This window comes from Cricetulus griseus, chromosome 8, assembly GCF_003668045.3.
Source record: "Cricetulus griseus strain 17A/GY chromosome 8, alternate assembly CriGri-PICRH-1.0, whole genome shotgun sequence".
Lineage (NCBI taxonomy): Eukaryota > Metazoa > Chordata > Mammalia > Rodentia > Cricetidae > Cricetulus > Cricetulus griseus.
The window spans coordinates 52,924,515-53,180,435 of NC_048601.1; the positions used below are offsets into that span (position 1 = coordinate 52,924,515).

At 49.7% G+C, this 255,921-nt stretch overlaps 3 protein-coding genes across 8 annotated transcripts in view; 1 reads left to right on the forward strand and 2 right to left on the reverse strand.

The window, feature by feature from the left end:
* Positions 1-133,527: 133,527 nt before the first annotated feature.
* On the forward strand, positions 133,528-240,312 carry Iqsec1 (IQ motif and Sec7 domain ArfGEF 1). Of its 4 annotated transcripts, none has more exons than XM_027428865.2 (14): positions 133,528-133,859; positions 205,274-205,565; positions 209,665-210,911; positions 219,482-219,643; positions 221,879-222,001; positions 223,108-223,274; positions 227,321-227,460; positions 227,816-227,845; positions 229,056-229,181; positions 230,268-230,367; positions 231,745-231,906; positions 232,499-232,675; positions 236,592-236,641; positions 237,706-240,312. In XM_027428865.2, the coding sequence occupies exons 1-14, from the start codon at positions 133,792-133,794 to the stop codon at positions 238,204-238,206; spliced, it is 3,345 nt and encodes a 1,114-aa protein (XP_027284666.1). In that variant the 5' UTR covers positions 133,528-133,791; the 3' UTR covers positions 238,207-240,312. The 4 variants fall into 4 exon arrangements, with proteins under 4 accessions (XP_027284666.1, XP_027284672.1, XP_027284673.1 ...); XM_027428866.2 differs by lacking the exon at positions 133,528-133,859 and adding an exon at positions 183,758-184,069; XM_027428871.2 differs by lacking the exon at positions 236,592-236,641 and having other exon boundaries at positions 133,540-133,859; positions 237,706-237,855.
* On the reverse strand, positions 178,366-178,958 carry LOC118238431 (myosin regulatory light chain 2, skeletal muscle isoform-like). The gene is made up of 2 exons (XM_035448709.1): positions 178,911-178,958; positions 178,366-178,718 (listed from the first exon to the last, which is right to left on the reverse strand). The coding sequence occupies exons 1-2, from the start codon at positions 178,956-178,958 to the stop codon at positions 178,398-178,400; spliced, it is 369 nt and encodes a 122-aa protein (XP_035304600.1). The 3' UTR covers positions 178,366-178,397.
* A 14,064-nt stretch (positions 240,313-254,376) lies between the features above and the next one.
* Positions 254,377-255,921, reverse strand: part of Slc41a3 (solute carrier family 41 member 3) — a 42,008-nt gene continuing 40,463 nt past the window's right edge. For all 3 annotated transcript variants that reach the window (XM_035448753.1, XM_027428861.2, XM_035448754.1), the window contains one exon: positions 254,377-255,163. In XM_035448753.1, coding sequence (XP_035304644.1) covers positions 254,951-255,163 — 213 coding nt within the window. In that variant the 3' untranslated portion in view covers positions 254,377-254,950. The remainder of the gene's footprint in view (positions 255,164-255,921) is intronic.

Here is a 255,921-nt window from a genome sequence, read left to right on the forward strand (position 1 = left end):
TCCTGTAACTGACCCCAATAAACTCAATGGTTTACTAAGCTGAATTTTGTTAAAGTTGCATTGATCTATCATCAGTTCCCAATATGTGAGAGATAGACATTGTGCTCCTTGACCCTGATTTGTCATCACTTCCTAATGTGTGATGCACAGACTCTGTGTCATGTGTCCTCAGAAAAGATCTCACAGAGCTTCTCCTCTCTTTTGTTTCCTGGCCAGAAAAAGTTTTTTTCTTCCATTCTGTGCTTCTACCATGATGTGTTTACAGGCTCAGATACAATGGTTCTGCCCATCCTCGCAGTGGAGCCTCCAAAACAATGAGTCAAACAAGCCCTTACTTTTTATAAGCTGATTGTTTGGGGTATTGTGTAATCAGGATGGAGAGATGACTGACAGGTGGACAAATGGATAGAAGGGCAGATAGATGTGTACATGAGTGAGTAGATGTGTGGTTATATAGATAGTGGTGGAAAGAGGGAAAGATAGGTGAATGAATGAATGAATGAATCATGGATACATTCCATTTGATAAACATATTCTTCTACCTACATGTTTAGATGTGAGAGGGAAGGTGGGTCCCTGGCAATTTGGTGGAGGAGCTTTGTTGCGAAGTGCTTATCCTTCACACACAATTGGGGATTTGGGCTCTCCTTGCCTGTTCAGTGTCTCCTCTAGGATTTATGGCTTGGGATTTTCAGTTTCAGATAGACTTCATCTCAGCTGAACTTTACATCCTCAAATGACTCCTGCCTGACAAAGGGTCAGAGCTGGTATGCTGGACATTAGGCAATGGTAGTCGCCTGTGTCAGGCCAGTCTCACTCTGTTAGGGCCTTCCACAGTGACTCATGCTCCATCAGGGAAAGAATGGCCTGCCCAGATTTCCATGCAGACTTCTGCATAGTACTTGGACTGTTAGTTTGGGCTGAGGAGAGGGAGTCCTTTAGGAGTGGGAGGGCAGTCAGCCCTAGCTGGAGACTCTGCTTTTAAAGTAACTGCAAAGTAGGCAAGTTGCGGAAATGCCGAAGAGCCCACTTTCCCAGCCTCTTCCCGCCTGCATGACTCCTTTCCAGGTGTTGGGTATTTTAAGCTGCTGTAAATACCATTTTTGTCAGACTTTCGTCTCTGGTAATGATCGTCTGTGTACAGATCTTCTACTGCGCCTTCCTTGATCACAATTCATGTCTATGAAAAGATCTCTTCCACACTCAAGCTTTGGGTATTTACAGAACTTGCATTCTGAGATAGGCCTGGTGCCAGGCCCAGTGAAGAAGGAGTTGGCTGACCCTGCCCTCAGGATGTCAGCATGCTGTGGAAGATGATGCATATGTTACGAGACAGGACAGGATTTCAGGAGGTGCTAAGTGCAATTAGGGGAGATTTGTGTGAGTGAGAGCTTTGAGTGTGAAGCACCCTTTGGCATGAAGTGTCTGGGAGTGGAGCTGTTGACATGGAAGGACAGGTTTGGCTCAAATCTGGACGGATAAGAGGGAGAAGGGAGGGGGAGATGCACAAAAGCCTGGCAGAGTGGCCAGCAGGTACAAAGGCAAAGGCCCTGGGAAGGAATGTGCCCAGGGTATTCAAAGCCCTGTTCTGAGATCTACCAGAAGCATTGTGACAGCAGGAAGGGGGGTCTGAGGTGGAGCAGGTAGACAGAAATTTCAAGGAGATGGCCGATGAGGCAGCAGGGCAAAGGAAGGTGGGTCCATCCAGTGAGGGAGAGTGGCCTGATGTGTTTGTTCATGGAGCTGAGACTGGATTTCCAGGATAAGATCTCATTTGTGAGTAAGGCTTCATCCAGGTCTCTAATGTGTTGCATAGGACTGGCCCCTGTCTGTCTTGGCCTACATCTGCCATTCTAAAATAGTTCTTACATCTCTTCAAAGCACATACCGCATTCCAGAGGCCAGGCTCCATCCCCAAAATGTGAAGATATCTAACCTAGGTATTGTGATCCTGGGCTGTGGAATCAACTTTGATAGCTGGAGCACTTAAACATTTGGTGTCTGGAAGACTTGGCTTAGATGTGGACTAGGTCATTAACTGGAGGAGACCCATCTTTGGAGCTGTGCAAGCTTGTTTCCCCACTATGTCCCCTGTGAGGGACTCTATTGAGTCTGTGGCAGCTGACACCTCTGAAAGCTCCTGGTGGGGGGCTAGTGCAGTACTACTTTCATTTCCATCAAGGAGCAAGGAAGGGTGGAGAATAGAGGATGAGCTTTCTCCCCGGTGAATGATTCATGAGCATAGGCAGCTGCTTCAAGACACACTTAAGGACAAAATTGGAATAGTCTTGTGAAAAAAAAAAATCCCCAAACAAGTCCCAGTTCTCAGAAATGCATTGGCTGTGTGAACTTAGCCCCCAGAAGCAGTTCTGCCTGGGATGCCACTCTCCATACTTGGGAAGGACCCTTGGTCACTGCCTTCTGCTCAGGGCTGGGCTGCTGGTTAAAGCAGCTGTGGGAACCTTAGAGGAACTGTGACCATCCTCTGTGCCTGTGGGGTAGCCAGGGACAAAGCATAGCCCTCTGTTAGGGGTGAGATGAGACATGCTAGCCACTGTGAAGCATGAGGGGGAGCTGAGCAATGATGGAAGAGCCCATTGCCCACTGACTCCTCTGCAGTGCATCAACAAGAGGCTGCTACCACCTTGGGGCAGGAGCCCTGCTGTAGATCTGTCCTGAAAAGGAGTGGAGGAAAATGTGCCTGGAGAAGTGAACAGAGAGTTGGCGTTGAAGGGGAATCCCATCAGAAGTTGCAGATGCCTCTCCTTGGAGACTGGAGTGTGTGTAGGCCAGCATGCTACCCAGCAGTTAGGATGCTATAGACATGGAGCATTTGCTCTAAGACACCTCTGCTTTCCTGAGCCCTGAGGTAACCTCTTCCTCTTGGGGCACATTTCCCCACATTAGATTCCTACTGATGGTAGCATTCCAGCCTTTGTCCTAGATGTATCAACCATTGTTGGAAATAAAATAAAAAGCTTGGGATCAGTGAAAATGAAGCAGTTTTTAATAAACACTCTGCAGAAAGGGATGCAACGCAAAGAGAAACAAAAATAGCTGGTGTCCCCTGATTGCGAGCAATTCCTGTCCTCTTTTCCCATAGGCCCAGACCTGCTCCCTTCCCAAAATCTCTATCTTATTGGTTTAGGACACAGCCTTATACAATGTGCATCCCGGGACTTGAAACTGTTCTCTTTTCTGATCAGACTGCCTGTAACTCCCCAACTCTCAGAATTCTGAGACAAGCAAGCACCAGCTGCCTGCTAAGGGAGAGAGATGGGCCTAGTGCCTCCTGCTGTCTGTAACTGATGAAGAATGCTAAATATACTGCATACTGAAAATGGACTGTAACAACTTATTCCTTATACCATGAGGTGGCTGTCTCACTCAGGTAAATTCTTTGTTTGTGGACATCATCAAGCTGTTCTTTCAGCCATTATCATACTTTGTGCTTTCATAATAAAGTATTCAGTGAGGCACCTCCATATGTCAGTTGCAGTTTCAAACCCAGAGACCTGCAGGAAATGAGCACAGACAAGGCTCTATTCCTCCTGAAAACACCCAGGAAAGAAAGGCACAACTGAACTCTGGAGAGCGTTTGACATCCAGGTGTCAGGAGCTGTTACAGGAAGCTATCTGAGGAGGCATCTTTGAATGGAGGCTTGAAAGAGCAGCAGGCACCAGTTGCCCTCCAGAAGAGTGAAGAATGTTCTAAGAAGGTAAACTCTGGCATTGTCCAGGGCCATCCTGCAGGGTGGAGAGGTGGGACCTAGCCAGGTATGGCCTCAGAGAACCTGGGCCAGATGGAGAAAGCTAGAATGGCAGTGCGGCTTCAGCCTGGCCTTCCCGGCTGTGGTGGAGATGGGGTGAGGTCAGGAAAATGGAGGGGGAGAGCAGAAAAGTCTGTTTTGAGGCTTGAGACTGAGGGGTGGAGTTCCTAGGGGGAACTGTGGAGTGTGGAGCTCCTGGTGGGAACTGTGTAGTCCATGTTGGAATTGGCTGAAGGCTACCTGAATGGTCCTGTGGTGAGCAATCCCAGAGAGCAGGGCCGCCCAACAGTGACTGGTGACCTTCTGTTCATTGGTGACACTAATACTGTGGACTGAACACTGTGTCTAGCCCTAAGTTCAGTGTAGAAACCTAATCTCAAAGCAAGGTTTTGGGAGGCCAGGATGCAGGGAGGAGGGCAGGGACTGGGACAGAGCTCTGATGTGTGGACTGGTGGCTTTGTAAAAGGAACCACCAGAGAGAACACTGGTGCCTTTGGTCATGCAAGGCTGAGGTAGAAGGCAGCACCTCTATCTGTGAACCAGGAAGCAGGATTCTGATACACACTGGATCTGCTGACACCTTGGTTTAGCCTTGCAGCTTTCAGAACTGGGTCCAGAGAGTTGCCCTTGTTTATAAGCCACCCAGCTTACAGCATTGTGCTAGGGAGCCCAAATGGACAGAAATATGCAGTGAGCCAGTAAGCTTGAAGAAGGTCTGGGAAGGGAAGGGTTAGCCCCTCCTTTTGAGGAGCTTGAGGAATGTTGGAGATTTTTGTGGGCATGCTTTAATCCAGGCTGGCCTCAGAGCCTTCCTGGCTAACACCCACATTCCGCAGCTGGAGGACATGTTTAAGGAAAAAGACTTGCCCAAGGTCACACTGGGTGGGGGTTGGACTAGAGCCCAAACTCTGGGCTGCTGCCCAGGAGCCTTTGGTCCATAATGATTCTAATAATAGCTGATTGGACACATGCTACATTCAGGCAGTTTGTACTCATTTACTGAAGTGAGGGTACATTTTACAAATGAGGAAATGGAGGTACGGAGAGGTTAAGCAACTTATGTAAAGTCACCCAGCTGCTAAAGTAGCCAGGCCTGAATTTAAAACCATTGTTCATGTGTGCAGTTCTTGAGGGCTACGGGTAGCTAAGTGCAAGTGCATATTCAAACAGAGACTACATGGGGTTCATTTGGTAAGGGAAGGGGTGGGAAGTTTGAGGGTGAGAAGACTGGTTGGAGCAGAGATCTGAAGAAAGAAATCCTGTGGATGTTGTCAGGAAGGGACCAGAAGGACGAATGGAAAGAGCAAAGTGCCTTGAGACAAGAGTGGCCCAGAGTTTAAGGGGGGGGTAGGCCGCATAGGGTGAGGTCAGATGGGGGTCATAGATCAACCAGCGTCCTGTTTAGGTTACAAATACACGAGGGGCGGTTACAAATACACGAGGGGCAGCCATGAGGTTGCTAAGCAAAGAAGAGCCAGGAGCAATCATCTCCTGTAGGTGCAGAGCAGATAAGGGAGACAGTACAGTCATTAGAGAGGGAGCATGGGGCAGTAGAGTGTGGGAGGGCTGAGTGTGTGACTGTACAGGGAAGGCAGTGTTAGCTCATGGTGATAGTACTAGCCTCTGTCTTACCCATAGGACAAGGCCCCCCTGTGAGTCCTCCAGGAGACCACACTGTCTAGCCACAATGTGTTAAATGGTCACACATGCTGGTCTCTTGCCAGGCTCTCAGAATGGTGTATACCAAAGTTTGATTAAAGTGTAGGTACTAACTAGCCCAGAAATACCCTGGGCCCACTGGAATTAGGTAGGCTTCCAGCCTGGAGGTAGGAGAAGCCTGGTGTCTCTTACACATAGCACACTTACACTAAGGGCCCCAGGGTCATAGGCACTTAGCATGTACTTGGACATATGGTATGTACCATGTCCTCTGCCCCTCACAGATATCCAACAGGTGAGGTGGGAAGGATTTGGGGAGTCATGTAGGTGGCCACCCAACTAGGAGTCTGCACCAATAGACAAGTCCTTGTCCTTGTTTGTCTAGGCAGGCCATGCTAGTGAGCAGAGGTAACTTCCTCTGAGGACCCACAGGATACATGGTCTGAGACCCTGCACTAGGGCTGCCATACTTCAATAGCTTGGCACCACCCAGAGAGAGCCTCGTGCACTGGCATGGCAGCTGCCCAAAGTTCTTCATTCAGGAAGACTGTGGAGCTGGAGCGTCTGAATTTCTAGTGAGTTTCCAGGTGATGCTGCTATTGCAGTTTCCCAGGCAACACTTAGAAGCATTGGCCTAAGCCAACCTCAAGGGTGATAATTGGAGAAACTGAGGCCCCAAGTAATAGGACATACCTCAAAGTCTAGACCTATTAGCTTTCAGATTGCCAGCTATTACCAAGACAATCTTTGAGTGGTCAGGGAGCCTCATAAGGGGATTTGACCTAAGGATCCTTCCATGAACAAGGCTTCTGGGATTTTCCAAGGTCCTCTATTGTCAGAGACAAGACAAACTCCACCCTTGCAGGAGCCATATTTCCCAGGAGCCTGCGGCCCCTCTGTCAAGCAGAGTAAGGCTATTTTAAACTAGGTCTCAGTGTCTCATGTCTGTCTCATGTCAGGCTCTGGGGTGCCTCCCTCTGGGACATTAACCACTGCTGGTGCCCTGTGGTGGTGAGGAGCTGAGCTCAAGTAGGTCTGCTTCTGTCTAGGTAAGGTCTCATCCAGCCAGTGGAGGGGACATAGGCTGGTACACTACATACCCTCAACGCTGTGGCCATCCCAAGGGAGCATTGAGTTGGATTTCAAGGTGACTGACTGATCCAGGACTGAAAGGAAAGGGCTTTGGCAATTTTCCAAGTTTTGTCAACACCAGTGGTTTCTTGAAGAACAAAAGCAAAAAGAGCCAGAGAAAGGCTCTAGTGCAGGCAGTTTGCAGGCACTGGGCCTTTCAGAGCCATCCTGTGAGGTTACCTACTTACTGTAAGAACTCAGCAGCAGAGAGCCTTCCTAGGCTTTGCCTGTAGCCTAGAGGAAAGGCTTTGGCCTCTGGCTGAGGGTGAGCACTGACAGATTAGTGCATACAAGGGACACAGTGTCACAGCACAGTGTCCTCTATAGTATCACCCGCTCTCAGAAGACTGTCTGGGTTTGGGGTTCTGTGCCATCACTTCCTAGCCAAGCTACCTCGAGCACCACTTCCCTCACCTACACATAGTTGACAGTGGCAGTCCCACCTCTCAGAGTGACCCTGTGTAGGGAGAATGAATTTGGGGCAAGTGGCTCAGACACTATGGAGACATCAACCGCTTTAAATCAGGGTTTCATCACCACAGCTTGCTTCTGCTCTCTGGCTATACTTCCATTCAGTCTAGGTAGCTGATGTACCCCTCAGGTGCCCTGTTTTTGTCATGTCACCCTCTGCTCAGGAACCTGCTTCGGTTTCCTGTTGCTTGCACACACCAAGTGCCCCCACATCTTCCCCATCTGAGCCAGGTTGACACATACAGCTTGGCCACTCTCACCCCTTTCCTTCATTTGCTAACTTGTAAAGACAGACTCCGCTGTGTGCCATCCTTGCACTAGTACCTCCTGGCCACCACGGTACCCGGTCCCCAGCTCTCGATTTACTCTTTACCACAACTGGCTGGATGATGAGAGCCCACTGTCTTCAGAGGGTTCACCAAGGGAAGGGAGGGAGGGAGGGAGGGAGGAAGGGAAGGAGGAAGGAAGGAAGGAAGGAAGGAAGGAAGGAAGGAAGGAAGGAAGGAAGGAAGGAAGTGGCCATGTTTCTTCTCCCCACAATGCCACTTGTAAGGAAGATTATGAACTGTTGAGATGGCCTTTATAGGAAGAGTCCTACCTACTCCATGCTGAGGTGTGTGGACTGCCTCAGGCTAGTTGTAGTTGGCGCTCAGCCTATGCTTCTGGAAAACTGAAGATGTATGGTATGTTCCTGTGCTCCTGGTGGTAGTGACTTCTTGTGATTTTCCAGGAGCCTCTTAGACTGTACCTTAACACCGAGGTTCAGGGCACTTGTGCTGCCTGGGCCCCTCCAGGATCTTCACATGTGGAACTTTCAAGGCAGGTGTTATGGTTTGGATCTTGCCTGTACTCCCTCACCTCCACAAAGCCCATATATTATAAGCTTGGTCCCTAACCTGTGACACTAAAGGGAGGTGGTTGAATCTTTGAGAGATGGACCCTAGTGGAAGGAAGTGGGGTCACTAGGCTGTGCCCTTAGTTTCTGGGCTCTATAGGATGCTTCTTTTCTATTTGCTTCCACTACTGTGTGCTGAGCTGCCACAGTCCAAAGCAGCAGGGCTTAGCAACCAGGGCTGAACCTTTTGAAACTGAACTACAGTGTCATGAAGCTCTCTGACAAAGTCAGTCCAGGAAGGGGGGAGGCAGGAGAAGTACAGGTGGCCATCGTCCCTTCTTGAATTCACATGAGCTTCTTATAGGGACTCAAATTGGCCACCTCAGCCTTGCACAGACAGCAGGCCTGCCCTCAGCATTATGGCACATGTGACCTAGAAGGGCCTATTGTTCCTCAGCTCCACTGACTCAGTAAACTCTCTCTAAGCCTCTGAGAACCCTGGGGAGTCAGTACTCTGCTGGACTCTAGAGGCCAGCAGCCCAGCAGATGTCCAGTGTTGTATGATAAACACCAGGAGGGAAGGCTCTACCCAGCCAAGATGATGGTATGGGAGAAGGGACAGAGGGAAAGGTTTGCTGTAGAGGGTTGGGTGCCTCAACAGGTATGGACCCCAGGAACTCACTGGGACAGATGGAAAGCATGATAGGACAAAGGCCGAATCCATGAATATATGTTCATGGGAAGAACTGGGAGCCTGGATGACCACAGCATTTGTGGCCTGGTGAAAAACCAGGCCTTGTAACCTCAAACCCACAGATGTGACAAAGGTAGAAACCAGCCTGGTGAATACACTCCCTTCTGCTTCCCAGTGTGCAGAGCCCTTAGCTGTGCCGTGTTAGGGATGGCTTTGGCAAGGCCTGCTAAATTTTATATACGTTGATCTCTCTGCTGGGACTTGAAGCAAGTCGTACCACTGAGCGCATCTCTGTCTCTCGTCAGACATGGATCTTTGAATGCAAAAAAAGTGAGATGACTGCACATTTCCCTCCTTGCAATATGGGAGACTTGGGTTTAAAAGTCCCGACTGACAGTTGTTTCCTCACCAGTACCAGGAAGAAGGGACTCCAGGATCATGGAAATTAGAATTCTCTTGGGAAGGACTATTCTATATCCCACCCGCCACCCCCACCCCAGTCACCCTGGCTCTAGAGCAGTGGCTCTCAACCTTCCTAATGCTGCCACCCTTTATAATACAGTTCTTCATGTTGTGGTGACCCCCAACCATAAAACTATTTCATTGCTACTTCATAACTGTATTTTTGTTACTGTTGTGAATTATAATATAAATGTCTGATAGGCAGGATATCTGACTTGTGACCCCTGTGAAAGAGTCATTTGGACCCCAAAGGAGTCACAACTTGTGGGTTGAGAGCCTCTGCTCTAGAACCAAGCCATGCACGTGCCTGGTGTTTGGATGCAGGGCACCATGCAGTGTGTCCCTCAGGGATGGCTATGCATGTCAGACAGTGACTGAGGATTATGTTCCTAGTGACTGCCTACATGCTTTCCCTATGTCAGTTTCAGAATAAAAAGACATTTGTGGCAATCGGGGCCAAAGACAGAGCAGGAGTCCTGGGAATGATCTGAAGTCGCCTCTTTAGATGCCTCTGGAACTTCCTTATGTGAACTATGAACTTGTGAGGGCAGCTGATTATCAGAAAGGGAGGATGGACTGAGAATTCTGTCTTTAGCCAGAGGCCTCACATACAGTGCATTGTTTTGTATACTAATCCCTGAAAGTTTCCCTTGGTCACGGACTATAAGCAGCAGGGGTATCAGTGAAGTTTTGAATTCGAGAAACTTCTTTTACCTAAGGCATTTTTTTTCAGGCACCAATATGAGCCCTGCTCAGAATTAATGACCTCACCTGTCAGAAAGGGAACACTGGTCAGGCCTCAGACGGTAGCAGGGGCAGGTTGTATCCAGCATGCAGCCTAGACAGTGAGGAGAGGCTGGCCCTGCCTGAAATTCCATATGGATGCTCCACATAGGTGAGGTTGCAGTCAGTGAGGAGCCACAGCCAGTGAGAAGAAACTGGCTCAGTGACAAAAGCCTTTTCTTTATTCTGCAGTGTTGGAGATGGAATCCAGGGCTCTGCATGTTCTAAGCATGTTACCTTCCACTGAACAGGTCCCAAGCCTCAAGCTCTGCAATAACCACATGTGTCTTGAGATAGATGGTTGAGCCACAAACCAGAATTTCACTGATGGGGAGATATCTCCAGGTCCTTCATGTCACAAGAAAGAGCCAGGATACAGAAGCCACATACTCCTCCTGCCTCTTCAGAGGGAATGGTGCTCCCATGACAGCACAACCTGACATGGGTTCCCATTCCTCCTTGGTGCTTGTCATCTCACAGGAAGCACCTGCCATAAGGCTGGGTTTGGGGTCAGGGGGTGCAGGGAACTTTCCTTCCCCATAGGGCCTTCCTCCTGGGGAAGACAGCTTTCTATCACTATGAGGAAATAGCTGACATAATCAATGTCCATCTGTGGCCTGAGCCTGTGGTATCCCTTCAGAAGGGAACCTGTTCTTGCAGCTGTGATGTCAGGGAGGAGCTCTGGCATTGGAAAGACTAGATAAATGTGGTGCACCCCAAATGCTGACATCTTTTTTGCTTGATTATTTCTGCTTTCACTAACAGTTGCTGTGATTTGTTGAGTAGTGCAGCCTGCAATTGCTGTCACAGACTTTCACATGAGACTTAGGAAACACAAAGTGCCTATTCTTTTACATGTCTGCTGTGTGGCCTGGGGCAGGTCATTGAACCTAACAGGGAGGAAAACAATGAGAGCCTCCTAATGTGTGTTGGTAGATGTTGGCATAAGGATAGACTGTAGATTTGAAACTATAGCTGTACTAGGAGAGCATGAATGAAGTGGGGATACAGCAGGAATGGTGTATCGTGAGCACGCACACAGACACACAAATTCATATACATACTTCCATGCACATATTTGTGCAGAAATATAAACATGAACCCACTCACTCAGCCATATGAAGATAGTTGCCTAGGGCAGCAAGGCGGGGACAAGCTTGCACTGCCTACTGGGTTTATAGGGGCGGGCAGAAACACAGTGCAAGGGGCTGCGACAGTGTGTAGCCCAGGTGCTGACCACTGATGAAACCAGAAGGCAATGTGAGGATGGACTGCCAGAGGACTCTCCCGAAAACTTGTTAGAAATGCACACCTGGGTCCACCCAGGTTTTCCAGAACTGAGTCTGATCTCTGGATGACGACTAGGCAGTGCTGACCTAGATGCCGTCTACTCCTAGCTAGGGCTGTTAGGCTGCTGTCATGTCTTTAGTTCAGACTCTTGGGGATGTAGCATGGCAATGCCTGTGAACATCCTGCTGCTGTATTTGAGCTTACTTCTGAGCCCACTAGCTGAGGCCATGGTTAGAGACAGGGACTAGACTGCCAGATACCAAGATATTCTCTACATTGTATTTATGGTCAGAAAATGGGGTGCATCTATAATTGGGCAAGCCATATACAATATCTTTTCCTCTCTCTAAGTCCCAATGTCAAACTGAGGCACAGTCCACCCAAGTTCCCTCTGAGAGTTGGCTCTGAGTTTATTTGGCTTCCTTACAAAAGCATAGATAAGGGGTTACTTAGAGGATTGTGGGTTCTCCCACTCAAGAAATGCCATACTGGCAAGTCTTTACCCAGTGGGGATGACGACTTTCCCATGGAGCCCTCTTCCCTTAGTCTTCCCCATCTTTTATATTCTAGCCCCTCCCTGAGTCCCCAAGGCCACATACAGTTTGGGCAGAATTGCATACAACAGCAGGGTCAGGGGGAGTAGTTTGCTACTCAGGTAAGGGTTCAATGACCCTCCCCACACCACCTTATCTGAGGGAATGTCGGTAGTCCGCAAGCCCAGCCATGATGATCTTCAGCAAGTGAGCCCTGATAATCTGATGATGGTGGCAGTTTGCCTCAGGTGATAGTCCTGTACAATAGCAAGAGGGGGTGGCACAAATGTGGTCGCTGCCATGTGACATTGCTGCTGCCTGTGTTCTGAAGCACTCTACAGTGAGCCCACAGGGAACTTCATGATAAGTAAGACAGACTGCTTGCCCTCGCTGAGAAGAAGACGCTAAGCAAACAGAACAAGGACAGCTTGCTTCAAATCATGATGTGTCCCTGTAAAGATAGGTGGGGGAAATGAGGTGGCAGTCAAGGCTGGATGGACCAGGCTAATGAGGAGGGCACAGGGAAGGCCTGCCTTCTAGTAGGTGGCTGCTGAAGTGTCCTGTGAATGATCGGAGGGAAGCATTTCCCAGGCAAGGGGACAGCAGTTTCTAAGGTGCTCAAGTTGGGTGCCTGGCAGTGGGGGACATGGAGTGGAGTGTATGTGTCTGAAGCAGGCAGCTAAATGCATATAGGACCCCTAAGAAGCTGGGGAAGAGAAAGGGCAGATCTGGGTCTCCTGGCTCTGGGCACTGGGGTAGAATTTGGATTGAGTCCTCAGGGTAGAGTGCTCCAGAGTGATTGCAGAGGGGCCTGAGGACCTCCAGGTCAAGGTGACAGGAATGCTGCTTTAATTCACTTCGAGTGAGACTGGCATCGAATGTTGTCAACTGTGTCACTTTCACAGCAAAAGTTGCATATGAAAGCCAGTGTGCCATGAATTTGAAGAGTGTAACAGTAATGACCTCATGTGGCAGATTACACTTGATTTTTACTTGTTTTTCTTAGGCTTTTCTGCTTGTCACCACTATTCAAGACTGGTGGTGGCTTCAGACTTGAATTTATACTAATCCTGACATTTCACTGCCGATGACAGAATCCCTTCTTGCCTAGGGGGATTTATTTGTGGGTGTTTGGACAGAGATGCCAGTACTCGGGACCAAGTTTGGATCTTCCATAGCAGAGAGCAGCCCAGCTTGAACAATTTACCCACCCGGCTGTTGCTATGGTATCCCACAGTCAATGACGCACAATCGTGGACCCTGGTGTCAGCTGCTGTGTGAGAAACAGACATTTCTATTCTCAGCAACCCGGAGTCTCTTTCTGCACAGCCCTGTGTGGCTCATGCTGACCTTCTTGTTTGGGTAGGCATTTATTCAGAGCAGCAGAGCCCCCTGCAGACCCAAGCTGTCTTGGAGATGAAGATTTCAGTTTGTAGAGGTCCATGAGTCCAGAAAGGCCCGGAAAGACTTGGCATGCCAGTGTACACCAGCCTCAGCAGTACTCTCCCAGCACCTGCCTTTCTTTGCTTGCTGAAGCCCTTTGCTACCCGTGTAGTAGGTGAAGCATGGAGACAAGTTGATACCAGCCAGGGTGACCCACCTTCTCTTCTACCTTGTCTTTGTCCTTTTAAATCACTGCTCATCTCTTGGTCTCCCAAACAACACAAACTATTGCATCTGGGACCTCAGCACATGCACAGTGAAGGGGGTCTTCTTGGCATTGAAGACATGTCAGCAAGTGTAAGGGTAGCCCTATGACCTCATACCTGTTCCCCTCAGTTTAGAAATCCATCCTATTCTGAGTGCTCATCTCCCCTGGAAGGAACCACAGGGTTCAGGGATGCTTTTGATCATCTGATGCCTCTTCCATGCTCACTGACGACAGAACCATAGTCAAGTGCATGCATACCACATACCACACAGGCACAATCAGAACCCCCTCTACACATTTATACCCAGGCAGCCATCAAACACACAGAGACATGCACATGGATTGACATACATGTATACCAACATGTGGGCATTTATGCAAATTGAAGACATACACCCATACCCACACAGGCACACATGTCTACCCCTAAGCTCACATAGTAATCTCCCTGTGGATACATGTATGTGCACAAGTGCACAGAAATCACAGAGATCTTATCTTCTCAGGGTTTCTACAGCTTTCTGCTTCTTATTTCCAAATTGGCTGATTCTGCTCTTGATCCAGCAATGCAACTTGATGGAGTTCCGTGACATCTTGTGAATGTGAGATGAGGTATGAGCTGTTTTACCACAACTTCCCACCACAGACAAGTCTTGACTTGCTCCATGCCAGGCCCATGTGTGGCTTTAGCTCTTCAAATGCTGCAGCTGTTCCAGAAGCTTCCAATATCCCTATAAGCCCCATGGTCAGCCTCAGAGCATGCACAAAGCAGTCTCATGGCTGGGTCACTATATAGCCTCCATTGTACCTGCAGACAGGTGGCAAAAATGTAGCCTTGTTGGCAGCTACTAAGTGCTGAGCACCTGGGTTTTCTCTTTATTATATTCTTGGTGGCTAATTGTTGTTTTCCTCTATAATCCATAACGAAATTAAGGCTCACACAGATTGAATGACCTTGCAATTCACATAGAAGCTAGTCAGGAGCAGTGCTGGGCTCTATGCTAGAAACTGGCAAGCTCAGGGCTCTGCTTTGTTACCTGGCATCTCTGGCCTTGCAGCATCCCTGGTTGCTAGGGCTGCTGCCTTGAGCTGGCCTTAATAACTCTGCCACATAGCAAGAAGTCTCTGCCTGTGTGACCTCTGGGGCTGCACAGTGGACATGATGGGCATTTAATGAGTGGACAGACAACAGTGAAAGAGCCTCATGTGAAGTCAGATAGAAGCCACCTTCAATGTGCTATGAGAGAGCTATTGGAAGGAACCATGTGTAAGTCATCTATGGCTGCATAATACAGGACCCCAAAATGACTAAGATAGCAAATGCCTGCCCATCTTTATGTTTGTTGAACTGCATCCACAGTTGGAGATACCCTAAGAGCAGTGCCAAAGAGTTCACACAAAAGACTTCCCTATGGAGATCAGACTGGTTGCGATTTCAAAGAGTGTCCAGATGCCCTGGCAGCCATGCAGAGCAATCACAGGGGCACTCACAAACACTAAGGGGGGTCAGGTTATGGAGGTGTTCTAGTTTGCTTTCTGCACTATGATAAAACACTCCGATCAAAAGCACCTTGAGGGAGGAGAGAGTTTATTTTAGCTTACAACTCCCTGGTCACAATCCATCATCAAGGGAAGTCAGAGCAAGAACTGAAGCAGAACCCACAGAAGAATACTGCTTACTGACTCACTCACTGGTTCACGCTCGGCTAGTTTCCTTTTTTGTTGTTGTTGTTTTTTGTTTTTTTCGAGGCAGGGCTTCTCTGTGGCTTTGGAGGCTGTCCTGGAAATAGCTCTTATAGACCAGGTTGGTCTCGAACTCATCCACCTGCCTCTGCCTCCCAAGTGCTGGGATTAAAGGCATGGGCCACCACCACCTGGCTCGGCTAGTTTCTTAAATGGTCCATACCCGCCTGCCTAGGGATTGTCCTTCTTGCAGTGAGTGGGAACCTCCTACATCATTCATCAATTGAGACAGTTCCTCTCAGACTTGGCATAGGCTGGTCTGACCTGGGAAATTTATCAATTGAGATTTCTTCTTTCCAGTTTACTCTAGGTTGTGTCAAGTTGACAACAAAAACTAAGAACCAGACATGTTGATGGCCAAGGTTAGCCACTACAGGAGGACATATGGAATTGCTCCGATCAGAGTTAGTTTCTGTGTGTGGCAACATCTAGGGCCTTTCAGTGTTTCATCAGCAACCTAAACTACCCAGTCCCGCCCCACAGGGGCCTCCCCAGAGGCTCATAGGACAGGCATGGCTAACCTAGAAAAGAGGTTAGGATTGAGATGTATGCCTGCACACATATGTGTATATAACACCCATTTGTTCTCATTCTTGCTTCCCTCTCCCTCTGTTGTCCTCTGAATACTTTCTCTTTTTTCCTCACTGTGACCTAATGGCAAAGTAAAATACAAGAACTCTTGGTCTGTGCTCCTGGGAATTATGTTTCCTATAGCTGTGGCTGGCTTGTGTAGGGAGACACCATAACCACGCCTCCTAAGGGCTGGTTACAGGTGTGCTTAACCACGCCTGTCAAGGCGTGGTCAGGGGATGTTCAGGATGAGGCATGGGGGGTTCTTAAGGTGTGGGGGACACATGGGAGGTCCCTTCTCTCTGGCCTCCCTAGCTTGCTGCTTCTGGGCACGCTCTGGCTTGCGCTTGGCTGGTATTATCTGAATAAAGATATCTTAACCTACAGGTTCACGTCTCACTTGGCACCCAACTGAAATCCACAGCACATTCCGGCTCTTTGCAAGCCTGCTTGGGCCTCTGCTTTCTGCCAGGAAAGGCCGCCTGGCCCAAACTGTGGAGGCGCCCAGGGTCTCTGTGACACGGCACAACGCCGTATCTCCACCCACCGCTTCGAGAAAACGCACGGCTGTGCACACAGACCTGCCGCTACAGGCTGAGAATGGCTTCGTGGAGTCTTCAGTTCCCTGGTGCTCATCAGGACCTTGTCCCTAGCCCTCTGGGACCAGGAGACAATTTGGGCCTTTTGGCTATTCCTATATCCCACGACCAACCCCTGCCTGTTGGAGTTACAGGAGGTTATGAGCCACTTGATATGGATGCTGGGAACTGGACTTGGGTCCTCTGGAAGAGTAGCAAGTGCTCTTACTTATGTAATCTTCTCTTCAGCTTTCATGCTGTGTTTACAATTATACACTAATCAGGGTGATAAACCTTATGCCCTTCTGCTCCAACTTTCCTAGGACATGTCCAGTGTATCCATGCTGTATGTGTTACCCCTTTTTAATCATTCGTCAGCTGTCCCAATTATCAGTTCTATGGCAATATCACAGCACTTATATTCAAATGACCCTCATTTAATTAACAGAGATCCACAAACACAAGAGTAGTGACAATGGCAACTGAGATGCACCAAGAAGCATCTGTTAAGTCCTTGCTCTGAGTGTAAAAGTGAAAAGTTCTTGACCTACTAAGGAAAATCGTAGCTGAGGTACGGTAAGAATGAATCATTTGTCTTCAGTTATGGAAAGGGAAAAAGAATTTGGTGTGTTTGCTGTCATACTTCAAACTTCAGAATTTATGGCCATGATGCCTGAGTGCTCCATAAAAACAAAACAGGCACTAAATTACAGCAAGTGTTAGACTTTTCATCCCCATGACAGATGTCTAAACCCAATAGTTTAAAAGAAGGAAAATTTATTCTGGCTCCTGGTTTCAGAGTGTTCCATCCATGGTGAGCTGGCTGCCTTGTTCTGGACTGTGGTGAGGCAGAACATTATGGCTGAAGGGTGTGGAGGAGCAAAGCTGCTCATATCTTGATGGCCAGGAAACCAAGAGGAATCACAGGCGAGGGCCAGGGTCCACACACACCCTTCAAAAGTATATCCCTAACAACCCACTTCCTCCAATCAGACCCCACCTTCTGAAGCCACAGCACCTCCCATCAAACCATGGATCAAGTCAGAGCTTTTAGAATCTAATAACCTCCAGAGACACCCTCACAGACACCCTGGGGTGTGCTGTAGTAATCTGAAACACCTTGTTCCAATCAATATATAGTCAAGCTTAACCACCACATAGGGTTTGGTACCAGCTGTAGTTTCAGCCTTCTTCTGGGGCCTCAGTACATATCCACCCATATAAAGGGGACATTGTAACTTCTCTCCCTCTATGGTTACTGGAGAGTTCGTGGAGGAGAATGAGATTGGTCAGAAAGGCATGTTTCTGGGGAAGCTGTGTAGGTCTTGTGTGTGCTGAAGAGTTAGCCACAGGCCTTGGGCAGGATAAGCAGTCTGACTTCAATTAAGTACCTTTTAATTTCTCTTTCCTTTCTGGTGATAAAATCCAGATTGGAGCACCCAGTTATTAAATTCCTGAATATGTGCTGTGATGTTTTCTCCATAACCTGGGAAGCCTACCTAGGGCTTCAGTCATTAGCTGTATGGGACTTAACCCCAAATCACCTTCTTTGAGTGGAGAAAGAAGGTAGCTCTGTTGGCACCTTGTGCAATAGAATCTAATGTCCAGCTTCTTGACATTTAGTTTTATCTTTCCTGAGATGTGGCTGCCATTGATTTCTGGGTTCTTGAAAGTGGAGATGGCAATGGGAATCACTCTGGGGACTCCTTCGGGGGACAGAGGGAGCCCTTCTGCCTCTTCCTTATTCATTTACCTAGCTTCTGATATGTTCTCTGTGCAGCATGTTTGAGCAACAAGCACTTCCTTGGGTTTGCCACCAACACCTAGAATGACATGGGTCCAAGTAATAAAGAGAATGAAGCCCTGAGAGTTCTGGGAAGGGTGGCTTACAAGGTGGACTCAGGTGAAATGAACAGCCAAGCTGTGCAGGGGCTGGGCCTGGTAGCAGTCTGCTCTACTAGGAACGGGACTCAGAAAGAGCTGAGGAGCCTGTGTGTCCCTGAAAGTAGTATCCCTCAGGTCCCCTGAGTAGAGGATGTGCTATCTAAGTGTGTGTTCTTTTCATTGCAGGTCTGAAGAAGAAAGCTCCCGCAGCGTCAGGTATGTGTTTCATCTACCTTGTCTATGTGTCTGTCTCAGGAGTGGCCCTCAGAAACCATGTGCTTTGATTTCTTCCCTGTGGGTTTTTCTGCCCCCTCCAACTCCTGCTCTGGCTCCAGCCTGCTGTCTTGGGGGCCCTGGAATGTTGCATACAAACCTGTGTGTATAGTGTAGGCCTTTCCTGGTTTAGAGTAAGTTCTGAGCTACCTGTTTTGGTTGTTTCTCCTTGATAAGGCTGCTAATGTCCTACTGCTCTTAAGCTGTGACTAGTTTGTGTTGTCACTGCTGGGATGGGCACAATGTGATAACTCTTTCAGATGTTTGGTGTGGGACAGAATCTCACCTCTTGACTGCCATATGGGTGCATCTCCATGGGATAGGAACGCAGGGAGTTTTATGTTCTCTCCTTCCCCACCTAATGAGCTTGTGGATGGACATGGTGTGTTGTCTGCAGTGGGGACAATGACCAGGCCAAAGGGAGGGGCAAAGCTGAGCAGGAGCTCTGCATGTCAGGAATCAGGGAAACAAGAGGGTCATAGGTGAAAGGTTCAGGCTTTGACGCTGATCGGCTCTACCTCTTTAAGAGACAGACCTTGCCACCCTGACAACAGTCAGGGCACGCACTAGAAAACGTGCTATGTCATCAACACGTCACCCACCACGCATGAGGACTCTGGGCATGCGTGGAACCTCAGTGTGCATGCGCAGTCTTCCCTTTAAAAGCTCCAACTTTCCTGCTTCACTCTCTCTCTCTGCCTCCTCTCTTTACGCTCTCTCTCTGCTCACTCCTTCTCTGCTCTTCTCTTCTCCCACCTATGTGCTCTCTTTGCCTTTCTATGGCAACCAGCCATGGCGGTCAGCCATTACCCCTGTTCCTCTTCTCTCTTAGTCTCCCTACTCTGCAGGGTCTTATAATAAACTAGTTAACATGTCTCATCTTGCAGCTTTCTCTTTTTTTTTCTTTTTAATTTATTTATTAGTTCTAGTTAGGGAACAAGCTTGTTTCAAGTCCCTTCTCCCTCTCCCTCCCCTTACCCCCAATCCTCCTCCCCCCCCCACCCCATCCACCCACCACTCCCCAGGCAGGGTAGGGCCCTCAAAGGGGGCTCTGCAAAGTCCACCAAATCTTCCTGTGCAGCTTTCTCTTTTTAAATAAAAACATAACATTGGCCCCCGACTTGGTTTAGGCTCTCTCTGTAAACTCTCTCACTGCTTGCTGGCGAGATAGGCTTTCTCTCTAACTTCTCCTGCCATGGGCACGGGAAATTTGACGTGGTGCTCATAGCACGTTTTCTAGTGCATGCCCTGACTGTTGTCAGGGGGCAGGTCTGTCTCTTAAAGAGGTAGAGCCGATCAGCGTCAAAGTCTGAACCTTTCAATAGGGACCATCATGATAGGGAGGGAGAGGCAAAGAGGCAGCTTAAGCACCTGTGGGAACTGAACCCTTTGGACCCCTGATGGACTTCTAGTCTTTGGGTAATGACTGAGAGGAATGGTGTGTAGTTCTAGGTCCAGCTTGGTGGATCTGGGGTGTCAGTGTTGAAGAGTTCTCCCTGAAGATGGGACATGGAGGGCAGAGTGACTGCCTTTCCTGGGCAGATGGGAAACAGCTAGGAAGAGTGTCTGCATGGAACAAAAGGCCTGGTTCTAGAGCTCCTGAGTCATCCATCAGGAAGCACAGGTACACCGAGAAGGGCCAAAGGGAGAGTCCTACAAGAGCTGTGTCCTGTAGTGAGGGAATTAGCTTGGGACAGACAACACGATATCCAGCCTGGCAGCAGAGGGAGCTGATGTCAAAGAAGGGTGATATCCTAGGTGACAGTGGCTGGCCAGGAGATGGAAGGAGGGATCAGATGGGTGACTAGAACAACTTGATGGGACAGTCAGTGAAGCAGCTGAAGTGGTCCTATTGTGAGAAGAACAAGGAAGCGCTGGTACTTCGGGGAGAAAAGTTCAGGAGTGAGTGGTTAAGGAGATGGCAGGTGAGGGGACCTGTGCATCTGTATCTCCTTTTCCACAAGAAAGTATGGGTGTGAGACGAAAAGCAGAGGTGGAAAGAGATGAAGACACTAGTAAGAGACCTCTTTGACAGCTAGGAGCATGTATATAGTGATCCTTCTGCATGAACCATATTCTATACTATTTATTAAAACTAAACAACAGTCTGAGGAAGAAGGAACCCAGTAAAAGTGAAGTTTTTGACTTTAGAGTTAGGTCTGATTGATGTCTGGGGTGTGGGCTTCTTCTATGGGCTGTAAGCAGGCTGCATACTACCTGCCTGGGGTGCCTGAAGCTTAAGGCAGATGCAACGGATGGCAAGAACTAACTGTCTTTGCTCAGAGTGAAGGTCACACACCCTGAGCCAGGACACCTCATCCTGTCTGAGGCCCCACCCAGTGGAGGTGCTGTTCCCGAATTCCTGTGATGCAAGCTGCAGCCTTTTGCAGATTCTCTGAGCCTCTTTAACAGGGAGCTGTTTTGGGCATGAGCGTGTTTGGGAATTCATGTGCACCACTTTTCCCCAGGCAAAAACGTTGCAAGATCAGATGTATTCATTTTCCACAAATGAAATGACTCATTTTTTCTGAGCAATTTTGCAAACGCAGGACTTTGGTCATTGTTCCTGGGACCATGTGTCTACTTACGATTCCATTTAGAGAGAGCTCTGGAGGCCCTGAATTTGAATCCTCTAATGATATTTTATTGGAGGGAGGGTGACTTGGGAGAAAAGAGGGTTGTAGAATTTGATTCTAGAGGAATGGAGAGACGCATGCAGGCTGGGAAAGAAGGCCGAGGCTGTTTAAAATGCAAACACATTCCACTGGTCAACCTTGCACCTTTTCTTTTACTGGCTGCTTGTCAAACCCTTGAGATGAACTTTGCTGTCTGTGCTCAGAGACAACAAAATAACATTCAATGAGGGATGTGCCTCATCTGCACAGCCCACCTACCTTATTGCACAGCCCACCCCACCCTTCAGACATCTGTGATTGCTCTGTTCTCTCAGCTCAAGGAAGTTTAGGGCAATGAATGCCACACAACTCATCTCAAATACTGCAGCCTTCTAGTGCAGAACCTGCATGGTCTCATGGCAAAGCCTTTGCACAGCACTGGGGCCCATTGTGCTTGCTGAGAATTCAGACTCCCAAGGCCAGGGGTGCCTAACGGGACCCAGAAACTTGTATTAACCCTGCATAATTCTAAGAGGCAGTCTCTTGAGGGGATGACTGTATTATTCCATCGCAGTTACTGTCCAAGGCTGAACACATGCCCCCTTCATAAGTATGAGTCCATGGATGTGTGGAAAATTTGCTTCTGACAGTTAGGAAAATATTGAATAAGGTGGTTCCACTCAGCTTGTTCCTCTTCTTTGGGTCTCTGAACTGTGACATGTTTCCCAAAGACAGCATCAAGCTACTTGGGTTGGGAACAGAGACTGGGGTATTGCTCTGCTGGGGAATGAGTGGACTATTCCTGGAAAGGCTGGGCTTTACACTAGTGAAAGCAATTAGACAAAATGGATCTGGTTTTGGTGAACATGTCACTTGCTCTATCCATAGACAAGATGGCCTTTTAAATTATCTATGCTGCTTTCTTATTTTCCTCATGAAGACATATGAGAACTGCTAAGAAGTTCAGGAGTGTTTGCCATGACAGGTAAACAGAACATGCATTTCACTTTGGAGACCAGAGAGTACCCAAATGAAGGCTGAGCCAGTGGCTTTTGGAGTGTATATTGGTCAGCTTCCATTGCTGTGACAAAATACTCCAGAAAAATAACTTAGAAGTAGGAAAGGTTTGGTTAGGTTTGTGGTTTCAAAGGCTGTAATTTGTGGTATATGACCTCATCCCTTTGGGCCTCTGATGAAACAGAACTTTATGGCAGTGCATGTAGTAGAGGTGATGGTGGGGGAAACACACCCCTTGAGGGCATGCCGGAGTGACATACTTACTTAAACTGGGCCCCATCTCTTAAAGTTTCTACCATCTCTCAGTAGCACATTAACTTATTAACCCATAATTGGATTAATCCATTGATGAGGTCACATAATCCTTATGATCTAATCACCTGTCTTAGTTAGGGTTTCTATTGCTGTGATGAAACACCATGACCAAAAGCAAGTTGGAGAGGAAATGGTTCATTTGGCTAATATTTCTATATCACTACTCATCATCAAAGGAAGTCAGGACAGGAACTCAAACAGGACAGGAACCTGGAGGCAGGAGCTGATGCAAAGGATGGAGGGTTCTGTTTACTGGTTTGTCCCACATGGCTTTCTCAGCCTGCTTTCTTATAGAATCCAGGACCACCTGCTCACAATGGGCTGGACCTTCCCTCTTCAATCACTAATTAAGAAAATGCCCTACAGGCTTGCCTACAGCCAACTCTTATGGAGGCATTTTCTTAATTGAGATTCCATCCTCTCAAATGAACTTGTTTCAAGTTGACATAAAACTATCCATTACACCTTCTAAAGGCCCTATCTCTGAACCCTGATTGCTATGTTGGGACCAAACCTGGAGCACATAAGCTTTCAGGATGCATTTCAGACAGAAACTATAACATGATGTGCACATGTGTAATCAGTACAGGCAGTGGGGGTCAGACAATTCTAAATTCGTATCTCTTCTTCTCTTAACTTTGTCAGCTTGTGTCTGACACTGAACAAATCTCAGGGTTCACACTCATTAAGAGATCTTTATTGAACACTACTGTGTGTATGCCTTATTCTCACCAATTCCATGGAAACCTGGATATAGTGTATGGGTGATCCGTGAGGGCATGGGAACAAGGGTTTCTTCCTCAAAGTCAGTGGACCAATTAAGGCAAAAACAGTAAGTGGGGATGTAGAAAGCTGACAGTATGTATCACATTCAATGAATGTGTTACTTTCTTCTTTTCTTCTCTTTTCCCTACTAGGCTTTGCTGGCACAACTCTTTTAATGTCCAAGCAGTTTCTGAGGAAGCCCATGCTGTCTTGAACAGAAAGTGCTAGAATCACGGCTTGGAGAGTTCCCATTTGCCTATCCACCATGCATCCTACTCCCACTCTGGAATTTTGATTGAAGTTTCTGGGGATATTCTTGATTTCAGAGCTTTTTGCTTTCTGTCTTCTAGATTCTCAGTATCATATCCTGAGCAATTTTCTCAAGGTAGCCTTCCGGTTCACTAATGCTTCTTTCAGTTGTATCTAGAGTGCTGTATGGCCAGAGCATTGTGGTTCTCCAACTGTGTTGTGTGACTTTTCCTAGGGAGACATGAAAACAAACAAACAAACAAACAAACAAACAAAGACCTATTTACTCCAGAGAGGGCACCAATGACAGCCCAATCAAAGTTCCATCTAAATCTTTTCTAGTGAACCATTGAGTTTACTAGTTTTACCTAGAGGGTGATGCTTAGGCAGCTTAGCCACCCCAGTGTGGATAACAGCTCATGAAAGCTATATCCCTGGAGCTCCCTGTACAACTTGCTGGCAGCTGTACTGAATAGTCTCCAATCGTTTATTTGCTTCTTGTATATTTTTTAGGAGAACATCATGATTGGGACTCGTGTGTCTTGTAACTTTCTGAGTTTCTCAAGTTTAAGGTTTCTGCACTTTCTGAGCTCTGAATTTTGTTGGCTTCCTTAAGTCTTCTGGGCCTCTCTCCTCACTCCAGGAGGGAATGTTTCAACTAGTAAGAAACAGCTGCAGGACACCAACACTGATGTACAACACAGTGTACATCACAACATGTATGTGTTCTGCATGATTCTGGAGGCACCATTGGCCCATTCCTTACACAGGTCGAAACACGTTACAGGAATTAGATTCAAATTAGGCAAAAAGCCACCTATGTGTTTAGAATAGGCTGGTGCCTGCTTAGGAGATGGTCCAGAGAGACAGGGGAAGTAGAAAGACTACTGATGGACACAGTGGGGATTTGACTGGGTTACTAAGTCTGCCTAATAAGCCTGTCTCTGAATTCTTATAGTTCTATTTTGAGTACATACTTAGAAGGTGATGGATGACTCTGTCTGTGAGCCAGTATCAGGGTTTGAACACGTGAGGACTCTGGAACCATATTGTGAGAGCATATGGGCTGCATTGCCCATTAGGAAGGACTCCATTTCTCTGAGACTCAGTTTCCCCCATTTCACACAGAAAAAAGAATATCCCATTCTCAGAGTATCTTTGATTTTTCTGTTGGCTCTTCTCCACCTCTCTGGTCATCATACTTTAGCCTTCTGGCCTTCCTGCTCTGAACTCATGGATGTCCAGGACCTCTGTCCTTGTCATTCCCTTTACCTAGGACATGTTTCCTGAGATCCTTCTCAGGCTGGATGTTCTTTGGTACACAATTCTTCTAAAGAGACAGTAAATACAGCTTTCTGTTCATCCTGCCTGTCTTTTGTTGTTTCTTTAGATTTATTTTTAAATTGTGTCCGTTTCTGTGTGTCTGTGAGTGGACATGCACACATGTGCTTGTGCCTACAGAGACCAGAGACATTGGATCTCCCTAGAGCTGGAGTTATAGGTGGTTGTGAGCCACCAATGTAGGTTCTGAGAACCAAGCCTGGGACCTCTGCAAGAGCAGTATGTACTCTTAACCACTGATCCATCTCTCCAGCACATGCCTATCTTTTGAATGGAGTGTCAAATGTGTTTCCACTTAAATCAATTTCTGATAAATAAGGACTTCTGCCACTCATTCCTTGTTTTCTGTGTCTTTTCTCCTTTTTCCAGCTTGTTTCCTTTGCTCAGATTATTTTTGTAGTGAAACATTCAATTCCTACCCTTTATATCTTAGTTGTGTTATATAGCTTTTTTATTGTGGTTCCCACAAGGATGCACTTAACATTCAGTGAACACCACTCTGTAGTATAGTTGCAATAACAGGGAGCACTGCTCTTGTACACCTCCATCCTGGACATCCAACAGCAGCTTAACACATGCTTCATTTTTCTATGCTATCTCTTGAATCATGTCAGAAATAAAAACACTCACCAATGTGAGTGGCCTTTAAGTCTTTTTGGCTCTTAATTGCTGTCAAATGTCCTTCACTTCAACCCAAGGGCTCTCTTTATGCAAGAGACAACTGCAAGAGACCAGTAATGCCAACTCTTGCTTATTTGGTGTTGTGGTTGGAATGATTCCTCAAAATCTCCACTGAGACCTCACCTCCAGTGGCAGAGTCCTGAGGTGGAACCCTAGGAGATGATGACACCACTAGGCTTTGGAGAAAGGACTTGAGTTTAGTTCTTCTGCCACATGAGGATACAAAGCCCCATTAGAGAGATAAAGTGAATTTTCTCCATACACCGAGTTCCCTAGTACCTTAGTATTGGACTTACTAGTCTCTAAATTAGTGAGAGATAAATCTCTGTAGCTTACAAATTACCAGTCTAGGGTATTTTTTTGTAACAGTTCAGAAGAACTAGGGTACCTGGAAATGCCCCCATCTCTCAGTCCCGTTGGAAGGATCATTTCTGTGGCAGTAAGATTATTCACTGTTGGGTTTGTCTTTCATCGCTGTGAAAGTATCAACCCACTGCCTTCTGAGTAACAAGATTTCTGGTAGGAAATCTGATGAGGACTTTCTGGAGGAAGTCAGAGAAAGCTCTTTCTTCCAGCACCTTAGATGCTAGTAACATGCGCTGTGATGTCTTAGGAGACAGGGCATTTGTGAAAGTAGCACAAAGTCAGGTGCTACCATCCTTTTGACATCAGTTGTACGTGATGAAAAGCAACTGGATGCTATGCAGGTAAGATGATGACATCTGAAAGCTAAATTCATAGCTTTTCAGACTCAAAGTGAAAAGGACATTGGAGCAACCTACTGACTCGAATTTCCAAACAAGTAAATATCAGTCTCCATGATCCACTGATGTGAAAGCTTCCATGGTCCATCATCATCATCATCGTCATCATCATCATCATCGTCAAAAGGTCCTTGAGGCCAAAAAGGGAGATGGCCACTGTAGTGTATACCACACTATGATTGGTCTGTTTCTTGCTTTACCTCCAGAAGGAGCCAACCAGGGGATTATAAACCATATATGTAAGAGCCAGGCCAGGCTGAATTTCAGTCCATACAATGGGACTTATGGCTACATTTCTTGTTGGCTGGATTGGGACTTAGGGTTTTATTTTTTGGCTTTTTTTCTTAATTTTTTTCTTCAAGCTTTTGCCTATTGCTTTCCCCCTTTTCATTTTTATTTAGTTAGCCTCGGTGGCATGGCTAGTGATAATGTAGTCAGTGTTGATGAAGCACACAGGCCAGGGCGGCCACATTGGTTTGCAGGCTGTTCAGCTGCAGGAGGAGGCTGCTGGAGGGTCTGCAGGCAGATTGTAGATAGTTACACTGTGGTTCTGAAGTCCAACAACATTACCTTGGATATTGGAGGCGATGCCAAGGCCTGGACACCAAGTATATAGCCAGGTATCAGCTGCTATGGTCCTGAGGAACACATCTATGAGTCCTCCATTTTACTTCATAGTTACAGAGTCTAGCCAATTTAAAGGGACCAGCAACAAGTCCTCAGTGCAGAGTGTAACACTACATGTCATCTTTCTGCACCATCAGTTCTTAATCTTGGGCTCCAGGCAGAGGCCCACATGGTCACAGTACATCATGGTCATTAGAGCTCAGGTATTTACCCAGTCACCCTAGCAAGATGCTCTCTAGCCACCCAAAACCCACAATGATGGTTGTAATGACTGACATGGTTATGCCCTTGGTGGATCCAGGAACCTCTACAAAACAGGAAATAGAATGAAGCAATAGCCACATACATACTTCATGTTCCACCGTGACACAGAGAGTAACTAGACTAGCCCACTGAGTGAGGTGAAGGACTGCCACTCACATTCTAAGAATATGCCACTGCCTTCTAGCCTGAAAGTAACACCCCAGACTAGGGAACAAAGTGGCTTCAGTAAGAGGCAAGACAACAGAGATGGCCACAGAACCAAGATGGCAGATGGTCAGCTGCACTTCTGCATTGTAAAGGTCACTTTTTAAACTTTCTTTTTATTTACTCTTTGTGCCTTTCACTTCATGCATCTCGATCCCATTCATTTTTCCATCCCTTTGTACCCACCCTCTGCCCTTGCAACGTCCCCCCCAATAAAATTTAAGAGAGAAAAAAAGGAAAATCTCACCATGGAAGCTATAGTGTGATACAGTGAGTCACACAGAAAACTCTTTTGTCCATATATATTTACTTGCATGTATTCATTGCAAAGAGTCATTGGTCTGTTTTGAAGTCTCTGGTTTCTGCTATGCAATCCATGCTGGGCCCTCACTGGGAATCCTCCTGGATATCCTGTTGTTGCCCTGTGTCATGGAGATCCTTCAGCTTTGGGTCTGCAGGACCAGCCCCTTCACATGCTCCACAGATCACAGATGGGGTGGATGTTGAGGTAAGCCAGCTCATAACCCTGGTTCTGGGCCTGGGTAGTTGAGTGTTGGTCAACCCACCCGCTTTCCCCCATCCTCATCACCAGGGTAAGCTCTCCAGCATTGGCACACCCCACTAGTTCACTCCTTGCAACAATGAGCAAGGGGCAGGATCAGTTCTCTTGCTTTCATGCCTAGCTCTACTGTGTTGCCCAGGCAAGGTGCAGGGGCCACTCTCCCAAGTGCTACAGCTGGTAAGAGGCAAGGACAGCTCTCTTGCTGCATGACCTCAGAGCCAGGCCCCCTACCTATCACAGGTTATTTGCAGCTGGTTCACCCATACCCATGTCAATAGGGTCAACTCTGCTGTGAGGTGCAGGGTCCACTTTCCTGAGTGCTGCAGCAGGTAAGGAAGAGGGTTACCTCTCTTGCCCACCACAGGTGGCAGAACCAAGTGGGGGAGGGTATCTTTCCCTGCCCTCACCACTACATGGCAAATGAGGATGGTGTGGCCAGCTATCCTACTCTCACACCCCCAGAGCCAACTTACCTGTGCCTCCACCAACAAGGTCAGCTCTGCTGTGCTGCCCAGACATGTGCAGGGCCCACTTTCCTGAGTGTTACAGCTGGTAAATGGGAGGGTCAGCTCCTTCACCAGCTGGTGTGGGGGAAGTATCTTTCCCTTGCTTCCACCACCACACCACAGATGAGGAAGGCAGTATCAGCTATGCCCCTCTCATGCCCCCAGGGCTGGTTCACCCCTTACCCAGGGGAGGCACTGGGCCTGTTCTGAGTACTGCAGCTAGTGAGGTGTTGTTATGGCCTTTTTTTTTTTTTTTTTTTTTTTTTTGAGGCACGGTTTCTCTGTGTAGTTCTGGCTCCTGGAACTCAATCTGTATACCAGGCTGGCCTTAAACTCAGAGTTGCTTGTCTCTGGCTCCTGGTGCTGTCTTTAAAGTTTTGGGGTTTTTTTTGTTTGGTTTGTATGTTTATTTGTTTTGATAGGATTTCTCTGTGTATCTCTGGCTGTCATGGAACTTGTTTTGTAGACCAGGCTGGCTTCAAACTCACAGAGATCTGTCTGCCTCTGTCTCTGGAGTGCTGGGATTACCTACTGTTTCCCAGCTTAAGGTGACTTTTGATTGGCAGTCATTTGAATGATTTATGGGGTACACATGTTGTATACATACACCTACATACTGTTGGATGGCTATCATGCAACATGTCTATCACATCCAGAAAGAAATCCTGCCTTATGTCACTTATGCTAAATGCTGGACTAGAAGTAAACAGCAGAAGGTGGTGGCCAGAGGCTGGGAAGGGAGGAGACACACAAGGGAGGGGTTAATGAAAAGGCATAGAGTTTCAGATAGGAGGAATCAGCTTGAAAAGTCATGGCACTGCAGGGTGATCAGTTAAGAGTAATGTCCTGCATGTTTCAAAGTCACTTGAGGAAATTCACTCTACATGCGCCCCCACACACACATTTTAAGTTGCAAAGAGAGTTCCCAAGGTCCTGACATCATAGTGTTGGGAATCAGCAGGCACAGACTCAAACAGCTGCAGGACAACCAGCAGGAAGTCTAGGCCTCTGTGTAGCTGGCATGCTTGGACTAGAGGTTTCCATTTAGTTGAGGAAAGAGGTGTGCAGATGATGGGATTCCAGTCATGAGGGCATCAGCATGGTGCCCAGCCTTTCAAAGCATCCCTTGCCAAGAGCACATAGTGAAAGGCCACTGAGATGAGGTCTGCTGGAGATGAGAAGCATAGAACTGGAACACTTCCTCTTCTCTGATCTCCTTCATTGTGGGGATAGTGATAGTGGTTCTTGATGAATTCCGTTTCTTTTAATAATGAAGCTGGTGCTGCTGAAAGGTGATTAAGTTGTTCTCGCCTTCAGGCCACACTTCACTCTAGCAGCTGGCCCTGCTGTGGTCAGCGGCTAGCATTGCAGTACTGTGGAACTCCCAGAAGGCTGAAGGAAAGGTGACTCTGGAGACTTCCAAAGGAAGGCAGGCCTTGCAGGAGCGGCTGGCCCAGAGCTGACTTGGGTGAGGGAAATAAAAGGATCAGGAACAGTTAGGTTTGTGACCTGAAGAATGGGGAAGGCAACATGCTTTTCACTAAGAAGGTAGGAAAGGGCAGCCATGCCTGAGAACCAGGAAGTCTGTTCAGACTCATAGAAGGCCTCCTTGCAAGTCAGACATGGTGGCTCCTACTTCTAATACCAGAACTCAGGAGGCAGAGGCAACAGTTCAGGCTGGTCTGGAAAAAGGCCAACTGCTTTTCCCTGACTTCCAAACTCCTGCTGTGGTGTTTCTTGGAGGGCTCCTGCTTTGCTTCGCTGATTCCTATGCATAGGGCATTGAAAACAATGTGATTTAGGGTCATTTAAGTAATACTGCAGTGAATACTTGGCTATACTTAGGACACAGTGGCTATCACCATCTCTGAGAGGCTGGCCTCCTGGAAGGGCTGCATCTAGTGCCGTTTCTGAATATCTATGGGCCTCAGCAAAGTTGCTCTAGGTGTATGCATCTACAAGGCATACAGATGAGCCTGGGCCCATAGCATCCTCTCTCCCTACATGTGGACACTGCTCTGTCTCCCACCAGACAGTCCCAGGGCTAGTGTGGATTCCCATCAGCCCTGTGCCAGCATTATTTAGTGAGTGCTTCCTGCTGACCTATGATTTTCAGCTGATCAGGGATGATGGATCATATACACAATCCACCAGGATGACAGACTCTCACACAATGGGAGCTCTGGCAGGGGGCAGTTAGGAGTGGGAAAGGACACATGGTGATTCTCATTAGCGATCCCCATTTCTCCCTTAGACCACTGCACTTGCCAGCTTTCTGTGGCTGTGACAAATGCCTGGGGTGAACAACCTAAAAGAAAGGATTTCATATGGCTCAGGGTTTCAGAGGTCTCAGTCCAAGATCACCTGGCCCTGTTGCTTTGAGCCTGTGGCAGCACAGTATGTCATGGTGTGTGGTGTGTGTGTGTGTGTGTGTGTGTGTGTGTGTGTGTGTGTGTGTGTGTGTGTGATGGAGCAGACTGCTCATCTCCTGGGAAGCAGAGAGGCAAATGAGTGAGGTTCCAATGCTTACTCCAAGGGCCACTATTATTTGTCTTCTGCTAGGCCCTGCCTTATTGAGTGCCCACCAATCCCGGTAGCACCTCAAGCTCACAACCCAGCTTTTAAACACTCGGGTCTTTGAAGAACACTTCAGATCCAACCACTGAAAGTCACCCAGCCACCCACAGCCGGCTTGTAGCTGGGAAGATGGGCATCAAAGACAGCCTGCCTCCCTCCCCTGAGCCAAGTTGTGGTTGGAAAACTTAACCTCCATTGACAATTTGTATTACTTCTGGTCTTCCTTTGGAGAAAGGCAGTTCCTTCTCTTCCCTGTGCCTGTTTTGCCGTTGGAGAGAGGCGTGAGAATCAGATGTGGCCATCTGGTAGGAGTGTGGGCACCTTTTGATTGACAGGGCCATCAAGCAGAGGAATTTTCTGGCACAGCCTGGCAGGAACTGTCTGCTCCAGATAGACACTGGGGAAGTGCACACTTCCATTCACTGCTGTCTTCATTCTCATCCTGGCTATTCTGAAGGCTTGTTGGGGACTTTTCTTTGTTCTTCCTTTGGGACAGGCTACTCCATAAACTGTACTTCCTGCCATGCTCCATTCTTTTTTCCCCAGGGATGATGACAGTGGAACCCGGATCCTTTCCCAGCCTTATCCTGGCTCTCTGCAGAAGGCTCACTGGTGAAAGCTAGTGCCTCCAGCACAGCACATCCAACATCTTCTGGGGCAGTGGTTACTTCCTCCTCCCACGCTGCACCCCAGGCTGCCCCAGAGATGGAGCTCCTTTTGAAAGAAGCCACACTGCTTCTTTTCCTGCTAACACCTGCAGTTCCTAATTAAATAACTGGGGGGGGAGGGGCAAGGCTACACAGTATTGTCGCATAACTGGATTATCGCTTGAGAGAAGCCTCTGGAACTGCCATGCTCCCTGCTAAGCTGACAAGTTGAAACACTTAATTAGAAAACTGACTGTGCTCCATTCAGGGACAGATTCAGAGGTAGAGCTCAGGCAGGCCAGTCTGAGCTGCCCTCTATGGACCTGGTGTTGCTGACCTCCAAGTGGTTCCATCTTCCCTTGAAAGTTCTTGCTGTCCCTTCAACCCAGCATGTAGGTGTTTGGGAATAGGAGTGGCAGAATGTAGTGGGGTAATCTCTAGTTGGCATAGGACTGTTCTATGCTATGGAAAACGAGTGACAGCATACTGTCCATTGGCTTCTTGTCTGTTCCCTCTCCAGTGTCTGCAAAAGGATTGACAGTATGGTGTATGGTTGAAGGAGTGTAGGCATGGCACAGGGAAGGGGCCTGGAGAGCAGTTTTCTACTCGTGATTCCAAGAAGGGGCAGTGCATCCTCGTAGGACCTCACAGAGCACCAGAGTCTCTAGCAGTGTGCAAGGGAATGGGATACCTAGAGCAAGAGCTGTCACTGTGCCCTGGAGGAAGGAATGGTGAGGGGGATCAGGATGGGGACAAGGCTAATTTGAGTGACTTCTTTGAGCTCTGTATTATGAGCTGTTTCTGGAGGATGGGCAGGAGAAAGTGGCCCCAGTGTGGCAAAGGTGGAGACTGGATAGATTAGTTTATGTTTAGAAAGTACACCTCCAAGAGGATTCCTCTTATGAGGGATAGGTAGGTGATAAGAGAGTCAGGAGGCCAAGGCCAGGGAATTCCCATCACCAGCTTCCCCACAAGAAGCAGTGTTTAGCATAGACATAGGATGGAAACCAGAAACACATGTGAGGCTATGCTTCCAATGTCCCCTCTTCAGAATAGCCTGCCTTATCAACAGAGATAGCCTGCCACACTCTTCTCTCATCATCCCCACTTCCCACACCACATTCAGTCCCATGCCCTTGTGCTTAGCACCTACCCATAACTCTCATATCACAAGAGCCGGTCCTCTCCGGTTTCCTGACACTATGTAGTCTGGGCCACCAGACCTCCCTCATATCTCTACCAACATCAACACCCTTGCTCTGGCCCCTTCAGCCCTATCCCCATCCTGTTCTTGGAGTTGTTTACTCTGTGGTATTGGCCCCTGATCACTTGACCTAAGTTTTAGTTCTTTTTCTATTGCTGTAATAAAGCATCATGACCAAGGCTTTATAGACTTATAGACTTTATCTGGGACTTACAGTTTTAGAGGGTTAGAGTCCATGACTATCATGGCTAAGAGCATGGCAGCAGGCAGGCAGGTTTGGCAATGGAACAGTAGCTGAAAGATTACATCTGGAGACACAACAACAAGGCAGAGAGAGGGACAGAGTCACTGGGAATGGCCTAAGTCTTTTGAAACTTCGTATTCCCCCCCTATGACACACCTCCTCCAATAAGGCCACATTTTCTAATCTTTCTCAAAAAGTTCCACCAACTGGGGGCCAAGCATTAAAACATATGAGCCTATCTTGCCATTTTCATTCAATCCCTGCCCCCCACAGCCACCACAGCCTGTCATGGTCATTGTGCAGTCTCTAGGAACTTGCTAGCAAATTCTTCTGTCTTTCATTGATGTTCCCACAGCCCAGTCAGTAGCCACATCCAATGTAAACTCAGTAAATACTTAATGGAGAGTTGCTGTCACCTGGTGTATGTGTGGTCTACAGTTCTGACTCACTCTAATCACACCCACCATGGTTCCAGAAACCTGCAAAGTGGGGAGTGAAGCAAAAACAGTGCCCTACTCTCAGAACTTGACAGCACAGTGGGGGAGATCTAGGAACGTGAGTTAGGTGATACAATGAGGAAGAAGATGAAGTCAGAAGGGCCTTGTGGAGACTCCCTAAGATGTTCAGAGAATAAACAGTACCCAGTGTTCTGGGCTGAGAGAATCACAAGTGCAAAGGCCATGGCAGGCTGTACATTGGAAAGTTTGAGGTTGGCACCTGGACTCTCAGTTTTAGTTCAGCTGTCTATTTTGGTTTTCTTTGCAATCCTTTACATTTTATCTCACCAACAAATGAACTCAAATCCAGGCCATCACTCTGTTAAACTCAGCAAATTCTACACAACAAGATACAAAGTAGAAACAGGGAAGCCCACATTTAAGGAGAGGTCTGGTGACCAGTTAGATTTAGGTATAGTGGTTTGGATAAGTAATGGTTCTCCTGAGCTCATATATTTGATTGTTTGGTCACCAGAGAGGGGAACTTTTTGAAGGAATTACAGGGATTGGGAGTTGTGGTATTATTGAAGGAAGTGTGTCACTAAGGATAGGCTTTGAGGATACAAAAGTCCCATGCTAAACCCAGCTCTCTCTCTCTCTCTCTCTCTCTCTCTCTCTCTCTCTCTCTCTCTCTCTCTCTCTCTCTCTCTCGTGTGTGTGTGTGTGTGTGTGTGTGTGTGTCTGTCTGTCTGTCTGTCTGTCTGTCTGTCTGTCTGTCTGTCTCTTTCTCTGTCTCTGTCTTTCTCTTTGGATCAAGATATAGTCCTTAATTACTTTTCCAGTACCTGCCTATGTGCCACCGTGCTCCTTTTAATCCATGATGATGATGGATTAAAACTCTGAAACTGTAAGCAAGCCACCAATTAAATGCTTTCTTTTATAAGAGTTGTCTTGGTCATGGTGTTTCTTCACAGCAGTAGAACACTGACTAACACAGAAGTGGATACCAGGGACTGGGGTATTGCTGTGACAGTCCTGACCATGCTGCTTGTTGGTGGAATGTGAACTTTAGTACTTTAGATTAGGAAAGCAGTTGAATGCTTTAAATGCAGCTTAATGGGCCATATTAGGAGGAACATGGAAGACAGTGGAGTTGAGAGCATAAGTTAAGATGGCTCAGTTCAAGGGGTTTTATAGGGGAGGAATGTTAGCAGTTGGCATAGAGACCATTCTTGTGATATTTTGGTAAAGAATGTGGCTGTTTTTTGCCCTAAAACTTTTTTGCCTAAAAAACTGCCTGAGGCTAAATTGAAGAATTTTAGATTAATGACATTGGCAGAGGAGATTTCTAGGAAGCCTAGTATTGACTGTGGCCTGTGGTTATTAGTAATGTGGTTATTAGGAATCATTCTTACGCATCTATAATGGAAGGAAGCAAGGTGAACAAAGAGAAATACAAAATGTTCAGTATGAGGAGAAAAAGAACACCAGGAAAGGTGATGTTGGAGCCAAGACCTGTGCTCAAGGAGATTAAAAAAAAAACTTTGAAGAAAACCCTGATGTTAAATGTAATAAAGGGAGTGGTGACCTCAGGGCAAGACCCCATTCAGCTAAGCTTCCAACTTGTGAAAAGAAATTAAAGAAAAACTTAAGTGGTTAAAGAAACCATAAAATCCAGAAAGCTGATGCAAATGTAATTGAAGAAGGGGGCCAAGTGCCAGCCCCATCAAGCAACAGAACTTGGCAGCTTTGGCCCAGAGATTCTGGCTTTAGAGTCAAGGATATAGAAAAGGAGTTGTACGATCTCCTTCTGAGGCTAAGGAAAGGTGTGAGGCCAGGTATGTGTCAGGGGTGTCCCTGCATGGAGGCCCAGAGAGGCTGTTGTATATGAAGGTGAAGCTGTATTTGTTGGAGACTCCAAGCTCTTGGAGATGCCAGAGCCATGGGATTCCTGCCAAGAAAACCTGCTAACAGGGAGTGGAACCAGCTTAAGACAAAGAAGAAGTGTGTTGCAGTCAACAAAGATGAAAGGATTTGGAGATCTGAAGAGCACTTTGACATCAGAAACGGAGATACAGAAGTTGGAGTTTGTCCTGCTGAGTTTTTGTTTTGCTATGATCCAATGCTTCCTCACTATGTCCCCTTTCCTCCCTTTTGAAATGGTAGCGTGTATTCTGTGCCATTGGAATTGTGTGATCTGCTTTTTTATTTTAATTTTACAGGAGGTAACAGTTAAGAGATTGCCTTGAGTTTCAGAAGAGACTTTGAACTTTGGACCTTTAAACAGTCTTGAGACTGTGATAGACTATGGGGACTTTTGAAGTTGAACTGAATAGGTTTTTTTTTGTTTTTGTTTTTGTTTTTCATCATGATTTAGCTACAAGCCTATTGGGGCCAAGAAATAGAATGTGGTGGTTTGGATAAGAGTAGCCCCCATAGGCTCATGTATTGGTCACGAGGAAGTGAAACTGTTTGAAAAGATCACAAGAGTTAGGAGGTGTGGCCTTTTTGGAGGAAATGTGTCATTGGGGGTGAACTTAGAGGTTTCAAAAGCCTATAGTAGGCTAGGCCCATCTCTCTCTCTCTCTCTCTCTCTCTCTCTCTCTCTCTCTCTCTCTCTCGATCCTTCTGTGTATCAATATGTAACTCTCAAGCCACAATGTCCCCCTCCACGATGACTAAAGCTCTGAAACTGTAAGCATGCCCCCAATTAAATGTTTTCCTTTATTAGGAAAGGAAATTGCTTTGGTTATGGTGTTTCTCACAGCAAGACAACAGTGACTAAGACACTAGGTGACTGTGCTGTAACCACAACTGGTGACCCTTTGCATGACTAAGACCCTCGGTGAGTCCTCTACCACGTTCCTTCCACTCCCCCCAAACCCTCTTACTTTGGCATCTAACTCTTGCCCTGATCTTCTGCTGTACCTTCATTTCCCAGGTCTCTGACACTTCCCCCAGTGTCTATGACCTTTTCAAAGTTAGTGTGCAGAACAGAGCCCCCTCCTTGACCCACACCCAACTCCCTGATTCCCAAAGCATGCCTTCCCCATGCTGCTGCTTCAGTAATGCTCCCCTTATTCTACTAATAAGGATCATCTGTTATCTTTTCCCACTCTCTGCTCTCGACTGCATATCCACTTCAGAACAATGACTCAAAGCCTCCCCATGGCCTCTTTGTCCAGCCTTCCAAACCATGAGATGCTAAAGCATGCACAGAGTAGACTCTCAGGCAAAGAAGCCATCTTTCCAAAGTGTCTTCTCTTCCCTCCCACATGTACATGCCCTGACCAGTGATTACACTGCACATCCAGCCCCTGCAGGGGGATCTTTTGCTCCTCAAGAGCCATGGCATGAGTATGTCACAGCCCCCAGAAAGCCATATCTGAGCTTTCCTAACTGTTCCTCTTTAATATAACTGTTTCCAGGCCCTTCAGCAAAGGCCAGAGCATCTGTCTTTACTTTGTGTTTAACTCCAACCCCACCTTCACGCTCAGGCCAGGGTGTACTAATTTGCTCTGTCCTTTTTTAGTTGGGAAGGGTGGGTGACAGCCAGGGAGTGGCTTCTACCTGATTTCAGGAAAATAATGACCCCCATCTTCATGAATCTCCTGGAAAAAGGCAACCAAGCGCAGGATGACATGGATACACTGCCAGGAAATGCCTATGCTCCCTACTGCTCTCATCCTTCTAGAGCTCAGTCCTTTGGCAGCAACAGAGACTATGTGGCCCTCCAAAGCCTAAACATTCACCCTGAGAAAAGCTTGGGCCCCTGACCTAGACATCAGGGGACCTAGCAATAGCAGTAGTTTGAAATGGGGCATCTATCTCCAGTGAACCTGGATAGAGTGAAGCCTGACTCTAATCAATACCTTCCACCTCAGATTTAATTTATTTATTATGCATACAACATTCTGCTTCCATGTATATCTGCACACCAGAAGAGGGCACCAGATCTCATAAGGGATGGTTGTGAGCCACCATGTGGTGGCTGGGAATTGAACTCAGGACCTCTGGAAGAGCAGTCAGTGCTCTTAACCTCTGAGCCATCTCTCCAGCCCCTACCTTCCACCTCAGAAGAAGATCCTAACACTTGGGTTCACTGGTGAAAGGACAGAGGTACCTCATGTGCTGGTTTCATGTCACATGATGGAGGTAGCTTGGTATTAAAACTGTCTGAACCCCTGCTTTTTGGAGGCTGAGTTCTGGCCTCTATACTTCCACCTTCAGGAATCCTTCATGCAGCTGAGACTCCAAACCCAGTGATATGAGTGGCAGAGAGACTAGCACATGGCCTCACCCTGTACTCACCCACTCAAGCCTTTAGTTACAAGTGTCCTTGGTGCTGACATTTCAGATTGTTGGGATTGTATGGGTGAGCCACCCCTGCCTACTCTGTGTGAGGGGCAGTGTTCTAGGGGCAGTGTTCAGTGTTTAGGCTGAGTGTTCTAAATCTTTGGCTTCCACTTTGGTAGCCCTGATCACTTGATACAGAAACCCTGACAGCAGGTCGCAATAGTGAAGCTGACTTCTGAAGGGACAGTCCAATGCATTGATGTAAAGGCCAAGAATGTGGTCTCTGAGAGAAACAGGACTCAGAGTAGATACCTGGGCAGAGCAGGAGTTTAACAAGCAAGCTTCCCTGGAATGATCATAGGACTAAGGCTCACGAGATATCTCAGGAGGCAGGGGTCTTTGTTGTCTCCTCCAATAACCTGAGTTCAATCCCCAGAACCCACATGGTAGGAGAGAATCAATTCCCACAAGTTCCTTCTGAATTCCATGTGGGTACAGTGGCACATACTCAACACCCCCCACCCTCATAAACACACACTCACTCAGGGCTCTTTCAGTGACCAATGGCATGGAACCCAATCCAAAATGACTTAGACAAGTGAACATTTGACCCAGCTATTTCACTCCTGGCTATTTACCTAGCGACATTTACACTCCCATGTTTATCCCTGCTTTTTTTCACTATAGAAAGGTGTAGAACCCAGCCAGCGTGGCCAGAACAAAAGGGGGCCCAGGTCCCCACATGCAGCCCCTTAAGAAGCTCCCTTACGTCACCCCGGCTTTCCTTCACCACGCCCTTATGGGGGCTTTCCTTCACCACACCCTTATGGGCGAGTCCTGGGTCCACCTGGTACCTGTCCCAAGACTATTGGGCGGGGCTAGGGTGTCTCCCTACAGAAAGGAAATGGAACCAACCTAGTTGTCCATCAACAAATGAATGGATAATGAAAATCTGTTACATATATAAAATAGAGTGATACAGCTATATTATATAGTATATTCAGCTATAAAGACAAATGAAGTCACAAAATTTGTAGGAAAAAATGGATGCACTTAGAATGTATAATGTTAGTCAAGGTCACACAATCTCAAGAAAAAGCTGCAAGTTCTCCCTCATATATGTATCTTAACCTATAACATATATGTATATTTATTTATTTACACATATGTGTAATGTGGGTACAGTTAGCATGTAGAAAGGAGAAGAGGGAATATTAACTATTAGGTGATGAGGAAGAACTGAATTGTAAATGGACACGGGTCATGAAAGGACATAAAGATAATTGTTTTTCTAGCTTTAATTCTGTCATGGAATTTTTGGTGGCTTGGTAATGAATAAATGCATAAAATATATATTTGATAGTAAAAGTGTAAAATCCAACATAAAACCGCACAGCTTCAGAATGGCTGTTCTAACTCTACAGTTCACTGAGATGTAGCAACTTGAGATCTGGTTAATTTCACTGTGATTTTTTTTCAATCTGCAAGGTTTATTTTTAATCATTTTTTTATTTGAATTAGAAACAAGATTGATTTACATGGCAATCCCAGTTCCCTTCTCCCTTCCTTCCTCCCCTACCACCCCCAACTAAACCCTACCAATCACATATCCTTCCTTCTTTTCTTCATCTGACTCGACCTTTCTGCTCCCTCATGTCCTCTGCATCCCTTCTCATTCTTCCCTTCTCATTCTCTTCTCATAGCTCCCTCCCCCCTCTTCCCATGCTCTCAATTTGCTCAGGGGATCTTGACCCTTTCCCCTTCTCCAGGAGACAATGTTTGTCTCTTTTAGGGTCCTCCTTGATTCCTAGTTTCTCTGGCAGTGTGGATTGTAGGCTGGTAATCCTTTACTCCATGTCTAAAAACCACATATGAGTGGGTACATATCAGGTTTGTCTTTTTGTGATTGGGTTACCTCGCTCAGAATGGTTTCTTAGAGTTCCATCCATTTTCCTGCAAATTTCAAGATTCCATTGTTTGTTTGTTTGTTTCTGCTGAGTAGTACTCCATTGTGTAAATGTACCACATTCTCTCTATCCATCCTTCGGTTGAGGGGCCTCTAGGCTGCTTCCAGTTTCTGGCTATTACAAATAGTGCTGCTATGAACATAGTTGAACAGATATCCTTGTTGTATGAATGTGCTTCTTTTGGGTATATGCCTAGGAGTGGAATTGCTGGATCTTGTGGTAGACTCATTCCCATTTTCTTGAGGAGTCGCCATACTGATTTCCAAAGTGGCTGTACAAGTTGGCACTCCCACCAGTAGTGGAGAAGTGTTCTTTCTCCGCATCCTCTCCAGCATAAACTGTCATTGGTGTTTTTCAATCTGCAAGTTTTTTTAAGTAATAAAGTTGTAATAAATCTTTACAAACAATAACACTTTAACCTGGACATGGTGGCCCAACCTGGCAATCCCAACCTCTAGCGGTTGAAACAAATGGTTCAGAAATTCAAGTCATTCTCAGCTATGTAGCGAGTTTGGGGGCAGTCTAGGCTGTGAGCAACCCTGTCTTAAATGAATTAATGAGTGAATGAATGAGAAAAGAAAGGAAGTAAGGGTGATGGGATAGGTCAGTTAGTAAAGTGCTTGTATTACAAGCTGAAGAACGTTAGTTTGAGTCTCAGAACCCATATTTTAAACACACACACACACACACACACACACACACACACACACACACACACACACACACACACACACCAAAACAAAACAGGTTGTGGTGTATATTATAATCCCAGCACTGGGGAGGCAGAGACAGGAGGATCTTTGTAGTTGCTGGCCAGCCAGCCTTTCCTAGTCTGTGAGCCCGAGGCCAATGAGAGACCCTCTCAAAAGACAGTATTGATAGGTCCTGAGGAGCAACAGCCAAGGCTATACTCTAGTCTCTGTGAGCACTTGACACATGCATGTATATATACACCTGTGCATACACATGCAAGAAGGAAATGTAAACACTCCTTAGCTGATGTTTCTGTAAACTTTTTGGCACCTAGGCTGCAATGTGTATACCCTGTATGCAGTGGCTGGGGGACAGAAAGGACGAGACAAAAACAGAGCCCTGACAATAAAGGCAAACAGACAACGGAGTCCAACTTTTGTGCCACTCAGCTTTTGAGCGCCAATATCCCAGAGCCATTGGGAGATACCCATCTGCACTGTCAGAGCTGTGAGGGATTCTGGGCCAGTGGGCATTACCTGTCAAAACCCTCCAGGAACTGAGTCATGGCTGAGTCTGGTCCTTCTCAGACTCTTGTGTTTGGCCTTGGATATATCTTTTTATGCTAATGGATGGAGGGAAGAGCTTCCAGAACCCTCTGAACTCTGAAACACCATCACCCCACTTCTCAGCAGCATCTGGTGACCTTCAGCACTAAGGACAGGGTGCTGCTCACTCCCACTCAGTCCCACATGTGGCAGTACTGCCTCCGTGGCTCTGCCCTTCATTGCTACCAAAACCACACATAGCCAGAGTCTCGGGGCTCCAGTCTTATGTTCCTTTGGACTGCCTAATTCTTCCACTGCCATTAAAACAGCCCAATGGACTGCTTATGGATCCCAAACTCTTCCATCTCTGATGGCAAATCTTTGGTCTCTGAGAAGGAAGTGGATGAAGGCACATCAGGCACAGTGAGAAAAATGGGAGAGCCCCACAGAACCCCCATCATCTACCTCCCTCTCTCTGCCCTCCTTATCTCCTTCACCACCCATCTTTCTCTGTCCTAGCTGAGGCAGACAGTGGTTTTATTTGATTGGCCTGCAGCTCATCAATTAGGCGAGGCTGTCTGGCCAGCAAGCTCCAGGGACACACCTGTCTCCACCTTCCCAGTGCTGTGATTCGAACCATCTACTTGCAACGCTCAGCTTTTTCATATGGGTTCTGGGTATAGAACTCAGGTGCTCATGTTTGTATGTTAAGCACTTTACAGACTGAGCTATTTCCCCTCTTTAGTGTGTGATCCCTCTTTTTTTTCAGTATGGATGTTTGTTAGGGGAATACAGGGAACCCAAGAACAGTGTACAGAATGGCTGGGCTCCCAGGATCCTAGAGCCAACAGCAGGCATGGTACCTGGAGCCCAGTCTGCCTAGCTCTCTTGCCTCCCTGGGCCATGTAGTTTCTCATGCCCTCTCTATACACAGCATTGTATCCTTCTGTCCTCATATTCCTTGGCCCTTCTCCATGGCCATTGCCTGACTGTAGTCTAAAGTGCTGTCTTTTTTTTTTTTTTCCAGGAAAACTGAAAGCCTCACTTTGCTTGCCAAATCTACCCTGGCCATTTCCCACTCTTGTTCTTGACACTATGGCCAAAGACATTGGCACTCATTGGAAAATGGATATATTAGTTTGTTTTCTGTTGCTGTGATAAAATACCATGGCCCCAAAGCAACTTGAGGAGGAAGGGGTGTATCTCAGCTTATAGGTAACAATCACAGCCCACCATTTCAGAGCAGGAGCACAAGCTGGAATCTGGGGGCTAGAACTGAAGCAAAGGAACACTGATTACTGGCTTGCTCAGCAAGCTTTCTAATACACCCCAGGACCATCTGCCAAGGGATGGCACCACCCACAATGGGCTGTCTCTCATCAATCATCAATGAAGAAAATGCTGTCACAGACTTGCCTACAGGACAATCTGATAGAAGCAATTTCTCAGCTGAAGCATTCTCTCCCCAGATGATTCCAGCTGTGTCAGATTGACAAAAACTAACCAGTACAATGGGTTTGTTGGTTTCCTGTGCTCTTGGGATGTGGATATGGTAGGATATGGCCGTGGGCCAAGGGCCTTTTGAAAGGTTTGTGCAATTTTTTCTTGGCAAAGGCTTGAGAACCTATGCTGAAATTTGGAGGCATTAGAGACCTGTTCATCAGCCATCATGACATGCAGCCACTTGTTGCTCAGCATAACCTGGCTGGCTGGATGAGACACACAGCCTATGAGTGCCAGTTTGCAAACTATCTCTTGGGTGCCCCCTGGCATCTCAACACTCACAAAGGCATCTTTTCCTCCTGAGAATACTTACTGTGTGACTGTCACATTGGGAAGTTCCCTTTCTGTCCAACTGACACACCCTTCACCAGAGATATCTCAATATCAGTGTGACACCCTCAGAGAGGGATGTTCCAACCTGTACTTGAGGTACCTGAGGTTTACTCTGACTGCCATCACATGGCTTAAAGGAGAAGTCCCATAAAGCCAGTGGCCAGTAGTTGGTTGGTGAGACCTGCTCCATCCTATCTATGTGCCAAGTCCCATGTTGAGGGGCTAGTCTTTGGGAAAGAGTGTCAGGCATAAGACTGTTTTTGTAGACTTGCCTCATGGTCAGGGAAACAGAGAAGCAGACATTGACATTTGATCTCACAGTGGCCATTCTAGCCGGAATATATGCAGGGTGCCAAAGAGAGGGGAGGCAAGAGATGCTTCCTGGACCAGGAGTGTTGGGGTGGCCTTTAAGAAAAACTTGGAGTCATCCAGAAGAGCATTTCATAGGATGAGTGGTAGGGTGAGCAAGGATTTGGGCACATGATACATACCTCCAAGGCTTGCAAAAGATGAGAACTGGGACAAATGGAGCCTCTACCTCCTTGTCCCTAAGAACCAGAGCTCACTCATCTTAGCACCTAAGGGGAAATAAGGCTATTTGCACACTTTGTGAGAAGAAGGACTTGTCTGGTTCACTTCCTGGGAGAAAGGCAGTGGGCAGGTGTGAGTATGATCTTCCTGAATTGGGCAACAATGGTGAGCTCATTAGACAAGGGCATAGTAGAGGTGACTATATGAAGGTTCTTTCTGCCTGCCCCATAACAGGAAGACCAACTTGGGGCAGGTCAGCTGTATGTGTACATGGAGCCATATTCAGGGGTACCCTGGGTTAGTCCTATGAGCCTGGCCTGTCTACTAATTGGGTTTTTTTCAGGGACAGCAAAAGTCACCAACATAAGGAGTCTGTTCTCCCATGACAAGAACGAGTATAGTTAGCAGTAATGGGCAGCAAGGGTTTGGTCAGTTGCAAGAACTTGACTTGTGAAGTGGATTTGGAAGCACTGAGGCTGCACACCACAAGCAACAGGGCTTCTGGTGAGGGCTGACTCTAGTCAGAGCCAGGGTGGGAGGGACTACTTCCTGGAGTCATTAGTGCTTGCTGTCTGGCTGTATATAAGCTTCTAGGCTCCAGTTGATGGGTTATCTGGGTCAGTGCTGTGCTTTGTTTTCTACAGCTATGAGAGAGTGGCTGAGGCTAGATGATACTGAAGGAACTAAATCTTGATTTGCTCCTGGTTCCCAAGGCTGGGAAATCCAAGAACAAAGTGTAAATATTTAGTGTGGACTTTGTGCTGTGACATCACATGGGAAGAGGTCAAGGGGCAGGAGAGGAGTAGAGTAAGGCAAGTTTGTGATAACTAATCCAGCCCTCTGGTAGAGTTGTCGGTCCTCTCCTAAGGGCAGAGCCTTCAGGACCTAGTCACCTCCTGACACTGTGTACCGGGGATTGTTTCCAGTACCTGAACTTGGAGTACCTGCCTGTTCAACCATAGCAATCAGCAAGAGAATTGCACTTAGTTTACAGTATCTTAACACTGTTGGTGCCTATGGTGCTACAACTGAAGTATCAAGAGAAGTGTTGCTTGCCTCAAGAATTCAGTCATGGATTAGTAATATCTGTAGTGGGTGAGGGAAGGGAGACTTGTGTTATTATGCCTGTTGGCCATTTGTCATCCCAGTTATGAAACATGACCTCATTTTTGTATGATTTTGACTTGAATGTGTGTGGAGGGGTGCCCTCAACCCAGTTCTGATCCTTCTACCTTCTGGTCTTCTCACCCCACAATCCTCTTGGTACTTGTTGTCATGTATAATGAAGAGTGTGTTGTGACCCAGCATGTCTCAGCCTTATTCCATGGGGTTCTACCTGAGTGGAGGTCTGTGGACCTGGAAGCTTCGAGGAACCCAACATCGATAAAGACCAAACACAGGCATCTTGTCATCTTTAGAGAGCTCTCAGTTCCATGTTGTGGAACTAGAGCTATTTCTTTATTAGCCATCTTTTCTGGTGTCTCTTAACCATCCTGCTAATACTAGGAGGCAACCATTTCTCTCTTTGTTCTCCTCTCTCTGCTCGACTGCTTCGCTCCTAACCTTCTGTCCTCATACGTTACTCATATACCTCTAGCTCCTCCGCCTAGGTGAGGGCCTATCCAGATGCTTAGGCACATACAGATGCAAATAAGAGGCATATTACCTTAAGGCTATGGTAAACAGTAACAGCCTAGTGTTAATTAACAATACAATGGTGACCTGTAGCTTCCTGGCACCAATGGCAGCCAGAGCCTGGAACCCAAAATATTCCATAACAGGGATATTCGGTCCCCCACAAGAGTGTCAATACAGAGCAAGGGTACATGCCACACTCTCCTTTGCCTGTAAGTAGTCAGTGTGTTCTCTATACCACATTGATATATTATAAAGTATAAGGAAATAGCATCAGAGAGCCCTTACTCAGCTCTCACAGCCATTGTACCCCCAAGTACTCACATCTCTCTGTGTGTTCACATCTTGTCCTAGCCCAAAGGTCTCTGCTATCCAGAATTTTATGTTTGCCTTTCCGCTGATGTGTTGGCTATTTCCGTTGACGTGTTGGCTATAAACGTCTAACTATATATTGTTGGGCTGTCATCAGGTGTTATAAAAAATGGCAGCTGTGAGGCAGCTTCTAAGGTTTGCAGTTTTACTAAGCATCTTACTGTTCTAGGCTTCATCTTTGCCCTTGTGTGATGCTGTGGTTTCCTCTCACTAATGTGAAAATAAACTGCAAGAATTTACATTCTCCTGTTGGTGGAGATTTCAATCATATCTCATTGTTTATTTCCTGTGTGCCTTGGATATTGTGTAAGAGTGGACCTGGAGAGTCAGCACACATGTGAGTGGAAAAGCCTACAGGAGTAATTTTTTAGAGTGATCCTACTGTTTTTGTTAGTTTTTGTCAACTTGACACAATTCTAGACATATCTGGGAATGGGGAACCTCAGTTAAGGGGCATTTTCTTGGTTAATGATTGATGTGGGAGGGCCCAGACCATTCTGAATGGTGCCATCCCTGGGCTGGTGGGCCTGAGTTGCATAAAAAAGCAAACTGAGCAAACCATAGAGAAAAGGTCAGTAAGCAGTATTCCTCCATGGCCTCTACTTCACTCTCTGCCCCCCAGGTTCCTACCTTGAGTTCTTGCCTTGGTTTTCCTCAATGATGATTTATAACTGTAAGCCGAAATAAACCTTTTTCTCACAAGTTGCTTTTGGTCATGTGTTTACTAAACACATGAAAGCAAAGTAGGATACTTACCCTTTGCACTCTGACAAAGGGGCTTCCATATACCCCTTGCCTTGTGTCCTCTCAAGCATAGATTAATGTGGTAAATGACATGGCATTGAGATCTTGATTCCCAGTTTCCTGCTTGTTGGGGATGTTGAGTGTCCCTTCTGGAGCTTGTTTGCAGTGTCCTTTCCCTTCTTGTGAAAATTGCCTATCCTATTTATTGTGTCTGCAGAAGCTCTTTATGTATACTGGATACTAATCCTTCACTGCTTCCCTATTCGAGAATTCTGCTTACTTGTGTTATTTATTTGTTTCCTCTGTGTGTGTATGCATGCATGTGCCTCAGGATGCACACTGAAGTCAGAGGATAACTTGTGGTAGTGGATTCTCCCTTTCCACCCTTATGTGGGTTGGGGGATTGAACATAGGTCTTTAGGTTTAGTAGCAAGTGCCTTTACCATTTGAGCCATCTTGCTGTCCCTGCTTTGGTGAATATCAATTCTTAGTTAACTGCAGTCAGACTTACTGATTGTTTTCTGCTGGATGAGCTTGATATTTCTCATTGAGAAGTCACCCCAGCCTCAACTGTATTTCCCCCAAACTTGCTTCTCTGCATTTTCTGGCTTTCCCTTTCACCTGAGGTCCTTCATGCATCTGGAATTGATTTTGAGTGTGAAATGAGCCCAGCATCTGCCTTAATTGTCCCATGTAGCCACCACAGGTATCCCAGGAGCACTTGCAGCATAGGCCTTGTTTCTTCCCCTCCATGTCAGAACAGCTTAAAAAAATCCCAGCAGGACCTTGGAACTTTCATGACCTATACAGCATTATCTCTGTCCCCTCCCATCTCTCTTTCTTCCCATTATGGTTTCTGGCCTACGTGAATCTCATAGTAGGCCAGTGTGACCTTCCTTAAGCATTTATGTGAGAATGGGGTGGAGGATGGATGGAGGTCTGTGTTGATAGCTGTATTGGTCCAGCTTGATCCATACATTGAGGCTACAGGAAGCCCTGAGGGCAGGTCTGGGCCTCTGCTGTGCCCTTGCACTCAGTGCAGAGGCTATACACAGTTGGGCTAATCCAGTCCCTCAGCTGTTTTCTGTCTCCCTAGCTCCCATGTCTGCTCAGCATGGAAGCCATCTTGGCTTGTTTCTCCTAAGATCCTAAGTATCTGTTTGTAGGATTTCTTCCTCTTGTTTCCTGTCCTCTCCCTACATATGATAGCCTCCTTCCTCTTCTTCCCCAACCTTGATTGCTACCAAGATAGGGGACTCACAGACAGGATCCTGACACCTTGGAATCTAGAGCAAAGGAAGGTCTGTCCATGCCGTCCCCAGTGATGAAGTAGAGCTTAGGCCTCTGGTGACATATTCCCTAGGCCATCAATTCCCTCTGTCTTGCACCCAGCTCTTCCTTGGTGTGAACATATTCTAGACTGGAGACACTGTATATGCAAAGGCCCTGAGGCGGGGTTGGATTTTGTAGGTTGGAAACTGCTGTGACTGAAATGCAGTGAGTAGCTACAACAGAGCTGAGGTGAGGTTTGGGGGTGGGGAGCAAAACATGTATGTGTTGGATGAAATTAGATGTCAGCATGTGTCACAGGAAGCTCCTGGAGGGGTTGTGGAGTCTTCATTCAGGCTCCAGAGTGGACTTCCATGGACCTGGGATTAGGTAAGCCAGACTTACTCCACAAACTTTCCCTGTTAGGCAGGCCCCAGTGCAGTCCAGGCTGGACTGTGGCATCTCCCTTGGGCCAGAAATTTAAAGTGTTTGCAGTTTGTAGCTGTCTGTTGTATTTAGAGACTGAAACATCCCAAAGTCATAAATTACCTTGAACTACTTTGCCAGCCTCACGTGACTCAGGGCAGCAGTTCTTCTAGGGCAGCCACTTACATAACTGGCTGTATGCAGCCCAGGCCTTTCAACAAGGCTGGGCAGAGCTGGGCCTGGCAAGGGCACCTGATGGGCTGATGCGGGGAGATGTTTCAGGTTCCCTCAGTCCCTGTCAGCCTCACTGATGTTACCATGGAAACTTACTTCCTGCAAAGATGTTTTGTGAATTAACTAAGCTGGTATTCCTTCTTGTGTGGTATGAAGAGGCAGAGTGTGTCAGGTCCAGGGCCTGGATGGCATACCCTTCTGAGGCATCACCCAGCATCCATTTATACCTTCTCAAGAATGGGGAGCTTAGTGACTCTTAAGATTCCCATAGTGACAGGAGGTTAGCTTCCTGCTGACTCAGTTCTGAGGACACTGTTGGAATCCAGGCATCTAAGACAGCTTAGACAGAGTGGAAAGCAGTTCTAGGGGTCCTGATCAGCTAGAAGCAGTCTGGTTCCTTCTGCCTGCCTTCCACTGCCACAGTCTCTCACATCAGACAGGTGTGAACAAGGTTAACTGGAGATATCCCAGGCACTTGTGCTGCACATCAAGCCCACAGAGGCCATGACAATGCCGATATCACATGTGAGTACCAAATATGGCAAGAGGGTTGCAGCCCAGTTTTCTGTCTCCCAACAGAACTCCCTGCTTGTCCTGATATAAAAAGGTGACTTGTCATTCTTGGGATAGCAGGGAAGGGAAAGAAGCGATTAAAGCAAAGACAGGCTCTACTTATAACATGGGGTCAAGTTAGAATCTCCAGGGCTCTTTTTGATTTCCTAGAAAAACAAAACCCATGCGGTATTCAAAGCTAGGCTTTAGATATTCAAAGCTAGGCTTTAGATCAAATGGGACACCCAAAAGAGGACAACATTATGAAGCAAGTTCTCAAGACACTAGTGATCAGGTAGTGAAGGTCAGTGGACAGGTAGGAAGCAGACACAGTAACCTCTGTTTTGTGATGCATCCACCTGGAGAGCATCCAGACAACATCTCAGAAGAGCCAGGCTGAGCTCCGAGAGCGTTGCTGAGTAGGGAACTGGGACCCAGAGTCTGCAAAGTTCAAGTCAGGAAGGGTCACTCTGAACCAAGAACCAGAGAGAACTACATTCTCTGGGAAATCAAGGGAAACTGTATAGGTTCACCTGAGGGATAAGCAAATTGTGTGTGTGTGTGTGTGTGTGTGTGTGTGTGTGTGTGTGTGTGTGTGTACACTTCTGGAAATCTCTCCTGGTGGCAGGAAATGCTGTGCCTTGAACAAAGCACAGATTGGTTCCAGCTAGGAATCCTGATGGCAGGACAATACAGATATGTCTGTTTTCATATGCCTCACTATGATGAAGCTTGAAGTGTAGCAGGATACAGGAATACCCAGGCAAGTAAAATGCATGATGTTTATGACCAGGGGGTTTTCAGGCACAAAAAGTGGCAAGACAATACGACCCATATAGAGAGCAGTTAGTTAGGACTGGTCCCAAATGGGCACTACTGCTATAGTTGTTGAAATGTAAGAAATGCTACTTTCTGTACAGAAATCAACACTTAGAGATTAAAAATACAATGATATTATTTTAAAACACACACACACCACCACAACAACAATAATAAAAAGAATTGTTACAGAAAAAGAGAAAATTAAAACCAATGAGACAGAAAGGGGAGAAAAAATAGATTTAAACCTTACTAATTCATTCCAGAAATCCCATTAAATATAAATTATCTAAGTACTCTAATTTAAAGATAATGAACTTTAGATTTTTTTTTTGAGACAGGGTTCTAGCTTATGTAACTTTGCTTAGCCCAGAACTCATATAGATCAGGATGGCCTTGAATTTTCAGCAATGCTCTTGCCTCTACCTTCCCATGCTGGGATTACAGGCTTGAGCCACCAGGCCAGACCAGAGTAGACGGCTTTTTTTGTTTGTTTTTGTTTTGTTTTGTTTTGTTTTGTTTTGTTTAAAAAACAAACTATACACTATCTATAAGAGCCAGTCTCTAAGTATTAAAAGATATAAAACAGGTTAAAATTAAAAGGCTAGAAAATGTGTCATATTAACACTGATCAAGAGGAACTGGAATAAATGGAGAGATGGCTCAGAGGTTAAGAGCACTGGCTGTTCTTTCAAGGGACCCAGCACGCGCGCACACACACACACACACACACACACACACACACACACACACACACACAGCAGCTCACAACTGTCTATAACTATAGTTCCAGAGGATCGAGCACCCTCACACAGACAAAACACCAATATCATGAAATAAAATAAAATTTTAAAAAATATCTCAAAATGTCAGATAAATTAGGCTTCAGAGATGCCCAGATATACAGGATATCATTAGAGATAAATTGATTGAGGAGTAAATTCATGCAAAGAAAGGTGGCAGTTCTGAAATTTTGATGAGCTAAACATACAGGAAGGAAGCTAGTAGAAGAGCAAAGCTACAGCTATAGTTTGAGACTTCAGTTCCTGCTTTTTGGTTTTGCTAGAATGAATAGACTGGACTGAATAAAAAAGAGAAAGCAAGCTGAGTATCAGCATTCATCCCTCTCTGCTTCCTGACTGTGGATGCAATGTGACCAGCTTCCTCATGCTCCTACTGCCATGGCCACCCCAGCCTGATGGACTATTCCCCTCAAACTGTTAGCCAAAATTAATCCTTCCTTGAATTGCTTTGTCAGGTATTTGATCACAGCAAACCAGCAAGGGTTACTAGACATTACACAATGAAATAAAACTCACTACATTTACAAGGACTCATTAAACATACATAGTATATGCCCTGGCCACAATAAGAGAAATTAAAAATCAATAACACAGATTAATATTTGAAAATTTGAGATTTTGACAACATGTTTTAAATTATCCATAGATCAAAGAAGAAAGCAAAAGAAAGAACTTTGAGCTGAATGATAGATAATACAAAGTATACTGAAATTGATAGGACTCTGGGCTCAATGTTAGAGACTTAGAATGTGCAAAGGCCTTGGGTTCCATCACCCACACTACAATACAATAATAAATACATAAATAAATAAATAAATGTGAAATTGGCAGGCTTCCACTTAAGCAGTGCACAATGAGACATTTCGGAGCACCAAATGTCAATAATATAAAAGAAAAATGATGTCAAATCAACAAGCTTAGTTTTCACCAAAAGAAATTGTTCTTTGAAAGAATAAATTAAATTTATAGTAAATAGAAGAAAAAGATTAATATCAAAGTGTAAATCAATGAAATGGAAAAAATACAGATGTTCAATGAAACTAAGCCTATTTCTTTTTTAAAAAATGTTTTTAATTAAAATAGGAATACATCAGTTCCCCTTTCCTTTTCCTCCTTCCAACCCTTCCCATGTACCCACCTCCTTTCTCTCTCTCAGATTCATGATCTCTAGCCTCTTTTTAAAAATAGCACACACATACACACACTTCTACATATATAAATATAAACTGCTCAGTCAGTCTGTATCAGTTTACTTCAGTGGTTCTCAACCTTCCAAATGCTGCTCCTCTTTAATACAGTTCCTCGTGTTGTGGTGATCCCCAACCATAAAATTACTTTGTTGCTATTGTGATTTTGCTGCTGTTAAGAATGGCAAACTAAATATCTGCTATCAGGATATCTGATATGTGGCCCCTATTTGACCCCCAAAGGGGTTGCTACCCACAGGTTGAGAACCACTGTGTTACTTGTATATAGGCATATGATTTCAGGGCTGACCACTTAGTATAACCAGTTTGAGGACTCTTCCAAGAGAAGACATTTTCTCCCATTGCAGCATTCCTTAGTTGCCAGTAGTTATTTGTCTAGGGTTGAAGCCCCATGAAACTTCCCTTCCATGTTAACATGTCTGCTGATGTATTTGCTCACATCTTGTTTAACCAGCAATGTTGTTGGGACTTTATGAGTATAATAGCTTCTCTGATATTTCTAGGAGTTCACATTCTCACAGCAGACATCCTGTTCCTTTGGCTTTCGTGATCTTTCTGTTTTCCTTTCCAAGAGGTTTCCTGAGACTTAGTTGCCGGAGTTGTGTTGTGGATGGATCAGTGTGTATGGTAGCTTACATATTTGTTCTCTGCATTTTGATCAATTGTGATTTTTCTGTAATAATCTCCAACTGTTGCAAAGAGAAGTTTCTTTATTGATGGGTGAGAGCAACACTTAGCTGTGGGTATAAGGATAAATAATTAGAATGCAGTTAGCAAGTAAGTGGGGCTCATAAAGTGCCTGTTGTAGGTTCGCCTCCATGATCCATGACCTCACTAACCCTGGGTAGTTGTTTAGGTTTCCAGCTATGATTTCCCTCTTGTTGAGCAGGCCTTAAGACCAATTTGATAGCTGTTACTGCCAAAATATCTGTCACTACTGCACCCTTCAGGTTATTGTGCCATGGTGATCATCATTGTAGTTCATAGCTATGGCTGGGCAGGACTATTGATTGCTTCTCTCTTTTGAAACCTAGCATGACATCTTCTGATACTATAAAAGCCAGCTAATCCTCAGTGTGAAGGATTTTTAGGTCAGATTCAGCTCATATCCTCCGTGTTCTGTGTCCAAAACATAGTGTCCTCAGCAATAGGCCTTAACCTTCAACCTCTGAGAGACAGTAAGCCTAGATCTTTAATATTTGTCAACATTAAAATACTTTTGTCAGACTGATCTAGAAAAAAGAAAAGACAGATATCACTTCCAAAGATCAGACCAACATAACAAAACAGCAAAGTGTAGTGGACTTTAAAGTCTAATAGTGATAGTGAAGGATTCTAAACATATTTATGAAGTGAACATTTAAAAACTTAGAGGGAGCTGGGCATGGTGGTGCATACCTTTAATCCCAGCACTGAGGAGGCAGAGGACCTTTGTGTTCAAGGCCAGCATGTTCTACATAGTAAGTTCCAGGCCATCCACACAGTGAGATGTTTTCTAAAACAACAACAACAAAACACTTTAATGAACACCTACAGTCAACTTACAGCTGCTGTCACACTTGAAGGGGAAAGACAGAAGTTTCTCCTGAAAACTGGGAACAAAGCAAGCACGTCTTTCTCCACTGTGAGTCAGTAGATCACCGGAAATAAGGAGGAACCAAAAGAGAGAGATTCAAAAGAAAGACGTAATCCATGTCTATGTTTAGACAGCATGATTGTGTGCCCTGAAAATCCCAAGGAATCTTCCAAGAATAACTCTGAGAACAAATAAACGAATTCAGTAACATTACATAATACATGGTTATTGCAAAAAAATCAATTACATTTCTGGGTAACAATGAAAAAATTTTAAGTTTGAGCATTGAGATGGTACAGCAGGTAAAGGTACTTTCCTCATAATCCCAGAGACCTGAGTTCAAATTCTGGAACCCATGAAAAGACGGAAAAAGAGAACTGACTCCACTAAATTGCCTCTACATGGAAACTGTGCCACAAGCACTTCCCCACCCCCAACACACACATCATACACTCTAATACCCATGAAATAATAAATGGCAAGGATTTAAAATTCATTAGAAATTATAAACTGATAAAATCAACAATAGCCCTTTGGAAACCAGAATTAAAAAGCATATGTGAGCTTGGCAGTGGTTTACACTATAATCCCAGCACTCAGGAGCTAAGATAGAAGAATTGCTTGAACTCAAATATTGGAGACCAGTCTGAGCAATATAGTGGGCATTGTCTCAAACAACAACAAAACAAACCATTTATTATCACTTCTGAGAAAACAACATGCTTATACACAGGTCTAGTGGGACATGATCAGGTTATACACAGGTCTAGTGGGACATGATCAGGGTCAGTACACTGAAGGCATGTCTGGGTTTGAATGTGTAGCAATGCAGATGAAAAATGCAAAAGTGTTGGGGCTGGAGAGATGGTTCGGTGATGAAAAGTAATTAATTGCTCTTGAAGAGAACCCAGGATTGGTTCCCAATACATGTGGATCACAACTATCTGTAACCCCAGTTCCAAAGGATCTAACCCCTGCTCTGACCTCCCTGAGCACCAGGCACTCATGTGGTGCACAGAGGGGGAAAAAATTAAAGCAAGCAAAGAAATGCCAGTGATGCAGGCAGGCATACCATGTGCATGGATGGACTGCAACATGCTGTAGGTGTCAGCTCTCCCCAGTAAAGATATAGTTGTTTGTGGTCTAGGTGGAAGCTTCTGGAGTCTAGGTTCCTTCTATAGCAACAAGTGCCAGCATGTGGTAAGCTGAAGTTCCCTACCCCACAAATCTCAGAGTCAGAGACTCTTGTACCACATCCACAGATGGATGACTATTCTGTCACATAGCTTCAGATGCATGATTGGGGTTTGAAGGAGATTGCTTCAAGTCTTTCCTCTGGGGTGACAGGTTCCACTGACTGCCTCTGGGTGGCTGTCCTCACACCTTCAGATTCCACCCAAGTCACAGCCTGCCACCATAACTCTCAGATGTTGCAGAGAATGAACATGGGACTGTGAGTGACAGGAAACACCAAAGTGACCTATCTAGGCTGAAGTCAGGGAATGTTTCTGAGGATTACCTTGAGTGACAGGGAGTCGCTGCCACTGAAAGACGGGGTGGCGTCTTCCAGGAAGCAACAGAGAGCAAGGGCTTCTGTGGAAGTATGTGTGGCATTTTTGAAGAGGTCATGTAGATGGACATTATGAAGAAGATTTGGTGAATAAAGAGGAAAGAACAAGGCTGGAGTGGAACCAGGCTAGAAATGGGCCACGTGCAGCAGGAAACAATGAACTGTGGTAGGCAGCCAGTATTGCTATCTGAATTCTTTGGTAAGAGCCCACTGGTTTCTGTGTGGCTTAGGTAAAGAGGTAAGGTGTCAAGGAGACCCCTTGGAGGCCTCTGTGGAGCCCTGACCAAATATAAGGCAGGCTGGGGCAGGATATGGTATGGGGTGGTGAGGGGAGGCATGTGAACTTGGGAACTATGTTACAGTGTGGTGTAAGAACTATTCTTGAGGATGGTGCTTGGAAGAGCATGGACCCAACCCAAATGGGTCGGGGAGCCAATCCCACTGGAGGCCTGCCTGGAGTTGTCCTACAGTACCTTCACTCCACAGAAGAGCTTCAGTTTTCCCAGGTATCAAAAGAAGAGCTCAGAGTCTATGGCACTTGTTGAAACTCACCAATCATCCGGTCAGAGCAGAGTGTCAGAAACCATCAGCTATGTTCACTCTTCCAGAAGGAGAAGCTGAGGCTCTGGGTAATGGTGGGATAAGACATCTCATGGCAAACATACTATCTGAAGTCATAGGAATCTTATTAGAGTTCATACTGCTGACTTGGTGTGGGCCCCAGGAAGTTCCAGGAGGCTGGACCCCAAAGCAGTTCCTCTGCCCTAACACAGACAGGTGACTTGGCCCCCATGCCCTGAAGTCATGGCTGTGAACACCCATATAGCTCACAACCCCATTTATCAAGGCCCCTCCTGTATGGACAGAGCAGCTGCTCTGAACCTATAGTTCCCACAACCAGGTGGGGCTTGATTGGCAGTGTTCCATGGAGTGCTATGGTTCTCAGAGCTTCATCCCTCAATTTAGAAACAAATGGGCCATGTTCTAAAATAACTTTATTTACAAAAGCAAGCCAAGGGCCATAGTGTTTGATCTCTGATTTGCAAACACCATATCCTGTTCTAACCCAGAATCTAATAGAGGGTGCCTGGAGGCTACAGGGCACTCACCTGGGTTTGAGACCTTGATTAACTCCTCACAGTGTGACCTTTCTCATCTGTCTGGGCCTGAGTCAGGGATCTGTAATGATACTCAGCCCTGTGACTGAGAAAGGCTGATGAGGGCTTGCAGGGTTGTAGGTTTGCATACCTACAAGCAGAGCCAGTCACTTCCACTGGCTGTGGTGGCCAAGGTTCCTAAAATACCAGCAGTTATACAGCCTTGGATTGGGAGCCTGAGGAGTCCCTATGGTGGGCACTGGGTTAGGCCAGCCTTACCCGGTGGACCAGGCCTGGCTATAGTAGCCAAGAGTGTCATTTTCTACTGTGCTGGCCCCCGGTGATACTGTTAATGCCCTTTATTAGAAGATGGTGGGTACTGAAATAGACTTGAAATGCTAGCATTGGGAGAGAACTCCTCCCCTCCACTGGACACTGCTTTCATTACCCCCTGGCATTGACCTTTGAAGGCCTCTCTTGGAATCAGCCCGGGCAGAGCCCTCTCGGCTGGGTTTTTATCTTAATCATTTGCTCAGCGGGTGCATATTTGACATGTAATTGTCTTCCTAGGGGAAATTAATTTTCAAGGCTTTGAATAGTCTTTATTAAAATAGAGAGAACAGTCAATTCCTGCATTGCCCCCAGAGCTTGAGGGCACTCAGCCTTCCTCTTGAGGGATGCTCTTGGGGTTGCACAAGGTTGTCAGTCTGTGCCTGGACCTACAAGGATATGATTTGAATCCTGATACTTAGGAGTAATCTTGTGTGACTTTGCAAGGCCTACTCCTTTCTGGGCCTTGGGGCCCTGGAGGACAAAGTGAAGCCTGTTGCATGGGCCTGTACATACCTTAGTGCTTCCAGTGTTGAGGGCACCAGCTGGTGTCTGCAGGACTCAACCCCATCAGACCATTACTCTGCTTCTTCTGCCCCACATATCCTGTCTGTAGACCCCAGCAGGTTACGGTTCTCCATCCAACCCACACACAGTGAGTTTACTCCACTGAACAGACAGAAGGATCTAATAAAACCTGGACAGTCCATGTCTCTCCTCTGCTCAGTATCCTGCTACCATTTCCTCCTGATTCAAAGTCCCTACATTGACTCCCAAGACCATAGCCCTTAGTCATTTCCTTGGTGTCAACTCTTCCTTGCTTCCTCTATTGCCCCAGGGCCTTTGCACTAGTTGTGTCCTCTGTTTCCACATGGCTCCCTTACCACCTGCAAGTTTTATATAACTTATTGTATATCCATCTTGTCACCTAATCTGTCCTCTTGGTGTCAGAACCAGATTCATCGAGCCTGGCTCACTGTCCCTTCCTTGGTTGTGCTTTGCTGATCCAACACTCAGCAGCACCTTCTTGATGTGGCCTGGAAATGGCAGCCCCTTCCCTTTGCCTTCTTCATCACCTTGTAATCGGCCCTGCCCCAAAGCAGGCCTCCAGCCTGTCATCTTCTTAAGACACAGTCTACTCTGCAGAAGCTATCTGAACCTGCTGGCCAGGCCACCGCACTGCCCTCTCATAGCTGGCCTAGGCCTGATTGAACTCTCGATGCCAGAGGCCTTGGCACATATATCTCAAAGTACTTTGGTTTGTGGGTACATAACCGCCTGAGGTTCCCAAGAAGGACCCTATTGGAATCAAAGCCCATTCACTGTCAATTCTCTTTTTATTCAGCCTTTGTCCAATAAACACTGGTTCTGTGTCCGGCGCTGTGTGGCTATCCTGTTGGAACTCACCTCACACACTCCCACAACCTCTTGTATCTGTGAAACAAGAATGACAATGACACTGGCTTTCCCACATGGGACATGAGAGACCAAGAACCTACAAAGTTTTTAAGGGCAGGGCATGGTTGTCTGTCTCAGGCTTTTATCCACAGTTTCTGTGGTGGCCATTTCCCTGTGGTTGACTGTGACATAGTACCTATAGTACCTGAGTGTTAGGTGTGTGTTCCATCCATATACTTCCCAGAACTGCCGTAGCCAAATGTATGCAGATGGGCCACAGGCAGAGGCACAAGGCCTGGGTCTGCTGTAGGGTCCGGGATAGGTAGAGTGAGGGGACAGCTCTCGTGGAGGTGTGACTATGTTGATGACAGTAACATGGCCATCCTCTGGAAACTCATGGAGTTGTAGGAAACTGGGGGTTAGCAGATAGGAGATGAGATTTAAGTGTAACTGCTTTCTTCTTAAATTCCAGTCTATCCAGTTTTCAGGTCTGTATTTAACTCAAAATGTAATGAGCTACAGTCCCTAGAGAAAAGAAAATCAAGACATAACTGGCCACTGAGTTCCACCAACAAGCCCTGAGAGGGTGACCTATTGTGCCTCCTGCCCCTTGTCATCAGCCTCACTTTAAGGGATACCTGAGCAAGATCTCTGGGGGCTGTGGGGCACTGGTGGAAGCCCTGAAGACCTCATACTCAGCTTTTACTGAGGCCCAGTCTGTGCCTGCCGCTCTAGCTCCTCCCTCTGGGTGCACAGATCCTTACTGCCCTTGCCCTGTTCAGCCCCAGAACAGACCAGTCAGGTTTTTCTTAATGTAACATTACCTCCCTTTGGACTGGGCTGCTCTCTGGAAGGAAAAATGAGTTGGTACTTATCAAGATGTACCGCTTGCCAGCTGTGGGGAACAGTAGCTGAACCCAGAGAGGTTGCTTGCCTGCCCAGCGCCACACTGACAGACAGCAGCAGACCCTCCTACCTCATGCATTTCCTAGTTGTTGCTGGAGATTCTCGTCCCGCCAGGTCCTGCCACCATTTCAGCCCCAGACAAGCACACAAAGATTTACATTAATTATTAAATTGTTGGCCAATGGCTAGGGGTTCTTATTGGCTAGCTTTGTCTTAATTATTAGCCCATTTCTCGTAATTTATGTATTGCCATAAAGCTGTGGCTTACCCATAATCCATCATGTTACTCCTTGGGCAGCATAGCGTCCTCTGGCAGCACCTCTCTGCCTATCTCTCCCAGAATTCTCCTCCTCTCCTAGTCCTATCTATCTTCCTGCCTCTAGTGGCTATTGGCCAAATAGTGTTTTATTCATCAACCAATAAGAGAAACATATACAGAAGGACATCCCCCATCACCTAGTCTTGAGGGAGAGAGGTCAGGGATGAGGATCTCAGGTTTGGGAGGCAGAAAGCCCTTGGCTGAATGTACCCCTCCCCTCTAGATCCTTAGTTTCACATTCTATAAACTGAAATAGTGACAGACACCACTTTATGGTGGTTCTAAGGTTCTAGCGAGGTGGAGAGGGAGAGGGGATGTGTGTGGTTTAAATGAGAATGGCCTTCAAAGATTAATAAATCTGAAGGCTTAGTCCCCAGTTGGTAGAACTGTTTTGGAAGGGATTAGGATTGGCCTTTTGGGAAGAGGCGTGTCACTGGGGTTGGGCTTGAAACCACTGAAGAGGTTTCAAAAACTCATTCCAGCCTCTCCCTACTTCCCACCCCCTGCCCTGTGCTCTCTGCCTCCAACTGGACAGTAAGTTGTAAACTCTCAGCTACTGCTCTAGAACCATGCCTGCCTTACTACCCACCATGATGATAATGGACTCACCCTCTGAAACGGTAAGCGAGTCCCCAAATTAAATGCTTTCTTTGTAAGTCGCCTTGGTCATGGTGTCTCTTCACAGCAATAGAAGAGTAGCTAAGACAGAGTCTGAAGGTCACTGCTGCTGCAGACTCTAGCTGGCTCAAACAGCCAGGTCCCTCAGCAGAGTGAGTAGCTCACAGCAGTTCTGTGTGCTCAGTGCTTCACGGTATCCCTGTGCCAAGGGAATATCTTCTGGGGGGACACACAGCAGAGCCAGAAACTGTTTCAACAGCTTTGGGGGCAAGCAGCAAGTCACTAGGGATGACCCACTGGGGATGTCCTTCTGGCCCTGGAAGATTGGAGAGGCTGAGCTTAGTGAAGGGGATGCAGCATGAATGATATTTCTTCCTAGAAGAAGCTTATCAGAATGTCAACAAAGTAGTAGCCCATACCGTGTCCCAGATACCCTCTGTTTGGGCTCCATCATCAGGTTCATCACACAAACGCTAGCCAGACTGCTTTGCTCCTTCCTCTGCACCCATGTGGAGCCAGGATGTGCTGGACCACACTGACCACATCAGCCTGTTGTCTGCTCTGTGGATATATGAAAGCCTTGACATTTATTTCCTAAAAAGCAGCAACACAGAAAAAACAAAACAGCTTTGTTGGCCTTTGTTGAAGTTTGTCTTAGTGTGTTTGCATTGCCAGAACAAAATACCAGAGGCTCAGTAACTTAGTAACTGGTAAACCCCCTAGAAAGGAGTTTACTAAACTAGATGATGAAGGAATGGCTGGCAGCCTCCAGAGCCTCACTTTTCCTGACAGTGTTGTTCTGAGAGTATTGCTAGAGACTCACTGAGAGCCGGTACCCCAGCCTTTCCTCTGTGGTGAGCATCTGCCTCCTGTAGATGACACTTAGGGTTCAGATAGGCAGCCCTCAGTCCCAGGAGATGGTACTTGGAGACAGGGCTTTGGGGAGGAGACAAGTTTTGAATGAGGTCATGCAAGTGAAATCCCACAATAAGATTAGCGAGATCTACGAGGAGATGTCTCAGGGCTGGCCCTTCCATCAGGTGAAGATGCAGAGAGAAGGTAGCCCTCTTAGAGCCACAAACCTGAATGAAACTGTTCCCTGTAAGGTTGCCCTTCCTTGCAGCCACCTGCAGGCACAGGTCAGTTGTCATCCTCCCCAGCCATTCCTCACAGGTGTCCTAGGGCCCAGATGTGGACGCACAGACCCAGCATCTTCTTCCTGATGTCCAGCACTCTGGATGGCACTACCAATCCACTCCCAACAGTCCCCACGGCCCCTGGCAGGGACCTCATTGGGATCATCATGCTGTTTGCTAACACAGGCACAATGACTCAGAGTTGCCCAGCTCCTTGACTGCTATGGTTTGGATATGATCTATCCCTCCAAATTCACACTGACTCTTGGTCTCCATCATGGGGGTGGAGCTTCATGAGTGCTTGATGCCTCTGGTGGGTATGGGCACTGCTTTCATGGCAGAACTACTGTGACAAGGCTGCCCATCCTGATCACAACCCTTGCATGGTTTCACTCAACCTTCTGCTTCCCCACCAGTTCCAGAAAGCAGTGCCAGGTCCTTATCAGGTGCTATCAACCAATCTTGGAACCGGCCAGCCTCCAGAGCAGAGGCCCCAGTAAGTCTGTCTTTATTTATTTTAATGAATTTCCCAGTTATACCAATCATTCAGTAAGATCAATAGAAAATGGACTCACAGTGACCTTGCAAGTCCCTAACTTTCTTATAAGGACTGCAAAACAAGGCTTGAAAAACCACTGGCAGCTGTAAGCAGGCAGGATGGTCTCTGCACAGTCTGGGGAATGCATAAGTGAGGGCTACCATGCCTGGATGGGGGACAGACAATGGGGCTCTGCCAGCCTTAGGTACCACAGAGCACAGTTTGACAGTGGTTGGGCGGAGGGGAGGGGGCCTTCCTGAAAAGACTGCATTGCCTCTGAGCACAGCAGTGGCTTCCCGCATCTACCCAGCCTCCATTTCAAGCAGCAAACCCCTCTTTCTCTTAGTGATCATCTAGTGTCTCTGTCCTACTCCCTGACTACCTAGCCTGAACCTGCCCCCAACTTTCCCACAATTCCACAACTAAAACGTTGACATCAGGGGCATCAGGGCACCTCCAGGATGCTGCAAGAGCTTTACCACCCCTCCCACAGACCCTGGGGGAAGGAGGGTCTTTACAAGGCTGGGGCCCTTAGGGTATGGAAGAGGACTGGAGTGATATCCTGACCCCTTCCTAGCTTTGGAGGAAGGCACTATAGTGCTAAATGCCTGCTGATTTGGCTTGGGATGGCTGAGGGAGCACAGGCCCAGGAGGGCAGATGGGGCCAGACAGGATGGTAAAAACAATATCCATGGCTTTGGAAGTCAAATGTTCTTTTGGTTCTGATTCCCCAGTTTCTCTAGAAAGCAGCCACAGACAATATACCAGCAAACAGGTATGGATGGCTATGGCCAGTGCAGCCTTGCTTACAGAAAGAGAGCAAAAAACAAAACAAAACAAACCAGGGAAATCCTCACAAGCAGGGTCCATGACTCCTGACAAGGATGATGAGACCATTCACGAAGGAAAAGACAGTCTGCACAACCTGTGCTGGGAAAACTGGACATTCATGTGGACCAAGAGCAGAAAGAGGAATGCTGGTGCTCAGCTTTCTTCCTCTTTTTTTATTCAGTCTAGCAGTTAGGGTGACTCTTCCCATCTTAATTAACATAATCTAGAAACTCCCTCACAGACCTGCCCAGATATTTGTTTCCAAGGTGATTCTAGATCCTGTCAAATTGACAATATTAACTATAATACCATTGAAGTTAAATATAGGTCACATTGCTTTCTTCATTTCTTTCCTTCCTCCCTCCCTCCCTCCCTCCCTCCCCCTCCCTCCCTCCCTCCCTCCCTCCCTCCCTCCCTCCTTCTCTCCCTCACTCCCTCCTTTCCTTCCTCCTGAGATAGGGTCTCACTATATAGCCCAGGCTATTCACATGAGATCTTTCTGTCTTTTTCTTTCTAGTACTAAGATTATAAGTACATACACCGTGCCCAGCTAAAATGGTAACTGTTGTGGTCATGATATTTTACTGCAATTTTAAGAAGCAAAGGAAAATGCCTAAAGCATCTGGCTGTATAAATGAGTGGCTAGGGAGCTGTCTTTTCCATATTACCTTTAAAAGAGCCACAGGAAAGGAAGGAGTTCAAATATGGTTCTTCAGCTACAAACTTGTTTCTGCTAAAAAATTCTGTATTATTGTTGGTTTATGGTGGGTTTTTTAGCTCTGCTTTGTTTGGGTTTTGGTGTGTAAATGTGTGCTCAAGTGTGTGCATTGTCTTTTTGCTTTTTGAGATGGAATTTTGTGTAGCCTAGGTTGGCCTCAAGCTTGACATAATTGAGGCTAGCCTTGAACTCCTAATCTTCCTGTCTCAGCTTCCCAAATGGTGGGATTGCAGGAGTATATCACATTATAGGAGTACACATTGCAGGAGTGGGAACATGTTATAAATAAATAATTTATCCAGGTGGTGGTGGTGGCACATGCCTTTAGTCCCAGCAATCGGGAGGCAGAGGCAGGCGGTTCTCTGTGAGTTTGAGGCCAGCCTGGTCTACAAAGCTACACAGAGAAACCTTGACTTGAAAGTAAATAAATAAACAAATAAATAAATAATTTAGGTTGGCAAGATGGTATAGCAGGTAAAACGCTTGCCACCAAGCCTGAGTTAATTCCCAGATCCTACATGGTAAAAGCAAAGAGTCGAGTCCTGCAAATTGTCCTCTGACCTGCACATATACAAACATGTGTTCACACACACACTTACACACACACACACACACACACACACACACACACACACACACACACACTAAATAAATAGCCAGATGTGGAGGAATATTTCTTTAATCTCAACACTTGGGAGGCAGAGGCAAGCAGATTTCTGTGAGTTTGAGGCTACTATAATCTATCTAGCAAGTTCCAGGCTACACGTGAGACCATGTCTCAGTAACTAACAAACTAACTATCAAACTAACTAACAAATTATAGTTTTACATATACATATATATATGTATGTATGATAATCTAAAGATCATTTGATGATCAAGGATGAACAAAGTAAGTTGGCTGAATGTTTGGTATCATATGACCTAATGTTAGATGACTTCACCCCATCTCCATATGATCCACAATATAATCTAGAGACAGTAATAAACTACAAAGTGGGTATGTAGTTTGCCCCTCATAGTTTGTATGCCTAGTCCCCAGCAGGGCAACACTGATCTGGAAGGCCCTCAAGAGGGGAGGCCTGATAAGAGAGTAGGAGTCATGGGGGTGCCACCCTCACATTGGATGGTGTTTCTCTGGGGCTCCCTGGGGCTATATCAGTTCTCATACCATAGGTTTTTTTCAAGTGAAGCCACTCATGCTTTGCCTCTTTCTGCAAATGGCTGTCTCCCTTTCTGCTTCTTTTCCATGCTATGAAGCAGCCAGATACCCTCACAAAGATGCCAGTGCTATGTTAGCTGGACCTTCTGCTGCTAGGTGCCCCCCTCCCTTGGCCTTCTGGTATATCATAATAGGGGTCAAAGGCTAGGTGATGTGGGAGCCTCTCACTGTGCCGAGAATATGTGCTGCTCTACTTAGACCCAGCTATAGGGAGCTGAACTGACACTGTGGGGGTCAGAAGTAAGAGTGGAGGGTCATTGGTGCCATTGTGTCTTGGTGTACTCACTAGGCAGCCCGTGACTCTTGACTGTCATCCTATTAGTCTGTAGCCAACCACTCTCTGCTTGCAGGATTACAGTGATATTCAAAGTCCCCCAGACTGTCAGAGTGGGCTGTTCCTGAGGTTCACTCTTGGGATGAGTTCACGGAGATCGTGAAAAGTCTTGGGTTTAGGGTTCAAAGAGGAGTAGACTGGCCTCTTGACGAATGAGACTTATCAGAAGAGTTATTAATGCCATAGACTGACAGACAGACAGACAGCATGGGAAGGAGTGTCCAGCTCCATGCGGCAGAGCAGGAGTCCATTCTTTGAAGTTTCTGAGGAAAAGGATCTGTGCCACATGACTGATGAAGTCTGTAGTACTGCACGCAGCCTCTGATTGCTGGATGGTGGGGGTGGGATAGAAAGGGGTCTTGCACGTCAGGGAATGAATATGTGACCTCAAGAACATGGGTAAAGTAGGGAGAAGAGCTACTTTAGTTAATATGCATCCATCATATGGGGCGAGTCACAGATATTCTGGTAACCTGGGGCCTGAACACAAAATCAGCTATGAGAGTGGGGGAGAGACACAGCTCAGGTGAACATGACCTGAGCAGCAGCCTGGTCTGCATTATCTTGAGATAAGGACATTGGTCCTCACTCTGCGTCTGTCTAATTATTGGGTACTTCATAGTGGGATCACATGGCCAAACCAAGCCACTCACCTAATGGCTGAGAAATGAAAAACAGAGAGGAAGGAGCTGATAGGCCATGTATGGAAGGAGGCACACTCTTAGTGACCTTCAGACTCCATTCTAGGCCCTGCCTCTAAGTTTCCACCACTCCCAACCATTATCCAGTGGGGGTCACACTAGAACCACTGTGCCTTTGGAGACTTTCCAGAGCTAAACAGTTGGGTCCACTTCAGCTAAGCCTAAGCCCAAGACTGTTGGTATTGGGTGTGGGTGGGACACCCACATAGCTGTGTGGACAAGGCCTATAATGGGACTGGTGTAATGGCTTTGTCTGGACACCTCTGTTGGAGTTATTTAGCACATGTCTGGAATTTTCAAAATTTAAAAATATTTTAAATTTCTAAATTAAATAAAAATTTATAAAAAAATATTTTAGATTTACAGGAAAATCACAGCCATAGTGAAAACAAGAACACCTCCCACGTGCCCAGACCATTCCAAACATACTTCAGCTCAGTGCTCAGAACTGCCCTGAGGGTGGCTGCAGTCTCCTCACCTGAAGCAAACTTGCCAACAGTGTCCTTGGCAAGTGGCAGAGTTTGGATTTCAGCCTGGGTGGTATGGGCCCCATATGCCCCATGCACCCCACCTTGGTGTCCTGGTTGTTTGTGTTGTGTATTTTACCTTACTAATGCTAAAGAGCCTGGGGCCTGTGCAGAGAGTAGATGCTCAAGGCCCCTATGCCCTTCCCTAGGTGCACAGTCCCTCTTGTCTCCTGTGAGTGCATTTACCATGCTGTCCCCATGTAGGGCAGCACCTCAGGAGATGTCATTCCTGATGCTCCTCAGCCCTTGACTCCCCAAGGAACATGCTTTGCCCATACTCTGGGCATCAACGTCCATGCAAGCATTGGCCCTAAAACAGCTGCCTGCGCCATCAGTTTGGAGTTGCCGTCTGTGGTCAGGACTCTGAAGGATGGACATGTTTGAATTTGAAGGAGTTCTTGTTATCACCTGCATACCTTCCTGTGTCTACTGTATTAACTTTCTGGACACTTCCTGATTGAGGCCATGCCCCATAATCCAGCAGACTTCCATGGCACCACTCCTGCTTTGTTTATGAGATGTGCGTGGTCACATGATACACAGTTCTTAATCCCAGTGTGCACATGCTCAAGCACTGCATGCCTCTTTCCAACTTGCCTTGTCTTTTCCCCTTTTTGTTTGTTCTGCTTTGGTTTTTCTGAGACAGCCTCTCTATGTTGTCTTGGCCTCAGACTCCTAGGATCAAGCAATCTTCCCACCCCAGCCTCTTAAGTAGCTGGAACTTCAGGTGCTTAACCTCCCAATATGGCAGGCACAGCTTGCCTTTATCCACTGCTGTGTTTTGAAGCCCTGTCTATTCTAGTAAGTCCTGACTAGCTAGTGAGTGTGTTCAAAGAGGTCTCCAGCAGACTTTCTACCTGGAGTTGTTGAACTGCTATTCCAGACCCCGATCAGTGAGGCGCTCCACCCCGGGAGCCTCCCCTCATATCACCCAGGCTGCCTCCCTGCATTGTAGGACTTCTCTGGAGGTCATATACAGCAGGAAGGAGGGTGCTAGGAGACCTAGTGTTCAGTGAGGAGCTTGCAGATGGCAGCCTGTGGAAGTGCCAACCTGGCTGATGTCTGGGCAGTGTGGGCGTCCATGTGGACTGAGTCAAGATTTCCACCCATACATTTCCACCCATAATTCCTCTGCCCAGAATATTCTTGAAGTAAATTCTCAGAGACTAAAGTTAAGCAAATGTCTTATATCATTTGCTTTATGACTAAAAAATGTTGGCAATGGCCTTGACATCCCAAAATAGGGGTTTTGCCTTATAATGTACATTATAACACATGTAGAGAGGAACCGTTAAAAATCAGGATTGTGGAGACTTGAGAGGTGGCTCAGCAGGGAGGCATATGCACTGTTCTTGCAGAGGACCTGAGGTCTGTTCCCAGCACCCATGTTGGGCAGCTGACAATGTCCTGTAATGACAGCTCCAAGCAGTAAAATGCCTCTAGCCTCTGTAGGCATCTGCACTCACGTGCACAAACCCATAGCAGACACACATGCATACACAAAATTGGTTGGGCATGTAGCACATGCCTGTAATTCCAGCACTTGGAATCTTGGGCCAGGAAGACTGCTGCAAGGCCAAGGCCAACCTGGTCTATATAATGAGTTCCAGGCCAGCTATGGCTGCATAGTGAGAACTTGTCTTAAACGAGAAAAACAATAGGGCTTTTAAAATGAGGCCAAAGGGTACTTATGAAATAATGGGTAGTGGGAAAAGCATAGCTGCCAGAAGCTCAGGTGTCACACCACCAGACCAGGACAAATGCCATGGCAGGCAGCGGGCTCTAGGTGGGGGCTGTGGGTGGTTTGGGTTTCTTGGAGACTTTTTGCCATTTCTACACCACCACCTACTGCGTGTCATTTCCCGGGTGCTTTCTACCTTATTTTTTGAGACAGGTTCTCTCACTGACTTGATGCTCATCAATTCAGTCGGATGACCCATCCAGGTTCTACAGAGCCTACTGTCTCTGCTTCCCTAGCATTGGTATTGCAGTCCTATGATGACGCGATGCCTGGGTGCTGAGAACTGAACTCAGCTCCTCATGTTAGCAATCCCCATGTCTGTTTTCTGGGTGTAGACATGGATAAAGCATTGCAGTGGCATGAAGCACTGGTTCTCAGTGCGCACAGCTCACTCAGCACAGGGCTGGCCTCATGGGTGTGGTGTGACCTTGTTCAGTGCTGCAGGGAGGGTCCTTATACATCTTTCTGGCCAGATTCTGAGGCCAGCTGATAGGGTTAGGAACCCCATCCCATGTGCATGCCCTCAGACATAAACCAGAGCGCTAGAGCTGGAATCCCAGGATTTGGCTGAGTAGTACTCTAGGTTTAGGTGGCCATCAGCAGGGCCAGGGCTGAGGAAGTGTCGTCCAGCGAGTGGAAAGAGAACAGAGATTGCCAAGACACAAGTGCCCACCAGATCCTCCTCTTAAAATTCAGCGTTAAAACGAGTCCTTTCAAATCCTAAACATGTCCCATAACTTCTGTGTGGCCTTGAGCAAGTGGCTTAACCTCTCTGAGGCTCAGTTTCTTCACGTGGTATGTGGCAAAGTCAGTGAATTGGTCACTGGGAAGATGAGACACAGGAAACATCGAGTGGAGCATGCTGTCCAGTTGGCTGTGGTAGCCATAGGTTGGTGGTCATATGGACGGTCACATGACTATTTCCTTCCCTTCTCTGGATGAACTAAAGAGGATCAGGCACTCCAGGGTGCAAAAGACATGAATTCACTTTTCTCTGGTAAAGACTGACTGGTCCTGGCTGAATGTGGAGTGCTGATGCCCCTGCCTGCCTAACCCAGCAGCCCTGCAGTGTCCAAAGGTCCCCTGCACGCTACTGCTGGAGCCTCAGCCCTGGCTCTTCAGCTGGGTGTCCTGGCATGCCATTTCACCTCTCTGGCTCTCTGTTTTCTTCTGGGTATGGATGATCCAGTCCTTCCTCCAAGGTTGGAGAGGACAGCAGGGCACAGGTGTGGGGGCATCCAGATGGCAGAGCCAGCTGCTCTTTGGTAACCGAAAAGTAATGGTGTGGCTTTAAACAAACTTTCCATTCCCCGGCCAGAGAGCCAGGAGCCTGTGGTTGGCTTCCAAGCCCGAGGAGGAAGGAGGACATGATCTATTGGTGCTGCTGAGTACTGGAGGGGGGTTAATTAAAAAGGTGGCTGGAAGATGAATTTCTGGAGACACAAATTGGAAACCAGTGGAAGCTATTGATCTGCTTAATGGGAAGCCGATGGAGTTGGAACAGGCGGTGGCCAGGCTGAGGGCGGGCACGTGGACAGATCCTTCCCCTCAGCTGCTTTCTGAGGCTGGGAGCATGGGCCCATCCTGTCACCCTGGTAGGGAGCACAGAGACCCATCCCAACCCCTTGTCACCTCCAGTGGCCTGATTTTGACAAGGTGACGAATATCTTCAATACTTAGCCCTTATCATTTTGAAGCTCCTGATTCCTGGGGTAGTAGGAAGGACTAGGGAGGGATGAATGAAGGCATATGTGACAGGCATAAGTTCTCAGTGCTGCGGGCCACAGGGACCAAACAGACTCTAACCGCTGCGCCCCCCCCCCCCGGCTCACATGTATAACGCCAGTAAAGGCAGAGAGTAGGAGTCCTCGTGGCTGCAGGTACCAAGGGCAACTGAATATGAGAGGCATCAGCCGTTCCCCAAGACCCTAATGCCCTGACCAGACAGCAATATGGTGGAATGCTACCTGCCTAGCCTATGTTCTCCAGAGCCCTGGATTGGGCAGGATCCAGACTTCAGAGCAATCCTTCAAGACAGGGAAATATCTGCAGCATGGCTGGAGTTGAGGCGGCCTCCTCCCTTGTTCCCATCTGAACATACGCTCAGAAGACAGAGCTTGCAGGTGAAGCTTGCCCCAGGGAAGGAGGCCACTGCATGTGTCTGTGTATTGGTTCCTGGACTTCACAGGGTTTGTCTCTGAGACAGAATTGACAGGTGGCTGGGCTGTGTCAGTGTCCTTCATATACCCCCTACTCTTATTCCCTTTTCTCCCTCACCCCCCTGGGTCCTCTCTTGGGGCCTGATGTTCCTTGCAGATAGACCTGTCCACCTCCCCTGTCTGGCTGTCACCTAGTGGGGCACCACTGTCAATTCCCTCCCCTTGGCCTCTTGGCCTCCCTATCTCTTCCAGCAGCAGAAGGAGCTTTTAAATACTAAATCACCCTGTCACTGTCTGGCCTGAGACCCCCACATAGCTCGCTGCTGCAAGTGGTGTAATGCCAAACTTTTTCACAGCCTTCCAGCCTTGCAGCCTCACACCAGTGGCCTTCCAGCCTCATGCTCTCCCAGCTCGCAGCCTAGTCTGCCTCCCTCCTCACCTCCTTTTGCTCCATTGAGACCCCTTCTGCTAGCACACCAGCCTGTCTCTATCCTTAACACTTTTGTACCTGCTGTCCCTACTGCCTAGACCACTGTTGCCCAGGTCTTCCCATGTTGGCTTGCCTTGTTCAGGTCTCTGCTAAGTCTTCCTCCTCATAGAGGCCCTCCCTGATCACTCTTCTGAGCCTCCACAGATGACTGGACTTCCTCTCAAGGCATATTTTGTATACATGTGTTCATTAGTTTTCTGTCTGTCCCTCTTCCCACTCAATCCCCAGGGCCACAGTTCAATAAACACTTGTAGAATTAATCAATGAACAACTGCAAATCTGCAGGAATTCTGCTGGGAAGGAACCTGGATTGCCTGCAGCCCTGGACCCTGCAGGAGTCACCAACACTTGGTGGCACTGTGCTGAGTCCCCAGCTCTGACCTGAGAATCTGCATACCCATAGCTTCCTCAGCCCCTGGCTTCATTCGGCTCCAAGCTTCAGAGGCAGAGTATCCAGATATATTTCCAGATATCCTGGAAATACAACACCCATGGATGGATGAATGAGAGGAAAGCCCCGGGGTGCTGGCTCACAGAAGTCACTCTTCTCTCTCCCAACATTGAGCATATAGGCCAGAGGATACAGCATGTGCAAGGGCCTCTGCCTAGGAATAGTGTTGTGTGCAAGAGATAAAGGAACCTGCTAAGCCTATTTTAGGAGGAGGAACAGAGGGAGACACAGAGGGCTGTGCTCTGTTCTCAGCTCTTCTGTCTTAGTGAATGACAGACTGAGAACATGGATACTTTGCCATGCCTGTCACTCCTTGCTGCAAATCCCCCAAGATCTTCCCACTGTTCTCTGTCAGAACTTTCCAAACTTCACTCAGAGTACAGGTCAAGTCCTCCATGTCACCTGCCACCTTCTCACCCTCTGTCTAGCTCTGCTCTTAGCCACCTCTGTCAGTTTACTCTGGCCTTATGCTGTCCCTGGAGCACTGCAGGCATGTGTTGGGGCCTTTTCATACACTCTGCCCTCTGCTGGGAATGCTAGCACACAACATACCGGCCTTCTTCATGTATGTTCTGCTTTTATGGGCCTTTATGGGCCAAGGAGGGTAGGCAGGGGATGGAGGATGGGGCTTGGATGCAGTGATGCCAAGCAGACTTCCTGTCATTTTGAGGCCATGGTCAGAGACCCAGAGCTCTGCTGTGTTAGGGTCACCTGCTGGGAAGAGAGCCCGTCAGTGGCTGTGAACCCTTCTCAGAGTCGTCTTCACTTTTAGGGTGGTGGCAGCTTTTGGCCAAAGCCTAAAACTGTTCATCTTGCTGCTCTGATGTGATGGAACTCTAGGCAATGGTCCGTGACCATGCTTACCCAAGCCACTCACAGCAGCCATGTGGAGACTAAAACTGTGCTCTCCATCTATGCACAGGTCTCTGCAGCCCTTGCCTGTCATTTGTAGGGCACAGCAGGTATGTGACACAGTTGGTGGGACACCTCTTTTAGACTCAAAGCTTAGCTCCCTTGGCTCCCTCTCTGTCTGAACCCTCGACTGGTCTTTGTCTTTGTCCTCGACTGGTCACTGTCTGGTATCTGAAGAGGTTGTGTGGTGACAGCATGGCTGGTTCCTAATCTACACCTATAGTACGATTGAAAGTGGGTAATGGAGAGGATTTTGATGTATGCACAGGAGAATCTTTTCAGGTCATCTTCAGAACCTTCTCCAAAAAAAGAAACCCCTGGGCCCAGGAAGCAACTTTCTTTGTGCGTTTGACTGTTTCAGGAATTTAATGAAAATGGAGCCTACTACTCTGGTCTTCAGAGTAGTGCTATGTGGTATGAGGTTTTAAAAAGACTTATTTTTAGTTTGTGTGTATGGGTGTTTTACCTGCCTGTAGTTCTGTGCATACATCCAGGAGTCCAGCAGAGGGCACTGGATCCCCTGGAACTGGAGTTACCAGATATTGTAAGCTGCCATGTGGGTTCTGGGAATCAAACCTGGGTCCTGTGCAAGGATAGGAAGTACTACTGGTCCATCTCTCCATTATCCACTGAGTTCCATGATGTGATTTTTAGCTCTCCATTTCCACTGGCTCAGGGCCTGCGCACAGATGCCCCTGCCTCAAACACCATTTGGATGTCTCCATGGCTCTCTACCGCCCACATTAGTGTGGCCTCCCCCACTCCTCTATTTAGGTCAATGATACTCTTCCCTTCCCCATCCTCTCTACTCACTGGCATTGCTTGTATTCGTAAACTTTCCCTTATAGAACAGTCTTCACATTTTCCAGTGTCTAACGAATTCCTGTACATCCTTTGAAACCCACTTTTCATGGCATCTCCATAGTGCTGTCAATTTCCTGCCTTCTATACCTCCCCCAAATACTTAATTCTTACTAGATTTTAACTTGTTCACTTCCTTGTTGGTGCTGTTGCTAGTCAGCCTCCCCGAATAATCAGGGCTTTGGTCTTATCGTCCATTCTTCCCTCAGTGACAGAATGATGGCTGTGCACAATGGTACTTCAGTTAACGGTGGAATGAGTGAAGAGATTCTGGTATTTTCTGCAACCCCCTTACTGTTCTGATCCTGTCCAGGATGCAGTGAAGCCTGAGCCACCTTGTGTCAGTGTGGACATGAAGGACATTCTGGGGTTGGCTCGGAGATGCTCATCTTTGGTCTCCAGACCCTGCATGGATCTGGGACTCCACAAACTGAGCCCCTTGAGGATGTATAGAGTGCAGGACACTAGGGCAGATGGACACAAAGAACAGTTTCGCCCAGCTTCCCAGTGACAAACGGCGGGTGATGAATGTTGGGTCTGTGTGTTATTTATCAGTTTAAAGTTGACTGCACAGCCAGAGCAATTCCGGGGCGGGGGATGCTCCCCTCCTTCTCCCTCATCAATCATCAGCTCTGCAGGCAGCTACTGAAGTGGAGAGAAAGTGGGGCTAGAGAAATAAAGGGCCTTCAAGGCCCAGTGATGTTTCCTGAGGCCTGCGACCTAGGAGCGGGATGGGCATGCGGAAGAGCTGGACCAGCACCTAGGAGAAGATTGGACCTCCAGCGGGCCAAATGTCAAATGCAAGGGGATCCTTGTACTGGGTCTGGGTGTGCATAGCAGGTAGCCAGGCCAAGGCCATCTCCAAGCCGTGGACTGAGATATGGATTTGAAGTCAGCTCTGCTCCCAGACACTGTGAGCAGTGAGATTCCTTGCCCCTGGCATTATTGTATTCTCTATGGGCCAGCATCTGGGGTGCCCTTCCAGAGTCTGGGGGATAGAAGGCATTGGCTGGCATGTGAAAGGGAGCTGTGTTAAGGAGATCTGGCTGTTGTGCCTGTCCAGGAGTGTGGCAGGGATTGGACTGAAGCAGCTCCTCCTTGCTGGAGCAGTCTTCTCAGGTATCCATGGCTGCTCCTTTGCACGGGCTGTTTCCCCTAGGAATATGCTTTCTTAGCTCCCACTTCCAGGAAACTTTTATGTATGTTTTAAAACCACCTCTCATAGCACCTCCTCTGCAGTACCTTCCTGGTGGTAAGTCAGCATCCTGCTTCAGGCCAGATTCTTGTTAGACTGAATCCCTGGTGGGAGCATCTATGCCAGTTACCCAGTATGATAGTAATCAATTCTGTTGAGTGACTAAGCGAAGGAGAAGGTAACTTCATGAGTAGATTTTCCACACTTGCCCTTGCTTTGTGGTCATTTAGAGAGCACCTTTCCCACATCCAAGACCAAACTCCTGAGGGGTGGGGTCCTGGGTGCTGTACATCTCTGTGTCTCTCATTGCCCAGGTCAGACCTTGGTACACATTTGGTACTCAATAAATGTTTGCATGGATGAGAAGAAAATAGGGGCTAGAGGCTGAGCCCACTTTCAGGAAGCTGGTACACACTTGCTACTCAATAGGTGTCTGCACTAATGAAAAGGAGACATGATGATGGCAGGCTGAGCCCACACTTGGTAGGTCTGACTAGTCAGGGATGCTCCAGGCATTTCTGCCCATTGCTTTGCCTCATGATAGCTGGCATTACAGATATGGTCCTTAAAACAGAAGGTCCAGGGAAGTGGTACCCAGGGTAGGAGCCATCTAACTGGGAGCTCTGAGAGCTGGCTCTGTCCCCATGAGCCTCCTAGAGATGAAAATGCAGTGCAGAGCATGGTCTTACTCTGGCCTCCCCTTCAGCCTCCCTCCATGCAGCTGGCTCAGCACTTTTCCTTTGGGGTTGCAGATACCCCACCTTCCCAGCTCCTCCAACACAGCTGCAGCCCCTCCCACCCTGCCAATCAGATGCCCATTGTCCCCACATCTGCCTGTGCTGCAAATTGCCAGCATGAGTCTCGCTCAGCATCCTCCATGGGAGGACATCCCAGCTTTTTTCCACAGTACCAGTTCCTAAAAGGCTGGTGATTGCATCCTCAGTGTCCCGCCAGGCCTACCCAAGGGGAAGGCTAAGGAAAAAGCCCCAGGTGTCTGTGGAGAGGGGTGAGGCAGTGATGAGCACCCAGCAGGAAGGGGTTGTGACTGGAGATAGTTCTGGGTGCATCGAGTAGGGAACATTTAGGAATATCCTCTGCTCCATCTTTCTCTTGTGATGCTGCTATAGCCGGAAGGCAGCACATCCCATCTCATCAGAGATGCTTTCCCAGAGGTCCAGGCTCATTCCAAAGGTTCTGGCCCAGCAAATATAGATAGATCAGAGAGGGTGCTTACAAGTCCCACGAAGATCTCATGGTGTTTGGGGACCAAACACTCAGGCCCCAGGGGATTTCAGGAAGAACAAGGACTGGACTGTGCCAGGGTCAGTTCCTCAGAGGCAGTACAGCAGTGGTCAGGCCAGCCCAAGGTAACCTCCAGGCCTGCTTCCCTGTAGGGCATAGTTGTTAAGCACTGTGAGCCAAGAATGAAGTGTAGAGGGAGGGAGGGAGGGTGTTCGGAGGAGGTTGGCCCTAGATTCTGCCCTGGGCTCAAACTAACTACACACCTATATCACCACTAGGTAATGAGTACGGCCAGCCTTCAGAAACATGCTGCACTTAGCCCAGGATTGATGGATGGCACCAAGAAGTCTGCTAGATGATAAACTCCAATATCCTGCTACCCCAGTGTCCCAGTTTAGAACCAGAGACATCCAGTACTCCCTGAAGGTCACACAGCTGAACCCGCAGGGCTCCACAGAAGAAGGACCAGGAGATCGGGTCAGCCCATATCTGATTCCCACAACCCTCTGTCTGGCAGTATGCAGGTGGCCAGACCCATAACCCCTTGACTTTGTTTCTGCATCTGTGCAGTGGGTCAGTAGTGGATCCTTCCTTGCTGGGCTATCCATAGGAAGTGCCTAGCACACACCTGACCACAAGGTAGGTCAGGGGAGAAACTGAGCCAGATGCGATCTTGGGCTAAGATGATCATGTTCAGGTGGGAACAGAATGAAATAGGCCCTGGAACTCCATATCCCATTCCTGCATCTAGCAAGCCCTTTGAGCTCATAGGTAAGCATACTGAGCAGGGGTGGGGCTGTGAGGTAGCTTCTCTAACCTATAGTCCCGAAGGTGTCTTTGGGAGTCTTGGTCTAAGTCCAAAGGGCATTGGAGATATCCAGAGGAGCAAATGGTCCAGTCCATGAGTCTTCAGACTTAGTTGATGGGATCAAAGATGATGTCACAGTTGGCACCATCTGGAGTTCCATCTTTGCTTGCTTCCCTGTCTTCATTCTCAGGAAATCTATAGCTTAATGACAGGGTGGCCCCTGTTTTCCACACCCACACTTCTGAAGTCCAGCATCCAAAGGATCCTGCTTAGGCTGCTTCTCATTTGCCAGGCTTAGGTCATCTCCATCTCTGAGATAGTCACCGAGCCCAGAGGGGTTAAATAGATCTCATGCACATTTGGAAACTTCAGGGGGCAGCTGGGACCAAGAGGGTGACCCAGCTGAGTTCTTGGATTGGATATGGCAAGAGCCATAAACATCAGGAGCCTGAAAGGATGCTTGCAGGAGATCCAACCATAACTGGAGCCTGGATGCAGGCAGACGATGCAGCTATGGCTGCCTACATAGTCCCTAGTGTCCATATCAGAACCACTAGGCATCCGTGTTTCTCTGGGTGCCCTTGGCCGCGTGCTGCATACCTCCTGTTGGGTAAAATTACTTCATCTATGGGTCATCCTGAAGCAACCCTGCCTTCCCAGGTCTCCACTCATCCATGGACCCCAGGATAAGATTTGTCCAGACAGAAGCTTCTTGTCCCAAGGCAGGAAGTCTGGCAGCTATTTTTGTGGTGTTGTCTTGTGCATATGAGGCATAGACTTTCCCACTGGATGCTGATGGCAAGAATGGGAGCCTACATTCTGCCCTGTCCCTAAGCCTTGCCATTCTTAGGAGTGGTGAGGATAGAAGTTCTGACTACCCACCCAGGGGCCATCTAGGCCATTGGTTCTCACCCTATGGATTAAGACCCCCACCGGGGTCACATATCAGATATTTAACTTATAATCCATAACAGTAGCAAAATTATAGTAATGAAGTGGCAAAGAAATGATTTTTTGGTTGGGGGTCACCACCAGTTGGCCTATTTGAGAAGGTGATGTTTGAAACCATGCTGTGGAGAAGGGAAAGGATACCATGGGTATCAGACACTGTAAACGCAAAGACCCAGAGGCTTGATAAAGTCATCTGTTTTGGGGATGGAAGGATGCTAATGTGACTGTAGCAGAATAGCGGGACCTAGCATCAGGAAAAAAAGTCTAGAGAAGCAGGCCAGGAGCTAAAGGCCTGTTGTCTTCCCTGTTATATGCTCCTTGACCATGCCTTGCCTGGATGATAGGTCCCACTGAAGTTCTGGAGCAGGAGGTGGCAGAAGGTGGCTTGGGTGTTGGGGAGGCTGGCTGCAGGCCTGAGGAGGAACTGGAGTCCGGCTGCTGTGGAACCAGTCTTGGGGTTTCACTCTTTCAATGATATTGAGGCAGCCAAACACTGCCCTCTGCTGGGTTACATGTGTATGACACTCAGCGCTTTCTTGGGAACTGACAGACCTCTCCTGCAGCTGCTCAGCCTTCATTGTCTCCTTCTGCCCCTTTCCAAGCAGCTTGTTCTGACCCTGCACAGCACAGAGTGGCTTGACCCTGGAGCAGCACTTGCTCCCATGGTCTCTGCCTTGTCTCGGATCCTCAAGTCTGCCTGGGGGCCAGAAAATACAAAATAACCACCCTGCTTCAGGGTAGCCCGGTCAGGATTCCCTAGACCCTGCCCACCTTGATCTACCTAAGCCTGTTTATCTTCCATGGTAGAGCTGAACTTCAGAGAATGTCCCCACAGAGCATGTGACTCCCGGGATTGCTCTCTGCTTGCCCACACCTCTGTCCTGGACATGTACAGCACCTGGGTTAGAGTAGAGGATGGGTCTGGGCATGGAATGGTGACAATGAACAGAGCAGGACAGGGGAGTCAGAGAGACCACCAGGCCGGGCTGTAGCCCAGCAGGAGTGACTCATCTAATGCAACTGGGCTTTCCCCTGTGCTCTCAGGACACTCCAAGCCCTGACCTGTTTCTGCAGTAGCTGCAAAGGTTTTTGTCAGGGAGCATAGGAGGCCAGGAAGAAAGGAGCAGGGAGGAAGGGTAGGTGGGCCCATGGTAGAAGCATGAGACCAAGAACATTCATCCCTTGGTATCTGAAGTGGACACCTCCATACATCAAAAGTCACGCCACTCAAGCCTTACATGTGAACAGCCCCATGTTCCACAGCACCTGCGGTAGGCCTGGGTGAACTGTAGACATCTTGCAGTATCTAGGGTGAATGGTTGTTCTGCTGTGTGGGTTAGGGTAAGGACGGGAATCTGGCTTGTTCTGCACAGCTGCAGTGTCTTTAGGGAAATGTCAATGTGGCTGAGTCCAAGGATACAGAGCCTGCAAGAGTCACTGCACTTGAGTAAGAGAACAGGGCCTGCCCCAGACCTCGTTCCAGCCTGGGTCACAGGAGGCACATATTTGTTCATCTATCTGGTATCCTGTGAAGATGTGTGCTAGATCTGGAGGAAGCTTTGGAGCCAATCAGTGAATTCAGACATGGCCTTCCAGCCAGCATCAGCCCAAGGCGACACCCTCTGAGAATGGCAGTGGCCTATGGGTGATGCTACAGAGAAGGATGGTGAGGAGCTGCAGGACAGAGGTGGGAGGGGGACCTTGCTGAACCCATGTTGAATGAGCCAGAGACCAAATGGTAAGTGGTAAAGGAAAGCTTTGGGGATGGCAGGAATTAAATGAAGGGGCTTGGAGTTGAGTCAAGGTACCTGAAGATCACTGCAGCCCATGAGAAGAGAAAGCTCAAGTCAAGAAGGAGTTATCTTCCAACATAAACACTGAGTTTCTCTGTGATGAACATATCCCAGGACATGTTCATGTGCAGTCTGGGGCTAGTGGTCAGGGCAATGTGGGTGGTATGCATCCAGGCTCCATTCATATCTGAGCTTGGGGTCCAAGTCTGAGATCTCTACAGGGTTCACTGTTTGACAGAAGAATAGGGTCCCCTGATGTGATAGTATCTAAATATGCCAGAAGAAAGGACACAGGTTAGGAAGCAGGAGTCCAAAGGATGTGGAGGCCTGGCTGAGGATCTGGGGAGTACCTCTGCAGGAGGCTAAAGGCACACTGTACTACAGACCCCATAAGTTCTGCCCTTATAGCAGCCATTCCTGTTGGGGAGTCAGTTGTGAGTCTGAACTTGAAACTCGAGACATATTCATTTATTCATTCTCCCATTCATCAACTCGCAGCATTTTATTGAGTTACTACTATATCCCTGGCACTAGGGTCACAGCCCTGAATTGAAAAGATCAAGGCCCTCTTCTTATGAGGCTGGGACCTGAGCTTGCTGTGCCTTCAAAACCCTGGTCAGCCCTTCCACCCACCTAGGCTACCAGCAAACCCCTCCCTCCCATGGAGGAAGGGTCCAGGAGAGGGGGGATGCTGACTTACTCAGGTAGAAATGCATGTGCTTTCCTGGAAAGAGATGGAACAAGGAATACTTACTTTTCCTGGCATAGAGCTGGAACAAGGAGTATTTACTCCACAAAAACTGCCTGAGCTCCTCCGGCAGCCCAGGCTGCTCTGGGCACCAGACAGACAAAGACCAAGCGACCATGGCCCATCAGGCACTAATGGCCATAAACTTTGAGGGAGGTGTCATCCTCACCAAACACAAGTCTCCTTCCTTAATCTTCCAGGGTTTGGGAAGGCAGTATCACCCATGCCTCAGACAGAGCAGCCAGAAGCTTGCCAGGCTCTGAGAGCCCACAGGGTTCTGGCACCATGCCCACTACCCATCATTCTGTTACACAAATTCTCTGTGCAAAGGACCATGCAGCCTGCACAGCTGCCCCATACAATTGTGCAATTCACAGGTTACACCACTTGCCCTGCTCAGTGGCCCTGTCCTCACCTACTTCATTGCATATGCCCCGGAGATATTGTTGAGTATCTGTAATAGGTCACTGTGCTTTCAATGGCCCACTGTACATATTCACTCATTTGGTTTTCTTTCTTTTTGTTCAAGATTTTTATTTTTATTTGTACCTGTGTGTGTGTGTGTGTGTGTGTGTGTGTGTGTGTGTGTGTGTGTATGTGTGGGTATGTGTATTTGAGTGCAGTGCCCTCAGAGACCAGAAGAGGGTGCTGTATCTCATGGAGCTGGAGCCACAGGTGGTTCTGAGGATGCTCAACATGGATGCTGGGATCTGAACTCCTGTCTTCCATAAGAGCAGCAAGTTCTCTGATTACTTGATTATTGACCCAATTCTCTAGCCCTACTCATTTGCTTTTTTACAACCCTCTGTGAGAAGGATCAGAACTGATCTTCAGAGAGACCTGCTAGTTCACTTCCAACCCCACTGCCCCTGCTGAACCTGTTCAGGTCCCCATCTACTTCCCATGGAAACAAGCTCATAGGCAGGTTTGGTACTTGCTAGATGACTGGGGGATTTTGCAATAATGCATTTTTCTTATGAGTGGCTCTCATCATAGAAAGTTGGTATCTATCATGCTATCTATCTATCTATCTATCTATCTATCTATTTGTGGGGAGTGAGGTGAGTTTGGGATTCAAACCAGTGTCCAGTCCACGCTAGGCAAGTTCCCTGCCACTGAGCTGCACCCTGCATACCCTGTAGAATATTAAAGAGAGGGCATGCAGTTGACCAGTAATCCCATCACTGGGAGATGGCAACTTTCCACTGTGGCATGTCTCATCATATGCCTGTCCAGAAGTTTTTCCAACCTGAATTTTTGTGGCATCGTATGCTCAGACTAAACATGCACTTTGCTAACTTCCTTTTTTACTGGCAGTCATCACTAAGAATGATCCAAAGAGGGTCCCATACCAGTGTCTGATGTTTATGGTAATATCCACAAGCCTACTCTGCTTTTGTTGTTCACAGTGCTGGACAGGTGGCTGTGAGATGAGGAACACACAACACACACACACACACACACACACACACACACACACACACACACACACCGGTTGTGTTTTGTTTTTTAATTACTGAGAATGTTCTAGTGTTTCCTCGGATTCCTGAGGAGAATCAGGGCCTGAGTTACCCTGGTAGAAGGGAACAGGTGGCAAATCCCTGGGAAAGTAGTAGGCAGGGCTAGGAGTATGTGCCTTCTGTCTGGCACCGGCCTTCAGAGGGCAGGAGCACTACAGCTAGGGCCAGGATGCCTGTTTTTTTCTCTCCACTCTAGTGGCTTCCCTTCCTCCCCTCCCCTCCCCTCCCCTCCCCTCCCCTCCCCTCCCTTCCCCTCCCTCCCCTCCCCTCCGCCCTCCCTTCCTCCCCTCCCCTCCCCTCCCTTCCCTCCTCCCTCCCCTCCCCCTCCCCTCCCCCCTCCCTCCTCCTCCCCTCCCCTCCCCTTCCCTCCCCTCCCTCCCTCCCTCCCTCTCCTTCCCCCCTCTCCTTCCCTCCCCTCCTTCCCTCCCTTCCCTCCCTCCCTCTCTTCCCTCCTCCTTCCCTTCCCTCTCCTTCCCTTCCCTCTCCTTCTCTTCCCTCTCCTTCCCTTCCCTCTCCTTCCCTTCCCTCTCCTTCCCTTCCCTCTCCTTCCCTTCCCCTTCCCTTCCCTCCCCTCGCCCTTCCCTCCCCCCTCTTCCTCTCCCTCCCCTTCCCTCTCCTTCCCTTCCCCCCTTCCCTTCCCTCCCTTTCCTTCTCCTCCCTCCCTCCTCCCCTCCCCTCCCTCCCCCCTCCCCTCCCTTCCCCTCCTCTCCCCTCCCCTCCTCTCCCCTTCCCTTCCCTTCCCTTCCAAGATCCATTTCTCCAATTGGACCTAACCCTTTGTCCCCTACCTTCCTAGAGCCAAGATTCCAGCCAAGCCCTCATGACTTTCTGGAATCCTCTGCATCCCTCATCTCGCACTTGCCCATGGCTCCCAAAGAAAGGGCCCTCACCCTGTACCTCCACTGTGTCTCATAAAGGTACATGAGATCACTGTCCACTCAGAAGCCCACAAGAGCCTACACTGCCCCGTCTCCTACCCCTTTCTTCCACTCACTCTCCCTTACCCCAGTATAACTCTTCTTTCCCTCCTCATCCCACACCATACTCAGGGCTCCCACTCACTCCAGAATGAAGGTCCGACAGTTGGAGACTATGTGAGCCATGGTGGCGGCATGGTTTCTACCTACCATACAGTGAATGTCTTCATAATCCCTGACCACTGGCACAGACATCATCACTCCAGTGCCCCCTTTACCCTGACCAGACAATTAAGGGTCTTGAACAGTTAGTTGCCTCAAGTCAGGGCTGGGGAAAGGGTTGAGGAGCCAAAATAGTTCCCTCCTCCCATCATGGGTGTGGCCTTTCTCACTCATGTGTCCCTACTTACTTAGTTTGGTCTCAAAGCAAACCTGGGTCAGCTTTTTCCTATACAGATAAGGAAGGATAGCATTGCAAATTCATGGTGGGGCACTTATGGCCTGGTCTTCCTCTACATAGCCCAGTGCTCCATGGGCTCTCTGATCTGCCTAACCTACCTGTAGGCTTGCCCTGCTCTGGGTAGCCCAAGCTGTACTAAGGAGTCTTAGTTGGGGAGAAAAACATGTTGGTTCATGTTGCCCTGTTTGGATGCTGAAGTCTCCAGAGGGAATAAGTGAGCTTGCCTAGAGCTGGCCTAAGGGGCCCTGCCTGGGAGGGGAGGGGTGAATGGGAACAAGAGGGGTGCTGCTGAGTGCAGAATTCTGAGACCCTGAGCTGGGAATGCAGGGCAATTGGGCATCCACCCTGCCTGGCACTCTCACACCAGCCCTGGGTTCCAAGTTTGGCACCCAGCTCCCTAGGCTGTGCGAGACCATGATGATCTAGTTTATTCTGTGGCAGTGTTTATGTGGATGTCTGTCTGTGGAGAGGATGACTGACGCATGAGGTGCATTGTCTATAGCTGGGGAAAGCATGCAGCAAGCCTTGGGTTTGACCTCATAAACCTCATAAACCAGGTGTAGTGGTGCACGTCTGTAAGCCCAGCCCTGGGGATGTGGAGGCAGGGAGATCAGAAGTTCAAGGTTATCCACATTTCTACTGTGTTAGAGGCCAATCTCAGCTACCTAAGACCCTTGTATAGAAAAAAAGAAATTGAAAAATCCTTCAAAGTGAAAGACCTCAGACAAGTTCAGGAAGCAGAGCTTCTGGGACCTGAACAGTGCTTGAAGTCACTACCTCACGGCTGTGAGTGGAGAGCACAGCCCCGCTCAAGTTTGAGAACTTCCCAACCCAAAGTCTCCGGCTGATGGGAGAGGTGGTGCCAAGTCTTGACCACTGGACTCACTGCCTGACGAGAGGTGGGGTCTGGGGGTGAGTTGGGGCACTTCCATCCTAGAGCCAGTGCGTCTCAGGTTTGGTCCTAGATCACACTGCACTCCAGCTCAGGGTCTCAGACAGAATTCAGCACTCAGCAGTGCTGAATTGTTCCCATTCACCCTACCTCCCAGACAGTTGGCTCCCAGCAAGCTCAACTTATTCCCTCTGGAGACCACAGCATCCAGCACAGTGCAACACTGACCAACATGATTTTCTCCCCAACCACAGATACCCAGTGCAGCTTGGGCTTCTTCATGTGTGCCTATGGCAAGCTTTGGGCACCACAGCCAACCTGGCACACTCTGAGGCAAGCCAGGCTACGGGGAACCCTTGTGGACCCAGATGTTAATTCCTTCTTCTGGGTGCCCTGAGGACCTTCCTTAGCTATACTGGGGAAGGAATCTGACCTTCCCTAAGTCAGGGGATGGGGTACCAGGTGATATGTGGTTTGCTGCATAAGGGAGAGTTTGCTGAAATTCCAAAAGCCCACATACATTTCCACAGATAATTGCTTAGCGGCTGCTCCTTCCTCAGCCACCCTGCCGTGAGGGGAGGGACTGCAGACAATCCCAACCTTCCCCACAGTGCCTCCCACATCCAGAACACTGACCACAGCTATGATGTGAGCGGCATGTGATGTACAGCTGCAGCGTGGAAGAGCCTATGGTTTGCAGAGTCTGTGATTCAGCCTTCCAAACGTGATGCTGAGCAGAGAGCTGGCTGCAGAAAAAGACACACAGTGTGAGGCCACTTATGTACAGCTGCAAATACACACAGTAGTCTCCCTGCTCAGGATGTCTATGAGTGGACAAAACTGAGTAGGAAAGGTTCCCTAAGGACCATTCATGCACTTATGGGAGGCAGGGAGCTGGGCTAGGGAGGGGATGTTCCAAAGCAGGACCCCAAGGCTTCCAGCATGTCTGTCGAGTGAGGTTTCTCATTACACGCAGCTGGTGTGCCAGGGTTCACAGTGCTCATCTTTTTGTCTTTTAGAAAATTTTAAATATTTTTAGCATCATAGCACACTATTATTTTCAGAATCCATGCAGTACTTTGTTTCCTGCATGCACGCATATGTGCATGGACACACAGGAAAAATGCTGGAAGGATGCACTCCAGACAGATGAGAACCATTTCTTCTGCAGAGATGAGCAAGAGGGGTAAGATGTGGGACCTGGAGAGGAATATACTTAATTTATGAAGTCATTTTTCAATGGGTCTGGTGAGGCACAGCTTTAACCCCAGCATTCTGAGAGGCAAAGGCAAGCAGAGCTCTATAAACTCTAAGCCAGTCCAGTCTACATAGTAAGTTCTAGGCCTGCCAACGTTACAAGTGAGACCATGTCTCAAGAAAAGAAATGTTTATCTTATTTCTACAATTTGCATTTTACTTCCTGAAAATGTAAAGCTTCAGAAAAAGGGAAATATGGTGCTGGGACTTGAAGTAATTGTGTTTTGGGGACTGGTACAGGCTAAGGGATGCACACGCTGGAGCTCCACAGTTAGGCCTGTGACCACCTGGAAGGGTGATGGGCTGCTCTCCCTGTGAGATGGTCCAATCCTGAGGTGCATGGCTGCCTGCCTGGAACGACTGAGATCGGCATATCTCTTTGTCACGTGCCAGCAGTCTTCTCCCTCTTTCCAAATGCTGTTATACTCCTACCTAGGGGACAGATGGCCACAGGTTGGAAGACAGAGACACTCTGCCTGAATGTCCTTGTCAGCATGCAGGTTGGAATTTTCCAGTCTATGGAAGGAAAGTCCTAGATCAGAGTTTCTGGAACGAGCCCTGGAAGCTGCTTCTGCCCCCCCCCCCCCAGACTACAAGGATGAGATGGGCACAGGAGTGTGTCCAGAGATTTGCTACGAAGGGCTCTGTGTCAGCCCCAGCCTGAAGTGGTGGATTGGTGGATAGTCCTGTGCTTACACCCCTAGCCAGGGGCAGTCATGGCAAGGCTGACTGTCACCCCCTCCCACCTCAAGCATCTGGTTACAGCTGAGATGGACAGGTACGGTCTGCCACACCACTTCCTGTGTCTTTGAACCTTCTTGTTCCCTTGGGCTTCCCATCTCCGAAGTTAGACTAAGCAGTCTGACCCTGACTGGTGATAGCATACTCCTACACTCTCTGAACTCAGAAACATCTGGGGTCTCAAGTTATCGACCAGCTGGAATGGCAACATATGGTTTTTGGAGTCTCCTTTACCTGACCAGACCTGACTCGGTGCCAGGCAGAGAGCGTCAGGTGTGAGAACAACTGCTGTGTGCTGAGCTCAATGCTTGGTCAAAGCCTGAAGGCCTTGGCAGCTGTTTCTGAGTGTGGAGGCCTTTACCTTTATCACTCACTCTACTTTAAAATACAGTACAAGCAAGATGCATGTGGCTCTCTGGAGGAAGGGCCAGAAAAGATACAGGTGTGTAATGGATGTCATGTGTCCAAAGGGAGGACAAGAAGAAGCCCAGGATGGGGACTTCAGAACAGAGTGCACTCAGGGTAACCATTTCTCCCTCAGTCTACTCATCTGTGACATGAGACTGGGAAAAGCAGCTCCTCTTTAAGAAGGTTGAAAGGGAATTGCCGGAGCAAAAGCACACTGGTGGGCTGGCTTTGCCTCAGGGTTAGTGCCCCCTACCCCCCCACCCCCGCTGCCTCTCTAAGCAGGTGTGGTTAATTAAACCTGTTTCTGATATTTCTCAGCTATGAAAACAATAGGACCCAAAGCAGAGGGACTCCTTTTGATGGTGTGTGTGGTGGTATTCTGATTTTGATAAGCTATAGTGCAACTCAATCAAGGAGAGAGATGGGGCCAGTTTATCATGTGCTTAACCCACAGAAATCTGTATTATTTCTATGACAGCATTCTTCTTGCGGGGGGAGCAGGCTATGGGAAGACTGGTTGTTTCTAGAGTCCCCTGCACTTTGGCTACCCCACTACTTCAACAGTTACTATGCTGAATACAAGGGCCTTCCACCAGAAGAATGAGGTCCTCTTCATCTGGCCTCTGTCCCTCTTTGCTGTGCAATTTTCTGTAAGTTGCTCACTGTCTCTGAGATCCATTTCGTCTGTAATAAAAGAACAGAACTCAAGGGTAAAGCTTCCCTCTTCCCCTAACTTCCATGGGTCTGAGAGGCTGAGAGAATGGAAAGAAGAAACAGAGTCAGCCTGGCAATTGCCACCTCCAACCAGAAGGTTCACTCTCACTACCTCTCCTTTTCCTGTGCCCTGCCCTGGAGGTGGCTTTGCAAGTGAATACTCGGGCCAGACAAAGCGCTGGCTGTACCACCTTCTATCGGTTAGTCCTAAATGAATGAGGACCCCTGTGCCTCCCCAGGGTCAGATGTGTGCATTAAAAAAAGCATTCCTTATACACATGCTCTCAGCTGGGTTTGAGATTCCTGAATGACACTTGGTAAACAGGCTGCCTGCTCAAGTAGGCATGAGATACACAAAGGGGAGAGAAGGTGAATGTGCAGAAAGAGAATGTGAAGTGGACGTTTCTCATCTTCACCTCTTCTCAGCTACCTTGAGTGCCAGTGTCCCTCAAATCCATCCAGCTTCTTTCTGTGGCAGGGCCTTAGCACAAGCTCTTTGCTCAGAAAGCTCCTGCCGTCACAGTCCGCTGGGCGAGAGCCCCTGGAGAGGCCTCCTTTCCCTGCACCCAGCTCAAAAAGATGCCCCCTCCCTCCGTGCCTCTTTTCTGCTTGGGTGAATCCTGATCTGATTGCTAGGCACAATTTCATATTCCCACTTTCCTGTTTTCTCCCTGATTCCCCCTTAGAATGTATCCTTGATGAAGGCAGATCCTCTGCAGGCATCTGGGGGTGCTGGCAGGAGGGGAAAGCAGGGAAGGAGGAGGTGCACCGCAGCTAGAACAGACTGGCCCCAGCCACGGCCAAACTCCCCTTAGGTCATGATTGGCAGCAGTGATCCAAGCTATGTTATCTGCTATTTCGCTACTGTAAGTGGTTAACCCTCCAGGACTGGTCACACAGCTGTCATGGTCCTCTTTTACAGTAGCACATCTGAGACTCCCAGGAGTCACTCAGCTTGCTGAAGTCTCATAGCCCCTAAATCCAGGGCACAAGATCTCCTGAGCGCTTAGTTTAGTGGCTCCTGTGTTTCCATGCCAAGGACGGAAAAGCTGCCTTGGAAGGCAATGCCATCATTCTTCGGGCTGTGAATGCATTTTAGCAACTGATTTCCAGGTTTCCAGTGTGGGCCAGGAAGGAGCCACCTCAGTCTCAACGCCAGGGCTCCTTATTTTGCAGCCACACCGCAGGGCAGCTCTGTTTGATGCTGCAGTTGCCATGGCAACTAGCACTTTGGCGATTGGTCCAGCTCGGCCGCACTACGTTGCTCCTGGAGGGAGGGGGGCGCTCCTGCACTCCTGTCCCTCCTCCGGATGCTGCGAGAGCAAACCGGCACAGACACCCCCCCTCCCCCAGCTCTCCCCTCCTCATCCCAGCGCCCTGCCACCCCGGATGTGCGGGAGGGAAAAATCCCAAGGAAGTCCCAGGTAGCAGCGAGGCAGACGCCCCCGCCCAACTTGGCGACCATGGTGACTCGACGTCTTCCCAGGCTTCTGGGCACAGTGTAAATCCTGCGTGGGAGGACCCGTTTGGAGCCCCCTGCCACATTACACCCAGCTTTTCTAGATGAACCTGTCAGTCCTGGAAAAGTGACTGCCCTTGGCTTTCATTTTCTTCTTTCCACCTCGCTTGAGCATCCTGCTCCTCCTCTGAACCACCTTGAGCCTCCTCAGCCCAGGCAGGAGAGAGAGAGAGAAGGAGATCAGACTTGGGCAGGATGGCTTGCCGAAGACGCTATTTGTGAGTATATGAGACAGGTTTATTCTGAAGCCTGAGGCAGAAAGGACCACGACTCTCGTGTTGGAACGAGGGGCTTGGTGGGGGTGGGGTGGCTGCTCTGCAGGTGGCTTCCAGGGGGAGCAAGCTGGTCTCTGGTGTTTGTCCCCTGCGGCAGAGGCGGTGTTGATGGTGATGAGGAGAAAAATGATCTTAGTCAGCAAATCTTCCTTCTGCTGTGAAAGTCCCTTGCTGAGGCAGTCACCTTCCTCCTAATTCATATCCATATACAAGGGCCCCAGACCCATGGCTATGGGCCAGGCTTTTGGCAATGCCCCTAGGGGGCTTGTTTGGGTACAGCGTTGGTGCTCAGCAAGCTTGTGGCCTGCACCCAAGACAGGTGGAAGGCTATCAGTAGGCTGAGACAGTGGCAGGAGATGGCACTCTCTGTGGACAGGGGAAGGTGGCAGCGGTGTCCAGCTGTCGCGTACAGGTGTAATGCGTGGGTACAGATCACCCGTCTGCTGGGCTTGATGCCAGCAGCAGAGGCGGTAAAAGTCGGGCTTAGGGTGGTGACATCACGGGACTGGGTATTTATGGAAGCAAAGCCTTGCTTAGTGAAGCCAGGCTTCCCAGGGGGGCAGTGGGATTCAAATGCCAGCTTCTTTCTAGGCTCTCTGGGGGCTCTGCAGGGTGCTGTTCTGGAAAGAGCAACCTTTGCCCCACTTGGGCACTCTAGGCTCTGGAGACTGAACAAGATTTGGGTCTGGTCTCTGCCTGCCCCAGACTGCCTACCTGCTCAGTGCTTGAAAGCTGCTGGGAACAGTTTTTGTTGCTCTCAGATCTTGTGAGGTTAAAGAGTAAGCCATGATGTTCTTGAATTGGGATCAGCCACCAGTACTAGAATAGGGCTTGCAGCAATTTGTAGGTGGTCACCTGAGAGATTCAAACTCTCCTCAAACAGACCTTGAACTTGCAGAGGCCACAAGCCAGATCAAGGGCCCTCCAAGCCGTCTTTAGGCTCTGCCTCCTCCCCTCCTACAAGGGGCGGTTCCCATGCTAATGATCCTGGTAGAAAGTAAACATAGCCTGTAGCTGCGTCAGCAGGCTGGTTCAGTAGGCCCCTGCTGGAGGAGTGGGACCATGGCCTCTGGCTATGGGTCTGCATTTCAGTGGAAGAGCCTTTAGTCCCTTGGTATAAGCAAACTACACAGAGTGCTTGCTCTCAGTGGCAAGGCCAGAAATAGTGACGCTTTCTCCAGTTTGGAAGTTGGTCTCACATTTGGAGAAGGTACTTCCCAGGCAGCAGCCTCCTTCCTAACTACCACACCTTTTCTGGCACAGGAGCCTCCAGTGTCAAAGAAACTGACAACTTGCAGAGGCCACCAAGCTGCTATGGAGGGAAGATGTCATTAGCATGAAATGTGACAGTTCTCATGGAGAGTGGCCTGGCCCAGGGCCTGTTTCAAAAGCTTGGGAACACCATCTGAAAAGCTTTGCACAGGCAGGAATGAACACAAACACATCCCATTTTTGAGATGGGGAAACTGAGTCTGGAAAAATCACGCCTGGAAACTTGGCATGCACTGGCTTAGGCATGGGCTTTTCGTGGAAATAATTTTGTCAAGAGCATGACTTCGTCCCGTAGATTCCACTGTGCTTCCAAGGTTCAGTCAACCTGCTGAGGGCCAGGGACTTGCTTCTGAACACACAGCCTTAGGCAGCCCTGTTGGCGCCACCTGTCTGGGGGATCAGTGCCCTCTGCCTCCCTTCCTTGAAGGTCTCTCCACCATTCTCAAACTCTTAGGGTGCTGTAGGCTGAGCTATCCGTACCCCTGCTTCCTCCTACATTCTGCTGGTATCAACCACCCGAAACACATTGGCTGGGGAGAGCTGGAGAAAGGCTGTGTCCTCTGCCCTTGTGAAGTCACACAGGCCTTGCTGATTTACCTGCTAGGCACTCAGTAGCCTGTGTTTGCCCGCTACTATAGTCCACTTGACCAGGGCAGGGCTCAGTCCAGCCCAGGGACCTCTCAGTACCTGCTGTTCCAGACTTCTGGTTCCCCAGGCAGCTATGTGGAAAAGGGCTGATGGCTGTCAGCTCAGAGCAGTCTTGGATGGTCTTGTGCTTTCTCATGTCCTATAGCTTGGCCAGCTTTCCTCAATGACTACAAATAAAGTGTGCTTGATCCCATTTTACAGAGCAAGAAACTGAGGTGCAGAGAGGGAAGGAACTCAATTGGGCTCCTGCAGCAATTTGCTGCTGTGCCTTTAGCAGTTCTGCCCCTCCCCCAACATGCCCCATTCCAGACCTGAGCAGCCATGTGTTCCCATGTGTCACCTGATCAGGGTATCCCTTGGCCTAGAGATGCCCCACAAACAGGCACACTGTACACACTGTTTCACCTCCCCCCGACATCCTCATTCTTTCTGCCCCCCCCCCCCGTAGTCCTACTGTGGGTCACTCTGAAAGTTAAACTACTGAAAGAGGTGGGTCTTCATTCTCCTATGGGGAAGTCCTGGTGATGGGATAAAGACAACAATGAAAGCAATGCATATAGTAACTGAGTGGAGAAATCACAAGGCCTTCAAGCCTTGACCAGACCAAAGCTGACATTGGTCAGCCTAATACTACTGTGAGGAAGGTACCCCATACTGATTGACTACAGCAGCACCTTCGCCATCCTCAAGGCAATGGCTGAAGAGGACTCTTGGCTCAGCATATCCTGGGGCTCCATCTCAGGCAGTGGAGCTTTAAAGATTTGCAGAGCAAGGCACTGGCTGCCTCTATGCATGTTTGTGGTCCACCCATCGATCCAGTAACTGGCCCATTTGTTCATTGCCTGGAACTTACTGGCCCCTCTTGCCTTCCTTTTTGGCTCTGACCAGCCATGCAAGACTAAAGCCTCAGACCTCCCACCCTGCCATTCTCTGACTTCCCTGCTGGGCCTCCATCTACCCTGACACTATGTCCAGCTTGTTGGGTGGTCAGTGTGTCTACTAATAGAACATCAGTTATATGTGGCAGACCTTCAGCACCTAAAAGTACCAGGTACATCACATGCATGCAAGATACACAGTTAAGCCAGTGAGTCCTGGGTGGTGGCAGGCATTGTCCTAAGCAGGACCACAGAGCAGTGAACTGGGCACTAGCAGGCTCCTGGGGAGGCACATGTGAACATCAGTCCCAACACAGGGAGTGGTCTACACAGCAGCTGAACTCCAGGACTGGAATGGCATTGGCCACCTGAACGAAGAAGACAGGTGCCTCTGAATATGCAAATTTCGTGTCCTTCAGCTCATTTGACCATCTCTTGGACCCCAGGAGGTGGGCCTAGTCTTACCTGCATTGTACAGACCGTGCAACTGAGTCCCAGAACAACTTGTCCCAGGCAACTTTCAGGCAGAGATAACCTGGGCAGTCTACCCCAAAGCCAAACTCTAGCCTGTTGTCATACTGAGGGGTTTTGCTGAAAATGCAAACACTGGCAGAGTGTGAGGAAAAGGGAGAGATGAGCTAGCAGCATGGGTAGGGAGGGCCCTGTGGGCTGGTTCCAACTGCCCCAGCTCAGTGTGGACTGAGCAGAGACATGGAGGGTAGGGCTGAGGTTGCCTCCTGGGCTGGAGGAGAGTAGAGGGTTAGGAATCTGACTTACCCCTTGGCCACATTGGACAGTTAGAGGAAACTGCAAGAGTCAGGAGCAGCTGGTCCTCAGGCTAGGTTGAGAACAGCTATGCATTCTTCCTTGCCATTAACAGTGGCCCCATGTTCTCAGATCAAGAAAACCTGCTCATGGGGTCCTGGCCTACTACATAATACTAGCTTAACTTGATCTCAGAGGACTTCAGGCTTGTACCCTTGCTCAACAACTGCCACCCCCCATACCTCTGGCATGTTGAGTCTATGCTTGGCCCATTCTGCAGGGAAGTGAGTTGCTCAGATTTATGTCCAGGAGTCAGTCTGCCTCCAGACTCCTCTTCACCAACCCTCATCTGAGTGTCCTTGCAGCCAGGGCTGGTAGGCAGCAGGTGTTTAGAAGATAGGGTTCAAAGGAGAGGAATGGTCCAAGTAGCCAGAAGGCCTAGGTGACAGGACACTGGCCAGATGCCCCTAAGAAGTACCTGCATGTCATACCCTTACTGTCAACTTTTGATAAATCTTTGTTCAGATCAATTCTATTAGGCATAGGATTTAAAATGTTTATTTGTTTTTGTTTATTATTGGGTTTGTGGTGAGGAGGAACATAAGTGGAAGTCAGAGGACAGCTTTGTAGAGTTGGTTCTCTCCTTCCACTTGTTTGTGGTGGCGCTGTCACTGAGTTAAGGCCAGCTTGAGCAGGACATTGAGCCCCTGCCTTCATCAGACAAGATAGATGTCCAAATGTGTTTTGTGCGATTTGGCTATACGTTGAGTTTTCTAGGAATGTGACTGCTCTTGAAGTCGAGGGAAGATTGGACTGTGATTTGTTGGGAGTTCTGCCAAGAGCTGTCACCACCCAGGCCTTCATGTCCCCAAGGGCAGCAGCTTTCCTGAGAACAAGGTTTCCCCAGCAGGTGCCTGTGGGATCGATGGATATAGGTGGCCACTGCTTGGCAAATGACTGTTATCTCAACACCAGGTCTTTCCTTCTGTGTCTGCAGTGTTCATGTGGTGCAGGTGTGGACAAGCCTTATTGTGTCTGGGATTCCTTTCAGAACAGGCAGTGCAGTTTGGGGAAGACAGAGGGCCATGGCATCAGGGGGTTTTGCAGTGATGATGTTACTATGTTTAGTCCAGTTTCATAGCCTTGGATTCAACCAACTGTAAATAGAAATTTATTGGGGGGGGCGTCATTTCCAGAAAGTTCCAAAGAGCAAAACTTGGATTTGCCCCACCCTGTACCAAGCACTTCACTGAACCCACATGAATTCATCAATGTGCAGTTACCCTGCTGTGGCCTTGTCATCTCCATGGGTCTTTTATCTCTGCAAACCTGGCTCTTTAATGTTGCTTACCTCAAGTATGTGGGCCTGTGATGGTCACATCTACTTACTAGCTTGCTCCTCATGTGTGGACTTTCCACACCATTGTTCTCCCAAACAGCACAGTGTCACCACTGTCTCCATAGCATCTGCCTGGCATTTGACACATTGCGTTACCTAGAGGTGACTTAAAGTATTTGAAAGAACTGGTGGTGTATATCTGCGATCCCAGCACTCAAGATGCTGAGGCAGGAGGATGGGGAGACCAGGGCCAGGTATCTGAAGGGATCTGGCAAGCCAATCCTTATGAGTACCGAGAGACCATTCTTGATCCCACACCTTCACCGATGACCTGTCTTTCTTCCCGTCATTTCTCCTCCCATACTTTCTGTCAGCTCACAAAGCAAGCAGGCTATTGAAGATCCTAAAAGCCCAGCATGGGGCCCAAGGTACCACCGAGAAATCACTCCTGCTAGGGGCAGCCTGGGCCTACAGTCTCTCTGGCTGCTCTTGCCTGCCCTGCTCACTGAAGCCACTCCATGTGGCTCCTCTGGCTCCTGACACTCACTGTTTCCTCTCTTTGCCCCAGGGCAGGAAGTAGTATAACAGTTCCTGGGGGGTACAGAGGTCTGAATAGGCAGAGGACAAGTTGGGCAGGCAGGACATCTGTAGGTGAAGTTTTCTGTCTAGACTGCAGATCAGCTCAGTCCTGCCAGCCACTCCCCAAATAATCACACAGAGACTTATTATTAATTATAAATGCTCAGGCAATAGCTTAAGCTTGTTTTTAGCTAGCTCTTATAACTTAACCTATTTTTATTCCTCTATGTGCTGCCCTGAGGCTCATTTACCTCATGTATGTACTTCCCATTCTGCTCACTCTGCATCTCATGGTGTCTCCTGAGACTCCGCTCTTCTTCCCAGCCTCCTCCTAGTCTGGCTCTCCCAACCTCTTCCTGCCCAGCTATAGACCAGTCAGTCAGCTCTTTATTAACCAATGAGAGTAACACATATTTACAGTATACAAAGATTGTTCTACAGCAGACATCTGTAGAGTGACTCCTGAGAGCCACAGGCTCCATGGAGGCCTAGGCTGGGGCACCTCTCCCAGTCTCTGGGGTGATGAGTTTGTTTCGAGGTGCTCCTGGAAGCCATTGGAGGCCATGTTTTGGTATGTTTGGGGGGGGGGCAGTGGTTCTTAGTGCTACACCATTCTACCACTTGTACACTCTACCCAAAGGATGAGCAAGACTGAGGATGTGGTGTCAGAGTTCTGAGTTGTTACTGTTTGGAGAAATGACTACCGTGTTGGCAGGAACACTCAATATTATTTTTTCATAGCTGCAGATGAGTCTAAAATTATCCCAGAATCACACAGTTGATTTATCTGTTTTTTGTTTTGTTGTTGTTTGGAGAGGTTGGTGTTGAGGTTGGGATGTATATGGCATACTACCAAGTTTTACCCACATTAGGCAGCTCTTAACTACCTGTAACTTCAGCTCTTTTCTGTCCTGCACAGGTACCCGCACCCACATGGCATACACTCACAAAGACACTGTGCTGGCTGTTTTTTACGTCAACTTGGCACTAGCTAGGATGGTCATTTGGGAAGAAGAAACCTCAATTGAGAAAATACCCTTACCAGATTAGCTCGTGGGCAAGCCCATGCCACATTTTCTTAATTGTTAATGATGCAGGAGGGCTCAACCCTTGACTGGTAGGCCTGGGTTGTGTAAGACAGCAGGCTGAGCACGCCCTGAGGAGCAAGCCAGTATGCAGCATTCCTCCATGGCCTCTGCATCAGCTCCTGCCTCCAGGTTCAAGTTCCTACTCTGAGTTCCTACCCTGATTTCCTTTGATAATGGACTAGAACTTAGAAGTTGCTTTTGGTCATGTTTATCAGCTGTAGAACCCCTTAATAAGACGTATACATACAAATGAGTAAAAATAAAATAAATGTATCTTTTTTTTTAACTGAGGCACAGATTATGGGTTTATTGGCTCAAACCCTGATGACTGTAAGACAGAGAGGCTGACCACCTCTTGGTGTCTGCCCTGTAAGGTACCCTGTGTTTGCCACCCTTTGCTGCCCTCTTCTCTGTCAGCTGAGATCTCTTGACCCTTCTTTCCAAGGCTGAAGCCCACCAGCAGTCCTGGGACCAGTTCCAGTGCTTAAAGGCAATAATATAAGCCCTTCTGGAGGCTAGTAGGTCTGACTGTCAGCCAGCTACTGGAGCAGGGTCTGGTCCACTGCCCCTGGACCCTTCTCAGAGTCAGGGCTCAGCCCAGCCCGAGGGTTCCTCTCAAGAAGGCCTCCCGTCTCCTCTGGGCCTGTGAGTCTGCCTGGCTGTCAGCCATGCCTGCTCTCTCTCTGCCCAGAGCCACATATGTTAGTGATGGTACAGTCCCCACGCTCTCCTCTGCCTGCTGCCGCCACAGCAGGCGGCAGGGACAGAGACAAACTGAACACTCCCGCAAATGCCATTTTGAAGACAAAAATGGAAACCAGTCGGCTAAAACGAAAAGGTTACGGGAAACAAGGCCTTTTGATGGTTTTGGCGTTCTACAAATTGCCTATTCTGTGAATTGGCTTTCAGCAAATTGCCTTGTCACAAACTGAGGGAGAAGTGAGACAGGGCCAGTGAGCTGGGCTGAGCTGGGGTTTTCAAAGCTGGGTGGGCATGCTGTGGATGCAGGACAAGGCTCCCTGGATGCCTGCAACCATGTCCTATCTCCCCACCTTGTCCCACATCCTGGGATCTACTTAGGCTGGGGATGCAGTGGACCAGACCCTGGCCTCAGAGGGGCAAAAGTCCGAAGCCCAGCTGGGACTGGGAGAGAGGGATGCTGAAGCATGTCTGGCTTCAGGATGTCTTACTCGCCCCAGCAGCTCCATTCCTTGGTACAGAGACATCTGTTTGGGGTGGCTCACAAGGGACATGATGCGTTTTTAATTGTCATGATGCTTGTTGACATTCAAAGCCTATTTCTTGATGGCTACTGGATAAAACTCAGCATTTCCTCCATTTGTCCTCCTGTGTCAGTAAGAGTAATGTCCCCAAGTGTTTTAGATCCCTCACTCTTGGTTGGACTTCTGTCCTTGACTGTCTCCGTAGCTGAAGAGTGAGTAGGCCACCTTGGCAGAGCCCCCAGGACCAGATGGGGTCCAGTATGTAGGTATAACTCAGGCTTCTTATATCTCCAAGGAGCTGGCCTGGAAGACCTTGTATCTGTTGCCTGTTGGCAGTGTGACTTCAGTAGATGTCTTAACTTTTCTGAACCCATTTCCTCTTCTGAGTTGCACCTTTATGGAGTGGCTGTCAGGACCTGTAAATAGTGTCCTTGGCTTGCCATACCCTGGTGTCTCCTTAGGACCCTCCCAGTGTGATATGCCTAAGGACATGCTGGGTCATAAGAAATATGGGTATCTATTGAGTTGAGGGAACAGACATATTAACCAGGAATCTTTGGGCTGCATATGACCAATTCATAGTGTATTCAGATGGATGTCACTAGTGGACAAAGGCCTAGTTCTTATGTGGCTGGATCTGGCAGCACCTGAGTCTTGACAGTTGCTTGCTTGCCTGTCACCTGGGTTGTGTTCCCATGAAGGTCCTCAGCAAATGTGGAGCCCACCAACCAGCTCTGGAGCAAGTTACTTTCAAAAGCAGCCCCCATGTGAACCACTGGACTGGAAATTGAGGAGAAGGTCATATATGTGAAAGTTTATTTGTGAGTCAGGAAAGGTAAACTGAAGCTAGAGACAAGTCAGTGGTTTTTCTAAGTGTTAGAAGGAAGCTGAGCCAGAGGAATTCGGGCACATCAAGCCCAAGCCTGCAGCCTGCCTCCCTGACCCTACCCTGGGACCCTGTGTGGAGTAGGAGAGTAAGAGCTACAAGGCAGGAAAGCTCTGGACCCCATGCTGCCTCCAAGCTGCCCTAACATCTTCTCTGCTGCCTGGAGCCTACACACAAGAACCCTTTTCTTTCTGGCTCATCTTTTCCATTGGTATTTCTACAACCCTAAACCATGCCAAGGGCTGTATGTTCTTCAAGAAAACTCATCACTTATTCAAATCCTTCCTGGCATCTTAGGTCAGAAGTCCTTCCCAGCTGTGTTGAGCCTCCCTGTGGAGAGGCAGTATGGAGGAGAGACTGCCTGGCCCCATGTCCCCAACTCTAAGATGGCCATTCCTGGAGTGTTAAGAAAGAAGACTTGAAGGTTGAAGCCACAGGCAGCCTAGGGCACTGTGGCTGGCGTTAACATCCTCCATGTGTGACTAGGCAGAAAAGCAAGAGGGACCTCAAGCTGACCCTGGGGCGTCTACAAAGGATTGGGAATTTAAAAGGGACAGGATCCCCTCAGATTCAGACTTTTAGAATGAGGGCTCCTATTCGCAGAACTCCCACTTCTTCTAGAGCATTAGTGAGAGGTCCCTTGGACAGGGCAGATGCTGCCCCTGACAGGGTCAGGCTGGGTACATAGCCTTGCCTGCCTTCTATCCTCGGTCCTCAGACATGTCCTTGGCTCTGCCATTAGTTTTGGACAGGTAACTCTTCTCAGCTATCCCTGAGAGGGTGAGGACTCTTCCCCAGTGTCACCAGCTATAGTGTCAAACCTGGGTACAGGCTGAGCTTGAGACTTGTGCCCTGGGGCCGACAGATAGAGCCTCAGCTGACATCACCTCTGATCTTCCTCATATCTGAGGCTTGTTCTCTGTTCTCAAGGGCCTGCTTCTCTCATCCCTCAGCCACTCCCTGCCCTGCCCTGCTCCCAGTCTTCTTTGGGGCCTTCGGTTCTTTCCTTTCTGCTGCTAGGACTACCAATCCCAAGGTCAACCCTGGCTTTGAGGGTGGAGCTAAACCTTGCCAGCCCACCTGCAGCAACTTGGAACCACCTCAAATCCCCAAGTTCTTATTGGCTCTTTCTGAAGGTTTGCAGCTGGCACACAGGGCCTTGAGTTACTATTCTGCTTTCAGAAGTCTCTGGAGCAGTGGAGCCATTGGAGATAATAGGTTGCATGGGGTCTGGCGTTGAGTTGACCCAGTACATACGTGTTGAGTGACTACAGGGTGTTCTGTGGGTCTCCTGAAACCTGTGGCCTGCAGTCACACCATCTCTTTCTTTTTCACACATACTTGTCTATGGATACATATGGGTCAGGCCTAGGCTGGAGGTAAAGCCTGCTAGGAGAAGCCAAAGGGGCTCTGGTAGGGACTGAAGCAGCTATTAGGGCTGGGGACATCAGAATTCCACTGGAGTTGAGCTCAAGCTGATGAATGGGGGAAGGGAAACCCCAAAGGCCTCACAGACCCTGGTGTCCATGGACCCTGGGATAGGGCCCAGGTGGTGGCAGAACTGTCCCCAAGAAAAGGCATATTCAGGACAGTGATCTCATTGACAGAGTAAGGAAACCTGAGGAAGGGTCTGCAGGTATCTGGAACCATCCTCTGCCTTTCATTAGACTCTAAAAATGTTCCTACCCCCAGCTCAGGACAGGTTCTCCTCTCTAGTGCTACCAGTGCCCCTGAGGCCAAGGTCACCTGGGACCTATGCCAAGGCCACTGCCATCTGCTAGGAGAAGCTCTCCTCTTGAACAGAGCAGACACTGGGGAACAGTGCCTGCTGCCACACCATCTTGCACCCCAAAATAGAAGTGCATGCACCCCACTAACTTGGCATGTAAGGCTTGCCCCTCCTGTGTCTGCAACCCCTTCTGGTTTGGGCTTTAGTCAGGATCCCTGTTTATCTTGAGAACACACTAGCATTAGGGCATGAGGCTCAGAGAGCCTGGCTTCTGGCCCCTGCAGTCCCTAGCAGTTTTTGCTGTGGTTACTGTTGCCTTGCCAGGATAAGGGGCATTTAACCCAGAACTGGACATCTTCCTCTATATAATACTGGTCTATTCCTTCATCTTTACTTTGAACAATGAGGATCCATTAGCTGTTAAAGAATTTGGGTGTAAAATGCATGAGTTGGGTTGATTTCTTGAGCTTCCAAAGTCAGAGGAAAGGGCTTATCTCAGCAAATGGTCTTGGGGTTGAAGGTTGGCTGCCTGGCTGACTGTGAAGCTCAGTGCAGGTCTGCCTTCCTGTAAGCCTAGGAGGGGCTTGTTATACCCCAAACTTTGGGCAGTGAAAGGATTTGGATTCCAGTCTGCCTTCCTGGGGTTTTCCTGGGTCTGTTTGTTGAGGGTGGCTGCCTTCCATTCACTTAGGGTCCCAGTGTGCTGTGACCACCTTGCTATGTGTCTTTTTTGCTACCTGCCTGCCCATAGGGGTAGAGGTTGTATCTCACCCACTTTTGCTTTGCTCCTTGAGTGGGATTATTGAGTCACACTGGACAGTCTGTCTGCTCAGATGGGTGTCTGTGGTCTTCCTGTGTCGCTGGGTGGCTGGATGGTGAAATACACTGTCTGGGTTACTTTAAATTGCTGCAATAAGACATGACCAAAGCAACTTATAGAAGAGTTTACTTGGGGCTTACAGTTTCAGAGGGTGAATCGATGACCATCCTAACAGGAAGTTTGGCAGTAGGCAGGCAGGCACGGCACTAGAGCGGTAGCTTGCAGCTTATATCTTTATCTGCAAATATGAGACAAAAAAGTCTAACTGGGAATGGTGTGGACTTTCAAAACCTCAAATCTCACTCCTATTCTCAGTGACACACCTCCAGTCCTTCCCAAACAGTTCTACCAACCACAGACCAAGCACTAAATATATGAGCCTATGGGGCCATTGTCACTCATACTACCATATGTACTCACAGTGGTCTGCCCATGGCTTTTGCTTCCTGTATATCGTTTTTGACAACCAAGGCTTGAAAATATTAAATGAAAAACTCCAGGAATAGTTGGTAGGTTTTCTGTAACCTCTGTTATGGTCATTTCTTTGTGTTTTGCCTGCATCTAAATGTACTGCATTCACACAGTGCCCACAGCAGCCAGAAGTTGGCATCAGATACCCTAGAACTGACATGACAGATGGTTGTGATGATGTGGGTGCAAGGAACTGAACCCAAGTGCTCTTAGCCACTGATCTATCTCTCGAGCCCCAGTAGTTGTGGCCTTTAATCCTTGATGTGTCTGTTCTATATAATATGCACATAGGAAAACCCAGCACCATGACCATTGTTGTCACCATGGTGTTAGGCATCGCCCAGGCATGTTAGAGGATGTCCCTGTGTATATAAGAGACTGCTTTGGCACTGTGTAGGTGCTAGGATGGACAAATAAAATGACTCACTGTCTTAAATTGCATCCTCTCAGAACTGATGACCACTGCTCTAGACAAATCTCCTTCTAGTGTAACCAAGAGACCCAGGCCAGAGTCCAGATGATACCTCATCTCACCTGGGCCCCTGGATCTTTCCATATACCCAGTCCAGGGCCCTCGGGAGATGTCCTCCCCAGAAGCCAGACTTTTCCAGACTCTGGCTGAACTCTGGGCGGGGCAGCCTGGCAGCAAGGAGTAGTGCAGAGGCCAATCTAGGGACAATCATCTCCTTGTGCCTGTGGCGGGGCCCCTGGCTGGTAGGTAGGGCTGTCTGCACACCAGAGCCAGCACAAGAAAGCCAACAAGTCTTCTTTGACTGTCTTAACTGGAGGCCTAAGGATGAGGTACAGGGCCAGGCAGGATGAAGGGTGAGTCTGCCCAGTGGCACCTCAGACTCCCTATCCAAGGCATGAAGATGAGCCTGTTTACAGCTGAGGAAAGGGAGGCCTGGACAAGGGCTCCGAGCTTACAAGACCAGCACTGATGCCAGCATATGCTGAAGCCCAGTGTACTGATCAGAGTTGTATCCAGCCCCAATATGTGACAGTGGGTCAAAGGCCTAGGGTATAGGATCACAAGGTGTCCACCAAGCATGGTATAGGCCCTGGAACTATGGTTCAGTTGTTGTATCTCTGCCTCAGAAGTCCTGGGGACAGAGTGACAGTGCCCTGAGCAAAGGGGCAACTGACCTCCATGCTAGGCTCGTAGCTCTCCTACAGCCATAGAATGGCCAGGAACATGAGCTCTTGAGTGCCTTGTCTCAGCATGGCTGAATAGTTCTGCTATAGACTGACAGCACCGGGACAGGGGCTGGGAGGGAGGAGATATGGGGCAGGATTGTGCCTGCCCTCTCCTCTCCTGTCCTGTCTTCTGCCCCAAACAGAGAAACTTTTAGAGTCCTAAAAACAGGCAAACACTAGAACGCTGGCTAGAGGGGGTGTGTCTGACCTTTTGTGGGGCCATCTGAGTTACCCAGGGTCATAAAAACATCTCCACCCTGTGTCCACAGTTCCAAGGACAGCCCTGAAGGAGTACTTGCTGAGCACAGGCACCCTATTGAGTAGCTGCCATAGCCTGTTGACCAAGGAGGCTGGAGAGCTAAGCCAAGCCCATGGCTACCCCATAGGGCCAGGAACTGTGCCACACACCCCATAGCCACAAAGGGCAGGAAGGAATGTGTCTCCAACTCCTAAGTACACAGCAGTGGGGGCATGGCCTCTTAGAATGGATGTCATAAATATTCACAGCCCCATGCAGCTCCTTGAGAGCAAAGCCAAAGTGGAAACATCCTGAAGCAGTCTGTGTCAACAGTGAGTTGGGGGCAGGGGGGCTGATCTTCCCTTGTGCTTAGCAGTTACTGTGTGTGTGTGTGTGTGTGTGTGTGCGCGCGCGGCACACTCATGTGTACATACACGAGTATATGTGTGTGTATGTGGAGTCCAGAGGTTGATGTCAGGTGTCCTCCTCTATTCCTCTCCACCTTAGTTTTTGAGACAGGGTCTCTCATTGAACCTGAGGCTCATCTATTGAGCAAGAACAGCTGGCCAGTGAGCCCAAGGTATCCTCTTGTGTCTGCCTACCCAGGACTGTATCACCATACACACCTAGCTTTTGACATGCATGTTGGGGTCTGAACCCAGGTCCTCATGCTTGTGTGCAAGCACTTTACTGACTAAGCCTTCTCAGCCCATGTTCACTTTCTAAGTCGATGCTCTGTGTTCCTCACTGTCTAATGAGAAGGAGGGAAGTGAGTTACAGGGGGTGGTGGTCTCCCTTCCCTCTAGAAACTGAAGCAAATTTCCTCCAAACAATCTTCTGTGGCCTGATCGGATCTTCGTTGCTTTTAGCATTCTCCAAAAGGAAGATTCACTTCAACAAGCATCACCTACTTGGAGTTTCCCTTAGAAAAGCACTAGGCTTTGAGCCAATACCTAAGGAAAGAGTTTGAAGTCACACACACACACACACACACACACACACACACACACACACACACACACACACACACAACCACTGCCACCACCAGCCACCAGCCACCAGCCCTCACCCATTCTGGCCAAGTGGGCCCCCTTCCTGGCCTCCTTTTCCCAGTTGCTTTCCATGGCCTCCCTGACAAGCTCAGTCTTCTCTTCACCTGACACCCCACAGCTCAGAGCTGCTACCCAAAGGAAATAAATTGAAATGAAGAATACTGCTAGTGCAATACCAGGAAGCCTGTGGGGTGGTGAGGTTACTCACCCCATTGTCATGGAGAGCACAGAGTGGGTAGCTTCTCTGGAGTCAGTGTGGTTTGTTTTAATAATAAACACACTCTCCATAGCAGCCAGGGGAGGCACCCTCAGACTGTACCCTTCCAGAGAACGGAAGCTCTGTGTTCACAACAACTCATTCACCACAGGTGCAACTGGGCATCACCTAGATGCTCCAGCTGTTAGTCAGCTTTCGAGGCTACAATAAAACCGAAACCACCAGCTTCTAAAGAAAAACAGGCTTTGCAGCTCATGTTTTTGGGGTCTCAGTCCAAGGTCACTTGGCCTCATCACTTTTTTTTTGTATATTAATTTCTTTACTTCTTTCTGAGTATGGGTGTTTTACCTGTTTGTATGTACACTGTGTGTTGTATACTGGTGTGTTCCTGGTACCCATGGGTGCCAGAAGAGGGCATTTGGGTCCTTGGAACTAAAGGTACAGCTGGTTGTATGCTGTCCCATATGAATGCTGAGAATCAAAGCCAGGTCCTCTTCTTCCAGAGCAGTAAGTGCTCTTAATTGTTGAGCTGTCTTGGGCCCATTTTGTGATGAGGCAGTGTGCATGTCAGGGAGCATTTGCCTCATGGCCAGGGAGCAAGAGAAAGAAAGTAATAAAGCCCAGGGTCCCATAGACACCTTCAAGGACACATTACAGGAAGATGCAAAGGTTCTGTTACCTCGGAATTACACTGATCTGGGGACCAAGCCTTTAACAGACAAGCCTTAAGGGACATTCAGTCACCAAACTATTATATCCTACAATGGTTAAGTCAACTGTGACACATCTGTGCCATGGAATAGTACTCTGTATTGAAAAGGAATATGGCACCTGGATGAGTATCAGGAAACCATGCTGAGTGAGAGACAGTCTGAAGCAGTCAGATCCTCGTGGCTCTATCTGTATAACATTGTCAGTGACACAGTTATAGACTTCAGTAGTGGCCACGAGTCTGGGATGGTGGAGAGGCAGTGTGATGGGTCTTTTCATATAAGGCCACCCAGGTGACAGAGTTACACAGCCATACACACATGCACATAGCATGCACACGTGCTATGGGGCTTGTTATACCACTAGAAGTTCTGTGGATTGACTGATGTCCTTTTCAGAGAGATAGTGGCACTCTGCAGTTGAGGAAGGTGTCCTTACTTGGATAGCTGAAGTATGCCAGTAGGGAATCTCTGTATATTCTGTGAGATAAGGGGCACCAAGGCTCAGGAATGGTCCTTACTGACTCAGAGAATCCTGTGTGCATCCAGGGACAGTAGCACTGACTAATCCTAAATTTGGTAGAGGAAACTAAGGCCAGAGAGTGCAGCAATGAGATATTGAGGCTAGCTCCTTGATGCCCCAGGCCTGAGCTCTCGGATGCTTCAGGTTGGAGGCTGGGGTCCCCACGCTGATTTTTGTCTGTAATGTGAGCTTTGGTGAGCTGTTATGTACATACAGGAGGAGGTTCACTTCAGCAGCGTGTGGCTTATAGACCCATCACAAATGATCATGTGTGTGTGTAATCAGCACTCAGACCCCAGAACACACCTGCTCCCATCCCCCATCTGCAGAGCCTCTTACTCTCAACCACACAGAGCTGCCTGGCCTGCCCTTGAACTGTGTCCATGGCTGATGCCCCTTACCAGAGAGGAAACAGCCAGTAGGTCCTGAAAAAGAAATAGAAGCTGCCTTCCCAGAGTGCTGGAGAGCAGGGTTGGGGACAGAGCTTGGAGTAGCAGAGTTTCAGATGGGGGTGGGGCCTCAGGCTAGCCTTGATTCCTTCCCAGGGTTGGAGGAAAACAGAACCTGACTAGCTAGCTGACCAGAAGCCAGGCTCAGGGACCCTCAAAGACTCTGTAATCCCCAGGGTAGGGAGGAGCAGTTCCAGAAGGGTGGACAGGGGTTGGAAAGGATGTGGGCTCCCCCTGACTCCCTGCTCCATATACAAAGAGTGTGTATATACAGACAAAAGAAACCTCCATTCAACAGAATTAATGTGCTAGTAAAATATGTTCATTTGTATTTCATTGTAGACATTGTTATCATAATTAATAAATGCATGACTTAATTGCACATGTGCCAGTCTCTGGAAGCCTGTCTTCTTGTTCACAAAATTTAGACTTCCTGGCATTTTTCTGAGTCCTTAAAGTCATTTAATATTCCCAACACTACCAACGAGGAGGCTTTGTGGAGGAACAGACAGGTTAGCCACCTTGCCTAAAGTCACACAGACAGTGTGGAGCAGCAGGAGTTCAAACACTGGCCCTTGGCTCTGGAGTTCAGGCCTCAGCCTCACAGGTCTGACATCTCAATATTGTACACACAGTCATTGTGATCGTCTCTTAGATGCCTGCAGTGGCACTTAGAGGCAGCTTATCATTTCCCCTCCATGATCCCAAAAGACTTAGGGTAAATTCATATCTTGTTCAGGGGCCAGGCTAGGGTCCTGAATACACACGTGCTGAGCACGAAGCAGTAAGGAAGAGGCAGGAACTGGGCCTTTATTTCAGGTACCCAAGACCTCAGGCAGTCTGACCACAGGATGGGGGACAGAGGGTTTCAGGGTGGGATCCTCTCGGAGCTGGGCCTAGTCACTTGTCAGGTCACCAAGACATGCAGGGGCTGTGAAATGGTCAGGCTAGGCCCTGAGGAATCTCCTGAGGTGTAGGGACATAGGGAAGTCAGGCATAAATTCTTGTGTATAGATGGCAGCAAGGGTCAGGTCTCCTTGCTTGAGTAAGACCTTGGCCCTGTGTCTTGTCTCACAGTTCCCATTGTTATATAGGGACTTTGCTGACTGAGTTTTCTGATGGGAAGGTATTACCCAGTTCATGCCCATGTGATCCTAGGATCAAATACCTCACCCCTAGAAAAAGAGGTGAGGAGGGAAGAAAGAAGAAGAGTCTTCATGGGATGAAAGTGAGGTAGGCAGTAGGAGAGGGCTCCATAAAGGAGTTAACATTTGCTATGTAAGTGGGGTTTTCAAGGATGAATAGGAGTTTACTGCTGCTGGATTGATGTGGGGAAGTGGAATGGTTTTGTCCTGAGTGTGCTGCTTCCAAGACTTATCTACAAAAAGAAATTATTCCTTGTGTCATGTAAGACTCACAGGAGGATTAGATAAAGTGGTTGATAATAGGATCCCATGTGAGAAGGATTTCCCACTGCAAAGTAGATATTGCTGTGGTCACAGCAGGGACAATGCTGGGGGTAGAGTCAGGAGTGAGGGCAGAAGCCCTGTCCCATGGCAGGGTGGCGACCTAGCACCATTTGGAGGCATCGTGTTACCTCACCCTGGTATTACTTTTACATAGAGTGTCTGTGACCGAGCAACCAGGCTTGGGGAATTCGGACTGGCTCCTTATTCAGGTAAAGCTCCCGGAGACCAGCTTCCCACCATGTCATCATGGATTCTGTTTACCATCCCTGCCCACTGCCTCTCAATGTCCTGACAGCCACCCTGGAGCCCATTAGACTGTGAACATTCTAGGAAGTTCTGGGACACTCTGTGTTTGCATTTCAACGGCTCAGATGGGATGGACAGTGAGGGATTCTGGCACTCGGGAGCCAAAGAATACTGAGTGTTACAGCTCAGATGGAAAGGTATTCTGGCAATCGGGAGTGAAGGAATACCGTAGGTCACAGTAAGCATAGCAGCTTGCAGCCCTGCTTCAGGAAAGGCTTCCCCAGTGTATCAGCTCTGCTCCAGCAGGAGAGGGTTACCCGGGCAAAGTTGTTACAGTTCGGAGCTCTGTCCAGAATCATCTCTGCTCCAGTGAAAGAAGGTTTCACCCAAACCTCATTCAAGAGATTTATTGGGAGGGAAAAATCCAGGAGAGTGGCTGCCCTCTGCCAGGGTGGCAGAAGACAGCCGGTCAGCCCAACAGCCATGAGCTGAACAGACACAGGGTTTATATAGGGATTCTTGGGGGTGGAGTTTTTCCAGGGAGATTTCCAGGGTGGGGATTGGTCAGATTTCAATCCCTGAGCTCAGACTCGCTAGATCTGATGCTTAGGGATTGGTTGGTTTTCTGCACAAGTTTAGGGTCAGATTCTGGTTTCAAGGGCTAAAGTGTGTTTCTTTCACGGGTCCTTTTAGCCTTTGGCTCTAATTTTAGGGCCAGGCTGTATTTCTTTCACTGACTGATTCCATATCAAAGTGTGTTTCCTTGGCACTGGTTTCAGGGTCAGGGTACATTTCTTTGGTTCTTGTTGCAGGACCAAAGTGTGTTTCTTTGGCTCTGCTCAGTGTGTGTTTCTTTAGTTGGCCCTTTTTCCTTATACTCTGACACTGCCCTTCATATTCCTCCTCTGCTTGGGTTGTTCAGTGCACCATTGGCATCCAGGTACAGCTGCTCTAGAGCTGGTGGTATGTAGTTCCAGGGAACTCTGGCTCCAGGGCAGAGATAGCTGTCATTGGCCTTCAGCAGAGAAGAGGTTCCAGCAAGGACCTGGTATAAGGACAGTGGGGAAACTGAGGCTGAAATTTGGATTACTGACATCAGCACCTAGCATTTTCTTGGAATGCCCAAGCCCTGGTGATCACAAATAGTCTCGCCAAAGAGCAGTAGGGAGGTCCTGGGTAGGGAAGAGGCATGGTGCCCACTGCAGCAGGAGAAACTATTCAGTATGAGAAGGCAGCATGGCCTTAGCAGGAAAGTCAAGGTGTCTTGTCAATGTTCTGTCGCTGTGGCAACACCATGGCCAAGGCAGTTCTTAGAAAGAAAGCACTTAATTAGGGCTTGTTCCGTTATCATCATGGCAGGGAGCATGGCAGCAGGCAGATGTGGTCCTGGAGAAGTAGCTAATCCTAGTCCAGAGATAGACAGACATACAGACACTCACTGGGTCTAGCATGGGCTTTTCAAACCTCAAATCACACCAGGCAAACTTTCTCCAACAAGGCCACACCTCCTAATCCTTCTCAAATAGTACCATTCTCTGGTAACTGAGCATTCAAATATATGAGCCTATGGGGGCCATTCTTCTTCAAACCATCATATTCTACTCCTTGACCCCCATAGGCTTATAGCCATATCATAATGCAAAATGCACTCAAAAGTCCCCATAGTCTTTCACAATCTCAACATTGTTTAAAAGTCCAAAGTTCAAGTCTCTTCTGAGACTTCTGACAGTCTTAACTGTAACCCCCTGTAAAATCAAATAAAAAAGATCACATACTTCTAACATACAGTGGCACAGCTCCTTTCAGCTTTGTGGGCTGGCTCCACACCAGGTCTACTGCTCTCCTTAGAAGGTATCTCACAACTCTGGCATCTCCAGCATCACCCAGCAGTCCAGACTTCATCTTCACAGCTTCATGAAATGGCCTCTCTAGGCCTATGTGCAGGAACACCCTTGACACACACCTGGCCTCAGTGGAGGAGGGAGATTGCACAACCCCTTACATTTAATCTTGACTCTGAAGCCAGAACCACAAGGCTGAAACAACCAAGTTCTGCTGCTTGTTAGGGCTGAACTTGACTCCCTTGTTCAATTGCATTTGTTTCAGTTTTCTATTGTTAGTGATTTCCTTCACTGCCTAATCTTTTCTTTGATTCCTTTTCACAAGTTGGAAGCTTAGCTGAGTGGGGTCTTGCCCTGATGTCATCACTCTCTTTATTCCATTTAGCATTAGGCTTTTCTTTAAACATTTTATTTCCTTGAGCACTGGCCTTGACTCCATTACATTACATTTCCTGGTACTCCTTTTCTCCTCAAACTTGTACATTTTGTATTTTTCCTTGCTCAGCTTGCTTCTTTTCACTGTAGATATGCATAAGAGTGACAACTAATAACATGCAACACAGTCTATATTAGGCTGCCTTGAAATCTCCTCTGCTTGTTAGTCTAAAACTCTTCAATTTAGCTTCAGGAAGATTTTTAGGACAAGGACAAAAAGCAACTACAATATTTGCCAAATATTACAAGAATTGTCTCTAGGCCACTTACTAATATTCTTCCCCTCTGAAACTTCTTGAGTTGGGCCATAATAATTCACATTGCTCTCTGAACCACTGTCTTCCATGCTCCTCCTAATATGACTCATTAAACCCCACTTAAAGCATTCAACTGATTTCCTAATCCAAAATCTCAAGGTTCACATTCCACCAACAAGCAGCATGATCAGGCCTGTCACAGCAATGCCCCACTCCTGGTACCAACTTCTGTCTTGGTCACTGTTCTATTGCTGTGATGAGACACCATGACACCAGGTGTCGATCTTATAAAGGGTAACTCTTATAAAGGAAGGCATTTAATTGAGGGCTTGTGTTAATCCCATTGTGAGAGAATAAGACCACTCCCACAATTTTTGAGCCAAATTCAAAGCAAGCTTTAATTAAATACTGGCCAGGATAATGGACTGTAGTCAGGTCCATTCCAGGGTTCCCAGAAAATGGTGACAAGCCACATTTTGCAGAGGCTTATAAAGGTAAACCCACAAGGCTATGTATTTCCCACAAGGTACAATCAGGGGCAAGTATATATCCTGACATATTCCTAGCTGCACGCCTCCCATCTACATCCAATCAGGAGCAAGCATGCATCCTGATGTATTTCCTGCCTGTGTACTTCCTGCCCACATATGATCAAGCACCTCTGGTGCAAATGGGGAAAACAAATTTGTTTATGGGAGTGAAAACATGTGGCTTGTTATCTTACATAAACAATGGCCTCTAGTATTTTAGGAAATATCTGTCCTTTGGCAAGGGGCTTACAGGTTAGAGGCATTTTGTTTCATGGGTCTCTTAATTAAAACTTAAAACATAACTTTTGATCTCACATTTGTTTACAGTTTTGGAAGCTTAGTCCATTATCATCATGGCAGGGAGAATGTTGTCAGGCAGGCATGGTGCTGGCAAAGTAGCTAAGAGCTATATACTAAGGCAGAGAGAAAGAGAGAGAGAGAAGGAGGGAGGGACAGAGGGTGTGTGTGTGTGTGTGTGTGTGTGTGTGAGAGAGAGAGAGAGAGAGAGAGAGAGAGAGAGAGAGAGAGAGAGAGAGAGAGAGAGACAGGGAATGGGCCTGGCATGGGCTTTTGAACCCTCAAAGCCCACCCCCAGTGGCATTTTTTTGCCAACAGTGTCACACCTATTCCAACAAGGCCACACCTCCTAATCCTTCTCAAATAGTATCACTCACTGTTGACTAAGCATTCAAATGTATGAGTCTGTGGGTGAAGGAGACTGCCAAACAGTGGGTGCTTCCTCCTGGACCCTGAATTAGGTACAAACCACACCCAAACACCTGTTTTCACAGAGAGATCCTTTATGAAGTGGGAAGAAAAGTTAAAGGCTGCTTTCTGACTCGGGCAGAAAACAGCAAATGCAGGTGTCATTTTTAAAAGGGGGGGAACTTTGTTAGGATGGGCTAGGATGTGGTGGCAAAGGAGATAGGGGACAAGGGAGAAGGGGAAGGGGACAAGGGCAAGGGGGCAGGGTATTTGTCCCAGAGGGACAGAGGACTACCTCTGGATAGAGGGGAGACAGAGATGAACCATAAGCAAATGGCATTTTATAAAGGTAAAGGGGGAAACCCCCTATTAGGATGAGGTGTTTAATTTTAATTGGGCATGTTAATTAGGTGAGCCAAAGGGGACTCTTGATTGCTGGACTTTGCTAGTGGGCCTCAGAAGTGGCCAAATAAAGAAGTAGACCTTGGTGGCTAGCTTTAGGAATGTAATCTAATGGTTTCGAGCAAGGCAGAGTGAATGGGAGAGAAGGGCAAGGTCTACCAGAGCCACGATCACCACACTCAAGCTAGCCAGAGTCCCTTCAATGGGAGTAATTTTTATTGAAACCACCACACAGGGCATGTCCTTTCCTAAAAGATGCTCCCACATGTAGAAGGTGCCAACTGGACCCCCTTACTCTGATGCTGTAGGACAAAGGATAGACTATGGTCCTAGACAGAGGAAGCTTGTCTCATTCCTATTTCCTTGTTACACACAAGGAAACTGAGGCGGGGACGGGGAAGGGCTTACAGCAGACTTGTTTCACAGCTGGTACACGATGGGGTCAAGATATGATCCTAGTCTGGCCAGGGACTGGCCATACCCCATTAGCACAGCTGCAATTTGTTCAAAGGAAGGAGCTGGGAACTAGGCTTTGGGGCCCAGAGCTGGAAACTAGGGCTGTGGAGTGGAGGCACGGGCTTCCTCTGCCAACACGGAGGCTGTAAAGCCTGGTCAGGACTCTTTGAGGAAGGAACATGGCAGTGCTCTGTCAACCGTATGCAGGTTTAAATCCCAGCCTCAAGCCTGGATGGAGCCCAGCAGTAGGGAGCTTGCTCATGCATAAGGTTTTTATCGGGGTTCCCAGCATCCACAGTGCCCTCTGTGTGTTGTGGGGGGAGGATAATCCCAGTCCTGAGAGCCGTTTGACCCTGCCTGCAATGCTTCCTCTCCCCAGCCTTGGACTGACATTGCCAAAGACCCTTTGTGCCAGCACCAGGCTGAGATGAGGGTGGCTGTGCAACCTCTGGGGACAACAGAGGAAGGTTAAAGCACATGGTTTCTTGTCTGAGGCCACCTGTGTGACCTGAGCGTGCAGGGTGCCAAGGGGCTTGCTGTGGGACCGTTAGTAACCCTGTCTCGTTTTACCACCCCAGGAGCTCCCTGGAGACCGGAAGCAGCCTCTCCACCGACCGATACAGGTACTGTCCTGCATCTGCACCTCCTGCCTCAGGGCCACCAAGGCCCACATTTTCTGAATACACCTGGGTGGAGAGGAGGCCTTGGGAGTGAGGAAGAATTGACCCACTAGGAGGCCCCTCAGCTTCCCCAGACACCAGAGGTTCTACTGATATAGCCCCCTGAAAATACATAAAATTTAAGCAGATCCCCCAAGCAAGGGCTTAGCCCAAGGCCTCCCTAAGAGTAAAATTGGGGTCCCCTGGAGGTCAGGCTTGTTGAGGCTGATTGCTGCAAGATCCAAGGCTCGGGGTCCCCTGACGAGCAGCCTGCAGGCAGTTCCCATGACAACCAAAGCTGGAGTTAGTGAGAACCGGGAATTTCCATTGATTGGCAGTGTGCTTCGGAGCATGGCCCTGCCTCTGTATGCTTCAGATCCCGATATTCTTATCCAGGGTCTTCAAAAAGAATGCACTTGTTTTGTTGTTGTTTGTTGTTGTTGTTGTTGTTGTTTTCCCACTAGAGATTAGATACTCAGCTAGGCAGGTGGCTCCGTTGGTAGAGTTATTACTTAGTATGCAGAAGTCCTTGGGTTCATCTCCATAAATCAAGTATGATGGTACACATTTGTGATCCCTGCACTTAGGACATGGTGATAAAAAGATAAGAAGTTCCAGGTCATTCTTGGCTAGACAGCAAGCACAAGGCCAGCCTGGGCTACTTGAGACTGTGCCTCAAAAACAAACAAAAAACAAAACCCCAAAAGATTAGATAATGGGCCCCTGCCCTTGCTAGGAGTCTGATGAGCTTTGCTTCCTTTATCATGAGTAGAAATGTGTGTGCGTGTGTGTGTGTGTGTGTGTGTGTGTGTGTGTGTGTGTGTGTGTGTGTGTGTGTGTGTTGATGATATAACTAGGGTGGGGGTGCATCTGCACTATATTACGGGATTTGAAGTAGGCTGTTCCATTTGGAGTTGTATTGTGTATTCCTAGGAAAAGGCCCAGTCTGTGCAGGACCAAGGATGAGGTGGGATGTGGCCACTAGGAACTGGAAGAGAGGAGGCTCTTGTGGTGTAAACCCATCCCTGGGCACACTAAGCAGGGCTGTACCCGCATGTCAGGGTGCAGATGATGCTATAGTAGAAATATGAGGGCAGTTCCTAGCCTTTGTGTGTGCACATAGCAAGGGGGCAGACTCTGTTCACATTTCCAGAACTGGCCATTGCTTCAAGATGTGAGGACCAAGAGCTGTGTGGCACACACGTGTATTTACACAGTCCTGTGCGTGTACACTCCAGTGACACCTGCTACTATAACTGGTTTATTTAGCCATACCCAGTGAGGCAGGACAGTTGTGGCCCTATGATAGACATCTTATAGTGCAACCAGGGAGGCACAGCTGGGACCTGAGCTTTGGGGTCCTGGTGCACATGGGTCCTAGTCCCACCCATGTGTGTGACATACCTTACACACCAGCTCCTTGTATCAGACTCTTACATACCTAAGATCCGGACCATTTTCAGTCCTGGTTTCTCCTAGGCAGACCCAGCATCCTCATAATTGTAGGCTTCCACACCCCAGTACTAGGGCATACCAGAACCTTAACCCACTTTAGAGCATACATAGACCACTTAGATACACTCGCAATTCCTACCCTAAGCTGGCTCAGGGTATCCACATGTCCCGCGGGTATCCATGGCAGGGTGTGCGGGGGCCCCAGGGAAACTCTTATGGGTAGCTAAACCTCTGTCCTTTTCTAAAACCCAGTGGAGTTGCTAAGAGTAGTGGCTCTACTTTCATGATCTCCTTTGCAATCCCAACAGACAAGGGGGCCTACCAGAGACAGGGCCAGAAAACTTTGGAATGAAGTGGGGGAGGTGGGTGGATAGAGTTCTTGACTCAGAGTATGTGTGTCTGTCAGGCTAGGTGAGTCTGACTGAGCCCCTCACTGACTTCAGTATAGCTGTACAGATCACATCAAAGCCAGCCTGAGCTCTCTCTCCAGACCAGGCAGGGCCACAGGCAGGGTGGCCCTATTTGGCCACGAAGTCAATACCATGATGCTTCACTCCCTAGAAGGCTGCTCTGGGGCCGGGGGAGGGGGGCGAGGTCAGAGGAAGGCTCAGGTGGCCGCCCCTCCCTCCATCTGGCCCTGTGGGTGTCAAGCCCTTAGGATACCACAGCCACAGTCCTGTCATCCTTGCAGAGCTTCTGTGTGTGGCGGGGCCTGGCAACAAAGGCACAAACTCTGCTTTTTAGTGTACTGTGTGGTGGAGGGGATGGCAAGGACCGTGAAGGAAAAGGGTAAATGACACAGAGTGACCAGAGGGAGGGTAGGGGAAGTGGTTCTGAGGAGGCTCAGTTAACTAGCCTTGGGGGTGTGGGCGGGATGGGCCCCTCTGCTAGGAACAACTAGTACAACCCCCAACCCCCACCGCGCTGCCCCGGATGGAGCATGTTTAGTATGCTTGCAGCAGAGCATTGAAGCAGTTGCTAAATGACATCTGCAGGAGTCTCAGCCACCTGTCTGTGACATGTGACCTGCTTTGGGATCCTCATAGCCCCCTTGGATCTGCCAGAGTCAGCTCAGTGTGCCCATTCTACACATAAGAAAGATGGACCCAGAGCGATGAGGACCCCTGGACCAGATTCATGACTCACACCCCGGGGTTCCACTGCACTCCTACAACCACCTGGCCTCTGTGGCTGTCTTAAGCAGCAGAGGTCTGGAAGTCCCCGAGAAAGTGTGTTCCAAACTCTGGTGGAGGAATGCCACATGCTTGTCCCTGACCCACCCCACCAAGGCTCTGAAGGCGCTGCAGCCTGAGAAATCAGAAACAAAGGTCCCAGCCAGTAATTGCCGCCTTTCACAGACATAGCCAGCTTCCTCTGCCACACACGTGAGAGGGAAGCCAATGTCCTTGTCCCAGGGATGGGGATGGTGGCCCTCTGGGTGGGGGAGGAGGAACAGCCTAAGCCACCTTGGCAAACAGGCTCATCTCTCAGGCATATGGCCACCTTGCTTTCCCTGCCTGCCCCCAGCTGTCTTCCTGCTTATGAAGCAGGAGGTCTGTCCTGCTCAGCTCATCAGCTCTGAGAATGCTTGTGTAACCCTCCCCTTTCCCCAGCTGCAGGCTTGCTCTGTCTCCTACAGCCCTCCAGCCCAATGGCCCCAGGGACCCACTCTTTAGACCCACATTCTCAGCCCGGCACCTTCAACAAAGGAGCCAGGGCCTTCCTTGACCTGTGCTGAGTAGCATAATTGGTAGCATCTAAAAGTCCCTCAGCACCAACACCACTGGTGACAAGCAAACTCTTCTTTAGGTATTACCCAAGGTCCTATTCTCTGGGGTAGATTGATGACAAGTCATCTCTGGTAGAGAATATCTCTTCTAGACACAGAGCTTGCTGATAGCCGTGGATGAGAACACCCTGCCAAGACAGGTGCTTTGTTTGACATTGTACAGGATGTCTCTCTACTCTGCCCCTAGGAGCTGGACCTTCCAGCTCAGGGACACAGAGCTCAGGTCTCTCCTGGCTGCTGGACCTGATCAGAGGTCTGTGTATGCATCTTAAGAGCAGGATGTTCCCCGAGCCTCTGTACTTGATAGTTGGTAGATCTGGAGCCTGAGGTGGCCAAGTCGCCATCTAAGATCCTCACATTTCCCCCTGCTGATGGTGGCGCAGCTGCTGGTGCAGACCTTGATGGAAAGATGTGGTCCCTCCCTGGGGGCACTCCCAGCTGATGAAGGAGGCTGTGGGTCAGACATGAAGAGGCAGGCATCCAGGAGGAGTCACACTTGGGGACAAGAGAAGCTGAGCTGCTTTACTGGGACATCTAGGGAAGGTAGGCATCTAAGAAGTAATGGGTGTATGATCTGGTATGGGGTACTCATAGCAGAGGGAACCCCACACAGGGTTAGAAGGATCCATTAAGGGGGAAGGAAGCAGCTAGGCAACATATCTGGGTATCAGAGGGGTCAGACAGCTAGCAGAGTCCCCAGCAGTTGCTTGGTGAGGACCCCTACCTTTATTCTGAGTGCAGCCGAGGGATCATGTTGGTGTCTCGAACATTAAGGATGCTGGCTGGTATGTGAAGAATAGGTCACCGGGATTGGTATAGAAGCCAGCCAGCCAGCCAAAAGGCAGGGAAAGAGACAAGACAGAGGCTGAATTCTGCTTCCGATCTGTAGCTACCAGGCTTCATGGCCCACAGAGTCTTCAACTTAGCTGGGGAAACAATGCCCCTGTTTGGCCATGGCCCCTCAGCCCAGCCACTGCCCTCCCACCCTCCCTCATTAGCCACAGGAGTCTCTCCCAGCAGCCAATGAGCGGCTGTCATTGTAGTTCCATTTTAGATTTTATCAATGTGTCCCTGTCGCCTGGGCAACCGTGCTGGCGGCCTTGTCAGTCTTTCCTACTGCTTTTCAGAGCCCAGTTACCCCCACCATGTGGCTACGTGGTGAGTTTTCAGTCCTGCAGGCCAGGCTGGGATTCCACCACACGTAATTTATCTGGCAGCGGAGGCCAGTGTCTCAGTCACCTGGACCCCTCCCTGCCTGCTCCCCCTGAGCCTGCCCTGTCCCTGCCACTCGGGTCAAGGCAGGTGGGTGGACACTGGCTTGCCATCAGAACACCGGCCTAGTTGGAAAAAGGGCTGGCAGAGCAGCTGCAGAAGCCATCACTTTCTTGGCTCCTCAGGAAGATGGGCTGGGGGCCCCCCGCAGCTCAGCATAGCCAGGGATGCCCTGGTTTGCTTTGGGGACCCCCGAGGGAGCCCCCAGAAGCACTGGGCACCAGAGACAGCAGCAGCATGAGCCAGCCTGCCCGGTGAGAGCGTGCACGCGGATGAGCTGCAGGCTTTTGTGCTTGCTGCTCTTTGTATTGGAGGCGCGCACTGTGTGAGCTGCACCAAGCAGGGCTGGGCCATGTGAGTGGGGGCCGCGGCAGGGACCAGCAGCCAGGCCTCCACCTCCCAGCAGCCCCTTGCTGTGTCTCTCTGGAGATACCACTGCAGTCCACTAGAGACTGGAAAGTGAAAATGCTCAAGTTCAAGGCCTTCTGCCTGGATTACTGGCAGTTCCTGTGCCTACAGCCGCTGCATGGGGCCTATAAAAGGTAAGAAAATCCTCATCTGCAGAGGACCTGGGCCAAGAGGGCAATGGGACCTAGAAAGTTCACCCCGAGTCTGCCCAGCTACAAAACTGTCTTAGCTCAGCTCAGGGTCCCTTGCCACTGGACTTAGTGTGATCTGCTCTTCAACTCGGCTTAACTTCCCCTCCTTTCCTTCAAGCCTGCCACTAGAAGGGGTTCTGTAAAGGCATAGTTCCTTGTCTGTACTAGTATACAACACTACTGCATAATTCTTGCTGCTGGGTCAACCCAGGGAGCTGATGAGATGCTGAATAGGTCTGACTCCCAGGAGGCCAGTGATGGGAGCCAGGAGCCCTGAGCCTATAGCCACACTCCTTTCAGTACCAAGTGCTGCTATGACAAGTACATTTGGTTGACCCTATAACTCAGCACAGATTCGGCTTGGCAAAATGGGGGGACACCTGACCTGGAAGTCGGAGGACTGAAATTGAAGCATCTTCCCTCCAAGTGCTACATGGGGCAGTTTTCATCTTTGAGCCCGAGTTTCCCCATCAGCAGGGATTTGGACCTGACAACTGTAGTGAATGGGATTTGAGTGTTGCTTCCTGCAGTGACAAGGACTGCAGAGACTGCAAGCATCTCTGTGTGTGTGTGTGTGTGTGTGTGTGTGTGTGTGTGTGTGTGTGTGTGTGTTTATAAGCAGATAAATGTGTGAGAATGACTGTGTGTATATATAGGAGGGATTGTGAGTTTTGGTGTGTATCTGTGGAAAGTATATATAAATGGTGTGTGTGGGTGTGTGTGTGTGTGTGTGTGTGTGTGTGTGTGTGTGTGATATCTCCATGTACCACACCTTGCTTGAGTCACTCATGCTCTGCAAGAGAGTACTATACGGCCATGGCCATGACAGAGTCCTCTGAATGACTGTAATTACAGACTTTGAGGAACAACCTATTCCATCTACTCTTTTTTTCCTGATTTCACACTCTGTGAAGTCCATGGCCATTAGTATGCACACAGTTCTGGGAAAGTGTGGGAGCTTTGCTTTCACTCCCAGAGGGCTTTTTTGGAGGAGGTGCCTAGGGTCCCACAGCCACCATAGAAAGGAAGTCCCCATACTTGGGTGAGTGCCAAGCAGTGAGGCCCGTCCTGCATCTGATTACTCCAGCTATATTAGCACTAGGTGCTCATGCCAGGACCTCAGCACACACAGTACATGCAGCTGGAGAGACTTTTTTCTCTCAGGTTGTGTGTATAGTCCTCAAGGACTGAATGCCCCATGTGTCCAGGAGCACCTGTGTCCAGGCCTCACTGTGTGTGGGTGGAACACTATTATATTACATTGTAAATCTCAGCCAGAAAAAGGCAGAAAGCCATTCATGAGAGAGAGTCAAGAAAGACCCAAGCACAGAGCCCCTGCCAATGCCTAGGGATTAGAACTCTGGTCTCTCTGTTCTCAGGCTCTGTTATCTACAGCTGACAGGATCTGCTCCCCTTCCTCCTTGTGTGTCTCAGGGCCCTGGCAGAGTAGAGAGGGTCTGGGTCTGAGCCAGGGTTTCTAGAAGTGACCTCTCATGGCATAGTGCATGTCTGAAGGGCTATGCTGGGGGGTCCCAGCAGAAAGAAAGGCAAAACATGAGACAAGCCTAGGACAATAGAAAAGCCACAGGGCACCAGGTCTAGATGGTGAGCTATAATCACAGGAGAGCCCACTAAGGATCTTGGGCATGGCAAGTCCAGGTTTACACTCAGGGCCACATGATCCAAGAGTGAAAGACCATCTATCTGTGTGGGAGGCTCTTACTCAGTGCATGTGCCCTTTCCTCCAGGGCTCCCAGCCTGCCAGGGGAAACCCACTGACAAGCCTTAAAGCTGAGGTGGGGATAGACAGCTGCAAGACTCTGCAGCAGGAGGGAGGCTTCCAGGAGGGAGGCTTCCAGGCAATGACATCTGAACTGTACCCAGGGGCAGGCCTTGGACAGGGACTGCACCAACACTGAGCAATGCCTGTATATTTAGAATAATGGAAGGCTAGGTGGAAGTATTGGGGAAATTTGGGGAATGAAGTTACAAAGAAAGTCAGAAGAAGAAAAAAAAGAAGAAGAAAGCCAGGATGGTGGTATAAATGCCAAGACTACGTACGAGACTCCGTTGTAGGCACTGACTCTCAGCACTGACCCCATGAAGTGGGGGATGGGAACATCCCACTTTACAGAAAAAAAAAAAAAAAAAAAAAAAAAACTGAGGCACAGGGAGTTAGACTTTGGCTTTGGTTACAAGGCTGGTCAGGAGTACACACTATTGATCCAGAGAAGCCATGTGAACTCACTGAGTGCTGGTGGCTATCCACTGTGGTGAGCACCATGCCCAAACGGGGGTTGGTCCTCTTTCCATCCACTGCTGCCCACAGCCATGATGGTGTGTCATCAGAATGGGAGGGAACTTTGGATTCAGTCAGCTCCCACCTGGTCAAGAGCTCCGGAAAGTCTGTCCCATTCTCCGATGCTCTTCTAGGCACTCTCTAAGGTGGTCAGGTCTGCTAACCCCACCTCTAGAAGCTCTTTGGGGACTAGGGGGAAAAAATGCAGGAAAGTGCTGGAGGCTCTGCACTGGTGGAGCTTTGCAAGTGTCTGCACAGCCCCAGGGGCCCTCCTCACACAGGCTTTGAGCACAGCCACTTGGCATTTCGCCTGATGCCATATTTCCTTGTTTAAAACTGCAACCCAAAACTTAAAGAGTATGAAAAGGGTGTTGTGCAGACAATGCATAATTAACCACTTCTAAACACAGGGTGTGCCAGGCTCCCTTGAAGCTGTTAATTATTCTTCATTAGTGATCTTAAATTAATGTAGACTGATTCTGGAGCCCTGCCAGTGGCTGGGCCTGGTTGGAGCTTGTGACTTCTTTCAACTAGAAACCATATTGAACTGTTGAGGAATGCCTCTGTTTTCTGATGCTGGGGTAGGGAGCTATAGACTCTTCATCTGGGATAGGATTGAGGACCTTCTCCCAAGTCCTGTGGCTGGCCAGATCTGGGACACAGTTAATGAAATAGATCAGATACAGAGAATCAGTGGAAGAGGTTTCTGTCCTTTGGCTTCCACAGGATGGCCCTATGCCTGCTCCCATTTCTAATCCTGCCTGCATCCTAGAGCCAGGCCCCAACAGGACCTCAGGTCGGGAGCATGCATTTCCAGGCATGGTTTGGTAACTTGGCCAATACAAAAGATGGGTTTCTACATTTTAAACTTGACATACAGAACACTATGTTCTGCTGTTTGCTTTAAATGTTTTATAGTAAAGTATGTAACATAAAACCTTCTATTAAAACGAACAAACAAACAAAAAACATTGGGCCTATGACTGGGTGGTGGGGCTGCACACCTTTAATCCCAGCACTTAGGAGGCAGAGGCAGGTGGATCTCTGTGAGTTCAAGGCCATCCTGATCTACAAAGTGAGTTCCAGGACAGCCAGGGCAGTTCCACAGAGAAACTCTGTCTCAAAAACAAAACCAACCAACCAACCAAACAAACAAACAAAAGCAAAAACCAGCAACAATGAAAAAAACACTGGACCTAGTGGCAGTGCATACTTTTAATCCCAGTATTCAGGAAGCAGAGGTGGGCAGATCTCTATGAGTTCCAGGCCAACCTAGTCTACAGAGTTCCATAACAGCCAGAGCTACATGGTGAGATGCTGTCTCGAAAATAGTTTCCTTATTTCATTATGCTGTGAAAGCTAGCTCCGAACTGTGCTCAGAACACCCTTGTGCCTCAGCCTTCAAGTGCTCGGCACAAAGATGTACACCAATGAGTCCAGTAAAAGCCACCATGGTAACCAGTTCACTGTGCTCCATGTGGAGCACGTTCACATTTGTGCAGCCATTCCATCAACCATGTCTAGAACTTTCCCAGTTTCCCAAATCAAAACTCTGTCTCCATTAAACACTGATTTTCATCCCCTTCCATGGGCCCACATTGCTGCTTTCTATTTCTAGGGACCCACCCTCTGTCTGTGGTCTAACAGGTGCCATAGCAACCTTGCTTTCTAAAACTGAATCTATTAGAAGTCTCCATCCGGTTTTGCTTTTATCTCCTGGGGCACATTGCAGTTCCTCATGCCATGGATATTATAAACAATACTACCGAATGTGGGCATGCAATTTACTCTTTAACTTGTGACCTGCTGTCAGTTCTAGCAGTGAACTCAAGTCCCAGTACTTGGGAGGTAGAGGCAGAGGAAGAGGATTATCTGCAAGTTCAAAGCCAGCCAAGGATGTGTAGGGAAACCTTGTCTTTAAAAAAAAAAAGATGCAATTTGTGCAATTTGCTTTGTGTATTTAGTATTTTAAGGTTTGTTTACTCAATACTAGGGAGAAAATTCCTCATGTGTACTAGGCAGGTATTTTACCACTGAGTAATAACCCAACCCATTCATTCAGTACTTCATTGGTGAGATACATTGTGTTGCCGTGCATGGCTCCTCTCCCTTCATCTGTGTTGGTGTGTTGGATTCTGTTACACAGATAGCCCTATGTTTGGAGTTATAGTCAGGGCAATGATGCATTCCTGCTTGTGCTTCCTAGCTCTTGAGCTGTGGCATTCCTGTGGATATATAGAGGGTAGTGTGTGAGTGAGTGCCTTCAACTTTGCTGAGCTTAGCAAGGTCACTTCTAAAGGGGTTGTGACAGCATGTGGGTGAGAGTTAGCTCCATATTCTTGCTAAACTGGGTATTAAAAGCCTTGTGATGTTTTTTATTGTAAAAGCTAAGAGGAAGAGTGAAATGAAGAGGCCTTTCGGTGGTGTAGAATTGCCCCCCAGGGCTCTCAGCATTCAGCAGTATGGTATAGTGTCCCTTACCTAAGGTTGGTGAGTTAGGGGCCACTGCTTTAGCTGTGGGATTCCAGTTCCCCAGGAGAGGGGACTCAAGGGAGCCCCTACCCTGTCACATGCTGATCTTGTACCCTGTCCTCCAAATATTCTGGTTAGGGGAACAAGCTCACAACATAACAGTTGTCCACTTACTTCCTGAAGCCTGAGCTTCACAAGGCAGAACACTAACACGTGAGGCTGCTCCCTAAACCATGGCATCATATAGGGGCTCAGAGGGTTCCTGGGGCATGGCTGGAAAAGGAGAATGGCAGGGATGTGAGGGAGCACAGGCACTTCCAGCTCACCAGATCTCAGGTCTTAACTCCCACAGGGGAGGTTCTTTCCATCAGGCATGGGGCAGGCAGCCTGACCTCAGGGGCCCTGCAGACTCATGGGAATCCATGCAATCCCTTGATGGTATGAACACTCTCTCTCTGTCACTGAAATGTAGATGGTAAGTGTTTGTGCTGCCTCAGTGAATGACAGCCTGTCTAGTGAATACTGCTGCATTGGGCTTGTGGCTTGGTGGCAGAGAGCTTGCCTAGCATGCCCAAGGCCAAGGTTCCATCCCTAGAACTGCATGACAGGTAGATGGGTGGGGACTATAAAGATGAAAATAAGAGGGGCTAGAGAGATGGCTCAACAGTTAAGAGTGCTTGCTGCTCTTCTAGAGGGCCTGAGTTAGGTGCAGAATACCTATGTTGGGAGGCTCACAATAGCTGTTAACTTCAGCTCCAAGGGATCTGACACTCTCCTATGGACTCCACCAGCACACACACACACACACACACACACACACACACACACACGGGGGGGGGGGGCGTGCACTCATGCAATGCTATCTTTCTTAGTTACTGTTGCTATGAAGATTCATCATGAGCAAGACAACTTATAAAGGAAAGCATTTACCTGGGACTTGCTTATAGTTTCAGAGGGTGAGTCCATGGCCATCATGGCCAGGAGCAAGACAGCAGGCAGGCAAGCATGGTGCTGCAGCTGTAGCTGGGAGCTTGCTTACATCTTATCTGCAAACTGGAGACAGAGAGAGTCGAGTCAGACTGGGCCTGGTGTGGGCTTTTGAAACCTTAAAACCCACCCTCAGTTGCAGACCTCCTTCAACAAGACCACACTTCCCAATCCTTCCCAAAACAGTTCTACCAACTACGAGCAAACATTCAAATATATGAGCCTAGAGGAGCCATTCATTCACATATACACGCACACATACACATATACATTTTGGAAAACTTATAAAAAAAAACGGAAGAAGGAAAATAAGGCAGGGATGTAGTTGGTTCCCCATATTTCAGACCAGAAAGAAGATTGAGAGCAGAAAGATTAAGCTACTTTCCTGATGTCACAGAGGTGGCATGCAATCAGTTTACCCAGGCTAGGCTGCTTTATTCATTATCCATGCCAATTAAAGCTTCCTGGCTCATGTAATATTGCTGTTGCTGTGACTACATAAGAAAAGAATGCAGAGCCTAATGATTTAAACCAAGGTTCTTTTCTTCTGAGCAAGGATTGCTCTATTTACTGTCCCTTAGGGCATTTTGAGGCCTGGAAGTGGATTCCTAGAAACACCCCTGACCTCATCCCCACCCCTATCTTGCCTATTTGGGCTTCTCCCTATGATCCAGGCTTCCTCACACCTTAGAGACTGCTACAAAGGGATGACTGAGAGGAAGAGCCCAGTAGGATCTTCTTTTCACCTTGTGTGGCCAGACCTCAGAAGACACCTGCATCACACTGCACTGTCACAACTTTGTGCTCCCTGTAGGCAGGCACTGAGACTCTGAACCTCCTGGCCTGGATCAGGGTTCTGGTGGAGTCCATGTTGTAGAATGCAGGTGGTGGGCGTTTTCAGAAACAGAGTCAGCCATGGTGATCGCAGCAAGTGACTTTCTCACCATGATGTCCAGGGCAATGAGCTGAAATGAGCTCAGGAAGGTTGCTGATGGAGAGGAATGGAAAGGGTACCAGAGACCCAGTTGGTCCTTAGCAAATGCAGAACCAGTGAGGTTCTACATTCAAAGCCAAGGTGACTACTGCCGAATTATACTGCAGAGATAGGAGCTAGGGAAGGGCTTACCAGGCTCCTAAGAAAAGACATTATAGCCAGACAGGGGTGGCACACACCTTGAATCCAGCACTTGGGAGACAGAGGCAGGTGGATCTATGTGATTTCCAGGACAGCCAGAGCTGTTATAGAGAAATCCTGGCTTGAAAACAGCAAAACAAAACAAAACAAAAAAGCCACAGGCAAGGAAGGGAACAGAAGGTCATGGAACCACTTGGGAGTTAGAGACTCAGCAGGAAGTTGGAAAAGTGAACTGGGAGCCAGGGCAGGGGAACTTGGCTCTGGACACCCAAGTACAGGCTCATAGCTCTGGGCAAGGCCTGCACAGCCATATCCCTTCACTTGGGTGGTTAAGTCACAGGATAATGTGATTATCGTTGCCCAGGCAGTGTCCCACCACTCGGTGCACTAGAATAGAAGTATGAAGGGGCCTCCAGATACCCCTTGGCCTCCATGACTGACAGCTTTCTAGATTTCATGCAGTGTCTCCACTCTGTGCGGGAATCCGGAGTCTGCTCACTAGGGTTGAAGAGGCCTCTGCAGAAGGAGTCTGCTGCAGGGCAGTGAAGAGTATTCTGGGCTCTTGCCACCTGCCCTCCCATTTCAGGCATCTTGGCCAGACTTCTGGCCAGTGTGTGTTTGAAGTGGGGGAGTGGGCAAATGGGAAATTTAGTAGAGGGTCAGCTTGGCTGAACTGCCAGGGGCTAGGAAAAGCTGTGTTGACATAGTTCTAGCCTAAGGAATGCAAGATGGGCAAGGGTGGAGAGGGGAGCCCATGTCCTGAGGACCCAAAGGTCTCCTGGCCTCTCTAGTCTTACCGGCTTACCCAGTGATACATGGAACCAGCCTCTGGGGTGAGGCATTGGTGGCCAGGTCCTGCAGGCTGTGGCACTGTCCTCTGTGTTGGCAATTTCCCTGTGGTGGTGAGGTGGAAAGGTGGTATTGAATTCAGGGAGACCCGATGCATGGGAAATTGTTGCTGGCAAAGACCTCACAGAGTTACCACAAGAGACACTTGTTACCTTTGGCCACTGCCAAATTGAGCAGCGGGAAGATCATGCCAGTCCAGATTCCCTGCTGGTGCAGAGAAGAACCCTGCTCCTGTTGGGGCCTGCTGTGTGTTGAATTAGCATCCTCCTAACTTCTTGTATTGGAGTCATAACCCCAACACCCTCTGAATGTAATGTGGTTTGGAAATCAGGTCTTTGAACTAAGGTAAGATGAGGTAATTAGGGTGGACCCTAGTCCATCTCAGTAAAGGGGACTCTTGCCCGCCTGCCCATCTGCTCAGATGTCATCGTTTTCCTGCCTCTAGATGCTGACTGAACCATGGACTCTGCAGCCTGCTCTTGTCAGCTTTGTAATCCTGTGAGTGGGTCAGTGGATGGATGGATAGGTGGATGGATGGATAGATAGATAGATAGATAGATAGATAGATAGATAGATAGATAGATAAGGGTATAGACATATAGATACATGTAGAGGGTACATGTGCATATAGATAGAATGATGCTGTTAGAAGAAACCAGCCCTGCTGGCACCTTGGTTTGAACTTTTGCAGAATTCGGAGAAAAGGTTTTTTTTTTTTGTTTGCTTCTTTGTTTGGGTTTTTGTTTGTTTTTTCATGTCAACCTCCAGGCCATGCTGGAGTAGGATCATTGTGAAGAACAGAGTCCTGCCTCTTGCATTCCTGGGAACAGGGAAGCAGAAGGTTGAGGGGCCGCATCCAGTACCTACCTCATGGCAGACAGCAGGAGGGCAAGGAAGACTGAGACTGGGGCTCAACTTCCCCAGATACTCACCCACCCCCAAGGTAACAGTGTTGCTCCATTAAGGGGCTGGGCCTGCAGGGCCACAATCACTTTTTCCAGTCCCCCAACACTATTGCTCTGGGGTTGGTACATGAACTTGGGAAACATATTCAAACCATAGTACAGTCCTTCCAAACCAGTCCTGGGCTTCCGTCTTGTTCTGTGACATGGGCGTGAGGCCCCGTCTCCAGCTTATCCTGAGGCTGTGAACACTGGGCACGTGTACAGACCCAACCAGCGCAGAGTCCACGTGCCCTGTGTGTGTGGAGGCATCAAGGAGGCAGTAGAACATTCGCCCAAACATGGAATTTAGGGGGATGCCAAAATACCCAGCCACCAAGTAAACAACGCCGTGGCTTGAAGCAAGCACAAGCTGTGGTTTGTCTCACCACCCTATCATTGTGTAATGGGAACAGCCAAGAGGCCGCCAGTGTCCAGGCCCAAGGCCCTTGTGTGCCTGCAGAACTGGTGTCCGATGATAGTGACATGTGAGCAGATCCATAGTGTAGGCTTTACAGAGCTTCACTAACTCAGTTCCCTAGCTCAGAGCATGAGAGGCACCTTGTTGAGTGGTGTGTAGGGGTGTGCAGTACATAGAGGTATGTGGCACATAAGGGTACATGGTACCTAGGTGTGCATCGTATAGAGGAATGTATAGTACAAAGTGGATACTTGGTTTACAGTAGGGTGTGTAGGGGTGTGCAGGGGTGCACATTTTCCTTATGTATCACACTCCAGTGACCCCCAACTCATGTTCTTGCTGACCCTAAGCTGACCCATCTGTGCCCTGCAGGACCAGGAAGACAAGCCACAAGTAAGGTTCCTTATACAAGGCTGCCGATCCCCACAGGATCAACTGACTGTTCTCCTTGGAAGGCCACTCTGGAAATGCATGCTGCCTTTAATGCTTGTGTGCACGGTAGATGAGTCAGGAATTGGGGGAGGGTCACTAGGTCAGCTGGCAGCTCTCCTGAGTTCCAAAGAGGAGCTGGCCTCCTTGAATCAGTACAAATGTCCTGCTGTGATTATGTCCCAGCATGTCCTTGCTTTTGGAAAGACACCCCACAGCAGTAGGGGCTTGGAGTGGCTGACTGACTCTCCAAGGCGGAGTGTATGTATGTACATGTCTACATATATGTTGTAACAAAGACCCAGCCATACTAAGGCATATGGCTAAAACACTGCCCAGGGAGAGAACCCAAGAGGAACTGCCCTGGAGCTGAGCTTAGCCCTGAGTCTGCTTGCTACTTTCCCAACTCTGCGCTTAACAAAGATCACAGCAGAGGATAGAGTTCAGAGGGCCAGTGGCACCTGCTCTTATTCTAGATGTCCCTGGAGCCCTATATATCACCCTGCCTTTCTCCCGGGCCACAGCTCTAGGGCCTTCCTTGTCACCTTGTGTAAGGTGGTGCCACTGTCCACTCACCTTTCACATCACCCGCCTTGTTTTCTGGGTTGCCTTCTCCACCCCGGCAAGATAGCTAACTTGGTTGCTTAGCACCTGTGTCTTTTGCCCACTGCTTCCTGATGTCAGCTCCAGGAATAATAGATGAGTTAACTGGCCTAGAGCCAGAATCTGGAGTCTGGTCCCACACTGGCCAGGTGTTCTGCCCTCCTGAGAACCTTGGTGCTGTCATCTGTACCCAGCAAGAAGCTTTTGAGTTGTACAGAAAGCTCTGACAGGGCCACTTCAAGCTCCTGAGTCAGGCTGGGATGACCCTTTCTCCTGCCTCAGGCTGATCACTACTCTCTGGTCAGCAGAAGGTGTGTGGCCTTTGAGGAGGTGGCTATGGTCAGAGTCATCAGCAACACGCAGAGGTGGCTATGGGCGGGGAAGTCAGCAGCACGTGAAGGTGGCAGTGGCCAAGCCAGCAGCACGCTGGCAGGAAATGTATCTGCTGAAATTCAGTACCATCTTCTAGTTTTCATGGTAACCTTCTACTTGCAGCAAGAACACTAGTTTTTCCACTGAGGGGAGGGAGGTAACGTAGCAGGCTTTCTTGGACTGCCAGCCCCCAAATCATGACATGGAGACATTATTAATTATGAATACCCAGCCTTAGCTTAGGCTTGTTTCTAGCTAGCTTTTCTTTTTAACTAAAATCAACCCATCTCTCTGTTCATCTATGTGCTGCCCTGAATCTCGTTTACTTCATTTATGTACTGTATATCCTGCTTTCCTGCTTCCTCCATGGCTGGCTGGCTGGTCCCCACCTGGCTGGCCCCTGGCTGAGTGGTGCCCATTTTCTCTCTGCCCACCAGCCCTGCCTATCCCTTCTCTGCCTAGCTATTGGCCGTTCAGCTTTTTATTAAACCAATCAAGTGTCTTAGGCAGGCAAGGCGAAACAGCAACACATCTTTACATGGTTAAAAAAAATGCAGCATATAAACAAATGCAACACACCTTTGCATAGTTTAACAAATATTCTATTCCACAACAAGGTAAAGTTTCTTTTTAACATGAGCACGTGCAGCTGAGAAGGCCAGATGCACTGTTATCTTCATTACTAGAACCTGAAAGCCGCTTGTCAGAGTCTTCACAGTGTTAAATTATTTCTTTACCATTTATTATCAAGCAAAATTTGTGCATAAATATTAAAGGACACACAGGGAACCTGAACTGAATCACCAGCCACTGCTTACACCCTCCCCAGCCCATTCCTCACTAGAGGGCCGCCTCTCCCTCAATCATGGCTATACCCAATGAAAACCCCGCCTCTTGCACCAAAACACTCCTCTCAATTGGCTAGTAGACCAGTGACAGAATTTCTTTAACAGTGCAGGACTCCAAAGTGAAACAGGCAGCTACCTGCAAGCCAGCATGGCTCATTATACCATGGCTTCCCCACTCACTCCACACTTACTTTCTAAATCAGCTCTGAAATGTCACCACTGTCAACTGTGTTTTTTCTTCATTCTGGTCAGGTGGTGGGAATACACAAGGATCTTCTCTTCTTGTTTTTTCTCCCTTTCCCTCCCCTTTCCTCTCCACCGTTCCCCTCCCCCTCTCCCAGGGTGACATGGAATCCACTATGCAGCCAAGGCAGAATGTTCCTGCCACAGTTTCCCAAGTGCAGAGATTCCAGGCTTGAGCTGCCCTGCCTGGCTTTGTTTGTTTGTTTGTTTGTTTTGTTTTGTTTCAATCCTTGCATGTTGCCACCTACCTTCAGAACATTCCACCTTCAGGATTGGTAGATCATCTTCCATAGATGCACTTTAATCTGTCTGTCTGTCTGTCTGTCTGTCTGTCTGTCTGTCTGTCTGTCAGGATAGCTCCTGCCAGCAGGAGGGAGCCCAGTCTCTCCTGATGAGCCCAGTCTCAGGCCGGTGTTGTAAGCTAGGTGGTTTTAAACTAAAACATGAAATCACTAGGTGATCCACTGAGAGAGTCAGTGTCTGAAGGGACCAGTGAGGAGGAAGAAGTCACAGAGGAGCCTCTACTAGCCAGCTGGCCTGTGCAGTGGTGTGTGTGTGTGTGTGTGTGTGTGTGTGTGTGTGTGTAAAGCAGAGGAGAGGGGGGGGGGGAGAAACAGGCAGGGAGACCAGAGAGGAGGTGAAGTTTCAGGGAGGACACAACAGCCCTCTTAGAAGGGGACTTGCACACACACACACACACACACACACACACACACACACACGTGCATGCACACCTGTACACACATAATCCAGAGGTTGGTTCCAGTCCATCCAGAAAAGTGATTTTCCTCTTTTATCTGTGAATGGGCTACAAAGTGAACACTGCTGGCTACAAGACAGATTAGGGCAGACACCGAGAAAGACTTCCATGGTGACTGGAAAGCCGTGTTGCATGGTGCCTGTTTTAGAACAAAATTCTTAGACCTAGTATTTGAATAATATGTGCATATATCCAGACCTCTCTATACCTTAGTCTCTCTGCTCTATAGCAAAGTAGTAGAGCCTCCTCCTAGCATTGGCTGGAGCTTGTGAGTTTGCAGCATAGAACACTGGCTACAGTGAGCAGGCAGTGAGTGCTCACAGGGAAAGGCCCCACTGCTACCTGTTGGCACAGCCAAAATTCAGTCCCTGGGAGTATCAAAGAGCTGCAGGGGTGGGGAGGGGCAGCCTATAGAGCTAGAGTTCCCTAATTCGTCTTGAGAAGGATGCCCATGCCTCACCACCTCCTATTGGGTTTCACAAGGTCCCTGGATTTATCTTTCTTCTTGTTTGGTGGGTGAAGGTACAGGTGGAGAAGAGGTTCTGGGGACCTCATGGCTATAAGCTCAGCAATGTAACAGGATCAGGGTCTCAGAGACAGGGTTCCGCCAGCAACTGGATCTGTAGTGTTGTTGCTGTTTGACCTTGGGCAAGTCACAGCACCTCTCTGAGCCTCTCTGCCTCCACCCCTAGCAGAGAAGAATTGGGATAGGGCCTCTGTTGCTTGGGATACCTCATTTCCCTGTTCGGAAGACGGGGAAAAGCAGAAGGGCTAGCTCGTGTTTCCACTGATGATGCAGACACCGCCCCTTAGGCTCCACCTGCCGCCGTGTCCAGCTGGTCCTGGGCTCTGGTTCTAGCCTGATACCATGTAGAGGTTATGTAACAAGTTCCTGAGTGACCATGGCCCAGGACCAGACCCCTCGGATGCCCATGGCTGTTTGTGCTCCTGTTCTCTCCCAGTGACAAAACTCCATCTGATCATGCAATTGTCCTCAAACTTCCTGCCCGTCCAGCCCCTGGGGACAGCTGGAAAATAGCCTAGATCGTGAGTAGGCCCTGGCTCCAGACCCCACCCCGGATCCATGCTAGGCAGGTCACGTCCCCAATCTGCATTTCGGTTTCCTCACTAGCAAAATGAAAGGCCGAGGGATCAAGTGAGAGAACTCCTCATTCTTTAATTCAGCTGTTACTCACTCATTAGCCCCTGCTCTGGGCTACCTGCTAAGCTAGGGCAGGAAGAACTGAAACATGCCCCCCCCCATGCTCTACCCTCAACTCTCTCATTCCAATGTTTTCAGTTATGAAGTGGCCCAGAGGGTCTCCAGGCATCCCTAGAGCTGGAGCAATTAGGGGTGACTTCCTGAGGGAGGTGGCACCTCTATCCTGAAGGACAAGAAACTTCAGAGACTGCAGGTGACTGGCTTAGATGTTCACCAGACCTGTGAATTGAATCGAGGATTTATTGTCTACACCTAAAAGTCACTTCCGTTACCCTCATCCTCTGAGCAGGATGCTCACCCATCATCTTCCCTGGCATGATCTCTGTCTGCCAAGGTGTATGATCCCTGAGCTGAAACCTGCCCTCGGGCTCAGCTTCTAGTGGTGACCACTTCTCAGGGAACAAACAGGACATTTTCTGTGCCTGGGTGGTAGTGACTCCACGGGCCATATGAGTCAGGGTTGAGGGTGAGGGCAGCTCTCCGCAGAGTTTCCATGTAGACCTACCCTCCTTCCCCACATCGTGTTGTGCCTTTCTGGGGATCTAGGGAACACTGGTTCCTGAGCACCACCCATCCTCAACCCTCAGTCTTCTGTAACAGTCAGCCCTCATGGAGCACATCCCAGCCCAGCCCACACTGCCCTGGACCATAACAGAAAGAGGTTACTGTAGCATGAGTTCTAAATGGTGTTAATATTAAAAACCCGGAGTCAGGTATTAGGGGGTGAAAGCTGAAATATCAGAGAAGCAGAGCAGCCAGCCACTAGAGTTCTTACCTCTACGAAATCTCTAGAAAGGAAAAGAGGAGTGGAGCTCCTGTCTCCTCCTGCCTTATATTCCTGCCCTCCCCCGCAGCCATATCATTTCCTGTCTTTCTGTACAGACCTCCAGACCTCTATGGTTAACTAGTGCTAGCTCCGCCCTCTGACCTTCCGGTAAGCTTTGTTTGTTAGAGTACAAACAAGATATCACAGGTCACCTTACATCCCCAGGGTCATTCAGTTCTATATTGCCACTCTGCCTTGTGTCCAGATGGTGGGATTCCTGCTCCCACAAGTCAGTGGGGTAAACTGAGGCTCAGAGAGACATGATACCCCAGATACGGACAAAGAAGTCCAAGATAAGAATCTGTCTGTTCCAGGGACAAGCCTCTGCGGGGCAGAGGTGGTATCCATCGTCAAGATATCTCAGTGTGTGTCCTCAGATTCCTCATCCCTAACATACCCAGGCTGGGGTACAGCCTAGTAGAGAACGCACAGCTCCTGGATTCCTTTCCCTGTACTGTGAAAGAGAGAGTAGGGAAAACTCCTGCCAACTGCCTAGGCTGGAGGGCACAAGGAAGGCAGGAATGGAAATGGTCAGGGAGCCCAGCATGCCCCAGATCATGCTATTGGGTGCTCCCTGTGACAGCTGCTGTCCCACTCAGCTCCCTAGCACAGAGATAGATGCTTGTGGATGCAAAAACAACTCCTGACCCTGGCAGGACAAGAGTGATGGCCATAGGTCTGTGGGTGGAGTTCAGTGGCAGACCAGGTGCAAGGCCCATCCTCAACAAATAGGGAGAAAGGAAGATGGCCCCTGCGCTGAGGTGTAGGGTATGGCTTGTGAGATTGTCCCACTTACTAAATTCTTCTCAGTCCTCAGTCTCAGCCTGACTATCCTCCAGGCACTCTTAGCTCTTCAGATAGTCTCCTGAAGCTCCTAAGACAGGAAATCAGTCTTCCAGGAAACTGGGGAGGTGGTGGCCTTGGGAAGCCATGCCAATTCTAGGCCTAGCTTACTGGCTATGAAGTGGGCTAGAACTCATGGTGAAGAGGAGAGCAAAGGATAAGAAGGATACAGTGGGGACCAAGCTCTCTAGGGGTGTTGATATCAGTCCCCTACAGCATCATAGTCTGATAATGGCAACCTCTGCCTGACCAGCTTTGGGGCACAAAATAGTTCCTGCTCTTACCAGCAGATAGCTTCCCTGGCTGACAGGCTGACATCTGCTACAGAGCAGGTCTGTATAGTGCAGGTAACAAATACCTGTACCCCTAGCCAGTGACAAGTGTCCATGGTGCTATGTAAACCTAGTACCAGAGCATCTGTGCCTAAGCTGAGGGGCTAAGTAGGAAAGTCAGTCCTGGTGGGCAACAGAGATTCTTAACTATGGATAGAAACCTGGGGACCATAAGTGACACAAAGTGCTAACAGGAAGGCTGGGAGGAGACTCAGCAAGGGAGAGAAATCTACTGCGGCAATTGACATCCCTTTTTCTTGGGCAGTGTGGGGACCAGAGGCTGGCCTGGGGCAAAGGAGAGAGAAGGAGGTGCTTGGGATGGATGGGAGGGTGATGGATGGATGATAGGTAGGTAGAAGATGGATAAATGGGTGGATTGGAGGATGATGGATGGAGGATGGGTGGGTGGATTGACAGATGATGGGCTGATGGAGGATAGTATGTAGATGGACTGATAAAGAGTGGGTAAATGGGTGGATAGAAGATGGATGATTGATAGGTGAATGGGTGGTTGGTAGGTGGATGATGGGTGGATGGATGATGGGCAGGTAGATAATGCATGAAGGAGGGGATGATGGATGGTAGATGGGGGATGTGTAGACGGAGGATAGATGGGTGGGAAGATGATGGATAGATGAATGGGTGGTAGAAGGAAGGAAAAGGAAGGAAGAAGAAAGAAAGAAAGAAAGAAAGAAAGAAAGAAAGAAAGAAAGAAAGAGGAGAGGTAAATGAAGGGATGAACCGAAAGAAGAGGAAATCAACAGATGAAGATTTGTGATAAATGGAAGGGAGGGGAAGGTCAGGAGAGAGAGGAAGACATGTGTTGGATATGTTAACCAAGAGTCCACAGGTGGTACACCAGTGCCCAGGGGAGCAGACAAAGCAGCATAGACAGAAGTTATCTCTACCCAACAAGGTGCTAAGAAAGTTTAGCTGCAGAGCATTCCCAACAAGTCCTGTGTGTGCTGCAGTGAGGCTGGTTCTAGAAGAGCCGGGTAAGCTCTGTCTCAGTTCCTTAAGTCAGGGGCTCCATAAGGGGTGGACAACCTTAAAGTGCCTCCTTGCACTAGTGTTCAATAGAAGCTGGGCAGGACTTTTTTTTAAACTGGTTTTTCAAGAAGGGTTTCTTTGTAAAACAGTCCTGGCTGTCCTGGAACTCAATCTGTAGACCAGGCTGGCCTTGAACTCACAGAGATCTGCCTGCCTCTGCTGTCCTAGTGCTGGGATTAAAGGCAGCTCTGGGCAGGGCTTCTTATGAGCTCTGATGTCATACAGGGCCTGTAAGGATGGTTTATGAAGTTTCTTGTGGTGAAAAGGAGACAGAGATTTTTTTGTTTTGTTTTGATTTTTTTTTTTTTTTTTTTGGTTTCCAGAACCCTGAGGGAGGCCTTTGTTGAGAACCATCTTGTTTTCAGATCAGAAGAAGCTTGGTCTCAGTTTGGGGAATGGAGAGTCTATAGCTATGGGATCTCTGCTGTGGGAATCAGGCTGGGATCAAGGCAGGATTGTGATGTATGTAGGCCAAAGCCAGAGCCCAGGGACAGTGAGTCAGAGCAGTGTCTGCATCTAGGTGGCTCTGCCCTGAGCCTCCAGTGACTTGGTGCTCTGGTACCCACTGGGCACAACAGTTATTTGCAGGCCTTGGGCCCCCTGCCCTCTGGGGTCTTCCTGGGGGCTGTGGGTGGAAAGAAGCCCTCCAGTGGGCGGTAGCCTGTGAGTCACTGTCCCCAGGGGCCCCTGCCTGGGAAGCCCCAGCTGCCAGACCTAGGCCAGGCCCTGAGCAGCTGTCAAGTGGGTGAGGCTCCATCTGGGCCCCAGTATCGAAAGGCACCAGGGGCCCAGACTCCAATGGTCCACTGTTGGAGGGAGCCCAGCCTCTCCCATGATTCTATAGAAGGTTGGTTGGCATTCAGAATCCAGTGCCAGGCACCCAGGCTCAATCCCCTTCCCAGGCCTGTGACCTGTGTGCCTTAGTTTCCACAAGTGGTTGACAAAGCTATTGAAATCCACTTTAGGGGCCATGGAGAAAATCGGATGTTTTTGCTCATACCTATTGGGAATTCCTCCTTGTTCAGGTGCCTGGAGTTCATAGAGGTCAGTGGAAGGTGGGCCAGAGAGGAGAAGACACAGTGACACCTAACAAAGTGTAGCCTGGCTACAACTGGGGAACCCAGGGCCCAATGGATTCCCTGGGAGGAGGCTGCTGTCCTAAGGCACAGTCCCAGTTTGGTCTTCTTTTCCTCTCTATCCAGGCTTCTTCCAGAGCCAGCAGCAGAGCAGACCCTTCTCAGTCCTGTGGGCAGGGCTGTAGCCACGGGGCGGTGTTGGGTTTAGGTCTCTGGGGACTGGTGGAGGATGTGGGCCCGCCCTTGCCTCCGCAGCCTCCCTCCCTCAGTATTGCCTCTCCAGACCCACCCTGGCCTCTGGACGAACAGGGCTCTGGGCTCCCAGAGCCCCCACTTTCCCTGACAGTGGACGCCCCCTCCGTCCCGCCCCAGTGACTCACTGCTCCCCTGGCCCTCTGCCACTCCTGTCTCTTGGCAGGCAGCAGGCTCAAGGTTGTGCTGAAGCCACAGGGTCTGGAGTGTGAGGGACGTTCAGTTGTCAGGGTCTGGAGCTCCAGTCCTCGGGCAGCAACAGAGGCCATCCTGGGATAGCACCGCCAGGAACCTGCAGTGGCCTGGGGGAGTCAGTGCCTTCCCGGCTGGCTCCCTGTTCTTTGGACCTTTTGTTTCTCATCGGCATGAAGAAGGAAGTGACCTGAGAGCCTGAGACAAGAGCCATCCCCTGGCTGGGAGGAGAACCGGGGTCCAGGGCAGTGGCAAGGCCCCCCAGCCACTGCACCTCACTGATCCAGGCATGAAGGGCGATGGTGGTGCTATGTGGGGCCTCATGTGGAAGTACTGCATCTCCGTGAGGACCCTCAGGTACCAGGGTCAGGGTGTGGAGGCGGCTTTGACCTAGCGGGCCAGGTGAGGGACCTGTGTGGTTTGGAGGTCCGGGCGGGAACAGGATGGAGGAAGGAAAGTTGGAACCTGGCACCCTCCAGAGAGATGTGGAGTCTAATGGCAAGGAGGGAGGCAGGAAGGAGAGTGGACCAACAACCAGGGCTTGTGCTGGCTCCTGCCCCCCGGGGAAGGCCACCGGAGGTACAATGAACAGGAGGCACTTGTTGCATAAGACACCATTGTCTTTGAAGTGGGACTTGGGTGCTCCCCCCCACCCCCACCCCCACCTCAGGCCCTGTTAACCCTGAATGGACAGGACTGTACTCTATTCTTCAGGTGTAGTGCGTGACGATTTCTCTACCCTCGACATCAGTCCCCTCATGGCAGGGAGCAATGTCCAGAATCAGGTGCCAGGCTGTCCCCTCAGACCTGTGAGCACACTGACTCAGCCTCGTCCTGTGAATCGTCCTGTCAGAAGAGGCTTTTTAGGATTCATGTGAGGATTAAATGTGACCCAGCCCTGAGTGCCAGTAGCCACCAGTAGTGGAGTGTAATTACTGCAGCCACTGTGACATCCATTACCCTACCTCCTCAGAGGTCTGTGGGAGGTGCCTGGAAGGTGCCCCTGTTTAGATAGAATAAAGGAAGGTTGAGCAGGGCTTTAAGACCCCTTGGTAGCGCACACCTTTAATACCAGCGCTGGGGGAGGGGGTGGTAGCAGAGGCAGGCTGATCTCTGTGAGTTCGAGGACTCCAAAACAATACAGAGAAACCCTGTCACACACACACACACACACACACACACACACACACACACACACACACACAAAGAACCCTTGGGGAGACAGACCACCTAGGGACAGGGTTCACCTGGGGTGGGGTAGGGGGACACCTGGACTTGGACTTGGTTCCACCTTCTGGCACATCTAGTAGGAGCTGCCTAGAGCAGGATGCCACTGGATCTTAGGCAAGGCTGGGCTTTCGCCTCTGAGGCTGGGATCATAGGGTCTGTAATTTGCATATAGGAGGACCTAGAAGTGCCACCCAGTGGGGATATGCCTTGGTGTTTTGAATACTTCCTGCTGGTGTGCATTTTACTTAAAGAGAATGTTTTCTAAAGCATACAGGAGTAAAGAGCCCTTTATCTTTCCAGGCTCTCTGTCTGGTATATCAACTATGCAAAATCCCCCTCTCCCTCTCTATCCTCCCCTTTCTCCTCCCCCCTTTTCCCTCTTCCCTTTCTTTCCTACCCTCCTGCCTTCCTCCATCCTCCACAAAATATTTGTGCTATCATATAAAAAATACTGTTAGCGGAAAAACAGCATAATTCAGAATAAGATGTCGTGTTGATGATGGCAACGAGGATGATCAAAACAGAGGTATTCAGGAACCCCCGGGTGCTGCTGAGGTAAAACCTGCTGAGCTCCCTAGAAGCCCAGGGGAAAGGGGAAATGCAGCTGCACAGTTCACGCCCGCTTTAATAAGAAGAGCATGTACAGTAGCCACAGTTGCTCGGCTACAAGGCAAGCATGTCTAGAGCTCTGGATGGTGGGCCTTGGGCCCAGACAGATTTATAGTTTCCAAGCCAACAGTGAGAGGCATTCTTCTTGGACAGGGATGCCAACTGGTTGTGGGAACAGAGAGGCAGAGTCCAGCCCTGGAGTGAGTCACTGGCCACCTTCTGCTTCTGTCCATGATGGACCTCCTTGGGTGGGTAGTTCAGAGGCCAGGCCAGGCAGGGCCCCATCAAGTGCCTGAAGTAGGTTTCCCTGCCTCATTCTTTCCTAGGGCTTCTAGGGGCTGGCTCACTGGAGGCCCCTCAGGGACTGTTTGAGAATGAAGTGGTCCAGCATGGAGAGGACCACTGTGTCTTGCATTTCTGAGTAGCTGTTGATACAAGCGGTCACTCTGTGCCTCAGTTTCCTCACCCACAGAATGGGAACATTGTAGAACTTCCTGTGGGAAGGTGAGAAGTGCTGCAGCCACTGGTAGTTTTCAGTGATGGATGGTCACTTTCCCTTTGGTGATGAAAGAGCAGCTTGGGGTGGATGTGGCACTGTGATCAGCACCGGGTTTGCCCAGTCCTATACTCATCTCCCATAGGAACCATGCGTCCTGTGCTTATAGAGGAGGATGGATCTGGGGCGGGGTGTTGTCCAGGAGTAGTGTATTCTTTCCAGATCCCCACCTCCCATCCCCAGAAAGCTGAGGCCATTCCCCAGAGCCAGATATGAGGCGAGAGCCAGTCCAAGCAGGCTCTGGGGGCATTCTCAACCCCAGATTGCCAGGGGAGACCTAAATCCACAAATCTGTGGTGGGGTGGAGCTGGCAGCTGCTGGGGAACAAATTGGAGGGTTGTGATGGGACAGCACATACTTTTCCACTTTCGTCTTCAGATTCCCCTCTGCATGAGCCTGTCGCCCCTGGCTGGGTCCCACTCACATCTGGAAAAGCGCGAGGTGTACATAGAGCTCTTGCTGCTGCCGGCCCCGGCTCTCTGCCAAGAGGAGCCAAGGTTCCAAGACAAGGTCTCTGTGAGGGCCATGCTGGTTCCTATTGGCTCCTAGTGCAGGGCCATCTGGATCCAGTGCCCAGGCACTTGGAAGATGTATCTTTGTCTGTTGTGGACTTTGCTAGGCTGTTTGCATATCCAGGGAGAGGGGCAAACTGAGCCAAACTCCAGGACAAGATTAACAGTGAACTCTGGTGAACAGTGCCAATGGAGCACATAGGGGTGACCCCGGCTTCAACTCCCCTCCTTTCCTGGAGTTTCAGTGGTGGGGGAGGGGGGTCTGTGGCAGTGGGCAGAGAGGAAAAGGAGGGAACACAGGCTCAGGAGGGGCCCCCTTAAGTTAGAAAGTTGGCTTAGCCTTGTGAAAATCACTTTGGAGACTTTTGGAAGGCAGTAACAGGGTGACTGCAAGCTGGCCTCAGTGTCACTTGTCAGCTGTTGTGTTTTTGTTTTTGTTTTTGTTGTTGTTGTTGTTTGACGACCAGGCCCCCTAGATGTTTTACCAATGAGCTTCATCTGGTGACATTAATACTGTAAGTGACTTTCAGAAAATGCTCAACCCTCCTCTCTCTATGGGTCCTCCTTACCCTATACCTCACCAGAACTTGTTCTCATCAGGTTGTATTCCCAGCCTGTCCCCCACAGGCCATATCATCAGTGTTATAGTTAGCTTTAGCTGTCAACTTGACATAAAGCTCGAGTCACCTGGGAAGAGGGAACCCCAACTGAAGAATTACCCAGATCAAATTGGTCTGTGCCTATGTCTGTGGAACATTTTCTTAATTGATATCGAAGGGTCCAGCCCACTGTGGTTGATTCCACCCCTTGGAAGGTAGGCCTGAGCTGTATAATGAAGGTAGCTGAGCAATCCAGTAGCAGTCTTCCTCCTCCATGGTCTCTGTTTTAGTTCTTGCCTCTAGGTTCCTGCATTAGTTTCTGTGTGGACTTCCCTCATTGAAGGACTATGACATGGAAGTGTAACCCAAATAAACCCTTCTGTTCCCCAAATTGCTTTTGATTAGGATGTCTTATCCCAACAGCAGAGGCAAATTAGGACACTCAGCCCATTCCCCAAAGACCTTATCCTTGCCCTGTCTCCCATCAGACTGAATCCTCAGCCTGTCCCCATCAGGCTCAAGAATGACTGTCACATACTGGTTTATTTGGGCAAGAAAGATGGGTTTGTCCCTTGAGAGCCCAAGAGGCAATCACACCTCCTAGACCAGGCTGCCCCTGGACACACAGTGCTGATTAGGGCAGGCTCAAAGGAGCAGACCCACCCTGTAGGCCCTTCTCCCCTTCTGCTGCAGCTGCCTCTGGGCAGGAGGGCTGGGAGCAGATGGCATCCAAACCCTGAAAGCATCCCAGGAGCTCTCTGGACAATCAGCCATCTGGTGCCCCCCCCCCCCACGGAAGGCCCTGAGCCTGTGCCTGCCCTGGCACCTATGACAAGGGGAGCCTCTTTTCCAATTGGAGCTCCCTCCTCCCTTGCTGCTGTGCTCCTTCCTTCTCCTTGCTGTGTGGCTGGCTGAGCACTGTGGGTCCCTGACTCACCTGCTGCCCCATCCTGATGAACCCACAGTGGTCAGGATTCCCCTGACTCCTCCCTCTGTGGACACAGCCTATGCAGTCCAATGCCCTTGAGCAGGACTTGAGCTGAGCATGGGTCAGGGAAGAAGACTGGAAGCAGAGTGAAGCCACCACCTCCTTTCCTTCCTCTGGGTACTGCTCCCATGGTACTGCTCTCCATTCGCACCTGGACTCAGCCCTGCAAGTTACCCTACTACAGTGTTCCACTGTCCACTCCTCTACTGTGTCTTCAGTTTATAGAGTTGCTGGCTTGGAACTTCCTAGATTGCAGAGCTATGAGGTGGAAAAAAAACAAAGTGGTCTGCGCAGGTAGCCTTGAATGGAAGCTGACTAAGAGAGTGAGCTGGAGAAGACCTCTGGGCAGAGGGAACAAGTATAATGGCCCTGGGGTAGGAGCCACCTGTGTGTGTGCAGATACATGTAGCGCCTGCCTCCGGGCCGTTACACTTACCTTGCATTACATCTGTAGTTGGAGGCTGGGCTGTTAAGCAGAAGTGAGGAAGGAAGTGGGCAGGGCCAGCCCCTGAGGAGGACATGTATATTTTTGGGTTGGAGAGACCTGAGGTTTCTAGGCAATCACTCCATTTCCATGAAGAAAGGAGACCATTGCAGGGAGGGAGTTGCGTGGCAATAAGGAGATGATGGCCAAAGTCTAGATAGAAGACCCTGTCACTCAAGGGAGACAGTACAAACTGCAGATGACCACAGTGAGAATTCAGACAGGGATAGCAATATTCTCCCCACCCCCTAGAGTGAGAATATAGGGCATCAGAGAACCCTGCTGACCCCAGAAGATGAGGATGACCACCGTGCCCTGCCAAAATGACACCTGTGGATCCCACTTAGTCCCGAGCAGGTTTCAAAGTAAGTGGGGCATTTTCTTTAGGGTGGCCACCTTACTTAGCCTTTGTAGGGCAGGCTCAGACTGGCCCTCAGTGGGACCATAGTACCCACGTGGCCAGAAACCCAACTGGGGCTTGGCATTCTAAACAAAGCAGGCTGGCCGAAACTCAAGTGGCCCGAAATGCGATCGGTCACAGGAGGCTGGCCAGAGAGCAGCTGCATTATTTATTGTCTGTCCAGTGAGGCTGTTTTAACCAGCCAGGCCTTGAAAGAACGCTCTGGGAAGTATCTTGTACAGCGTGGGTGTGGGCCCCAGGGTGCTGGCCCCCTCACCTGGGGCGGGGCTTCCTGGATGCTGGCTGAGCGGGGAGGAAGTTAGATGTCAGGGCTGTAGTGGGGAGGTCCCCTGGAAGGGAGGGCCTGAAGTCCTTCATCCCCAGGGCCCAAGAAGGCAGGCCAGGCACTGGCTCCAGGGAGATCTCCAGTCTTCCCCTGTGACACTGTGAGTACCACTTGCCTAGTCTGGGAGCCTGTAAGGGGCTGGTGACTATCAGCAGTCTTACGGGGGTCAAGCAGTTGGGACCTCTTGTGGTGGCTCACGCTGTTTCTAGGAGCTGTTTTGAGTAACCACTTTTCTTTGCCTGAGAGACACAGTCTAAGCCAGGCCCTGGAACTCCAGGGGCTCCCCCACAACTGCCAGAGGGTAGCATCAACTACAGAGGAAGGTCTTCAAGGACATTAGGCCTGCATGAACCTCGGGCTGCACAAGGCCCCTTGGCCTACCCAACTATAGGCATGTAATTTCTGCCTGTGCCTCACAGACACCTGAAAAAGGGGCCACACCTACTCTACAGCTTAGTAAACTGTGTCCTTTAGGACATAGTGGCTCAGGGCTCCTGGTACATGGCCTGAGGCGCTTTCTGTCCCCACAGCCACCCTCCCTTGGCTTCTCAGGGCATAAAGTTTAGAGACTCAGGGTAGGAGTCCTAGCCAGGCCCAATCTGGGGTTCCTGCCTATTAGGGGAAATCAGTGCTGGGAAGATCCTGCCTGTCTTTGGGCAATCCCACCCCACCCCCACCCCCATCCCCACCAGGAGACACCCGACCAATGACAGTTCAGCTTGTTTCATTTCTTTATTTCTTTCTGAGCCAATCCAGGATATAACCCGAGGCTCTCCAATCCTGGGACTGGGAGAGTCTCGGAGGATAGTCCTTGAGTAGTGCTGTGTCCCGGGAAATTCTTTCTGGTGAAGGGGTACTAGGCTCATCCACATCCCTAGGGAAGTTCCCCTCCCAGCCCCCATCCAGTCTCATGATAACCCAGAAAGGGAGGCTTTCAATGTTGGCTACATGGAAAACCAGCCTCGGAGATGTGGGGACATCTGTCTGGTATCATTCAGCTAGTGGGGGAGCTGGAGTGCAAACCTGGAGAGATTCTAGGCCTTCTCTTCACCGTGCAGCCTTCTGCAAGGGTTCCAGGGAAGGAGAGAAGGTTCCATCACTTCCCTGTTGTTGGGTCTGTTTTTCTGTATGCTGAGCTCCCATTTGAAGATCCAGGCTGGGAGTGGCGGAAGCTGTGCTGAGGGAGTAAGGATGTCCTTGCTGCTCTTTGAGCTTGGCCAGCAAGAGCCTCCTAATAACCCCAGAGGTGCTGCATGATCAGATTCTTTCTTACAGCCTTTGTGTGGTGCTCCAGGGCCCAAGATGATGCCGGATCCCACACTCAGGTCCAACCCAAAAGACCCTCTGAGCACAGGTCAGAAAGGATGTGATTAGGAGTTAGAACATCCACATATCCACAGGGCTAGCCAGGTGGGACCAGGAGGAGCCTTTCAGTCCATGGTGGCTGTGACTCCAGGCAAAGTTTCTTGTGTGTTATCTGTTTAATCATTAGATTTTATGTCAAGCATGCATTGGGTACTTACTGAATGCTAAGGCACTGCCTTGTCTATGGGACTACAAAGGTGATAAATTTGATCTGTCTGGTTGCTCTTCTGGCATAGGGTCCTCAAACAGAACTAAGCGAACACAGCGGTGTGGTGGGTCTGAGAAGGCAGGTGGCACAGGACAAGGGGGTGGGATGGTAGGACTGGTTTTATTTTGATGGATCCACATTGCCTTTGAGAAAGCACTTGGCGGTCATCAGGCTGCTGAGGCCAGTTGAGGGGTTCTTTATGACCTCTGTTCCATGGTCCCTCCTGGGCCAGGAGCTGTGAACTAACCCTGTGCCCCAAATTTAATTAAGCCATTGTGACTCTGGAAATTCCAGGACAGAGGTAGCAGGACTGGCCAAGCACAAGGTGAGTCCAGGCTGTGTCCAGCAAGTAGGGCATGGAGGCAACTGCCAGCTGGCACACAAAGTAGGGTGCTGGGCTGTGGTCAGACTCAGGGTGTCAGCTCTGCTGTTTTATTGGTTTTATGACCTTGTTACAAACCATGTCTCTGGGCTTAAACTTGCCATGAGGACCTTGTTACTTCTAAGTAAGAAAAGGCCCAAACCAAACAGGCTTAAGCAGAAGAGACTTCAGTGGTTCAAGAAACTAAAATGTGAAGGAGTGATTGCTCCAGGAGCAGCAGAACCCAGGGGCTCAACTGGGGGGATATGGTGTTTTCCATATTTATCTACTGTGTTCACTCTGAGGCAGGCTATCTCTTCGTAGGTGCCCCTAGCATGTAGCAAGTATTCAGAAAACCTTAGCCATCTCCTTCGATTCAGTGTCACCATCCCGTGACAAGCCAGCTGCAATGAGTAACACACTTTTCTCCCATATGGTGGTTTGCTACGTCCTGGGGGAGGTGGGACATGAAAAGAGGAAATTGCCACATAGGGCTGTCGGCGAGGAAAGGGTGAGCTAGCAGGTCAGAGGAGGAACATCAGAGTTCTCCACAGGGGCTCCCCAGAGGTTTTTTTGGGGGGAGGTAGCAACTGTGTTAGATTTGGGTGCGATGGGGGGAACTTGGCCTCGGCACTGAGAACCAAGGGAGGAGGTTCCTTAGAGCCAGGTCAGATCTCAGAGTGGGCTGCCCAGCCTGGCCTGTTAGGAGCTCTGTTTCATCAGCACTAGAGTTGGTGTGGGACTACTGAACCCACATGGGAGTGAGCGATAACCCTGGGCCCAGGTGCTACTTCATGGTGGAGCACCGGCCTGGCATGTGCAAGGCCGTTGACCCCGTCCCCCATCGTTGGGAGGAAGGAGAGGGCTCCCACTGTGGCTCTGAAGAGAGAACAAACACCTAGTGGGCACGTACTGAATTATAGCCAAGGTTCTATGTAAAACCCAGCCTTATTGTACCGTGGAGCCACTGCTGAAGGTTCCCCACCCCTTTGTAGAGAATGGGCAGCAATGTCTGGATCTGAATTTGTGGGTTCTTGACTGCTACCAGGTGGCTGCTGGGATGTCACCCATGCAGGTGACAAACAGGGAAGTCATCATGCTCGCAACAGGAGTGTGTTGAAATATCTTCCCATCAGGCTAACTGCAGAACCTCTGTCAACAGCTGCAGTGAAGGCAACCACAGTTGGTCTGAAACCAGGGCCTGGAGACAACCGTTTCACAACTATGCCTGGTGCGAAGGGTGAAGTGACAAAGGGCAGCCACTTGCTTTTGAGCACCAGGGTTCTTGAATCTCATGTACTAATGGACTCCTAGCTTCTTCTCCCATCAGGGATGGGAGGAGCTGATGGGAAGAATGTGGGTGTGGTCCATGGCTGAGACCCCCTTCACAGGGGGTGAGCAAGCCCCAGCAGCTCCCTACACCTCTGGGAGCCTCAGTTTCTCCATCTGGGAAATGAGGTTAACTCTCCCAGAGTTAGGATTATATAACATAAAAGAGCATATCAGGGTCAGGGGCGATGCCCTGACAACAGCTCAGTAAACACCTGGATTGTTAACTCCCAAGAAGAGGCAGGATCTCAATTTTAACTAAAGTCTTTAAATGTTGTCATTTTGCAGCCCTCGTCTTCAGCCTCCTGGGAAGCTAGTTCAGGCCCAGTGCCCCGAGGATAGGCACCAGTGTAGCCAGGCCTAATGTTTGGCAAATGCTGAAATGAAAGCAGAGTTTCCAGTATGTCAACTCCCGGATGTTCTTGACAGTAAGACAAAGGGACCTGAGAGAAAAAAGAAAGCAACCAGTGCCCTTTGCCCTAAAGCTGCACCCCTTCCTGGGAAGCCAAGTTAAATGTTTAAGACACTTCAGGATGCTGGGAAAGTTCTCTTCTCGAAGGTTCCAGGAGAAAGTGATAGTTGAAGGCAGGTCTGGTGGGAGCCAGGATAGTGCCCTGGGCAGACTAGAGGACCCAGGTCACCCTCCACCGTGATGTATGTGGAAAACAGCTGTCCCTCTGGTGTTGCATGGGCCTGGGGAGTTGAGGACTAGGTTAAGGCCAGGAAGAAAGACAGATAAGGCCTAGAGGTCCAGAACACTAGCACCTCCTATAAGCGTCAACCAGTCTTAAGAACGAGTCACCAGGGCCTAAGCTGAAGGCTGTCTGTCACTTCTGTTCTTAAGGAGGCCCTGGTACAGATGAATTCAGGGTTCCGCCTGTGTCTGCTGGTGCTGGCTTCTCCCCTTCTTTCACTTGCAGCTCATCACCCTGGCTGGGCTTTTCTCATATGACAGCCTTGGAATAAAGTGACTCCTGTTTGACCCCTATTCCACATACAAAACTGGGGTGGTCAGGCACCCAGGGATAGAGATGGGAAAAGCAAGCAAAGTTCTGAAAAATGACAATCTGACAGGATCAGATACAGACCTGGAGGGCCTGGTGTTAGCACACAGTCATTCCCTGCCAGCACTCGAAAGTGGGGTCTGATGTGGTCCCCGTTTTACAAGTAAGAAAACCTAGGTTTGGGGGAGACAGTCCCCTACTGAAACTTCACAGTTAGCAAGTGGCTTCGGGTCCCAGGTGACTTGATCCTAAAAACCTACCTCCTCTTCCAGCTTTCAGTGCTCATCTGGATCCAACCCAATCCTATGAGTTATTTGAACTCACCCCAGCTCATAGTGTGTCCCAGGATGCTTGGGGTACTTGCTAGAGGATAGAGGAACTGGATAGACCCTGCTGGGGAGAAGCAGGACCCTGTGGCAGAGAGGAGGAACTGGGGTCTCCTTTGGGGGCTTAGTCTTACCATGGAAAGAATTTAAAATTAAGACTCAAAGGGAGGCTCAGGAGAATTTTACTAGAGTTTAAGGGGGGAAACAGTATAGGCAAGCTGGAAATCTCATTGGCCTCCAGGAGAAGGTGTGCTGCAGAGAGAGAGTCATTCCTTTTAAGTTAGAAGTCGAGGTCAGGAAGCAGAAAGCAGAGGTGTGGCTGAGGAAAGATGCTTAGGCACACAGAGATGTGGCTGTGACTTCAGATCCCAGGCTCCTGTGTCCCAGGGCAGAGGAATATTTGCATAAGGGGCAGGTGTTAGAAGTAGAGATAGCTGGTTAAGAAAAGAAAAGTACTCCAAGGGTGGAGGTGGGCTTTTGACCCTGGTTAGGTCTTTTGTTGCATCTGCCTCGCCTACTAACACTTTCTGGGCTTCTCTCCATTGTGTACTGTGGTTAGATGAAGCCTAGGTAATAAAGCCCAGTCTTTATTTTCTCCTAGGCTAATGTTTCAGGGTCCCTATTCTGCCACAGCAGTATTTCAAGCTTTTCAGTTCCACTCATTATCTCCTTGATGGCATAAAATATTTTGCATCCAGTCAGCAGTACCTGTAGATACAGGCCTTGCAGACATTTGAATTGTTACAGGTCCAGGCTCCCAACTTAGAAGCTGCAACAACACTAGGTTATGACACTGGGGGCATTTCCTGGGGAGTTTCCCCAGGGGGAACTGGTTCTAGAGAGGTGCTGCCCACCAGGTGCTGGGGCAGGGTGGGGTTGGTGAGATGGGGAAACAGCTATTCCCTCACTTCCCCTTTCAGCCCTGTGTGGAAGGTGAGAGGCCTGCCTAATCACCTCATGTCCTGTCAGTGGTCACTCTGCCCACACGCCCAGTGCACAAAGGGAAACTGAGGCAGAAATCTCAGTGTGTTTCATTCTCTAGTCACCACACAGGGAAGTCTAGCGGTAGGGATTCCACTGCCCTATGGTCTACTGTCCTGCTGTGTGATCTAGGAAAAGTCACTGAGTCACTCTGGGCCTTAGTTTAGCATTTGCAAAACTGAATTGTAGTTCTTCCCAAAGTAGAAAAGAAAGTGCATGGAAAGACTCTGACCCAGTGCCTGGACCTTCAAGCACTTAGGATTCCTCTTTGAGTGGTAGACTCCAAAGGTCACCCTCGGTGCCCCACAGTGGGAGACAGCTGTAGGTCTTAGAAAGCTGGCCTCAGACTCCATTCTGCCCTGAGCAATCTGAGTGACCTTAGGCCAGTCATTCTACATCTCTGGACCTTGGTAGACTTATCTGGAAAATGGCTTAATAACCATCCTGGCATAGGTAAGAAAGATCAGCCAATGCCTGGCCTAAATGGATTTTCTCACCTGTTAGACTGGGCACCTAAGCATCTTTTCCCCACCACCACCCTTCCTGCCCCAGGAGCTGGGCTGGGTGAGTTATCTGGCTAAGAGTTTACCCAGCTAATATCTCCTAAGCACCCTCTGTGTGTTGGGCATTGCCCTGAGTGGTAACGGTGGGACATTGAACGCCTTCCTCATAGAATGCCCAGGGTTCAGCAAACAGACCATAGAGAAAAATGGGCAGTGTGGTTTTGAATGGCTTCCTGGGTGGTCACAGGGGACCTGAGGCCAGGAAAATGGAGACCACTGGATGAAAGACCAGCTGGGGATTGAGACTCCAAGGACAGGACTGGGGGATTCCAGCAGTGTCTTTTGGGGGGATGCCTGATTGAGCACAGAATCTGGAGCCACTCCACTGTTGGATAGTGCTCATCTTGTTGCCTCAGCACAGGTTGAAAGAGGACCAGATTCTAGCTGCTGTGATAGGGAGGTAGCCTGGCTGGCCCTGGAGCCCCAGATGAAGGAGATGAGGGGAATGGACCGTCATACTTTAGAGAGCCAGTGGAGATCAGTCCCAGTGTCAGAACAGAATCCTAGAACACAGAAGCACCCAGACCCCAGAAGTCACCTAGACCCCAGAAGTCACCTGACCCAGCTTCTGTCTCTGGGTCACGTGCCCAGGACAGGCCACTGGTTCTCCCTGGTGCTGGCCTCCTGCAGCACGGTAACAGTAATGGCTGTGGCTGGGCAGCCTGTAGGTGCCAGGTGCTGTGGGCTTTTTGTACTGGTGACATCATGTGGGCGTTTTGGCATGTGGAGTCAACTGTTCTGAAAAGACTGACTAGATTTGAAAAGGAGTTTTCATCAGAAATGTTGGGCATTTGTGTCCAACAAGAAACCCCGGAGCTGAAATAGTAGAGTGATTTGTCTCTGAATGAGTGCAGGCTCCTCTTGGATGTCATGAATGCAGCTGGCTCAAGGCTATAAAGAGCCCCACTGTGGCACTTTCCAATGCCCTTCCTGGGGCAGTGTCACACCTGCACATGCTAAGGGGTCCCATTCGCCTACCAGGGACATCTTTTTGTTGAGGACAAGGGGAAGTCTCTTGGCCATAGTTACCCCAGTAGTTAGAGATGGGAACCAGAGCCCATACTAACACCTCAGGGTGGAGCCCTGTGCTATCCCCACCCACCCACCCCCCTTTTGGCAAAATGTGCTATTACAGGAAGGGTTTGGCTTGACACGATCGTCAGGGTTCACAGACTACAGAGTCTGTTGTCAGCTGGTTCCGCTTAGGGTACATCCTCAAAAGCCAGGACTCGAAGGGCTTTGAGAAGTCACCCAGCCATTCTCCCATCAGTTAGAGAGCCTTTGGGGGTTGATGACTCTTTTACAGGGGTTGCCTAAGACCACTAAAAAAACAGATATTTACATTACAGTTCATAACAGTAGCAAAACTACAGTTATGAAGTAGCAATAAAAATAGTTTTATCAGGCAGGGCATGGTAGTACACTCCCTTAATCCCAGCACTCAAGAGGCAGAAGCAGGCAGATCTCTGTGAGTTCGATTCCAGCCTGATCCACATGTTGTGCCCAAATTTTGAACCCCCAAATCACCAAGAGACCCATTCCGATGCAAAAGAGTCTTTTATTGTTTAAAGAGCTAACTGTCTGAACTCGGGCCCTTTGTCCGTTCATCATAGTGGGTGGAGAAGTGCCTGAAGGGGCCGTGAGGCAGGGAATTCATTGGGGTGTGCAAGGGGAGTGTCTAGGGTTACACAACAGTCTCAGGATTGGTGCTCTTCTGGGCTTGGGTGACCTGTCCTGTGTTGATTGTTTAACTGATTGCTGTTGCCTATAAGCCCTCCCAGGGCAGTTGCATGTCACCATTACACCACATCCAGAGCCTGCCAGCTAACTTTTGATTGGTTCCTTGCCACGTGGAGGGGATCTGACCTCCTAGTGACTAGGGCAGGTCCTGCAGGGTCCCAAAGTCGAAAACTAAGCAATATGTGCTGAGTCTGAGGCCTACATCTTGCTTGGTCTTTTCTGCAGCCTGTTATGGCTGCCAAAGCAGGGGGCTGGGTGAGGATCTGGCCCCTTCACACAGAGCGAGTTCCAGGACAGCCAGGGCTATACAGAGAAACCCTGTCTTGAAAAGCAAAAATCAAAACAAAAGAAAGAAAAATAGTTTTATGGTTGGGGTGGGGGTCACAACATGAGGAACTGTATTAAAGGATTACATTATTAGAAAGGTTAAGAACCACTTTGTTAGAGGGTCCCGTAGGGTTTTTTTTGGGGGGGGCACAGGGGGGAAGGCAGGACAACTGGGTACTTAGAACAAGCAGAGTGTGATGAGTCCCAGGCCAAAGGGATGAGGTAAGGGGGTGGAACCAAGAACAGGGAGAGTCATTCAGCTCAGCTCAGCTTCATTTGTTGCTTCATTTGCCAGCAGAGATAAGGGTGAACCCCACCCACTGGGATACTAGGGAGAAAGGCGGGGCTGGGCAGGGCAGGGGCTAGGAGCCTGCAGATAGACTAGACCTGGAGAACCTAGGATTTGTTTCCAGTTTGTTTGTTTGTTTGTTTACAATGCTGAAAGTGTTGTGCCCAAATTCTGAACCCCAAAATCACCAAGAGGCCCATTTTGATGCAAAAGCAAAGAGTCTTTTATTGCAGTTGTTAAACGAGCTAACCCCATTAGCTGGGGCCTTTCATCCATCCACCATGGTGGATGGCTGGGGAAAGACCCCGAGAAACCACGAGACAGGGATCTTATAGGGTAGTATAAGGGGAGTGTCTAGGAGTACGAACAATCTCAGGATTGGTGTGCTTCCAGGCTTGGACGCCCTGTCCTCTGTTGATTGGTCAACTGGTTGTTATGGCCCATAGGCCCTCCCAGGGTGGTTGCTAGGCTCTGCATGTCACGATTGTACACTTGTCAGTAAAGCATACCCAGAGCTATAAAGCATAACCCTGCCAGCTAACTTCTGATTGGTTCCTTGCCCAAGGAGGGCATCTGATCTCCTAGTGACCAGGGCAGGCCATGTTAGCCTGTCATGGCTGCCAAAACTGGGTGGGGGGGTCGGGGGAAGAGGGCTGGTCTCTTCAAAAGTAGAACCTAGGGCCTTAGGCATGCTAGGTAAGCACTCTACCACTGAAGCCATAAGACATCAAATTCATGGCAATCCTTCTGCCTCTCTGCACAACCAGGCCTGCCTGTTTTCTCTTACTGACTTTTCCCTCCCCACCTCCTTTTTTTTTTTCTGGGCTCAAGCCATCCTGCTCCCTCAGCTAGCTAGAAGGGCTAGAGCTAACAAGCACCACCACACCCTGCACCCTGCCTGTATCACAGGATTGCTGAATGTGCATCAAGCTCTCATCTGTATAAGGACTAGTCTGGCCACAACTTACCTAGAGTTCTGGGTGTTGGTGGCTCACCAAGCACTTTGGAAGTTGAGGCAGAAGAATTGCTTTGAGTTTGAGACCAACCCCCCCCCCAAAAAAATAAAAGCCTCACAAGAAATCCTGCAAGCAGGGTGTGAGTCTCATCTTTGTCTTGTTGTTTGTTCTTCTTGGTAGTAAGGATTAGATTTAGGGCCTCATGTATTGAAGGCAAGTGTTCCACCACAGAGTGCCACCCCTCAGCTATCTTTCTACTTTTTGAGACAGTCTGACTTATGCAGATTGGCCTTGAACTCTTTCTGTAACCCAGTCTGTGGTTGAACTTGTAATTCTTCAATGTCTCAAGTAGCTGGCCTCCTGGCCCACAATGCCAGTAATAGCTTAGACCTTATCTTGCAGCTGGGGAAACTGAGGCTGCTGGTTGTGTTGCCAGAATTTTCTAAATTCTAGAAAGTAGCAGCGTCAGATCAGAACTCAGAACTAATCTTTCCTTGGGATTGAAGGTGTGTGTCCTAAACAATGACTGGGAAAGAAGACTCTAGTATTTTCTATCCTCTTGGAAGCCATACTCACTGTTCCCACCCCCTTCCCTTGGGCAACAGTTGGAAGCTTCACCCCCCCCCCATCTGAATGATCACAATGGCCTGGGGCAGCTTCTGAGAGTTGGTCCCCACCTGGTCCAGAACTGGTTCCCATCTGGTCTGCCTAGATGATGCCTCTTTGCTAACAGCTTCCCAGTGGCCAGTGTCCCCTACAAGCTCAGTGTGTCAGAAACCAGGGTATGATGACATACTATCTCTCACCTCTTCTGGTCTCTTGTGTGCACATCTGTGAACTAGAGTAGTGTCTGCCCTTTCAGGGAAGACTGATCCAGAGGAGGACAAATCCTTTCAAGGATGTCTGTGAACAGCATCTCCTGCCTCTTGGGCTATTTCTTTATCTATGAGGGGGACATAGATTCCCATTAAGACAGGGGCTGTGTCATTTACTTGGAAGGCTCCAGGAGAAGCTGACCCATGAGGCTGCTGCCCACCAGAAACTCATCTGTGTGTCAGCTGGAGATGAGCTCGGACCACAACTCCAGCATCTTCCCCAGTTTGCTCTGGCTGTGTGGGTCTATGGTCTGTTTGAAAAGCTGTGAGTTCCCTGTTTGAAAAGCTGTGGGTTGTGGAGACTGCTCTTGGCCTTTCTCCCCAAGTATAGGAAATGCTTCAGAGTCTCGGTCCTACAAACAGTTGCCCCGGCCTGGGTGCCACAGGAAGTCAGTGGTGAATTCTCAAGTGTTGGTTGTTGCTATGTAACAAGCTGTGTGGTACAGTGGCTTGAAACAGCAGTGGTCTATGATGTGGGATCTGCGGTTTGGGGGATCTGCCAGTTTCTGCTGGTCTCCCAGGAAGGCCAGATAGGTTAGAAGGCAGCCCTCAGTGGACAGAGACTTCCCCCTCAGCCTCTGGGGTCACTGTATTGCAGCACAGCTCTTGAGATGAAAGAACGATCTCTGCCATAAAAGGGCCTATGGAGCCATTACTGATACAGAAAATGAAAGGGCCAGGTCCTGGGGTGAATTCCTAGAGCACCAGCAGCAAGTCAGGAAGGTGGGGGGACCAGACCAAAGCCGATTGTGGGGTGGAAGGCACTGGGACCCACAGTGATTAGGAGAGACCAACAACAGGCAGAGAGCTCGACTCTCTGGGGCTCAAAGACGTCCATAAGGGATCCTTTGCTTCTGGGGGAAGGAGGGAGGGGGGAGAGAGGGAGGGGGGTGAAATAGCACTCTGATGAGCCTCCTCCTCCACCCCATGTTTTTTGGGAGTACTTTTTGTGGTACTGGAGTCATGTGTATGCTCAGTAAATTCTCTGCCACTGAGATGTACCTGGCCTCCCACCTGGGCTTTGTGCCCAGGGTTTCAACACAGGCTTGAGAGTGTGGAGCAGTCTGTGGTTTTAGAGTGGCGGTGGTAACAGTTTTATTCTACTCAAAACATTTCTCTTATCCTCTGGCAACTAAGTCTAAGACGTCTCCGACTGTTTTCCCTTATCGACTTCTGCATGGCCTCTCAGTGGCAAACGAGCCTCTTCACATGGCAGCTCCCCTCTCCCCTCCATGTGGTCTCCTAAAGGCATGCCAGCCCCTGCCTTCTGCATACAGCCATAGGGCAGCAAGCAGAGATGTGTGTGCCACAAGCACCCAGGCCCAGCCCATGGATCTGTCATGACTAGAGCTTCTTCCACATTCTAGAACTTGGTTCCACCTCTGGATTGCAGGAGAGGCCAGCGCCCACCATGGGAAGACCCACCACAAGAGTGCCAGGAGGGAAACTGTGGCCATAGTTTGCAGTCATGGGATACCTTCCAGTAGGATGTTGCTGGCAAAGTTCACCATTTTAGATATTATTCTAGTGATATTACCTGAATCTTAGCTCATCGATTCCATGTGCTGCTCCACAAAGCAGCTTTTTGCACCTGGTGAGGTGTGCCAGTGCCAAGTAACTGCGGCTCCTGCTGGGAGGAGGGGACCCCAGGCCCCCTAACAGCCACTCACCTCCAGGGCCTCTTCACTCTTCTGTTTCTTCAACTCAACCACCCAAGCCATTAGACAGTAGTCGGAGGTTGCTATTTAAATGAGATAAAATGAAATCCTCGGTTTCCGGGTCCCATGCTGAAAGCTTGGTGGCCTCATGCTAAGTAGAGGGAGAAGGAAGGCTTGGCATTGAATGCCAGCCCTGCCCCCATTCTGCATGCCTTCCCCACCACCCTGGCCCTGTGCTGGCCATTTAGCATCCAAAGTGACCACCTGGGCTCAGCACTGACCAAAGGGGCTCTGGGTCTGCTGAGGGTAAGTTAGGTACAGGTCCCCAGATTCCTCAGGGTTCCAGCCTCCCATCCATCCTCAGCAAATCCTCCCTTTGATCCTTTCCTGCCCTGCAGTGGAGCAAGTGGGCCTCCATCTGCCTGCCAGGCTTTTCCAGGAAAGGAGTTTGGCTGCTTTTCATAAGAAACTGTGAGAGCACCCCCCACCCCCAACAAGAGCTTAACTGAGGACCCAGTTTAGGGAGACTGCAGCATTGCAGTTTGTTTGGGTTTGAAGGATGTCAGCATGTGTAAAGCAGTGTTTGTTTGGTCTTCCACAGTGTTGGCTGTGCATATGGGGTGCAAGATCCCTTAAAATAAGTCAAGGCTCCCAGCTTGGGAATCCCCCAAACCTCCAGGAGCTGGAATCTCTGAAAAGTTTTCAGCTCTGTGATATGGTGGAGGCCCTGTGGGGTCCTCTGGAGGCCAGAGCTGCATCTGGTTGGGAACTGTGCTTTGTTCAGGGAGGAGGTGAGGTGGCATGTCCCTCCACTCCCACCCCTGCTCTGCGACATGATGACCCATCTCATCCCTCAGCCTAGCTCCCTCTGTATTTGCTCTCACAGCTTTGATGGCTAGAAGGTCGCCCTGCGCATGCACTTTCTCTCTGCACAGGGCTTTTGTTTTTGATGGATATAACCGAACAGCTGAAATGAGATACTTTATAAAGAAAAGGAGGGTGTTTGTTTAAGAAAAGAATTCTAGTGGTAGAAGACCAAACATCATGGGACCAATGTCTGGTAAGGACCTCAGTTTGGTCACAATGTGGTGGACAAGTGGACAGGGAGTTGGCTGGGGTGTGGAAAGGCCAAGGAGCTCGCTTTACAAACAAAGCACAACCTGATTTCTGATTACCACTGTCCGGTTGGAACATTAACCTGTTCCTAGAGCTATGCCCCCACTCTCAAATCTCAAAGGCCCCTACTGCCTGCAAAGGGAACCAAGTGTCTACCTTGTGCTCCTTTGGGAAACAAGACACAACCAAATCACCAAAGGCCCTCTCACTAAGCTTGTGGCTGCAGGGCTCTACAACTGGGAGAATTTTATAGAATTTGACTTCCTTATAATCTCGGGCCATGGGGCAGAGATGAGTCAAGACACAAGTCACTGCTATCCAGGACACTGGGCTGGTATGGGTCTGGGGCAGGGTACAGTTGTGAGGTGCCCACATTTGCTTCCTGCTACACAGTCTTCCCTGACTAAAAGGCAGGATGTATGTATGTGCCTCTGTGTGTGTGTGTGTGTGTGTGTGTGTGTGTGTGTGTGTGTGTGGTTTGTGGCTGAGTTCCCCTGCACACAGAAGACACTCAATAAACATTCTAAGTAGAAGAATGAATACAAGCTGTGGGTACCTGGTAATGTGTCACCACACTAACCTCTGGCTTTGTCTTCTCTGGGATCTGTCAGACAATTGGAGTGATAAGCTGAGCCCCCACCTCCACCCCCACCCACCAGGACCTTTGCTTACCACCAGGTCAGTGCTGCTCCCTGCAGCAATGCACAGATTTACTCAAGTTCTGTGAGGTATTTTTACTCTTGAATTCTTTGAGTTGTAAGAAATTTGAACTAATTATTTTGAATTATATTATACTTATTTTTTTGAACTATATTATTTCGAACTAATTAACTTGAAACCTTTTTGTTTCATTTCATTTCTTTATATCTAATGTGTATGTGTGTGTATTTGTGTGTACATGTGTACATGCTAGCACAGCACTTATGCATGCCGTGGTGCACGTGTAAAAGTCAAAGGACAACTTTGGGAGTAAATTCTCTCCTTTTACCATGTGAGTTCCAGGGACTGAATGATTGAACTCGGGTTGTCAGGCTTGTGGCAAGCACTTTTACTCAGTAAACCATCTCATCAGCTTACCCTGTTATTTTTAGTTTTAGTTTTCCAGAACTGGAGGCAGAACCTACAGCTTCATGTATGCTAGGCAAGTTCTGTATAGCACTGAGCTAAACCCCAAGCCGAATAATCTTAAGGAAGAGTTTCAAGAATAATTTGACAAAGGCAGCCTTCTCCCATGTCCCTTTTACCCCAGTCATCATTAATAAAATGTCACCAAATTTTACTCTGGTAAATTTAGATTTTTTTTCCCTCTTGGCTCTGTTTCTGAGATCACAGAGAATGTGCAGCAAGACATTTACCCCTAATAATACTCCATCCAGTCTGTTTCCTAAGAACATGAAATTCAACAGTTCAACATCACTGTGGTCCAAATAGAGTTCATACAAGCTATGTTTTTATATTGACAGTTGCCCCAATCATGTTTTTTTACATCAAAATTTTCCTTCCCTCCTTCCTTCCCTCCTTCCTAGCCTTCCTTCCCCTTTCTTAATTTCTTTCTTTCTTTCTTTCTTTCTTTCTTTCTTTCTTTCTTTCTTTCTAATGTGGAAAGTTTATTGGGGGAAGGTAAGGGAGAAGAGAGAAAAGAGAAGGAGAAAAGGGTGGAGACAGAGATTTTCTACCTCCTCAGAGAAACGGCAAAAAGAGAGCCCTTTTCATTTCTGAGGCAAGGACTCATGCAGCCCGGGGTTGGCCTTGGACTCTCTATGGAGCTGAGGATGACCTTGAGCTCCTGACCCTCCTGCTTCTGTCTCCTAAGTGCTAATCCCAGCTGCTGCCACCACTCCTGGATCCATCTAATTCTTTCATTGCTTTGAGTCTTTGTGTGTTTTCTGGAGGTTTTATTGAAGGTGGTGTGTATGCTGTAAAACCTGGCCCTTGTAAATGAATACCTCCACAATATTAGCATATTGGCTATGTTGTAGAACCAGCCCCACAGCATTGTTTGAAGTCACTCCACTCCCTCCTTTGTTCCCCATGCATCCTCAGCACCCATCAGCCCTCTTGTCTTTATAGAGTTGCCTTGGAAGGATCTTCTCTGGACGGGCGCCTGCAATGTGTGGCTTTTCGTGTCTTGACATGGAGTCAAGGGCTGTAGCATGTCTGCAGTTTATTTCCATGTGTTGTTGGAAGTTCATTGTCCATCTCTGGCTTGTCTGGTTCCTAGAAGATGGACACTAGTAGTTTCCATTTTGGGCATTTACAAATGATACTGCGGTGGGTTTTTTGCCAACCTTTGTATATGGACATAGGCTTCCCTTTCTCAAGCTGCTATTAGTGAAGTACCAGTTTCACATTAGAAGAAACAGGCAATCTTCTCTGCAAAGTAGAGTCACTCCCCACCCCCCACCACAATGTGCCATCGAGGGTGCTCTTTGTGTCCTCTCTAGCACTAGCTGTCCCCCACAGCAATACCAGCGTCTTCTTTGGTGTGACACATTGCCCTCTGCGGCTTTGATTTACATGCACCTCGTGATCAATGATGGGGGGGGGGGTCTTTTCTCACAGGCTTTATATATCTCTATGGGCAAAACATCTCTCCAACCCTGATCCTGTTTTTTTTTTTTTTTTTTTTTTTTTTTTTTTGTATCATCTCGTTGAATCAGAGTTTTCTTCATGCTCCAAACATAAGCACTTCACAGTGGTCACGAGACTCACAGATATTTTCTCCTGTGAATGGGTCATCTTCTCACTTTTGAGGGTGGTTTGAGACAAGGTCTCTCTACATAGTCCTGGCTGTCCTAGAACTCACTATATGGACCAGGCTGGCCTGGAACTCACAGAGATCAGGGCTGCCTCTACCTTAAGTGGTGGGATTAAAAGAGTGCACTGCCATCCCTGGCTCTTCTCACTTTCTTAATGCTCTTTTTTGATATGCAAAGTTTCTCATTGTGATAAGTTCTCACTTGTTGTTTTTTTATTTTATCCTTTGCATTGTAGTTGTGTAAGAAATCATGGCCCAACTCACTTCAGTCCTGTGATTTATCTAAGAGTTTTAGGGATGCCAGTCTCTCATTCAGATCTTTGTTTTGATCCAAAGTTCTGTGCAGTAGGAGGTCAGTGTTCAAAGTGTCCTGTGGCATATAGACAGCCAGCTGTCACGGGGATGAAGCAACGGCCAATGAATTACCTCAGCACCTAGGTCAGTCACAAATCACTTTACAGTACTTAGTTTTGGTTTTGTTGTTTGTTTGTTTGTTTTCCCACAGTACTAGAAATTGACCCTAGGCCCTGGAAGTGCTGGACTTAAAGGCCTGCACTACCAGTTTATCTTTTTTTTTTTTTTCTTCTAAACTAAGGATGGAACCAGAGCTTTGTGTGTGCTAGACAAGCACCATGCCACTGAGCCACACTCCAGGCCTGACCATACTTTTTAAAATGCTACTTTCATGATGTTAAAACTCTCTCCATTTTAAGGGGTTATCTAGATGACTCTTTAAAAAAGAGAGAGAGAGAGTTTGGAAGGTTGGGGGCTCAGGAACAAAATTCCTACCTAGCAAACAAGAGGCCCTGGGTCTAGCTCAGAAACCAGCCATAGTTTTGTCCCCTGTGTTCTGAATGCGTGGCTATCATGGAACCCCCAAGTGTGGCAGGACTAAACGGTAGAAGTGATGATGATTATTCAAGTGGGGCTTGAGAGACCACAGACCACATTCTCACATTTGTAAATCCCGTGGTAGAGCTAGCTGGGAAGGCACAGGTTCAGATTAGGGAAGGGAAACATCCCATGCCCTGTACCCGATATCCCCCAAGCCTACAGAGGTGTCAAAGAGCGATAATAAGAACCTAGTTAGTAAAGTTCCTGAGGTGCCACTGTCCTCCCATATGTGTGTATGTGGAGGACTGTGGGTAGACCCCAGCAAAAATGCCTGCCTGACATAGAGTAGGCACCAAGTAACGGAAGGTGGTGTGCTGCAAGCCCATGGCTGTGTCTGCTACCTGACCCTCCACCCAGGTGCTTCTTCTCTCCCCATCTGTAAAGCACCTCCTCTCCCCAGCAAAGCCTCCCCTCTTCTTCTGCACCCTTGCCTTGACCTCATTGCTGCAAGGTTTGTGCCAATGACTTAGGTACTTTCCTAGCCCTAGCACCTTCCTGATGGTGGGCAGACCCTCAGCTAGTCAGTGTGGCTGCCTGCCTTAGTTCCTGTTATCAGTGGCTGTCATCTGTACACCTTCTGCCTGCCCTGTCCTAAGCACTATCCTGGAAGTGCAGGACACAACAGGAGCCCAGAAAATGACATGTTAAAGAAATGATATCTTTGGAGCTGGATTTAATGGGGTTGGACACAGCTAACAGACAGGTGAGCATTTAGGAAGTTTTGCCCATGTGCCTGAAGCTAACAATTGTACAATCTCTGTCTTTGTTGGTGAAGTTGTGTGCATTTTCATATGTTTATAGGCCATTTGTGGTTTTGTTCTCTGAGCTACCTAAGTAAATTGGACTTTAAGATTTTGTGAATTGTGTTGTTGTTTTTTTCCCCTCTTGCTTTGAATTTGCATATGGAGCAAAGCAGAATAGTCTGTTCAAGCAAACACATGATGGCTTGCCACAGCAGTGTGTGCTTAAAGCCATTAAGTTTAGCTTGAGTTTTGAGAAGTTGCTGGAGATGGAGCTGGGCCAAAGAGCCTCTTTACCCCAAGATCATAGGGAGCCGTAGAGGAGTTCTAAGCAGGCAAGAGATAGGATTGAATCAATTTTTGGAAATTGATCTGGATAGCAGGAGGAGCTAGAAGGGTAGACTGAGGCTGAAAAGTACAGGCCATGAGTGTCTGGTTGAAGAGTGCCTTCTTTTCACTGGCAGGAAGAGGGCACAGACATGCTGGCTGATGATGGAAAAAGGTGGGAGGGAGGGGGAGGTAAACGGGGATGGATGGCTTCTGCCACACACACTTCCTGTGCTGCTAGCATCTGTACTGTTGTGAGCATACTACTTTGTGTCTTGTGGTCTCCCCCATATCCGTCCCCTGGCTTCCTCCACACACAGAGGAGGAAGGGCAGGAGAGGATGGACCCAGGCTGCTCTCTGGGTGAGTAAATTTGGTTGCCCAATATGAGGCTCCGTCCCAGACATCTCAGACCCACATGGTAGCCAGTATTTGATCATCTGTCCCATGCCTCAGGACTGACCTCCAGCCCAGACAGATGACAGAGCTGTTGCCAGGGTAACCCCAGGCAGGAAACATGAACCAAGTATTTCCAGACAGGGCATGGGCATGGGCATGGGAAGAGTAGATAGGACTGGCCCTGAGGGAGTCAGGGGGATCGCCTAAGTCACTGAGGGCCCCTGACACTCACCTCTGCTGTCCCCATTCCCCAGGGCCATTCCAACACTCAGTTAGCTGTTCTTCTGAGAAGACTGTGATCTGGCAGCATCGGGTGGTGAAGGAGACCCCACCCCTGCACAGGAGGGAGGGGCTTCCTCCTGGACCCCAGATTAGGCACAAACCACACCCAAGCACCTGTTTTCACAGAGAGATCTTTCATTAACCAAAGAAGAAAAGTTCAAGACTGCTTTCTGACTCGGGTAGAAAAACAGCAACAAATAACTTTGCAGGTGTGATTTTTAAGAAGAGAAAAGGGAGAGGTCTTTGTTAGAATGGGTTAGGATGCAGTGGTAACGGAGAAGGGGACAAGGGAATAGGGTATTTGTCCCAGAAGGACAAAGGACTGTCTCTGGATAGAGAGGAGACACATAGGAAAATGGCAGTTTATAAAGGTAAAGGTAAAGGGGAAAGCCCGTGCTAGAAGGAGGTGTTCTATTTTAATTGGGCATGTTAATTAGGTGAGTCAAAGGGGGGCTCCTGATTGCTAGACTTCAATACTTTGATAGTTGGACCCTGGTAGCCAACCTTAGGAAGAGGAGGTGGCCAAATAGACTTTGGTGGCTAGCCTTAGGAATGTAATCTGAGTTTTTAGCAAGGCAGGGGGGAATGAGGGAGAAGGGCAAGGCCTGCCAGAGCCACATGCTCCAGTGGGCTAGTGTCCCTTCAGGTGGGCACTTGTCTTATGCTCCCTGTCCACTTGGTGGGAGGAACTGTGGGACTCAGAAGGGACACCCTCAATCCTGAGGTCATGTAGGCAATCCCCCCAAGCCTGTGCCGGAGTAGGCCCTAAACACCATACTTCCCAATGCCATGTCTAGACTCAGAAATTGCTGTTTTCTTTTTAATTTTTACATTTATTTTATGTGTATGTGTGTCTTGCCTACATGCATTATGTGCACTATGTGTGTACCTGGTGCTCATGGATCCTTTGGGATTGGAGTTAAGGGTGGTTGTGAGCCACTATGTGGGTTCTGGGAATTGAACCCAGGTCCTCTTCAAGAGCAACAAGTGCTCTTAACCACTAAGCCATTTTTCCAGCCCCAGAAATTTATTATTTATAAACAGATTGTAAAAAACAGTAATACATCCAAGTCAAGCATAGTGGTACATACCTTTAATACTAACAGTCCAGAGGCAAAGGTGGGGCAGATCTCTGATTTCAAGGCCAGACTGGTCTACAGAGTTTCAGGACAGCCAGGGCTACACAGAACACACACATACACACACACACACACACACACACACACACACACACACACACACACACACACACACAAGAAATGTTTCAGTGGAAACATTTCTGTCCTGTTCCCAACACTCCTTGCTCTTTCCAGGGCTTTGCTGTGCCTGTCCCTGGCTCATCCTTCTCAGAGTTAGTATATGCTGGGAGCAGCAGATATTCTGTGCCCCTTACTGCCAAAGGCACAAATATGTAACATGAGCAGAGAGAGGTTCCACATCCCAATGCTGCCACCCTGGAGGCCAAAGCTATTTCACATGGTCCTTTGGGGGATATTTAAGATCCAAACAACCACATTCAACAAACCCAGAATCATGAACTGAAAATGTTGGGTTGAAAATTCATTCAATACAGTAGCATCCTGACTGTCCAGCTCAGCAGTATGTATTGTGTAGAGCAGGCTGGTCTCTCCACGGGACACCTGCTCACTGCCTTATTCTAGCATCTTGGAAAATGGTCAGACAGCATCTCACCATCTCAGGGAAGGATCAGAATTCACATCTGGAGTGGGTGTTTCACTGACGTGTCGTTGAGTGCATGTCACTCACCAGTGTAAAGAGAGGGAAATATAAGTTGAGCCGTCATAGCTTGGGGACTGTCTGTACATGACTTTCTGAGCAAAGGAGGAATTTGGGTGCTAGAAACCAAACTTGGGTTCTTTGTAAGAACAGCAAGTGTTCTTTACCACTGAGCCACCTTCCCAGCCCCCCAAATAGGTAGAGTTTTTCTTGTTTTGTTTTTTTTTTTTAGCCAAGCGAATTGGATTGCGTTTTGATTGCATTTCTTTAATGTGCATTTAATTACAAGCAGGAGTGAATATTTTTCCTGAACGGCTTTCATAGTCTTGGCTGTTTTCTAATGGGTTAGTCATCCTATCGATTGGAAGGAGCATTTTCTGTGTTAGGGAAATTAACTTTCCTCTCATTTTCCTCATTAACTTGTCCTATGTGCGGCAGACACTGTTTTCAGGGTGCCATTCGTCTTTTTTTACCTTGTTTGTGGTATTCTGATTCCATTTATACAGTCTAATTTGATATAGTTCAATACATCAACGTTTGCTTTCTTGGCTTCTGGGAATGAAGCATCTGCACAGTGCCCTTTGCACACCTTCCACGAATCAGCTCGGAACACCCGTTCAGCAGCCTTGAAGGAGCCAGGGTGGGGATTCCATCAGTTCCATCTTACCGCTTATATGGGGCTCAGAGAGATGATGGGACCTGGCTGAAGTCATATAGCCGCAACAGTCCTAGTTGGCCTATCTTCCATCATCTGCCCTCCTACCAGCCCAGTAACTGAGCTCCACATCAGAAATAGCAGTTATAAAAACAACACAAGAATCTTCATCTTTGAAATGCTGCATATTTATTTTTTTACTTACTTACTTTTTGGTTTTTCGAGACAGGGTTTCTCTGTAGCTATGGAGCCTGGAACTCACTCTGTAGACCAGGGTAGTCTTGAACTCACAGAGATCTGCCTGCCTCTGACTCCCAAGTGCTGGGGTTAAAGGCTTGTGCCACCACTCCCCAGCAAAGTGCTGCTTTTTTAAAAAAATATGTTTTTAACCTAATAAAGTAGGCTGGGCATGGTGGTACACCTTTAATTCCAACACTCAAGAGGTGGAGGCAGGAGAATACCTGTATGAGGTTAGAATGATCTTTCAAGGGAGTTGCAGGTTAGCTGAGGCTACATAGTGAGGCCCTGTCTTAACCGAAGTAAAACAATAACCCATTGCTCTAACAATGTGCACAGGTATAACTAGGTTTTGGGGAGGGGAGATGGAGAGTAGTGGGGGTAAGACTCACACTTTGCCTTGTTAGCCCATCCTGCTGCCCTGTTATGTGCACTAGCAAGATACCATGGGTTTACTTTTGCAGAGGGAAAAGGTCTCAAAAATAATCTCCCAAATACTAGGGTTGCAGAAGTGGGCCACTAGGCCCGGGTTTATGATTGCCAGGAGTCAGGGAGAGAAGGACCAAGGAGCAAGACAGACCAGGAGCTTGACTGTCCCTTAGTTTTTTTGGAGGTGTCAGCATGGGAGCTAACATCTGTAATCACAGACCTGAGAATTCATGAGGATTGTCATAAGTTCAAGACTAGCCTGTGCTACATGGTTCCATGCAAGCCTGGGCTAGAGTGAGACTGTCTCAATAACTAAAGAAGCAGGGGATAAAATAAAACAGAAGTCCAGAAAGGGGAAGCGTCGTGTCCAAGGTCACACAGCCCTAATGGCGGCCCCATCCAGCCCCATCTGCTCACATATGACATCACTCCCCCAGATTCCTCCAGTCTGGACCGCAGCAGCTGAGTCCTTCCAATCTCTCGCCTCGCCGCGTTTAGGCACCAGGGGGCGCTGCTTGGATGCATTGCCGGCTCCGGGCGCCCTTGCTCCACCTGGCGGGGGGCGCAGGGCCTCTACCTAGAAGGACAGCCCGGTTTTCAGGGTCGGGGGCTGTGTGCTCCCCACTCCTGTGCTCTCCACTGCACAGCCCGCAACGCCTTCCCATCCTCGTCTTTTCCTTAGGCACAGCCCTGAGCACGCATCTTCCCTGTCCCTACCCCTTCCAGGCCCAGCTCTGCTACGCAGGCCATTTCTTCCCCAAACTTGGGGCTCCCGGTCCAGATTTCTTCCCCAAACTTGGGGCTCCCGGTCCAGATTGCCCTACCCCATTTCAAAGACAGTTTCCAGGCTACTTGAGACCCATCCCAGCACTTATTTGGTGCCGAGTCCATTGCTTTGGTAGGATGAGGGGCGCAGCCTCCAGGCCCAGATCCTCTGGCCTCCCTTCGCCCAGCTGAACATCGTGGGTCCTAGAGGGGAAGTGGAGGCGGTTGGTGCCCAGGTAGACCTCAGCAACCCCGACACTGTGTGACGCGGGGCCAGTGGCTTGCCCTCTCTGGCCTGTCTCAGCTAGCTGCGGACGAGCGCGGGAGGAGGAGCACTGGCCATAGGAGCTGCAATTCTCCTTGGGAGGGCCGGGGAGTGTGGCCCCAGGCTGCTTTTGGTTATCTTGAGGTGCGTAGGGGAAAGGCAAGAGACCGCCGTGCCGACGACTCCGCGCCGGTTTTCCGCGTCCCCGGCAACCTGGCCTATCCGCTGCGGCGGCCCCGCGGCCTCCAGCGCCCTCCACTCGCCCGGGATCGGGTGACGTCGTTGGCTGGGGCGGCACCCGTCCTCCCCGCCCCCCCCACACACACACACACACACACACACACGCGGGCACACACACACCTTCGGAAGGGGGAAACTGAGGCCCGGCACAGAGAGGACTCCCCCGCCAAGGTCACGTCGGGCGGGGGCGCGGGGTCAGGCTCCGGTTCTGTGCGTCCCTGAACCCCGCGCCCCACCGGCCCGACGCGTAGGGGCCGCGTTCTCGGCGAGTCGGCGCGCGCTCGGCGGCTGCGGGCACCGAGAGGTAGGAGCGGGCGTGCAGGGCGCGGGGCACACTCGCGGGCTGGGCTGTGCGGACCCGGGCGGGCTAGTGGAGCCGTGGTGGTTTCGCGCGCGCGCGTTGCGGGCTTGTAGGCTCAGGGGACCCGGCTCCACCGGCCTTGCATGCGGGGCGGCGCGGGGTGGCCCCTGGGACGCGCGGAGGACACAGCCGAGCAGCTACGGCGCTCTGCGGACGGCGCAGCGGGGTGCCAGCTATCCGGGTGGGGGCGGGCGCCTGCCGCGCCAATGCGGTGCCTCCCGCTGTGTGGGGACTGAGTCCCGGGGTCGCCCCGTGCCCCTCGCCTCTTTTCCCCTCCCCCTCCACCACCCGGAGAAATCCCGCCTGCGCTTCCCCGTCCCGAGCCTGCGGGAGGGAGGGAGGGAGGTTGAAGCATCTCAGGAATTCGCTCCAGCCTGCTGGACGCGCCCGGGAGTGGGTGAAAGCTTAGTTGGAACTGAGGATCCTGGGCCAGAGGGACAGGGTCCAAAATTGGCCCTGCCTCTAACCCGCTGTGTGGCCTCGGGCAGCCCCTCCTGCTGGATCTTGATCTCTGGGAGCGAAGGGGGCGTCCTGGTAGGTTCCCCTAGTGAAATCAGTTCAAGGGTCAAGGCTTAGGAGCAGGACAGCATGAAATCTCTGGGCCCAGTCCTTTATGGGACAAGAGGCAGACGGTAGGGGTGTGAGATGTGCTTGGGGGCTGGGAAACGAAATCCTGTTCCTATCTAACAGCCTTGTCCGGGAACTTTCGGGCGAGACTCGGTGTGAGAAATTCCACACCCACCCTGAGCATAGCAGCTGCCTTTAGGCTGTGCCTTGGCAGGCCAGGTCAGCAGAGATGTACAAGGACCTCCCACACCTCCAGGAGTTCCAGGGGCAACCCCCTTCCGTGTTTCTGCTGGGTAGTAGCTACCCTAAATTGCCAAGCTGTAAACTGCCACAGCTGATCTGTCGCTAGAGCAAACTGAGCAGAAAGATGACAGTGGATGTCCCCTCCCCTGGCTCAGTCCACTCCATGAGGCTTCCAAGGACAGCAGTGGGTTCTGCCTGGTCAGGCATGTGTGTGTGTGTGTGTGTGTGTGTGTGTGTGTGTGTGTGTGTGTGTGTGTGTGTGTGTGTGTGTGTGTGTGTGTGTGTGTGTGTGTGTGTGTGTGTGTGTGTGTGTGTGTGTGTGTGTGTGTGTGTGTGTGTGTGTGTGTGTGTGTTGCTCTGAGCATGCTCGGTTCTTACCTGGTAGCCAGAAGCAGGAGTCCGGCTGTGCACTCTGCTGAGCCACTGTTCCATTTCATGCCCAGCACCTACCTGTCTGTGTTCACACTGGCCAGTCAGTACAGCCCCTCACCAACTCCAGGGGTGACACCAGCGTGGCCTTCTAGTCATCTCCATCACTGTGCTCTGCTCCTTATGTATGCCAAGACCTCTAAAACCACCTGCCCATAAGAGCCCAGGAGTTGAATTTGAAAAATAGCTGCACCCTCCATCCCCGGTACTAGAAAAGACAGGCCAAAGGGTGCCACAGTGCCCACAGTGCAGCCCCTGAGTATTGTTATTCTGGAGAGAATACCCAAGAGTCTGAGACCAGAGAGAGGCAGGGACATGCCCAAGGTCACACAGCACATTCAGTGTTTACACACCTGTTCTCACCTCCTAAGCACCCCAGGCATTCTTGAGTAGCTGCTGCCTGGGGAAGGCACCACAGGATTGGAGGCCACCACACAGGTTTGTGCAATGGAGGAACAAAGAAAAGGGCCAATGCAAATCCCCCCACCCCGCCCCACCCCAAGGGACTCTGGCTCCTGCAGTTTGCCAACATTAAATATGAGACTGAAGCTCTACCTACTGCGCTAACAAGGCTCCTTTGCAAACATTAAATAATCTTTTAGGTCTTGTGACTAAAGTTGCCACTAGTCTCGAGACTGCTTAAAGGGCCCATAAGAGTCACTGCTGTGACTGCCCTGCCCTGCTCTGCTCTGCCTGCCATCCTGCAACAGGCCCCTTTCCCCCAGTGTCTGGAGGGAAGTACCAAGGTCATGGCTGGAGAGCTGACCCCTGTCTCCTCAGCTAGTCTTCATACCAGCTTCCTGACATTAGCATGGGATGTATCTAAGCCCCTAAGTGCTCCTAGCCAGGAGCAGCTCTTGATGTAATCTCCCAACACAGCACACTATGTGTGTGACACCATTCTGTTTGGGGGCAGTATCTTCTGGTGTCCCCCTACCCACCCCTAGACACCTTGGCTTGGCTTGGTTCCTGCCGGATGGAGCCCCCTATTCCTGAAACCTAGAGACCAGTTACTCTTCTGTGTTCTCTTTGTCGCTTCTACCACTTCTGAGTCCTTTGCTGGGGATCATCACAATGGAAGGACACAGTGACTTTAGGCTGGTGGGGTGTTGGTTTTCAGCGCTCTAGCCCGAGGCTATTACAGCAAGAGCAAGTTGGGGTGCCAGGGCAGTGAACAGGTAAGTTCTTAGTGACTCTGAAGAACTGTGTGACTTTCCATACTGCTTCATGCAGTCGAGGCCCAACAAACATTTCTTAGGTACCTGCTACGTGACAGACAGACCACAGGGGCCTCACAGGTAGCATCCATTCCATCTACAATAGCCCAGGTCAGTCTATTAACTTGCATGATAGTTCTGGAAGCTTCATCTTAAATCAATGATATTACCCTTGCAGACCAGCGAAAAGAATGTGGAACTTACTTCTAACTCCCAACCAAACGGCCTTTTCAAAGTGAGTTGGTTACCCTAAATCACCAATGGTCTGCCAATCTGTGGGTCCAGGCTCTCAGCGAGGGTGTCTTTGGGGCAGGATGGTTGCACATACGAGTCTCAGAGTCCCTGCTGACCCATATGGGTCTCTGTATGCTGTGTGTAACAGTGGACGCTGGAGCTCCTGCTGCCTCTGTAGAAGGGAGCCCATCTGCATGTGTCCTTCCTCCACAGGGCACGGGGATGGTGTAAGGAGGGAAGGAGACTCTACCTGTCCCAAGTGTTTGGGGCTAATATGAGTTTATTCATGAGCTGCATCCAGAAAAAAACAAAAACAAAAACAAAACATACCCTGCCTTAGAAAGTGAGTTCCTTTTCACCAGTGGTATACAAGGTGGGGTAAGCTTTAATGCTCTGGAGTGGGGGGAGGGGCTATCTTGCTCCAAGTCTCCAGGACCTATGTTGTGTTTTGTACCTTATATACATCCCCCCCGCCCCCCTGAGGACTTTGTGGAACACTCAGGGGATGGCAAGTGACAGTGTTTCAGTGTAGCCAGGCACGGGTCAGGTCATTCCACCTGCAGTTCAGTCAAGACGCTGATCTGGGGCAGAGCTTTGGGCTTAGCCTGTGCATTTGGTCTGAACCAAACCAGGAAGAAAAGCGAGTGCCTTATGGCACATCCAGGGGCAGCGACTGGTGGCACCGTTACCTGTGAACTTGGAGAGCCTGGCAGTCTTAGAGCTGCCCTTCTTTCTCCTAGATAGAAATCCTTTTCCTGGGCCTCGGTGGAGCGCCCCTCATTTTAACCTGCTATCCCTACCCAGGCTTCAGGCAGGGTCTGGAAGAGAAAGAATGGTTTGTGTCCTAGTTAGTGTTATCATTGCTGTGATGAAACACCACGACCAAAAGCAACTTGGCGAGGAAAGGGTTTATTTCACTCACAGTTCCACATCTGCATGTGTTCATAATCTCATGCAGTGAGGGCGGGAACCTGGAGGCAGGAGCTGATGCAGAAGCCATGGAGGGCTGCTGCATACTGGCCCTTTCCTCAAGGCTTGCTCAGCCTGCTTTCTTATAGAACCCAGGACCACCAATCAGCCCAAGGGGTGGCTAAGAAAATGCCCTACAGGCTTGCCTACAGCCTGATATTATAGAGGCGTATTCTCAGTTGAGTCTCCCTCCTTTCTGATAATTCTAGCTCATGTCAAGTGTACATAAAACTAGCCAGTTTGGAAGTTACAAGAGATGGGGATGAGTGGCAGCAAGAGGGACTGAAAGGTGATCAGCTTGAATGCCTGTCCCAAAGGCTTCAGAGTTAGGACACGGAGATAGTTGTCCATGTCCTCAGTCCAGTGGGAATTTAGATCCAACTCTTGTCTCCTAGCTTTGTACAAGTCCCTAGACCTAAAACAGAGTCTCAGTTTTCTCCTATTTATGTATTTATTTTTGGCTTTTTGAGACAGGCTCTTGCTAAGTGGCTCAAGATATATATATATATATATATATATATATATATATATATATATATATATATATTCATTCCCAGGCTGGTCTCTCGACTCAGCAATCCTCCTGCTTCTGCTTCCTGAGTGTTGGGATTGCAGGTTGCACCACCATGCTTAGCTTTCTTTCTCATTGGGGTTATGATAACACTGACCACCAGCTAAGGCACAGAGGAGGTTAATTCTGTGCAAGCAGAAGGTATCCTAACCATTATTTCTGGGGTAGGTGACAGAAACCACCTAGAACCTCAGTCTGTCCAAATAGCAATGTCAGGTCCACATTCATAGAGTGATAGATTTTGTTGACAGAGCTGAGGTCACCACTGGAACAAAACTATGTGCCTGCAAGGAGGGAGCAGGATGAGCTTCATATTGCCTGGTGGCCCCTGAGTCTCAGCTTAGGGCTATGCCTATTCCCATCCCTGTCAAATAGAAACGATACACACACACGCACACACATGGAAAAAAAAGTAAAAGGAACGTGGGTTTGGCCCCATTCGGTGTGTTTTGCCTCTGACTTGTTCATCTCTTCTCATTGGTAAAGCACCTTTTAAGTCAACCCCATCTCAGTGCTTTTATTTTCTCCTTGATTTGTCAAATAGGGATTTGGGTAATTCTGGTTCTAATCCTTCCTCAGTTGTATCCCTTGGTCTGTCTGCCTCTCTCCCACCCACTTTGTCTCCTCTGATGGGGCCTTGGGAGGGATTTTATGGTTTCAGTTCCTCCTTTAACTCTCCATTCCCATCTTTAGCTTTCTTGATGACCTCTCACACATCTGAGGAATTCAGTCCTACCCACTATCCACCTTTCACACTTGAATAGATCTGTGTGCAGTGAGGTCCCTTGGCAGAGACCTCCCAGACAGTTCAGCATCTCTGGGTGAGGTATTCTCAGGCTGTACTCAATCCCTAGACTGTGTCCCTGCCCTCCCTGGGGTCCCAGAATCAGCTGCAGGCTCTGGGCCATAAGTCCCTGCAAGGGGAAAATGGCCAGAAGCAACCAGAGGGCAGACACTGCCCCTCCCAGCCCCACCCCACCAGCTGCTGCTCCTGCCAAACAGGTCCTGGGGCCTCAGGTCACATGTCCAGCTAGCGCTGACTATGGCACTGGTGGATTAAGCAGGGGCTCAGGGTTTGACCCTGCTGGCCTCTGACTGGGCAGAGGGCTGGGAAAGCTCCCCTGTGGGGACACAGAGGCTCCCCAGAGGCTACTGTGGCCACCTTTCAGCAAGAGGCCCCCACCCAGCACTGGACCCAGGTAAGGAAAACTGATGCTCCACCCAGCTGTGGGTGCTATCTAGAAACTGAAATATCCCATCCCAGGCTCTTTTTATTTAAGTGTTTGGGGAGCTGGAAGGTGACTCAGAGACTCCGCCTTCCGCACTTACTTGCCTGGTCTTGGTGCCCATCAGAGCTTGCACAAGACACAGGATTTCTACCAGACAACCCCTCTTTCCAAAGTGGGAAGACCCACCGGTTTGACATATACAGAAACTGAGTCTCCAAGATACTCTTCTGCACCTAGTCACTCCCAGCATTTCAATGGCCCACCCGCAGGGCCCTGGATGTTATAAGCTCTGCTACTGGTCCTCAGTGTATTTCCTGGGTTGTATGACAAGAGTGGGGGGCAGTTCCTGTAGTGCAGAGAACCCTAGGTTTGGGTCAGGGAAAGTCAGGGAAAAGCCAGCACCTCAGATCCCATTCAGCCATGCACAGCTCTACCCACAATGCCAAGTTAGCTAAGGCTGCTGGGGTTGACTTGGCACTGTACTGTATGGAACACAGTGGGGCCTACCTTAGTGTTTGTTACTCAGGCACTCTGAAACGCTGTGAAGAATGTGCCCTGTGCCCCTACAGCCCTCAGGCATCTAGTCAGTCTAGGCTCTGTTTCCATGGGAGATGGACAAGTGAGGTCCTTTCGTCTTCTGGGGGTTCTTAGCACCTGTCCCTTTCCTTCTGGGGCTTTTCTGTGTTGTGTGCTTGTCTAGTGACCCAGTGCTTGCTAGGAAGTACGTATCATGGTCAAGAACTCCACCCTGGAGGAGAGTGTGTGTGCCCCTCCCCAGAGCAAGTATGGAAAGCATCTGTCAGGTATATTGATCAGTCACCATGGCTGGATTTTTTTAAAGGACCTCTGGCAGCTTGTTGTGACTCCATATCCGCCTGCTCTGAACTGGGCCCCGGTGGCCACCTCCCTCCAGAAGGCACACAGATTGTCAACTCTGGCACCAGATTGTCCTCGTCAGCAGGGCTGGAGGGAGGCTGCAGCCTGGCACAGGGCAAACAGCAGGAATTGTGAGCAGGAATAACGGCTCCTCTGTGCCCAGTAAGGCCCCAGGCAGAGACTAGTCCCCCACCCCACCACCAGCTGATTCTGGGGTTAGAGTGGGGATGGGGTGAGGCCTAGGGACCTGGCTCAGGCCCAGCCTGGCTGCCAGCTGGCCACTGTGTGACCTTGAGTCAGCTCTGGTGACTGTCCTCCAGACTCAGTGGGAAGCCCAAGCTGTGTGGCAGCTGCAGGACTCAGTGGAGACTGTGTCCTCTTGAGGAACCAAGCAAGCCACATGTCACCTGAGCCACCAGGGCTGAGCTCTGTAATGTGGAAGTGGGGGTTATTTGCCTTCAACAGTTAATTGCTTACAAATACCTTATAGGTTTTTGTGGTACACCAAGAGGAGACTTAAGGCAAAGCTAAGCCTGGCCTTAATGACATCTGGGCTTGCAAGCTTCCTATCTCTGTCCATTTCCACATCTACCAGAGCGCTGGGGCAGGACTTCAGGTGTAAGAAGGGAAAGTAGCAGGTGGCTGCATGAGGCCACAGGTCATATACATTTGTTAGCCCTCACCTGGATTCCCTGCTTCCTCCAAGAAAAGCAATAGCCATTGTTGGCCTGGGGAGGGTTCAGGAACCAGAACTCACAGCCATTCAGTGGGCCAGAACCTCAAACTCTTCCACTGTTGAGATGCTGAGTTTGTGCACCTACACAAGGGCAGTTGGCAGTGGAGGTCTCCACTCCTGCCCCGCCCTGGGTCTGAGGTCTGTATCCACCAGAAGAGGGCCTTTGAGTCTTCACAAAAGAACCCTGGGAAAGCACCTTGTGAACTCTGGTTAAAAAGAGATGTGCAGATTCCAACAGCCTCTCACTTTTGCCCTTCCTGGCTGTGCATCTGGTTAGGACACATCTGTGGAAATTCCAGCCCCGTTTGTTTAGCCAGAGCATACAAAAGCCCTCTTTCTTCTGCGCCTGTTCCAAGGGCAGGAATTCTATGTTTATGAAAGTGTGATGATGTGGACAGGGACACAAAAACTCGTTAACCAGTAGCACTTAACCTGTGCTGAGCCTAGGACCAAGTATACAGACAGCCTACCCTATTCAGAGAAGGGGCCATGTTACTCCAAAGGTCACCCACGAGCTTAGGTGAATGACCATGGCTGACCATATTTTCCTAAAGGAGCTGAGGCACAAAGGTGGGTTTGAAATTTCTTGGACCCTAAAGCTGCGTGTGCATCTCTGGGCTCAATTAGTCCCCAGGCTGGGCCAACCAGGCTGCAGTTCCCCAACAAGGCGGCAGGTGGCAGCAGCCTCCAGCGGTGGTGGTGATCTGGCCTAGCAGGCCTAGGACAGATGGGGTTGGAGACAGCTCTCTTCTGATTGGCTCTCTCCTCCTCTGCCCCCCCCCCACATACCATCCTGATCCCCAAATGCTGTTATCAGCACCCCATCTTTCATCCCCTCTGAGGATTGTTCCACCAGCTGTACCCTGGCTGTCTTCTTAAGCCAAAATAAATTTGCCGCCAGACCTGACCTGGAGACAGCTGGTAGAATCCCTCTTTTGCAGGCAGTAGAGCTCAGGAGCTAGAGTCAGAGTGCCCCGGCTCAGATCCAGCTTTGCAGACTTTGAGATGAAATGCTGATTACAAGAGAAAGCATGGGGATACTGGTAAGTGAGCAGGCATCAGGCAGGGAGTGCACAGAAAGGACATGTGGCCATCCCTGCTGGAACTTGGTGACCATGGTTGGGACCTCCCACAGTTGCAGAATAAGGGTACCTGGCCCAGCACCTCAGCGCTGCCTCTTGCAAGCTGAGCACATCTGGGTTGAATCGTAGGTTCCTAAGTCACCTGGGAGGGGCACATACTGTGCATGCCAGAGGCTCTGGTTGTGGTATGGTTGGGGTGGATGAGATGAGTGGGGGATGCTCCACTGGTGCTGCCTATAGACCCAGAGCACACTCACCGCTTTCTAGACAGGCTCAGACATAAGTGCCAGTGGTGGGGGGATAGGCATAAGTGAGGCCAGGTGGCCTTGGTTAAAACTAAGAAGATTCTTCACCAGCCATGATTGTCAAATGTGATCCCAAGAGTTCAAATCATTTTAGATAGCTATTGTCTGTCTGTTTCAACTTATTTTCTTTTGGTGGAATTTTCTAGAGGCTAAATGCCACGTTGGCTAATGGAATGACACTGTTGTCTTTGCGTGCTAAAAGGATGGATGGCTCTTAATTTTTTTTTTAAACAGATGGTACAATTTTTTAATTAATTATTTATTTATGTGTACAGTGTTCTGCCTGCATGTCTGCTTCTAGGCCAGAAGAGGGCACCAGATCTCATTGTAGATGGTTGTGAGCCACCATGTGGTTGGTGGGAATTGAACTCAGGCCCTTTGGAAGAGCAACCACTGCTCTTAACCTCTGAGTCATCTCTCCAGCCCCTTTTAATTTTTTTTAAAGATCTTATTTATGTATTTATTATGTATACAACATTCTGCCTTCACGCCAGAAGAGTGCACCAGTTCTCATTACCGATGGTTGTGAGCCACCATTTGGTTGCTGGGAATTGAACTCAGGACCTCTGGAAGAGCAGCCAGTGCTCTTAACCTCTGAGCCATCTCTCCAGCCCCGGCTCTCAATTTTTGATGTGGTAAATATTGATAGCTATAGCCCTCATGAACAACTTGCAGGTCCTCAATAAAGAGTGAAAAGAAAGTTAGACATGGTGGTACAAGCCTATAATCCCAACACCGGAAGACTGAGACAATAGATTTGCCATGTGTTTAAAGCTAGCCTGAACAAAATCAGTGTTTAAAAAAAGAAATTAAGACTGAAAAGTTTGAGCATCACTTGCCTATATTGAAAAAATAAAAAATGTATGAATACTTGATGGGGAAAGGACAGCTGATAGTTGTTTCAACATGGGACAAAGAGGAACGGTGGGAATTACAGCTAGATAGTGCTCAACCACTCATAGGGCCCAGTCTTGATTTGGTACCAGGTTCCAGCGACTAGGCAGGTGCCTAGGCACCCAGGGTAGTCCAGGATCTGTGATGAAGCCCTCAGTCCAGCTCAACAGATCCAGACCATACTGGCTCAGAGCCACCCATGCCCCTAGTGCCAGCTGCTGGAATCTCGGGGTTGCTTTCTATGTAGGGGACTCTGCAGGCATCATCAGACGTCAGGGACTTGGATGTCCTCATGGGAAGGGTGAGAGCAGGTCTGAAGTGTGACCTGCCAGGCCTCTCTCTACCCTTGGGGTGAGCTCCAGGTGCTGATGAGGCTGCCATCTGCTGGTCAGTGGTTGGAGGTTACTGTCCAGAGCTGGTTCCTGGTTCTGTGCCTGGCTTCCGGGCATGAGCAAGACGAGAACATGGGGGATATGTTTCACACAGCACCTCAGTAGTTCCCCACAAATAATAAAGAACAGCTCCGTATGAGAACCTTTTATTCAAGCCTTGTGTTTCTCACTTATATAATGTTTACTTATATGGTTAATTACTGAAACTACAGCACAGGACATTGGGGGATGTCCGCTCCCCCTTGTTCTTCCATATTGGGGACTGCAGCAATTGTAGTTTCCACCAGCCTGGCTCTCTTCTCTAGACTTTGCCCATCATGGCTCAGCTTCTTATGTCTTATTCAACTTCCAGATAATATATATATATATATATATATATATATATATATATATATCATTATTCCCCTCATCTTTTGCCTTGCTGGAGCTGGGCCCCTGCCTCACCCATGCTCAGCCAGTACTCCATTGCTTAGCCATCGCCCAGTCCTCCATTTTTCAACATAGTCTGTGATGATGAGAACAGACACCATCTGACACCCTGTGCAGCCCGCTGTTCTCGCTTGGCCCTGGGTTATAGACTATTATCTTTTATGTAGAAAGGGTTTGAAGTTCAGAGAGGTCCTTAATTTGTACAGCTGGAAAACAGCAGAGCCGAGAATCAAAAGCAAGGCTGGCAGATGCCCCTTCTTGCTGGCTGTACCACACACAGCCTCACTCCAGAGCGGCCCTTGGAGAGGCTGTGTGGCCTTGTTTGCTCCTGTGTACTACGTTGACTCCCACCCTGCTTCTTTGTGATTAAAGCTCACCTGAAATAGATCTGCTGGAGCAAAAAAAGAAAAAAAAAAAAAAAGGAAGGACAATGGGTCTGAGCCCCACCACACATAAAAGGCAGGTGCAGGGGGTAGGGATGGGGGACATTGCTTATATTCTCTCTCTCTCCATCTCCTATATGGATCTTCCCGTCATTTTCCAAAATAGCTTCGTCCCACAGCAGAGCATTGCCTCAAGCTTCCCGGGTCCACAGGCCTTGCTTGATCCTTTAGAGTCTGGGTGCCCTGTCTAGTGCTTCCTGGACCCTGGGCAAGGGAATTAACCTCTCCACCTCCATTGCTGGTTGAATGGGGATATGGTCAAGATCAGCTGAGGTCACATGTCATAAGCATTTAGGTACCTTAGCTTTGGTTTTGTTGTTTTGCTTGTTGTTGCTCTTGCAGAACACCCCCCCCCCCACAAGATGAGTGTTTCACCCTGAAGCCACAGCCAGCCATAGTTTCCTTTTGGCTTGTTTATTATTCTTTTGGTCATAATTTGAGATGCTGCAGAGACATCCTTGGCCATGGCTCAGAAGGTACCAAATGCGCCTCAGGAAGAGGGCAGCTTATTCCAGGACCCCAGGCTGTTGCCACTGCTATCAAGACCATCCCATTCTACATGCCTCCTCTTTGGCCACTCTTGCTTGTTCCCACATAGAGAGGTGAGCCTGTGCCAGAAGACCCAGGCAGCCCTAGTCCTGCCGTGGAAGTGATGTAGCTCTTAGGTGGCTGGGTACTACTGTGTGACCTGGGGTCTTCTGCAGGTGTTCTGACTTGTCTGAGTCTCTATTCATTCAGTATTAGGAGAGTCATAGTCACCCCGAGTCTTCTGGGGGAGCCCTCACCTTAGAAAACATGTCAGGATGGCAGTGCTGGCTCTGTTGGTTCAGTTTTCATACTGTGTGTTCAAGCCCAGCCACACACCAGGGCACTCTGGGAGCAACAGTGTATAGCTGACTGGCCACTAAAGAAAAAAATGCACTGGAAAGTAACTGTTGTCCCGGACCTGTGGGGTGGTGGGTGGCAGGCCAGTTAGCCAGGATGGCTCTGTTGTCCAGCTCCTCTCAGTGTCCTCAAAGGATGGAATGATGTGGGATCCAGGAAGACAATGCAACCAGCCAGCCCAGCCTCTCTCCTGAATCCTGAATGTATAGTGTACTCAGTGTGAATTACCAGTAACCAGAGTAATAGTCTCTGAGGTGACGCAGCTGGTGCTGGCATGCTGAGCAAACACTGTGCTAGAAAGCATAAATTGCCTTCCCAGCACCCCAGGGGGTCCAGCCCTGTATATCTTTGCCATTGAACATAAATTACAGTTGATTATGAAAATTGCTAGAGACCAGAAGGGGCTATGGGTTGTGTCACTTGGAAGATGCTGGCTACAGGAGCTGAGAGGCTCCTTAGTGTGGGGGTGGGGTGGAGGGGAGCTCTCGCTAGCCCAAGGCCCATAGACTTGCAAGGCTCTTGATTTCTCCCTAGCCAGCAGCAGGCCAGTGGTTAAATCCCAGCTCAGCCTTGAGGCAATTAGTTTGGCTTCCTAGGGTCTGTCTTCATTTCTCCATAAGCTGAAGAGTAGGTGCTGGGAGTGTTTCAGAGACGGTGCAGGTCAGACCAGTATAGCTGTCTGGGCAGTAGCACTTCTGGGGCCCTGAGTGCTGCTCCTCCACTTGACCTGCAGGAAGCAGCAGGGGGCTGGGGCAGAGAGCCCAGTTCTTCCCTGCTATGGATATGGGAGGTGGAGGCCTCCCTTGCCTGGCCCCTGGCAGCCTCCTCACTTACCTTGGGCAGACTGGAGTCTTTGACTGGACGTGACTGTGCCATTTCTTACAGTGTATGATGCGTGCTTAGATTTCGACTGCTTACAGAGCAGAGTGCTGACAGTGTCAGATTCAGGCCACAAGTGAGCTTCCAGGTGGGTTACAGACTTCATTCCAGGGGACACCCAGGAGGAATCACTCTCCTTCTGCTGCTCTCTCAGCCCTTCTGTTTGCTTTGAGACCAAGGTGTCCATCAGAGACATGTGTTCAAGTGCCTGTCACCCAGAAGGCTTATTACCTTTCTTGATTACATGCATAGTAGTACTGTATGTTCTGTAGCTAAGCTACCAAAGCACGCACATGAGCATGGAGTCCCCACCTATGTCACATTCTCCTTACTAGGTGTGACAACTGTCCAGTGTACATTCCCAAGCATGCACACACACCTCTTTCTGTTTTCCTTCTGCCATGCTGCACCTGGAGCCTCCAGCCCTGTGGAATGTTAAGCAAACGCTCACCTCTGAGCCACATTCCCAGCTCCCTTTTTTTTTCTATCTCAACATAGCGCTCTTCGGCTTCCCTTTCATTTAGCAAGATATCTTGAAGGTCAGCCCCTAGCAGGTGTGAAAAGCATCCTTCCATTGGATTGGTTGAGCAGCCCCCCCACTTTCCGGCCTATCTCCAGGCTTTAGAAGATGCAGCAGGCTTCTGTAGCAATGCCTGGTTTGATTGATTTCTTAACATGTGAACATGCACTTCAGGCCGAGTGTTGCTTGAAGAGAGCTGTTAAACTGACTTTCGACAAAGATGATGCTGGTGGCAGCTGGGCTGTTGGGCTGTTACTATGGGGAGCATTCACCTAGGGATGAGGTGCACCCTTCTGCTGGCTGCCACTCGCCGTACAGGTGTGACTCACCTTACTAGCTTGAGGTGGCTCCATCACTTAAAAGTGCGTTTCTTTGGGAAAACTCACCTTCTGGGTGCTTAGGCCTCTGTGATCAAATTGGAAAACAAGCCCCGTGTTGTAGATTATGTGAACTCAGAGAACCGGATGACACTGAAAACGATGCATTCTCCCCACTCCTCTCACCCAGGGAAGTCTAAGCCTCGTGAGAGCAGGTCTGTATCTGCATCCTGAGGTGCCTAGGCAGGGCATGCCTTGGAGCAAATGGAGACGATCTGGGGCAGACAGTGTGGGTGATCAGTTTCAGGTTCGTGCCAAATGTGCCTCCACCCTCCCGGGACCCCACCTCAAGTCATTCCCAGCCAGTGTGCCAGGGTCACACTGGTCGACGTCTCCCTCCCCACTGGGACAAAAGAAGGTGTTGTTTAAATCAATTACATAGAGAAGATTGCAGGGGGAATGTTAACCCACTTAAGAGTGGCTGGTGTCTCAGGAGCCCTTAATGGCATCCATTTGCCAGGCAGGCGCCCCAGCCCTTGTTATAAAGGAACACATCTATTCATTAAGCTGAGGCCGCCAGGCTCAGGCCTGGCACCACCCAGCCAGCTGCTCTTGGCCGTGAATTCAGTGCTTAGGAATAAACGGGCCTGCTCTGCCATGGCCCCTGAAGTGGGAAAAGCAAGTGGGGTGGTCTGCAGGAGGGCAAGCCCTTGCAGCTTTCAGATAGGTTCTTCTAGGTTCCTTCAATTTCTCTGCCTGGTTTAACAGGCAGGTGAGCCCTTGTTCAGGTGAAGCTGAAAGAAAGAAACCCATGTCAACAGTGGCCATGGTATCAGTTTGTCTTGTTTGTAAACTTCAGCCAGAGTGCTTCCTCTCATGTTGGGCCCTCTAGCACACTGCACATAGGACCAGCATTTTGGTTCCCCCTGGCTCTTCTAGAGTCTGCGGAATCCAGAGGAGTGAAAGAATTTATTGATCACAGGAACAGAGGTGAGCCAACAGTTTCAGGACGTCACTCTGGTGGGGAAGTGACTGCCAGTGGGCAAAGGCTTAGCAAGGTGATTATGGACCAGGGTGAGCTCATTCATTCATTTCAGAGCCCAGCTATGAAGGCTCAATGGAACATTTAGCAAGCACAGATGTGAGACACCAGCCCTGGGTTCAAATTCTTCACTCACTTTGGCTCTTAACTCTGCCAACCCCAGATCTCTTTCCTCTGGGTCATAGTAAACTTAGTCCAGGGACTGCATCCAATAAGTACCTGGGTTCTAGCTTCATGGTTAAGTTCATGACTGGGAGCCAGATGTACCTAGCTTATCAGCCAGGCACTTGCTGTGTGTCCTTAGGTCACTTTCTCAAACTCTCATGTCTCAGTTTATCTGTGAAATAAAGGCTTGCTGAGGATTCAGTCTGATGGCTTCTGTAAAGTATGACTTAGGAGGTAACAGTGCTGCTTGAAGAAGAGGAGAGGCAGGCAGGGAGGGAAGAGACCGGAAAACCTGTCCAAGATCCAAGATCACACATTAAACCATGGTGCTTTGAACCATACCAAAGCTGTTGAGCCCCCAGGCTATGATCATCTCCACTGTGGGAAACAGCCAGGTCAGAAAGGATGCTTATTCCCTTAGCACACTGGCTGGTTTTGCGTTCTTGCCCTCTGGGAGGTAAGGGTAGAGGAGGGGAGGAGCTCTCAGGCTCCCCTCCATCACTACACTTCACAGGCACCTTTGGACTGAAGATGCTATCGGCCTGAGGAACTCGGGGAAGCTGGAATGGTTATGATCATCCTATACTTTCCCTGGAAATGTGCTGTAGTTCCCTTCTACCACTCACCCAGGAGGGACAAGGAGCTAAAATAAGTACTTTTTCGTGTTTGCTGAGGATGTGGGCACTAGAATTGAAGTGTGCCAGGTGATATGACGTGTGTGTGTGTGTGTGTGTGTGTGTGTGTGTGTGTGTGTGTGTGTGTGTGTGTGTCTGTCTGTCTGTCTGTAAAAAGGACAGCTGGTGGCTGACAGAGGTAGCGGATGTTGGGCCCCTGGTCCAGCAGGAAGGCTGATCTTGAGCCATTTCCTTTGCCCTTGGACAAAGACTATATAGTTCATATGGCTGTACTTATAAAGCTACAAGCTCATCCCCTGGCTTCCAGAACACCAGGCCCAGTGCATCTGGCCAGGACAGCAAGGGACCAGGAGAGTGGGGTCTGCTAAGAGGTACATGAGGGATATGGGACACACAGGGACTCTACCATCACCTTCTTACACTGATGTGTGGCAGGGTAGCTGTGGACACTGGGGACCTGCCAATGCACAGGCATCAAAGGACATCTGGGAGAAGGGCCATCTTGGCTTCTGTTCTTGCAGAAAAGCCCTTTTGGTGCCTGGATCGTTTCCCATAGTTCCTTGTGCAGGGCCATCCTTCATGTTCATTTAAACTTCAAAGGCTGCAGAGCAAGAGCCCCTTATTCCCAAGTTCATCCTGCTTACCTTTTGTAGGGAGAAAGGGTAAGTCCCCATGTGTAGGCTTCTTTTGTGAAAACTGACCCAAGTTTTTTTTTTTTTCTTTCTTTCTTTCTTTCTTTCTTTCTTTCTTTCTTTCTTTCTTTCTCTTTCTCTTTCTTTCTTTCTTTCTTTCTTTCTTTCTTTCTTTCTTTCTTTCTTTCTTGTTTTTTTTTTTAAAGAAACAAAGACCAGTTTTGTTTCATTGGGGGTCGGGTGAGAGTTGGGGAGGCTAGATGCCTATCTAGGTCTTCTGAGGTCTTGGGTCCCCTATTCCTGGTCCTTAGCGTCACTGTGTGTGATGACATAGCAGATGTTCTTGTAGTCTACGTTACCGCTCACATCTGGAGGGAAGGCTGCCCACATGTTCTTGATCTTCTCCTGGGAAAATCTGTCACACTGTGTGATAAGCAGCTCCTCCAGGAACTGCTTCTTGATGGTGCCCTTCCCCTCTGGGTCCAGGACCCTGAAAGCTCCAGTGATCACGTCCTCAGTGTCTGCACCCTTAAGCTTTTCTCCAAACATGGTCAGGAAGACAGTGAAGTTGATGGGCCCACTGGCCTCCTCCATCATTGCATCGAGTTCCTTGTTCTACACATTGAGACAGCCTGAACAGAGTGAGCAGCAGGGGTTGGAGTTGGGTGCTGGGGACCAGAGTTCTACTTCCCATAAACATATATCAACTTATTCCCTTTTCATGTGGGCAGATTGAAGCCTGAAGCCGCTGGATCCCCCCAGCTTTCCGTAGCTTTCACTGTTTATGGATGGGAGTATGGGGCTCACCCATGGCGGCAAAGGTGTCCCGGAGATCCTCCTTGTCAATAATGCCATCGACCCGTTTTGAAATGGGAAGTTGGTCCCTGTTAGAAAGATCTTTGTTTATATGGGAGTGTTTCTGTCCTGGGGGACATATTGCCTGGTTCCCCCAGAGGTCACACCCCAGACCTCTGGGTCTGTCTCTGTTCTGTTTCTTCCTAGTTTGGGTAGTTTATATTTGTTTGGTTTTGAAACAAGGTCTCATGTTATAGCACAGGTGCAAGAAATCTTCCTGCTTCAACCTCCTGAGGAGCCACTCACCCTGGCTCCATACACGCCCCCGCAAGTCACATGACTAAGTTGCACTCCATGCCCGAGTTAGAATGGAGGATTTTTTTTTTTTTCTTTTGAGACAGGGTTTCTTTGTGTAGCTTTGGAGCCTGTCCTGGAACTCACTTTGTAGACCAGGCTGGCCTTGAACTCACAAGAGATTCCATCTGCCTCTGGGATTAAAGGCATGTGCCACCACTGCCTGGCTAGAATGAAGGATTTTAAAAACATCCAGTCTGGGTCATCTGCCCTACTGTCCTGGTCCCTGGCTGTGCTACCAAGGCAGTGTGATACTGGTGGACAGTGTGGCCAAAAGCCTGTGTCAATGACAGTGTATTTAGTACATACCCACACAGTCCTAAGTTTCCCTGTTCATTCATGAGAGTTTGGGGCTCAGAATGAATGGCCACTAAGCTTCCCCCTCAGCACAGAGCCTAGCTAGCTAGGGTAGGAAGTTCCCAGCAGAGTGGTTAGTCTCATGTTAATGATTAACAGGCAGGGGTTAGGGGGTGTGTAGCTTGATTCTATGAAGAAGCTCCAGCTGATCTTTCTGGCTAGCTGCAAGATACTGCCAGGTCAGGGCCTCATTGCAGCCCTAGAGATTGCTCAAGTGCCAGCTAGAATTGAGGTCTCCATGGATCAGCTCTGGTAGGCTTGAAGACCTTTCTTGAGGTCCCTATATCAACTAGCATTGTTCCAGTCCTCTGCAATACAGTGCCTTTTTATTGACTTCTTTGCTGTGCTACAAAGTAATAAACATGGCTTAAATTTTCAAAAATTTTAAATTGGTCTGGAGAGATGGCTCAGCATTAAGAGCCTGTATTGTTCTTGTAGAGGACTGGAGTTCTGCTCCCAGTACCCACATCAGGTAGATCATAGCTTACATGTATTTCTAACTCCAGGGTATCCAGTGCCCTCTCCTGGTCTCTAAGGACACCTGCAGTCATGTGTACATATCTACACACACACACACACACACACACACACACACACACACACACACCCCTAAAAATTTTTTAAAAAATAAATATTAATGTTTCTGAAAACTATCAGAGGTCAGACACTGTAAGGCTCTTCCTCATTCCCACCACTGCCCCAGCCAGGCTTTAGGTACAGGGGCCAAGGACTCTCTGTGATTCCTATGTCCCCTTCTCATGACAGCCATTGGTACCTCTTCCTTGTGTCTTTTGTAAACAATGGGCTGGGAGGGCTGTGGTATGGTGCAGTGGTGAAGTGCTTACCTAGCATGCCCCAAGCCCTGGGTTCATCCCCACCAGAGCAGAAAGTAGAGCACAGTCTCAGTGTCATGTGACTGCAGTCCTGTGGAAGCATGCTCATCCTATAATGCTACATATATCTTGCAATGCCCACACTCCCCCTTGCAACCTCTGGCACTGCCACTGCAGCCAGAGCATTTGCAATGCCATGGCCACTGTCTGTTTAGTGTGAGCTTCCATTGATGGGTCAGGCAGTATAGCAGGATTCATTTCTGAGAATTAAGATTAGGCTCTCACGTATACAAACTACCTGACCTAGTCTGTTGATTTCATTGCAGTATTTGCATCCTGCTTTGGAAGTTCCATCCTAAGCACAAGGTCTGTTTGGGTGAACAGATTTCACCAAGTGGCTGGGGCCAGTATGAGTCTCCTGGTGGGGATTTGGGATCCTTTTGGGAAGGGCTGGATAACTTTGCAGGTCACATGTCTCCCTTGCAACTATTTAGCTGGTTATGCAAGACCTGAGTGAATGAACATGGCTCCCTTCTAATAAAACTTTATTAAGACAAAGACAGACAGCAGGCTGGATCTAGGTCTCAGCCAAATCTTTTGATATATGTAGCTGCTGGGTCCCTGGAGACCTAGGCTCCTCAGAGTAGTCATAGGGTGGCTGCAGGAAGAATAGGGCCAGCCCTTCCTAGCATTTTGTCATAGCTTACTCACATAAGGAGGGAGGCTCAGTAGAGAAACTGGAGTAAAAGGGGGAGGTTCTGACTTGGACGAGGGACTAGTCTGATGTCTGTCTGGGAGAAGAGACGTGGAATTTGAACCCCAAAGTCTCAGTCCTGAACTAGGCAGAATGGGGGGGTGGTGGTTAGGAGGACTGAGAAAAGCTTAGCAGTAAGAAGCTTACTATTGCTTACTGTTGGCAAGGCGGACAGGAGGGAGGGAGTGGGGGCAGTACTGGAGAGATGGCCTATAGCCAGGCCACATGAGGCTCAGCCAGATGTAGGGAGGAGCTGGGCTTCACCCTGACAGCTTGGGATGTCACATGTCTGGCCACGGAGAGCAGGGAGACTGTCAAAAGCCAAGAGGATGGTAATATGTCGGGATTATGGTATCTAAAACAGGCCAAAGCAATCAGCTCAGGACTAAAACCCAGGCCCCAACTGTGGAACTAAACATTCTTATGATGTTGTTGCTTCATGCATCCATCCCCTAGAGAAGCTCCTATTATCCCTCAAGGCCTAATCCAAAATGCCCCCATCATTGTGACCTTTCAAGGGGCAGTAACACCATATTAGGCTATACTTGTTACTATAGTATCTCCTCATTGAGGCCTGGGAAGATGGGGACAGAGTGCATGCTTCTGAATGCTAGGTACATTTAAACAGGATATTGAATCTGCTGGGGTAGAGATTTCTGATGAGCTAACACTTTGAAGAAATTGAGGGGGCTGGAGAGATGGCTCAGTGGTTAAGAGCACTGACTTGTTCAGAGGACCCCAGTTCAATTCTCAGCACCCACATGGCAGCTAACAACTGTCTATAACTCTAAGATCTGACACTGTCACACAGACATACATGTAGGCAAAACACCAATGTGTATAAAATAAGAATAAATAAATTACAAAGAAAAAAAAGAAATTGAGACTCTGGGGGCTACGAAATTTGCCAGAATGGTAGGAGTAACAACTGATTTCTGTCTGGGCTAGACATTTCTGCAGAAAAATCAGCATTTGCCATGTCTCCCCACCAGGGCTTTCCTTGTACCTATTCAGACATTTGTTATGAATCTGCCAGGCACTGGAGCAAGATGGAGACACACCATGTTCAGGAGGATGAAGTCAAAAGATAGAGGCTTTTGGTTTGCAGGGACTTATCACACCACCACACCACTTGCTCATGGGAAAGCTCACCCCATCTAAAACTCAGCCTGGCCAGCTGTGTGCCCTGGACCTGGGCTGGGAGGAGTGCCTGGAATTCCTGGTGGACGTAGATAGGGAGGCTGGAGCCTGCTTCCCCAGGGTTCCTGAAACTGGGCCTGAGGATCCTTTTGATTGTATTTAGCATCACCTATTTTTAGAGGACAGCTGGGTCAGAGTTGGGGGTTTTCTTCTGGCCCCCAACAAGTAGCTATTGCAGTCCTGTCTACTGCCACCTCCCTACCTCACCCTAGCTAAGCGGATGCTAGATGTGGCCACAGTGTCTGTGTATGGGAGCTTTTGTAGCTCTGAAGTGAATGAGGAGTGGCATTACTTCACACTTTTACCCATACCTCCCCAGTGGCCACTGGTCCCAGGCATCTTTAAGTGTTCTCACTGATCCTTGGTTATATATGCTTGGCAAAATGTTCATTTCCATCCTTTTCCGATTGCTGAAAATCAGCCTTCTTACTGATGAGCAAGAATTCTTTATGGGAGACAAAAACTAGAGTATTATCAGATCTGATATGCAAATGTTTCTTCCCCATCTAAGATCTCTATTTTGATCTAGGTCTCACCGCACAGCCCAGGCTGGTCTTGAACTCAGGAGCCTCCTGATTCAATCTCCTGGGTTTTGGGATTACACAGACACGAGTCACCACACACAGCCTGGGTGTTTTTAACATTGCCAGTGTGTACAAGATGCCCCCACATTAGTGGCTCCTTGCAGCCTTCCCACTCCCCTCAGGAAATGGTCTTGCTGGTGGGGTGTTCAGGGTGGGTGTTTGGTTTGTGTGTATCTTCCTGTTCTGTCCATGTATATGTGGGCATTCTACCAGTGTTGGTACTGGGCACCTTGCCTGCCTTCTGTGTAATAAACAGTATACACGTGGGGATCAGCAAGCTATGAGAGCTTGTAGATGGGTGGGGAGAGGGTGAGGAAGGGCCCAGCTTCAGTCTCCTCCTCAGTAAATGGGGCCCGAAGTAACCCCGCCCACTTCACAATGTTGCCCACTGGACTGGGTACCAGTAAAGCCCTCTACGATGCTGATCATTGTTGCTTCTAGCGCGTCACTCGCCGCAAAGGGTGTGTGGGTCCGTTTGGCGAGAAATAAATCTCTTTCCACGAGATCTGGGACAGGCGCGTCAGAGCCCTGGAACCACTTGTTGCTCCTCCTCTGTTTGGGGATGCAAAGTTTTGTACTCCGAAGCCAGTCAGGATTGGCGCAGATTGAGGTTTTTGGTGCGTTCTACCTGTTGTGCTTACACGTGAAGAAGGGCTTGCACCCGGTGCAGCAAGCCAAGAGCAGAATCTGCGCTCCTCCCGGAACTCACGGCTCTGGCCACGCCCCCAGAAGACCCCACCCCCCGCCATGTGGCCCCGCCCCCGACCACATTCCTCCGGCCGGACTTGCGTTACGACAGGCAGGCAGCGGCGGGAGGGTCGCGCAGGGCCGGCGTTTGGACTCCGGCACTTAGAGCTGTGTGAACCCACGGGCGAAAGCCGGAGGGACCGGCGAGGGTCCGTGGCGAACGGACGAGTGGTCGGGGATCGGGTCCGGGGTCCAGCGGCCGCGGGGGGGAGTCGCTGGCGCGCGGTTCGGCCTGGGTCCCCGGGCGCTGGCCCGGGCCGCTCCCGCGGCGACCGTCATGTGGTGCCTGCACTGCAACTCAGAGAGGACCCAGTCCCTGCTGGAACTGGAGCTTGACAGCGGGTAAGGCCAGCCGGGCAAGAGCAGAGGCCGGCGAAGGGAGATGGGCCCCGGTAGGGGCTGGGTCGTCCGTTGTGGGGATCCTATGTGCTAGAGGGGGGCTGCGGGGATGGGTGTGACTGTCAGGGCAGAGCGCCCGGCCTGCCTGCCGGGAGCCGGTCTCTGTTAGCGAGGGTGTGTAAGGACAGAAGTGGGTTGTGGGCATAGGAGTTCTGTGGGAATGAGTGGGAAACTAGATTCGGTGCGTGTGTGAAGGGCGAGACAGCAAAAGGCCTGTAGTTTGTGTCAGAGAAGGTACCCAGCTCTGCCTGTGCCTTGTATCTGATTTCAGTGCACAGGCTGCCAGGGGTCTCTCCTACAAGTCTGATTGTTGGAGACCCTGGGTCTGTCTGCATGTATGTATCCACTGTGTCGGGGAGACTCCAGCAAGGATGTGTTGTTCTTTCTCTGTCTCTGTCTCTGTCTCTCTCTCTCTCTCTCTCTCTCTCTTTGTGTGTGTGTGTGTGTGTGTGTGTGTGTGTGTGTGTGTGTGTGTGTGTGTGTGTGTGTTTAGATACTGCACACCTGGCAGGCCACCTGGGCGGGTGCTGGGGTGCCTGGAGTTTGTGTGACTGCTGTTTTTGACCAAGTACAGATGTGAGTAGGGTTGCTGGCTGGACTGTGGGTGTTGTTTACCTGCTGGAGTGAAGCTTGTGTATGGTTCAGAAAGGAGTCTGATGGTTCAGAGAAGCTGGCTGCTCTTGGTTTTAGGGGTCTATGTGAGACTGAGTACCCTATGCCTGTGTTTATGAAGGGAGAGACTGTGTGTATGTGCTAGGAATATTGATTTCCTCCTGCTTGGCAGCACAGCTGCCCCCGAGCTGTCTGCAGGCCCTTCCGTGAGCAGGGGTGTGGGGCTGAGGGGATTTGTTGACTAGTGGACTGGGCCTCTCTGGGAGAAGCCCACCTCGGCCCTTTAATCTTTCATTTCAAAATTTCCCAAGGCCTGCCTGGCAGTTGCAATGAAAACATGAGTGTGTTTTGCAGTACTTTGTCCCCACCCCAAGTGTGGGGTTCTGGCCTGAAGCTTCATGTGGGGCTGTGGGAGGGGGGTGGCATTTCCTAAGACCCAGTACTTCTAGCATCTGAAGCCGAGGCAAGACGAGCTGCAGCTGCATGGCCATCTGTCTAGAACTGTGGGCTTCGTCTGGGATTGGGGGGGTCACAATCAGACCCCACAGGTGGTCAAGACCCTGGACATTTCCTCAGCTGTCCCATCCAGTGTTTGAATTCCTGTCCTATTGTTCCAGCATCCTCATATTGCAAGAGAGCAAAAGGAGTCTGGGCCTTTAGTCTCATCAGTACTAAGATTCTGTGGTTTATTGAATGCCTAGTGTGTGTAGACCACCAGCCTCTAGCCTGGGAACCAAGGGTACAGCAGTGAACATAGCTCAGAGTTGTGTTTTTAGTCCCAATGTGGCCAGCAGTCTAGGGGTGACCATGTTCACAACATGACCACGGGAAATGGGTCAGCAGTTTCTGACCCTACCTCTTCTCCCCTAGAGCTGAAAGGGTGTGTGTGTGTGGGGGGGGGTTTCCTCTCCTTCATTAGAATCCCACAGTGTCACCACTTTAGCTGGTATGTCCATGGCTGCCTCTGTTGTAGTTCTGTCCCACATCCATCAGCAGAAGTCTCTCTGCATCTCTGATGGCAGTCTTCCAGCTGCCAGGGGTCCTGCCTAGATCTTGGATCTGGATTGCTTGTTGACAGCTGCTCTACAGCCACAGTGGGGCCAGGTGTCCTGGAGAGCAAGGAGCCCTGCTCAGATGCAGCCCATAAGCCACAGAGCAGATGGGCATCCCCTACCTCATGCGATTTCTAAGGAAACCTTGGAGGGCTGGGAGAGACTCATTGGTGCTGCGGAGGCTGAGCCAGGTGCTCCTTTGGCTAGAGAGCCTTCCTGGACCTTCTTGTATCTTACTTACAGTCCTTTCATCTGGCCATCTCCTGCTCCCTAAACTCAGATAGGAGCCAGCATGTTCCAGCGTCTTAAAAAAACTGCAGTCTCAGTGCCTCAGGTCACTCTCAGGCTGGCACACTATCCTGCATGCATAGGCTTCTGGAATAGCATGGCCCACCTGATGCTTCACTGTTTTCCCACATCACAGCAACACAGGAGTCTTGCTTGACCTTTGTTTTCTAAAAGAGCACAAGCAAAGACTTGAGAGCCCAGTGGCCATACCCCATACCTGTACCACAACAGCTCAAGGGGCTTAGGCCCAGATATTATGATAGAGGGTAGGTCCCTAGAGTCCCCTATCAGGACTTCAGGCTTTCATTCAAGGAAGTCGGACTATGAACTAGTTGTGCTAATATTTACACAGCTTTGGCTTAAAACATGGACAGGACTGACAGCTGCATGGTTGAATAGCCTGATGACTGGGCAGATGGGTGTTTGTGGAAGGGATTGGACAGGAGTTGTGTGTGTGTGGGGGGGGGGTGTTGTGCATGCATTTCCCTGGCTATGTTCTGCAGACATGGAACCCTGGTGTGCTGAAGTATCAGGAGTCCAGAGCAGCTCAGGCAGCAGGAAGATGGCACAGGGTAGACAGTGCTTTCAAATCACAGCCTACTTTGTGAGTTTATGCAAGTTACCATAGCCCCCTGGGTTTCAGTTTCCCCTTTAATGATAGGATATGAAAGTAGTGCCTGGCAGGGGCTTTGCAGGTATGGGTGGCCTTCCCTGGCTAGCCAGTCCTGCAACCTCCATGCTGCTGTCCGGTTTGTCCAAGTCAGCACTGTATACTTCCCAGCTGCCAGTGACCCACTGTGTTGTCTTCCTTCCTCTTTTGTAAATTTCCTTTGAATGATGATGACGTGTGAAATATCCGCCCAGTAAGCACAGAGGCAAGGCAACCACCAGGCTCTAGTGGGCTGGGACTGGGCCATGGCTGGAGGCCTGGGTGAGGTTCCCTGTGGAGGTGTGTTTGTCTGGGGAGAGGAGGCTCAAGGCTGTGGAGTGTGATTTACCCTGAGTCCTCAAAAGCAGATTCTAATGACTTTAAAGGCCATTAAGACTCTTGAAGAATTAATTTGCTGTGGCCTTAGAGGATCTGGCTGATCCACTGCGGGAGCTGCTGCAGAGAGAAAATTGATGGCAATTATGGGGGAAATATGGCACAGTGCCAGCTGGGCCTGTTCCAACTCTGGCTTCCGTGGCGGTACCCTTACCGAGTGATGGTCCATGGCATGTGCGCATACCTAGCACTGCACCTGACTCGTGGTCAGATTGATCATTGCATCCGGGAATGCAAGCATAAATAGGCATGACAATTTCTCCTAACCTGGAAGAGTTGACTGAAGGGGTACTCAGCCCTGGGCTTGCCTGTGTTCTTTCATTCTCCTGACATCTACTGAGCACCTCCTTGGCCAGGACTTGAGCTGATAGAGGAACCAAGGTTACTCTGTATGTCAAAGAGTCTTGACTTTGGCCCTTCCAGCTGAGCAGTATTGGGTATGTTGCCTCCCCTCTCTGAGCCTTGGTTGTCTCACCCATGAAATGAGACTATAAATGTGAGTGGGGATGGAGGTGAGATGAGCAGCTCTGCCCAGAGCCCAGTGAGTGGTTGCTACTGTCACTGTCCAGTTTTTCCCTTCTGTGACAGGAATGTTGGATGAAAATGGTCCCTCCCATCTTCTCTTCTTGTTGTAGGCTAAAGTCTGGTTTGGGGACCCTACATGGGAACACTCTCTGAGGCCACTTGCTTAGAGTTTATTGTCTGTGTTCCAGTCTCTCTGCTCATCATGGAAGTGGCGTCCTTCACATTTTACTCTCTTGGTGTGAGGTCTCTCACCACAGTGGCAGTTGAGTTTGAACTGAAGGCACTCTGGAGCTGTCATGAGATTTCTTCCATGCTTTCAAATCTGGGAGACTCACTGCATTTACTTTTCCTTTCTGTTCAAAGGTCACCTCAGTAACAGCCACATGGCTGTGCATAGCCGTGGTGTGTATGTTTGTGTTTCTTCATTTAGGAATACAGGCTTCTGTGCCTCATTTCAGATGTACAGAGGTGCAGAGTTCCCAGCCAGAGAAGGCTGAGCTGGGATTTGCACCCTGTCTGCCTGACTTCAGGGCCTGTGTGCACCACAGCCAGGATCTGTTTCCTCTGGGATTAATTCATGTCTGGCAAAATGTCACTAGTGTAAATAGATCTGGTATCCCTTGGTGTCTGGATTCCCAAAATTTTCCCAAGTGCCCCAGCCTATACCCTGGTCTGTGACAATGTGCCAGGCTTTCCTGACGTCTTGTCTCTTTCCCCACAGACCACAAGAACCACTTTTCTGGACTCTACAGGGGCTATGTGGGTAGCACTCTTTATTCTTATTTTTTTTTACACTTTGATCCTGTGTGCATTCCCAGCTCCAGCTATGCATGGTCTGGGGGCTCGGGGACAAAAACTGTCCCATGATTCACTAAGGGACCAATCCAGATACGGCAGGCTTCCACATGGTGAGGAAACCCATGGCTTCTGACATGAAAGGACAGATGGCTGTGGGAGTGAACTTAATCCCCTGGAGGGGAGGAGGATGGTTAATAAACTGGAAGATTTGGAAGAGGCCCCAGCTGGAAGCAGCCTCTCATGCACTGGAACAGAAATGGTTCCCCCAGATTGCCTGCTGCCCAGGCTGTGTTGGAGTCTGTCAGCAACCTGAATACATTCTCCCAGAAACCTGCTTGCTTTAAAAGTTAGAAGTGTCTAGTACTTTTGTTTCTCAGTTGACTGGAGGCTGAGTGGTTTGGGCAGGGAGAGTATTTGGACCAGAACTTGTAGTCCCACTAAGCGCTTGTTAGACAGTGGTGGCTATGGTTGCCATTATTCTGGTAGGTTTTATTGTTGTGTTTATCAATAAGCTTTGAAGGGTCACCCCTCCCTTAAGAGGAGACCACTCGGAAAGGCCTGGCCCCCACTGGCTGTTGATTTCCCCCTTTCTGGCTTCTGTTCCACCTCTGTGACCCTTGTGGTCACCTGTAGATGAGGATGCTTTTTAGCCCATTTGTTGGGAGCAGACTTGTTACTGGACCACCTGTGCCCTGACTTGCAGTCTCAGCTCTGCTCCCCACTGTCTCTGTGATCTAATCACATCCCATAGCCTTTCTGTACCTCAGTTTCCCCATTTATGAAGTATAGTTGATAGCACGTGGCTGTGGAGTAGCTCTGAGGACAAGGAGGCACTGATTCATGTGGCACTCTAGAGGTGCATAGAAACCAGTGGTGGCAGATGGTGGCACTGAATATTCAGGTTGGTGTGGCTCCCCAACACTAGGATGGGACCACATTGCTTACTCAGGGGAAATGTCTTTCTGGACAGGAGCTGTTAACTTTATTTTCTGGCCACAGAGAAAACTAGGTTTAAAAGGAGGGAGTCAGGCATACGAGTGATGGGGCCAAGAATTGTCATGCATTTGATAAGGCAGAGCAGGAACAGGGCAGAGCCGGAGGAAGTGCTGACGGCCCACAAACCCGTGTGCTTGAGGCACTGTCAGAACAGATGCTAAGAAGCATGTAGAGATGAAGGGAATTGCTTTACCCACAGTTTGGAAAGAGGGCCCAGCAAGGTAGCTTGCCATCCAGTGGAGAGAGGGAGGCTTGGCCTGCATGCTTTATGAGGCAGAGTCCTAAAACCAGGGATCCCGGGCATGGCAGACAGTGAGGAGAGTGCCCAGCTTAGAGGCAGATGGAGTAGGGCTGTAGGGCCGTGGGCTAGATGGGTGGCTATGTTGGGTGGAGCTTTGGGCTACTCTGGTGGTTGTGGTCCTGTCTATGCTGTTTCTGGCACCTGAGGCCCAAGTTCGGGACTTGACTTCAGTCTTGGCAGGGGGCGGGGGCTCCATACCACACCACCACCACCCCAGACTGGAAACAATGTCAGTGGCTAGAGGATGGCAATGAGAGTTAGAGGAACCTGGCCAGAATCCCGGATCTGCCCCATTCTAGATGTTTTGCTGCAAGTGGTCATGGCTCTGAGCTCCTGCTGCCTTATCTGTCAGTGGGGACTGTGCAGAGAGAGGCAACATGGGTATCTCACACAACAGGTGCCCAGTCCATGACAACAGGAAAGAAAGAGGGTTCTGGGTTTAGGCAAAGCCCCGACAACTTTTAGTGGGTCTGATGTTAGCGCAGGCTTGAGACTGGGATGTAGCCAGGCAACAGAGTAAGAACAACAGAAGCTGCACTCCAGGGTCTTTGAGTTTCACACACACTTATTGGAACTGCCCATGAACACTGTGGAATTGCTGCCATCATTCTATTTTACAGGCAAGAAAACTGAGGGTAGACAGAAGTACTGAGCTTTGCTGTGTACAGGCAAGGCTTTTTGGTTGGTGAAAGTGCCTCTGGCCCTGCCCTGGCATTGTGGGGATGCAACACACAGGCTTAGAACTCTGAGTGAAGATAGTCAGAAGGGTGGAGGTAGCAGCTATAGAGAGACCAGAGCCTATAGGATCCTTGTGGGCCTACCCAGCCCCCCATTGATAGTGTGGGGCTTCTAAGTACCCCCATGGAATGGGTGATAGGGTGCACTGCCATTTTGGAGAGGACAGAGGAACCTTGGGTGTCCAGCAGTCTTGCCTCTCTGGACCCATTTGCTAGCCTTGGGAAGCTATCTGTTCTTTCTCAAAATTGTCCAATGGATTTCAAGACAGTATAGGGTCAGCTCTCTATTCACCATGACAGGAGGTATGGGTGAATGAACGCCAGGGTGGGAGTCAGTGGTTCCTACTAACTTGCTTGAACCCAGCCATCGTATTTGGCCCTGGTGTGATTTCCCAGTAGGTCCCCAATCTGTGAGTTCTGGTGGGATTGGGAATGAGGAATGGCTCTTTGCTACTGGAAGCAGGCTCTGCAGCTGCACTAGCCAGTTTAGGGCCCCTCTGACCCTGACTGTTCGGGCGGGGCTTAAGTGTATGCACTTTGAGTTTGTTCTGTTTTAAGACAAAATGACCTCAGAGGGTAATAGACTTTGATGTAGATAGCAAGTCTTAGTTATTAAGCCTTTACTGTTGAAAATTTCTTTCATTTTAAAAAAGATTTATTTTTTACATATATGAGTGCTTGCCTGCATGTATGTATGTGCACTATATGTGTGGTACCCCAGTGGCCCAGAAGAGGGTTCCTTGGGTTTTGTGGATGCTGGGAATCAAATCCTTTTCCTCTACAAGAACAGCAAGTGTTCTTAACTGTTGAACATTCTCTCTTGCCCCTGTTTTAGAAAGTTTCAGATGTGTACAGAACAGTATCAATGATTTCCATGGGCAGTTCATCTTACTTCCATCTATTATTTTGAAGCAGATTTCTCTGGTTTTTTAAATCTGGGACTTGTCTCATGGTCAGCTGTATCCTGGCCTTGGAGATAGGCTCTTCCTGGGGTGGGTTCCTTGCACAGCCCCTGACCATGCTGGATTCATTCCAAGAACCTTGGGCTTGGGCCAGCTTAGGGAGGCCTGGTGTGTGGAAGAGGCTGTGCCTGTGGCTCCCTCATCGATTGTGTATAAGACATGTTTCTGTCACTCCAGTACCCCCTGAGAGTAAAGCCAAGAAAATGGACTCTTGGCCTCTCCCATGAGGTCTATTCACTTTGGTTCTCAGTTGAGTAGTGTAGCCTGCTATGAGTCAGGCTGTGGCCCTTGCCTCCCTCCTCTTGGTCAGCCTGTTGTTTCCTTTGACACACTGTCTTTCAGTGTCAGGGTCCCTAGCCTTTTTGTCCGCCCCTTTCTCCTTTAACCAGGATTTCTGATTCTACCTCAGTCCAGGCCTAACTTGAGCAACTAACATCACACCTCTCCCTAGGGGTCTGGTGATTACCTACAGTCCAAGTCCTGGCGAAGTTTTCTGTTGCACTCCTCCCTGTCTGAGTCTGGCCCACTAAGGCTCCCTTGACACCACCTTGGGCCTGCACTCTTTGGAGCTGGCCAGTCCTCAGTGCTGGGTTTGAAACCTACTACATAGTAGGTCCCCAGTAATGAGACTGACACACAGTAGGTGTTCTAGATGTTAGTTGCTGTCATTATTATGAATATCTTACGACTAACCCTGGATCCTACCACAGTTCTTGGCACATGGTGGATGGGGGGCAGGACTCTACTAAGTTTGGTCAGGAAAGGCCCAGATTGCCTCTGGTTCTGTCTTGGTGCAGGGAACATACTTAGGCCAGACTCCACTCCCGCCCTGGGTGTAGATGCTACTGATTCTGTGGGGTTCTCTCCTGCCTGAGCCTCCTCCTGGCACAGGTTCATCACCTCTCACCTGCTGCCAGGGTGAGATGCAGGGATAAGACTCCCAGAAGCACTTCCAGGCCTGCAGGCCCCAGTCAAGGATTGTGGGTGTGTCATTGTTTGGCCCTGTGTGGTCAGTTGTAGTCTCACCTTGTTTTGTTTTGTCTTGGAGACAGGGTCTTACTACATAGCTCTGGCAGTCTTGGAACTCACTGTGTAGGCCAGGCTGTCCTCAAATTCACAGAAATCCACCCCCCTCTGCCTCCCAAATGCTGGGATTAAAGGTGTGTGCAACTACTCCTCCCTGCTGGTATTACCACTTTATGGCTAAGAAGTATAGGCTCAGAGAGGCCTAGTCCCTGGCCTGTGGCCACAATGCCTTCCTGAGTGTATGCAGTCACTGGGAAAGGGCCTTGTGTGCCAGTGATGTAGGGAGTCAGGGGTGGTGCCATCTGCCTTTGGCTTATGGGGCAGATGAGGGTCTCAGGAAACCGAAAGCACAGTAAGACCCTGCTGGCTGCTGTGCCGTGAGTGACTAGAAGTAGTGGGCTGACCCCAGGTAACATAGGCAGGGAGCAGGGAGCAGCCCAGCCTTTGGGGTCATCCACGCCCCAGTTGGCATAGTCTCCTTTCTTCTGTGAGGCCTATGGCATTGGTTAAGTTTTCACTTCTCTGGGCCTTGTTTTTTTTTCCTCCACAAAACAACGGGAAGGAAGACAATGTGGTACTTCTTCAGAAATTTGTCATTTGCAATACCTAGGTGCTCCTCACTGTAAGTGCTGGGTGGTCAGTGCGTGGCAGTTTTGGGTCTTCAGTTGTGATACAGGATCCCTTAGATGCAATGCTAAGTATGGTGGGCTGCCCATGTGTCAGGCGGGGCAGGAGCAGTTTGCTGTGCTTTCTGCCATGTACTTGGGGCCTCTGGGAGCTGCAGCCCTGGCGGCAGGGTGGGCTGAGAGGCTGCCTGTTACACAGGCCACTTTCTCCCTGGCACAGCCCATACTCACCAGGGCTGTCCCCCCCCCCCCACCAGTATGTGCCTCCCCCAGCTCTCCCGGGGAGTCCCTGGGGCCCAGCCTGGCCCTGTCTGCTGGAGCCTGCCACAGAGAGCTGCTTTATTTAAGTCCATTTTGCGCGTATGGAAATAACTAGAGGACTCTGTATTTAATTTGGCTCAGCCGGGAAGATTTTTGGCTCTGTGTGTGTATGTGTATTCTGAAAAATCTTTCCGAGCAAGCCCGGGGGTCGGAAGCTTCTGGTCATCTTTGTGCATTCAAAACCAACAAGAGCCGCCCTGCTAGCTGGGGTAGGCTGGCTGAGGGCGGGCTGCAGGGAGTGGTCCATGAAAGCAAAAAGGGAGGAGAAAAGGGGAGGCTAGATAAGAACACGGTGGCAACTGTGGAGAACTTTGCTCCTGGATCCAGCAGGGAGTGACTTGGAGTGAACAGAGATGTCCCAAATTTTTCAAGATGTGTCTGGCTCCGGAGCCATCAAGGGCTCAGCTGGGTGGTAGTATGGGAGCATTCTTCCTGTCCCCTTTCTTCCCTGGACAAGTGGAACAGAACCCTGGGATTGAGCCCTTCTCTAGTCAGTGGCACAGGACAGGACAGCCCAATGTGGGAGCTATTGTTGGCAAGGCTTGTCTTTGCTTGACCTCATGTTCCCAGCGGTTAGTGGTCAGGGGCACTAGCCAGTGTGAGCCCCGAGAGGTGTGGTCCCTCGCCTCAGGTCATGCAGCATTTCACCTGCTCAGCCCTGGATACCTCTGGAGCCTTGAGATGTCCCAAACATGGACTGACATTCTTGATGGGCAGGGCAGGCCACCCTGTCAGTTTGAAATAAACTGTGTCCTGATTCTTTGAGTCTCAGACATAAGACTGCCTGGTACAGAGGCTTGGTGGCTCACGTGACCTACCATGGATGGTGGGTTGTGGTCAGTGTAATGAGGCTGCCTTTGTGGGGTGTGATAAAACCCACAGAGTGGGGCCGCAGCTTCCCAACATCCCTGCAGAGCTCTGATGTTTTTGAGCCTTGTCTTGGGGATTCTGCTTTCTAAATTAGGCTTCTTGGGAATGACAGGTGGGCCTTGAATTTCAGCCTTACACAGATCTCCACAGACAGGAAGGGAGTGTGAAAAGAGCAGAAGGCCAGGTGTGGGCAGGTGATGAGATCAGTGACGGACTGGTATATAATGCAAGCACTCTAGAGCTGACTGTGGCTTCCACTCCTGGGTTGTAGGCCCAGAGTGGCGGGGTTCTTAGCTGTTGTGTCCTCTCAGAATTCAGAATTTTTGTATCTGATCGATAGATGTTAAAATGGCTTGGGCTTACTCTTTGTTTCCTTTGTTTATTCCTTGGTTCATCCATTGTTTGTTTGTTTTGAGATAGGAGCTCACTGTTGTGGCTCTGGTTGGCCTCAAATTTGTGATCCTGCTGCTTCAGACTCCCAGTTGCAGGAGATATGGGCATGTAGCACCATGCCCAGTTTATTCTAATTTTTAGGACAAAACATTGTGGGGAACCACACGACATGCTGACAATCTGTGCTGGAGTAACTTTCTGAGAGCCCTGTGCCCTCAGAGGCTTCCTATGACCAGGGACTGCCTAGTCTCCCAGCCAGGTAGATGGGCCTTACCCTGGCCTTGGTCTGGAGTTTCTGAAAAGGCTTCCCATTCTAGGTTTAGTCACAGGAGACCTTCCTCTTGGTTTTAGGCCTGTGCCCTGTTTGGTACTCTGGTCCTGGGATGCTGGACAGCATCCTCAGACATGATGGAGCTTTCTGCAGAATGATAGTGGTGACTGTGTGAATGACACCTTGCCAAACTGAGGCCTGGCTGGGCTTGATTGCAGGGTGTTTGCTTCTGTCCCCACCCCTACCCCAGCCGCCTGTCCCTTTTGCCAGCTGGCTATCTTCCTAAGTGAGGGTGTGTGTTGCCAGCTTGTGTCAGGAACTCTGCTCCTACTGCATTTGTCTGGTCTGATAGGGCACAGCTCTTAGAGGCATCCTGGGTTTGTAAGAAGTGGTTCAGGGCAGATTCAGGGGCCCTGAAGCTGAGCCCAGAGTGTCCTAGAAGGTGTGTCTGCATTGTCCTCTGTTCTTGGAGACTTGAGGCTCAGGAACTGTGCTATGATGTGATGGGTTTTGCGTATGTGGAGTCTGTGGCATTTCTACAATGCAGCTTCCTAGTCTGTGACTAGCAAGCCTCCCTGCTGTAGGCCTCCCACCCATGAGGCAGGGGATAGAGGGATGGGGGAATACACCAGACCATGTCCTTATATCTTTTTTGACCTCATTGTGGCATTGGCACTGCCTATTCACTGGGCTCTAGGTCAGAAAAGCTGGTCCTGCTTACTCAGGTCCTTCACTATCAGCACCATTCACCCATGTCACCTGCTGTGCCCAGTCCTACTTGGGGACTGGGGTCATTTTGTGAGCAAATGGATACCTCTGCCCCCTAAGCGGATGCCTGCATAGGGAGAGGGCTAAGGAGATCCCAAGTGGTGGTAATTGTAGGTATCTGTACCCTTTACTTCCCTTACTCCTGCATGCTGCTGAGGGTGTGCTCAGGGCTATGTTCCTGAGATACCTGTACTGTTCCCATGGGTACCAGGCCTTCTCTCTGGCCCTGGGCTAAGGACTGTTTGTGCATAGCCAGGACCCTTATGTTCCTTTTGATGGGAGTCTCTGAGATTGCGGATGGACAAGGTTGGTTGGTTTCAATGTCTGGGGCTGGCTCAAAGCCTAGGTTGATCCTTGGAGTTCTTTAGGAGCAAACCACTCCAACAGAGCCAGGGGGCAGTGTACTCCACCTCCCCCCAACACCCCAAGCACCCACTCCTGCCTACAGTGGGAGGGAGGGCTGGCTTGGAGGCCGGAAGGATGACTGGCCTTCTAGAACATGTTGTTGACAGGACACTGTGAGGGCCTGGCTGCAGGGTCTGGGTCAAGGGACACGGAGCCCTTTCTTCCTTTCCTGTGGTGATGGACTGATGAACAGGCTTATGTGAGGTCAGCTGCCCAGGACACTGAGGAAACAGCTTTGCTCAGCCTGCCCTCTGGGCTCCCAGGCACTCTTACCAACTCCTCTGTGTTATCACAGAGGGGCATCGTAGCCACATGTGAGAAAGGGAAAATGAGCCTCAGAAAAAGCTGGTGTTCAGTCCTGGCTGTACAACTCCAACCCAGAGCACGCTGAATAAAGGAACAGTTGTTGGGAGGGCAGGTGCCATGCTGAGCTGGATGGGGCACATGGGCAGGCTGCTAACCATGCCTCCTGTTAGCCTGGGGCAGCCCCAAACTGACATCCATCTCTGCACACCAGAGTGGCCCCCTAATGGTTCAAGAAGCCCCCAGCTCCCGACCTCTGCTCCTCCTGCCGCCTGCCTGGCTCTGTGCGGCAGCTGACAAGTTGGGGAAATGCTGAGTGTTAGTTCAGTAAGCAGAGCTCTAAAAATAGCTGCTGCTCTGAAAAGCCCATTGTTTGGAGACCCATATTTTTCTACATACATAAAGGTGGCTTCTGGCCGTCTGGGTGAGGGCAGTCAGAGAATGCCACAGGCTGTGGGCTGAAGTGCGGTTGCAGCATGTATCTCTCTAGCTGGGACCAGTAACAAGTCAGCAAGGCAGTAAAGCTGGAACCAGGCCAGCATCCCAATGAAGGTGGTGGTTGGGTTGTGCTAGGGTAGCCCCAAGGTATCTCAAGTGCCCAGGACACCTGTGGCCACAGAAGACCCCACTCTCTATAGCAGGCATGGGCTAGAGTAATCCTGAACTACCCAGGGCAGAGATTAAGGCTTATGGAGGGGTGGGCAGCTGGCTGGCCTCAGAGAGCCCAGCCCTGCCCAGAGCCCTCCGTCTGGCAGCTCCTTCTAGAACTCTGCTCCTGCCTCTGTCCCCTATGCCAACATCAGAACCATTGCCCTGCCTGAAGTGCAGCACCCTTGGCTCCCACCCAGTCTCTCATTCTTTTTCTTGGCCAGTCTTCCACAGATACCTCCAACTCCCATTCCTTCTCATCCCACCAGGGCCTGCAGCTGCCATGCAAATAGTATATAAAAAGGTCCTGGGGGGGGGAGCTGGACTATAGACCAACAGCCAGGAGACTCAGTGGGATTAAGCTGAGCATGGTGGCCCTTTTGGTACAGTGGAGGGGGGCAGGAGGCATGGCTGGGTCTTGTAAGCCTTCTGGGTCTGGTGATACCTGATTTCTCTTTGTTGGAAACTAAGGCAAGATAAGGTTGGAACTGTGCTTTGACTGGATCATTGACGTTTCAGGGAGGGGGTCAGGTAATGAGGCTCTGAAGGGCCTACAGGAGAGGCTGTGTGATAAGGCCAAGGAGTAAGGGCAGTGGCCACTGGTCAGTGGCAGGGAGGCCAACCAACTGGTCAGAGTTGGCCAGCAGATGGTCAGGAGAAAAGGTGTGTTAGAGAGTAGCCAAAAGGATAAACTGCCCTCCTCCAGGTAGAAGGGGCAGAATATGCTCTCATCCCCCACCTCTGAGGGCTTCTGCCACCCTGGGCCACAGGTTGTTGAGTCTTCTGATTTTCTGTGTCCTCATTAATGCAAACAAGAACAGGATAAAAGGAAAAACCTACCTGATACCCCACACCACCTCCATCCCACCCTGCAGGGAAAGTTTCTGCACTGTTAAAAGTGCATGTCATCAGCTTTTATTTGGAGAGCTGTGCTTCTGGTTGCCCAGCTGGAGCCCTGATAATGTTGGTTGAGTGGCTGTCAGGGCCCATGTACCCCCTGAAGACTGGGGCCCTAAATCTTCATTTCACTCTTGTGTTCTCAGTGGCCCCCCCACCACAGCCCCACATTCCAGGCCTGGCTGCCTGTAGGGCTTTGAGCACAGGGCTCACACTCTAATCTCATTGGCTCTCTGTTCCCTGCCAGATCCACCTAGATGTGTCAACACCCTCCCCTCCTGCTCTCCCACCTCCATGCATGATCTCTCTCCCAAATCACACTCATCCTAACTCTGCTGGGTCAGTCTTAGAGGTCTCTACTCTCCTTCCTACGAAGGACTCCCTGCAAGTCCATAAAACGCCATCGCCAGCAGTGTACAGTCCTCTCCAGGAACCATTTACCAATGGGGTAGAGGGCCTGCCAAGGAGTGTCCTCCCCCACCACTTTTTCACCCTTAACCTACTACCCTTTTATGTCTTTGCACTCTGCTCCTGGGGCCACATCAGCCTGGGAACATTCCAGACTGAAAGGGCTAAGGACTACAATGACTAAAGTCCTGACTCAGCTTAAGCTGCTGTGAGCTGCAGAATGAAGAGCAGTGTGTCCTGATGGTTTGTTTGCCTGAGCTTGCTCTGGGCTACCCAGACAGTGAGCTGGACAAGAGCCACTCAGGAGACTAATTAATGTTCCCAACCCTGTGAGCACGCCCCCCACCCCCACCCCCACCCCCACTCCAGCAACGTTTCCAAGTCAATGCCTCTGTTCTGCTCCTACCACTTGTCCCATAGATCCTGTCCCCTGTAGAGACCTAAGGTGATAGCCTCCCCTCTTGAGCTATGCTAGTCCTACCTATGCTTAGAGGTCACAGTCTCCTCACTTACTTCCCAAGCCCTGTGCTGGTCTGTGTTAACAACCCCACCCAACTAATCTGAGGCTGTGATGGAACACATGGGATCTCAGCCCAGGAAGAGACCAGGATAGTCCCTTGTTTGTTCTCTTTGGGTAACCAACCTCACATAATGCCCCCAAGCAGCTAAGAGCCATACAGAAGCCTTCATGGGAGCTTGTGTGACCTAAGAATGGTTGGCCTAACCTATTTTAGCCTCCCATTCTGCCTAAGGGGGGGCGACAAGAGGCACACACATGTCAGGAGGCTTTTGGCTCTGGCAGGTGCAGGCTGCCTAGAATTTAGCCCAAGACATTTAAATGTGGATGTTTAACCACAGCTGGGCCTCTCAGATAGCTTGGGTCCTCTAGCCCAGTCACAACCTACACTGAAGACGGTGTGGTTCCCCACAAGATGCAGTCTCCTCTTTGTTCCCCAGACATTATAGTGTACTGAATCTTTTCACAACATTGTCTTTGGGTTACATATTCTAAGTCCTCTCTAGATAATTGACAGTGTGTGTGGGGGGGGGGTGGCTAGGACCTGTGTTATTACATCTCAAATAAGACTGTGTGACCCTCAGGCACTCTCAAGGAAAAAACACCAAGTGCAAGTGGGTCAACACTAGGCCCAAGCCAGCCTGCCTGAGCTCTCATCTCACTGGCTTGCTCTGTGGGATGGGAGATGGGCTAAGTTATATATGAAGCTTAGAATGTTCTTAGGTGTGTTAGACCTTAGCTCGCTTCCGCCACCACTGTCGTTGGCACTGGTGGTAAACAACAGTTCCCTTCTTCTGCTCAGCCCTCACTGCCGCTTGGAGCCTCCTCTGACCAACGTTTTTCTTGAGAAAAGTCATTCATGACTTCACAGACTATAATTAGAGACATCCAAGGCAGAAGGGCAAGGCCTCTATCCTCATCCTGACTCACATAAACTACAGCCAAGGCCAGAGCCAGGATGTGGCATCTTAGTTGGCCTCTGGGGCCTAATCAGAATCCTTTGTCTCCTCTCCCCTGGAGCTTTTTAGTCCAGAGATGCAGATTTTCTCTCTGACCCATAGGCAAGGTCTCAGAGGTCCCAGACATGAGGCTGACCTGGGCAGCTGGGCCCCTCCCACCTCCCCACCAGAGTAACCAGCCTTTAGAAAGTGTGTTTCTTCCGTGGGTGGAACCTTCCCTGTGCAGGACGGCACGTGTCAACTCTGCTGTGCCAACAGCCTCCTGCAACAGCCACTCTATTCTCAGTGCACTAGAATGGAACGTGAGACTCCAGTGTCCCTGCTCATGTAATACAACAGGTAAGCAGTGTGCAAGCAGAAAGGCAATGAGCAGAGACTCCCTGTGCCCAGTGGGTGCACTAAGGCAGCAGGAGCTCTAGGGTTCCTCTGCCTCCCTTGGTCTGGAAAAAAAACAGACCATCTCTTGTGAGACGGGAACATTTGAGACTGGAGAGGATGGAAAGCTGGCCTTCTGAGTCAGACTGAAGTCCCCAGATAGGAAAGGAGTCCTGGGACAGAGTGTGTACCTCTTCATGGGTGGCACCAGGCCTGCCCAACCACCAGGACCTCTTGAACATGGGGAGCTCATCCCCCATTTACTGAAGCAGTACTCATGTACACACCCCAGTTGCTGTACAGGTAGGAAGTGGCAGGGGTCTCCAAAACAGTGGGGCTTGAGATCAGTTGAGAACATGGCCCTCGGAGACCCTGAGATGTAACTAAAGGCTACAGATTGAGACTAGCCCTGTGGGGCTAGTGTGACTTCCTGTCAGGCAAACAGTATTTTTTACTCCTGGGAATGAGGCACACAGCTCATATATCTCCAGAGGGAGAGTGCTCACCACCTCATTTCTCATATTGGAACTACATGGGACATAGTATTCTCCTCCACCTTTGGGGAAATCTATTCCAGCCTCAATTTATCATCCTTTAGGATTGAGACAAGGGATCATATACCCTGGGAGGGGCTGCTTTTGGCCTAGTTTGCTCAGCTGACCCAGCTTTCAGTATTTGGGTCTGACCCATAGTGTCTGTCTCTGAGGCCAGTTAGTATCAGATGTAGGGAATCTGTGTGGAACCCAGCTGAGGTCCCACCCAAGATTAGCAGGAGGGAGTCAGTGATAGATTAGTAATGTCTGCAGGGACTGGCGAGGGAAAGAGGAAAGGTCTGCCACCTCTAGCCTAGCTCCAGGATGTAGAGGCTTCTGCTGTGATCTGACAGCTGCACCAGGGCTATTTTTGCTCCTGGCTTTCTGTCCAGCATGGCGCTGGGCCTCCTCAGCTGTGTGACGGCATCAGCTCACATCAATCTTATAGTCAGCTGAAACATCTCCAGGTCTCCTCACAAGAACAGCTGTCAGGTCAGATCTTCCGCATCTTGTCATTAGTTCCCTTGTGTGGGCATAAAAGTAATTGCAGTCAGTACCTTTTAGGTGGGCATCTATATTTATTTCTAATCTTGCATGCGTAGAGACCACAGTGTGGTGAAAATCTTTATATCTACCCCTTTGTGTGTCTGTCTGTCTTGGCTTAACATGTGCCTAGAAGGATTGCATACCCTGAGGTGTTCAACTCTGACAGACCTGGCTTTAGGGAGAAGCCTCCCAGGAGAGCTGAACTGGGTTGGAGGGAGGATGGGACATAGAACCAGGGCTCAGGAGGTGCCAAGTCAGGATGTAGGGACTGATGTGGCTGTTGTCACCCCAGAGTCCTGGATGGAGGCTAACATACAGAACACTCTTCCACTTACAACATGGTGATTTTCTAGGAAATATGTTCTAACTGGAAGTATTATAAGTTGATGTCTTGGCTCTCCAACAAACTCACTGCACAGTAGAAAAATCCGAGTGCAACTTGCTGTATCTTAGACACTGTGAGCCTCTGTGGCTGTTTTTCAATAGGAACAGACGGTTCTTGCACCCCCTTTCCCCCCAAAGAATACGTGGTGGAATGGAATCAACCTCGTGAAGAAGCTCTGGAAGATGCCACAGGGAAAAGTCACCCCGGGTCTCTCCCTGGATATCCAGGTGTCCACCAGAGTAGAATGGTACAGCCCTGTTCATGCCTGCCCTATCAGTGGGTCTAAGAGTGTCCGTGCTCATTGGCTTGGCAGCAAGGGCCTTTCTGCTTCGAAGGGTTATCTTTGCCCCTCTCAAATCAGAAATGTTCCAATAAAGGAAAGCCTCTACTGTGGCTTTGGATTTGTATTGTTACAACAGGTATTTGAGGTACGTGGGGAAGGTCCTGGGTGCTGGGTTTGTTCTCACATCTGCAGCAGAGTTGTGGTTTTTTTTTTTTGTTGTTGTTGTTGTTTTTTAATGGTGGAGGTTAGAGCAGGATCTGGGCTTTTTTTCCCCTAATTATGTTTATTTCATTTTCATGTGTGTGTATGTGTGTACCATGGCATGTGTAAGGAGATCAGAGGACACTTAAAGGAGAGTAGGCTTTCCTTCCACCTTATGGGTCCTGGGGATCGAACTCAGGCTGTCAGCTTTGACAGAGAGCACCTTTACCTGCTGAACTCTCTCTCTGATCCTGGGTGTGTTTTTTCTGGACTGTGGAAAGCCTGTTTCACCATACAGCTCCATTCATATAGACTTGACAGGTGACCCCAGCTGAGTGAGACTGGGTTGGCTCTGGAAGAGGCACTGATGAGCTGCTTTTTGATGACCTCACCCCCCTTCCTTCTCAGAGGGGAAGTTCTGGAGAGACCTGGCCTTCTCTCCCAAGCATATTCTGGAAACTTATTGGTCCAAAACTGCCCAGAGCAGTAATGCAGCTCCAGAAAGCTCCTGACTGTCCCTGACCTCTCTTATCCTAGTCCTATCCCTCTCCAGAGCAGTTACCCTCTCCAGAGCAGACACCCACTTTAATGTCTCATCCATGGAGGCAAAGCCAGCTGGGATAAATCTCTGTCCTTAATGCCTCTGCCCCAAACTGAAGCCTACTGGGTAGGCTGGATTTCCCAGGCTCGAAGGCACATGGCCAAGGAACACTGAATGCCCTGCTCTTGAAGCTGTTCTCAGGCCAGACAAGAAAAGACTGAATCCCTCCAACCACTGCTCCTCTACCCTGGGCTTGAGGGCCAGCACCATAACCAGGCGAAGCCCACTCTTCTCTGATTGACCCCCTTGTGGTGGTGACTGCTGTCTTCTCTGCCTTAGGATCCGGGGCTCAGCTGGTTTGAAATACCCTACAGAAGTCACAGGCTGTATTTCCTCCAGCTCAGTACACACAGATCCAGCCCCTAACCAGAACATGCATTCAGTTGAGGAGCACACATACATCCCTGTGTGGGCTGACCCACTTGACTGAAGTGGGGCCCAGCTTTGGGGTCAGAGAGCATGGGTGGGCTTTTCCAGTGGAGGCTGCTGTTTCATACCCTGGGTGGCCTAATTCTAATGGTACATGTCTCTCTTACTTGTGACAGTTGGTTGAAGTTCTGAGAATATAATGAAAAGTGCCGACCAAGTTCCAGCCGACAGTAGGAGAATTTTCAGATCTAGCAGTCCCTCCCCACCCCATCCCCCACACTGTGCCCAAAGGACACTGGGTCAGGAGTACAGGTGCAAAAGGGGGTCAGGTGGTTCTCTCTGGTACCTAGAGAGCCTTGAAGGGTGGTGTTTCTTGGACTAAGTTACTAGTACTACTGAAAGGAACTGTAAACAGCACCAGGCAAAGCATGTGTCTCCCAACTCTTCATCCAGGTCCTCCTCAAAGAATGGCTGTCATCCTTAGCCACCGGGGTGTGTTAGGAGGCTCCAGTGCCTTCTTTGGAGGCCGGAGGCAGTTGCTGTCTCAGAAGCCCTGTTTCTAAGCCATAGACCAGAAGAAGGCACTGAGATTTGCTGCTGTCCCTGGTGCAGAGTGATCAGAGTCCAAGGGCAGGCAGCCTTGGCACCCCTGCTTCAGGCTCCCTTCCACAGGCCCCACCCTGGGGACCCCTGGAGAACAAACAACAGGACTATAGCAGAGCTGAGCAGGGGCAGCCTGTCTGCCAGGCTGCTTAGTGCAGGACATTCCTCATTGGTCTGAAGAGGGAACATTTTGGAAAGGACTGCAGCCTGGGTGGGGCCCTTGCTCTTTTCTCTCTGTGCCCATTTTAAAGACCCCCCCCCCCGGCCTTGCCCCAGGGAAGACAGGCCTTTTAAAGTTCCTGACAGTGCCCGGGTGTCTCGTCGCACGGGGATAGGGAGCCTGGCAAAGGATGAGGGCTTCTGTTAGAGACTCTTCAAGTCTATGTCTCCTTTTTCTTCCCATCCCTCATTGAAAAGCGACTGCAGAAGAAACGAGTGTCTGTGCAGAATAGAATGTTCCAGGCCCAGGGCTGGGATGAGTCAGCAGCCAGTCCCTCTGTCCCCACTGGTTAGCCTTGCTCCTGCTTGGCATGAAGGTACTCTGTGGAGCAAAAGGCAGTGAGGTGGAAGGGTACCTACTTACTGTCTATGTGTGGTACCTGGGACAGTGTTTACACCAGCCTCAGTTTCCTTACCTGTACAGGGATTTATGGTTCCTCTTTGCAGGGAGTGTTAAAATTTAAAACACTTGTGCAATATCGTGTTTGCTTCTAAGCCTGCCATGACAAATGCTCACTCACAGGCCTTTATTATCTGCAGGCTCTGGAGGCTTCCAGTGTGTGATGGAGGCGTTGCCTGGCTGTCTTCTCCTGAGCCTCTCTCCTTGGCATTCACATTGTCTTCCCCCATACATGTTGTATCCTGCATTTCCCTTATTAGAAGGGTATCAGTTCAGTTGTCCTAGGATCTACCCTAATGTCTTTCATTAGAATGATCCTATCTCCAGGGCTCAGCTGTTAAAAGCACTTGCTTTTCCAGAAGACCTGGTTCAGTTCCTAGCACCCCACATGGTGGCTCACAACTATCTGTAACTCTAGCTCCAGGAGATATACATTCTTCTGACCTCTGCAAGCACAGATACATACATACAGACAGACAAAAAACTTATATATGTAAAATAAAGAGAAATTAATTTTAAAAGATCCTGTCTCCAAATGTAGTCATGGGGATATGGGGGTACCAGCCCTACATTTGATTCAGGTGACAGCAGAGGTAGTGATCTTATTTTTTCAAAACCTAATGAGTACCTAGCACAGGCCAGCCTCTGTTCTAAGTGCTGGGGGCCATCAGCACCACGGTGGGTCAAAACCTCTGTCTTTGGAGGGCTGATACTTGGTTGGAAAGCCAGCCACCCAGTACAGTATGCCAGATGTTAGAGCATGGAAGTTGTTCAAAAGCTCCAGGAAGATGCAGAGCAGAGGGCTCTGCGTTGTCCCTGGCTACCTAGGGGCACTCTTCCTTGCCTTGCTCCCTAAATTCTGCTTCTTTATTTAGCATGTGTCTCTCCTCTCTCTCCTCTGCAGTGTTGAGGGTGAGGCCCCCAGCAGCGAGACTGGCACATCGCTGGACAGCCCCTCGGCCTACCACCAGGGTCCCCTGGTACCTGGTTCCAGCCTGAGCCCAGACCACTACGAGCACACATCAGTGAGTGCCTATGGGCTGTACGCAGGGTCAGGACCACAACAGCGCACACGAAGGCCCCGGCTACAGCACTCGACCTCCGTCCTGCGCAAGCAGGCCGAGGAGGAGGCCATCAAGCGCTCTCGGTCACTCTCTGAGAGCTATGAGCTCTCTTCAGATCTGCAAGACAAGCAGGTAGGTGGCAGGGGTCCTTGCCCACCATTCATGGCCTCCCAAGTAACATGAGGCCTCAGTTGCCAGGTGCTCTTAGCAATGGGTTCTAGATACCAGCTGGGGTGTACATCTGAGGATGAGGGTAGCTCTGTAGAAATGTGGGAAGGGATTTACACTGATGGCCAGAGATACTGATATTCTTTCTGGGGACTTACAGAATCCTCTTCAAATGTTGCCTTTGTAAGCTTCCATATCCCTGATTTCTAGGATCTGGGGCATGTGTTGGGCATCTGAGTGTCATGGCCCAGCACCACCAAGCCACAGGTTGCCAAGGTGGTCATGGAGGTTCTTAGGGCCCAAGAAAGGCCTTGGGGAGGGTACTTATTATGTCTCCCTTGGCTTGTGGCTTCACAATCTCTAGAGGAAGTCACAATCAGACCCCACAGGTGGTCAAGACCCTGGACATTTCCTCAGCTGTCCCATCCAGTGTTTGAATTCCTGTCCTATTGTTCCAGCATCCTCATATTGCAAGAGAGCAAAAGGAGTCTGGGCCTTTAGTCTCATCAGTACTAAGATTCTGTGGTTTATTGAATGCCTAGTGTGTGTAGACCACCAGCCTCTAGCCTGGGAACCAAGGGCACAGCAGTGAACATAGCTCAGAGTTGTGTTTTTAGTCCCAATGTGGCCAGCAGTCTAGGGGTGACCATGTTCACAACATGACCACGGGAAATGGGTCAGCAGTTTCTGACCCTACCTCTTCTCCCCTAGAGCTGAAAGGGTGTGTGTGTGGGGGGGGGGGTTCCTCTCCTTCATTAGAATCCCACAGTGTCACCACTTTAGTTGGTATGTCCATGGCTGCCTCTGTTATAGTTCTGTCCCACATCCATCAGCAGAAGTCTCTCTGCATCTCTGATGGCAGTCTTCCAGCTGCCAGGGGTCCTGCCTAGATCTTGGATCTGGATTGCTTGTTGACAGCTGTGAGCAGAGCAGATCCTCACGGTGTAGGTGCCCAGCAGAGAACAGGCTGGTACGGGAATGAAGGCCTGCTGTTTGACTGTCTCTGAGCTGCATGGATGTGTAGGGACAAGCAGAACATCTCTGGGCCTTGTGCTTTGGGCTCTCATGTCTCCCAGGCAATCCCTCAGTCATGAACTGACACCAGGACCCCTTCCCACAGCCCACAGATGTGCTCTTCCTCCCATCTATATCTGCTGGCCACTTTGTTCCATTTGCTCTCCAAGGGCCTCAGTCCTTGAAGGAACAGAGGTCTAGGTAGCCTCATCTTCCTGAGGGTATGGCAGGGTGCCCTCAGGGTGGATCTTCTCCCTTGTCAGACGCCCCTCAATCTTGACCTCTCATACCTGGGGTGATGCTTTGTGGCACAGGATAGCCCGGCCCTCCTATCTTCACATGCTTTTTCCTCCTGTCAGTTGAGACTCACAAGGGGCCCAGTAGCAGATACTCCACCACTGTGGACCTTGATTCCTTTGCCAGGCCAGCAGCAGCCGGAACAGCCTCTACTGGGTTTCTCAGCTCTGTAGAGATCCAGAGTGATCCCTGAAGGGTTTGTCGTAAAAGTCATCTGCACAGGACCATGAAATAGAATGGGTCAAGGCTGAGCCGGCATGTAGGGATGATTACATGCCACAAATATGCAGCTGTTCACCGTCGTTCCATCCATAGTTGAAGTTCCCCTGGTGCCAGATAATGGGATAGGGACAGCCTGCAAGATGAGGCTGCTGCACCTGAGTGACATTCCTGGACAGTGGATGGACAAGCAAGTCAGCAGTTAAGACATTTTACTGCAGGAAGTGACACAGACCCTGGGGGGTCTTAGTTCTGGAGGAAGAAGTAGAGGGACTCTGAGTATTGGCTGTATTGCATGACGGTAGCTGGCCTGAAAACTGGGCATTTGAGAAGAGCTTACCATATGCGCCAAGGCTTTAGGACAAGAACAACCTTGGTGTATGTGAGAGATAGAAAAGGTGGCAGTAAAGAGTTGGCAGAGGCAAGAGGAGTTAACATTAGCAGCCATGTAGTATTCCATGTTGCCAAGCTTCCTGGCAGGCAAGGCAAAAGTAGGAGTGGGGTAGATTGCATGAGAATTGTGAGAGGAAAGTGAGAGTCCCATCTTAGGGAAGTCACATGCATTCTCCTTAACCCCACCCCTGAGAGCAAGAGGAACCAGGGAATGACCTCAAGTCTCTGAGTGGTGGCAGGTGTGTTTGTGGAAGGCAATGCTTCTGGATCCTCATGCATGCTGCTTTGAGATAATCCTCAGCAACTGAGCCTGTAAGGGTGAGCCCTGGCCCCAGGGTAGACCTCCCTGCCACTAACTTGTGAAGCCTGGCTCCTGGCTTCCCTCATGTCATCTGAGAGCAGGGATAGGGGAGTCCGTAGTCTCAGTATGGTAAGAACCGTGTGAGGGTATGGTCCAGTCCCTGGCATCCCATGGGTAGCAACCGTTAGTTGTTTTTCCCCCCTCTGCATCCCAGAAGATCTATAGATGGGGCCTCATGTCACTTCCAGACCAGAAGGCAGGGTAGCCATGGTGCGTTCAGGAGTGAGAGAATGGGGTTGGGCCACATAGTGTCCGCTTAGAGGAGGGGCAGAGGGGCTTTCTTGGTGACTCACCACAGAGCCCATTTCTACCCTCCTTATGAGCCATCATTTAATACAATATACACAGATTTAGGGAACTTGGAAAGCAGGATGAACCCAAGTCCCCAAGGTCCAAGGCATCAAGGAAGGCCCTGGAGTAAGCTTTGGTGACTCTGGTATCTCTGAAGTCCTTGGCAGAGATTCCAGGCCAAGGCCTTCTTAGGCAGGGGATGGAAGGGAGGGAGGAAGGGAAGGTGGGGGCTTCTTAGGCTCAGCTTTGGTTCCTTCCTGACCCTGAGATTTTTGACCACTCAGCCAGTAGTAGTTTTGCTTGTTGGGGTGGCAGCACAGTCATCTCGGGATAGCAGGGAAAGAACCCCACAGAGCTTCCTGGCTGTCCCTCAAGCCACTTCCTGGTAGCCCTGAGATGGTGTGCAGAGGGGTCTCTCCCAGGCTTGGGTCACAGCCCTGGCTGTGCTCAGTGTCTCTGGTGTTCTCAGAATGTGCATCTTTCTAACCTCACACATTCTCTGCTTCCCCAGGGCAGGGACCTTGTATGTCTCCCTTTTGCATTGCCATACATGATGAGATGCAGGCTCGTAGTACCAGCCTGGTGGAATCAGGATTTGACCTCATCCTGCGTGTGAAACTGAACCCTCTCCTCACCCCCACATAGATACAGCCCTGCCCCAGCAGCCAGAGACAGATTGCTGATTCCTGCAGACCAGACTAGAGCTGAGTGTGTTTCCTACTCAGCCAGGATCCAGACTCAGGGTTAGCCCTCAGGCTGGGCAGACTGTGAGTCCTGAGACTTCAGGAGGCCATGGGTCACTCTTGCGAGATGTTGAACTGAGGTGCCTGTGAGTTTGCCCAGCACCCCTCCCAACTCACAACCATGCCCATCAGAGCTCATGGAGCCATAGGGCAAAGAGGGAGAGCCAACCTTGCCAGTCTTCCCTAGGCCTCAGCTCAGCCTTCTGTGTAGCAAGAAGGACAGAGATCTCACAACTGCAACTGCCACCTACGAATGGGACTGAAGTCTTCATCCTGTGCCAAGCATCTGCCTTCCATCACTGTGGGCTTACCAGAGCCTTAGAAAGTGGGTTCTTCTGCTGCCCTGTCACAGTTAAGGAAATGGGGAACTCATGGTTCCAAAGCTCATCTAGAGCTGATGAGAGGCAGAGCCAAGGCAGCCCTCTGACTAGGTCCTGCCTCAGGTTCCCCAGCTCTGGGGTCATATCTGTAGGTACATCTTCAGAAAACTTCCAGGGCCCATGGCTTCTATGGCCAGAGGTACTGGGATTCTCAGCACATGTGTGCTGCCACCTTTACACTATCCTGACACTTACTTGTTCCATTTGACTCTGAAAACCTCCAGCAGCCCCAAGCTTCTGTTTTAAGCACCTTGCAGATGTGATGAGACCATCCCAGGTTACATCCCTCTGGAGTGTAGAAAAGGTCAATATCTATCTTTGTGCCATCACACAGGGCCCACATTCTCCTCTCCTTACCCCACCAGGTGGAAATGCTAGAACGCAAGTATGGGGGACGCCTTGTGACCCGCCATGCAGCCCGCACCATCCAGACGGCGTTCCGCCAGTACCAAATGAACAAGAACTTTGAGCGCCTGCGCAGCTCCATGTCGGAGAACCGCATGTCACGCCGCATCGTGCTGTCCAACATGAGGATGCAGTTCTCCTTCGAGGGCCCCGAGAAGGTGCATAGCTCCTACTTTGAGGGCAAGCAAGTCTCTGTGACCAATGATGGTTCCCAGCTGGGGGCCCTGGTGCCATCAGAATGTGGAGACCTTAGCGACCCAGCCCTCAAGTCTCCAGCACCCTCCAGTGACTTTGCAGATGCCATCACAGAACTGGAGGATGCGTTCTCCCGGCAGGTGAAGTCCCTAGCTGAGTCCATCGATGATGCCCTCAACTGCCGCAGCCTACACAGTGAGGAGGTACCAGCCCCAGACACAGCACGGGCCCGGGACACTGAGCCCAAGCCAGGCCTGCATGGCATGGACCACCACAAATTGGATGAGATGACAGCCTCATATAGTGATGTTACCCTCTACATTGATGAGGAAGAGCTGTCACCACCTCTACCACTCTCACAGGCTGGGGATCGGCCTTCCAGCACAGAGTCGGACCTGCGGCTCAGGGCAGGGGGTACAGCCCAGGACTACTGGGCCTTAGCCCACAAGGAGGACAAGGCTGACACAGACACGAGCTGCCGAAGCACACCATCTCTGGAGCGGCCAGAACCACGGCTGAGAGTGGAGCACCTTCCCCTGCTTACCATTGAGCCACCCAGTGACAGCTCTGTGGAACTCAGTGACCGCTCAGATCGAAGCTCACTCAAGAGGCAGAGTGCCTATGAGCGCAGCCTTGGTGGACAGCAAAGCAGCCCCAAGCATGGCCCCCACGGTGGCCCTCCCAAAGGCATCCCCCGAGAGGAGCCTGAGTTGCGGCCTCGGCCCCCCAGACCTCTCGAGAGCCACCTGGCCATCAATGGTTCAGCCAACCGGCAGAGCAAGTCTGAGTCTGATTACTCAGATGGGGACAATGATAGCATCAACAGCACATCCAACTCCAACGACACCATAAACTGCAGCTCTGAGTCCTCATCGAGGGACAGCTTGCGAGAACAGACACTCAGCAAGCAGACATACCACAAAGAGACCCGCAACAGCTGGGACTCTCCAGCCTTCAGCAATGATGTCATCCGTAAGAGGCATTACCGAATTGGCCTGAATCTCTTCAACAAGTGAGTTCCCCCTTCATGCATGGAGGACAGACCTGCATGTCCTTGGTAGTCACAACCCTGGGCCCAGGCAGGGTAGGCAAGAGGCACATTCACCTTCCTTCCTACTGTGGCCTCTGCACACACCTGCACTGAGGCTCAAGTTTCAGGCAGTCTTTGTAAGGTCCAGGCAGGATGCTGTGCCATGTTTATGCTTGGGGTTACTTTGAGTCCTGGGAGACCCAGCTCCTTCCAAGGGCCATTTGTGGAGGTGGCAGGTGTTCCTGGGCCAGACAGTAGAATGGGGACTTTTCTGTGGTAAATCCCTACCCATCATGCCCACCCATGTGTTAGCTGGCTCAAGCCTCAAATGCTGGGTTCAGGGCCAATATGAAGCATAAAGGTCTTGGAACAAGCTGGTGGCAGGGGGGCTCCTGAACAAAGGCTGCCACTGACAGAACAGTGGACTAGGCCATTTGAGTGGCTGCTCTGGAGAGGTTGAGGGAAGGTGTAGCCAGGCGGTCCTGAGAGCCAAGCCATGGTAAGAGGTGGATATTTAAAGTAAACTATTCTTAGCAGGGTCAAAAATAGCATGGGAAGTGGGGAGGGCTGAGTACACCCTCAGAGGGGACCTTGGCAGCTCTTGTTTAACCTGAGATTTCATGTTTCCTTCCCTGTGGACTCTGGGATTTGGGATCATCAGATGCCAAACTGGTGTGGTCTCCCTGGGGGCTGTGGACCTGGAAAGCATGTGACTAGCCTGCCTGCTGGTTACAAGCATACACCCTAGGAGTTTCCCAGAAGGACCACAGGAGAGTAGTGGGGCACAGTGGGGGCCAGCCACATCTGAGCCCCACCTCACTGCTCCCTGCTGCTCCTCCAAGACAGGATGGCGTGATTTTGAGCATCCCTAGCAGGGCAGATGGACTGGGATAACAGAGGGGCCTGGTGGAGAGGGTGTGGTGTATAGCCCTCATGGAGGCCTCCGGGAGCTGAGTCTTAGATCCCTCACATTTGCTACAACAGTAGTTTCTGTAACCTCTTCCCTTACTGCAGCCTGCTACATGTAAGAGCCAACCTGCCACTGTGCAAGCCACAGCCAGAGCCCACAAGTCACTAATGAGTGTGTCCTGCTTAGTCCATGTGCCCTACATTGGCCTTGCTACTACTCCCATACACTACCCTGCTCCAGTACTGCCTCTCAGTCCAGGCTGGGGCAGTAAGGGTTACAGCAGAGTGGATGTGTGGAGGCCAGCAATAGGGTATAGGAGGCAGAGAAAGAATCTCCTTGACCAACCATCTCTGGCCTTTGTAGATTCTTTCTTGATCTATCATTGCTTAATTATGTGTGTAACACACAAATATATCCTGCCTGACAGCAGAAGCCTTACAGTTCAGGCTGTGTCATCTTTGACTGTGGGAGCCTTTGCTTTGTGTTCGTGCAGGTGTGTGCGAGTGTGAGAGAGGGAGATCTCCTGTATGCATGGTGCATGCATGTGGGGACCGGGGGTTGATGTCAGGTGGCCTCTTGTATTGTCTACTTACTTTTTCAGATGGAGTCTCTAATCCTGGAAGTCAGTGATTCAGCTAGGCTGGCCTGCCAGTGAGCCCCATAGTCCTCCTGTCTCCACTTCCCCAGCACCAGGATGATAGATAGATTCTTTGCATGGGTGCTGGACGTCAAACTCAGGTCCTTATAATTGCACAGCAAGTTCTTTGATGACTGAAATGTCTCCCCAAGCCCATCCAGGTCTTTTTCTCTGTGGACCTATTATGTGTTTTCTCCATCTGTGAAACAGGGCTGGTGATGACACCTCCTTCCAGACTCTTAAGAATTCAAGGTTGGTATATGCAGAGTACAAGGACAAACATGTACATTGCTGTTACTTGACCTGGCTCCCATCACTGTGGCCTGGGCTAGATGATTTCAACCTAGGACCTCTCAGAGGTCGGCTGTTGAAGGTCTTGCATGCCAAAGGTCTTGCTTGCTGGTGATAATGGACCTTCTTTGCTGTGTGCCACATGGGGTGCACCCCAGCATGGTCCTCCGAAGGCTGTTAACCTGTTACTGCAGCCTCTTCATGTCTCTGGAAACATGGTACTGTGTGTGGATTGTCCCAGTGCCTTCTCAGGATGGCAGCTGATTGGAATTGTAGGCTTCTGGGTAGAGACTTCCTTTGGCGTCGGAGCTGCCGAGTTCATGTTTCCCACCCCTGGATCTGAGTGCTTGCTCTCTACCCACACCATTTTGTATTGTCCTGCTTCCTCTGGGCCGAGTATAGATTACGTCACTGTAATCTGCATTTTCTGCTTACTTTAAAGGCACCATCTACTAGCACCTCTCTTATTTCGTTGTTATAACACACTTTTCAGGTTATTTGTCCATTTCTTCACTATCACCTTTTTTTTTTTTTTCCAGTTCATCTTGAATTTAGGACCACTGGCAAGTACTTCCCTCATATTTTGAGACAGGATCTCACTAAATTTCCCGGGCTTGACTGGAGCTCACTATACAGCCCCAGCAGGCCTTGAACTCATGGCCCTCCTGCCTCAGCTTCCTGATGTTCAATGTTTGTCACTTTTGAGGCTTTGTCATCAAGAGGTCTTCTTAAGGATCTCTTTCAGAATCACAAGTATGTCCCCTGCTGCCTCCTTGTCTTTCTCTTAGAGTTTTCTTTGTAGATATAATTTGAACACAATGAGAAGGACCCTGTGAAGCATCTAATTAGCTTTAGCTGCACTGCTCTTATCTGATGGATGTGTTTAATTTCACTTAGTCTAGCCACCAGTGCCTTTGTGTTTGAAATTGTTTTTTCTTTTTACGTTTGGCTTTCTAGTCTTCTAATTATTTTGCCCTGCTGGGGACTGAACCAAGGGCCTTACAAAGGCTAGGCAAGTGCTCACCACTGAGCCAAATGCCAACCTGCCTGTCATGTCTAACCCTCACGCCTTCATACATCTGCTGCGCATGTGCGTGTTCATGCGTGTGCAGGCGCCGATACACAAGTGTGCTCCCATGTATATATGTGTACAAATGCCATCTCCGAAGCCCCTCATGTGTCATGGTATTAAGGCAAGGACCTCTCCATTGTTACACCCTTCACAGTTAGTTCTTCCTTGTGAATTTTAGAACCACCTCATTGAGATCTTTCAGTGGAAACTGGAGCTACCTCCAGATTGGAGGTGAATTTAGAAAGACAGCCCCTTTACAATGGCAGAGACATCTCTGGAAGGCCCAACCTAGGGGCATGCATTAATTAAAACTAATGAAAATTAACTTAGCTCTCCAGGGGCACTAGCCATGTGTGGTTACTGGAGACCAGGGTAGGTACATAGCTGTGAAACAGGCCAGGCCAGGGCAGCCTGCAGCAGCTCTGGTTCTGAGAGCTCTAGCTCGTAGCCACTGGCAGAAGCAGTAAGGTTCCAGGTGGAATAAACACCAAGGCCCTGACTGGTTCCCAGCTCAGCCACTAACAAGCACCCAGCCTCAGTTTCCTCCTTCACTCCAATCATGATGCCAGGTCAGGGAGCATTGGAAATTCTGAGAGAAGCCATGTTGCTGTAACTTTGCCAGTTAAGCTGGACCTCTTTGCTAGTCTTAGAGCCTTTTGGTCCATTTCTAAATTTCTTCCATAGATGTGAGGAAGAGCTCTAGGGCTCAGAACTGGCTGGCAGCTCAAAGTTTAGTTCACAGAACCCCAGGGCCCTTCCAGGGATAGATCGGAGAGCCTAAGGTCTCATGGCTGGGCTGGAGTCTAACTGCTTTGCCCTAGGGCCTGGAGTTTTGAGCCAGGCCTCCACTGGTCTTCAGCAGTCCCAGTACGATGCCAGGCCCCAGCCCTAAAACCCAACCTTCATTCCCCTCTGACTTCACTCCCCCTGCTTGCCTCCTCTGCTACTGCTCAGGACTCTCCCAAGAGTCTCTGGTCTCCTGTCCTCACTACTGCCATCCCTTCAGGCCCCACCTTTGCCTGCACACCTGTGTCCCCTCCAGGACACATAGGTCTTACTCCCTCTCTGGCAAGTGAAACTTATCTGTCCAGAGAACCCCTCTAGGAGTCTACGGAGGGCTGCATGGTGACCCACCGTGAGAGAATCAGTAAAAGAAAATGTAATGGGAGAGCTGGGAAAGTGAGGCAAGTAGTGAGGGCCTCACTAAGGAGGCTCTGCCACCTCCAGATGTCCTTGGGCCTCTGTCAGGCTCCAGGATGCTCAGCCCCCTGTCCAGGCCCCAGCAGCACATCTGGTAGGCAGCTCTCAGAGAGAGCAGGAATCCAGAAACTCCAGGCAGAAGGGGACCGGCTATACCACTGATCTACCCCAAGACCTGGAGTGTATCCCTGGGTCTCTGAGCCTCATTTGGCACACTTGAAAAATGGGTGTGGGCTGATGATCCCAGGACTTGGACAGGATTTGAGACAAAGGGGCAAAGGCCTGGCCTGCAGCTGCCATCTCAGGAGGTACTAGGGGTGGCTGCTGTCATCATGCTCAGCGTAGCCTTTGCAATCAGACCTCCTACCACTGAAGAGGCCTTGGAGGCTCTTCTTGGCTCTGTGCAGCTGACTGTGGGAGGGGCAGATGAGTACCCATGCTCCATAAGGTCATTTCACAGTCTTCTTATTCTTGTCCTCACTCAGAGCCATCCATAGCTGCTCTTGCCACTGAGAGCTTGTAATGGAATGACGACAAGAGACTGAGGGGCTGTTAGAGGGAAGTGACTGCAACAAATGTGGACTCTGGGTCATACTTGAGTCTGGATCAGCATGATGTCTAGGAAAGCTGGCTTAGCCACTCTTAGAGGAGGCAGGCACACCAGACCTGGAAGTAGACAGCAGGGTAGAACTATGAGTGAATTCACGGCTAACCTCCCACCCATTTTCGAAAGATTTCTAGGTCCAGGCGATGAGGTGAATGAGGCTTAGAGGCAGAAGCCAATACTTTCTGGTGCTGAGTCCTGGAAGTCTGTACTCTAGGAAGCTGACTTTCCATTGCGGCATCTAGGTGGTGGCTGAGAGAGGCTTGGGGGTTCCCTGAGGCAACGGAGTATTTTAAAGACCTGGCAGTGTCTTGCTGAGCACCCTGGAACTGACTGACTTGACTCTTCTGGCCCCTCATTTTGTTGTCTCTAAAGAGAGTGGTTCCCTCCACCAGCGACCTTCCTGACTCCCTACACAGCACCTCAGAAGGCCCCAGTCTCTCCAGCCATGAAGTTGAAGACACATTTTGTCCAGGCTGCTATTGGTGTCCCTGTGGTTGGTCCTGCTCAGACCTGGCCTGTTTCCTCCTTATAGTCTGCACAGTTCCCAGGGGCTGAATGGAAGATTCCAGCTTGAACTTCCTGCTTCATTCTTGCCAGGTGACCCAGTCATCCTTAGGATACAAAGGCCCCTGAGAGGTAAAGTAACTTGCCCCAGGGTCCCCAGCCAGCAAATGGAGCTGAGATGTAAGCCTAGGCTTCCTGTTGTCACTCCACAGCCAGGTCACTACCTACCTCACACCAATGAGAAAACATGGTTTTGGAGGGTGGAGACTCGGTTGACCTATGGCAGGTAGCCAAAGAGGACTGTGGCACACCCCTCTTACAATTCAAAGACCAAATCAGGTTCTTGGCTTCCTTTCTGTAGGGAAGCCTGAATAGAGGCCACTATGTCCACATAGGGCAGGGATTGCCTCACTCATAGTGGGAGAAGGACTGCAAGGTTAATCCATAGCAGGGGCTACATAGCATGCATATCCAGCCAAATGGCTGTTCACCTGCATGGAGGCCAGTGAGTCTGCCCTTCTACCTGTACCCCTGGCCACCACACACACACACAGCAGAGCAGCAGAAACCAGGCTCCAAGTTAGCCTCTACCTTGCTCTTCCTCTGTACAATGACTAGGTGCTAGAGCGCTCCTAGCTTGGCTAGTATGGTGCCCTGGCTCTGGTCCTCACAGACTAGCCAGGGGAAGCTTCTAGAACACTAGAACTGACTCTGAAGCATCCTCTTCCAGGCATGCAGGTCTCTAAGCCCACTCATCTGCTGTCTACCCTTCCTGCCCCCCCCCCCCCGCCCCAGTCCCCACTGCCAACTAGCCTGGGACCCTCAGCCTCTCCATGGACCTCTACCTAGAGGGTATCCCTAGGCCTTGCTTAGAAAGACCCTCTCTTCTGTACTTAAGGGTCTGGCCATGCCACCAGCCCAATGTCCACAGCAGGCTCTGTGCCTGACACCTTGACCTCTGAGTTGGTGCCCTGGGAGATGCCACAGCCTTGTACCCTGTAGAACATCCCCACTTTCCTGGGTAGATGAACATGTCTAGGAGCCCTGATACCATAGGCCTCTGTATAAAAAGTAAGAATTTGCCCAAAGCAGGGGGCAGAGTACCCACTGGGGTGGGGAAAGGACCAGGTCATCTTGGGCTACTTCATTACCAGTTGTGCCAGGACATGATTGGTCAGCTTCATGGACTCAGCTCATCTGCAGGATACTGCTGTCAAAGGACCAGTAGACACTGGCACTTGTTCTGTCTCCTACCCAGAAGACAGAAGAATAGACCTTTACTCATTGGGATAAGGGAGTGTGGTCTCGACACTTAATGGGAATAGGGCTGGGTATGCTTGGGCTGACTCTAGAGCACACCTCACTGCTTAACAGTTCTCAGGGGCTGTGGACAGAGGGAATGGGAGCCACTCTGATCCCTAGGCATTCCACACAGCGTCAAGTGGTCTGTGGATCCTCCAGGGCAGGACATATATCCTGAGAGTCACCTGTACAGCTATTTTCAAACTCACTCATGTCATCCTTCTGTGATATCAGACCTTCCCTGCTAGGTGAGCTGAGGGCTCAGATTTGCACAAAGTCAGAAAGGCTGAAGGCAGGAATAAGCCTATCTGCATCAGAAGATACTCCTTTCCCTGGACCTTGAATTGCCCTACATACAGCCAGCCAGGTGTCAAAGGTAATATGCTTTGGCCTGGAGCCAGGACACGGTATAGGATATGTCTATACCTGCTGTGTCTGACCTGTATGTGCCCTGAGGACCTAGCTAATGAGACCATACCCTGGCAGGATGGAGGAAGACACTTAACCCAGCAGTGCTGTCCCAGACACCTTCCCACAGCCCTGGCCTCCCAGCAGGGCGGGGACAGTGTGGTGCCTCTGGCTCTGCTTCTGCAGCACAGTTTGCTCAGCACGAAGCTTCCTGGTGCTGAGTATGTACTTCTTCCCAGGACCTGTAGGTAGGGACCATTTCCTGCCTTCAGTTAGTTTCTTGTCCCACTTCCCTTCTTTGGGGGTGGGGAGTACAGACACAGAAGGGAAAGTAAGGAAACTTATCTTGCTATGGGAGTGACAATTTGGATGGGGTAGGAGCAGCTGACGCCCTTGGGAGCAACAGGTTGGCAAGAGGTTTGTAGTGTTTCACATCAGGATTTGCAGTGGCCTTAGTTTCTACATGTCAAGCCCAGAACTGCAGTGACATGCCTGTGTTCCCAGAAGGCTTTAGGTACCAGCTGAGAGACTTAAAATTTGGGGTTCTTAGAGGACTTCAGGGTGCCAACCATGAGTGGTCCGTTTGCATGCAAGTCAGTGCGTCACTGGCAGGAGAAGCAGGAGCAGGTCCAGCAAGTGTGGAAGCTGGAGTCCCATATCTCTGATGGCTGAGGCAGGAATGAGTGTTGTCTTCCCCCACACACACCCAAATTTACTAGCCTTTCTCTGGTCCTGGAGGCTGCCTCTAGGCATCTCCCTTTCCTGTCTGTGGCAGTCTTCTGTCTCTTCCTCCTCCATTGAGCTCTCACTAAGTCTTTTGTTTGTACAGCCCTGGTTGGATGAATATATGCATACAAAATAAGGTTAGAAAGGGGACCCAATCAGGACAGAGCTATGGTTGTCTTTGCAGGCTGCTTGCTGCTTTTCCAGCCTAGTAAAGCTCTGGGGCCCTGGCTGCCAAGCTGGGGCCCTGTTGGGGCTAAGATTTGTGACTCTCTTGCCCTCAGGGGCCCCCCCTACCCCTAGCTCTGACTTAGCTGTCCTTACACTTAGGCTGAGTGTGTGTGTCTGTGTGTGTGTGTGTGTGTGTGTGTGTGTGTGTGTGTGTGTGTGTGCGCGCGCGCGCAGGCGCATAGGGTAACACTTGCTGAGCTGTAGGAGCAGGACTCTGAATTGGTGCAGATGGGTCTTCCACAAGAACTGGACACAGTAACCATGACCAAATGTTAGGATCCCTCCTTGTTACCTGTCTGCAGCTTCCATGTGAAAGAGCAGGCAGCGAATATATCACTTTGTGGTGTAGTTCATGATTGCAAAAGTATCTATAGGTAATTCTGTGAGTTATGTCTCCAGCACCCACGGAAGCCTCCCCAGTGCCAGCATGGAATTTAAGCAATTGAGTAAAGGGCTTTGAACCAGACAAGGCAGAGTGATGCTATTTCGAACTCTGAAGTCAGCACCCATGCTGCACAGGAGGGACAGGGGACAAGGAAGGGCCAGAGGCTGGAGTAGATAAACAGAGTTGAAGGCTATGGAACACCTATTAGAAGACCCACCCTGTCTACCTACTCCAGAGATCTAGTAGTCATTACTGAGTATTCTTCTTGTCCATCCCACCCAGGAAGCCTGAGAAGGGCATCCAGTATCTCATTGAGCGTGGCTTCGTGCCTGACACGCCAGTGGGGGTGGCCCACTTCCTGCTGCAACGCAAGGGCCTCAGCCGCCAGATGATCGGTGAGTTCCTGGGAAACCGGCAGAAGCAGTTCAACCGTGATGTGCTCGAGTAAGTCTGGGGGGTCAGGGCCCCATTCCACATGCATAACATGCTGTTAGACATGGGATCCCTCACATGCACATCACCTACATCTACTCATGTGCAGCATCAGGCTTGCTGCTTGCTGGGACATAGAGTCGACTCTTGCTTTCCTGGGATGGGTTCTAAATCCCTCTGAAGAGACCAAAACCCCAAGATGCTCATGGTACTTCCAAAGTACCCGTTTGTCAAACATCTTCCTGCAGACTTCAGTATCTCACAGCCACTGGTCATTTCCACATGATGCCAGTGTTCTGTAGATAGTTGTATTCTGTACAGTTTAGCGGGCAATGATAGAAGCAAGTCTGTGTGTTCACCATGGCCAAAATTTGTTTTGTTTTGACCTATTCGGGGCCTACAGTTGATGAATCTGAGGTTGGGAAGAGCTAGCTGCCTGAACTGACCGCCTGCCTCTACCACCCAGTCTCATTTGCCCAATCCAACACCCCATGCCATTTCCCATGTCCCTACCCTGCCTGGTACACATGGCCAGCTGTATCTAATGTAGTCTCCACTACCCTCCCACAGTCCCTCCATCCACCCCCGCCCCAAGCTTCTTGCCATCACACATGACCTTCAGGTGACCCACATCTGTGTAGCCTCCTTGACGGGACAACTGTCCATCCAACTGTGCCTAACCCGTAATCCCACTTTCTGGGTGGACGACACTCTCCCACATTCCAACAGCCCTGAAAGTTAGAGTAAATGACACTGGGCTGTGGGAAACCCTGCAGAGAGGAGGTCTCCTGAGCCCATCCTCCAGCTGCTTTCTGTTGTGAGTAGTTCTGCTGTCTCCCCTAGCAGAAGGGCATAGTTTCTCTACTGTGTCTCTTCACTGATATAGACAGGTGGGTAGGAGTAAGAGCAGTGCTTGGTGCAGGTGGCCTGCTAGCTATCTCTGCTAGGATTGTCCCCAGTCCTATGACTGGGAGATTTTACTACTGGCAGAAATACTGAGCCCAGGGAGAAGTCAGTATTGGGGAGGGTGCACATAGTTGTCCCTGTCATGTGCTTTGCCGAGGACAACAGCAGCCGGGGAACAGAGATGGAACAGCTCACCAGTGTAGGTGTCCTGCAATGTGGTCTCAGTTTGACTAGGACTGCTGCCCCTGCCCCTCCATCTCAGGGAGGTGCCTTTTTTCACACAGGACACCAGATCTGAGGGGGTGGGCCTGGGTTCAGATACTCTCCTGCAGAAACCCTGCCTGCATTTACGCACATGCACATAGACGTGACAAATCAAAGGACTAAAGCTTTGGTGGAGGCTAGCCCAGACTTGACACCAGCAGAAGGTGGACGCCTCTTGGCCAAGGGCATGCATACAGCAGACCTCTCCAGTGATCCTCACATGTTTCATCCCCTTCCTCTCACTAATCAGCATGGAGGGCAAGGTGCAGGGAAACCAGATCATTACCACAGCATTTAGGTTCCCACCTACCACCCCCCACCACTGGGTTTCTGGTCTCAGGAAATCCTTGCATTGTTCTCCTCCCATTAGAAAATAGCACTGGCCTCAGGAAGTAGCCAGGCCCCCAGCCCGCCTCCTAGGCCTCCTGGAGAGAAGCTGAAGTGCCCAGATTCTGCCTGCCTACTGCACTCCTTGGGCCCCCAGGATGGGCCTGGGAGTAGAGACAGGTTCCTGGCTGATGATGCCACCACAGTCCTCTCTAGCTTTGTGGCTACAACTGCTTTCAGAGGCGACATGGACACTAGGGCATCCTGGGAAATGCCTTCCAGGCCCCATCCTCTCTCCTGAAGCCTTATCTTGGAGAGAATCGAGAGTGTATCGGTCTCCCCTCCCACCCTGCTCCCTCACACTAGGATGGCTCAGTCTCCAGTGTGGCCCTTGAGAGGTTCCTACGTAGCTCTGTCAATCATGTTCCCTGGGCACACATCCTGGTCTGGCACCTGTGTACCCATGGAATAAATGGGTGCTGATCTCTCCATTGGAGAAGAGCCACATCTTTGGGCTCCTCTGTAGAGAAGAGCATGATGCACAGAGCATATGTCTCCTAAAACTTCAGGGAATTTAGATGGCCTCAGAAGCCTGGGGATATGAGGGGCAGGCTTCCCAGAGGCAGTCTGTTTGTCCCCATAGATTCAAGGACGCTTGGCTTTTGAAGCCCAAGCTCTGTCACGTGACAAAACTGGATGTGCCATCCCATGGGCCCAGCTGCTCTCACAGGCCATCCATCTCTGTTCCAGCTGTGTTGTGGACGAGATGGACTTCTCTGCCATGGAGCTAGATGAAGCCCTCCGGAAGTTCCAGGCACACATCCGAGTCCAGGGAGAGGCTCAGAAGGTGGAGCGGCTCATCGAGGCATTCAGGTCAGGCCCTGTGTGGGGTAAAGTGGGGTGCATCACATCAGTGGAGAGGGGCATGCCCTTCATGGCTGTGCAGGGACCCAGGACCACACCAGGACAGGTATTCCTGCATATATGGCTCCCGGTGTCCCAGGGAAACCACTGGGCTGGGCCCCTGGCTCCTGGCAGTTGTAGTTTGGAAGGACAGCCCTTATTCTGATTTTTCAGATGTGGAAACTTAGGCTCAGAGGGAATATCTTCACTGCTAGCATTCTGAGGACTGTCTCAAAGTTTGCTGGCTTTCCATTCCCAGGCCTACAGTGTCTCATGGTGACCCATCACACAAGCTATAAAGCCATGTGTCCTGGGCTACTCATTGAATCCACCGCGTCCCTGCTACATTACTTTATACAGATCACTTAACCTCTGTGCCTCCCTTCTCCCACCTGTATGGGGACCTGGTACAACAGTGAAGTTCTAGTCATCCCCGCCGGACAGTGTGCAGACCTGCCATGTCGGGGCCACCATGCTTGAGGCGGGGTAAAGATGGCTCCTATCCATGGCTTACCCAAGCTGTAGAAGTGGGACCACTCCAGGGTGGCTTCCCAGAGGGAGTGGCACTCAGCTGGGCCTGGTTGGAGAAGGCTGGATTGCAGCTATGCTGCATACAGGAGCTGTCATCTGCTCTGTCCCTGCCCCTTCATAAGGACTCCAAGTGAGAGGCTATGAGGGAAGGATGGCTGTGGTGATCAGTGAGACAGAGCAGGAATGGAGTGTTGGGTCCGCTGCTGAAGGCAGAAGTCTCAGGCAGGCACTGAGGCCATAGTGAAGGAAACTGGCATCCTCCTCCATGGTCCTTGGTGACCTATGTCACCCCACTGAGATGTCCTCACTCCAGACAAGAGAATGAGGGACACAGCCTTGAAGGTTTCCCTCTATTACCTGCCTGGCCCATGGGCGAACATCATCCCCAGAGCAGCACCTGAATCCCAGAGTCTTTCCTGGGCAGCCAGCAGTCTCACTGGGATGAGGATGGGAGGGGCTGCAGCAGGGCCAAAGGTTAGGGCTAATTGGCAGACAGTGCAAATGCAAGGCTTAGGTGATCCCTGATCAGTTCTCTATCCTCCCAGCCAGCGGTACTGTGTCTGCAACCCTGGGGTGGTACGGCAGTTCCGGAACCCAGACACCATCTTCATCCTGGCCTTCGCGATCATCCTGCTCAACACAGACATGTACAGCCCCAATGTCAAGCCTGAGCGCAAGATGAAGCTGGAGGACTTTGTCAAGAACCTCCGAGGTGAGCCAGCAGCAGGGCACACTGCCTTCCACTGCCCTGAGAGGACACGCATGTACCCGAGCTCTGGCTTCAGCAGAGTGCAGTGCAGCCTGTGCCATGCATGCCCCTCACCACAGGGGAGGCAGAGGACCTGCCTTCTGTGGAGGTTTCCCTAGCGGATGCATTTTGAGATGGAGCCCCCTCTGCCAGTCGTGTCAGATGGTGTTTTCTTACAGAGGTAGTTGTAGGAAACCCCATGCAACACCCTAGTAGGGATGTTGCTTCCCAGCTGGATAGATGCCATTAGCTGCAGGTGAGAACATCCCTGAAGATAGTGCATTACCTAAAGAAGCAGAGCTGGTCTGCAGCAGGCCACTTGATCAGATTATCGAGTGCCAACTATGGCTTTGTCATCTGCCCCCCTCTGAGGGAGGATGCCCCTGGGTAGTGCTCTCCAGTTCTTGTGAACTTTATGGTATCTTTACTCACCCCCTGCTGGCTGGATCACAATAGCAGGAAGGCTAGGAGCACCCCACATGCCCTGGGAGGTGGCCCCAGCTCAGCTCCAGATATACACCAATGGTTCCTGCAAATCCTATGGGAGGCAGGGAAAGAGTGCTTAGAGGGCCAGAGTCATTGCATGAGGCCTTTGGCTGCAGGTTGACCAAGGAAGCTTGTGATTCTACAGAAGGCAGAAGTGCAGGGACACCCTCCCAAGACCCCATGGTGAAGCAGAAGCCAGGGTACTAGTGGCTGCCTCTGTTAGCCCCAGGCCCTGTACTTCCCAGCCTCTCTTGTTGAACCACACCAACTTTTGTGGTCACAGAATCCCATGTGCCCCTTGGTAGAAAAACCAGAACTGTTTTTCCTAGAGGAAGAAGGCTCCAGGAGGGACAGGGTCAGATGTTTGAGGTCAGCTGCCTTCAAGGCAGTGCTTGAGTCTCTCTCTCTCAATGTGTTTGGGTGAGAGTACTGTTGTAATCCTGCTAGGCAGGGCAGGGCCAAGCACTCCACTCCTAGGGAGGCCATCACTCCATCAGCTCTAGTCACCTCTCTTCCAGGTAGGAACTTGTGTGCCTTTGGTCCCATCTGACCTTGGGAGGGAGGGGCCCAGGGTTACAGCAGATGATTGACAGGTTAGGGTCTAGTCATCTCCAAGTTAGGGAACACATGTTTCCTCAGGAGTTTTCCTCAGTTTACACAACAGTGCCAATAGCAGGGAGGCCCTGTGGTGTTCAAAAATGGTGAAGGGGACTTGCTCAGCATCTTGGAGCCCTTCCCTTTAGCTAAAACTTTCAGATTTTTCCATTTGTTAAATGGGCATTATACTCAAATCACCAGAAGCCAAGAAAGTTATATAGTGTAGCCACCTCATTTACAAAGGCACTGAACTCAATGCTGGTTACCCCAGAACTTTGGGACATCTGTGTTTAGTTTTTAAATTTATTTGTTTCATGGGTATGTCTGTGTACCTCATCTGTGCTTGGTGCCCACAGAGGTCAGATGAGGGTATGAGATTCTCTGGAACTGGAGTTCCAGCTGATTGTAAACCACCATGTGAGTGCTGGGAATTAAACTCAGGTCCTCTGCAAGAGCAGCAAGTGCTCCAAACTGCTGAGCCGTCTCTCCAGCCCAATCTTAGAGCATCTTTATTCATAACCACCAGGTAGTGGTAAGGAGCCAAGTGGAAAGGTGGATGTGGGGGCATCCACACAGTGGGTTGCTGGCCAGCACAAAGAAACCAGCCATGGATCTGGGGGAGACACGGATCACATGCTAAGAGAAAGCCGCCAGTGTGGAAGGCTACCTGCCCAACCTACCTATGTGGCTGCTGAGAAAGACCAGGGAGCTGGGCTAGCCGGGGCTTTGGGGAAGGAGGATGGGGGAGAATAGGATTTCAGGGGCAGTGGCATTATTTTGTATGACAGTGTAGTGTTGGGTTTTTTTAAAAGATTTTTTTTTTACTTTTAAACTTTCATTTATTTTATGTGTATTGGTATTTTGCCTGTGTATTTGTCTGTGTATCACATTCATTGAGTTACAGACAATAGTGAGCTGCCATGTGGGTGCTAGGAACCAAACCCACCCAGGTCTTCTGTAAGAGCAGCAAGTTTTAACTGCTGAGTCATCTCTCCAGAACTGTCTACTGGGGTTTGTACATGCTTGTCCAAGAGTATGGGAGGTCACACACCAAAACTGAGCCACTGTGCAAGCCATGGATTTGGTGCAGGTCATGACTGTTAACAAGCATGGTTCTGGGGAATATTATGAGGGAAGCTGGCCATAGGGAGCTCCAAGAACCTCCTATCTTCTGCTAAATTTTCCCTGAACCTAAAATGACCCTAAAAACAGTCCATTTTTGTGTTTTGGTTTTGTGTTTGTGTGTGTGCTGTTGATTTTTTGTTTTTTGTTTTTTTTCAAGGCAGGGTTTCTCTGTAGCTTTGGAGCCTATCCTGGAACTCACTCTGTAGACCAGGCTGGCCTCGAATTCACAGAGATCCACCTACCTCTGCCTCCCGAGTGCTGGGATTAAAGGCATGCATCACCACTGCCTGGCTTGTGCTTTTCTTTAAATTACATTTTATGTATTTATGTGAGTGTGTGTCTGAGTGCTCAGAGGTGGTGGGAGGAACCAGCACCCAATCCTAAGGAGGCAGGGCCACTAAACTCCAGTTGGACCTGGGCATGTGTATGGAGGACAATTTGGGGGGACTCAGTTCTCTCCTTAGGGATCAAACTTAGGTGATCAGGCTTGGCAACTAACACATTTGTCCACTGAGCCATCTTGCCAGCCCACAGTCTATCTTTGAAAAATAGAAAGTGAAAGTTCTCTAGTGTAGCCCCTGACCTACCCAGGCCCCACCTTCTCCCTGAAGGTCTTTGCCTGAGCAGAGCATCTGCAGCAGGGCCCTAGGAACTGAGCCCAGCTGTGGAAAATGTATTTTCTCATTATGCTGTACCTCCATGGTTCTTATTTGAGGTGTCTAAGAGGCTGATGTAGTATGTGGACGGGAACTTGGATCTCTGGCCTTTGAGAGGGAAGCAGAAATGCCACCACTAGGCTGGCAAGCATCTCTTTTCCCATGAGACAAGCTCCTCATCGGAAGCAATCAGTGAAAAGGGAGGTTAGAAGTGGTGATTCTGGTGGGCATGTCCTATGGGAGGCCACAGTCCTCACAGTCCTTGTCCTATGCAGGCTACAGGGAGCCTGCTCTCTGTTTTTAGGGCTGATTTGCTGCAGGGAGCCTGCTCTCCTGAGGGTTTCTCTTCCCCAAAATTTTCACTGTAGGAAAAAAAGTGGTTTATGTGCTCTGGGATGGTGACACCAGAGATGGCCACAGTTCTATGAAGGTTACTTAGACAAACAATGTGTCTCCCTCATTTCTCTGTGACAAGCCCATGTATTACCAATGCTCTTGGTGACCTGTTATACAAAGGAGGACACCAAACCCAGGAGACTGGGTCGCCCATAGTTAGGAGGTGGGAAGGGACTTGAAGAGGGCTCAGCTCCAAGTCTCTCAGAGCCAGAAATCACTCTTCAGCTTGCATAACCTATGCATGCTAGCCCAGCAGTTCTCAACATATGGGTCTCGACCCTCATAGGGGTCACATATCAGATATCCTTTATCCTGTATATCTGATATTTACATTATTCATAACAGTAGCAAAATTACAGTTATGAAATAGCAACAAAAATAACTATGGTTCCTCATCACAACATAAGGAACTGTATTAAAGGGTCACAGCATTAGAAAGGTTGAGAACCACTGCCCTAGCGTCACCTGTAGAGTTGAGACCATTGTGACCATGTCACAGGCCTTTGCTTCATTTGTACGATACATCTACAAAGGTCTACAGACATAGCTTAGACATTAACACAGCACTGTTCTCCTTGAGTCTGGAAGGACTCAAGGAGACCCATGACAGGGACCTTGGAAGGGCTGTGGCTCTGCTGGCTCCTGTTAGAAATATGTGAATCCAAGGCCTGCATGGGGACCCATTGTAGAATGGAGCCTCTGTTGCCCAAGCCCAGCCATTCTCATGTCTAATCATTTTCCCTTGACCAGGTGTGGATGATGGTGAAGATATTCCCCGGGAGACACTGATTGGGATCTATGAGCGGATCCGTAAGCGGGAACTGAAGACCAATGAGGACCATGTGTCCCAGGTGCAGAAGGTTGAGAAGCTCATCGTGGGCAAGAAGCCGGTATGCAGTGGGCCCGGTCCTCCACCCCTTAGTGTAATCCTGGGTCAGTCAGCTCTGCCACCACTGGAAGGGCCCTCCTGGCCTGGAGATTTTTCCAAGTAGTTCCTCTGGTACTTGAGAATTGCAGCTGCACACCTGAGAACATGAGGCCCTTGGTGTGGTCTGTGCTTGTTCAACACTGACCTAGGGATGCCCTTAGATCCTCCACAAGACCACAGAGAGCCAGGGCCTCCTTTTGGCAGTACTCCTGGGCAGCCTGGCAACTGGAAAGAAAGAGCAGGTTCTGGGCAGAGGGAGGGACACAAGTTTCCTTTGGGAATGTCAATTTTTTGTGTGTGTGTGTGTTTTCCTATAGATTGGATCCCTGCATCACGGGCTTGGCTGTGTGAGTACTTCTACTCTTCATCTGATGCTCCATCTACAGTTCTCCCATGCCTTGGGGCTGCTACAGAGTCCAAATTCATTTCCAGAGCCAGCTGAATCTCAATTTCATAGTTACTCAGCCTCACACCTCTGTGGGTCCTGAGACCTTAAGCACACAAGAAAGGTGATGGTGGCTAGCCAAGCAAATGGGCTCCTGGCATCTCCTGTGGGTACCCTGCTGACCCCAGACCTAGACACTATGCATGAGAGGACCTTTATGTAGCCACTAAGGAACTTCCTGCCTTCCCACGCCTCTTGCTCTGTCCCCTCACACTTCATACCTTCACTATCTCAGCCACTCTGTTTGGCTACCCATGCATCCCAGAATACACAAACAGGCACACCCCTGAAAGTCTCCATTATACCCAGCTACCTGTGCTCATATCTCTCAGGGCAGCCCCCATCCCAGATTGCCCAAGGAAAGACTCCCAACACCCTATCCTCTTGCCTCTTCCCCACCCCTCAGAAGCTTTCGTCTCCCATCTTCCCTCATACTGGGCTCCCTGAGCATGCCAGGTTGGCCACACTGGCTCACGCTCTCTCTCTCCGAAATGAAGTCCTGAACTTAGCGGCTCCACCAAGCATCTGGCAGCTGACTTCCTGTGAGCAGGCCCAGAGGGTTGATTCTACCAAACCATCTGTGTCCTGTAAGAGCCAGGACTCCCAGAGCAGAGCTGGGCCTTGCTGGTGGCTTGCAGTTTGGCCTGGAGGGTGATAGCTTGGCTATGGTGAAATTGTGGGGCTGCTCTCATAAGCCAATGAGCATAGGACAAGGCCCCAGCTATCAGGTATTAGAAGGCACAATGGGAAGAATTTTGGTAGATGTCCCTGGGATTCAAAGCAAAGCTCTGCAGTGTCCTGTAGCACCAGCTACTCTAAACCCTGCATGCCTCAGTGTCCTCATCTGGAAGAGGACTCTGGGAAGGTTGTCTGCAGAAACAGGGCTGACAAGTGATGGTGCTTTGGGAGAGGTCGGAACCCATGGCTTCATGTCTGGCCACAAGTTCTCTGTAACATGGTAGGAAGGGAGGGGGGCGTGGCAGATGCAAGTCTACTTAAGTCCTGCAAGAGGTCAGGAATCTCAGAGTGCCTTTGGGATAGTGGTAGAGTATTCCCTCCCATCCAGGCCCCTGAGGGCAGGTCACAATAGTCAGGTGTCTTTCCCTGCACAGGTACTCTCTCTTCCCCATCGAAGGCTGGTCTGCTACTGCCGGCTTTTCGAGGTTCCGGACCCTAATAAACCCCAGAAGCTGGGACTGCACCAGAGAGAGATCTTCCTCTTCAATGACCTCCTGGTGGTAAGTGGTGTTGGGAGGTGTCAGGGCCCAGATGTTCTTATGTCCATGCCTAAGCAAGGGCACTAGCCCACAGTCTTTAAATTCAAGAGAAAGACTCCAACTCATACTCATGAACAGGGTTGTTCCTTGGCCTCTGTGAACATCCAGGGGGCCTGACTCCAGAGAACCTCAGTGTTGAAGGACTCTACATCCTGAGCAGAGCAGGTCCCTTTCCAGGAGAGCTCCACATAGCTGCAGGCCCCATGAGACTCCAGACTTCTAGGGAAACAGTCTCCAGCGTGCATGTGGCATTCCCAAGTGCATCACTGCCACTGGGCACTGCAGCACTGCCTGGCTCAGCAGGGCCACATACTCTCAAACTGGCAGGAAAGTGCTCCCCTCCTCCAAATAGGATTTCTGTGCTAGTTTGCTTTTTAATGCTGTGATAAACACCATGATCAAAAGCAACTTAACTTAATGAGAAAAGGGTTTAGTTTAGCTTATAGGGCAAGAATCAAAACAAAGCAGAGACCATAGAGAAAACCTGCTTACTGGCTTCCTCAGTTTGCTTTCTTAATACAAGTTAGGACCACCTGCCCCAGGGGTGGTACCTCCCACCTCAATCAAATGCCCCATTGACTTGCCTACCAGCCACTGTAATACAAGAGTTGTCTCAATTGAGGTTTGTTCTTCTCAGATGACTCTGGTGTATCAATATGTCAGAAGCTAACCAGCACAATTACTGCACTGGCTGGCTTCTGGTCTCTTTGATAACAGTGACTGCTGTGATGGGCAGAGACCTCACTCAGGCATGAAGGTTTGAACCCTTGAACAAGTCACCCCAGGTCTAAGTGTCCTTGTGTCTAGAGAGCCTTTTACATGCAACAGGCTTTCTGCTAGTCTGGAAATGATGGTCTTGCTCTTAGGAGTGGTGTTGAAAGAGCGAGCCCTGACCTCTGAGGTCAGCACCATTTTGCCTTAGCTGCCCATCCCCAGGCATAGGCACTGGCCCCTGTGCTGTCTGTTGGGCTTTGGTGGCAGCTGAGATGGCACAAGGACCCTAGCCTCCCCAAACACTGCAGCATTGCTCTGTATCTGCTGCCTTAGGTGACCAAGATCTTCCAGAAGAAGAAGAACTCGGTGACATACAGCTTCCGGCAGTCCTTCTCCCTCTATGGCATGCAAGTCCTGCTCTTCGAGAACCAGTGTGAGTCTTCTGGGACCTGTGGGGTATGAGAGGGCACATTGTTCCCTTTGTTCCTGTCACCTTCAGCTAGGATGCAAGCCTTCTATGTACACATTCCCTCCTCAGGACAGGCTAGATGAATAGAGGGTACTTTGCCAGGGACCAGGGTTTTAGCAGGCAGAAGTAGGTTCATTTGTGGCATGTCCAAGAGAAGCAATCCATGAACAGTCTGATGACACATGCAGAAGCTGAGAGTCATTGTCCTACACCAACCCTGCCCCCCCATCTGTAATGCCTACCCTATGGGAACCCCCACACCAACCCTGACCCCCCCATCTGTAATGCCTACCCTATGGGACCCCCACACTGGTTCTCCAGTGTAGTATAGTTGGGCCCAGAGCTCCTACCTATGGACCCATTATTGCTTAGGTCTGGCCCCTTCTCCCGGGCTGCTTTCTTCTCCTTCTCTTCTGTCAGAAGTCCCTGAGCTGGGACAGTTGTTCTGCTAGTGTGGCAGGGCTGAAGTGTCTGTAGTGTTACAGACCCCACCTTGTCTCGAGACAAGCTAGTACACTCTTGTAATCAGCCTTCCAGAAACCTGCAGTTTCAAAAACTGTCAGCCACAATTGGCCACCAGAACCACCATGCTAGCAGCTGCATTTGAGGCCTTCAGCCCTCCTGTTCCTCAGACTGCTTGCCCTGACCCTTCACAGCCTTTCTTACCTTAGTGTTGACAAGGTTTGTGTCAACTCAGACTGCTCAGGCCAGGGCAGGGACCTAGTGGGCGCAGGAGTGAAGCCAGCTGTGAATACTGGTGGTCATATTCATGTGCCTCCAACCCAGATGTCAGGTGAGAGCACCAGCCACCCTGCAGTGGGAGTGCCTCACTCAGGCACATCATATGTGGTTTGAATGATTTGGGTAAATTGCTGAGTCCATATCAAAATTTCCACCTTAGATTTAGATATCTGGGATTCAGCTTGGTGCCACTCAGTGCTCACTTCCTTGGGGAGATGCTCATCGGGGCCTCTGCTTCCAAGAGAGCCAAGCCACTGAGAGAGTTGGCTTGATATGGGGCGGGGACATGGTCACCCCAAGGGGACCATGATTGAAAGCTTTTCAGGAGTAAAGTCTTTGTTGTCCAGAGTTCCCTGGGAGAAAGGATAAGACACCACACAGCTGAGGATGCCACTGTCCTCCAGGATTTGGTGCCTGGCAGTGACTGTTGGCTTCAGGGTAGGCTGTCGCCCATGTCTTGGAGAGAAGGCCATTTCCTGCTTATGATTCTGCTTTTGCAGAGGCCACCTCGGCCCATCCCAAGGCACACATCCTTGTTCTCTGGCCAGTGGACCATACAGTGACTGCTGACTCCATGGCCCTTCCTCTCCTCCCCTGCAGACTACCCCAATGGCATCCGGCTGACGTCTGCTGTCCCTGGAGCAGATATCAAAGTGCTAATAAACTTCAACGCTCCCAATCCTCAGGACCGGAAGAAGTTCACTGATGACCTGCGGGAGTCTGTTGCTGAAGTTCAGGAGATGGAGAAACACCGGATAGAGTGTAAGTCCCAAGCAGGACACTGAGAAGCACTGCATAGCTCCTAAGTCTCAAGAGGTCTTCCCAGGGATCCTTCCTGTCGTGTGCTAATGACAATGTTCAGAAGTGGTTGGTGCCAGGACTCCCTGAGGCCCAGGAATGAGCTCTCCAGGTCTTTGTCTCAACAACGTGTGCCAGAGTAGCCCTTGGGGAGCCATCCTTCCCCTCAGCATACTGCTTGCCTTAGCCCAACCCTTGTTTCTGGTCACTGTGGAGTTGAGTTTATGCCATTCAATCCTAATCCTCATTCTGGCCCAGTAACTGTTGGTGCCCTGGCTCTAGGTCTCTGCAGACTTGCAGTGTCCTCACCTACTCCTCTGTAGATAAGTATGGCCCACTCCTCCACCAGTCCAAGCCTAACTTGCAGCCCTCCTGAGCTCAAAAGTGCAAGTCTGTGTTATCACAGGCAGCTGGCCTCCGGGGACTGCTCACAGCCCATTTCTTATCTAGAATGCCATGATGTCCCCCTTTTCCAGGAATCTCCCTCCCTATTCCCAGGCGTTAGGGCCCAGGACAGCGGCCACTGCCTCTCACTGGTCCTCCTCCTCTGTTACAGCGGAGCTGGAGAAACAGAAGGGTGTCGTGCGGCCCAGCATGTCCCAGTGCTCCAGCCTCAAAAAGGAGTCAGGCAACGGAACACTGAGCAGGGCCTGCCTGGATGACAGCTATGCCAGCAGCGAGGGCCTCAAGCGCAGTGCCCTCAGCAGCTCCCTGAGAGACCTCTCAGAAGCGGGTAAGAGCTGGGCTGAGAAGCAGCCTTCCAGCTGATGCATGCAGGACTGAGGCCTGGCGTCCATGGGCAGGCATGGTGAAGGGCTGCTCAGGGCATGGACACAGTTTTCTTGGAGGTCCATGAGCATCCCAGGACTGTAGCGGGACACAGAAGTGTCCAAGGGACAGTCTGTGCAAGACACCCAGGGATGGTACCCCACTTCCTACTTCTCCCAGGGTCTTTATCACTTCCCTCCCGCCCCCATATCTATCGCTCTAAAGCTAAGAGCATCAGGCTGGTGCGTCCCGTGTGCTTTCCACTGCTGTGTGTCCTATGCTAATGAATGAAATGGAACGAAGGCTACTGAACTGTCTGGGAACCCTCTTTGCCACTGTCCTGGTTTGCTTCCTGTAGGGCTCTTTTCCTGAGAATTCCAGGCCTCTGTCTAGCATAAAGCCACTGCCACAGTAGGTGTGTGGCAGAGTGTGGGGGAAAGACACCTAGTGGAAGCCGTTCACTGTCAGTGGTATTTCCTTGTTTCTGTAGTTTAATTTTCTGCCAGCCATTTAGCCCCAGAGAGCAGGAACCTGCAAGCCACCTAGATTTCTTAGAGGCAGAGAGTACTGTGAGCCTCAGGAAGCTGCTATCAGTGGCCTCCTCATCCAGCCTTGGAGAGGAAACAGATGCTGTCAGAGCAGCAGCCCCTTAGCTACCACAAGTGTCTAGCCAGTAAGTGTGCATGGAGCAGTGTAGCCTTGGTCCTTAAGTGAGGTGGGGCACTTAGAGCCTGCCCAGCACTCCCTCCCAGCCCTCCCACCACAGCTCTGCCTCATACTGCTTTCTCATTTCTCAGGAATTGTTGGTTTTTTTTGTTTTTTGTTTTTTTTGTTTTTTTCCTTTTTTGAGTTTTGTTTTTGTCATTTTTTTTTCCCATAGTGAGAATCTGACACCACCAGCATGAGGGTTTAAGCCAGGGCTTCTCAACCTGGGCACTGGAGACACTCTGAGGCAAATAACTGCCTGCCATTGAACTGTGCCTGGTTCACCAAGGCCAGCAGCACTTGCTCACTTATGACAACCTGTTGCATCTCCAGAAATGCCAGGTGTCAAATCACCCTGGTTGAGAACCACTAGCTTCCCAGTGGCCTGTTCAACCCAGCCCATGTCACGGGACTGCTTGGGCCCTGGGGTGGTTTGAGTCTGTGCAGTGGCCCCGCTGTAACTGAGGCCTGGGGCAGCAGGCTCAAGGGTCAGGCAGAATCACCTGTCTGGTTGCATCCCTGCAAGGATGGAGCATCTTGATGCAGCTGCTTTCTGAATTGTTACTGGTCGTTTCCTGGACACATCAAGGATTTCATCAGGGGCAAAAGACTCAGAGGGGATCCCAAACATCTGAGTCCAGCCAAGACCACCAGTGATGTCCAGTGAAGCAGCATCTTACCCTGGAAGACACTGGCAGGGCATCTGGAGAGGCAGGCTTCTTGACCTGGGCAACCAGCTCCCAACAGGCAGCCTAGTCGTCCTCACTCTCCACAGTGCCACCGTGCAAAGCCTGAGGTGATGACAGTCAGGTGCACTATCTCATGAAGATGCAGGCCTTGATCATTATAGTGGGGCAGGGTTCCTTGAGAGCAGCTGCCTCTGATTTGCAGTAGCCCGCCCCATCACAGACAAGGCCTGAGCCCAGCAGGAACCTGGAATGGCTCACAAGCAAGCCCATCGATAGACACCTCCCTTTGGGAGAAGGAAGGAGACCCAGCTCTAGTCCTGTCCTCTTCCCTGGGCCACAAAAACGAGGACCTGTGAGCAGACATGTAGTAGCCATACCTAGCCTGGCCCTCCCCAGCTACACTGACCAGTACCAAGTTCCCACAGAGGCCATCCCTGGAGTCAGAGACTTCGGATGCTGTACCAGGGCAGTCCATCTGTGAGAACTGGTGGCAATGAACAGCTACATCGCCTCCTACTACACAATGTCCAGCAGAGACTGGGCAGCATGGGTTCTGGAGTCAGCTGTCTGAAGCTTATGCCATTACTCTGCTACCATTCTTGAGCAGGCAGGCCTTGCCTCAGTTTCCCCAGCTGCACTGACAAGTCAAAGCATGTGAAGAATTTAGAACTGGCCTGTTATCCTCCTTCGTGAGTGAGGTATGAGGGCCACAGCACAGGAAGGAGAGCTCATCCTACCTCTGAAATGCAGCCGAGGCTTTAAGGACCATATATGAGACCCTTTCAGCTGAACCATGCAGACCAGGGCGTGAGCCTGTGCGTCCAGCATGCCTTACTCCCAGTGGCTGAATGTTTGAGCAGGCTTGTGGGGGTGCAGCAGTGAGTACACAGTTCTGTGAGTGATTGTGGGGAGAGCTGAGAAGTGGAAAAGATGAAATTGAAGAAACTACAGCCCCCACTGGGCAATACAGTCTCCCTCTGCTCCAGTTCTGGCTGCAAGCCACCTGGTCTTTTCTGGGGAGCCTCAGGTGCATGGGGAGGGGCTTAGGAGCCTATCTGAAAAATGAGAGCAGAGAAGGGACACTCTTCATGCATGTTGTGCCACAGTATCCTGGCCACCCAAGAGAGCAGCTTGGAGTCAGGAAATGGTCATCTCACAGATGGAAAAATGAGGCCAAAAGCCTAAGCCATAGTGGGTGTATCCTTTGCAGCTTGAAGCCTACTTCTGCCATGGACCTCATTGGGAAGCCTCTTTTGTACCTGCAGATGGGGAAACATCCTTCTCACTAAAGGAAGGGGCCATCTACCCAGGATGCCCAGCAGCTGATATCTACATGGTGTCATAGCCTTCCTTCCCCTGACCTAGATTCTCCCTTGAATCTGGGGCTTGGGGTCAGCAGACAAAGAAGTAACTAGATCTCCTCCTCCATATCTGCTTGTCACTACTAGTCTCAGTGGTCATGTTAAGGCTAAAAGGCCCATAGTTGTCTCCACCTGATACTTCTTTGCAGTCCAATCTGCTTTGAGGGACAGAGACTCTCAGGCCCTGATGATAGGCCTGGCCACCAGAGAGGCACACAGCAGCCTCTTCATCCACCAGCTCTCTTTGTAAATGGAGGTAGCCCATACCTTGTCTTGGCCTTGGTGCTTCCCTCTGACCCATCCAGCATGGTGCTCAATTCAACTCAACAGCTAGCGCTGCACCCACAGAGGCTTACCAGAGATCCTGCACCCTCAAACAAGAAGTCAAGGAGAGACTTCTGAAGGGACTGCTGAGGCATGAGTGGGCTATTGGAAGGTCCAACCTCTCTTTGACATAGCCAGCATACATTGATGGGTGGGTACCTACTATGTGCTATGTCCTCATTGTAGACACTTTGGACTTAGAATGCATTGTATTTTGGGTAGGAGAGGTAGACTCAGGAGGCAGGGCACTGCACAAACCAAACCCTACCCCCAGAGGTACCAGAGGACAAGGGGCCCAAGACTCAGTTTCCCCTTGACCAACTGCTCTGCCCCAGAAGGCAAGGAGGGGAATATATATATGTAAGCATGCATGTGGATATGCATATATATATATATATATATGAAATCCACTGGGGATCAGGGTATTGTGCTGTTGCAGAAGCTGTACCCCCAGCTGAGGCTGGCTGCTCTGAGTCAGGTGAGCAGGCAGGAGTTTGAGGTGGTAGTACACATATCCCCACCTCAGACCCCCTCCCCAAAGACCACAGTTCAGGATAAACATTACAAAGTTGGACCTGGTTTTAAAAACATTTTCTCCCTTTCGCTGAGCATTTGTTCACGCCATTGTTTTTAAAACTTTCACTGCACTGCTGCTGGCCTCCCCACTGAGCCCGTTCAAGCCCCCCTTAACTGGCAGACACATGGGCCAGCCCCAACTGCGGGCAGTGGCAGCGGCAGGCGGCAGTGGCAGCGGCAGGCCTGGTGTGCGTGTCTAACCTCTGGTATTGCATGTTCTGGGCAGGGAAGCGAGGGCGTCGCAGCAGTGCGGGATCGCTAGAGAGCAATGTGGAAGTAAGTAGGAAGCACCCGTCCAGCTGGCCATCCTGTGTCACCCTCCCTTGGTTTCTATGTTGTCTTCTTTTGCTCTTCCCTCCCCTTCCTGCAGAGACACAGACTTGGCCCTCCCGCCCTGCCTGCCTCCGCCCTGCATGCAGCTTCTCTGCCTAGAAGCATCCATGCCTCTCACTGCTTGTTCTGACCCAAGGGTTGGGGAGAGGGAGGCGTGGGTTTTGTGTTCTCATTTCCACTTAACCCCTGTTCCCTGTGGTTCCTGAGCATGATGAACGTCCTGGCTTTCAGGTCCCGCCCCGGGCGCAAGCGCCACCCGCCCCTCACTCATCCTCAGCTCTCACTGTTGGATGTGTTAGCCCCACTCGCCTATCCCTACGCTCCGCCATCCATTGCTTCCTTCCTGGAGTTTTACTGGCTGTGTGTCTGGGGTCAGGACACAATGGAATCGCTTAGCTAGCTCACAGGAGGAGTTTCTGAGAGAAAGGAAGAGTCAGTGTGGATTTCATGAGCTTTCTTTCATTCATTCCCTGTTGCTCCCTGCTGCCCACACCTTGACTGAACCTACAGACCTTTTACTCCTCCTGGGTTTGTAACCGGCAGCTTCGAGGAAAGTCCTAGGCCATGTCCCCCACCCCCAAGGATAAGGTTATAGGGTCCTACCTGTCTGATCCCACCATCCCAGATTCCTCTGGACACCCCCCCCCATGGGCAGAGGTCCCAGGGGAGTTTAAGGCCCAGCTTCACAGGAACCAGGTTCATGCCTCTTCCACACTCACTGCTACCCACCCCGTGGCCTCACATGCTCACAACACCCTACCCTGTCACGTGGGCTGATGCCTCACTCTGGCAGAAGTATCCTTGTGCTGTTGCACAGAAAGGAGATGCCCCTCACCTCCATCAGGACCAGCCCCCAGCTGCCCTGCACAGTGGCTGTCAGGCTGAGCCTGCATCTTTCCTATCCTCGGGCCCAGCAGTCAGTGGGTGACTTCTGAATTTGGAAAGCTTGGTCAGGCCTGTGTGCTTCGAGATCTTTTAATTTTGGTTTCTATGAATTTCCTTTTTAGGGCTCCATCATTAGCAGTCCTCACATGCGCCGGAGAGCGACCTCAACACGAGAGTGCCCATCTCGCCCCCCCCAGCCCGTGCCTAACTCCTCCTCTCTCCTGGGTTCTTTGTTTGGGAGCAGGAGAGGGAAGCCCCCTCCCCAGGCCCACCCACCCTCAGCCCCTCCCCCAGGACCCCCTCACGCCCATCACCCCGGGCCCTCAGAGGGCCCTCTGCATGGGCACCATGTACAATACTGCCACGCGCAGCAGAACCCACCCCCCTATCACCACCACCACCACTACCACCCACCCCCACACCTGCAGCACACCCACCAGTACCACCATGGCCCACACGGGGCGCACCCCCCATACGTGGCCCATACGCACAGCCACCCGCCTCTGCCCACAGCTCACCCTGGTCACGTGGGGCATGCAGCCCATCACCATGGACAACCCCCTGCCCCACCGCCCCCTACCAGCAGCAAGGCCAAGCCCAGTGGCATCAGCACAGTTGTGTAGACAGTGTAGGCAGCCGCCTATCACACACCAGGCACACAAGGGCCTACCAGGCACCAGCCTCAGGTCAGCCCAAGGCACCACTGTCTCCACTCCCTCTAATCCATAGCCTGAGTGGACCCATGGGCTCGCCTTCCACAGAGTAGAGTTCCCACTCGGCCCGAGGCTGGGCCTCAGCCACCATTGGCCTTGACACAGCGCTGACCAAGGAGAAGTGGAATTGTCTCTCACCCTGTCAGCCCTCAGCCCTCACTCCACACACATCTGAAAACCCAACTTAACAAAAGACAGATACAACAGAACCAACCCCAGACCGGCTGTGTTATTGTTCTGTTATTGGCAGTGGTCAAAAATAATAATAATAATAATAATAATAAGTAGGCCTGATATGGGTGATGAAAATACGTAAGTAAACTTTATATAATATAAATATATAAATATATAAATATATATATATACATACTGTATAGGTAGTGTTTGTGTGTGGGAGATAAGCATTTCATCCACAAAGCTAGAACTAGGGACCTCCTAAGGACTGCCACTTAAGTGACAGGAAGTCAATCTAGATAAATGTGTGAGTAGACCAAAAACCCTGCTAGAAGAAACCCAGGTCCTTCCATATTTTCATATGAAGAAATCCCCTCTAGCCTGGCTGAAACCTTACACGCTCATAACTCACTGTGCCAAGTAACACAGCACCTGACTGTCTAATACCCCACTCTGCTCTGTATAGACCCCTATTTTATTAACAGAGTACTATTCTAAGTAATCAGTATTATAACTGCTGTTATCTCCAGTAAGCAACTAGGCAAAGTGCAGTCACCTCTATCCTAGTACTTGGGGCAACCAGTCTAGAGCTGACTGTCTCAGGACCTCAGCCCCACAGATCCCTAGACACTTTATACTGGCTGCCATAACTTTGAACTCCCATGCTCTACATTCCTTCCCTCTACATGGTGAGCCATGCTCACCCTCCCCCACGATCCTCCAAGGGCCCACATGGCAGAGGGACCATCCCCAACACTATGACCACTCATCTTCGTCTACCCAATGCCATAACTCCCTCATCCAGTTCCCAGCCCCAGCAGGCGGGTGGCGTGAGCGCTGGGCGGCCCAGGGCGGTGTGTGTGTCCCGTGTTGTGTTCTGAGTGGCAACAGCAATCACTGTAATTCCATGCAGCCATGTGCTCGTGACCCCTGTGTCATCACTGTGCCTAGCCAATGAGTGCTTGGCCCTGGCCAGGTGAAGCCCCCACTGCCTGTCATGGTCCAGTGAGCTGCCAGGCCCCACATGCCCCAGCTGTGTTCTTGTTGCTTCCATGTGTGACACCATGCACTTCCCCTGGGGCCACATGCTGCCCATGTTCCTGTGCCTGAGTCACCCACGGGCTGTACTTTACAGTTTCAGCCCTTCCAGCCACCGCAGCCTCCAGTGCTGTGCTCCTAAGCCTAGGACCTGAGGACTGCCTGTGGCCTCTGCCTGCGCGGAGTCCCTTTCAGAAAGGAAGGAGCTGCCGCCTGACCGTGGGCTGCGTCTAGGACCTTGTGAGCCAGCTGGCCAGCCCAACCACAAGAGATCATGAGCCCAGTCTGGCCCATCGCTACCCTGCTGGCTTGCTGGGGCCAACCATTTCCCTCCTCTCATCCCTGTCCTGTCGTCATCGTCGAGGTCACGTACCAGCAGATCTGCAAACTGAGCACTTTGTATCTCTGCAGAGAGCAAATCCCGCCAGCCACGTGGAGGTCAGCCTTCTGTCTCCCAGTGACTCAGCCTGCCCACCCCATCCCCTGTCGGCATGGCTCATCCTTCTCTTGTCATCTGCACAGAAAGACAACTGATAAGCAGAGTGTATCTGGCTGGGGCCAGCTGGTGAGGAGCTGCCTGCTTCACAGTGCCCCAAGTCCCTTGCTTTCCTTAGGCCCTGAGTACTGTCTGTCCTCTGTTGAAGGACACTGTCTGGAGAGGAAGGGGAACTGCGCTGCATGTCACCTGGCACTGGTCCTGTGGGGCTGTGCTCTCTGTATTGTACATTTGCAAAATACATCAGTGTTACTGTTGGCAAACAGTTGGAGTGGTAACATTAAATATTGTCGGCTTTTTTCACCATCTTCCCAGCCAGTGGTAAGTTAACCATGAACTTGAGTTTGTTCTGAAAAAGAGACATGGCCATTAGATACTCTCTTTTTGAAGGGACACCATTCAGGAACAAACCTGAAGGAAGACCCAGTTTATCTGGTGAGGCAAGGCCTCCCTCTCTAGTCTCCTGCACTTCCTTGGCTAGCCAGGGCTCTGGGCTCCTCTCTGCTACCCTCCATGTGTCCTGGAGACATGCTGAAGATAATGTTCAGTCTTTCTCTGGGATACCAACTCCATGGGTTATTGGGTCAGAGTAACCAGACCTTGTGATTCTGTGTTGTTTTAGAGACAGGGAAATGTCCTCAGAGGATGTGTCTGGGCCTGCGAGTCACACCACAGAGCTAGCTTGGAAGCGCAAGCTGCTTGCATACCGCTGTACCATATTGTCTGGCATACAGAGTCACTGTGGTCCTTGTCTGAGGAGAGGGGAGACAAGAAGAGGCAGAGCCCCTCAGTGTCTACACCTCTGCTTACCACTATCAGGACACACTGGGGGCCTGCACTAATGACACAAGTTATCCTGGTCATCTATGGAACTGGTGGCCGGCAGAAGGCACCTGATAACATCACAAAGTGCTTTCCAGGAACAATAGTAAAGTTGTGGGTTTGTATTTTTTGAAGCTCCTGAGTGAGTTGTATAGTAGTGTAAAAATAAAGCTCACCTCAATGTGCCATCGGTGTCCCCAGCAGCCTGGTGTAGAGCATGCGCTCTAGCACATTGTAAAGACTTCGGAGCGGAGCCTTCTGAGGGGTTAAGCGTCAGGGTTTGCACTTGAGCTGTGAGGGAGGGGGCTGACTGCCATCAGCACTGTGAGGAAAGCCCAGCCTGGGTCCTGTGGGAGATCCCATAAGTACTGTAGCTCGCTCGGGTCTCACTGTTTTTGATCATTCCATTCTGGTCTGCAGATGACCAGGCTTGTCCTGGACACAGCTTCCCCAAATACCCCTGACTAACTCCAATTGAGGGTGCTGCTGGGAGACTTGAATGAGGGGCCAGGAGGGTTGAGCGATGTCTGTCCTGTCTGTTTCTGCAAACACTGGGGCTTGGGGGCTCTCTCTGAGCTACAGAGGGAGGTACCGGGACTGAGAGCAACATATGTGGAAAAGAGTAAGAAAAACTCCGGTAGCTCAATCCTGAGATATTTAAGAGGGATCATGACCTAAGGCAGACTCTGCCCATCCTCCATATTGGTTAATGTGATGTGTGATGCTGTTTTGTGTAGGTTCTCATTTCCTGGTCCAGGCTGTCTTTACATAATACACCTAACCTCCAATGAAGGTCAAATTCCCTGTTGGACATTCCCAGAGAACCCTCTGCTGGTCTCCCTTTAAACCACCACACTCCTCCACATGGAAGTGAGCCATGGTCTGTGCAGCCCACGTTCCCCATGATCATGGTTGTGTGTGTATCTGCTCCAGGCCATCCATGTCCTCTCCCAGAGTAGACCTGATCCCTTCAGGCTGCAGCCTATGGGTCTCTGGAAGAGCTACTACAGATGAGGCTTCCTGAAGCTGTGCTAGCCTTGGAGACAGGCTGTATCTGGAGCCGGACTAGACAAAAATGCCTCTGAAAATGAGCTGACATTGGGGGATGGAGATGTTGGGTCAATACCACTAGCAGCTGGGCTCAGAATGTGGCCTTCATTGTGCTGTCACCATTGACAGTGTGCCCAGCCACTGCCAGCCACCCTTTTGATAGTGTGAAGCCTGGCTAGGGAGACATAGAAGACCTGGGGTCGGGATTTGTTCCTTTGACTATCTGATCCCTGCAGGCTGTGTATGGGTCCAGCCACTCAGCCCCAGAAGTATGTGGCCCTTACCTGCTGGCTTCAACAGCTCTGGTGCCGCCTACACACTCCTTCCTAGAACTCTGCATGGCCCTATGATCCTACAAGCCCTTTCTCTCTGGAGACTTCCTGGGCCCTCTGGGATGGCCAGTCTTACATGGAGCTGTGAGGTACCCCTGAAGGTCAAGTTAGACCCATCTCTTTCTGCTCTCCTTGGGCCATGTCATAAAGCCGCTAACTCCAAAACGGCGCTCCTCGCCAGCAAGACATCATGTACTGTGACGGTCACCTTCTTCACCTCTAGTGTAGTTTCATGCCTAGAAGGCGTTTAGAGAAAGTTTTCCTTCCCTCTATCCCCGATAAAGTAATATGACCAGGGTTATGGGGACAAAAACTCCCATTTAAATTGGAAAGATAGCGAGGTATGGTGGCACAAGCTTGTAATTCTGGAACTCAAGAGGCTGAGGCAGGAGCATTGCCCTGAATTCAGGGCTAGCCTGGGCTACAGTAGCAAGTATCTCAAAAAGACAAGCCAAGGCCAAACACAGCTGTGCATTCCTGTAATCTCAGCACTTGAGAGGTCAAGGAAAGAAAATTGCCACAGGTTCAAGGCCAGCCTGGGCAATATAGTAAGTTCCAGGGCTACATTCTAAGATTTTGTCTCAAAAATAAAATACAAAGCCAATCTGAAAGCCAGAGACATCCTACGAAAATGCTAAAGACAGCCTCACTGCAGTTATCACAGGTTACCATCAGAGATTCCATACTTGGAGTTTCCCCATAGCCTTTGAGAACTACTCTGGAGAAAACAGGCAGCTCTATATATACAGCTTGGCTGTTGGGAAAGCAGAAGCCACAAATATCACAGGTCTGTGGGAAGACAGTCCCCTGAGGCCAGAAAGTCAGGATGAACCCCACAGCACAATACAGTCAGAGGACTCAGTGGGATAATGCCGGTGACCTCAGCCAGTACCACAGACCCTGAGAAACAGCCCCCATCAGGAGGCTGTAAAGATGGAGAGTCAGCTCCATAAGCAAGTTTTATTAGAGCATTGCACACATTGCCTGGTCACAAACCCAAAGAAACACGGGGACACAAATGTGCAAAAGTTAAAGGCACGGAGCTGGGCAAAGTGCTCAGTACACAAACACATTGGACCCGAGTTCAAATCCCCAGCAACCATGTGAAAGCTGGGCTTGGGGACTCATCTGCCCAGCATTGCAGGGGAAAGGACAGAGACAAGAGGACCTCTAGGACTCAGGCCAGCTAGCCTGGCCAAATCAGTGAGCTCTATGTTCAATGAGAGATTCTGTCTGAAAGAGTAAGATCGAGAACAGTGGAGGAAGACCCTGAATGTTGATCTCTGGACCCCATAAACATGTACATACTCCAGATGCACACAGAAGCAGAAGGTAACTATAAGACTACCTACCTGTGCTGGTTTTTATTAACAGTGTGCCACAACCTAGAATCACCTAGAAGAGGAATTGCCTAGGTCAGACTTGCTGGTGGCCATGTCTGTGAGAGACTATATTGATTGATGATTGATATGGGAGGGTCCAGCCCACTGTGGGTAGCACCATTCCTAAGCCTGTGGTCCTGGACTGAATAAGAAAGCTAGCTGGGAGAGGAGTCAAGCCAGGCAGCAACTTAAAGGGCATTCTTAGCTGGTTTCTGCATCAGGTTCCTTTCTTGAGTTTCTTCCCTCAGTCATGGGTTATCATCTAGAAGTGTAAGCTGAAATAAATTCTTCCCTAAAGTTGCTTTTGGTGATAGGATTCTGTCACAGCAACAGAAAAAGTAAGTAGAGCACTTCCCCTAAGTAAACAAGCCATCAGGGATACGAAAACAGTCTCAAAGCAGAAAAACTGAAGGGGAAAAATGCAGTCACCTCAGGCACAGTAAAACTTTCCCCAACGGAAGGAGGACTGAAAAGATTCGAGAGACTGAAGCTAAAGGGAGAGTCACATGACACAGCTGGGGCATGGGGACACCTAGCAGTCTGTGATTGGAGTCCTTAAGGGAGAGGCATGGAACAGTAAGCTAGAATACAATCATAAAGCTGAAGGGAAACCACTGACCTAAGAGGTCATCTCACCAGACTGTAAGGGGTGGCTCTAAAATCATTGACTTTGAAGATAAAGATGGCATCACCTGAACCACCAATTAGTGAGATCACATCACCGATGAAGACATACCAGCATCGTGAGATGAGGGAATGGAGTGAGGGAATTGCGAGCACCCAGCACACTCCTCAGATGTCCTCCTGTGATGGGTGATTGGGGTTTGGGTTTGACTGGGCTGGGGAATACCCACATGACTGGGTTGATTTTTCCTGGGTGGCCTGAGAGTGTTCTCAGGAAGAAACCAACATTTGACCTGTGATAATTTGCAGCAGATCTGCCTCCCCCTGACAAGGGCCCATCAACAATCCTTGGGCAAGCCTGGATGGAGCAGAGCCCACACAGGGAAGGTGACTGGCCACACCCTGGCTCTGGCTTCAGATGGTGCATACATGTCTCGCCCTCATTCGGACTTCAGATTTCTGCATCTGGAATTCTGGACCTTACTCCAGAGATGCAGCCAATCTTTGGCTCAGGAGCACAGGTCACACCTCAGGCTCCCCACATTCTCAGGAATGTGATTACATGATTCCAAGTCTACACATGGCACACATGGGATGTCACAGGCTCCCCAGACATCACAAACCAATTCCTTTAATAAATTCCCTGCCACATATCTGCAGACTCCAGAAAGCAGGACACACCCCAAGACAACAGAGTGGAATAACTGCACAGCTCAAAACAGCTGCAGAGCCACTACGTCTCAGTGGGAACATGCTCAACTCTTTCATCAAAAGGAAAATACTATAAGACTGGCTTGTATGTTGTCATCATTTGTCATTGTAATTCTGACCAAAACCTCATCAAGCTCAGTGACATTAAACAAGATAAGGGGATGATCAGCCAGGATAGTGCTTGCTACAAGCATGAGGACACGAGTTAAATACCCAGAACCAAAAAAAAAAAAAAAAGGGAGTGTGCTGGGGAAGCTGAGACATAGGTTCCTGGGGCTCATTGGCCAGCAAACTTGGCTGTTTAGTGAGTTCCTGGACAGTGGGAGACTCTGTCTCCAAAACAAGGTGGATGATACCTAAGAAATGACACCTGAGTTTGGCCTTTGACCTATACATGCACATGCACATGTGTGTGTGTGTGTGTGTGTGTGTGCTTGCAACACACAAAATACACAGTAAGCATGCATTCATTCCCAGCCCGTGCACGTGTAGGCTGGGGTCAGCAGGTTTCGGTGGGAGTCTCCTTTGAACAAGGACCTGTGTGAGACACAGGCTGTTGATTACCAAAGGCTAGCTAGCACACAAAGACCTCCATCATGCCTCTCTATTTAAATTCCTGTGCAGAGTCTCTAGGTCTGTTTAAAAAAAAATTCCTGTGGCCACATTGAAATGTGGTCCCATCCTGAAGTCAAGGGTTGGAGGGATCACCCCACCTTCCGTGATGTAATGACAGGTGTGGCCTGGAAGTGCATTGAGGCTGAGCTGGACCAGAGAGCCTGAACCAGCTCTGTCCCTGTTCTGAGGCACACATAAACCCATAGAAAGACTTGATAAAATAAGGTTAAGGTTTACACACACACACACACACACACACACACACACACACACACACACACACACACACACACACACACACACACACACACCCCACACAGAGACACGAAGGCAAAGGTCAGGCAGGAGTTATATCTTGGTGTCTAATGATGTGGGGGAAAAATCAAGACGCAAAATTACATGATTTATAGTGCAAACTAAATTCTCAATGGAGATAAAACACAGAGCCATCTAGGTATCTAGCGGTGCAGTGGCCACCTTCGAAAAGCAGAACTCATGGCACATCACTGCAAGGTCCTACCAGGCCACCAAGCCTCAGCATCAGGCACAGAAAAGGAGGATGGAGATGCCAGTAGCAGAGTGGAAAGTGCTGTCCACATTCACAAGGGAAGGACAGGGGTGACATGGCAATGGTGTGAATGTGTCCCCAGCCCACACACACCTCCCGTCTCACCCACCCTTACTTTTATACACAAAAATGTTTCTGGACATCGCCAAATGACTGTGGGATAAAACTGCCCCCTGGGACCAGCACAGGAAGATTTGGTGGACTCTGCAGAGCCCCCATTGAGGGCCCTACCCTGCCTGGGGAGTGGTGGGTGGATGGGGTGAGGGGTAGGTTGGGGTGGGGAAGGAGGGATGGGGTGAGGGGAGGGAGAGGGAGAAGGGACTTACATGTGAAACAAGCTTGTTCCCTAACTAGAATAAATAAATTAAAAAAAAAAACTGCCCCCTGGGAATCAGTACTCTGGGATTAAAAGGCAGGAGGGAGGGAGAGGGTGAAGGCCCATTACACCAAACTTACTTTGTATTTAATCTTCAACTTTCAGAGGGGGCCAGATAGCCTTATGTCCATTTTATAGATGAGAAATCGAGTCTAAGGTCATGAAGTCGACAAATACATAGCAGAGCTATCCTTGACACCTTGGCATGAGGGTACACACAGGAGAAGGGGCTCCAACAGGAGGATGAGTTCTTCACATCTTAATGGCGTCTCCACACTAAACCTTCACCCTGATCTTCCCTGCCTGTGTTTTAGTCAAAACACTTCTTTCTTCCTTTTATACATATAGTGGGGGAGCCAATTTTCTTTGAAAAAAATAGAATAGAGTAGATCCTCCCCTCCCTGAAGAGTTTGGGTAATGAGTGGGGAAAAGCTGACACGGTGGAGTTGGGTTATGGGAGTGGAGTTCTGAAGCGACAAGGAGCCAATACTGGCCACAGCACGAGGCAGGGTATCCAGGCTCAGTCAGCAGAAAAGCCGCGATTCCAGCACAGGGGTCTCCAGCCAGTTAGTCCAGAATCCTCCAGGCCAGGAATATTCTCATCTGGATGTGATAAAGTGACTGAACCCTTTGCTTCTGAGGGGAGTTTGAAATCACCCATGCATGACCTTGACCACTCCTCAACACAGAGGGAAGCAATAGTGAGCACCTCAGGGAAAAGTTGGGTAGACAGATATATGCACTCGCACACTCGCTCAAAAATAGATTCAATACTAAAGCCTGATACCTCTGTGCTTTCCAGTTCCACTGTTGTCCCCACCTGGACCAGCTGGCACTTAGTAGCCAGCCTCCAGAGCTATCCTCAGCTGCATAAACAGAGGCCAACCAGCTACAGCAGCAAGACAAGCTCCCCCTGCTGGCTCACTGTGCAAACTGTCTCAGTGTCATTGGGCAACATCACAGTCCCAGACTTAAAACAGCTGGCATGCTTACTCACAAAACCACTACCTTCGAGAAGAAAACGCTCGCTTTTCGACCAGAGGCCTCTTGTGCATGTGTTGAGCTTGTCTGTACTGTCTCCAGACCTCTGTGAGCCACCAACCAGTAGTATGGTCTTTTGTGTTTTATGTTGTATGTAAATAAAGTCGTAGGGTGTGCTCTCTCCTCTATGTCCACCTGTGATGACTCCCAGGTCCCTCCCCCTTGCTGTGGAGGTGTGACACTCACGGGTCTGTGTGTTCACAGTATTTCACTGCATGAATGTGCATATGTTTATCAAAGCCCAATAGCATAAACCCACAGAGCCAGAAGCTCAGAGAGCCGCAAGCCAGAAAATGCACAAAACACACCATCAGCACTGTTTCCCTGAAGCCACTTACAGGCAGCATCATACAGGGAACTGAGAGAACACGGGCAGCTTGGCTCAAACCATGATAAGCTGGAGTAGAGTTAAAAGAAAAAAAAATAGATGTCAGCAGAGGACCCTGACAGAGGCCTTTGCAGACACCAAAGGTGGGGCTGTCGGTCCAGGCAGAGCTGCGACTTGAAATTGGAGACTGACAGGCGCCAGAGACAGCTAGGCCCACAGAGTTGCATAGTAACCAAGAAGTCCTGTTTTAAAAGCCAACATTTAAATAAAGATGAAGGGGTGTACAAGGGTGGAGGTAGATGGTGGAGGGTAGAAGACGGGGTTGGAAGGGGTGGACCATAGTGGATGGTGGGGAGGTGGTAGGGGTGGGTGGATACAGGGAATGGATGGTGATGGCAGGCAGTGTGGGCGGTGGGAGAAGGTAGTGGAGAGGCGGAGAGTAGAGTGACTGTAAAACGCCTACAGCCAGGGAACGTCCTTTGATGACTGCAAGTTCTATGATATGTGCATTGCACCCCAGTCAACAAAGAACATAGTAGCAAAGCCTCGCAACCCTTATGAAGCTGTCTGTTTCCTGTTTGTTGAGGATGCCAGCTCTCAGCTTTCTGCTGCCTGCTGTCATACTTTGCCACCAGTGTGGGCTCTGTCTGGATTCATAAACCCAAATAAACTGTCTCCTCTGCAAATTGCCTCAGTCATGGTGCTTTTATCACAGCAACAGAAGTAACATAACAGGGAAGAGTGAACAAAGACCAAATGAGTGTCTTAGAGTTTCTATTGCTGTGACACCAAGACCAAAAGCAAGTGGAGAAGGAAAGGGTTCATTTCATTTACAGCTTGCAGTCCATCATCCAGGGAGTCAGGGCAGGTCTCAAGGCAGGAATACAGAGGCAGGAGCTGATGCAGAGGTCATCACTCTTACTGTCTTGCTCCTCATGGTCTACTCAGCCTGCTTTCTTATCCCATCCAGGACCACAGGCACAGAGGTAGCTCTACTCACAAGGATCTGGCCACACACATCATCAACCAAGATGTACCACAGGCTTGTGCACAGGCCAGTCAGATGGGGGCATTTTCTCAATTAAGATTCCCCTTTCCCAAATGACTTCAGCATGTGTCAGGTTGACACAATAAACTAGGCAGCACAATTGGCCCTCTGTCACCTTGACACGCAAAGACATAATCACTCAACCAGGACCTTTTCTTTATCAAATGTCCCCAAGATGGCCTATTAATGTTACTATCACAATATAAACTATTCCAATCTTTATAAGTCTCAGTCTTTAAAAATTCAAACACTTTAAACATGCTCTGAAATATCCAAAAGAGCTTTAAAAGTTCAAAGTCTCCTAACTGTGGACTTCTGTAAAATAAAAAATAAGTTGCTTACTTTCTTACTCCAAGCGGGAAGCAATCAAATCAAAGCACACCAGAATCCAACAGTGTAAAGCTCAGAGGCAGATGGAAGGACTCACATTTGTAGGCTCCAAAGGTCTTGCCACCATATATACAACTTGTCTCAAAAGCCCAGGCCAGCTCCACTCCACAGCTGCTGCTGTCCGAAGCAGTTGTTTCACAGTTCTGGCATCTCAAAATTCTTAGGCCCCCGCTACAACTTGGCTTTACCTTTACCAGTAACCTATTCTGGGCTGTCTTCAGAGACTGGCCCTGCCACAAGAGGCCAAGCCTTGGCCTGTCTCCATGACCCTTTCAGTCCTGGGGTTTTCACTGCTACTGAGGCTGTACCTTTACCTGTGGCCTCCCCCAGCCTCTCACGATGCCAAGCCCCAGCTGCTCTCCATGACTCCTTCGTGCCTTTGGAATCAGTACCACCTGGGAAATTCCTACACGTCACCCATACAAGGCAGCCTTGGCCCCCTCTGGACCACAGCTTCTGTGTGCTGACCGACACTGAAGAAATACTCCCGGATTTAGAGTCCTCAGTGATGTTGGTCTCGTCGTAATCACAGCAGATTCTTCAGCCCCAGCTGACGGGTATCAATTGTTCCAGTGAAGCGAAAGTTTCATTTTAGTAGCGATGGCTTATTAATCACGGTCTTCAGCCCCAGACAACCAGAACTTCAAATTCTTAATTTAAGAAAATCACATGATAACGTCTTTGAAAAACAAACTCCCCCCTGAAGCCTCCTCACAAGCCAGGCTTCTGTCATGTGCCCTGCCCTCAACATACTTGTCTTCTAAGCTGCCACAGAAGATCCCAGTGAGCTCTCAACAGCTTTTCCAGCCCAGAGTTCAAATGCCACCAAAGTGCACCAAAAAATCCACATGGTCAGGTCTGTCACAGCAATACCCCATGACCTGGTACCAATGTCTGTCTTAGGATTTCTGTTGCTTACTTACTGGCTTGCCCCTCCTGGCCTATTGAGCCTGCTTTCTTATAACACCTAGGACCACCAGCCAAGCAATGGCCCCTCCCACGGTGAGCTGGGCCCTCCCACATCAATTATCAATCAAGAAAATGCACCACAGGCAAATCTTGGTGCAGCGTTTTCTCAATTGAGGTTCCCTCATCCCATGTGACTCTAGCTTGTGTCTAGTTGATATTAAACTAGCCAGCACACTGACCAAGACCTGGAAGATGAATTTTACCTAAACAAAAAGCCACAGCAGAATAACCACATGCTAATAATCAAAAGTCAGGCTGGGGCAGAGAGAGGAATTAACAAGGTGGATTCAGCTGTCCTGCCTACAAGAAACTTGGCTACGGGCTTTATTTTAGCAGAACTGGGGCTGGAATCTTAACATTTCACACATACTAAGCAAGCACTCTACCCTGAGCTTTATCTCCTGCCTTTAAAAATTATTTTTTAAAATGTGTGCGTTTATTTATTTATAGGGAGTACAGTGCATATGCGTAGGTCAGAGAACTTGTGGGAGTTAGTTCTCTCCTGTCTTATGAGTCTAAAGAATGAACGCAGGTTGTCAGGCTTGCAAGCACCTTTATCCACTGAGCCTTTTCCCTGCCCCCTGCCCTTTTTAACTTTACCAAGTAGAGACTTTTGTCTCAATGGGGAAAACATCTGACCTTGCAAACAAAGATCATGAGCAAACACAGCATGGGGTAGAAACTGCAGCTGAGTCTCCGGGGGTGTTTCCCCATGTGTGTCCCAACTCAGCTCCGGTTGGGTGGAACACTGGTCCAGAAGGGGACAGGGTCTCATGGTCTTGATTCAGTCATGTCCTCTTCTCCTGCTGTCTTCTGGAAGATCGGCTTGCTACCTGCTGCTCCATGTCCCCTAAGGTCCAGCTCATGGCTCTTCCCCCACCCCTCCCACTTGCCTCTGCACTCCTCACCCAAGACCCCAGTTCCCGAAGTCAGTAGACACCTTGAAGAAGCCGGGTCTTTCAATCCCAGTAACACTAGGCACTGATGGCAACCCTTCCCACAGCCTCCCAGCTCTCTGAGAAAATCTCTTGGGCACCCGTAACTTTCTGTGTCCCCCTTTCTACCTCTGCTGCAGATCTACCCTGGCTAAGTACTCAGGTACAAAGTACTGGAGGTGCTCAGGCTGCCCTGTGGCCCCACACCCCAGTTTACCTATGATCACCTCTCCTCCTCAGGTGATACCCAGATACCCTACCTCCTGCTCCTCCTTTAACAGCAGCTTCTCCTCACTCACCCTTCCACTACCCACAGAGCTTGGCTGAGGCTGAGGGCATCTTTCAAAATTTTGGAAGCTCCTGCTCAGCAGCCATAGACCTAGGACGGTAAAGAGGCCTCGCAAAGTCCATCTCTTTTCCTTTGCCAAGGGCGGAAGGTCAGAGGCTGCAGTGCAGCAAACCATGGCGAGGCTATCAGTGGACACACGGAAGATGCTGAGGGTCAGGTGTGTGCAATAGCAACGTGGCTTTTGCTTTGTTGAATTTGCTGTTTTCTTCTGGAACACATTCTTAATAAATGTGGCTGTGTCACACATTTTAATATGCATTCCCTTTTTGCTCATGACTTATTGTGTGGTGGTTTGAATCAGAATGGCCTCCATAGGTTCATATATTTGAACACTTGGTCGCCAGTTGGTGGAAGTGTTTGGGAAGGACTGGGAGGCATGGCCTTGTTGGAGGAGGTGTGTCACTGGGGGGTGGGTTTTGCCCTTTCAAAAGCCCATGCCATTCCCAGTTACTTCTCCCCTTCTCTTGCTTCTGGATCAAAATGTATGCTGTCATATACTGCTCCAGCACCATGCATGCCTGCTTGCTGCCATGCTACCTGCCATGATGGTTATGGACTTTAACTCACTAAAACTGTAAGCTTCAAATAAACTCTTAAGTTGCTTTGGTCATGGTATCTTAGCACAACAATTTAAAAGTAATTAAGACAATTTATTTTACATTTATTTTAGGTATGGAGATGTTAGAAACAAAGCAAATGTGTGCAGTTTTCTTATTCAAATTCAAAATGAATCATAAGAATAGGATCAATTTATAACACCAATGCCCTTGGCACAGAAATTGCTAAAGCACAGTGCAGTGGCCAAGCAGCTCTGCAGGGATAGGAGAGAGCCTTGAAAATGAGGAGCAAAGATTGGGCCACATTGGGAGTTGATGGTGACCAAGCCAGAGCAACCATCAAAGTAGATTCTCCTACAACTACAGGAAAAGTCACCAAAGAATTCAGTATAGGCTGTTCAAGAGTCAATCAGCACTGGAGGCAAACTGGAATTGTGAAAGGTCACTAAGAGGATGCCTCAGGAGCTGCTAGCATTAAAACTCATCATGGTTTTAGACTTTCTTATTCTTTCAACAACAAAAAGACCATTTCTCAATTGGACCATGGCATGTAGTGAAAATGGAGTGTCTAGACCAGTGGTTCTCAACCTTTCTAATGCTGCAACCCTTTAATACAGTTCCTTATGTTGTGGTGATACCAAACCATCAAATTATTTCATTACTGCTTCATGACTGTTATTTTGCTAGCTATGAATCATATGTAAATATCTCAGAATATCTGATATGCAACCCCAAAGGTGTTGCAACCCCCATGTCGAACCACTGGTCTGGAAAACCGGCTAGACCCAGAAGAGACCTCCCAAGTCTCATTCACACCAAGGGAAGTTGCTGTTTGGGTTCTGCTGACAGTCTGACCTGGACACAGCCTTCTCAGTCTGGTGAAACCATTACACCTAAGATGTGTGCTCTGTAAATCCAGGAGAGGCACAGAACACAGCACCACCTGCAGCTGGACTGCTTGTCACACAACATCTGACTGCCTGTCACACAACCAACTCTTCAAAAGTTGAGCGAGCCAGGCTCCAGTGTTTGGCCTTGTCTACCTCACTTACTTGCCCTCCACCAGACAAAGATGTGTTTGAGCCTACTTATGATTTAAAATTCAGTCTGGAACCTAATATGTCAGTGACAATGCTCAGCAGGTACAGTGGGAACTCAGCTCTTGTCACCAATTATTCCATAGCTCCATCTGCTTCTTTCACAGCTAAGAGCCAATGTTCACCATCTCCCTGGTACTGACTGTATCTCCATCTGAGCCCCAGGGCAGAGATCAGTGCTTTGCCCAGGTAGCCTGGGGCCCGGCCCACAGTTATGCCCTCAGTACCTACCCCCTTCAACCCATCCTCACTACCACCTGGCTTTGTACCCACAAGGAGAGAGACCTCATGGGTCATTAGCCTGCTACCCAGGCCTTGGCCAATGGGAGACAGGCTGGAAAAGGGCACATTGTGACACCTTCCCTTAAGCAGTTGGTAGCTTTGTCTGTGCAGAGATCATGACTCATTTCACTGCCATCCCAAGGTCTGCTCTCCTCCAAGTTAGGTGAGTACCAGACGGAAATGCCTCCCCCATGCTCAGCCCCAATGCAACTTCCTACATTCCCACCATTCCTTGAGCTGCTCACATACTCCTAGACTGTGCATCACGTCTACCTGGGACACCATGTGGCACAGAGGATCCATGGTAACATCTGCTGGGAAAACATGCCTTATCTACCCATGACTTAGGTGCTAGGAAATGGAGTAAACACACTTCATAAACAAGATGACAGGAGGCCTGGAGAGATGGCTCAGAGATTAAGTCACCAGCTTGGTTCTCAGCACCTGCACGTAACTCATAAACTTCCGTTTCAGGGAATCTATCTGACACCCTCTTCTGGTCTCTATGGGTATTGCACATATGTAGGCAAACACACACATATAGGAAATAACAAGTCATAAAAAGATGACATGAATCAATATATCACATTATACCTCAGAAATACACACACACACACACACACACACACACACACACACACACACACACACAATCAAAAAGGGGAAATGACATTTTGGACAGTGTGAACAGTGAGTCCCCAACATGAAGTCTTAGCTGAGGTCTGCTAACCGGCAAGAAGCTGCCTGAACAGTACCTATACACACAAGTTTCCAGGTGACATGTCCACTCAGCATTTCACACCATGAGAAACACTGCCCTAGAGAAATGTCACCCACAGCTTGGAGACTGAGCCTCCCTGCTTCCCTGACCACCTTGAAGGATGCAGAACACCAAGTGCAATGTCAGCTATGCTTTATTATACATCTCTTGATCACCAGAACCTAAATAGAGGGCTCTGCTATGAAAAGAAGGGGGGATAAAAAGAAAGCAGCCACAAGATTAAATGCTGGGGTATAGATGAGGGGTACGCAGGGCCTGCCTGGGTGAAGGTGCACGGTCACTGGGCCCAGGGCACTAGTAGTGTGGGTCCAGGGAGCTGAGTCCAGTGATGGCAGCACAGTCAGGGCATGGGTAGTCCCGAGAGCTAGGGACACAGAGGAGCTCCATCCTGCTCCATGCATTCCAGATTGCACTGACGGGCTTCTTCCTCAGCATCTTCAGGTTGGAACAGCCTGCCCTACACACACATACACTCACACTCACAGGCAGAGTTCTTGATGTCAGGGCTCCACCTCAGGTTTAGCTACCAACTTCAGAATCAAGGTGTGTGCTAGTCTCCTTGGCAGACTGATGAGGCCACTGCCCAGGCAGATATCTAGCAGCTCGAGGCCCCAGCAGGAGGAATAGCCTGCTGGACACTGTGGACATGAGGGAAAAGTCCCACGGAGGCCTGCAGGTGGCAGCCTCGGTCAGGGAGGTGCAGAAACCAGCTCTGAAACCAGATCTGCAAAATCAGCTCTGCCCCTCATTAGCCAGTCCAGGAGGAAGCAAAGTGCCAGGAGGCTGGTGCCCAGCAGGTCCCCCAGGCCTGTGAGGTATGGGATACAGTGGTTGTCAGGATCCAGGGCCTGGTGCCAGGTCAGTCGAACCATCACTTCTGCCAGGTACAGCAGGATTATCACCTGCCAGAAGAGCAAAGAGATGTAAAAGACAAGTCACAGGCCTGAGGGCAGCCAAGAGCACCAGCTGGCTTCCAAGGACACCACCAAGGTAGACAGTCAACCCCAGCCAGTTCCCTTTCTCCAGCCTTGCTTGGGGCCCAAGTGTTCTGGACATGCACTGAAAATTTGATTCTCACCGTGGTGGCATTGAGGTGGGGGCACCTTTCTGAGCTGAGGCCTCGTGAGAAGTGGTAAGGTCATGAATGGACTGATACTTTCTGGGCTGAGGACTCTTGAGAAATGGTAAGGTCATAAATGGACTAATACCTCTTGAGGGAGTGGACCAGGTCCCCTGGGTCTGAATTGGTTCACAAAACAGATTGTTAAAGAACAGGGCTGGGCCACTGCTGCTGGCTGGCTTACACACACACACACACACACACACACACACACACACACACACACGTCCTTTCAGTCCACAGCTAGCTCCCTGTCCACTTTCTATGCCTATTACATGCTGGTTGGACCTCTTGGCAACTTTTAAGTGTAAGCAAATCAACCTCTTGTTCATATATCCTTCCTAGTGGTTGAGTCCTGCTCTGGCTTCTGAAGTGCCACAGAGACCCTCTGCTTGAACCCCTCCCCTTTAGGAGGTTTGATGACCCCTTCTAGAAGCTTCTAAGGGGCAGTTCACATGGCCCTACCTAGGTCACACAGTCCCTGAAGTCTTTATCAGTCAGTCCCTGCCCTGTTCCTTCCCCCTAAGTGAAGCCTTGAAG

Coding starts and splice junctions, on each gene's coding strand:
- Iqsec1 (XM_027428865.2), top strand. CDS start 133,792: ATGAAGGGCGATGGTGGTGCTATGTGGGGCCTCATGTGGAAGTACTGC. Junction 232,676..236,591: donor GAGAGACCTCTCAGAAGCGG/GTAAGAGCTGGG, acceptor TGTTCTGGGCAG/GGAAGCGAGGGCGTCGCAGC. Junction 236,642..237,705: donor CGCTAGAGAGCAATGTGGAA/GTAAGTAGGAAG, acceptor TTTCCTTTTTAG/GGCTCCATCATTAGCAGTCC.
- LOC118238431 (XM_035448709.1), bottom strand. CDS start 178,958: ATGGCATTATTGACAAGGAGGATCTCCGGGACACCTTTGCCGCCATGG. Junction 178,719..178,910: donor GGACACCTTTGCCGCCATGG/GTGAGCCCCATA, acceptor CTCAATGTGTAG/AACAAGGAACTCGATGCAAT.